At 47.0% G+C, this 284,987-nt stretch overlaps 9 protein-coding genes and 1 pseudogene across 10 annotated transcripts in view; 6 read left to right on the top strand and 4 right to left on the bottom strand.

Moving 5' to 3' along the window:
* The window catches only part of G6PC3 (glucose-6-phosphatase catalytic subunit 3), a 15,056-nt gene extending 7,125 nt beyond the window's left edge, over positions 1-7,931 (bottom strand). Inside the window, exons 1-3 of the mRNA XM_033170693.1 lie at positions 7,828-7,931; positions 4,806-5,036; positions 2,417-2,523 (exon numbers count right to left, since the gene is read on the bottom strand). Of these exons, the coding sequence (XP_033026584.1) occupies positions 2,417-2,523; positions 4,806-5,026 (328 nt within the window). The 5' untranslated portion in view covers positions 5,027-5,036; positions 7,828-7,931. The remainder of the gene's footprint in view (positions 1-2,416; positions 2,524-4,805; positions 5,037-7,827) is intronic.
* A 5,486-nt stretch (positions 7,932-13,417) lies between these two features.
* Positions 13,418-22,746, top strand: LSM12 (LSM12 homolog). The gene is made up of 5 exons (XM_033169483.1): positions 13,418-13,614; positions 16,710-16,843; positions 18,785-18,894; positions 21,566-21,692; positions 22,312-22,746. The coding sequence occupies exons 1-5, from the start codon at positions 13,494-13,496 to the stop codon at positions 22,402-22,404; spliced, it is 585 nt and encodes a 194-aa protein (XP_033025374.1). The 5' UTR covers positions 13,418-13,493; the 3' UTR covers positions 22,405-22,746.
* Positions 22,747-44,549: 21,803 nt separating this feature from the next.
* Positions 44,550-45,983, top strand: LOC117058468 (leucine-rich repeat-containing protein 17-like). The gene is made up of 2 exons (XM_033169648.1): positions 44,550-44,617; positions 44,703-45,983. Exon 2 carries the CDS (start codon positions 44,911-44,913, stop codon positions 45,967-45,969), a length of 1,059 nt encoding a protein of 352 aa, XP_033025539.1. The 5' UTR covers positions 44,550-44,617; positions 44,703-44,910; the 3' UTR covers positions 45,970-45,983.
* Positions 45,984-65,729: 19,746 nt separating this feature from the next.
* On the bottom strand, positions 65,730-94,088 carry LOC117059239 (G protein-activated inward rectifier potassium channel 1-like). Its single transcript, XM_033170843.1, has 3 exons — positions 93,391-94,088; positions 77,878-78,094; positions 65,730-66,469 (listed from the first exon to the last, which is right to left on the bottom strand). Exons 1-3 carry the CDS (start codon positions 94,039-94,041, stop codon positions 65,862-65,864), a joined length of 1,476 nt encoding a protein of 491 aa, XP_033026734.1. The 5' UTR covers positions 94,042-94,088; the 3' UTR covers positions 65,730-65,861.
* Positions 94,089-112,703: 18,615 nt separating this feature from the next.
* Positions 112,704-179,574, top strand: MPP3 (membrane palmitoylated protein 3). 2 transcript variants are annotated; one of them, XM_033170474.1, is made up of 19 exons: positions 112,704-112,831; positions 119,453-119,567; positions 120,930-121,048; positions 122,265-122,342; positions 126,379-126,459; positions 137,266-137,403; positions 138,254-138,335; positions 139,622-139,707; positions 146,274-146,348; positions 147,653-147,849; positions 152,757-152,821; positions 154,836-154,856; positions 157,369-157,410; positions 158,792-158,956; positions 161,449-161,529; positions 172,597-172,690; positions 176,223-176,331; positions 177,621-177,743; positions 178,943-179,574. In XM_033170474.1, exons 2-19 carry the CDS (start codon positions 119,543-119,545, stop codon positions 179,120-179,122), a joined length of 1,761 nt encoding a protein of 586 aa, XP_033026365.1. In that variant the 5' UTR covers positions 112,704-112,831; positions 119,453-119,542; the 3' UTR covers positions 179,123-179,574. The 2 variants fall into 2 exon arrangements, with proteins under 2 accessions (XP_033026365.1, XP_033026364.1); XM_033170473.1 differs by having other exon boundaries at positions 157,366-157,410.
* A 3,568-nt stretch (positions 179,575-183,142) lies between these two features.
* Positions 183,143-201,046, bottom strand: CFAP97D1 (CFAP97 domain containing 1). The gene is made up of 6 exons (XM_033169652.1): positions 200,854-201,046; positions 197,603-197,673; positions 193,030-193,148; positions 188,609-188,732; positions 184,341-184,393; positions 183,143-183,271 (listed from the first exon to the last, which is right to left on the bottom strand). The coding sequence occupies exons 1-6, from the start codon at positions 200,972-200,974 to the stop codon at positions 183,208-183,210; spliced, it is 552 nt and encodes a 183-aa protein (XP_033025543.1). The 5' UTR covers positions 200,975-201,046; the 3' UTR covers positions 183,143-183,207.
* Positions 201,047-205,748: 4,702 nt separating this feature from the next.
* LOC117058471 (ras-related protein Rab-18-B-like) lies at positions 205,749-225,911 on the bottom strand. Its single transcript, XM_033169650.1, has 8 exons — positions 225,661-225,911; positions 222,132-222,290; positions 221,929-221,984; positions 219,131-219,192; positions 217,393-217,465; positions 215,827-215,942; positions 212,270-212,336; positions 205,749-206,377 (listed from the first exon to the last, which is right to left on the bottom strand). Exons 1-8 carry the CDS (start codon positions 225,696-225,698, stop codon positions 206,205-206,207), a joined length of 744 nt encoding a protein of 247 aa, XP_033025541.1. The 5' UTR covers positions 225,699-225,911; the 3' UTR covers positions 205,749-206,204.
* A 193-nt stretch (positions 225,912-226,104) lies between these two features.
* DUSP3 (dual specificity phosphatase 3) lies at positions 226,105-242,366 on the top strand. The gene is made up of 3 exons (XM_033169651.1): positions 226,105-226,357; positions 238,159-238,385; positions 241,761-242,366. Exons 1-3 carry the CDS (start codon positions 226,236-226,238, stop codon positions 241,967-241,969), a joined length of 558 nt encoding a protein of 185 aa, XP_033025542.1. The 5' UTR covers positions 226,105-226,235; the 3' UTR covers positions 241,970-242,366.
* Positions 242,367-255,660: 13,294 nt separating this feature from the next.
* On the top strand, positions 255,661-262,460 carry SOST (sclerostin). The gene is made up of 2 exons (XM_033170930.1): positions 255,661-256,070; positions 261,392-262,460. The coding sequence occupies exons 1-2, from the start codon at positions 255,842-255,844 to the stop codon at positions 261,811-261,813; spliced, it is 651 nt and encodes a 216-aa protein (XP_033026821.1). The 5' UTR covers positions 255,661-255,841; the 3' UTR covers positions 261,814-262,460.
* Positions 262,461-277,277: 14,817 nt separating this feature from the next.
* Positions 277,278-278,391, top strand: LOC117059162 (annotated as a pseudogene).
* Positions 278,392-284,987: the final 6,596 nt, after the last annotated feature.

Below are 284,987 nucleotides of genomic sequence, written 5' to 3'. Positions count from 1 at the left end.
ATAATATTGGGAAGGCCACAGATTCTCCTTGCCCAGGGTAGACAATCCTTACCTAGAAGGACCAATGTCTGTCATGACATAAGGCAGTTTCCTATGTTACCTGTTCCATTCATTATTATATTTTGTTTGTTTATATGCCACCCATCTGACTGGGTTTCCCCAATCACTCTGGGTGACTTCCAACAAATTAAAACATCAAATGATGAAGTTGATGGAACATGCTGAAATGGTTAAAATGACCGCAAGAGTCAGAAATCAGGAAGAGCAAAATTTGAATGAATGGGGGAAATTTATAACTTTATCTTAAAGACCACTGTAGACAATTAAAATCATTAGTAGGATTGGAATATCACTTGTAGTTTAAGGCTGAATTCTGGACATAGTGGAAGAAGTAAAGGGTTTGGATTATCATAAAAGTTGTGGGAGGAAATGATAAATAATAGGACCCACAAAGGGGAGGATGGAAGTCCAGGAGATTCCTTGGAATCTTGTTTTTATGATTTATGTTTGATATATTTCTGTAACAAATTTAATTTGAAAAACCAAATAAATAAATTTTAAAAATAAAACATCAAACACAGTGAAACATCAAACATTAAAAACTTCCCTAAACAGGGCTGCCTTCGGATATCTTCCAAAAGTCAGATAGTTGTTTATTTCCTTGACATCTGGTAGGAAGGTGTTCCACAGAGTGGGCGCCAATACCGAGAAGGCCCTCTGCCTGGTTTCCTGTAACCTCACTCAGTGAGGGAACTGCCAGAAGGCCCTCAGTGTCTGGGCTGAATGACGGGGGTGGAGAAACTCCTTCAGGTATGCAGGACTGAGGCTGTTTAGGACTCTAAAAGTCAGCACCAACACTTTGAATTGTGCTTTGAAACCTACCGGGAGCCAATGTAGAGCTTTTAGCACCGGTCTTACATGGTCCCGGTGGCTGCTCCCAGTTATCAATCTGGCAGCTGCAATCTTGTAGTTTCTGAATCACTACCACATGACTGAGACAAGCAATGTGTGAGGGTCCTCAGCAGCGCTGCTTCAAGGTTTTTTGGGGGTCCTTGGGCAAGTTGTTCTCACTGCCCCATTCTTCCTTGTGTGGCCCTTTCTCCTCTTCTCCACTGATTCTGCTGCCACCTATTTGCTGACCTCTCCTTCTGGCATCCAATCGGTGCCATCGCCCAAAGTGGACCAGGCACAGGGAGGTCGTTTTTGCTCCTCTCATTGCTCACTTGGGAGCGGGTGAGTGAATAGGCAGCAACAGCTAGGAATAACAAGAGCCAGGAAGCTCCAAGGATTAGTAATGAGCCGCAGTTGGACAGTGGGCCTCAACAGGTACACAACAATGCTGAACCATCACCACCGGCCTGGTTACTTATGGACAAAAGTGTGCTGGGCACTTCTTTCCCCATCCCTATTTTATCCTCACAACAGCCTTGTGAGGTGGGCTATGCTGAGAGATAAGTGACTGTCTCCAAAGTCACCCAGTGGGCTTCATGCCTGAGTGGGGAATTGAACCCTGGTCTCCCAGGTCCTAGACTGACACTCTAACCACTACACCACACTGACTTTCCGTGCTTTCTGCATTGCAGGCAGAGGAATTGCAGCATCTCCTTCAGCCTTTCATTCATCCCCTGTGCTGGCCCCAAGGGTTTGTCCATGAAGCGAGGTCCAAATCCAGTCCTGGGTCTAGGGGTCCAAAGGAGGTCAATCCGGCAGGGAGCGAGGCAGGGAGCAGATCAAGGTCCAAGGCAGGTTCAGGCACAAGGTTGCAGGTTGAGCACACGCTTGCAACTAAGTTGCTCACGCAACTTGGGCTGGGTCTGGCTGGCTTTTATCTGGCCCTATGCTTAGGGCCGCCCCGATCCTCTGGAGACTCGCCTCTCCTCCGGGCCTGGAGGCGAGCACTCCTCCTGCAGACACTTAACTCCCTTCGCCTCTCTGCCCTGAGCCTCTGTAGCTCAGGAGAGGCTGGTGGGTTACTGGACCCAGGGGATGCCTCAGCTTCCTCTGAAGAGGCTGGGAGTGGAGCACCTGCAGGCAATGGGTCCTCCCTCCCATCAGGAGCCAGAGCAGACTCTGCTGATGCCTGCACCTGGGGATCCAGCACAGGTGGGGATCCTTCAGGCTCAAGCCCTGGCCCCGGCTCAGCTGGTTCTGGAGGCGGGGAATCCTGTGCAGGCTGGGATCCCTCAGGTTCAGCATCAGAGTCTGACTCCCAGGCCATCACATCCCCCAAGACAGCAGGTGAACAAATCAAAAGATGCTGCCCCAGTATAACGCTTTGAATTAAGTTGGTGGGGCAGACTGCTTGCCTGTCTCTCAAAACCGACCGCCGCACGTAAGGAATTAAGGGCCCCAATCATTTTTCAACCACAAAAGCCCAGACTGACTGACGTTTTGAACCTTCTCCCGAGCAACAGACCTGGCCCTGTTTCACAGCTTAGAGGGAACTGGCGGACGGTGACTTCCTCCTTCCTTGAAAACCCAGACTCATAGATCCACCAGAAAGGCCGTTCACCAAACAAAAACCTGCGGAGAGGGAGAACAAAATATTAAGAGAGAACAAGGGACAAATGGAATCGATGCTTTCCGAGTTCCAGGGGCTTTTAAGTTTTCTTTTCATTTTATTTGCTGTTCTTACTGTCGACAGCTGCTTTTCCAGCCCACAGCAACCTTGTGCCTTCCAGATGTTTCGGACTGCAACTCCCATGAGCCTCAGCATCCTCCAGTCACACTGAGTGGGAATGATGGGTGTTGTTGTCCAAAACATCTGGCGGGAACTTGGTTGCAGAAGGCTGGCTTATGTGGCCATTGTGAGCTTTTAAAACACACACACGTACCGGTATATAACATTTTAGTAATTAGTATGGAAAATCCCTAAGTGGGATGTAGCTTATTTAAACAAATAAATGGAAGGCAGCAACTCCTGCATGTTATCTCCCTTTGCATACATGCACAAGCAGTGCCAACCCTGGTACCATGGTAATATTTATTGAAAGCAGTATTGCTATGGAAGGAGTGGCAGTTGTTAGAAGCTGGCGATGTGTGCCATGCCACCTGGTGGGTGTGGGTGTCTTACCTCACCACCCCCTTCTGGCCAAAGTAGCTGCAAGGCCTAATCAGCGTCCTCAAAACCGAGAGAACCGAACTTTGTTAAGGAATCGAAACTAACAAAAACGCTTGATCACGAACCAAAAGTCCCCAATTAAGGTGAAGTGACTTTAGAGCACTGATTTACAGCTGCCGTTTTGATTTCCCACAATGCCCTGGACATAACATGGCTTCAGGGGATTGTGGGAAATTAAAATGGCAGCTGCCCACTACTACCGGTAATTAAAGCGGTGGTTTTGAAAAGAGGCCCAGGAAGCTACACAATCTCTAGATTCCAAAAGGAGGTTATAGAAGACGACGTGAAGCTATTGAAGAAAGCATATAGTATTCGGCTAGAATGGGAAACGAAAGACGACAAGGTTAAATCAGTTATGATTAAATGGGCACAAGATATAGGACATAATATACAATTTGAGGACTGGGGGAAATTGTGGAAGGTTGATTTGAAATTTACAGACTGTTCTCTTCTGAAGGAAAACTACATGAAAATGATGTGCAGATGGTATATTACCCCAGTAAAAATGGCAAAAATGTACAAAACCAAGTCAAATACATGTTGGAAATGTAAAGAAAAAGAAGGTACTTTGTATCATATGTGGTGGGAATGTAGAGAAGTCAAAAAATATTGGAAGATGATATATAATGAATTGGGGGGAAAATGTTCAAAATGACATTTGTAAAAAAAAAACCCAGAAGCATTTTTGTTAGGGATTTTAGGATGAAACCTGCCAAGGAAAACAAAGAACTTATTCATGTACGCTACAACAGCGGCAAGAGTCTTGTTAGCACAAGGATGGAAGAATGAGGGAACCCCAACGAAAGAACAATGGCAAGAAAGACTGATGAGCTATGCAGAGATGGCAAAGTTAACATATAAACTACTTGAGAAGGACAAGCGTGACTTTAAGGAAGAATGGGAACGTTTTGCAAATTATTTAAAAAGACAACAATAAGATTTGGACTGCTTGGCAGGTTTCGAATAAACACCCACAAACTTAGAAGTAGAAAATACGATAGATAAGGTAATGATATATATACAATTTTACAACATGCAGAGAATAATAATATGTATAAACAAACCAGAGAGGGGAGCTGAGGGAAGTCTTTGGAGGGTGGGAGAGGGAGGGATGGGGGGGAATGTAACTGGATATATTGATTGATAATTTGTTTTGTTAAATTTGTTTAATAAAAATATTAAAAAGAAGAAGAGTTTGGATTTGATATCCCGCTTTATCACTACCCGAAGGAGTCTCAAAGCGGCTAACATTCTCCTTTCCCTTCCTCCCCCACAACACTCTGTGAGGTGAGTGGGGCTGAGAGACTCCAGAGAAGTGTGACTAGCCCAAGGTCACCCAGCAGCTGCATGTGGAGGAGCGGAGACGCGAACCCGGTTCCCCAGATTACGAGTCTACCACTCTTAACCACTACACCACACCAGAAAAGAGGCCCAGGAGACAGTGTCAGAAACAGGCCCTGCTTTTAGGGATGCTTTTAGCCTACTAACAACAGAAGAGGGGGTGGCGGCTATGCAGTTAACTTTTCCTGAGGCCTGGCGCACTTTCAGGAGCAGCTGGGACCTGTGGACAACTGGCCTTGTGTGGTGGCAGCTTCTCCAACCTTTTCCTGAGACCAAGAGCGAGTCCCAATGGTTATTAAAGCCTGGAACGTTTTGTTTTGTGACCTTTGCTTTCTCCTCTCACCATTTAGAGACTAAGTTGAGCCATTCCGAGATCAAGCCCAGCCAAAGGACTTTGACGCCAACCTTCCGGTCGAGCAGGAAATAAGCGAGAGGGAAATAAATGATGATGACGCTCTTTGGGTCACCCATGAAGGTCATCCAAAGCCAGAAATCCTCCAGCCCAGGCAAGCTATTCTGAAGCACCCCTGCAAACCAGACTCCAGAGGTGTAGAATACGTCCATAGTGGAGAAGCTGGAAAAGATGAGGAGAAGGGTTAGGATACAGGATACGCTTACCACAAAATCTTGTCGAGTTGGTGCCTTGATGCTGCAAATGGGTTCCATCCCATTGCCACGAACATGCTTAGTAGTCTGCTATGCCTGACTCAGGGGGAGTGATGAAGTTGGGTGTCATCAGCATATTGATGACTCCTCACTCCAAATACCCAAAGATCTCCCCCAGATCTACATTCCTGTAGATCAGGAATGGACCTGTGGCCTTCCAGCTGTTGTTGAACTCCCAACACCCATCATCCCCAAGCCAGTGTTAGAAACTCGGATATATAAACTAGGCGCCAAATGGCTCCTTAAACCAAGGTTATAGTCACCAAAATAGAATGTCTTATAAAAGAATGTAAGGCTACTGGAAGGATTTTTAAATTTCGTTTTGACTATGGCAGACCAACACGGCTACCTACCTTTAATTATAAAAGAATGGAAACTGTTTATTGAGAATTTACAATTAAACTGTAAACAGATAAGAACATTGGCAGGATTATTGTAATAACCTGCAGTTTTATAAGAATATATATTTAAATAGATGAATAAAAGAGCAAATTAAGTTAATTTCGATATGCATAAAATATTAAAAAAATTAATTTAAGGAACCGCAGAAAGAGGAAGTAAGACGAGTTTTGAAATGTTAAAATGACTGTAAAATTATTGAAATGTATTAAAACTGAAAATCATAAATAAAATAATATTTTTTTTAAAAAAATGGAATGTCTAGTTGCCATTTATTGGGCAAGATGGCTCTGAAATCTTGTTTTTCAAATGATGGACTGACTTCGATTGATTCTCAGTTAAACATATGGCTAGTTCAGAGATCTAACCTGAGCTAGGTTAAGAACGCCGAGAACAGAAAGAAGAAAAGCCACCTGATACAGGAGCAGTCTACATATATATCGGCCTATTCTGACCTCTTTTTCTTAATGGGGACATGGACCATTCATGACATAAGAATATTCTTCACAACTGTGAGCAGGGCAGTGGGGTGGGATAAGTGAAGACAAACTGCAACAATTACGGTAAGTATAACATCATTCACTGCTCCCGCTCAGGCTGCACAGAAAATGCATTTTGGTTCCTGAAATTTATTCTGATTGTGCCGATAAAATATAACGGATAGGATTCTGCAGTGTTAGTGTGCAACAACAGTCAAGATTCAATGATTCTCCAGGCATGCACTTCAGGCACCCTGGAGCTTATAGCCAGCATCAGCCCTGGCTATAAGCTCCACAGGTAAATGGTGCCTTGGGGGCCATCTCTCTTTGGGGTGGAAGGTGGGGGGCGGGCACCTCAGAGACCAGTAATTGCCCAGAGGACTCCCGAGGAGAGGAGGCTGAGGGAACCCTACACAGGGGAGGGTGTTCGAAAAAGGGTGAGAGGCTGTCCGCTCTGCAGGCAAGGGGTGACATAACTGGGCTCCTGATCCCCAAAGGGTGTGACGCAGAAAGAATGTAGTTGGTCAAAGGAGCCGTGGACTCAAGAAGTTTGGAAACTTCTGGCCAGGGCTGGATTTAGGTTTGATGAGGCCCTAAGCTACTGGCACTGTGGGTTAAACCAGAGCCTAGGGCTTGTTGATCAGAAGGTCGGCGGTTCAAATCCCCGTGACAGGGTGAGCTCCCGTTGCTCGGTCCCAGCTCCTGCCCACCTAGCAGTTTGAAAGCACATCACAGTGCAAGTAGATAAATAGGTACCACTCCAGCGGGAAGGTAAACAGCATTTCCGTGCGCTGCTCTGGTTCGCCTGAAGTGGCTTAGTCATGCTGGCCACATGACCCGAAAGCTGTACGCCGGCTCCCTCAGCCAGTAACACAAGACGAGCGCCACAACCCCAGAGTCGGACACAACTGGACCTAATGGTCAGGGGTCCCTTTACCTTTTTAAGCTACTGAAGGTAATGGGGCCCCTTATATGTCAAGCTGTCCTTTGTCAACAACAAATTGTCGCTGTTTTTTGTGTTGCATATATGCTATATGATAATTTATGGACCTAATAGGTCCATACACAACACACAACACTGTTGCTGTTTTATTTTATTTGTTTTTTTATCTTATATTTTGGAAATGTACTTCCAGTTTTCTTTTCCTTTAAATATTTTTTGGGGGGGGCAAGAGAGTGGGGCCCTAAACTATAGCTTGTTTAGCTTATAGGGTAAACCCGGCACTCCCTCTGGCCTGAAACAACAGGGAAAGAGCAGCAGCCAGTAAGGAAACCAGAGACTTCCTGGTCCCTTATGGGCTCTTAGCAGCCACTACACTAGCCCAACCCCGGTGGCTTCCTGCAAGGGACGCTGGAAATAGCAACGTAGCAACGGTGAGGAGTCTGCATAGGCGCCTCCTTAACCTCCTGGCACAACTACAACTCCCAAAATTCGTAGGAAAAAGCGGCGAACCCACGACAAGCCCCCCAAATACTCTTCAATGAGTGCCAGGAGTTACATTTGTTGTAAACTTAACATGGCTGGGGTTTTTCTCTCTCTCCATGTTCCCCCAAAGTCTTGTGCCGGTGATGTTAGGAAATATTCATATAATCGATTGCACTTTTCAAAAAGCTAAGCCTCATTGCTTCCGTTAAATGGATGCGTTTGCAAACCATTTTAGACTGGGAAGGGTAAGTTCCCTGTCCCTTTTTTTGCTCTTTTCCCTTCCTCCCCCAGCAGCCCTTTCCCTTATAAGCTCCCCGCTTCCTCTCCCGACCCTCCTGGCTCTCCCCTTCCCACCACCATCGCACTTCCCATTCGCTCCACGCCCACTCCCATACCTGCAATTGCCGGGATCCGCTTTGCCCGCGACTTTGAATGGAAAAACTACATTTCCCAGAAACCTCAGAGACACGGAGGACCCGGCATCCGGCTTGGTTACCGGGCGGTGTAAGGGACAATCCTCTGAACTCACGCTGGCCTCTGCAGGGTTCGCGGGGCTTTGGCCCGTTTTATCTCACATCATGCATTAATTTCTGGTGTCTTCCTAGACCGCTCTGTGCATGGTTATTATTAGTAGCGTTTTATAGTAGCTTCATAAGGGAGCTGTTCCTGAAGGAAGAACTGTGAGAGGAGAGACTCCATCAGGCAAGGCCTCCTTCCACCTGCCTTGCTCCACCCTCTAGTCTTTGCTTCTCAACTTGCATTGTATTATTTTATGTACTGCGGCTTGCCGTTGTTTTATTCATTAGTTTAGAAATTGTTTATTGTAAATGTTGAGTGGATTTCTGTTTAACTTTTATATGTTGATATTATTTTATATTACTCCAATAACTTGAATGTAACTTTTTGATGTAGGTTATTTTAAAGTTTTGTTTTATTATCACATTTTTGTATTGCATTAGATTGTTATAAGATGTACATTTTTTGTTTCTTCTGCTTGTAAACCGCCTTGAGTATCGTAAGATAGAAAGGCGGTATAAAAATAAAAAAAATATTATTATTATTAAAATGCAATTTGAAATGACTACAGGTGTGTCCTACCCACCAGTCTGCATGAAGGTGGGCGAGGCACATAGAAGATTTAGTTACTGTTATGAGAATTCTAAGGTCTCAAAAATAAATGATCATAAGTGCACAAGGTAAAACACATGGACACAGGGTATATAAACCATATATCTGAAATAGTACAGGAGAGCAATCCTGAAGCCATCTTGATTCTTAATGACCCCAAATATTTCCCCTGCAGAAGGAAATATCTTGGGGGAACCTTTCCCGTATTTCTTTTCACTTACAAATCCTGCCTTAAAGGCATATTTTGTGTCTGACTAGGGTGTGCCTGTGATCTGAATTCAGTAACTTTAGGTATTTAACATCTCAGAAGAATTACCATACTGGCCAGGTGATGCAATCAGTGACCATTATCAGGTATCTTGTCAGGCAGGAGACAAGACACACTCTCAAATTTCTGTTCTCTTTCTGTGACACATGTATGATGCCTCTTGGGTGGTCTTTGGCTAAGGGGCTGGGCATTTTCTAAAGTCGTTAAAAGTTCTTGCACACCTTTGTTCTGGGTCCTCACCCCCTTGCAAGGGGTGGAAATGCTGTTGCAACAGAAAAATAAAGATCTTCCTCGCTTTCCCTGGATCTTGCCTCCACTCAATTTTCAATTGCGGCATTTACTAGTTTGCATTTTTCCTTCTGCCTGTTTTGCTTTAACTGTAACATTTCAGAACTGGTGCACGCAGGCAAAGGAGCAGGATTTAACCTGTGCACCCATCACATTCAGCCCTTCCTTGGATCTACTTCCAAGCAAACATGGTTAGGATTGTACCGTTACTCTCTAACTGTGCATAGTCCTGCCATTTTGCAGCCTGATCCTCAGTTTAGAATCATAGAATTGCAGAGTGGGAAGGATCCCCAAGGACCCAACCCTCCAACCCTCTGCAATGCAGGAATCCTGCCCACCAAACTTATGGTTAACAGCCGGACGCACTGCCCCATTGCACCACCTTTATCGGAAGTAAGCCTCAGTATCATTATAAGAATTCTAAGGTCTCAAAAATAACATATACAGTATGTTCATAAGTGCACAAGGTAAACACACATGCGTAAGTAGATAAACCACATGTCAGAAATAGTACAGAAAAGCAATCCTGAAGCCATCTTGGCTCTCCTAAAAGTTCTAAATGTTTCCTCTGCAAATAAAGTATATTTGGGAAACCTTTCCCAATAGTCCTTTCATTTACTGTAGTTCAAATCCTGTCTTGAGGGTATGTTGAATAGGGTAGGCCTGTGACCTGGATTCAAGAACTGAGGTATTTACCATCTCAAAAGGATGGCCACACTGGCCAGGTAACGCAATCAGTGACCATTATATTGTCAGACAGGAGACAAGACACACCCTCAAATTTCCGTTGCAGGCCACCTCTTTCTGTGTATGATGCCTTTTGAGTGGTCTTTGGTTAAGGGTTTGGGTGATAGCTAAAGTCTTTAAAGGTTCTTGCACACTTTGGTCTTGCTCTTTAACTGTGGGGGGAGGGGACACCTCTGTTGCCACAGAAAAATACAGTGGTACCTCAGGTTAAGAACTTAATTCATTCTGGAGGTCCGTTCTTAACCTGAGGTACCACTTTAGCTAATGCCGCCACCGCCGCGATTTCTCTCCTCATCCTGAAGCAAAGTTCTTAACCCGAGGTACTATTTCTGGGTTAGCAGTCTATAACCTGAAGCATCTGTAACCCGAAGTACCACTGTAATTTCCGCCCTCCCTTCCCAGGTGGGCGGGGTTTGCGGCACTGGGCAGGATCGCCTTTTTCAGGTTCCCCTCCCCCCCCCCAGCTCAGGTGTGCCCTTGGCCTGCCTCCGGTACCACTGTAAAAGTTTTTCCTTGCTTTCACTGCCTCCATCCAATTTTCCCTGACCAATAAAGGACTTAGGAGACACTGAATCCCTTAATGGAGAGTTGAGCTGTAAAAGCCAACCCCATTCCCCCCCCCCCACTATAACAGTCTGAACTTCACTGAAATTTGTTCCCTAGGGAGCAGGGCATTTTGCTACCTGAGGCGAACCACAAAATGGCATCTCCTTCCCCACCAGCAACTAAGGGGTGGTTGAAGATCTACATCAGAAACAAGGGGGGGGGGAAGAGGTGGGAATAAAGATCTACATGTGGATCCGCTGCTCCTACAGACTGCCGACTTGACCTCGCCTCACCTGCTAGTAAGCAGTGCAGAGTGGCTGGGGAAACCCAGCCAGACGGACGGGGTATAAATAAATTATTATTAGGGGTGCAGTCAGAGCGTCACACAACCCACCCACACTTACAGGAGCGCAGAGCCAACAGTCCATATTCACTTGGTTATCAAACACCTACAGCGCCCTGAGGCACAGGTATAGCCAGGATGGGCAGGGCCGGATTTAGGTTTGATGAGGCCCTAGGATACTGAAGGTAATGGGGCCCTTTATATGCCCAGCTGTCCTTTGTCAACACCCAGCCCTACAAAGAGGTTCCTCATGAGGCCGGAGCAACATCATCCGGCTATTGTTTTATTGATTGATGGATTTAATATGCTGTAAAATGCTTTGAGATTTTTTATTAAAAAATATAAAGCGGTATAGAAATTTATAAACAAACAAACAAACCAATTGTCACTGTTTTTTGTGTTGAATATATGCTATATGGTAATTTATGGACCTAATGGGTATCTAAAGCCATTTGCATATAACACAGTATGTATTTTATCAAAGTAATTGTTACAACCAGTCCGTGCAGAATGTAGGCACCATATATATATATATATATATATATATATATATATATATATATATAAATGAACAAACCAGTGATATTTTAGGGAGCAGGCTAGCAGGCAGGGCCGATGAATTAAATGATAGGAGCATACACAACACAAAACACTGTTGCTGTATGTAGGTTTTATTTTATTTGGTTTTTTATGTTATATTTTGGAAATGTACATCCAATTTTTCTCCCCTTTAAATTTTTGGGGGGCCCCCAAGAGGGTATAAGCTATAGCTTGTTTAGCTGCCTCCCCTAAATCAAGTAAATAAATAAAAAAAAATACTTAACTAAAGCTTAAATAAATAAAAATACTTAACTAAAGAAGTGCAAGCTGGATTTCAAAGGGGCAGAGGAACCGGAGACCCAATTGCTAACATGCGCTGGATTATGGAGAAAGCTAGAGAGTTCCAGAAAAACATCTACTTCTGCTTCATTGACTACGCAAAAGCATTTGACTGTGTCGACCACAGCAAACTATGGCAAGTTCTTTAAAAAATGGGAGTGCCGGCTCACCTCATTTGTCTCCTGAGAAATCTCTATGTGGGACAAGAAGCTACAGTTAGAACTAGATATGGAACAACTGATTGGTTCAAAATTGGGAAAGGAGTACGACAAGGCTGTATATTGTCTCCCTGCTTATTTAACTTATATACAGAATTCATCATGCGAAAGGCTGGACTGGATGAATCCCAAGCCGGAATTAAGATTGCCGGAAGAAATATCAACAACCTGAGATATGCTGATAACACAACCTTGATGGCAGAAAGTGGGGAGGAATTAAAGAACCTTTTAATGAGGGTGAAAGAGGAGAGCGCAAAATATGGTCTCAAGCTCAACATAAAAAAAACTTTATATCATGGCCACTGGTCCCATCACCTCCGGGCAACTAGAAGGGGAAGAAATGGAGGCAGTGAGAGATTTTACTTTCTTGGGCTCCATGATCACTGCAGATGGTGACAGCAGTCACGAAATTAAAAGACGCCTGCTTCTTGGGAGGAAAGCAATGACAAACCTAGACAGCATCTTAAAAAGCAAAGACATCACCTTGCCGACAAAGGTCCGTATAGTTAAAGCTATGGTTTTCCCAGTAGTAATGTATGGAAGTGAGAGCTGGACCATAAAGAAGACTGATCACAGAAGAATTGATGCTTTTGAATTATGGTGCTGGAGGACTCTTGAGAGTGCCATGGACTGCAAAAAGGTCAAACTTATCCATTCTCAAGGAAATCAGCCCTGAGTGCTCACTGGAAGGACAGATCCTGAAGTTGAGGCTCCAGTATTTTGGCCACCTCATGAGAAGAGAAGACTCCTTAGAAAAGATGTTGGGAAAGATGGAGGGCACAAGGAGAAGGGGACGACAGAGGACGAGATGGTTGGACAGTGTTCTCGAAGCGACTGTCATGAGTTTGGCCAAACTGCTGGAGGCAGTGGAGGATAGGGGTGCCTGGCGTGCTCTGGTCCATGGGGTCACGAAGAGTCGGACACGACTCCCCACCCCCCAGCATAAATCCTGGCTCTGACCTCAGTGTGGGACACCGCGCTTCTAACCCTCCCTCTGCCCAGCTCCACTGCCTCACGCACCTCCTTGGCAACCCACACGCAACTTCAGGGCCCAAAGCCACGCTACTGCACGGCGGGGTTGGACCAGATGACCCTTGCTCCCCCTCCCCGGATTGTACCATTGACTAGTATTCTCCTCCTCCCCCCGCCCTCCTGACGTCGCCTCGCCCCGCCCCGCCACCCACGCACGCACCGCTCGAGTTCTACTCCCTTGTCTCCCCTCTCTCGAACGTTGGTGGAACCTCCCCTCCCCTCTCCGTTGCCAGCCAATCGCCTTCCCTTTACGCGGTGACGTTGCGTGCGTGCGTGGGCGCGGGAGGGGGGGTCCGAACGACGCACAGGCGGGGCCTCCGTCGCCTTGGCCACTCCTCGTCTTCCCTCCTCCTCCCTCCTCCTTTTTTTTCCGCCTAGGCTGACCCAGCCAGGCGGGCTGAAAGGAGGCGAGCAGGCGCCCTGGGCCCGGCTTGGCGCGCCGGGTTGAGTCTCGGCGCCCCCTTTCCCCCCCGCGCCCGCCTCCTTCCTTCCCTCCTTTCCCTTCGGTTCTTTCCCCCTCGGCAGAGGCTGCTGAGGCGCAGCGGGGGCGCGAAGGGTGCCGCCGCCGCCGCCGCCTCCTCCACCGCCGCCGCAGCCTGGGCCTGAAACAAGATGGCGGCCCCGGGCGAGTACTTCAGTGTGGGCAGCCAGGTGTCGTGCCAGACTTGCCAGGAGCAGCGGCTGCAGGGCGAGGTGGTGGCCTTCGACTACACCAGCAAGATGCTGGCGCTCAGTATCCTGCTGCTTGCGTGGAAGTGGTGGGAAGGGGGGCGGGCGCTGGCGGGGTGGGGTGTGGGCATGGCGAGGGCTGGTTGCCGGGGCCCTGGCCTGGCGCTCAGGGAAATGGGGCTGGTGTATGTTCGGCGGGAGGGAGGAGGCACGCGAGGTTTCCCCGGTCGGCCTGATCTGGGGGAGTCACGGGGGGGGGTTGTGTTTGGGAAGGTTCAGGTTTGCCAGGGGGGTGGGGCGGTGTAGGGAACCAAGAGACGGAGGGAAACCGCCGGCGTGGTTTTTTTGGGGAGGGGAAGGGAAATACAATTATTTTTTGGGGGGTACTTGTTAGCATGAAAGGGAGTGCGCGTGCGTGCGTGTGTATGTATATATATGTATATGTACAGTATATATGTGTGTGTATTATAATAGATAGATCTAGATAAATATGGGTATATTTTGCTGCCTGGAGGGTATATCTTGGCTCTCGTGAGCCACAGGGATCTCAAGACGGGAGGGAGGTGGGGAATAATCCTGTTTTGTTTGTTTTTCCAATGGAGGATTAGGGAAGCTTGCTAAGTGAAATCTAGGAAAGGGAAACTTAAAGGGTACTCCTGGGCAGGAGCGAAAATGAAAGCTGCGTGGCGGCCTTATTGAGAGGAGGAAGGCTGAAGCGGGAATTGGGGCTGGGGTGGGTGGTGGGATGTGTCAGAAAACAGCTTTTTGGTGTGTAGAAAAATAGAGGGCAGGGCAGGATTTTTAGTGACCCAAGTGTTGGAAGATCCCCATATTATGAAAGACGGGGAAAGCCCCTCTGAACTTGACTCAGGGCTGCCGCATGGAGGCATGTGCTTCAGGTGATTTCTCAACACTTGGTGGGTAGTATAGCTTGGATGTGCAGCCTGAATCCGCTGAAAAATATGGTGCTTGAAATGAAACGAATCTTTTCTATGATAGAAAACGACTTGCACATGTTAAGGTTAATCTAAAATGCTTAACATGGCTGTCCTAAAGTGATGAATGTGTATGCTACAAACATGCTTATTAGGCTTGGGATTTGTATTAACTGCCCACAGTGATGCCAGTTGAGATAAGGTTAGTGCTGAAGAAGGGTTGATGTGTTCCTTACAAAGCCCCTGGGGTCTGTGTTGAGTACATTCAGGCAGCAACAATAAATAGGGCCTAAAATGTAGTTGGCCCAAAAAATGTCTCTGGAACCAAGATAAGGATTTGGTGAACCTGATGTGCCTGAGGGCAGGGAGGAAAATTTGATGCTGGATTATGTTGCTGTGCATGTTTATTGGGGAATTTTTAGAGCCTTGGTTTTGGATAGCACCCCTGGGAAATGTTAAGATCCATGTAGCTTCTTTCTCCATGCTGGAAGTGGGGAATGTTTTCCTTGCATATTAAAAGTCCATTGTGACCATTCAGACATGAAAGGGTGACTACATGCTTCCACTTGCTCTCAAGCCCTGCTTTAGCTGTAGTTACATGTCTCATTGTCACCAGTTGACTGTAGTTAATATAAATGCAGATGTACTACTTGACCACATGGTTAAGGCAGGCAGGGGAATTTGAGCTAGAAATGGGGAGAGGCAATATGCAATACAGTGGTGCCCCACTACACGAAAAACTCGCTAGAAGAAAGGCATTCGCTAGCGGAAGGCTGCCCCGCAAGACGAAAATGTCAATGGGGCTGCCTCGCAAGACGGGGGGGAAAAAAATTCATCGCGAAAACCGCTTTCTGCCTTGGTGCTTCGCTAGACGAAAAAATTGCTAGACGAAGACACTCGCAGAACGAATTATTTTCGTCTAGCAAGGCACCACTGTACTCTCAATTTTGTCTGCATGGGCATTGTGCCATTGTACCTAAAGTAGATTCCTAGGCTATAAAGCATATTCGGCTCAGGTACTTAAGCTTTTGTTGGTTCCCAAGTGCAAGAATCCATCGCTTTGCAAATTGATGGGTCCTCCCAGGGATGGCATGTGCCAGGGCAGGGTGCCTCATGTGTTTCTGTTGTTGAGAGCCCAGTTAAGTGTTATGCTTTGAGCTTGGCATATGTCTTCCATTTCTAGAAGTTGGGTTTCTAAAATTCTACGTGGTCTGGGAAAGGCGGGTATGAAAAAAGTTTTCACCTGCTGTCATCCAATGGAACCTGCTGTCATCCAATGGAAAGCTGAGGCTTTGGACAGAGGAAAGAAAGGACTATTTTGCACAGTGTGTAGTTAACTAAGGAAGTCTCTAACACAAAATGTGGTAACCTCCAGCTTAGCTTTAAAACAGGGTTGGACAATTTCATGGTGGTAAGCCCATCGAGGGCTACTAATCTTAATGGCTGTATATTACACCCAGGGTCATCCAGTGAAGCTGAATCGTTCAGAGGCAACATGATTTTCAGTATTGGTTTCCGGGGAATAAGGGTGGGAGAGAACTGTTGCCTTCCTGTCCGGTTTGTGGGCTTTGTGTAGGCATCTGTTTAACCACTGTGGGAAATGGCATGCTGGACTGGAAAGGTCTGTGTCCTGAATCCAGCAGGGGTCTGCCTTATATAACACTGGTGTGTGTGTTCTGGGTTATTTGACCGCAGCCGTGCAAATAAAAACATCCCAAAGCCATTTGCACCAGTATATTTCTAGGCAGTTTGAATGGCAAGACTAGCAAGCTGCAAAAGGAACTAATACCAGCAGCCTTCTGGGTGCCTAAAAACGTGCCCAGTACATTGAACATTGATATTTTACCTGTTCCGATGTTTAGTTTTGTGTTCACATCCCTGGGATGTAAATTTGTCATGAATTTGGAGTGAGCCAGCCCTTCACTGGCGGTTCTGTAGAGAGGATAGTGTTGCTTTCTGGTAACATGTTACAGTAATATGTTACCTATTGTAACATGCTCCCTATATTGTTGCACAGAAAGTTTACAACAACTGCACCTGTAGAGCAGCTAGCCATAAACTTCATGCATGAAACTCATGGAGGGACTACAAACATCCTTGGAAATGGATCTTTGCAATTAGGCATTACATGTGTAAACACTCTTCCTTCAAATGGTATTTGTTCTTTGAGCTGTTGAATTATATATATTTTTGGATTTGTTTCCTTAACGATATTTTCCTCCAGAATGCCCTTCTTCAAGTGGCAAACCTAACCACGCAGATATCTTGCTTATAAACTTACAGTACGTTTCAGATGTGAAAATAATTAATGACCGTACAGAAACCCCCCCACCTTTAGCTTCTCTCAATGTTAGCAAGGTAAGAATCCTTTGTGGAGGTAGGTTTTCCTGCCAATTAAGAGTACTGGAGCACATTTAAAACTATTAACACAGGTGTCGGCAAGGTTATCCAGCTCTGTTGGCGGGCGGTTTGTGGGCCGGTAAAACAGCCTTTGCGGGCCGCATGCGGCATACGGGCCGGAGGCTGCTGACCTCTGCATTAACAGCATGACATTCTCTCTTTCTCTATTTAACCAAGCTGGCTGCTTTGTGAATTTCAGCATGGCATGGTTAGCCATATTGCAGTCCTTTGGTTGGTGCAATGAGCCATCCATATGCCCCTTTTTGTACTACTGGTATTTCGAACATTTTTTTAGAGAGAGTTAAGAATTATCAAGGGAGTGTCTGTTATTGGTTACAGTGAAAAGAAAATTAAATAAAACACCCCTTGATTTAAACAATGATGAACTTAAGTTTGGAAACATTGGAGAGCTGTATCTGATTTAGCTGATGCCTTTTAGTTACGATACAGGTTTCTTATCTACCTGTATCCCCATCATGGGCAGCCTCACATCTACAAGATTCTAGTTACTGTTTGTTTCTTTCTTAGCACCCCTTATCCTCCACCCCTGTAACATTGTCTCCTGCAAGGTGACCCAGTATTGAGCCTCTTCACTCTCCCTTACAAACTCCCAACTCTGGTTACTTTAGTGTGGAAGCAATTGAAAAAGAATTGCAAGAGCCATGAGAAGCGACTCAGGTTTTGTGTAGTGGCTAGAGATTCCCCAAGCCTTGCCCTTCTACACATGGTTTATTTAGGGCTGGAACATGGAAGGTTGAAAGAAGGCTCCCATATATGTGCATCTTGTTCACTCTCGTAGTAAATCTCACCATACACAGTTTAAAAGGCAATGGACTGTGAGTATCATGAGAGTAGAAAAAACACATTTGCTTAAGAACAAAGCCATCTGGCCTTCCAAAAAGAGTGAGTTAGGGCATCACATAAAACCAAGCAAAATGGGTGCTGTATCATGCTGAAATACTTTCTCTCTCTCTCCCTCTCCCTTTCTCCTATAATATCTGCTTACTGCCTTTCAGACCTGTCTGTACAGTGTTACAATTTTGCTAAGTTTATTTGCCCTTCCTGGTTCTCGCATCTGTTGGAGGAAAACCTCTTCCCCCATTAAGGAAGCTTCCTCATCACTGGCATGTGCTGTTCAAAAAACAGAATATGCCAACTTAAAGTATATTCTCTATACTTGGGGATATTAAGTAATTAAGATATTAAGTCCGTTCGACTTCCAAAACATTTGAAAACCAAATCACGGCTTCTGATTGGCTGCAGGAAGCTCCTGCAGCCAATGAGAAGCTGCAGAAGCCTCGTCGGACGTTCGGCTTCCAAAAATAGTTCACAAACCGTAACAGTCACTTCCGGGTTTACGACATTTGGGAGCCAAAACGTTCAGGAACTAAGCTGTTCGAAAACCAAGGCACGACTTTATGTATTTCAGGTTTGTTCATAACCCAAGTTCTACCACAAATTACACTACAGTGTAGTGTAATGGATTGTGTTTACCCAGTTCCTCTTCTTTCATTAATAAAAATCTAATTACTTCCAAAGGTTGTGATTTCCATAGAGCAGGCACCCCCAAACTCGACCCTCCAGATATTTTGGGACTACAATTCCCATTATCCCTGACCACTGGTCCTGTCAGCTAGGGATGATGTGAGTTGTAATCCCAAAACATCTGGAGGGCTGAGTTTGGGGATGCCTTCCATAGAGCTACTGTGTGCTTTGCATCATTGAGGGCAGGGTACTCAAGTAGCTGGGGTGTGTCGGCTCATGAGATGGAATATGTTGCATCCTCTGTCATGCAAAAATTGTTTTCCTTCAAATAGAACTCTATTTAAGCCTTAGATTGTCTGCAGCTATTTGCGACCCAATATTAAGATCTCTGCATTTCTGGTATCTCCTTTCCAGCTTGCGAACAAAGCACGTATGGAGAAGGAAGAAAAGCTGAGCCAGGCATATGCAATTAGTGCTGGGGTCTCGTTGGAAGGACAGCAGCTTTTCCAGACTATACACAAGACGTAAGTATTAGGGATGGGAAGGAAAAATGTGGAGTTAGAAGGCAGCTGGGGAGGGGCAGGGACCTGAATCCTGTTACTAAATGCAGAAATCGCTGTCAAATGCATCCACCCCTTGCTGAGTTATGTGGTTCTACCAGATGGTAATGGAAGTTTCTTTCCATGTTTTCGTTACTTTTTTTTAATTCTTTGAAAACCTGCTTCCCTGTGGCTGGTCAAAGCAGAATGTGCTAGGTAGATAATTTATTCAGAGTGCAGATAACTTTGATTACTGTAGTGTGGATTGTCCTTTTAATGCAACATACACATGGTCCTGGCTCACATGGCTTGCATCAGGGGTCCCAATAAGACGTAATACTCCATAGATTTGGGTCTCCAACTGTTTTTGGACTACAGCTTCCATCATTCCTAGCTAGTAGGGCCAGTGGGCAGGGATGATGGGAATTGTACAAGCACACATGCACAAAGGCACTATCCTCTATCCAGGCAAGCAAGATACATTATCAGAGTTCAAGGTCACATTTGAGCCAGGAAAAAATATTTGGGGTTGCATTCGGTGTAGCGCTCATGTGAATCTTCTCTCAGTGTGAGGCTTTCTCCTTGCACAACAGAACTTTCTCTCCCTCTCCTCCTGCATGCCCCTAAATCTGCTCTGCGGTTTCCCCCAACCCTCCAGAACAGATTTGGGAACAGTGTGGGTCGCACACTAGGGGGAGGAAGGGAGGAAACCCCATTCCTCTTGTGCTAGTCCTCGCACTCATGCAAGGATTTAGTTCAGTGTTTCCCAAACTTGGGTCCCCAGCTGTTTTTGGACTACAACTCCCATCATCCTAGACCACTGGTCCTGTTAGCTAGGGATGGTGGGAGTTGTAGTCCCAAAACATCTGGAGGGCCAAGTTTGGGAAACAGTGCCAATGAGGATACTTTCAACGCTGAAAAAAGTCTTCTAAGGAGGATGATAATATGAAATTTGACCAGCTGTTGCATTTGTCTTTGTACATGGATGATATGAACAGTGCTTCATGAAGCTTATAGTTCTTCGCTAATGAAAAGTGTTGTGTCTAACATCTTGATCTGCATGACATGTGTAAAACCCCCACTACAAAATGTAACCCAGCGAACAGAAATCAATCTTGTATTTTTTTTTGGGGGGGGGGTGTCCTGTATTGCAAAAAGCGTTTAAGAGTGATACAAAGTGTAATAACACACTCATGAAAACTTGAATCACGTGCACTTTTTAATGTGTTTACATATACAGATGCTGTGTTTATAATCTGCTGTGCATGTAAATAATGCAGTTTAATACATGTTAATAAATAAGGCTCGCTAATTCATTGGAATTCAATGAAAGATAGATCACTGAGTACTGTATGGTAAAACAGTTGGTGGATTCAGTAAGAATGCTTTTCCATTAAGCATTCAGTAAACCCTTTTTTAAAAAATCCTTAGTCGTGGAATGATATGTCTGGTGATAATCAGTTTCTTTCTGCTGACAGTCCTTGAAATAAGTTCACATAGATGATTTCAAGTAAACAACTCTCCCCTGCTGGCAGGAGGAAACTGGCAAATTGAGTGCTAATAACTGCTGAACAAAGCTCTGGACTGATCACCAGAGAAGTAATTTCCTAGCACTAGTTATGTGTTACCCGGGTGTAGGACACTTGCATGGTGAAGCAGGTCTGTGTTGGTGTGTTGCCCCTGGCACTTCATCCCTTGGCCAGCCATGCTGCCTGACATCTTTGCATTGAGTGCAGATGTCACAGGAGCTGCTGTGCACAAACAGCTGCTTGTGTATAGGGGCTCCATGTCATGTGCCTGAACTCAGTGTGTGAAAGTCAGGATGGAACCAGCCTAGGGACGTCATGCCAGGGGTGGAGTAATGTTTTGACTAAGCAGGGACAAAAATGGGTTGTTGGGCCTCCCAACAGTCTCCTAAACCTATTGTTTGTATAATGCCAAAAGTTGTATAGTCTTGGACTCTGGGGACTTGTCTGGGAGGCATTTCCACCACTGAACATGGCACTTAGACCTTGGAGCAGCAATGGACTATAGGGGATGAAGTGCTTTTAATTGGACTAGGGCTGGCGGATTAGGGATGTTGTACTCTGCTCTTCAAAATCCACATTTGCAGGACCTACCACAGCCTGATTTCTTTGGTCTTTTGTCCCGGCCCCATTCCCTCTGTTTATAAACATGGTCTCCCACTGCTTTCTCCGGCATTCTTGTACAGTGAACCCTCCGGATACGAACTTAATTCATTCCGGGGGGTCTGTATGCAGCCCCAAAAGTCCACATCTAGAGGTGTTGATTCTGCGCATGCAAGTGGCGCAATAGAGCGCTTTGTGCATGCGCGCGGTGAAACCAGGAAGTACACACTTACGGGTTTGCCGCGTTTGCAACCTGAAAGTTACGTTACCCATAGGTAACGTAAACCGAGGGTCCATTGTATTGTAAACCCTGACCTGTTCAAGCACCCATTTCTGCGCAGTGGTCATCATGGTACTGGAACTATATAATGCTAAAGAGGAAAGCATTGGGGTACCTGCATGGCAGCTTGTTCTCTTAACCACCTCCTGCTTCCCTCTTTGTAGTTTTGCTTTTCAGTAACTTAAGTTATTTTTGTGGTGTTGTTGTTGTTGTTGGTAAAAATTGAACCCTCTGTTGCTTCCTGCAGTATTAAAGATTGTAAATGGCAAGAGAAGAATATAGTCGTGATGGAAGAAGTTGTCATTGCCCCTCCATACCAAGTGGAAAACTGTAAAGGCAAAGAGGGGAGTGCCCTAAGTCATGTACGCAAAATAGTAAGTAGACCAATGCCTGCGGACTGTGGGAGGGCAGGAGGAAAGAGGTATGACTCAAAAGACTGACGCAAGTCATACCAGCATCCATACTCTGCATTGAATTGCCCAGGTCTCCCACCTGCCTTCAGCATTCACTGCTAGGCTTTGTTTGCCTAAAGATATCATTATGTCCCAAGTCCGTTCTGTTTCTTTGGTGAGATGGGAATTGGTTTAAAGCCTGGGCTAGTGATTTTGTCCGTAAAAGAGAATGGAATGTCCACTGTGGTAAAAGATGAATTTCCATTCGTGTTCCATTCGAATTAACTTCAGACAGTGACAACATCATATTGGCCCCCTTATGTCCTTTGTGTGCTTGTGTGTGCGCACATTCCCAGAATGCACTTTTGCCCATGTGGCAGTGGAGTGGGGAGGCTTGTATGCTCTGGCGTGGGTGGAATTAAAAGCCTTGGTCTCTGCTGTTTGTGCAGTCGCGGGAAGAGGAGTTGTCATTGGCCATAGGCTACCTTGTAAAACCCGCTGTAGCCTGCCATTCAGCTAAGCTCATCCACCGCTAGGTTTCTTGATATGGGACCTGCTGCATCTGGCCAGCACTAAATCCCTTGCCTCCTTCTCCATCCAGGTCGAGAAACATTTTAGAGATGTCGAAAGCCAAAAGGTGATGCAGCGTTCACAAGTCCAGCCAACACAGAAGGAAAGCGCCCTCTCGTCCTGAGTCCCACCTGCCCTTCCTGGTTGCTACAGATTGCTCCTGCGGGGGGTGGGGGTGGGGGGAGCCCTTCGAACACGCAGCAGCAGATGACACAGACTTCTTCAAAATGAGGTTGGGGGAGGGCAGGGGGGGTCCACTTCTATTTTGTGGCGGCCCTGTAATGATGGGACCCACAGCTTCTGAACTTTAGACTTCAAAAAACAAGAGAATAATTTAAAAACTCATTCATTACTTGACTAACAGACTCTTTACTTTTTTGCCCACCTGGTTCCCCCCCCCCACAAACCCTAGAACAGTCAGCTGTCTTGTATTTGAGATTTTTCTCCCTCCCAGGTCATTTTTTTTATATAGCTTAACTGAAATCAATTCCATACTGCCCCTCTTCCTCCTGAACCATAGGAGAATTCAGCTCCCCAGTTGTCCTATTAAAAAAAAATAGAGAAAACAGAAAATAACAAGCTGACTGTGGTAATGTAATCGGGACCTTTGTGTGAGTGGCGATCTCTCGTTTGGTTTTTGTTTGCACAGGGCAAGGCTTGAATTAGCCTTATTTTTCTTATCTCGAAGTATATATATAATAAATATATATATATATAAAATGTCCTTTAAATATTTTCTGCTTCTTGCAGTACTCTGAACTGGGATCATGGCAGAAAAAAAACAACCCCACACATATCTCCATGCTGAACAATCAAGCCTTTCGTTGTCAGTGTTCGTATCTGGAAATCAGATGTATGCTGAAGTGAGGGCTTCAGCAGGCTATATACTCTTTGGAGGGCATGCACTTGAGTCGCAGGCTTCCTCCTCGTGGTCTCGTCACAAGCTGAGCTTGTATGTTACCTTTCCATACATGGCCTCTAGCGAAGCCACCGGGTCGGCACTGCCCCTGACCAACAACACCGTACAGTAGAACTGTTGGGGTTGTTTTATTCTTCCCAGGGGGCGTGGCAATTGGGAGATCAGATAACGCCATTTTTGTGGGCAGTTCCAAACCATCCCTGGCGCTCCGTAGGTAAAAATTACTTGGGTAGAGCTTATGAGTGATGGTGTGTGTTTGGCACCCTTGCGGCCCAACCAAGGGCTGGAGAGGCACTTGAGGGGTGTGGGTCGAGTCCACACATGGAAGCGCTCAGCCCCAGTCTTAACTGAACTGGCTCTTTCCTTCCTCTTAAATCCTGGCTGGGGAACTTCTAGTCCTCCAGATGGTATTGGAACTACAGCTCCCATCATCCTTTGCTATTAGCTATGCTGGCTGGGTGTGATGATGGGAATTGGGAGTCCGATAAATCCTGGAGAGCCACAGGTTCCTCGCTCTGGTCTTAAATAACCCATTTAGGAAACGGTGAGCCTCCCTGGGATCTTTTACCATGCTACCATGCAGCATAGTTAAGTGAATCCTTTTGGATTTGAGTGGTGCAGGTTTTGTGCTCCTCCCGAATAAATTTCCCTTGTGCCATTGCCATGTGATATTTGAATCCTTGCAGCGATGTGGAGCTGTAAGTGCCACTGTGAAAATGGCTGCTTGCTGTCGCCCCTCAGTTTTGACTGTAATTGAGATCAGGTGCAGAAGCTGTTTTGTTTGGAGGATTCAAATATACTGGTGTGCTGCTACTTTGTGGGGGCAGGTGGGGTAACGATTCGCCTCACCCCTGTGAGTAGTGCAATAACTATTTGCAGAATACTGCATGCTTTCCAAGAGGTGTTAAATTCTATTGTACGCATTCAAACCATATTGCTATAATGCATTCTGGAGTTTTCCTATCGACCTTAACCTCAAAAATCCCAGTTTTAGATTTGTCTACATTTCATCTGTAAGTCTGGCTACTCTCCTTCATAAACACCTTTGTCTTAGAAATATGTTCCGGGAAGTAAATACCAGTAACTCTTGAACATGGGCATAAAGGTGAACTTACAAATGATTTTTTTTTGCCATGATCTCTTTCCCCCTTTCCCCTTTTTTGTTTTTTTTTAAACAAATGGATCAAAATTTAAATAATTCAAGCCCTGCCTTTCAGAATGGAGGGATTTTTTTTTTAGTATTGTCTAGCAAAACCAATAAAAACCCAGAATTTTTTTAACCATCAAGCAATCATTTGTGTTGGTGGGTTTTTTTGTCTTTAAGGGCAGATGGTGTTTGAGGAAGGAGGGGTTGAATTTGGGGTCAAGAACCAGAACATTATTGAAGTGTCAGCTCGCATGACAGCATGAGCCCTCTTAATCTCCATATGTAGTAACTCAGGTAGCTATGTGCCGGACGCTGCCTTTTTACACACTGGATAAATCAGATCCATTCTTCCATAAACGGGAATGCATTGCTGGGTGCAGTCATACCTTGGTTTTCGAACAGCTTAGTTCTCGAACGTTTTGGCTCCCGAACGCTGCAAACGCAGAAGTGACTGTTCTGGTTTGTGAACTATTTTTGGAAGCCGAATGTCCAACAGGACTTCCACGGCTTCTGATTGGCTGTAGGAGCTTCCTGCAGCCAATCGGAAGCCACGCTTTGATTTTCGAATGTTTAGGAAGTGGAATGGATTTCCAGAACAGATTCCATTCGACTTCCAAGGTGCGACTGTATTTCGCTTAGTATGGGTAGGTTAGTTAACATTTCCATTCTTGATGGCTGCAAATTAAACAGTAAATTCAGCCCTCACCAGTGGAGCGTAAGTGACAAGCAGAAAACCAAGGCTTCAGAATATACACCAGACCTAACTTCATATAAGCTCCTGGGCAATCACTGAAATTGTGCAGTGGGTAAGCTGTAAGTTTTGGTGTCCCCAGGTCTGCTCTGGTTGTGGTCTTGTTTGCGTGCATTATCACTCCCTTTTTAAACAAGTGGAGAAATTGATCTCTTCCCCAGGAGGCCTTCCCTCTGAAACACTTGCATGGCACGGGGAGGCGGGGTGTTGGATCTTTCATCACGTCTCAACCATTTTCAGTGGCAGTTCTGGATCAGGCCCAAGGATAGTCGCCACTATAATATTTACGATGCAGCCCACTAGTAAGCACCAGTTCCCACTCTTTCCTCTATTCCCTGAAGGAGTTAAAACACAAAAACCCCACCCGTTTGCTCTGCTGATAAGTGCTGAATTGATAGGGGGGTTGTGAGTGACTCTGGGGAAGGCAGTGGGATTTATTTGGCTTGTGGGAAAGTTTCATAACCATCTTCATTGAGTTCACACAGACAAGCAACAATCAGTTCGACAGTAAATCTTGTCCACGCAGGAGGGAGCTGGTGTTGACCGTTCACAGCTAAAGGGCACATATTACATATCCATTTTATGCAATCAAAATGAATTACATTTTTACTTGAGAGACCGCAGAGCAAATCCGATAAGGCCAGAATGAGAGCACTTGTTTGATTATAGCAGGTTGCATCAGCTGCAGGAACGTGGATAAGAAATTTGACATCCTGATCGCTTTGGTTTTAAAACTTCGGAGAGGAAAGAAGCCTCAAACCAGCATTTGATTAAGTGATACTGTTAAGGGGGCCACAGCAGAAGCTCATATATTTCAGCCCTGGCAGGTTTGTTTTCTTTTCCAACTGCAAGAATGATAAGTATCAAAAGTGGCACGTTCTTACCATTCAGTTCCTAACATAAAAGTGCTTTGCAGTCTCTGGTTTCGTCCTGAAACGCCATGCATTTTTATATGTATATTTGAAAATGCCAAGTGGTGTAGAAACCAGAGATTTGGGCTTTTGGCAGTGTTAAATCTCTTCCATGCAACCTATCAAAAAAGAAAGAAAAAGCTTCCCCTTTCAGACACAGCTTACCATATTTTGGGTATGTAAGCAGTTTAATTTTAATACACAGTACATGGGGATTTAATAACATTTCGCTTTTTACAAATAGGGAAGTGAGAGGCTGATCCCAGAACCATATAGCTGCAAGAACACAGGTATCCCAAACCTAGCTTTCAAGATTCCACATCTTTTTATTTTGTAGCCATAAGAATATTTGTGGATCTTCTGTTTTAGATGTTCACAGATTAGAAATCAAGCTTCAGTTCCAACTATTGCTGTCAGTGCCAGCAGACTCCTAAAGTAAGAGGATATCGCTAATAAATAAAAATGGGAGGTGGAAACCCAAAGCCTTTGATGTAATGCAAAGATGGGAAATCAACCAGAGAGCCACATTCCATTCTGGGCAACTTTCCAAGGTGTGCATGACCTGTGGTAGGCAGGGCCAGAGGCCAAAACAGGTGGAAAACTAAATGCAAAAATTACCTTTGTATGGAAGGCCGATTGCTGCATACAGACACTTCTTCATTCTCCCGTCAGACAAGCAAGGTAGGTAAAAACATGCAGAGTTTGAAACACGGATGGAGTGGCGCTGGTTTCAGAAAAGTTCTGTGGGACACGTTTAGAGGCCTGAAGGGTCTCATTCAGCACTCCAAGCTGAGGTTCCCCCACCCATGGAAGAACTGGATGCAATTCTCAAAATACAATTTAAAATAGGACTGGTTTTGTGGTTTTTCAAGGGTAAGCCATCTTCCTAGATGGTATCCCTAGGACTGGTGTTGGCCTAGGACATGAACCAAGAGTCCAATCTGCTAACATTTGGTCTGGTTGGTGGCTGGATGGCAGAGCTGCCCAGAAACCCATATAATAAGATGCCTCAAATTCTGTTCAACAGCTCGAGAACTCTATGCACGACAAAGGCTTGTGCGATTCCCCTCTGCCCAAAACTGGGCTGAGAAGGAGCATTAGTACTATCATGGTACATGGTGCTTCTCCAATAATGTGGGAGCAGGTCCCTAACCCCAATGGGCTTGCAATCTGAAGAATGTCACAATGGAAATTATAAAAGGAGGGTAAGGAAGATGGGAGTGACCAGACCAAGATGCTATTGCTGCAGTTCATGTGTGCTGGTTTAATGGCCGTAGTAGGGTGTGTGTGTGTGTGTGTGTGTGTGTGTGTGTGTGTGTGTGTGTATCGGATGTACCCAAGACCTAATGATTGGTTTTGGGGAGGGGTTTGAAGGACATAAGAGAGGCTGCATCACAAAAGCGTCCTGGCAGACAGCTTTGGGCCAAAAGGGAGGAAGGGAACATGAGAGCTGCACAGATGGCAGAGGATGATGGAGCTGGATGAGCCAATGCTGTAGAGAAGTGGAAGGTCAAATCTATATGGAGGGCTATTAAAAAGAAACAAGAAGCTTGTGCAGAATCCAATCTATTGAATGGACTTGTTTTTAATCTCATTGCAAGCCATGGGGCTACACCCGTTTCTAGCTTGGTATCCTTTTTCCCTTTTCATTATTCAAAGACAGGTGAATCTTGCAAGGCAGTTCTCTTCGCCTACTGGTTGCGAACCCTTGCTCTGCGCTGGGATACATCATTAAGACGCTAGACTCCAGCATGAACTACACGACAACAAAGGCGTTCTAAAAATAAAAATGCAAAACTGGCGGCGGCGGCGGCTGCTTCATGCCTTCGTTGGTTCCTTGAAACGGGAATATGAATTATGTATTAGCAGCATTATGAATGCCTGCATCAGGGAATCTCCCACTATGAAAGGGAGCGCGGAAAGATCTCTTGCTACAGGTGCATACTGCTTGATGAAACCACTGCAAGCAAAGTCAGGTGTGTGTGTCAATGTCAGTCTACAACTTCCAGCCAGAGGACCCCTGAGCAGCTGAACAGTGCTGGACATCACAAAAGCAGGCAGAGCAACCATATTTTTTTTAAAATACCTTTGTGCAGTAAGTAGTTTGCACATACTTGTACACCCCTCTTTCCCAGCAAGCAATAGGCACGATCAGAGTCCAAGGGCACATTCCAGCCAGGCAAAAACACTCAAGGACGAGCCAGAGTGGGGCATAGATTGGGTAGAGGTGATTTGGGAAGAGTCCTGAGGGTCAGCTACAGAAGCCCGGAGGGACACATTTGGCCCTTGGATCCCCCTCCCCACATCTACAACATGCTGGGGCAGTGAAACCCCTGGCACAGACTGGCATGGGGCATAGCATAGGGGTCAGCTACCTTTTTCAGCCGTGGGCCGGTCCACCGTCCCTCAGACCATGTGGTGGGCCGGACTATATTTTGGAGGAAAAAGGGGGAAAAAATCCTATGCCCCACAAATAACCCAGAGATGCATTTTAAATGAAAGCACACATTCTACTTATGTAAAAACACACCGATTCCTGCACCGTCCACAGGCTGGATTGAGCTGCAATTGGGCCGCATCTGGCCCACGGGCCTTAGGTTGCCTACCCCTGCTATGATAGCGTGACGAGTTGCTCCTGTAGTTTTCAGTCTAGGTCTGTGAAGGAAGGGGAAACTGTCAGTCCACCTGGAATCAAAAATTATATGCAGGGCTAGGCTGAGGACCAGGAAAAGGTACTGAGAAATGGGGGGGGGGAGGAGTAAGAGGAAGGGAGAATATGGGGTGGGGAGAAACTGAAGAAAGTGTAGGTAGACCACCGTAAAAGGAAGTGGGAGGAAATTGTTAGGGTATAGCAGTAGGCAGCTGTGACAGTCAAACTGAGTATCAGAATAAAGAACACACAGAAACACACCATAAATCCATAAATCTTGTTGCTCTGGCAAGTTCCCAGAACAAACAGGAAGATCCTTATAGCTCTTCCTGTCTAAGGAGAGTCCAATAACCGGGCCACATTGACAGGTCTCTTCCAGAGCCTAAGATTATTTGCAGCCAGGAAAGTGCTCCAAACCGCAATTCTGACAGCTCACCACACAGGAAAACTGCACGCACAACCAAAAGTTTATAGCTCCAGCTCCGACAGATGCTACGGTAGCAAGGTACTGAGGCAAGAAGATCTATGCAATGGTGATGATTGGCTGATCAATCAAGAAAGAGAGGATTTCTAAAATAAGTGGCTGCTGAATTCTTGAGCCTAGTGAGGCACATGCCTTTTGTTGTTTTTAAAAAAGGGGGGGGGGGCTGAATTTCACATGGATTTGAACTAGCCCGCCAATTGTCTGACTACAACTCTGAGTGTAGTTGTTCTGCAATTACTCCTAGCAAAAGTGATGCTGGCGTTGGCTCTCGTACAGTGGCCCTAAGGTGGAAATGGAATGCAGCCAGTGTTTAGTCTAGACGCCAGCCGCCTGGAGCCATGGGTCCTGTCACTTGCTTGGATCCATTTCTATTTCCGCGCAGCCACAAATATATTAAAAGAGTGCCAAGCACTTGAGCACAAGGAAAGGGCTCAGAAGGAAGGACAGAGCCTTTGGGTCCTAGATCAAGACTTCTCGGAAAGCAGCAAAGTGGCAACAAGGGCCTGCGACAGCCCTTAAAAACTAAATAACGCAAGGTACGCAAAAGGTTAATAATTGAGGGGTCAATGCAGACGATTCCCCCCACTTTGGCGGGTTCAGTATACATAATGAGAGTCATCACAGCCCCTGTTTGCTCTCTACCTATAGATTTGTTCTTGGTTGCAATGGAATGTCTTTAAAGCAGCTGTGGGGAAGTAATAATGATGATGATGATGATAATAATAATAATAATAATAATATTTATACCCCGCCCATCTGGCTGGGTTTCCCCAGCCACTTTGGGCAGCTCCCAACAGAATATTAAAAACACAATAAAACATCAAACATTAAAAACTTCCCTAAACAGGGCTGCCTTCAGATGTTTTCCAAAAGTCAGATAGTTCTGAAGGGAGGGCATTCTACAGGGAGGGTGCCACTATCGTAAAAGCTCTCTGTCTGGTTCCCTGTAATCTCACTTCTCGCAGGGAGGGAACCGCCAGAAGGCCCTCGGTGCTGGACCTCAGTGTCCGGGCTGAACGATGGGGGTGGAGACGCCCCTTCAGGTAAACTGGGCCGTTTAGGGCTTTAAAGGTCAGCACCAACACTTTGAATTGTGCTCGGAAACGTACTGGCAGCCAATGTAGGTCTTTCAGGATCTGTGTTATATGGTCTATGGTCTTGAGCTGGTAGACAGCTGCCCTGGAATAATAGAATCACAGAACTGTAGAGTTGGAAGGGACTATGAGGGTCATCTAATCTAATCCACTGCACTGAAGGAATATTTTCAGGGCTACTGTACATTTAATTAAAACTTCCTTTCCCAGGTTCTGCCCCTTTTATTGCTTCCTGTCCAGGGTGGCTGGAGAATCCGTAATAAACTGCTCCTGAATCTTTCATTATTTTATTTTGTAAGAAGCCTCCCTTATTTTGTTTGTTTAGTAAATAAATATATTTATTTAGCCTGACCTTCACTCAAATATCTAGGGGTTATCCTTCTGGGGAGCTAGCTCTTCAATCCCGAGTTTACCATAATTTGCTTCTTTGTGACAGTAAAATTGCCACTCTTCAACTCACCCAGGGTGAAACCTTGTCTGATTACTAATGCAGTTTGTGTTTTTAGCCCAAGACCTTACTGGACCATCTGCTACAAATTTCAATGTAGGTGTTAAAGACAGCATTTCCCATTTACTGCAATGTTAGTTACTGAAGAATTTTATGTATTTTATCTACAACATGGTTTTTTCTTAACTACAGCATGTGCTTTTACATCATTTGCTGATATACAAATGTGTTATAGCATAAAACATGACCAATTGCAAAAATGCTCAGTCAACCAATACTGCAAAACAGATCAAAAACAGCAGGTGCCTTCTTGATCCCCCCCTACACCTTTAAGGTTGCAAGTACAGATTCTGCCCACAGTGATGCTTGTAGCATTTGAGTGGACCAGCCAATCAGGATGGGGGAAGAGTCAAGTCGGAATGCTGAGGAACAAAACCCTTTGAAGTTCTTGTTACTTTTCTCGACTACAGAAGCACCACCAGGCAACTGTAACTATCCGTGACCAAAGGTTGTGTGGGGACGGGACAGACGAGGAAGCGAAAGCAATTTTATTTTTGCTGACTTTTAAAAAATAAAGTAAATATAAATTAATCTCAAAATGTTTTGGGTTTCTTGTTTTTTTTACAATCGGTAACCCAGGTTGACCTTTTTCAGCCTCCACAGATAATTTGTGCCAAGTAGTTTGATTCTGAAAATCTTTACTGAAATTCCAGACACAAAAGTTTTTTTTTTGGGGGGGGGGTGGGGCAAATATGTTGCAAACCCCCCAAAAAAGTTTTAAAGGAGAAAATTCTATTCCTATATAGGGTTGCCATACGTCTGGGTTTTCCCGGACATTATGCCAATTTGCATAAATCCCCCCCCCCCGGGTGCCATTTTTTGACAGCCAAATCCCGGATAGGTCTGGGGAACCCTAGATGAAAGATCTTGCAATGTTCATCATAGCTGTTGTGGTTGCAACAGGCCTGCAGCCTTCCCGAGGATGTTTCTTCTGAAAATGGTTATTTAAAATCTCTTCTGTAGCAACGTTGGCTCAGTTTCCCAGTCGACAGGTTACTTCTTCACAAAACTGGTTTTCTTCCTGAAATAAGTGCAGTGTGATTTGCCCTTGGAATGTATGGGGAGGGGCAGTACCTCTGCTGAGAGACAGGTTGCGCTCCTTCTGAAGTAGTTTGCCCACCTTTGGTCCCCATCTTGCACCCAGCTCTCACTTGTGGTTCCTAGAACCTGGCAGCATGTGACAGCAGCCACACCTTTGAATGGCTTCAACTGGCCGGCTATACCAGGTGAGGGTAGCTGCTGGGTCTTAAACTCTCGGTGAGTTAGGGACTTCCCTGCATGCGAAGACAGGCTCTGACAGATCGAGCGGACGAGACCAAGAGTGGGTCCAGCGGTCAAGAAAGCGGTTTCTGCATGAGCTGTAGAGGGAAGTGAGGGGCAAATGGGGCTCGCCCACCTGGGAAGGTAGCCCGTCTAGGAGAAGGAAAACTCTGGTCCTAAACCTCCGCTGCCCTGCAGAATATCTTCAGGAGAAGAAAAGGTTAAAGGGAAAGGGACCCCTGACCAGTAGGTTGTCATATCCGACTCTGGGGTTGCGGCGCTCATCTCGCGTTAATGGCCGAGGGAGCTGGCGTACAGCTTCCGGGTCATGTGGCCAGCATGACTAAGCCGCTTCTGGCGAACCAGAGCAGCGCATGGGAATGCCGTTTACCTTCCTGCCGGAGCGGTACCTATTTATCTACTTGCACTTTTGCTGTGCTTTCGAACTGCTAGGTGGGCAGGAGCTGGGACCGAGCAAAGGGAGCTCACCCCGTCGCGGGGATTCGAACCGCCAACCTTCTGATCAGCAAGCCCTAGGCTCTGTGGTTTAACCCACAGCGCCACAGTTGGATGGCGCCTTGTATGCCTCCTTCCGGCAATTCTTGCAGCCAAGCTGGTGCCAAACGTATTGCTCTGCTTTCCTTTGGACCACATCAGCGATGCCGAGGGGGGGGGGTCTTGTTGTCTGGGCAGCCCAGGACCTCCATGAACACTGCCCAGGCACTCCAGGGAGGGGTGCCACGGAGCTATTCTTCAGGCTGTGCAAGTAATGGGACCACCTGAGGCATTTTTATTTCTTTAAAAAGCTGCTGTTCTAAAGCAGCTGACTTCTACCTCAGCTGAGGAGGTGTGGAGTCCTACACAGGCCCTTGCCCTGCATGTAAGGTATCTGTCAGTTAAGGATGCCTGCCTTTGTACTTGCTTAATTGAACAAAGGCATGATTAGCTGGGCACAGGAAGGGGCTGTTAATAATAGACGAGGTGCCATGAGGATGGTTTTACCTGGTTGGCATTGCGACTCAGGTGTTGAGTGACTGAAATGCGATGCTGTCTAATGGTGAACGGTGGCGCCATGAATTATAAAGGAGGGGTAGTAGTCTGCTGACTGCGGGGGGGGGGGCGCTTTGTGTGAGGTAAAAGTAGGGTCTCCGTTCTACACAAGGCGATTTATGTCTTTGTTAACCTCTAGTTCTACAGCAGGCTTATAGTTTCTGAATCTCTCTTCTGAAGGGAGCGGAGAGATGTTTGTGCCTGTGGCTTAGGGATTGCCATGGTGGCACCCATTATTCTCTCTTATGGAAACTATGGAGAGACCTGGTATTCGATTCTTGTCTCATTACATATGCTAAAGCTGTTTTTGGTCATCTGCATACTATCCCTTGCTTTTTCCTGCAGGACTAATTGCAGTCGTTAAGAGTCATCAACAGGTTTACCATACCCATTGAGTCAATCACCCATTTCCTACTACCCTCCTGAGAAAAACCCCACCCCACCCTCCCACTATATATAAGGGTCTGGTTGTTTCAGTGTATCTGAAGAAGTGTGCATGCACACAAAAGCTTATACCCAGAACAAATTTAGTTGGTCTCTAAGGTGCTACTGGACAATTTTTTTATTTTGACTATTATCTCCTATGATGCCCATGAAAGTTCTCAGTAAATATGTTTTAATATCCCCCTCACAAATCCACAATGCACGAGAAACTGTTTGCTCTCCTTGCTGAGGCGTCTCCCTACACAAGTATGCTCACATTTCATTGGATTGGGCCCCCTCTCTTCTGTTCTGAGCAGAGGAAGGGTGAAAAGAGCTCCTTTCGGGAAGAAAGTGTGGTGGTGGCAGCTAATGTAGTGTCTGAGGTGAGATGGGGTAGGGGCAATGCCCGTACCCTTTTCTGCTCTTTGGGGGTGTGGAAGACATTTTGTATTATGCCATGTCCCTGTGGCAGCCATTTTGCGACTGGCACTCGCAGCACTTTCTCAAGGTTCCAAATGTGCCCACTTGGCTCAAAAAAAGGTTGGTGGCTCCTGTTGCAGCTGATGACCCTTTAGTCCAGGCACAGTCAAAATTGGCCCTCCAGGTGTTTTGGGACTACAACTCCCATCATCCCTGACCACTGGTCCTGTTAGCTAGGGATGATGGGAGTTGTAGTCCCAAAACACCTGGAAGGGCCAAGTTTGCCTATGCCTGCTTTAGCTCCAGGTTTGAGGGGGCTGGCCATGGGCAAAGTTCCTTCTGTTGGCCCCCTCCTATTTTGGAGAGCTCTGGCGTGCTCACCATGAAAGAGGGCATTGGTGCTCTCTATAGCACCAGGTGGCTAATGAAAATCCACCATCTTTGTTTTTCACAGTGTCTCCAATGTAGTATTGTCTCAGGGCATTGTGGGAAATTAAAATGGCACCCAATGCTACTTGGAGTACCGGGGGGCGGGGACATATTATGATGCGGGTCAGGGCAGTCAAAAGTACAGATCCTCCAAGCTTCCCTGTTTCCCAGGGACAGTCTTGGATTTATCAAAGCCTGATTTGATCCTGGAATATCCCACTTTTCCTTAGGATGCCCCTATTTTCATCGGAAAAAGTGTTGGAGGGTATGGAGTCATGCGACCCCCGAGCCAAAGAGATAAGTAACTATACAACCTTTAGGAGACACCTGAAGGCAGCGCTGCACAGGGAAGTTTCTTAATGTTTCATGTTTTGTTATGTTTTAATATACGTTGGAAGTGGCCCCCAGTGGTTGGGGCGACCCAGTTGCTGGGAATCATGAGGTGGCAGAGTGCTGCTGAGTTCAGTTCTCCTTGCAGGCTTCCCCTAAGCATCTTGTGAGCCACTGTAAGACCTGGGTGCCTTTGGCCTCACCCAACAGGGCTCTGAACTAAACAGCTGCTTGTACAATGGAGCCATCTCTGGTGTGTTGTAGCAACGAACCACCAGCCCTTTCCAGCCTCATGTAAAGCTCATTATGACTTTTAGACAACGTGGGGAACTCCATATCATCACCATTCTTCAACTCTCAGGGAATAGAAAGAATGGCCGCTCTGTTCTTGCATTGGCGAGGTTGTGCCAGGAGTGCCGTGTCCGGTCCTGGGCACCACGTTTTGAGAAGGACAGAGATTGACAAGCCGATTTGTGCTCGGAGGAGGGTGACTAAGATGGCGAGGGGATGGGAAACCAGATTGCATGAGGAATGGTTGATACGTTTAGCTTGGAGAAGAGAAGTTTAAGGGGACATAGCTGCCTTCAGACATCTGAAGCGCTTCTCATACAGGAGATGAAGCAGATTTGTGTTAGCTCTGGATAAGGCAGGGCTAGAACCAAGGGACGGAAATGGCAGGGAAGCAGATTTTTGGCTGAACATCAGGAGAAACGTCCCGCCACCAAGAGCTGTTGGTGGAACAGCTTGTCGAGGGAAGTGATGGGCTCTTCTTCAGTGGAGGTGTTTAAGTAGGGGTTAAGCAGCCATCTGGCAGGGAATTGGGGCTAGACTGGACCTCCATGCCCCTTTCCAACTCTATGGAAACATCCACACATCATACCTTTAAAGCACATTGCTTCCCTGAAAGATTTCTGGGAACTATCGTTTGCCCTTCACAGAGCTGCCATTCCCAAACTACAATTCCCAGAGGTTTTTTGTGTGCGTGTGCAGGGGAGGGATGTGCTTTAAATATATGGTGCTTATGCAGCCTAAACTGAAGGGTGGCTTAATGAAAGGCAGGCTTTCGGTTTTTGGTGGCCACCTGTCTGGGCTCTCTCTCTCTCTCCCAGGTGTGATAACGAAAGATGCTTCTATGAAGCCAGCGCTCACTGGCTCGCTAGGGTGGCAGCAGGCCAGCCAGCAGCTGTAATCCCAAACTGAGATTAGAAACTCGGCTGTGTTTATTCGACACTGGAAAGCAATCCAGTCTGTCTGCTTTGCTTTTCGGCTGGGGAGAGTTGTCTTTGCTGCAGGAATGGTGCAGGAGAAGAAGCCCAAGTGTTCCCATCAGGGCAATGGGTGAAGCAAAGAGAGGCCTTTTTGGTGTTCCAGGTATGTTTGGAAGCTGAAATGGGGATGGGGTAGCCATGAATGTCCTTTGATGCGTACAAACAAGAAGAAGGATTTGGGGTGACTTGCAGAATCTGCTTAGGTCCATTGGAGCGGTAGATGCCCCAAGCAAATAACTGTGCAGTGAGTTTTAACAAATGAGCAGCTGAGAGAGGTTTGTGGCAGAAAACCACCAGTGCAAGGCTCCGATCGGAAGCCTGTGCCACACTGGAACCGCATTGATCCTTTTTCTTCAAAATTAAATTGGTCGATTTAATCAGGCTTTTAAAAAAAAGCGCTTTCTATCACAATATGTTGTTTCGCCCTTTGGAGACTTGTGTCAGACACAGACCCTCCAAGTGTCCCTATTTTACAGGGACAGTCGTGGATTTACAGAAGCCGTCCTGGTTTCTGAATTGATCCCAGAATGTCCCACTTTTCCTAGTTTCATCAGAGAAATGTCGGAGGGTATGGAGTTATGTGACCTCCGAGCCAAGGAGATAGATCTAACTGTACAACCTTTAGAAGACATCTGAAGACAGCCCTGTATAGGCAATTTTTTTTTAATGTTTCATGTTTTATTAGGTTTCAATATATATTAGAAGCCACCCAGAGTGGCTGGGACAATCCATCACGTGGGTGGGATATTATTATTATTATTATTATTATTATTATTATTATTATTATTATTAATTTAGGATGTCCCTATTTTCATTGGAGAAATGTTGGAGAGTATGTAGACATGGCTGCTTGCATTCAGTCTCCTGCTACTCTAAACCAGGTCTACCAAATTTACAGGAGAAGACGTAATAGAGAAATCATGCTCTCTCTGTGTGTGTGTGTCATAAAGAGTGATAAGAACACAGTGAATCACTTGCTCTGCGTAAAATGTTCTTCATCTACGTTCTCACATCCTTTAAATCTGTGGCTTTCTAATTAATATCTGTGCTCTAATTGCAAGGCTCCCTGTATTCTTGGGAGTGGGGGCACAGGCCTAATTGAAGTCATCATCTTTGATCCAAACTCCCTGGTCCCCAAACAGGCGCTGTCTCTTGTTTAATGAACACAACCACCGTCATTTCCTTAATTATTATTGTCAAGAGGGAACTGCAATAAAACGCTGCAGCGTCGAGTTACCCTTTTCATTGTTCCAGCCAGCCAGTTCCCTTTCCAGGACACTCCATCCCATCCTCTTTTACCTCTGTTCTTCTATCTCTCACCCCACTCAGACAGCATTTTGCGGACACTGGAGCATATCTAGTCCACCTTGGGCTGTTTTTGGGTGCCCCCTCCATTACCACAGTTTCTGCATCCCTAATGTATAGATACATTTATTCTGCTTTAGTGAAGCCTCTGGTCAAATAGGTTCTGCAGGTTTTTAAATCCTGTCCCCCCCTCCCCCCGAAAAAACCCTCTGAGATATGATCTCTCTTCCAAACTCTTGTTCTCTCCAGACTTTTGGGGGAATCTTTAGCCTTGAATCAAGCCTGTGAGGTAGGTTTTGCTGAGATGTACATCCGATGTACAGCTGAAAGGTTCTTCCTCAAAAAGGCACACAGGTGGTTTTAGAGTAGTGAAACCGCCAGGAAGAAGGCATTCCTTAACTTTATTTTTTCTCATTCTCTTCCACTTTTCTGTTGCAAATTTCTCCCTTCCCCACGGAGATACAAAACTATGTATATGTGAGCAGTGCTTTTTTTCCTTTTAAAAAAATGTCTCATTTTCCTACACATATTGAAATACTGCCCCTCAAAGAGGCCAAATTTAGATTCACAAAATGTTTAGGGATATCCGTCCCCCTGCGTCCCCCCCTCCCGAAAAAAGCACTGCATGCAAGTAAATGTGCTTGGAGCTGCATAAGAAGAAAAATAAGGGAGAAGGAGAAAAATAAGCAGAGAACTGGGCTGGGCAGGGGAGACTAATAATCCTTTTCACTGCTTCTCTACTCCAAATGGAATCCCCCCACCCCCACCACAAAAACCTGCATTTTCCTAGTAATTCTTTCTTCCTCTTCTTCTTCCTCTTCTTCTTTTTTGTAAAAGGTGCTCATGGTTTGTTCCTTGCAACCAGTGCTATTTTTCTAGAAAACTCACCATGAACAATAATGGCAATGGTGCCCACCTGAGAGGTGCCGGAACTGAGTTCTGGCACGTTCTGGCTGGGGTGGGGGGGGGGAGCCCTGCTTGCAGTGTCTAATCAGGTCCTGAGATGCAGGGAGTTTCATAATTAATCTGAGATAAAAGGGTGGGCATGAACCGGATGCAAAGATGAAGAGGGCTCCTGCACCTTTAATTAATAGCCCAGCAGAATTTCAGCAGATGCAGGGCAAGCAATAAGTGCTGAAATCCTCTCTTCTACCATACTATTAAAGGTGCACGAGCCCCATCAACACAAACCTCGGCTTTCCATGTTCAAGCCAACATGCTTGTCAGCTACATCATATTGACTCTCAATTTAAGATCCGTGGACATGATCCAACCATAGCTGTCAAGTTTCGGATTTGAAAATAAGGGATCAGCACCCTCACCCGTTCTCAGGGACAGTCCACGCCGCGGTAATCCCCCCAGGCCACAAATAAATTTACACCAGGAAAGACCTCCCAGGAAAGAGAAATCAGGACAGAGAAAAGAAAGCACTTATTCATGCAGCACACGGTTAACCTCTGGAACTCCCTGCCACAGGGAGCAGCGATGGCCACCAACTTGGATGGCTTTAGAAAAGGATTAGGCAAATTCATGCAGGAGGAGAGGACCACTGATGGCTTCTGGCCCTGCTCTGCTCTGCCTCCAGTTAGGGGCAGCAATGCTTAATCTGAGCACCTGTTGCCGAGAAACATTCGTCTATTTTATCTTCTTCTTCTTTATATATCTGTCTGTCTTTCTGTTTGTTATTAGGTATTTATATTCCACCTTTTTCTCCAAGGAGCTCCCTGGTCCTAGTCCTCATTTAATCCCCACAACAGTCCTGTGAGGCAGGCAGGCAGGGCTGAGAAATGCAGGGACCCAAGGAGTCCCCGGACTCCAACTCTCCTTCCTGGAAATAAGGGAAATTCAAGGGATATCAACCATAAGGGATAGCAGCGGGAAACGGCTTGGAATAAGGGAGTTTCCCGCCAAAAAAGGGAGACTTGACAGCTATGGATCCAACTGCAGTTAAAACTTTCAAATCCCACGAACTGAAATGAGAGTTAAGTACAAGCCTACATGCATGCCTGCTCAGGAGAAAGTCTCATAGTTTTCAGTGGAGCCTGCTCCCAGGTAATTGCGTCTAGGATCACAGCCTTAAATTCCTGCTTAAGTTTGCAATCCTGTGCCAAGGAAGCAATGCCCATTGAAATCAACTGACTTTGCTTGCTGTGTGCGCCATGCTCCGGTATGTCCTATCCGTGCATTTTATTTTAACCACATGGAGTCACGCTCCCTAAGCCTGTAGGAATGGGTGGGATAGGAACCCAAAGAACTACATAGTTCATCTCCGGCTGCAAAGCTGGAAGACCAATTTTTTAGAATTAAAACTGTTAAATGACCTATATATAGATGAAACGAACAAGTGGCTTTAGCTGCCTCTGTGATTTGGATTTGTTTGTTTGCTTGTTTGTTAGTTTCGAATTAATCCCAAGGACCAGCTGTTGAACTAATATGGTTGCATATGAGTAAAACTGAGTAGCCCTACTTCCGGGCATAAAACGAAGAGAGACAATGTAGTTTGGACCACTTTCTCAACTTTTGATGCAGGGTTTATAGAATAGCTTTGGGGGAAGGTAGAGGTCTAGTTTGTTTTTTGCTGCGTACCTTGTTATCCTATGAACCATGTTTTTTTTCTTTTGGCTAACCCAAAGTTCTTAAGCTATTTTTAATAGAATGGCAATGTATGGCGCTGTCTCTCTCTCTTTTTAAAAAAGGACAGATCTTTACATCTTCATTTCTAGATGAACACTTAAAAGTAAAATAATAAAAAAGAAAATAAAACCGTAATAATTTTTTTTAAATCCTGTAAAGAAATAATAATAAATTGTAAAAAAAATGGGGGGGGGGATCGAAATGAAATGAAACCTACAGTAAGGTGGAAAAATAATATTTATTTTGGTATATTTCCACTTCATTTATATTTGAAAAAAATTCTCCTTCTTTTTCTAATTGCAAAGTCAGATCCTCAAAACCAGGCATAAGCAAACTCTGGCCCTCCAGATGTTTTGGGACTACAACTCCCATCATCCCTGACCACTGGTCCTGTTAGCTAGGGATGATGGGAATTGTTGTCCCAAACACCTGGAGGGCCAGAGTTTGCCTATGCCTGCTCAAAACCAATCTTTTTTTATATAAAGAATTTATTGGCATTTCCACACTAAACAACAAATAAAAACATACAAACTACAAAAATTACAAATACATATATAAAAACACTACAAATACAAATATCAAAAACAAAAAACTTATACATACCTAACACCACACAAACACTGGAACACACCAATTGATTATTATTTAAATCTTGTTTCAAATCTTACTTGGGGACTTCCTCCGTTCTCTCATCTGCGTTCAGTTCGAATTTACTTTAGTAACTTTGTAACTATTTTAACATTCATTCACCATTATCCTTAAACAAATCAAATAACATCTTAACTTATCTATATCAACTTATTGCTAACCATAATATTTTGCAAAAAAAAAAAAATTAAAACACAATCTTAACTTCATCTACACTATTTTAACCTAACATTATATAACTAAAGCCTATTATATTCACTGATTTCACTTCAAATGTCCAATTTTTCACATTGTTTTAAATATTTTTAAAATTTCTTCCACTCTTCTTGCACCTTCTCCTCCCTCTGGTCTCGGAGTTTCGCGGTCAGTTCTGCGAGTTCCATAAAGTCCATTAACTTCATCTGCCAATCTTCTACTGTCGGGAGCTCTTCACCTTTCCAGTTTTTTGCCATCAAAATTCTAGCAGTAATCTTATGTTACACATCTGCGTCTATAGTCAGCATAGCTGTATTGCTGGGATTGTTGCATAGCTGTATTGCTGGGATTTTAAAAATATACTTCAAATGAGAAAATGAATGCTCAGCTGAGCTATTTGTGACCATTAATGTTAAAAATCCGGCAAGGGGAGATTTCTGTGGTGCCCCCCCTTCCTTTGATGCCCTAAGCACATGCTTATTTTGCTTAATGGTCAACCCAGCCTTACATACTGGAGAAAAAGCATACGGGGACCATACTATTATTTGGAACCCACAAACAGCTTTTCTTTCAAAATAAAGGAAGGCTAGCTTAAGTACACTTTTTTTTTTTAAGGGTTTCTGAGTGTGAGTGATTCACAGAGGCTCTGTTCTCCTGGTCTCCTGTCAACACTCACCACCCTCAGCGATGGAGAATGGGCTGCCTGGAAACCACCCACCTGTTCTGTGCATCATCACGGCCCTTTCAGATGTGTGGCCGAATGAGGCACTTTGTGCTTCCCGTGAACAATTAGAACACCTTGTACTCCTCAAAGGGGGGGGGGAGAAGCTGAGTGAGGGTCTGAATCAGCTCAGGGGGAACCTAGCAGTTGCCGTAAAAGGGGGATAAATGCAGTGCAGGAGATACGGTAAGTTTCTGAGATACTTGTCCCAGTGGCCCAGCCAAATGCAAAACCACGAATTTCTCCAAGTGGAACTGTTCAATCGGGTTTGAAACTAAGAAGAGCCCTGTAAGATTAGGTCAAATTAGGAGCCAGTGTGGTGTAGTGGTTAAGAGCGGTAGACTCGTTATCTGGGGAACCGGGTTCGTGTCTCTGCTCCTCCACATGCAGCTGCTGGGTGACCTTGGGCTAGTCACACTTCTCTGAAGTCTCTCAGCCCCACTCACCTCACAGAGTGTTTGTTGTGGGGGAGGAAGGGAAAGGAGAATGTTAGCCGCTTTGAGACTCCTTTGGGTAGTGAAAAGCGGGATATCAAATCCAAACAACTCCTCCTCCTCCTCCTCCTCCTCCTCCTCCTCCTCTTCTTCTTCTTCTTCTTCTTCTTCTTCTTCTTCTTCTTCTGTAAGATTAGGTCAAATTAGACCACCTACTCATAGAATCATAGAATTGTAGAGTTGGAAGCAGACCCTCCAAGTGTCCCCATTTTCCAGGGGCAGTCCTGGGTTTACAGAAGCCGTCCCGGTTTCTGATTTAATCCCGGAATGTCCCGCTTTCCCTTAGGATGCCCCTGTTTTCATCAGAGAAATGTTGGAGGTTGTGGAGTTACGCGACCTCCGAGCCAAGGAGAAACGCAACTATCTTTAGAAGACATATGAAGGCAGCCCTTTACAGCAAAGTTTTAAAATGTTTAAACATTTTATTATGTTTTTATATATGTTGGAAGCTGCCCAGAATGGCTAGGGCAACCCACTCAAATGGGTGGGGTATAAATAATAACATTATTGTTATTGTTATTGTTATTGTTATTGTTATGGAATAGGACGTCCCTATTTTCATTGGAGAAAGGTTGGAGGGTATGTAATTTCAATTGCACAATACTGACCTCATTGGTGTCTTGTATGCTGAAGGCCAAGTGCATCGCTTGGGTCCCTCATTGTCCCTACTCAGCCACTCTCCTCTTGGGGATTAACAACATCCCAGATGTGTGAACAAGCTGGGGCTTGAAGGTTTAAATTTGCAGCTGATCAGCTTTGGCCTCTGCCAGCCTAATCCCTGCATATGTGCACATTCTGGAGCAGCTGGTGAAAAATCTGCACGAAGGTCAGCCTCGTTCTCCTTCTCCAGCCTCCATCTTGATACGCATAGGCTGAATTCAGCCCCTTTCTGTGACAGTCTGTCCTGCTTTCAAGGCTGGCTCTAGGACCGAGGGAGCCATTGGCAACATGTCCTCCGGTGGGTCCATTCCTTTGGAGCTGATGGGATCCAGCGGGCTTTCTGCAGTGGTGCGCAGCAGCAGGAGTACCCTGATCCATATTTGGTAGTGAGCCAGCGCTTAAATTTCCCACAATGCCTTGGTACGATGTTACATGAGGGGAGCATTCTGGTAAACCAAAATGGTGCCTGATTTCCTCCGTGTTGATTGGTGGGCACTGCAGTGGGGCTGGGGCCCTGGCGGTTGCCTCAGCATGCCTTAAGAGGACCTCACAGGCCATAGGGGACATGAGCCCCCCACTAAGGCCCACACACTTCATCAGGGGACCCTCAGCCAAACCTTGACCTGCAGTTCCTCCTCCTCATTGTTACGTTGCTGCTTGCTTTTGTTATAAGAAAAACTGCTCGCTTTCCCTTATGGGGTATTCCGGAGCCCGTATAGTGTCCTTAAGTGGGTTCTCTATCGGCAGGAGAAAACAGAGGCCCACCAGAGTATATTGAGAAGCAAAGTGGCTAGTAAGCCTGATCTTTATTCAAGGAACTCCCCACTCACCAGACGCAGGAGGGAGGAGAACCCTGAACAATGGTGCGCAAGCCCTTATATAGACTTTTGAAATTGCCCACCCTGTAGGCCAAGACCACCACCCCAAAACATCATACATACATCACAGAAGGAGGCTGGTCTACAGCAGAAATCCTGTCTGCAAAGATACCTGATAATGGTCACTGATGGCATTACGTGGGCAGTCTGGCCAATCTTTTGTGATGGTCAATACTTTAGTTCCTGAGTCCAGGTCACAGGCTCACCCTCTTCATACACAAATACGCACTTTATGGCAGGATTTGCAAGCAAAAAGACTGTGGGGAGGCTTTCCCCATTCCTGCAGAGGAATATTTGAGAGTCAAAATGGCTTCAGGATTGCTCTCCCATACTATTTCAGACACATGGTTCATATATTTAGATACGTTTGCATTTATGAATCTTTATTCTATATCTGAGACCTTAAAACCCTTATAACACTTTCTTGCCTTCTCTAAGTGAGTGGCGGAGCTGGGAGGGAGGAGGAGTTTGTTAAGGGTGCTGGCCGTTCTTGATTACATGGGTAAAACAATACAGGCTGGCATTTTGATGCCAATGCCTCAACTGGGTGCTATTGGAGGGTGGGGCACCCCTCCCAGAATAAACAAGCTCCCTCTGCTGCTTCCTTTGGTGCATTAAAGTTCATTTACAACTTTAAAGGGCACGGAAGTACACTGTGAGGGCATCTTAACTGTTAGCAGGTGAAGTAAGTTTGTTCTTGGTATGAGCTTTCGTGTGCATGCACACTTCTTCAGATATCTGAAGAAGTGTGCATGCACACGAAAGCTCATACCAAGAACAAACTTAGTTGGTCTCTAAGGTGCTACTGGAAGGATTTTCCCCCCCCCAACTACGGCAGACCAACACGACCTGTAGCAGGTGAAGCTATTGCTTGGTGTATGGAGTGCTCTGATTTCAAGGTCAGGCAACCAAAGGAGGGTAAAACAGAGAAAACGGGTTAGGGGTCTGTCTACCTAGACCCCTAAAGTGATTACAGGCTAAAGCCTTTCCCCTGTGGATATGCCAGTCATTGCTGCCTTTCCCCTCTCTTTCATTTAGTGCCTCTCTCTGGAAGATCGAGCTGAAAAAGCCCGCTCTGGTCCCCTGCCGACCTGTTAGGCTTTCAAGGATCCAAGCTGCTGAAACTGGAAATAGAGAGAAAGAGACCAACGAGATAAGGTATGATTGACACATCTTGCAGAAAGTGCCGCTGCTCCAGTTACAGGCCTCTCTGATCCGTTTCTTCCTCTCTGGTTTGCTCAAGTTGCCTGTTGTCCTCCAAGGCGAAAGTCCAAGGAAGCTCTTAGCTAATCACTTGACAAAGAGCTCTTTGTTATGGATTCCTCTGAAGAAATATGACTCTCTGGATCGAATGAGGAGTGCTTGGTGCTGTGATCTCCATTCCTTACCAGTTCAGCTGAGGGCTTTGCAAGCGCACAGCAAAAGCCGGACCTCCACCAGGCCTTCTGGAGATGTCTCCCTTCTCCGTAGCCATCCTTTTGTCGTGTGCCCTGGTGGCCCAGGCCTCCAAGGCTTGCCCCCACCCGTGCACCTGCTACGAGTCCTCCAGTTTCGTGGACTGCCACAGCCGCCACTTGGCCAAAGTCCCCCAAGGCGTCCCTCACGACACATGGATGCTGGACCTGAGGCACAACAACTTGAGTGGGCTACAGGGAGGCGGCTTTGATGCCCTGTGGTCCCTGAGGATTCTACTCTTGTCCCACAATCCCATTACGAGGATATGGCCCAACGCTTTCAGGACCCTGGGCTTCCTGGAGAAGATGGACCTCAGCCACAACCTCCTGGTCCACCTGCCGCACTACTTCTCGGACGACTTGACTTCTCTGAAGGAACTCAAGGTGTCCTACAACCACCTGGGAGCCTTGCGTTTCAACAGCTTGCAGTACCTAGAGAACTTGGAGAAGCTAGACCTGAGCCACAACCGGGTGACTTCGATCGAGAGAGGAACTTTCCAGGGCCTCTCTGGGCTCAGGCACCTCTACCTTCAGTCTAACAGACTTACGGTGCTCTACAATGGCTTCTCCTTCATGCTCCAGAACCTTGAGGTCCTCCTGCTGAGCAACAACAACATCAGCGCCATTGAGCTGGAGGCTTTCATCTCCTTGCACAACATGAAGCTTCTGTCCCTGACGGGCAACCAGCTCATTCACCTCAAATTCAAGACGTTCCTGAACATCCAGACCATCAGCACCCATATCCAATTTGCAGGCAACCCGTGGATTTGCGACTGCGACCTCCAGCGTGTTTTTGGCAAGATCATGAGTGTCCGGCACCTTCATGTGGATGACTACGAGAACATCACCTGCGCCAGCCCCTGGCAGCTGGCGGGGTCACCCCTCACGTCTGTGGACAGCCAGCTGTGCGTGGCAGAGACTGCCACTGTCCTGGTTATCACTGTCACCGTCTTGGTGACGGTGATCGCTGCCATTGTCATGGCAGAGAGGAACAGGAAGAAGAACCAGGGCAAGAACTGGAATGAACCCGAAGGTCCCTTTGACTCGGAGAAATGAGATGGGGTCACGGGGGAGGGAGGGAGGGACCACTAAATAATAGAAGTTGGCCTTCTGGTGTTCTTCCAGCTCTGTCTTACTCTCATCCATAACTCTGGGCTCTCCTATTTGCTATGAGGTTGGAGTGCTAGCCTGCTTCTCCCATTCCCACCCACCCCCCTCGTTCCTTGCAGTCGTAGCTCCGCCCTATCTCAAGCCCTGTAAACAAATGTCAGGATGAGGCTGGCCTTGTGTGGAATCACTGCCCTGTGACACTCACTTCTTCTCCTTGAGAAGGTGACTCTAGGAAATGCATACCTCAGATGAACCTTCTCGTCTGGCCTCCCTCTGGAGTTGAGGGCCAACATTTCTGTGTCCAGGGCAGCTGTCTACCAGCTCTATCTGGTACGCAGACTGATACCCTACCTGCCCGCAGACTGTATTTGCCAGAGTGGTGCATGCTCTAGTTATCTCCTGCTTGACTACTGCAATGCGCTCTACGTGGGGCTACCTTTGAAGGTGACCTGGAAACTGCAACTAATCCAGAATGCAGAAGCTAGACTGGTGACTGGGAGTGGCTGTCAAGACCATATAACACCGGTCCTGAAACAAAATAAAATAAAAAATTCCTTCCAGTAGCACCTTAGAGACCAACTAAGTTTGTTCTTGGTATGAGCTTTCGTGTGCATGCACACTTCTTCAGATACCACACTTCTTCAGATACCACTTCTTCAGATGCACATGAAAGCTCATACCAAGAACAAACTTAGTTGGTCTCTAAGGTGCTACTGGAAGGAATTTTTTATTTTATTTTGTTTTGACTATGGCAGACCAACACGGCTACCTATCTGTAACTTGAACCGGTCCTGAAAGACCTACATTGGCTCCCAGTACATTTCCGAGCACAATTCAAAGTGTTGGTGCTGAATAGCCTCAGCCCAGTATACCTGAAGGAGCATCTCCATCCCCATCGTCCAGCCCAGGCACTGAGGTCCAGCTCCGAGGGCCTTCTGGCGGTTCTCTCCCTGCGAGAAGTGAGGTTACAGGGAACCAGGCAGAGGGCCTTCTCAGTGGTGGTGCCCGCCCTGTGTAACACCCTCCCATCAGATGTCAAGGAAATAAACAACTATCTGACTTTTAGAAGACATCTGAAGGCAGCCCTTTTTAGGGAATTTCAATGTTTGATGTTTTATCATGTTTTTAATATTCTGTTGGAAGCCACCCAGAGTGGCTGGGGAAACCCAGCAAGGTGGGCGGGGTATAAATAATAAATTATTATAATATTATCATTCAAGTGCTAGAATCGTGTCCACATGGGTGTGTCTCCATGAAATGTGGATGTGGATTTTGCTTCAGCACCACCTTTGGGGAGGATGCGGCGGTGTGTTCTGGCTCCTGATGGGTTCTACCTGCAGCATCCTTGTGTAGGGGCCATATAGGTGGTGAACTAGGAGACATTTAAAAGGATTAGGTAGGCTGACCAAGCACACCAGATCCTTGAAGGCTACACCAGGCAGAGATGCATAGGGACGCCTCTCTTGCGGAGGTGCGGATCTCCACCTAGGAACTCTGTGTAGCTAATAGGACGTGGCTTTATGAAGTGACCTCTTCTGGGCAATAATCTCTACCTAGGCTGAAGGTATGTAGAAAGCTGACTTAGATCACTGGTCCATTTAGTCCCCTATTGTCTACTCTGACTAGCAGCAGCTGTCTACGGCTTCAGGCAGGGCTCTTCTCCTGACTCTGGTACATATTGCATGCACCCAGTGCCAGATTTACGTATAAGCTAAACAAGCTATAGCTTAGGGCCCCACTCTCTTGGCCCCCCCCCAAATTTAAAGGGAAAAAAACCTGGATGTACATTTCCAAAATATAAGATATAAGATAAAAAATAAAATAAAATAAAACCTACATGCAGCAACAGTGTTTTGTGTTGTGTAGGCTCCTATGATGTAAGTAATGGGGGCCCCAATCATTTTAAGTTAGAGCTTAATAATTATTTCACTGTTAATATACTTCTTCTTAATTGTATCAGTTCAACAATTACTTTGATAAAATACATATTTTGTTATGTGCAAATGGCTTTAGATACCTATTAGGTCCGTAAATTACCATATAGCAGATATTCAATATAAAAAACAATGACAATTTGTTGTTGACAAAGGGCAGCTGGACATATAAAGGGCCCCGTTACCTCCAGTAGCTAAGGGCCTCATCAAACCTAAATCTGGCCCTGCATGCACAACTGCTCTACCGGTGAGCTGTAGGCCCATTCCTAAAGGCAGCTTCAATCATATTTATCAATCATTTTGACACACCCCATAGAATCAAAGACTTGTGGAGTTGAAAGGGACCCTGAGGATCATCTAGTCCAACCCCCCTGCAATGCAGGAATACGCAGCTTTCCCATATGGGGATCGAACCTGCAACCTTGGCGTCGTCAGCACCAGGCTCTAACCAACGGAGCGACCCAGGCCCATGTACGATGTGTCCACATTGGGCAATATTCTTCGCTGTCGTCATAGGTGACGAGAAGAGCCCCAATGAATCAGACAAAAGTCTGTTCTCACAGTAGCCAACCAGCATCCTGTTCTCACAGTAGCCAACCAGAAAAAAGCTCACTCCTGATGGTCCCCAGCAAGTGACATTCAGATGCACACCACCTCTGGACTAGGAGCCCTTGATAGTACTTATTCTCCATTAGTTTGCCCAACCCCCCTTTGGGTTGGCAGACATCACCGTTTGGTAGCAAATTCCAGAGTTTAACTAAGTTCTGTGTGAAGAAGTACTTATTTCATCTTTCCTTGAGCATTTAGCTTCGTTGGATGACTTCTGGTTCTACTATTATGAGAGGGGGGCAGCTGGGTTATCTGTATCCACTTGATCTAATATTCCCTCTAGGATATGGGTAGGCAAACTAAGGCCCGGGGGCCGGATCCAGCCCAATCACCTTCTAAATCCGGTCCGGGAATCAGCGTGTTTTTACATGAGTAGAACATGTGCTTTTATTTAAAATGCATCTCTGGGTTATTTGTGGGGCATAGAAATTACTTCATTATTTTTCTTCAAAATATAGTCCAGCCCCCCACAAGGTCTGAGGGACGGTGGACTGGCCCCCTGCTGAAAAAGTTTGCTGATCCCTGCTCTAGGCAGTCCCCCCCCCCCAAAAAAACGAGCCTTCAATTAATTTATCCCCTCTTGCCCCAATATACACAAATCCACCTTGGGTTCTCTTCCAGTCTCAGTAGGTTGGTGATTTCCATTTAGTTGTATTAATATACAGCCCTAGCGCAGGAATTAAATACAGTGGCACCTCGGGTTAAGAACTTAATTCATTCTTGAGGTCTGTTCTTAACCTGAAGCTGTTCTTAACCTGAGGTACCACTTTAGCTAATGGGGCCTCCCGCTGCCAGTGCGCAATTTCTGTTCTCATCCTGAGGTAAAGTTCTTATCTCGAGGTACTATTTCTGGGTTAGCAGAGTCTGTAACCTGAAGCGTCTGTAACCCGAGGCACCACTGTATTTGAAAACTGATGGTGTTTCTTTCTCATTGCTGGTTTCTTTTCCCTATGATCCATTATTTATGATGTCTTTATTGATCCCTCAGCTTAAACCAGGTGTGAGTAGCCAATGGGTCTCAAACCCTGGGTGGGTTAGGGATTGAACACATGAAGACAGGCTCCGGCGGATTGTGTGGATGAGACCAAGGGTGGGTCCAACGGCCGAGAAGAATAAATAAATAAATAACTGGCATGCAGACCACTGGTAAATAGCGCCCGGGAGGATTATGTCACCATCCTTGCTGTGATATAAGTGGTGGTACAGTGGTACCTTGGTTCTCAAACTTAATCCGTTCCGGAAGTCTGTTCCAAAACCAAAGTGTTCCAAAACCAAGGCATGCTTTCCCATAGAAAGCAGGGCTGTCTTAAGCATATGCGGCACTTGGGTGCAAAGATCTGCCTGGTGCCCCCCCCCCGCCAGGTTGCCCAGTCCCAGGCGCACAGGAGGGTGGAGCCGGCCAGCCGCCTCAGTGTCTCACTGGCTCGGTCGCCTCCGAACTCACGGCGCAGAGCTGACAGCAGCAGAAGAGCCCACCACGGTGCTCCAACCAACCGACGGGCTCTTCCCTGGACTCAACTCTTGGGCCCCGGACTCTCGGCCTGGTGCCCCTGAGAGCCTGGTGCCCGGATGCCCCACACCCCTAGCGCCTATGGGTAAGGCGGCCCTGATAGAAAGTAAGGCAAAACAGATTAATCCGTTCCAGACTTTTAAAAACAACCCCTAAATCAGCAATTTGACGTGAATTTTACTATCTAGCGAGGACATTGATCCATAAAATGAAAGCAATAATCAATGTACTGTACTATAAAACAAATGAGACAGTATTGTAGATGATAAAAATTTAAATTATTATTTTTTATTACCCGTACTGATGATAGTCATTGTTTGGATTGGGGTGTGTGGGCTTTTATCCATTTCCGCAGTCACACAATCAATCAGTCAGTCAGTCACAAAAACAAATTAACCGAAAAAGCCTCAGAAACAAAAATGCAAAATAAACAGCAAAAACAAAAGCGCCAAACTTAATCCGTTCCAGAAATCCGTTTTACTTCTGAAATGTTTGAAACCCAAGGCACAGCTTCTGATTGGCGCAGGTGCCCCAGAAACAATAGCCGACAACCACATCGGACATTTGGCATCTGAAAAACGTTGGAAAACTGGAACACTTCTGGGTTTTTGGCGTTTGGGAACCAAGGTACCGCTGTTCCTTGGGAGCTGCCTTTAGCCTCCTAAAACAGATGCTAAACAGAGGACATCATAAAAGATCATGGGTGGGGACAGCTCCTCCCGTTATTCAAGCACTTGATGCGATCCAGATTGGGGATGGGCAGAACACAGATGGGAATCTGCTGGTAGATCTCTGAGTGATTTGAAATACACGCACAGGGATTTTTGACTCTGAATTGTTAAAACATTGTTCCTAAACCTTGGCTACCTTGCAGGAGGTCATGGAGAGATGGAAAGGCTAAGGAGTAAATCCAGAGTAGGGTCCCTAAGGCAGTTGGATGGCATCTTATGCACCTGCTTCCAGCAACTCCTGCAGCCAAGCTGGAGCTAAACCGTATTGCTCTGCTTTCTTTTGGAACCGTATCACCGAGAAACTTGTGCATCTTTTGGAGGCTCTCTGCATGTTTTAGAATTCTGGTCATGCATAGGGTCTAAAACAGCTAACGTCTTTGGCATCTGATTCTGTCCAGGGTGCCAGTTAAACACAAAGCAGATCTTGCAAACCTGAGGTCTGCTCTTATATAGGTAAAGGTAAAGGGACCCCTGACCATTAGGTCCAGTCGTGTCTGACTCTGGGGTTGCGACACTCATCTCGCTTTACAGGCTGAGGAAGCCGGCGTTTGTGCGCAGACAGTTTTTTTGGGTCATGTGGCCAGCATGACTACGCCGCTTCTGTCGAACCAGAGCAGCACACGGAAACGCCGTTTACCTTCCCCCCTGGAGCGGTACCTATTTATCTACTTGCACTTTGACGTGCTTTCGAACTGCTAGGTGGGCAGGAGCTGGGACCGAACAACGGGAGCTCACCCCATCGCGGGGATTCGAACCGCCGACCTTCTGATCATCGAGCCCTAGGCTCTGTGGTTTAACCCACAGTGCCACCTGCATCCCTCGCTCTTATACAGAGGCACCCACTAAAAAGCAGTCACAATTCCTCATCTTATCCCGTCCATGTTTCCATAAGCCCACATTTTCACACCAGACACTGTTTCTCTGCAGGGACTGCAGCGGGAACACAGCTGCTGCTAAGATTCCCTGGATCTATTTTGCCCATGTTCCTGGTTTGGAAAATGAACATCAAATGTGCTGCTGGAGAACTGATTTTTTAAAAAAGAAAACGAAAATAATGTAAGGACTATTTCATGCCCCAAGCCAATGTCGTTATTCCAGTCAAGTGCTCATTTCCATAGCCCGGAGACTCTGAAGTGCATCTTCAAGTCAGCACAATTCAAAATACATTCTGCGATTAATTCGAGAGACCCAGGCAATTGCCCCTTTTTTGTACATCAGGCGGATTCCTCCAGCCAAGCTGCAATTATCTGTCAAAAGAGCTCAAATGCCCCCATTCAATTTCCTGCCTTCTGATTGGAAATGTGAAGTGAGGTTACGCAAAGGAAACTGCAGTTGCCAGCCGGCCCTGCCACTTTTCTAAAGCTCTGTTCATGCTTGCAAACATACAAAGGAGAAGTGACACCTAAAAGGCTAACAGATCTATTGTGGAATAAGCCAGGGGTAGGGATCTGCAAGTGTTTCCCTCTCCTGCTGCAACAAACTCTTCTCTTCCAGAACCAGAAGAGGAATGAAAAGGGTGGAGGAGAGGTTGGCTGCATGCAGACGTAATCTCAGATTGCTTGGAGAAAGCCCTGGAGAGGAGAGGACTTAGATAGGTGTGGGGAGGCAGGGATTTTTAGTCTTGGCAACTGATTTTCATGGAGTAAGACTTGCCAGAGATGAGTTGCTGTGCTCATTAGATCCGACCCTCCTGTGCAGATTGTGTTTTTGTGGGATGTGATCCATGAGACTCAGTCAAGTGCAACATTCCTTGTAATGCTAGAGAAGACATGCGAGGGAATGTTTGGTCCAGCCAGTGGAAACTTCCTGTTCCTCCTGGTTGGAGCAGCCTTCCTTTTGCATGTGATAGAAGGTGGGCATGACCTTACCTGTCCAGGTAAAAAAAGGATGAGTCACACAGCACCCCTCCCTTCTTTTTTGACTTCCTTCTTTGTTTGAGCAGCTTTTAGCTAGGACTCCTGTGCTAGCTCTCAGCTAGCAGAAGCACTGGGATTATTCCCCCTTATGGGGTAGATCCACATGTACATATTTGTAACTAAGTCTGCCTTCAGGAATCCAACTGTGAACTGATGTGAGTAAACATCTTTTATTGACTTTGAATAAGGTTGTGATGTCTTTTTTCTTTTAAGAGGGATTCAAGGGAACTTACCAGGAACGTTCAATTCAATCTGAGACAGATTGAATTGTATAACAGTGAGAGGCTCACACGAGCCTGCAACCAGCTATCTGCTGTGCATGTAAAAAAGGGGACTGTAACTCTGTTACACAAAGGAAATCTGTCTCCCTTGCTCTCCACATATTTCCTCTCAATTCAGCTCGGCTCTTCCCTTCACAGCAAGCAATGATGGCGCAGTAGGTTGCTGCCCGGGCCTCAAAGATGGCCAGCATCTCTCTCACTTTTTTATCCATTAGTCTTGTCAATAACACCAGTATTTTATTATTTTTAACCTTATCATCCTAGAGGGATCATCCCTGGCCCATCTTTGTTGGGAGGGTGGAGCGGTTCTCTAGCTTCCTCTGCCCTGCTCGTCATTCCAGGGCCCTTTCGCCCAGAGCTCCCTCTCCTTTGCTCCCTAATTCCTCCCTAGATATTTCCATAGCACATTCTGTACTGTACAAAATGTGGCCAGATAACCACCAGACGATATTTGCCGGAGCAACTCCCTAAAGCTCAGCATTGGCACTCCACAGGGATGCGTGCTAAGTCCATTCCTGTATTCATTATATACATATGATTGCATTTCATCTGACCCATCTACTGCAGTTACTAAGTTTGCTGATGACACCACCATAATGGGTTTAATTACAGGCAGTGACGAATCTGCGTACAGGGAGGAGGTTCAAAAGGTATCCAAACAGTGCTCTGAGAACAATCTGCACCTAAACATTGGCATGACAAAGGAGATGGTGTTGGACTTTCGGAGGAAGAGAGGGGAGCTAGCCCCGTTGTACATCGGGGGGGGGGGCTGTGTGGAGAGAGTCTCTTCCTTTAAATACCTGGGAGTCCATCTTAGTGAAGACCTAACTTGGAAGGTCAAAACAGCCCAGGTGGTTAGGAAGGCCCAACAGAGACTTCATTTCCTAAGGATCTTGAGAAAGAACAAAGTTCAACAGCAACTGATGATTTCCTTCTATTGGTCCACGATAGAAAGTGTTCTCTCATACTGCATTACGGTGTGGTATGCTGGCTTGACAGCCATGGACAGAGAGACCCTACAGAGGGTGGTGAAGACAGCGCAGGAAATCGTGGGCTGTCCCCCTGAGTCCGCTAGATGTTATCGTGAGAGACCGTTGCCTCAGAAGAGCGAGAAACATCTTTTTAATCTCCTGCCCTCAGGCAGGAGATATAGAAACATGATAAACTGCGCCAACGGTTTAAAGAACAGTTTCTGCCCATGGGCCGTGAGGCTGCTGAATGAAAGACAGCAACATTGCAGCTGACGTTTGGGGTTGGTGGTATTACGACAGCACACAGAGTGTGACAAGGACTGAGAGATTGGGGGGGGGGGAGTAGTTTAATCTCACTGTAAACATGTGATACAGTGGCAATAAAGTATTTCTATTTCTATATTACATTTTTATAAAAATCCAATTCCAGTTTTGTTTTGTTTTTTTTTTAAAAAAATGCACAGGGAAGCTGTACCTCAAAGGCAAATATTGTGTTAGCGGATGTGTCGGTTCTTCTGACAGCTTTCTCACCTTACATCTTCATCGCCTCAAGTGCAGTACTTATCTTCTGCAGTTGTGGTTCGCTGTCACCAGAGGGCGCACTTTACCAACTATTCCTTCTCCGTCCTTTCTTTTTCTGGTGATGAGGAACGCAGCTAATGGGAGCTTCTATACAATTGCACCTGTGCAGAGCTGGTTTTATGCAAATCTTTCCTTCCGTGGCATTTGCCAGCATGATGTGTTGTAAAGCCAGTCTCCAATGAAAGCCCATGCCTCATCAGCAAAAGCTACTTCGCTGCTAGGCTTCACAGAATGAGAGGTATTATTATTATTATTATTATTATTATTATTTTAGCCTTGTGGTCAGGACCCAGGACCTCATGGAAGGGGAACCTGCGGCCCTCCAGATGTTGTTGAGCTACAACTCCCAGAACTCTTCCCCCTTGGCTATGCTGGAGTCAATGCTTTCGAAAAGAAACTTTTCACTGGTAGGGGAATTAACTCAAAAGGCTACCCATCCGAAAAAGCCCCTTTAAAATTTAGTTAAAGTACAAATTAGAGCAATACTGTACCATGATAAATGTGTGTTGACGTTCAATGAGATTCTCCTGCACTGGAGGGCAGGACTCGAACCCATGGCTTCAAGTTATGAGAAAGGAGATTCCGACGAAACGTCAGGAATAACCTTCTGACAGCAACTGTGAAAAAGGATGCGGACTCTCCTTCCTTGGTGGTTTTAAAGCCAAGGCTGGACGGCCAATCTGTCATGGATGCTTTAGCTGAGATTTGTGCATTGCAGGGGGCGTTGGGCTAGAGGACTCTCGGTGTCCCTCCCGACTCTACAATTCTATGATTCGATGTGATTAAAAGGAATTTTGCAATCACGTTTAACAACGCTCCTCTCCATCAGCTCTGACACTGCCAGCAACTGGAACAGCCCTAGCCTTGGAGCTCCTTTCCCCTCCATTATTCTCCCCACAGTTTACAACCAGGGTAGCCACCTGGAGAAGGAACTGGCAAGCCGCTCCAGTATCCCTGCCAAGAAAACTCCATGGACAAAGACAACAGGCATATAAAAGATATGACGCTGGAAGATGAGCCCCTCAGGTCGGAAGGCGTCCAACTTGCTACTGGGGAAGAGCGGAGGACAAGTACAAGTAGATCCAGAGCTGATGAAGCGGCTGGGCCAAAGCCGAAAGGACGCTCAGTTGCGGATATGCCTGGAAGCGAAAGGAAAGTCCAATGCTGTAAAGAAAAGTATTGCATAGGAACCTGGAATGTAAGAACCATGAACCTTGGTAAGCTGGATGTGGTAAAAAATGAGATGGCAAGAATAAACATTGACATCCTAGGCATCAGTGAACTAAAATGGACAGGAATGGGCGAATTCAGTTCGGATGACTATCATATCTACTACTGTGGGCAGGAATCCCGTAAAAGAAATGGAGTGGCCCTCATAGTCAACAAAAGAGTGGCGAAAGCTGTACTGGGATGCAACTTCAAAAATGATAGAATGATCTCGATACGAATCCAAGGCAGTCCTTTTAACATCACAGTAATCCAAGTTTATGCACCAACTACCAGTGCTGAAGAAACCGAAATTGATCAATTCTATGAAGACTTACAACACCTTATAGAAATGACACCAAAGAAGGATGTTCTTCTCATTATAGGGGATTGGAATGCTAAAGTAGGAAGTCAAGAGATAAAAGGAACAACTGGCAAGTTTGGCCTTGGAGATCAAAATGAAGCAGGGCAAAGGCTAATAGAGTTCTGTCAAGAGAACAAGCTGGTCATCACAAACACTCTTTTCCAACAACACAAGAGACGACTCTACACATGGACATCACCAGATGGGCAACATCGAAATCAGATTGATTATATTCTCTGCAGCCAAAGATGGAGAAGCTCTATACACTCAGCAAAAACAAGACCTGGAGCTGACTGTGGCTCAGATCATCAGCTTCTTATAGCAAAATTCCAGCTTAAACTGAAGAAAGTAGGAAAAACCACTGGGCCAGTAAGATTCAATCTAAATCAAATTCCTTATGAATACACAGTTGAAGTGAAGAACAGGTTCAAGGATTTAGATTTGGTGGATAGAGTACCTGAAGAACTGTGGATGGAGGCTCGTAACATTATACAGGAGACAGCAACGAAAACCATCCCAATGAAAAAGAAATGCAAGAAAGCAAAGTGGCTGACCAATGAGGCCTTACAAATAGCGGGGGAGAGAAGACAAGCAAAATGCGAAGGAGATCGTGAAAGATACAGGAAATTGAATGCAGATTTCCAAAGAATAGCAAGGAGAGACAAGAGGGCCTTTCTAAACGAGCAATGCAAAGAAATAGAGGAAAATAACAGAATGGGAAAAACCAGAGATTTATTCAAGAAAATTGGAGATATGAAAGGAACATTTCGTACAAAGATTACCACAATTAAGGACAAAAGTGGAAAGGACCTAACAGAAACAGAAGACATCAAGAAGAGGTGGCAAGAATACACAGAGGAATTATACCAGAAAGATATGGAGGTCTCATACACCCCAGGAAATGTGGTTGCTGACCTTGAGCCAGACATCCTGGAGAGTGAAGTTAAATGGGCCTTAGAAAGCCTTGCTAACAACAAGGCCAGTGGAAGTGATGATATTCCAGCTGAACTATTTAAAATTTTAAAAGAGGATGCTGTTAAGGTGCTGCACTCAATATGCCAGCAAGTTTGGAAAACTCAGCAGTGGCCAGAGGATTGGAGAAGATCAGTCTACATCCCAATCCCAAAGAAGGGCAGTGCCAAAGAATGCTCCAACTACCGCACAATTGCACTCATTTCACACGCTAGCAAGGTTATGCTTAAAATTCTACAAGGCAGGCTTAAGCAGTATGTGGACCGAGAACTCCCAGAAGTGCAAGCTGGATTTCGAAGGGGCAGAGGAACCAGAGACCAAATTGCAAACATGCGCAGGATTATGGAGAAAGCCAGAGAGTTCCAGAAAAACATCTACTTCTGCTTCATTGATTATGCAAAAGCATTTGACTGTGTCGACCACAGCAAACTATGGCAAGTTCTTAAAGAAATGGGAGTGCCGGATCACCTCATTTGCCTCCTGAGAAATCTCTATGTGGGACAAGAAGCTACAGTTAGAACTGGATATGGAACAACTGATTGGTTCAAAATTGGGAAAGGAGTACGACAAGGCTGTATATTGTCTCCCTGCTTATTTAACTTATATGCAGAATTCATCATGCGAAAGGCTGGACTGGATGAATCCCCAACCGGAATTAAGATTGCCGGAAAAAATATCAACAACCTCAGATATGCTGATGATACTACCTTGATGGCAGAAAGTGAGGAAGAATTGAAGAACCTTTTAATGAGGGTGAAAGAAGAGAGCGCAAAATATGGTCTGAAGCTCAACATCAAAAAAACTAAGATCATGGCCACTGGTCCCATCACCTCCTGGCAAATAGAAGGGGAAGAAATGGAGGCAGTGAGAGATTTCACTTTCTTGGGTTCCATGATCACTGCAGATGGTGACAGCAGTCACGAAATCAGAAGACGCCTGCTTCTTGGGAGAAAAGCAATGACAAACCTAGACAGCATCTTAAAAAGCAAAGACATCACCTTGCCGACAAAAGTCCGTATAGTTAAAGCTATGGTTTTCCCAGTAGTAATGTACGGAAGTGAGAGCTGGACCATAAAGAAGGCTGATCGCCATAGAATTGATGCTTTTGAATTATGGTGCTGGAGGAGACTCTTGAGAGTCCCGTGGACTGCAAGAAGATCAAACCTATCCATTCTCAAAGAAATCAGCCCTGAGTACTCACTAGAAGGACAGATCCTTAAGTTGAGGCTCCAGTACTTTGGCCACCTCATGAGAAGAGAAGAATCCCTAGAAAAGACCCTGATGTTGGGAAAGATGGAGGGCACAAGGAGAAGGGGACGACAGAGGATGAGATGGTTGGACAGTGTTCTTGAAGCTACTAACATGAGTTTGGCCAAACTGCGAGAGGCAGTGAAGGATAGGCGTGCCTGGCGTATTCTGGTCCATGGGGTCACGAAGAGTCGGACACGACTGAACGACTGAACAACAACAACAACAAGCCAATGTGTTGCTCCCACCTCCTGATGTTGTAGGATCACAACACCCATCATCCATGGCCATCGGCCGTGCTGGCTGGGGCTGATGTGGGTTGCATTCCATCGACATCTTCAGACCACCATGTTGCCTCACCCTAGTTAACAGGAACCCTACAGATGTCCTCCCTCCTTTTCGGCCTCAAATATTGTCGAATCTGTATTGTTTCGTGTAAGCAATACATCTCACTACAGGTTTTTGCACCTTGACATTTTCATTGATTGGTTGGTTTTGGTATACTGGTGTTATAGATTTTTTGGGGTGGGGTGGGGGTGGGGAGAAGACTCTCCAAACCCTATAAATTACTTAACGGTATGATTTTTTTTGAATTGGGATACGGATGAAAGTACAAACTGCATAACTGTGCCAGACAAGGAATCCCTGGCCTAGCTTATGCAAACCTGCAGGGCTGGCCCAGCATGGAAAAACCAAATCTGCAACTTGACAAAAAGGGTTGATGGGCCATTTGAGAGGAATCCTTTGGCCTGGAGAGACAAACTTTGCGAAGATGATGGGGTGTGTGGGTTTGGAGAGAGAGGAAAATAGAGTTTTTAGCAAGGTGGGCTGAGAAGGAGAAGGGAGGGGAGAGAGAGCAAGCACTGGGAGCCATCTTGGGCAGGCTGGCTGAAGGCTCGCTGGGAGAGATGCCTTGGATTCCAGGTCTGCTGTGGGGTGTGTGTCAAGCCCCCTTTGACCATGCTATAAGATCCGGACTCCCTCCATGCAGACGGAAGGTGTAAAAAGGTGGATGAACCCTATTTCTTACAGCTATGAGAATCTCCACCGTGTCTTGAATTCTCCAGAGGCACACAGACCCTGGAACCCCCTGGGCTCTTGCCGCCGCTCGGCGAAGAGAGGGGAAGGCACCCAATTTTTGTAACTTTAAAATTTTTTCCTTCTGATTCTGTGATTCTAATTTTTGTGGGGGGGGGGCAGAGTGAGCTGTCCTCATTTTTTTTTTAAAAAAAAATCAGCTATTTTCTGCTTTGAGAAGTGGCATGTCCCCCACCCCTCTTTCAATTCCCAAACAGCTTTTCCTGACCAAACGGTGGTAGTGATGGCAGCAGCCAAGGAGTGCTTTGCAGAAGGAACTTGTCAATCCGAGACGTTTTGCAAAGCTTGGCTGCGGACTTTAACCTCTCAACATCTCACCTTCAAAGCTAGGCTTTCCTGTCTCTTGAGGCCATGGAGGTACTCGGATTGGCTCTTGCGTTTCAGCAAGATCTCCCTGTTGGCTTTTAGGGCTGCCTGTTTATTAAGATGGGGGCAAGACTTTTTGTCTGCGGAAGGGCAGGAGATCACATACTTAGCAGACTGCTCCGTCATCTGTAGCTTTGGGGGCAAAGTGGGGTTGGGAATGGATTCAGGAAAAAATAAATAAATGCAGGCAGTATAGAAGAACCCCCAAAGTACATGAAAGCAATCTCTCTCCTCATCTTCTCCAGGAGTTCAAAGCGTACTCTTATTTATTATGTATTTAGCAAGGCAGGGGCTGTGTGCATGCAATGTCTATCTTAAAACACAGCTTGGTTATTCTTTTTCTCAATCAGATGGAAACTGGTTTCGGGGGGGGGGGGGAGGAACCGTCAAAAGGCCGTGCGTCATATGAAGCAACAGGCTGGATGCAGGATAGATCTGGATTGTGGTGAATATCTTACGTGCACTGCTTATGAAACCAGTTGCAGAAGAGCACTGGATGCAGATTAAATGGGAATGTGTACACAGCCAGCGTGAGATTCCCTTTCTCTTCTTGCCCCCCCCCCCAGCACCAGAACCAGTTCAAAAGGCTGGGCATGATAGTTTTCTGTCCACTTCCTGTTGTATTTATTTTAGTTAATACTGCTAATTCGAGTCCGTCCCTCCCATTGAAGAATGATCATTTAGCTAGCTGGGATCCTGTTATGGAATCAGAGTGCCTACAGCTAATTAAAACATTAAAAAATGGCAAAGCTCCTGGTGAGGACATGATCCCCCCTGAGGTGTTTAAATCAAACGCCCAATGGTGGGCCATCTTTCTGGCCAAATTTTTTACGGCAATAAAAAACACATGTAAAATTCCAGCAAACTGGAAACTAAGTGTGGTAGCCCCTATCTACAAGAAGGGAGATATACAAGATCCAGCAAACTATCGCCCTGTAAGTCTTCTGGACATCACATATAAACTTTATTTATTTTAGTTGATTCATCACACTTTTGTATATCCCATCTTTCCTCCAGGGACCTCAAAGTGGCATATATATTGCAGACCCTCCAAGTGCCCTCATTTTCCAGGGACAGTCCTGGATTTACAGAAGCAATCCCAGTTTCTGATTTGATCCCAGAGTGCCCCGCTTTTCCTTAGGATGTCCCTATTTTCATCGGAGAAATGTTGGTGTGTATGGAGTTATGCAACCCCTCAGCCGAGGAGATAAGTAACTAGACAACCTTTGGAAGATGTCTGAAGGCAGCTCTGCATAGGGAAATTTTTAAAAAATGTTTAATGTTTTATTATGTTTTCATATGTGTTGGAAGCAGCCCAGAATGGCTTGAATACTTTCTGTAAAACAGCCTGGAAGCACCCCTAACTAAACCGAAAGGGCACCTTACTGGTGAGGAAGTTTGAGTTCAGTGTTGGGGGAATTTGTGCGGAATTTTCTCAATCTTTTATAGGGTTTTGAAATATACATACAGTGGTACCCCGGGTTACGTATGCGATCCATCCCGGCCAGGGGCGTACCTGGGGAGGGGGGCAGGGGGGCAGCTGCCCCTCCCAGAAGCAAAAAATAAAATAAAAAATTAAATGGTTATCGGCAGCCTAAAAGGAAAAAAAAGCTGAAGACTGGTCTTTCTCCCCCTCCCAAAATCTCAATAACAATTCAGCTCTTCCGCTCTTGCAGAGGCAGTTGGCCACTCTGTGTGTGTGTGTGTGTTGCGCCGGCTGTTTCCCCCTCCCTCATGCTGACAAAGAGCTGGCGTGTCTATCAGAGACTGGATCATAGCCTGCACCCTGCTTGGTCAAATGGGGATGCAGGCTGAGACTTGGGCAGTGTCAGGGGGCGAATTCATCATTGCCGGGATTCATCGTTGCAAGGGAGCTTGGCAAACTGAGTTCCCTTGCATGGTGAGTAGTTCCTTTGCGAGGACTGAGGATCCTGGGAAACTGAGTTTTTCAGCCATTTGGGGCTTTCTGTTTGGGGGGGAAAGTTTTTCTGTTTTTTGAAGCTGTTTTTGTTTTTTGAAGTTTTCGAACCTGAACGACCATGGCTCCCCCCCCCCCCCAGTTTTGATCCTGGGTACGCCCCTGGTTCCGGGTCACAGTACGTAACGCGGGCGTGCATATCATGAACGCACAAGAAAACCAAAACCCCCCGGAAGAAGCGTGATTTGAGCGCTTCTGTATATCCGTGTGTGTGTGTGTGAATATATATATATATATATATATATATATATATATATATATATATATATGTATGTATATATATATATATATAATGCCCTGGTTGGAGTCCAACACCATATGAAGAGCCACAAGTCTTGAACTTTGGCCGTGCACATGCCAAAACTTTAAATCACATGTCTCCCCCCGCCAAAGAATCCTGTGAGCTGTAGTGTACCCCCACAGAGCTGCAATTCCCAGCATGCTTAACAAACCACAGCTCCCAGGATTTTGGGAGACAACCATGGGCTTTAAATGTATAATGTGGCTGTGACCATTGGCTGCGTACAAGGCATACATTTAAAGCACACTTCTCCACCCACCCCCTCAAGGATTCTGGGAATTGTAGTTTGTTAAGGGTTCTGGGCATTGTCTTACTTAAGGCCTCTGTGATGGGTAAACTAGAGTTCCCAGGCTCCTTGGTGGAAAGGGAACGCACTTTAAACATATGGTGTGTATGCAGTCTTTGTGGTTTGAAAAAACCCTCACCTCTCCCCCTCTCTTTAAAATAAAGAAGTGACGTCTTTAGATGAAGAAAACCTGTTGTGGTACCTTACCAACGAACAGATTTATTATGAGATAATCCTTTATGGCATAAACCACAATAAATCTGTTAGTCTTTATGATGCCGCAAGGCTTGGTTTATAGTATGTGCTTTTTGCTGCAGACTTAACGCAGCTAGCCCTCTGGAAATTGTCACAATGGACGACGGAGAGCAGGTGGGAAATATTGTCCTGGCATCTGGTTGTATGAGCAGCTGCCAAGGTCTGGGTGGAAAAATATCCCGATACTCCTTGCATCAAGTGCAGAGACGCTTCGTTCCGTGTTGTAACACAGGGGTGGGCAGCCTTTCCCCATCAAAGGCTGCAGGGAAGTGTGTGTGTGTGTGTGTGTGTGTGTGTGTGTGTCCCAGAGACAAGACCATCTTGCTTCTGTTTCCAGGATGGCTACCTCAAATTAAAATTCCCACGCCTAAGCAGGTCTAGTTGAGAAACACTGCTAGCCAATGGGTTTGTAGTTATTTATTTTGATTTATAGTGCATTCAAGACCTCAAGGACCGCCTCTTTCCATATGAACCTACCTGGACCCTGAGATCATCTTCTGAGGCCCTCCTTCGTGTGCCTGCTCCTCGAGAGGTCCGTGGGGTTGCAACAGGAGAACAGGGCCTTCTCTACAGTGGCTCCCTGTCTGTGGAATGCTCTCCCCAGGGAAATTCGCCTGGTGCCTTCATTATACACTTTTAGGCGCCATGCAAAAACCTTCCTTTTTAACCAGGCCTTCGGTTGACCTGATCAACACCGTATACCCTTTAAAATGTGGCTTTTTCGGGGTGTGTGTGTGTTATTGGATTATTGTTTTTATTTTGATTTTACATATTGTGATCTTTTCTGTGGACAGCCCTGAGACCTCCGGGTATAGGGCGGTATATAAATTCAATAAATGAAGAACGGGAAACTAAGAAAAAAAGAAAAGGAAAAGGGGGTGTCTTTACCTTTAGAGATTTTACCTAAAGGTAAAGGTAAAAAAGCAAAATCTGGGGTTCATCCACCGGAAATAGTGTCCTGGTAGAATTTCTGAAAAGCAGTAAGGAATTTCCCTGCTGGGAAAGGGCAGGTAATCCATTTAATGATGATGTTGATGATATTGTTATATATATATATATTGGGGGGAACCCCCCTAAACCCTAGGGGGTTTTGATTAAGAAACAACAGAGGGCTACTGGCGCAGGTGGCACTGTGGGTTAAACCACAGAGCCTAGGGCTTGCTGATCAGAAGGTCGGCGGTTCGAATCCCCGCGACGGGGTGAGCTCCCGTTGCTCGGTCCCAGCTCCTGCCAACCTAGCAGTTTGAGTGCAAGTAGATAAATAGGTACCTCTCTGGTGGGAAGGTAAATGGCGTTTCCGTGTGCTGCTCTGGTTCGCCAGAAGCAACTGTCATGCTGGCCACATGACCCGGAAGCTGTACGCCGGCTCCCTCGGCCAGTAACGCGAGATGAGTGCCGCAACCCCAGAGTCATCCGCAACTGGACCTAACGGTCAGGGGTCCCTTTACCTTTACCTTTACTGGCAATACATGAAAACTGTCCTTTCCCCCTGCCCTGGGGTGTGAACAGAGACAGGGGGTTTGGAAGGTTGACAGGGGTACTGTGTCTGGGTGACAGGAATTTTAGCAGGGCATTCTGGGAAGAAGAAAGGCTGGGATCCATCTTCTGCAGGCTGGCTGGGAGAGATACCTGGAACCCCATAGCTGCAGTGCTGTGGGGCACAAGCCCCTCTTGAAACGACCATGTTGTAAGACTTGGACTCCCTCCCCGCAGACTGAAGGTGTAAATAGGTGAATAAATCATATTTCTTAAAGCTACGACAGTCTCTGCTGTGTCTCAATTCTCCAAAGCAACACAGACCCTGGGTGAGGGCCTGGAACCGCCCCAGGGCTCTTGCCACCGCTCGGCAGAGAAAGGAGGAGGCACCCAACGTTTGTAACAATATTTTAGATAACGATGTGCTTTTGCTTTGTAAAGTGCGGAGTCACCTCTCGCCCTCACTTCAACCGCTCGTTTTTTGTTCGCCTCCCCCTTCCTCCCTTTTCAGTTCCACCCCCAAAAAATTCACAGTTGGGCAAGACCTTTATTTAGGAGGGCCAACCACAAAATAGGGAGCGAGCTTTCAAGTCCCCCAGAAACTCTTCGTTGGGAGAGATGCTATGCAAAGCAGTTGAAAGGGCGGGGAGAGAGAAGAAGAGGAGGCATATTATTGGCTTAGCTCCAAGTTTTCTGCACCTAGATTCAGTCTTAAGATGGCAAACCTGGCTGGATTAGCCTTTTCTAGGTGTTGCAAGAGACAAAGAGGCAATGGGGGAACCCCCCCCCCCCGTTTCTGTTCATTCTAAATCCAGCAGTTACCCTGTCTCCAGCCTTAAAAACGAAACACACCGCCTCCGTCTAAGGCAGAGAATTGTGTTGGTGGAGAGGAGCATGGCAGTCTTCCTATTAGCAAAGCCGGAAGCTAAATTTGGCAGCGTTACCTAGTGGCTGGAGGGCACGTGGTCCTTGACAAGTCCCCTTTGAGGTGGTAGAAAAACCATCTTCATTTGACTGTAGCTCTTGTTTCTGAACAGCTAGATTCAATAATCTTCAAGGCACATTAAAAAACAAAGGAAGCCATGTTGGTCTGTAATAACCCTTTAGATTGTTCTGTGCTTTTCGACATACACCTGTGGATCATGTTCATTTAATCCCGGTGTGTATAATGGCTGCACGTATCAGCTAAAGCGAGACTTGTGTCTGTCAGAGGCGGGGCCTTATCGGTGGTGGTGCCTCAAGCAGCACAGCAGCACAAAGTTGTCTGTGGGTTCCTGAGAGGCTCCCGAGGGGTGTGGCTGGTGCGTAGCTTCTTTTAAAAAAGCCCATAAAGTAGGCCCTTTTGTGTAGCTTCATAAGTGTTCAAGGACACCCTGCAGTTGCTTGAGAGAGCAGCCCTCTGTACATACTCAGAGGTACTCTTGCTATAGAATAATTGCTTCTTTAAAGGGGCAAGTCAGAGGAAATAGTGCTAAATAGGCATGCTTTAGAAAGGAAAAGAAAATAGAAGAGTATCTTCAAGATATATTTTTTTCTTACACTGCCACCGACCCCCTGTTACATAACTACAATGGGTTGTGGGTTGAAACTCTCTCTCTGTGTGGTTTTGTTTTTTTTAAATATAAAAATTATCGTTTAAATTTGACTGCCATTGCTAGCGCATGGGCATAGCTCAGGGGGTCTTCACAGTAGTAACCCGAGAAATCCAGGAGTTTAAAATGAAAACTGCGTCTCATTTAGGCTTCTGCTCCCTTTTAGGACAGGTGCCCAGAGTTCATTTTCCGCAGCTTGGCAGGCAAATTCTCATGATCTAACGTCGCTCCCAAGGTGAGCAACGTTTGAGGCCTTTGCTGGAGTTCGAGGTTCCCGGTGGAGCGAGCCAGCAGCTCCGATTTGGTTTTGAAGGCTGCCGACATCAGCTTCTCGCCCCCGTCTTCTGTGCCGCAGACGGAGGTGATCTGCTGGATTTTGAGCAGATCCCCCGTGCTGCATGCTTTCTCCACGTTGCTGGAGCAAAGGCTGAGGACCCCTCTGTGGAGCTCCCGTTTCCCGGAGCAGATTTTCTGGAATTTGCTGGGGAGCCTGCTGCCTTTTTCTTCGAAAAAATCGAGGCAGTCGAGGGAGGAGATCTTTTCCCTCCTGCTTCTGTTGCTCCCTGTAGGGGTGTTCAAAGGCGAAGGGAGAGAGAGGTTTTCTTCCTGCTCTTTCACGCTGTAGGGGGGAGTGGGGACTTCAAACGTTCCGTGGAACTGAGAGTAATCCACGCGGAAGAAACCATCTTCCAAGGACATCACAGGGAGGAACCGGTGGCCCCAGAGAACTTCATCTTCTGTGTAGGAGGTCCTGGCTTGGCAGGTCATCCCTAAGAGACCAAGAGAATGCATGGACAGGATCAGTGTGGCTTGATTTTCAAAGTATGGTGCCATGGGAAAATGCTATTTCCCCAGATCCCCAGCCCACCCATGTGCTGGACAGCTCCTTTAATTCTTCCTACCTGAAGCATCTTGATAGGGAAATGGGGGATAGGGGCGCCGCCTCGCTCCATACTCCTCTCCGTGATCATCCCTGGTACTGATGAAATGGCCTCAGAGTTTCCCCACATCTGTCCCAATTCCACAGGGAATTCCCCCCTTCACACTCTGTCGCACAAGCAGCACACCGACGTTCCCCATTAGACTCATAAAGGCGCCATGAATCTAGAGATGACTTTCTAGACTCCCCCAACCTCCAGTTTTGGCTCTAGGATTTTAGGGGATCTTGGGCATGGATCCTGCCCTCGCAACCAAGAAGAGATGAGGCAAGCAAACTGCAAACTCTCGCATGTTGTCCTTTGTTACCTGGGCTGGTAAGGCCACACCCACCTCTAGTCATATGCAAAGGAAGTATGTCCCAGCCAGGAGGAAACAGGAAGTATTCGACTGGCTGGACCAAACATTCCCCCGCATGTCCACTCTAGGAAAATAAGGAATGTTCTACTTGACTGCTACTTATGTATCGCATCCCACAACCCCTTCCTTCCTAGGGTCAGCTAAACCCGTGTGCGAATGCCACTCTTACAAGGGGCATTTGGGCATCATCATCATCATCATCCTACCTTCCGATTCTCCCCACCCTGCCCCCATGTTGGCTATTTCCTGCCTCTCTGCGACAATGTTAACGCAAATCCATGAGCCACCTGCTCCATCATTCATCTCCCCTGCTATTAGAGAAGACCCGGTTAATATGAGCTACTCGTGGAGACACAGCCCGAAGAAGAAGAGTCTGCTCTAATATCCGATGGCAACAAATGACACTGAGTGATTGATGATGTAAGACTGCAGGAATTCTTGGGGAAGGGAAAAGACATGTCTCTCCTGTCGTTTGAGATTAGCATTGGCAGTAAAAATATGGCTATTAGCGTGTCACATCCTATATTAAACATGCACCATATTATTAAATAATAAATATATACATTAGCGGGACGCGGGTGGCGCTGTGGGTTAAACTACAGAGCCTAGGGCTCGCCAATCAGAAGGTCGGCGGTTCAAATCCCCGCGACGGGGTGAGCTCCCGTTGCTCAGCGCCTGCTCCTGCCAACCTAGCAGTTCGAAAGCATGCCAGTGCAAGTAGATAAATAGGTACCTCTCTGGCGCGAAGGTAAACAGTGTTTCCATGCACTGTTCTCGTTCTCCAGAAGTGGCTTAGTCATGCTGGCCACATGACCCGGAAGCTGTATGCCGGCTCCCTTGGCCAGTAAAGCGAGATGAGCGCCACAACCCCAGAGTCGTCCGCGACTGGACCTAATGGTCAGGGGTCCCTTTACCTTTACCTTATACATATTGGGGACAAATGCCCTGATCCAGAGAATGGAGTTTGCATATGTGGGTCTACCACACTGGGTGTGCATCAGCTTGTTTTGTGTGTGGGCAAAATTGCATCCAGCAACTTTGAAAGAACTGCATCAATCAATGTATGTAGTTCCCCATTCCGATCCCCGCATAGAAAACTATGCACCAGTTTGTGCTGCTGGCATTATCCATTGGTACAACAGTGTGCAAAGCAGCCGTCTGTCTCTCCTGTGATTCTCAGGATTGGCTTTATAAAGGCATGCTTAGCATCGCCTGAGCAATTGCCCAAAGGCACTTTCGGCCTGGAAAAGACAAAGTCCCTTCTGAGCTGCTCGTACGCCGAGATGAAAAATAATTATAACTACAACATTAACAACATTAATAAATTCCGCACCCAGGCAACCCTAATCCCGTGCCGAGAAAAGCTCTGTGGGGTGATCTGTATAAATCATGCAAATCAAACCTATTTTAATATCTCCTCTTACTTTGCTTAATGCCTGCTCTTATACTGTACGCTCATCTGCTTTGTGCATAGGCTGCTTCCTACGAAGCATCTTGAATTCATGATACAATTAAAACAATCGCACTTGTAATAACAATTAAAAACCATTGCATATTTGGGGGGTGGGGGGTGGAACACCACCACACAACCTCAAGTCCAATACAGATTCCGCCTGTTATAAAAATATCTGCTTGGCATACTTGTTGAAAAAGGAAAGCATTTAACAAGATGTCAAAAATACAAAAGAAACAGCATAACATAGCAGTTTTATTTTAGATGGCGTGTTGTTTTATTTTGCACAGTTTCAAAAAAACTATATTGCATAATTTAGACTGCAATCTTATACGCCAGGTGTGGGGAACCTCTAGCCCCCCCCAGATGTTGCTGAACTACAACTCCCATCATCCCTGGCCATTGCCCATGCTTGTGGGGGCTTGATGGGAGTTGTAGTTCAGCAACATTGGGAGGACCAGAGGTTCCCCACACCTGCCTTATTGAACTCCATGGGACTTATTTCTGAGCGCACAGGATTGCACCGTTTTCCTGAATTGTGGATAAGGAAGACAAGGAGCTATGAATCTTGCTTAGCCACCTCCCTGGCTTCTGATTCTAGTAAGGCATTGCCTGCATGCTTTCAAGTGTGCCTTCATACCCTGAGGGCTCTAAATTTGCTTTTTTTTAAAAAAGAAAAGAAAAGAAACTGTGATTCTCAGGCAGCTAAATTCTGGGCCCAAACCATGCTCTGTGCCCCTGCAGAACTGCAGTGTCCACAGGCACCTAAGTCTGTCTTAAGTCCCACTGCAGCGGTACCACAAAAAGCCTCCTTCTAAAAGCTGCCTTAAGCAGCTATGGTTGGAACTGCAGTGGTACCTCTGGTTACGAACGGGATCCGTTCCAGAGCCCTTTTCGTAACCTGAAAGGTCCGCATCCTGAAGCGCCGCATCTGCACGACGCGATTCGGCGCTTCTGTGCATGCGCGTGTTGTCATTTTGCTCGTCTGCGCATGCGCGAACCACTGAACCCGGAAGTAACCCATTCCGGTACTTCCAGGTTTGGCACGTTCGTAACTTGTGACGAATGCAACACGCAGCGTTCGTAACACGAGGTACGACTGTACCAGGCTGGACTCAAAGGTAACCCAGTGCCGGATTTACTTATAAGCTAAACAAACTATAGCTTAGGGCCCCACTCTCTTGGCCCCCCCCCAAAAAAAATGAAAAGAAAAAAATGGATGTACATTTCTAAAATATAAGATAAAAAAACCAAATAAAACAAAACCTACATACAGCAACAGTGTTTGGTGTTGTGTAGGCTCCTATGATGTAAGTAATGGGCCCCGCCCGCTAGCCTGCTCCCTAAAATATCACTGGTTTGCTCATTTCTATATATAGGGTGCCTACATTCTGCATGTGCAAATGGCTTTAGATACCTATTAGGGTCCATAAATTACCATATAGCATATATTCAACACAAAAAACAGTGACAATTTGTTGTTTACAAAGGACAGATGGACATATAAAGAGTCCCATTACCTTCAGTAGCTTAGGGCCTCATCAAACCTAAATCTGGCCCTGCATCCCTCCCCAAAGCGGCTGCAGAGGCTGGTAAAATCTCAGCCCCACTGAAATCCATGGGACAAGTTAGTCATGGCAGCGATTTCAGTGGGTCTAGCTAACATCTCGGCCTTCAAGAGACAGGAAAGGCAGCATATGGGTTTACAAAGGGGGACGAGAGAGAGAGCGAATAAGAGCTAAGTTTGCACAGTTCACCCATCAGTTCTGTTTCCTATGGAGGTAACAAATCACCTGCTGTTCCATCTGGTGACAGTCAGTCTCCGGGCGGCCTTTATTGACTTAGCTAGATTTGCTTATGTGCTTTCCATTAACCCCATTTTAACTGCCCCATTCAGCCGGGCGGTTCTGAAGTTTGCAAGGCGCATAATGGAAAAGGATGCTCTCACGAGCGGACATGGAATGCACATTAAGATAAAACGCCCAGGAAAGCCTTTCTCCATCTTCGTGCATGCTCAGGGGTTTTGTTCAAGCCCAAGAGCTGGTTCTGAATAGTAGAGATTACCCTGTGGACAGGGACGCGGGTGGCGCTGTGGGTTAAACCACAGAGCCTAGGGCTTGCTGATCAGAAGGTTGGCGGTTCGAATCCCCGCGACGGGGTGAGCTCCCGTTGCTCGGCCCCAGCTCCTGCCCACCTAGAAGTTTGAAAGCACGTCAAAGTGCAAATAGATAAATAGGTACCACTCCGGCAGGAAGGTAAATGGCATTTCCGTGCGCTGCTCTGGTTTGCCAGAAGCGGCTTAGTCATGCTGGCCACATGACCCGGAAGCTGTACGCCGACTCCCTCGGCCAGTAAAGTGAGATGAGCGTGACAACTCCAGAGTCATCTGCGACTCAACCTGATGGTCAGGGGTCCATTTACCTTTACCTTTACCCTGTGGACAACACGGGGCAGCTCTGAACCCAGAGGCCCTGGAGAGGAATCACAGCCAGGTCTTCCTCCTGCTGCTCAGCCCCACAATTCTTCTAGGATTGAGGAGGCATACCAATCTCCATGCAGTGAGAAGCTCTTGGGGTTCCTGGGGCTTTCCTAGGGTTTGGTTTCCATGGAACAGAGGTTAGCAGAGATTGTGGTGTCTTTAGGATATATTGACTAGGAGTGGCTGCCGCAACCATATAACACTGGTCCTGAAAGACCTACATTGGTTCCCAGTATGTTTCCAGGCACAATTCAAAGTGTTGGTGCTGACCTAAATGGCCTTGGCTCAGTATACCGGAAGGAGCGTCTCCACCCCGATCATTTAGCCCGAACACTGAAATCCAGCTCCGAGGGCCTTCTGGCAGTTCCCTCCCTGCGAGAAGTGAGGTTACAGGGAACTAGGCAGAGGGCCTTCTCGGTAGTGGCACCCGCCCTGTGGAACGCCCTCCCACCAGATGTCAAGGAAATAAAACAACTATCTGCAGTGTTTTTTTCTGGGGGGACGCAGGGGTACACATACTCCTAAACATTTTGTGAATCTAAGTTTGACCTCATTGGGGGGCAGTATTTTAATATGAGTGGGAAAATGAGAGTACCCCTAAACATTTTTAAAATAGAGAAAAGCACCGACTATCTGACTTTTAGAAGACGCCTGAAGGCAGCCCTGTATAGGGAAGTATTTAATGTTTGATGTTTTCTTGTGCTTTTAATATTCTTTTGGGAGCTGCCCAGAGTGAGTGGGGAAACCCAGCCAGATGGGCGGGGTATAAATAATAAATTATTATTATAAGTATTATAATATTGTCTTATTTACACATATTTGCAACCTGAGCATATGATGGAGGGGCTCTCAGCATTAACATCTCCAAAGATCTTGCTCCTTCATCCACCGCAAGTTCGGATGCAGCACAAATCAAGCATGTCTCTGCCTTCAGCTTCCCGGCCTGCCCGGAAACTGCAATTAATCCAGAACGCGGCAGCTAGACTGGTGCCTGGGAGTAGCCGCCGGGACCACATAACACCCGGTCCTGAGAGATCTACATTGGCTCCCAGTACGTTTCTGAGCACAATTCAAAGTGTTGTTGCTGACCTTTAAAGCCCTAAACGGCCTCGGTCCTGTATACCTGAAGGAGCGTCTCCACCCCCATCATTCAGCCCGGACACTGAGATCCAGCGCCGAGGGCCTTCTGTCGGTTCCCTCACTGCAAGAAGCAAAACTACAGGGAACCAGGCAGAGGGCCTTCTCGGTAGTGGCGCCCGCCCTGTGGAACGCCCTCCCATCAGAGGTCAAGGGAATAAACAACTACCTGACATTCAGAAAATACCTGAAGGCAGCCCTGTTTAGGGAAGTTTTTAAACTGTGCTATTTTAAATGTATTTTAATATTTGATGGAAGCTGCCCAGAGTGGCTGGGGAGACCCAGCCAGATGGGTGGGGGTACAAATAAATTATTATTATTATTATTATTATTATTATTATTATTATTATTATTATTATTATTCTGCCCAGTTCTCTCACTCAATACACTCCTTTTGTTCTATCCACCTGGTAGTTAGGTGATGGAGAGGAAGGCCTAGAAGGTACCATCACTTATTGGTAGCTCTTGCAGCCTAGCCCAAACTTTTGGGATGTTGATAAGGACACTTAAACAGCCTGCTAAGACAATGTCTTACACCACCATCTACGGACCCACAGCTTTTACAACCTCAGAGACCCTAGAGATACTGAAGCAGTTGATTAATTCTTACACAACAAAAAACCCGGCCATCAACATATATAAATCTTTGTTATTAACAAACCAATTTGATATACAGGTATTGCGGGAGGATTGGAATAAAGCATTAGAGATCTCAATTTTGACCACATAGTGGGAAACTGTTTTAATTGCTATAACAAGGGTGCCTCTGGATGTTAAAATTGAGGCTCATACAACAAAAAATAATATTTAGAATATACTGGACCCATTACGTTTGTTTAAAAAAGGGCTGTCTAAGGCCTCTAACTGTTGGAGATGCAATAGGGATAATACTTCTCTAAAATGTGTTTTTTCATTGTCCTATATTGAAAGGTTTTTGGCAGAAGGTAACTGAAACCATCAACAGAACTGTACAGAACAATCTTACACTTACAGAGCAAAATATCCTCTTGAATTATATACCCAGCACATGGAACCTTACAAAAGGACAATATGAGTGGACTCTCTGTGTCCTTACCACAGCAAAAAGACTGATACTGATGTATTGGAAAAATAAAAATGCGGCTCCCTTCTATGATTGGATTGAAGACTTATACAAACTTGCAACATATGAACAATTTGCATATGAACGCAGACTTGCCATGGACAAATTCAATGATATTTGGAATTTATTCTTACAAATACGGTGAAGTACAATAACAACCTTGTAAAATAATACCAATACGAATACGAATAATAAAGACAATGTTTTACAAAGAAACTTGTCTGTCAAGTGCAGCGAGAGAGCCCTCCCTTTGAATTTAACTGGGTACAGGGCCCCAAGAATTGGAAGGGACTCTGGGCATCCTCCAGACTGACCCTCTCCAAACTCACAACAATACATTTAAGGCACCAACCAACATAGCACTTTAAACAGTCGAGGCTTCCCCTGATGAATCCTGGGAGCTGTAATTTGTTAATGTTACTGAGAGTTTGTTAATGTTACTGAGAGTTCCCTGGGAAGAGGGATTGGCTATTATAGCCACCCATAAGAACTGTAGCTCTCTGAAGGGAATCAGCACCATTAGCAAACTACAGCTCCCAGGATTTGTGTGGGGTAAGAGTGCTTCAAACGTAGGGTGTGAATGTGGTCAAGGGCTGTGTAAATATATTTAAACCACCCACAAAGAATATTGGGAACTGTAGTTTACCCCTCACAGTGGTACAATTCCCAGCACCCAAGATTTGTTTTCTTGGGGTTGGGTGATATGCTTTAAATGTATTCCTTCCCAGCAGTGTTAAGCCTTTACACCATCCACCTTTTAGTGTGGAGGTTAGCTATACAGTGGTACCCCGGGTTACATACTTAATCCGTTCCGGGTTACAGTACGTAACCCGAACAGGACGTAAACCGAACAAGTTGTTCCGAAAACCCCTGAAAAAAACCCCGAAAAACGCTCTGCGCATGTGCAAAGTTGCGCTTCCAGGTTAGCGGAGTTCGTAACCCGAAAAGTACGCAACCCGGAGCATACCGGGTATGTAACCTGTGGTTCCCCCAGGTGGGGGAACCTTTCCCCAGCTTTTGGACCACATCATCTCATGAACAATTTTTGAGCAAGTGTCTTCTTCTTCTTTGGAGATCACTTGTAGCCGAGTAAGATTGCCTTCCATAAACACGGTTTGAACAGTGGGTCTGTAAGTGGCTGCGGAGGCCAATTCTAGAGCCACACGTCCTTCCACAGTGGGGACATAGGTTTCTGGGTGGGAGCTGATCACAGTGAGAGTTTGCAAAAGCCTTCCTTCCTCTTAGCATGCGGATAATCAGGCATCCGCACAACATGAGCAGCTGAACCTGCTGTTCCCCCAGGTGGACCTTTGGACCACATCATCTCATGAACAATCTCTGAGCAAGTGTGGAGTGTCACTGGTGGGCGGGGCCAGGGGAAAAGGGGGTGGAGCAACAGACGTGACTCTTACCTCTGTACAGGAAGCTACATTCCAGCCATACGGAAGCCAGATGTTTCTACAGCCCCCACCCTCCTGCCCTGCCAATCTTTTCATCTTCCATCCAGCCAAGGAAGACACATTATCACAGATCAAAAATACAGTCTGGCCAGGGGAAAGTGCTTGAAGGAGGGTGCAGAGCAGACCAGGGAGGGGTCTAGGGAAGAGAGGGATGGCCCTATAGGGCTGCATTCTGCCTGGGGACTGGAGGCTCCCTGCACCTGATTTAAGACGTGTAAATTACACTCGACGTTACATTTGATTAACGTATAATTTCCTATTTAAAATGTCAAATGACATTTACGCAGCAAGGATGGTTGGGCTGGAATGCATCCACAAAATTAATTGTACTTCTCGTGCCTTTGACATTCAGCTACTGAACTGTGTTTTTCAGGACTTGGACGAAAACGGTAGGAGAATCCTTTGCCAAGCAAATCTTCCCTTTGCTTGGATTTTGTGCTGTATCCTTCATACACTCTCGGAGACCCAAAGTGGCATAGCGGCTAATGTGCTGTACTTGGATCAAGGGGCAAATCCCTATTGAGCCGTGGGTGATCTTGGGTTGCGAGCCCTACTTTGCAGGGTTGTTGTTGTTGTGAAGCTAAAATGGGTGGTGAGCGCGGGGAGGAAACAATGTGCCTTACTCTGAGCTTGCTGGAAAAAGAGTGGCACAAAAAATATAATAAATACGTACACCCACTCTTCCCTTTCATCTGCACAGTTAACTCTGTTTAAAGTTGATGGGGCCTAAAAATATTACCCATATTATCAAGGGCTCATTCCCCTGTGTGCTCACTAATATAGGATCATAGATGTCAGAGGATGATGTCTAAGAACTGGAGGAAGGGAGCCTTATCAGCCATCTAGTCTACTGTACTGTATTCCCTTGCTCAATGCAGGAGAACCAAAGAGTTAAAGCACCCCTGGACACAGCCACCAGCTGCTAAGAAAAGCTTTTCAAAGGCCAAATGGGGATAGTCCTTCTGTCTTTCTATATACATAAAAATGTAAGGCCGCTGTCATGTTGTAGTTCACGTGGCCACCAATAGGTGGCCACATCAACTCCAACATGACCACAGGATGTCAGGTGGTCTAGGCTGCAGGTGTATTCATTGGAGGGGGGAGCACCTACCCTCTCATTTAAAAGTGGTCGCGGGGATAGGCAATGGGATGGGTGAGGTGTAAAGGTAAGGAAGGTTTGGCCAACGTGGGGGAAGGGGGCATGGTGGGTAGGCAGGGTTGGCGAGCAGAGTGAGGAGCAATGGCAGTCCCTAGTGAAGCAGTAAATGTGTAATGACTGCGCAAGTCAGCTGACTTACATTAAAGTCAGCGCTGTTTAAATTTCAAAGGCCAAATTTAAAACAACAACAACACGAGAGACATGTCAGCGGAAGAGCCTTTTGTAGATTAGCAGTCAAAATCTAACGATTGGTAAGTCTAGTAGCTAATGACCACAGAGCTGCAAATTGCTAGGTAGGCAGCCTTAGACCATAGAAATGTAACTGGTGGAGAGAGGGCTCTGTGTAATGTCATTTCCCCTGCTTCCAGTGGCGGGAAGAAATGGGAAATATAAAAGCTTATCCTCCTCTGTCTTTCTATCTTTCTCTGTCTCTCTTTCTCGCAATATCTTTGATGCAGACGGATATCTGTCTGTACTCTCCCTGAGTGCAGACTCCATTTCTGTATTTAACTATGGCTGTTGAAACTAAGAAGTCTTTTACCTGCACAATTTTGCTGCCGCCTTTGCTGTGTTCCGGTGCAAGACTGTCAGGTAAGTAAACAATATATTTTAAGCTTACTTTATAAGTTGTTGCCTGATTTTTTTTATTAAGAGGGAAACGAAGGGGAAGCCAACTTATTTTGTTAGCTGTTGTGGGACCGGCTCATAAAATGAAAGGCTCCTCAGCATAGTTTCAGCCTTCTATATTCTGCTGCCAAGCACCAGATTTTAATACTCCACTTAACCCCCATACCCGTGGGAGAATGGAGGGATAACTTGCAACTAATATATCCTCTCCTACCCATTGATAAACCATCCCACACGTTTTGCTTGCCTGTCTGGCTTTAGAGCTGCTGAAACTTCACACAGAACAGTTTTCAAAGTGCAGCAGGGAGGCTGCTGCCGAACTTGAAAGCTAGTCCTGGGGCTGAGCTAGCAGATTCTCCAATTGACACCTGAGGCGGGCTGGCTCAAATTAAGCCCTGGAATAATGTGAGGCCGCTCTTTGCTTCCCTATCCCAATAGAACAGGACCTCTCCTCTTTCAAGAACTGTAAATGAGAGCTCTTTGAGAGAGAGAGAGAGAGAGAGAGAGAGAGAGAGAGAGAAATCCACTTATCTCCAGCGTTGTGCTATACGCTACAGAATCAAGGCTCATTACTATAGCGCCAGAGGGGGACATCATATCATTAATCTCTCTGTAACCGTCACATTTGCTAGACTCTTCCCTCTGAAGCAGATAGGCCTCAAGGCTAAGCACACAGAGGAATGGGGAGCCTCCGACAACTAGGGTGTCCTACTTTTCTAACAGAGGCCAGGGCTCCCTTTCTTCCTTTCTTTCTCTCTTCTTGAGAGTGTCAGGGCAGGAGGAGAGTGGCAGCCAGCCGGCCAGCTTGTGATGATGAAAACACCCGATTCAATGGGCAGAACCAGGAAAGGACTTTTCTTGGAGAGCTGGCAGAAGCTGGCCATGTTTTTTTTGGCGGGTTAAGAAGAAGCGGAGAACGGATGTTTGTTTTCTGGCGAACTTCTAGGGCCACAAACACACCACCCGTTTAAAGCAGTATAATACCACTTTTAACAGCCACACAAAGACAAAACAACCATCATTTCTTAAGGGTGCTGAGAGCTCTTAGGAGACCCCATTCCCCCCACGGAGCTACAATTCCCAGAGTGGTTTAACAGCCAACCCCTCTTCCGAGGGAACAGTGGGATGGCCCTCCAGATGTGGTTGGACTCCAGCTCCCATCAGCCCCAGTCAACATAGCCAGTGGCCTGGGATAGAATCACAGAATTGTGGAGCTGAAAGGGACCATGATGGTCACCTAGCCCCCAGAAAATGCAGAAATCTCTCTGCCCAACATGGGGCTTGAACTCACAACCCTGAGATTTAAGAGTCTCATGCTCTACTGGCTGGGCTAACCATGGGAAATGTATTCTGGAAGCACCTGAAAGCCCGCAGGTGCCCCCATCTTTGCACTATGCAAATTATTATTATTATTATTATTATTATTATTATTATTATTATTATTATTATTTATTCAGCTCTGTACCTGTAGTTTCGACGATGCCTTCCAGGATAACGACAATCTCGAACTGCTCGCTCCGTAGCGATCTCTGCGAGAGGGCAAAAAAGGGGCTCTTTTCGTTGATTTCATGGCAGATAGTGAGAGGAGAAACGAGGAACAGTTGGTCGGCCCCAGTTCCGAATCCAACGTCGAGCTCGCATTGGTCTAGTGGCAGGAATTCACCTTCTGGCGTCTGTCGTGACTAAAGAGAGAGAGAGAGAGAGAGAGAAGTCCCACTGAGTCGAGAGCAAATCTTACAGCAGCAAAATTATAGGAACTTTCTCGGGGTGTCTGTATAGAGTACCTTGCAAGCTGCAGGCACTCCATTGGAATTAAAGCTGAGAGAGAGGGAGAGGATTTTGAGTGGGGTGAGCTGAACCTGGGTCTGGATCAGATCTGGGTGCAAGACTCTCTCAGGCAAATCCGTGGTAATATCTTGGCCCCACCCATTTCACGCATGCACCCACGCCTTCATGGCAGAAGAGCAAACTCCCCCAATCAGCCAGAGGACTGGTCTGGGTTTCTCCCTCCAAAAGGGGTGAGGGGGGGGAATCATACTGAGCTGTGTGCCAGTGGTGGGTGGGAACAGAGGAGCAGGTCAATTTTGTGTCCAGGGCAGCTGTCTACCAGCTGCATCTGGTACACAGACTGAGGCCCTACCTGCCCGCAGACTGTCTCGCCAGAGAGGTGCATGCTCTGGTTATCTCCCGCTTGACTACTGCAATGCACTCTACGTGGGGCTGCCTTTGAAGGTGACCCGGAAACTACAAGTAATACAGAATGTGGCAGCTAGACTGGTGACTGGGAGTGGCCACCGAGATCACAAAACACCGGTCCTGAAAGACCTACATTGGCTCCCAGTATGTTTCCGAGCACAATTCAAAGTGTTGGTGCTGACCTTTAAAGCCCTAAACAGCATCGGCCCTGTATACCTGAAGGAGCGTCTCCACCTCCATCGTTCAGCCCAGACACTGAGGTCCACCCCCAAGGGCCTTCTGGCTGTTCCCTACCTGTGAGAAATGAGGTTACAAGGTACCAGGCAGAGGGCCTTCTCGGTAGTGGCGCCCGCCCTGTGGAACGCCCTCTCATCAGATGTCAAGGAAATGAACAACTATCTGGCTTTTAGAAGACATTTGAAGGCAGCCTTGTATAGGGAAGTTTTTAATGTTTGATGATTTATTGTATTTTAATATTTTGTTGGGAGCCGCCCAGAATGGTAGGTATCCAGCTATATGGTGTCCAGCTCTCATTCCTGGTCACGCAAGGCCATTGCTAAGTTGACCCTCCAGATGTTTTGGGACTACAACTCCCATCATCCCTAGCTAACAGGACCAGTGGTCAGGGATGATGGGAATTGCAGTCTCAAAACATCTGGAGGGCCGAGTTTGCCTATGCCTGTATTAAGTGCTGCAATGTTTGTTTTTCCATCACTAGGAAAAGCTACAGTTCTGGGCACTGTTATTTCTGAATGGGCGATTCTGCTCTTTTGTTTTGGCACGTGATGGACACGTTCATAGAGGAATCGTGGTGGATTTACACTGGCCTGCAGCAGATAGCTCAGTCCGTAGAAGATGAGCCTCGTAAATCTCAGGGTTGTGGGTTCGAGCTCCACGTTGGGCCAAAAGATTCATGCATTCCTGGGGGGTGGACTAGATGTCCCTGGGAGTCCCTTCCTATTCTATAATTCTATGTCCACACACCACTCCACTTCATCAGTTGTCCTGCAACGCTTCTCACGCGATACCACATTATTGCCATGGGAAGGGATCTTCTTGAGCTGTAGGGCAACAAACAAAAGCAGGGCAAAAAAGAAAATATCTAGCCCCTTCCAAAAACAAACAACCCTACAACATTTGCAGCTATAAAACCTTATGGGATATCGGCAGGAATTTTCAGGGCAGTTACGTCTCCTCTGAAACTTTCACAGGCGTAAACAGTATTGAAGGGGGCATCACTTATAACCATCATGATATTTTCATGAACAAGGCTGCCTGGAAGGACCTGATTGGATGCCTGCCCTGCCCCTTCCCCTTCCCCACTCCCAACCACCCCCTCTGGGAAGGAATTACAACACACGTGTGTGCGTGGCTAGAAGCAATTTTCTGGACTGTGGTGGCTACTGGGGGAAAAGGCAGACATTGCGGCTGTCTGGTGCATTTCTGGTAATTAGCGGAGAGATGGGGAATTAGCAAGGTGTTGACAGCAGATACGGGCTGAATCATCTTAAAAGGGGAAGAAGAAAATAAAATGAAAATGTGCAGAACGGCAGCTGTGATACACAAGATCCCTTGCAAGCGGTGCTATTTTTCAGGGTGCTGGAACTTCACCCGTTCAGCCTCCCTTCTTCTCTTATAATGGCAATGGCTCCCACCTGAGAGGTGCCGGAACCGAGTTCTGGTGAGTTTGGGATGGAACCGCCCCCCACCCTGTGATGGCCTGGGAGTCAGACTCTGATGCTGAACCTGAGGGATCCCAGCCTGCACAGGATTCCCCGCCTCCAGAACCAGCTGAGCCGGGGCCAGGGCTTGAGCCTGAAGGATCCCCACCTGTGCTGGATCCCCCAGGTGCAGGCATCAGCAGAGTCTGCTCTGGCTCCTGATGGGAGGGAGGACCCATTGCCTGCAGGTGCTCCACTCCCAGCCTCTTCAGAGGAAGCTGAGGCAGCCCCTGGGTCCAGTAACCCACCAACCTCTCCTGAGCTGCAGAGGCTCAGGACAGAGAGGCGAAGAGAGCTTTCAGGAGGAGTGCTCGCCTCCAGGCCCGGAGGAGAGGCGAGTCTCCGGAGGATCGGGGCCGCCCTAAGCATTGGGCCAGATAAAAGCCAGCCAGACCCAGCCCAAGTTGCGTGAGCAACTTAGTTGCAAGTGTATGCTCAACCTGCAACCTCGTGCCTGCGCCTGCCTTGGACCTTGACCTGCTCCCTGCCTCGCTCCCCGCCGGACTGACCTCCTTTGGACCCCCTAGACCCAGGACTGGACTTGGACCTTGCTTCACGGACAAACCCCTGGGGCCAGCACACACCCCCTCTTGCAAGACATTTGATCAAATAAACAGAAAAGCATCTTGTGGACCTTAAAGCGTCTGTTCTGGACGCACCCAAACACTGCAATCTGCTCCCCAAACGCCTCTCCGTTCTCCTTCCCTTTGCCACAGAGGCACCAGCATGCCTTGCCGACCCGGATTAGCCTGACATGCGTCCCCTGATTTGCTCACTGTCATCTTTATGAACCAACATGTCAATCCTCGCTCCTGCTCAAAATCACGGTGCAGTTCTCCTGCTAACCCAATGTGATGTTCTGTGCCCAAATGGGCAAGGCTCCTTTAATATTATTATTCCTGACCCACATTGCGCATGCACACCCCGCCCCGCCGAGGGAACTGTTTCCCCGGTGGGTGATGAGAGAGCAGGCAAGAACTGCGGTCAAAGGGCATTTCGGAAGGCTCCCAGAAAGCATGGTTCATTTGAGGCTGACAATAAGACAGGAGCGGAGACGTCCGAGCTGCAGAAGGGAGGACAAGCAATACTCTCTGGCAGCAGTGCTTCTGAAACTGCAGGAGGGGGAGAAGGCTCTTGCTTGTCGGTTTCCTACAGCCATCTGGCGGGTCACTGTGAGAACAGGATGCTGGACTAGGTGGGATGTTGGCCTGACCCCCCCGAAATGAGAAGTGGAAATGGAGGAAAGGAAATTATTAAAAGTCGTTTTGTGTGAATGGCTTCATAGGATCGGTTCTAAATAATGCAACGTTGAGAAAAGAAAGAAAGTACGGTAATAAAGAAAATATAAAACCCCTTTCTGAGCAATGTGAATAATCAGAGGATGTTTAAAGCTTTTTTAGTGCAGGAATGAGGAAGCTCAGGGCAGGGCAGAAAGGACAGCCCTCCAGAGCTCAGTCTGGCCCTTGAGACTCTCTCCAGAAAACATCCCTCAAACCAGCCTGGCTAGATCAGGGCGCTTTGAATTTTTCAACTTTCAGATTCCCCAAATGAGGGGTGCTAAGAAGTTGTAAGGGATGCGGGTTTCGCTGTGGGTTAAACCACAGAGCCTAGGGCTTGTCGATCAGAAGGTCGGCGGTTCGGATCCCCGTGACGGGGTGAGCTCCCTTTGCTCAGTCCCTGCTCCTGCCCACCTAGCAGTTCGAAAGCACGTCAAAGTGCAAGTAGATAAATAGGTACCGCTCTGGTGGCAAGGTAAACGGCGTTTCCGTGCGCTGCTCTGATTCGCCAGAAGTGGCTTAGTCATGCTGGCCACATGACCCAGAATCTATACGCCGGCTCCCTCAGCCAGTAAAGCGAGATGAACGCCACAACCCCAGAGTCATCCGTGAGTGGACCTAATGGTCAGGGGTCCCTTTACACTTTAAGAAGTTGTGACACGGCTTGGGAATATTTTGGCAAAACGAGTCCCGTGGAGGAGAAGCAGAGGGCAGCCTAGGCATGGATAAGGCAATGCTAGGATAGTTCAGGAAATGCTTTGAGGCTCACAGTGGGTGAGTAAGCCTTATATTTCCTTCCCCATGTTAACAAAATGCAGCTGCAGAGATAACCTGCATCTGTTCGCCTGTAGGAGGAAAATCAGGTTAGTGGAGGCCTTTTTCAGCATGGTGCAGCAGGGGAACCTGAGGGGGTAAAGGGGCCCAACCTTTCTCTTGAAATCTTCTGTGGGAAACTGCAGGCTCCAAGAAGTGCCTTTTGTAAAAGGGGGGGAAATGGAAACATTGAGGAGGAGAAAAATCTGCGTGACTCAGCATCACGGGCAGTTTGGCCCTGAGGAACAGAGCAATGAGTAAGGTAGGGCAGAAGTGAACGAGGCATGAGGAGAACAAAAGGAGTGAGAATGTGGTATAAAGAAGACTTCAGAAAGCTGGTGCCCTCTTGATGTCTTGGACTACAATGCCCTGTCAGACCCAGCCAGCAGACAAGCAAGTGAGATAAGGCTTTGGCACCTCTAGGAGGAGGTGAAACTCCACGCTGGCTGAGGTGTTGTTGCCACAGCTTCTTGTTATTTCCCGTAATTAAATCCGATTTCAGTGATCTAGGTTTTCAAAAGGGAAGGCTTCTTGGATCTGAGAGAGGGTCACATAACCTCCAACATTCCTCTGATGAAAATTGGGTTGTTGTTGTTGTTATTTGGATTTATATACTGTCCTATACCTAAGGGTCTCAGGGTGGTTCACAGAATAAAATCAAGATATAAAACCACAAAATACCTAATAAAAATAAAAACAGCAACCCAATACCCCTCTCCCTACAAAAAACCACATTTTAAAAGGGCATAGGATATACAGTGGTACCTCTGGTTACGTACTTAATTTGTTCCGGAGGTCCGTTCTTAACCTGAAACTGTTCTTAACCTGAAGCACCACTTTAGCTAATGGGGCCTCCCGCTGCCACTGCGCCGCCAGAGCACAATTTCTGTTCTTATCCTGACGCAAAGTTCTTAACCTGAAGCGTTATTTCTGGGTTAGCGGAGTATGTAACCTGAAGCGTATGTAACCTGAGGTACTACTGTAAATTGGATCAACCAAAGGCCTGGTTAAAAAGGAACGTTTTTGCCTGGCGCCTAAAGGTGCCAGGTGAACTCCCCTGAGGAGAGCATTCCACAGATGGGGAGCCACTGCAGAGAAGGCCCTTTCTCGTGTTGCCACCCTCCGGACCTCTCGAGGAAGGAGGCACACGAAGGAGGGCCTCAGATGATCTCAGAGTTTGGGTAGGTTCATATGGACAGAGGCGGTCCTTGAGGTAAGGTGGTCCTGAGCCTTTTAATAGAGCATAGCTCTGTCAGAACGCCTCACATACCACCGGCGACTAATCAAAGGAATCTCCAAAAAGGATGCCTTTGAAACAATCTGGTCTCCCTTTTTCTCTTTTATTGAAGAACAGCAGAATATTTTAATGCCACCATCATCACAGAGGTGTCTGTGGAGGGGATATATTGATTGAAAATGTATTATAACTTTTGAACAAATGTTTTTTTTAATTAAGAAAAGAAAATAGGGACATGTCCAACTCAATAATAATGATGATGGTGATGATGATGATGATGATGATGATGATAATAATAATAATAATTTTATACACAGCCCATTTGAATGGGTTGCCCAAGCCACTCTGGGTGGCTTTTAACATATATAAAAACACAATAAAACAAATATATATATTTTTTTAAAATGTCCCTATACAGGGCTGCCTTCAGATGTCTTTTAAAGATTGTATAGTTACTTATCTCCTTGGCTCGGGGGTTGCATAATTCCATACCCTCCAGCATTTCTCTGATGAAAACAGGGACATCCTGAGAAAAAGCAGGACATCCCAGGATCAAATCAGAAACTTCTGTAAATCTGGGACCGTCCCTGGAAAATAGAGACACTTGGAGGGTCTGCACAGACAGGGCACACTCTCCAGTGGCACTGATTCAATAATTTCCTACATTAGTGATTTGTGCTTGAGTGCCAATCTTGCTTTTGTCAAGAAACAGTACCATCCATCCTGATATTGTGGGAATGTTTTGGGATGCAGGAGAGGATATATTGTTTAAGATATCCTATTCCAACTTGTGTTTACAAGTCCCAGAAATTAGCAGAGTTCTCACTCCCCTTTTTAAACACACATGCAGCAGAAAGCTTGCTCAGGTTCGTTAAAACCTCTGTAATGTCCTGGTATTTTCCCCATTAATCCCTCTCAAAATAAGACATTACACAGTCTTCTATAAAAGCATAAAGAGTTTACTCATGAGAAATCATCTGTTCACAACTGGATCCCAGACGGCAGACTTAAACTTAGTAAAAGTTACATTTACTCAGGAGACTGTTCCATAAGGGAAAACAGCTCCTTTGTGGTCTCCCTTCTCTGAGAGCGTGGTCCAAAAGGGAAAGATGGAGACTGGTCCCTGTGGTTTTGTGTTAACCTGCCCAGGTGAGACCACACCCATCTCCAGTTACAGAGGAAGTCCATCCCAGCCCAGAATAAACAGGAAGTTCCGGCTGGTGGACTAAGATGCCTTTTGTGTCCACTCTAGCAATGTTGTGTTTGACTGCTCCTGCGTTTTACATCCCACAGATATTAACAGTGGTATCCATTTAGTCATACTCAGAGCAGACCCACTGCGATTAAGAGGCATGACTTGCTTAGGTCCATTGGGTCTACTCAAAGAGTATAATGTAGTTGGCTGCAACCATAGGAGCCAACTCCTAGGGGCCGAAGTCCCTTTGTCCCCCGCCCCAATAAAACAGTTGAGGGCTCCCCCAAAGTTGATGAGCATTGCTATTCAAATAGTGTGTGTCTTGTGATCGATGATGCGGGATGGGGCTTACCCGCCCCCCTCGCAATATTTTATTCAAGTCGGCACCCCTGCATGGGTCTCATTTTAATTTTGAGAAGTGAGTGCGGGTCAAAACCCCCCCCCCCATTGCCCGTCTCCAGCCCAAAAGCTTGCAAAGGACTCAAGCCCCTAGAGCTGCCGTTCTCTAGAAACCCCCCTCCCCCCTATTCTCTGCTCCCGGCGTGGCACGTTGCGCGGAGATCCACGCGGCGCGCGCAACGTCGGCGCGCGTTTTTACGCACCAGACTCCTTTTGCGCGCAGCGGCGTTCTGGCGGGGTTGCTTCCTAACGTGCCAAGGTCTCCGCTTCTCCCCGCTTCGCTCCGGAGGAAGCAGGCGCACGTGGACCAGCAGCCAGCCTTCCTTATCGAAGATGGGGATGGCGAGAAGCCCGAAGGCGGGCGGCGTGATAAGCCTTATCTCCCGGCCGGGCTCGCTCAGTCGGCGGACGGAGCTGCTTCACTAATCAGGTGCGGGAGAAGCGGAGAGGCGCCGCCGCCGCCTGCGCTCAGCCACACGTGGCCCGGGGTGGAGGGAGCCCGATGGCGCGCCGCTCTCGCCCGGGGCTGAGTTGGGCCCTGCGAGGCTAGTAGGACCCGTCGGGGTTGTTGGGAGGCTGGGCAGGAGGTGGAGGGGTGGGGGCTCACAGAATACGCCTGGGCCCCACTGAGAAGTAGGCATGGGCGCAGCTGCCCTCCCCTAAACCAAGTCAATAAATAACAATACTTAAACCAAAAGCAGAAATTGTAGAAAGATAGATTTTCTGAGCACTTGGGGTCAAAAGGAAGATAAAACAACTGTTGAGACATTTCAGTCCAAAACTCCTCATGGCCCAAGGGGGCCCTCCCAAGCACAAAAAATTATTGAAAGTACTCAATTAATTGAGGTTCTGCCCTCCTCCCCCTTATGAAAGCTTGCTTCCCGCAGTGGGGGTATTTTTCACCTGTGATTTCCCAAAAAAGTTCAACAACTACTTTAGGGGGTGATCTAGAAAAAGCTCAACAACTTTGGCTGCCACCCCCCTAACAAAAATCCTGGCTACATCCATGAATCTGCGAGACAAGAGACAGAGGATGGTGACAGGTGACAGGTGAGTGTCCTGTCCCCCCCTAAATCCTGGCCACAGCCATGGAAGTAGGGGTGCCAACTTGAATAAAATAATGGGGGGGGGACAGGTAAGCCCTGCCCCGCATAATCACATGATGCGGCACCCAGACACCGTTTTAATGGCAATGAATGTCCATCACCTTTGGGGGGCCCAGCCCCCTCAAATATTTTATTGAGGGGGGCAGAATAAGGCCTTTGGAAGTTGGCTGCGGTGCTGAGAAGACTTGGAAGGAGAAAGCCCTAAGGAAGAGGGTCTGGCTGGCTTGCAGAAACACTATGCCTGGCACCCCCAAACTTGGCCTTCCAGATGTTTCGGGACTACGGTTCCCTTCATCCCTGATCACTCGTCCTGTTAGCTAGGGATGATGGGAGCTGTAGTCCCAAAACATCTGGAGGGCCGAATTTGGGGAAGCCTGCACTATGCATTACCATCTTAAATAATAATAATAATAATAATAATAATAATAATAATAATAATAATAATAATGAATAGCAATAAATGCTTGGAACAATATTAAAAATCTGGAAAGGACACCAGCACCAGAGTCTGAATCACCTCACTTCAATACCAGCTTGGGGCTTGCAACCCCTTCCTCTCTCAGAGGTCTGTTTAGCACCACCTCCTGTTTCCCACACAAACCTCTCCTGCCTTGCTCTCCATCAGCAGGTAGCTTCAAAGGTAGACAGCTTCTGGAGCTGGAGTTTCCACTGATCCATGGCTAACTCCAACTGTTGACAGCCTTGCAGCCTCCATGAATGTATTGAATCTCCTTTTGAAAGCTATCCAAGCTACTGGCTGTCGTCACCTCTTGCGGCAGCAGATTCCCACCAGTTTTGCAAGCCCTGAAGTGCTTCCTACGGTTATGTCCTGAACTCGACATCCACTTATTTTGTTGGGTGATCGCTAGTTCTTGGATAAGGAACAAGGAAGGGTGCGGGGGGGCGGATGATATCCACTTTCCCCATGCTGCCTCTGAGCATGCGCAAAGTAAAATCCCCCCTCAATGGCAGTATCACATGTTCACAATTGGAGACAGTGGTTTGAAGGCAGAGGTTGTACCCTGAATGGGTCCCAGTATATCTGTTTAATTTTTTTTTAATAGAAATTAAACCCTGCTTGCTTGATCATCCCAGATGTGTGGGGGCCAGCTATGGTAACACAGAGGTGGCAGAATGGCAACATAGACGTGCTCAGAAACACTCTTCACATAACCCACAACTAAACCCTAGCCAACCCTGAGGCTGAGCCCCATTTTGTATTAAGTCTCAGGGTTTCCAGAGTCCTCCTGGAACTGAGACTATGAGAAGGCACAGGTTCTGTTAAACTCTGGGGACTAGAGACTTGACTTTTTGAGATGAAATCAAAGCAGACATTTTCCAGGGGGCTCAAGTGTTGCGACAAGACAGCAGCAGCAGCTCTTTAGAAAGTAATGCACGCTGCCCCTTTTATGACCTTCAGAATCCAAGGCTGGCAGAAGTGCCAAGATGCCAGCTCTTAAGTGCTGGCTGCCAGGATGACCCACACGTTCCCCTTCTGTTGGTATGATCTGTCGAAAGCTTCCCATCGCTCAGCGGTCCAGCAGCGACTGCCTTTGATAGTCAAAAAGTGCCTGGGTTTTGGACTTGGGCCATGTCAGAGAACGGCTTGTTCCGCGGATGCAGGAACTTGCGAAGACAGCAGAGGAATGCGGGGCGACAGCTTGAGGCACTTCCTACTCCTGCGGCTGTGGCTCCAGCAGCAGGCTGAGCTCTTGCCAAGAGGAACAAGGGCTGGCTAGCCGCAGATTTCCCCTAAATGCCAGCCACCGGTGCAAGAACGAACCCCACAGCTAGTTTTGGATTTTGTGCGGCCGGATCAGCATTGTAGCAGAATAGCTAGGTTCTTGCTGGTGACGCCATAAGTGAGGCAGATCTGGGCTTACCTAGTATGTTACAGAGCATGCCAATTGCAGTTGGCATACCCTCCAACGTTTCTCCAATGAAAAAAGGGCTGTCCTATTCCATAATAATAATAATAATAATAATAATAATAATAATAATAAATTTATACTCCCCCCATCTGACTGGGTTGCCCCAGCCATCTTGGACGGCTTCCAACATACATAAAAACTCAATAAAACCTTACACATTTTTTTTAAAAAAACCTTCCTTATAAAGGGTTACCTACAGAGGTTGTATAGTTATTAGTTACTTATCTCCTTGGCTCTGGGGGTCGTATGACTCCATACCAGGCATAGGCAACCTCGGGCCTCCAGATGTTTTGGGACTACAATTCCCACCATCCCTGACCACTGGCCCTGTTAGCTAGGAATCATGGGAGTTGTAGTCCCAATAATCAGCTGAAAGAAGGAGATGGTAGCTCCATCTGTATCACACACACACTATATTCTTAGTGAAACCCTTTGGGAACTTGGGAGTAAATTTTTAATCTTTTCTGCTCCCTTTTCTTTTTCTTTTTGTACTGGTTTTACTATGCTGTGGTGTATACCTCTTTTACTTTACCAAATGAAAAAGAAGAAGAGTGATGCCTATAAAACAGGGGTAGGCAAACTAAGGCCCGGGGGCTGGATCCGGCCCAATCGCCTTCTCAATCCAGCCTGCGGACGGTCCAGGAATCAGCGTGTTTTTACATGAGTAGAATGTGTCCTTTTATTTAAAATGCATCTCTGGGTTGTTTGTGGGGACTGCCAGGTGTTTTTACATGAGTAGAATGTGTCCTTTTATTTAAAATGCATCTCTGGGTTATTTGTGGGACATAGGAATTCGTTCATCCCCCCCCCCCAAAAAATTATAGTCCGGCCCACCACATTGAGGGACAGTGGACCAGCCCACAGCTGAAAAAGGTTGCTGACCCCTGCTATAAAATGAAAGGATTCAATCAGGAATGAGGCTGGACTGCTAATTGTATTGGCTCTTAAAAATGAAGGCAAGGCGTGGGATTCCGACTCAGTGTAATCCTAACTGTATCTACTCAGAAGTAAGTTCTCTTGAATTAAACGAGTGTTACTCCCTGGAAAGTAGGGTTGGGGCTGCAGCCTAAGCCAGTTGCACATGGTTCCCACTGAAATAATAGACATTACCGATCAACATTTTATAGAATCGTAGAAATGTAGAGTTGGAAGGGAACCTGAGGATCATCTAGTCCAGCCCCATTGCAATGCAGGAATATGCAGCTGTCCCATACGGGGATAGAACCTGCAACCTTGGCATTATCAGCACTGTGCTCTAACCAACTGAGCTATTCAAATCAATGGGACTTAAGGGGTGACTAACTTTCCATTGATTTCTGGGGGGACCTAAGTACAGCTAAACTCAAGAGTGCACTCTCTGTGTATGTCTACCCAGCAGCAATCCCCACTTAGTTTGTTGAGATTTACTCCCAGGTAAGCATGCGTAGGATTGCAGCCTCGATCTGGATCATATCCATTATGTTTCCGAGAAAATATGCAACAGTGATTTTAAGGAGATCAAGAACAGCAACAGATTCTTAAGAAACGTGTTGAAAGGAAACATCAGATACTGTAAACCTGTGTGTTTTAATACAAACCCTAAAAAGCTGTATAGCAGGCATAGGCAAACGCGCCCCTCCAGGTGTTTTGGGACTACGACTCCCATCATCCCTAGCTAACAGGGCCAGTGGTCAGGGATGATGGGAGTTGTAGTCCCAAAACATCTGGAGGGCAAGTTAGCCTTTGCCTGCTGTATAGAATGACAAGGAAAGGAACTTGGTTTGTATTAATGAGAATGCCTGGCATTTTATTTGGAATAATAGTCTGGAATTTTTTTTGTCACCGGGCAAATCTTACTACCCAGTGATTTCTAAGTGGCATTATACACCCCCCCCCCGAAATTTAAAGAAGGGTATAGGATTGAGAAAAGAATATTGACAAAAACATTGTGGAAGAAAAGGGAAGATTGTTTTTCATATGTGGTGGAGATGTCCATGCAGAAATCTTATGGATTATTCATTTCGTGATAGGTTATAATCTCCTAGGTACTTTAGAGGCCCTGTTGTTGGGGGAATTTTTCAAGATTATGTAAAGGAGGGACTTTCAGGGCATTATTCAATATTTCCTGGTTGCAGCTAAAATATGATTGACGGGACTGTCTGGAAAGATGTTAAAATCCCCGAGGTGGAAACTAGGTTGTTGAGAATTTGGGATATTAGAGCTGCTAAGAAGGCAGCAAATTATGTTAAATTGAGAGAAGCTGGAGTTTTTGCCGATGCTTTTGTTGAAAACGGCATCTGCTTTATTGTCTTCCGAAAGGAGAACCTATCCCTGACAGGTTTTGGCTTTCAGTGATACAGTGTAGATTTAGTAAGAGTGAACACTTGGATTACAGTAAGAACAAAACAAGGCAATAACAGTAACAGACATGCAGTAGTATGTGGTTTATTTTTGCATGGAAGCATTTGCCTACATTGAAATGATATATTGTACACTGCTGAAAGCGGTCCTCGAAAAGGACCACCCTTTTGTTTTCTAAAAGTTGGAAGAGAGACGGAATGTAAGAACATAGGAATGCTTATTTAGGGTGAGACCTATCTATCATCTATCTATCTATCTTAAGGTTTTTTTCAGTGAATCCGGGGACACTTTTCAACTTCAATGGATTTTGTCAGGGGACGTCTGATAACCTTAATCTATCCAGTGCTTTTTTTCTGGGGGTACACATACTCCTAAACATTTTGTGAATCTGAGTTTGGCCTCATTGAGGGGCAGTATTTCAATATGAGTATGAAAATGAGAGTACCCCTAAACATTTTTTAAAAGAAAAAAAAACCACTCTATCATCTGTCTGTCTGTCTATCTATCTATCTATCTATCTATCTATCTATCTATCTATCTATCTGCAGTTATACCCCGGGTTGCGCACACCCCAGGTTGCGGACATTCGAGTTAAGAACGGCTGCAACCCGGAAGCGTTTATGGAGCGCGCACAACCCCCGGATGCGCAGAATGCTTCTGCGCACTTCACGCATGCGCAGAAGCGCTCAAATCGCGCTACTTCAGGGTTTTTCGGAGGGGCGTTTGTGTTACACATGCCCATGTTACGTAGTGCGATCCGGAACGGATCGCGTGCGTAACACGGGGTACCACTGTATCTATCTATCTATCTATCTATCTAATCTCCATCAAACCCTGCGCACTGTCTCTGATACAGAGGCTAGCCAGATGCCCTCTGGTAGCTTACAACCAGGGCAAAATGGAGACAGTCACCACCTACCATTTCCCTCTGGCTGGTCTCTAGGAGTGAATGCTAAGGCTTCACTTGCTAATTTCCTGCATTTATCTCGATTTCTGCCTGTGCTATTGACTATCTCAGCTTTCCATGAGCGTGAGCTTCTGTGTTTGTTATGCATGGCATGGCGGGGAGGAGCTGTGCTGCTCAGGATCTCACTTCTCAACCTCCTCCCTGTGTTTCTGTCGCTTGCCTTGCCTTATCTTGCACAACACCCCTTTCTACTCTCTCTCTCTCTCTCTCTCTCTCTCTCTCTCTGCTTTCCAAACACTCTGCTATGAGACCTCTTAGCCTCCTCTCCAGCATTCAGCCCTGGTGTTTGCCAGGCTCTCAACCTCACCCATATGAAAGAACCATCCTTCTTCTGAGCCTTCCCTGCAAAGCAACTGTGACCTTTCCCCACTGACTTGTAATCCTGAGAAAGGACTTCACTGGCAATTTCCCTCCCCAAAGCAGTTTCAGCTCAGTTCCCCCCTCCCCCAATGGACCAACACATCAGATTTTCATATGATTCCCTCCACCTCTGGCTTGCTGCTGTCTTGACCATTGCATCATGGTGACTCTGGGTTCAAAGTGGTGATCTTTCCTGCATAAACAGATGGTCCTTGATGGCATCTGGAACCAACCTGTTTTCTCCAACCGTGTGATGGATTGGTGAGGTCAACGGTTGGCCATTTACTAAGCAGTGCGCTAGGCAGGGGCAGGTGCCGGCCAAGGTTGCTTGGTAGAATAATAGAATTGCAGAGTTGGAAGCGACCACGAGGGTCATCTAGTCCAACCCCCTGCAATGCCCAACCTGGGGCTCGAACCCACGACCCTGAGATTCAGAGTCTCATGCTCTACTGACTGAGCTAAACCCAGCTAAGTAGGAAGCTGAGGTCATTTGCATAGGCTTACAATATGCTTTTGCATTTAGCTTGATTTCTCATGTTTCAGGATGGGCGTTGAAAATACGCTCCTGGGTTGAGCTCTCCCTCAGATGGAGCCATGCACAAATCCAATTGCAGCCCGGGGGGGGGGGGGATTCACCAGCAAATCATCCTGGTTTTTCTTTTATTTGTTTGTTTGCTAACAAAATAGATTTGCCCACTCGGGAGCAATGTTGTCTGGGCCTCTAACGCAAACATGCTTCCAAAATTCCAAATTGCTTATCTTCTCGTTTGATTCGCCACCCACACCCACTTCCTTACACAAAATTGATTTTGAGATTATTGTTTTTAAGGGATGTGGGGTGGTGGGGGTGGTGGGGAGAGGAAGATGTGAAGATACTGAATTTAAGAAACTGTTTGCAATCTGACCCTAGGCTTTCCTACCTGGGAGAATACCGGTAATCCCACCGAACGCAAGGAGGGCTTACTCCAAACCTTCAGGTTTAAATGTCTCCTTAATCTGAAAAGAATTGTGCAAAATCTCCAGCACATGACACAGGATAAACCATTTTGGAATCCTCTTTGGTGCCTTTGCCACAAACTCCCAATCCTACCTGCCCACCCTCCTTGGAACCTTGTTTTTCCTCTCTCTCTTCAGTGCCTGCTAGTATGCATCTTTTACAAGGCAACTTTCACCCACAAAGGCCTTTGTATTGTGCTCACAGTAAGCTCATCACACGATTCTTAATGTTCCCATTTCACAGACGAGGCAACTGAGACCGAGGGGCTTCCACGAGCCCAGAAGGCATGGGCCCAGGAGCCCAGAAGCGAGATTTGAATCTAGGCCTCTCCCACATCGAAATCCAGCTCTCTAAGCTTCCCGGGATGTGAGTGCGCAGCAAGGATCCCACCCCACCCTCTTCCCTGTGAAGCTGGAATCCCATCAAGGAAATGACTCACCTTGATAAGTTTGCAGCGGATCTGGGCTGAGACCATGTGGCTGTTGCGCAGGTTCCCCACGCGGAACATGAGGCACAGCTTCCCGTCTCGCTTGGAGATGACCGCGGCGCGGCTAAACATGAGGGTCTCGGCCCTCTTCTTGGGCTGGGACATCTTGATGAACATGCAGCCAATGAGGAAGGCGTCCACCACGGAGCCCAGCAGGGACTGGAAGAGGAAGAGCACGATGCCCTCGGGGCAGCGCTCGGTGATGTAGCGGTGCCCGTAGCCGATGGTCGCCTCCGTCTCGATGAAGAAGAGGAAGGCCGAGGGGAAGTTGTAGACATTGGCCACGCAGGGGTTGTGCCCGGGGCTGTGCCCGTGGTGCATGTCCAGGTCTCCCCGCAAGTAGGCGATCCCCCACCACATGGAGGCCATGACCAGCCAGGCCACCGTGTAGGTCAACAGGAAGATGAGCAGGTTCCAGCGCCACTTGAGGTCCACCAGGGTGGTGAAGAGGTCCGTCAGGTAGCGGCTGTTCTCGCTGCCCAGGTTGCCGTGCTGGACGTTGCAGCGGCCGTTCTTGTCCACAAAGCGCTGGCGCTTCCGCCGCGCAGACGTGCCCACCACGGCCTGGTATTCGTCGCCGAACTTCCTCCGCACCACCGACATTCTGGTGGCGAGGAGGAGAGCTTGCCCTGTTGGCTCGGCACGTCCTCCTCACCTGCACCGGAGAGCAAAAATCGGGCTAGAAGTCTCCGCTGCACACCCGGGACTTCGGCTTGTCTCCTCTTTTCTGGATTATAATCTCGGTTTGCTTGGAAGCCGGCTTGCTCAGTGCATGGTCTGGGCTGAGGTTGGCAGGTCTCTGGGCTGGTGTTGGCGGGGAACCCGCTTTCTGTGAGCTGGTTCTGGACCTGTAAGCCGTGCTGGGTAGCAGAAGCTGGACCCTGATAGCCAGACAAGAGACCCTGAGTTGAGTTGACTGCTTAGGTGGTCACTTGTATGCTGGTCATGACAGATGCCAGGATGCTGGCTGAATTTGGGTGGTCCGTTTGCACGCGGGGGGTGGTGGTTCCTCGCTGGCTGCGGGTGGCAGCACCAAGGTCCAGGTTGGCAGGGTCACCCCGGGGGTTTGGATGGGCACTGATTCTACCAGCAGGAACCGATTTCGACTTCTGCAGACCTTTCTGCCGCTGCTGGCGAGGGTCCTCTCCGGGTCTCTCTTGGGGGACGATGAGAACTGGCCACACGCACACGTGGCTTCACTGCCACTGGGTTGGGATGTGTGGTCAGCACGGGCTGCCCTCGAGGGATCCTCGGCTGGATCCGCAGCTGGACCCTTTTGTTTTAAACGGGAAAAGCAGCCCCGCCCCCCTGGAAGCGGTCCCTGCCCTCCGGGGGCCTGCGCCCCGCTCCGGGAACCTGCCCCGTCGTCCCGCCACCTACCTTGGAGGGAACTCGCCACTCTCTTGGCAAAGGACGGAATCTCCCCGACGCGTTGGGAGCGGCGTCTCCTTTTGCAGGGGCGGGTGGGCGAGCGCAGCAGGCTGCCGCCTTGGATCCCGCGGGCTTTTGCTGCCTGGGCAGCGGCGATCCGGAGGGATGGAGAAAAGGGAAGAAGGAAGGAGAAGAGGATTTGCAGAGTCCTCCCTCCACCCCTCTTTCTGCCACCCCCACCTTTTCCCTTTCTTCTCTCCAAGCTGCTACCCCCAGCGCGCTGGGATCAGGAAACTTAAACCTCTGCGGAGGTCCTTAATTCTCCAGCGTATCCAGAAACTGGGCTGCTGTTGCTGCGGCGGCGAGGGCGAGCAGGCGGGCTAGCAGCTTGGAGGCGGCTGCTCGGGAGAAGTCCCAGGTTTTTTTGCCAAACGTGCAGGAAAGCGGAGCGGGCGGAGAGGGTGTCGCCGCGACGCCGCCTAGCGGCCGCAGGAACAACTGCAACTTTCCTCTCCGCGCGCCTCTCCCGGAGGCTCCTGCGCGCAACGAGCAGAGTCTGCCCGCGTCCCGGTCTTTGCGGGTCCCCCGAGCTGGGGAAAGGCCCCCCCCCCGGGGATGGTGCCGCCGGCAGCTGCCGCTGCAAGAAGCCGCCGGCTGAGCTCGGGAGGCGGGCACTTACAGCGGGGAGTGGCTCAAGTCCCGCGTAAGAAAGGGGTCGAGAGGAGTTGGAAGGAATTAATTCGGATTGAGGTCTCTCTCTCTCTCTCCGCAGACGCAGAGCAGCGGAGACTGACGCCTGGGCTGGTGAGGTGAGAGGGGGTGGGACCCGGGGCTCCTCCCATTTCCTCCAGATTCCCCCCCCCCCAAAGGGGCTTCCCCCAAAAGAAGGAAAGATTGATGGGAGGTGGAGGTCGTGCCGGGGGATAAAGATGTCCAGACTGAATGGGAGACCCAACGGTCTCAGCCTCGCGAGGGAGTGTCTCTGAGCATGAGCAGAGAGAGTGACTTCCCTCATCGCTAAGCGCCTCTCAGGGAGAGCAGCACTTCTGGAAACGAGTGGAAGGGCTCTTGCCCGAGGGGGCATCCGGGATAACCGCTTTGTTGAAGCAAAGAGAGTCGGGGTCTGCTTCGTAACGGGAGCGGGAGCCTCGCGTAGGGGTATGTAGAGCTGGGACGGGACTTTGCAGGTCTCCTCGTCCGCCCCTTTGCTCAATGCAGGGTCTGCATGCAGGATATACGTAGTTGCAACAGGTCCTTGACAGACGCCCGTCTCGCCTCTGCTTAAAACAGCAAAGGAGAACCTCCCACCTCCTGAGGCAGGCTGTTCCGCTGTCAAACTGCTCTTACCATTAGGAATGTGCGTCACCTTGAGTTGGAAGACTCAGGGCTGGATATACAGTACTGTACTCTAGAAAAATAATACACAAGGAAACCTGGCATTCTTTTCCCAAAGGTGTTCTGGAAGCCCACAAACGTGGGAAAACATTGGCAGCTCCCCCCCCCTCTCTCTCGCCATTTGTCCCCCAGCCACTTGTATTTTCCAGCATACTGCTTCTGAACATGCAGGTTCTATTTAGCCAGCATGCCCAGAAGTGGCTGGGGAATAGACTTCTCTTCCGTCAGTTCCTCGAATCCCCTTTGAAACCACTCTTAAGCTGCTGGCTGTCGCGGCAATGGATTCCACTGGCTGTCGCGGCAATGGATTCCACAAGTTAACACTCTGGCAAAGAAGCGCTTTCTTTTGTAAATCAAACACATGAAAGCAGGGTTTTCAAAGAGGCTTTGAACTCTGGCACATCTTTCTATAATTTATCATATTGGCAGCCCACTTCCCTACTTTAAAGCATGCCAACATAGAGCATTAACCAGCTGATCTTTATGAAGTCTTGCTTGGGGCTGCGCTGGGGAAATGGTGCAACTCCATTGTTTATTGCAAGTTTACACCTCCCTTTCCCAGCTCTTAGAGATGGCTCCAGAGTGCTATTTTTATAAGTTAATTGTTAGTATCTTTGCTGCACTTTTCTGTTTTAATAAAAAAATGCGCTGGATTCTGTATCTCTTCCATTTTGGCCCAAAAGAGTGAGCTTAGGCATTGCATGCAGTGCAGGCGTAACCTGGCCTCGTGCCATAGGGCCTATTCCATCTCTGCCAATGCATGTTCCCAAACTCACACAGCTAAAGCTGAACTTGCAAGGGCCATTTGCTGGGGAGAACTCACAGGCCAGCAAGTGTGGTTAGCACCCGGGCTCTCCAGTTCTCTTTTGCAAATGCCCCTCCCAATGTCATTCCCAGTCCCCAGCCACTTTAGGAACCTGTCTCGGAGCAAGAAATTGAAAGGGCATTTGCAGGGCGGAGGATCAGCGTGGGTGGGAGGGGTTAAGCATTTGCTTGGGAGAATCGGCAGGGGCGGGGAGGGGTTAAGCATCTTCTTTCTGTCTGATTCCCACCCACCCATGCAAGTTGGTGACCCCACGTTTTCCTGGTAGCTGGTTGTTGTTGTCCCCCCCCCCTAAACACACGCTAAAGGCCAAAATGGAAAAGTCTGGACTAAATCAATGAGGTAGGAGAGGGAACCGGTAGCACGAATTACTGTGGGAGGGAGACAAATGGTAGGTACCTGGTCTGCTTCCCCTCATTCGCTGTGATTCAGTGGATGTAAATTGCTTTTGAGCGTTGTAAACAGAAGAGTGGCTCATCAATGTTATGGCTACCTGGATAATGTCTGTCTGGGCATACTGTCCCATTTTCATGCCTCCGTGACATAAACGTGCAAGCTTATGCTTTTGGGGTCGAAAGAGAGTTTACAGCCACCAGGCCCATGAAACAAACTTGCTCAGAATCGAGCTATTATTCTGGCACTGTCTTTTGCTGTGACTTTAGTTATTTCTCTTGCCATATGTTGGGAGGGCAGGAAACACAGCCCCTCCTTTTCCCTCAGCCTAAAACTGTAAAATCAGATCTTAATTAATATTCAATACTCCCCCCCCATTAAACCCCACACTCACCTCCCCCAAAATACTGTTCCTGATTGCCAGCCAGAGAGGTCCCTGGAGTGTGGAATCGGCTAGGATTCCCAGCGACGCTTTTCAATCTAATTTCTTTGCAAATCAAGCTGGTTCCTCTCTAGAGGGAACGCTATATAACAGGCAAGGATCAGATGAATTGTAAGGAACCGAACATGCTGAGAACCGGAGGCTTTCTGCTGTCAAGCTCTCCGAAAAGTGCCTTGCCATTTTGGGACTCACGTCCCCTTTTGTGGAGTGCTCAATTCAAACCAGAGCACTTTCTGGAGCCAGAGGTGTGGGGCAGAAGTTAGACAAAGGAGATGCACGTCTCATTAGAGCCGAGTTGCACTGTGGCTTCCACCTACGGTATCCTTTGTGCTCTTCCACACGCTCAATTACTTGGCGCCAACATCTGTCAATTTCCTAATCAGAAGAACAGCTTGGATACAGGTGACAAGGCTGCAAAGCTCGTTCCTGCCTCCGCTCTTCATCTGCCCTCTGCCACCTTTCCATTTTAGCTCCCAGGGAGTGTTTTTTTGCTTCCCGTCAACACCTGTTCTTATCTGCCCCTTTGAGCATCTCCTCCTGATTTGCACCAGAGTTTTCCGGATCAAAATTGAGGAAAGCAAAAGCGAGGGGCCTCAAGCTTGCTTCTGCCCGAAAAGCAATGCCTTCATCCCGTCAGTGTGTGGAGTCCTTTGCATTTGCCCAGGAACAAGTGAAGGCTCTCCCTGCCCCACCCCCCTGCTCCAGAGCACTCTTATTATTTTGCATATTCCAGGCCTGAGACTTAACATTGAGAAGAGGACCCATGGGCTTAGCCAGGATTTATGTTGCTTTGGGCAGCCTTTATGTTAGAAGGGGCAGAACCTCAGTTAAGTACAGTGGTACCTTGGTTCTCAAACGCCTTGGTACTCAAAACACCTTGGTTCCCAAACCCCTTGGTTCTCAAATGCCAAAAACCCAGAAGTGTTCCGGTTTTTGAATGTTTTTTGGAAGCCGAACGTCCGATGCGGCTGTTGGCTATTGTTTCTGGGGCGCCTGCACCAATCAGAAGCCTTGTCTTGGTTTTCAATGTGGTATAGTGGTTAAGAGCGGTAGACTCGTAATCTGGGGAACCGGGTTCGCGTCTCCGCTCCTCCATATGCAGCTGCTGGGTGAACTTGGGCTAGTCACACTTCTTTGAAGTCTCTCAGCCCCACTCACCTCACAGAGTGTTTGTTGTGGGGGAGTAAGGGAAAGGAGAATGTTAGCCGCTTTGAGACTCCTTCGGGTAGTGAAAAGCGGGATATCAAATCCAAACTCTTCTTCTTCTTCTTCTTCTTCTTCTTCTTCTTCTTCTTCTTCTAACATTTCGGAACCCAGTTCAACTACAGATTGATTGATTGATTGATTGTGTGATTGCGGAAATGGATAAAAGCCCCTCATCCAAACAATGACTATCATCAGCGCAGGTAAGGAAAAAAAATAATTTTAATTTTTATCATCTACAATGCTGTCTCATTTATTTTATAGTACAGTACATTGATTATTTTCATTTGATGGATCAATGGTCTCGTTAGATAGTAAAATTCATGTTAAATTGCTGTTTTAGGGGTTGTTTTTAAAAGTCTGGAACGGATTAGTCCGTTTTGCATTACTTTCTATGGGAAAGCATGCTTTGGTTTGGGAACGCTTTGGTTTTGGAACGGATTCCTGGAACAGATTAAGTTTGAGAACCAAGGTACCACTGTATATATTTTTTATAATAATCTTCATTAGTTTTCAATTACAATCCAGTAATAGCCTCTTTATAACAATACCAATTTATAATACAGTTATTAATACTAATCGTTCAAATACCAAATTATATAATTTAGATAAAGTGCCCCCCCCCCGCGTGCTAGAATTGATGGTTTGACAGTTTCCTTTCTTTCCTTTCTTTCTTTCTGTGTTCTGAAATCTTATTAATTTCAATTACATTCTGGTCATAATAACAATCCCTTATACAACAACTGCAATATTAATAACTTCTATTCGTGTTGACACATTAAATAGTTAAGTATTTTTATTAATTTGCTTGATTGGAAGGGTGGACCAATTAAATAAAGAGTTGACTTTCTCTGTGTTGGAAAGGAACATGGTTTAAATTGTGAGTCACTGTTCAATGCAATTCAGCGGGACGCCAGTGTATCTGCTTAAAGAGGAAGGAAGAAGGGAAATTAAGGCTTCCTAACCTAGATCAATTCTCTGTTGATGAGAATTGGAAAGAAATAAACTAAGAGCACATCGTATAGAGCTGAACACCATGTCCTGAAATAATAAACAGCAGAAATCAAATGCTGAACAGCTGCAAATATGTACAGGGCATCATTTTTAGTTTTTTTCATCAGTGGTCACAAGAGAATAGTTCCTCCAAAATGTTGCAAGGTTATGGTTTTCATTTTGGTGGATGTCGTTTTCTTCCTCCAGTTTTAATATTTCATTTTTGCATTTTATTAAAGTGTAAGTCTGTCTGGACATAATAATGAAAACCACTTTGTTTGGGGGCGATTGCAATAATAATAATAATATCTGGTCTGAAACTCAAGCTCTTGTAACTCAACCTCGTGTTTCCTGAATACGCCCAGCAGATTCTTAGAAGGTGATTAACTGCAATTAATCCAGAATGCGGCAGCTAGACTGGTGACTGGGAGTGGCTGCTGGGACCACATAACACTGGTCCTGAGAGATCTACATTGGCTCCCAGTACATTTCTGAGGACAATTCAAAGTGTTGGTGTTGACCTTTAAAGCCCTAAATGGCCTCGGTCCTGTATACCTGAAGGAGCGTCTCCACCCCCATCATTCAGCCCAGACACTGAGGTCCAGCTCTGAGGGCCTTCTGGTGGTTCCCTCACTGCGAGAAGCAAAGCTGCAGGGAACCAGGCCGAGGGCCTTCTCGGTAGTGGCGCCCGCCCTGTGGAACGCCCTCCCATCAGAGGTCAAGGAGATAAACAACTACCTGACATTCAGAAAATACCTGAAGGCAGCCCTGTTTAGGGAAGTTTTTAATCTGTGACATTTTAATGTATTTTAATATTTGTTGGAAGCTGCCCAGAGGGGCTGGGGAGACCCAGCCAGATGGGCGGGGTACAAATTAATAATAATAATAATAATAATAATAATAATTCAAATGCAGCACAATTAATACAAGTCAACCTGATGACACCAAGCGGCCAAATTTCCTTGCACAGAGGTTTCCTGATACCCGCTCACGTGGGCCCCCAAACCAGAAATAAATGGCAAACTGCCCATTTAAAATTCCCACCCAAATTATCACCCAAGCCTTCATGATAACTTTAAACTGCTTAGAGGTTTGACTACGATCAAGCGGCATGTAAATTTTGTTAAATAAAAAGAAAGAACTGTCGGGACACGCTGGGGGGTGTGGGGAACCACAGCCCCAGGACTGAGACAAACGTCTCAAGGCGTCTTCCTTGTGGAGCACAGGACGTTCATAAATCTTCAATCCCGGCACGCAGCAGCAACACATATCCAAAGATATATGCACACTCAAACAGCAGAGTAAAGCAGGAACGCTGTGGCTCTGAGGTGTGGCATTCTAAGTAATTTATTAAGCAATATATACAGGACAAAAAAAAATCATGGCATCCTCTCACATCTTCTCCAAGTACAAAAGTATAATACAGCGTAAACCATAAAATCCCAAGAGAAGATAGAACAGTCTTTATGTATGCCACAACAGCAGCAAGAATCTTATTGGCAAAAAACTGGAAGACCGAAGAAATACCAACGATAGAAGAATGGCAGATGAAAATGATGGACTATATGGAGCTTGCTGAACTGACCGGGAAACTCCGAGACCAGAGGGACGACGCGGTGGAGAAAGATTGGAAGAAATTTAAAGTATATTTAAAGAATCATGTTAAGATTAGTATTTAAAATAAGCAGGAAGAATAGATAGGCAGCAGATACAGAAGTTAGATAAGATGTAGTAATAGATGAAGTAATGTTAAGGTTCTTAAACAAGAGAAGATGATTCGTGTATTAATATGAGAATATAAAAAGGTAAAGAAATTACTAAAGATGATTTATAAGGAAAGCAGACGGAGAGGATGTGAGGAAGTCAACTCACAATGTTACAAAGAAGGATAGATAGGTTTAAATAAGTGTTTTTATTAATTTTTCTTTTGTTTTGTATTTTGATGTGATGTTTTTATGGTTTGTATTGTATTGTTTATGTTTTGTTAAAAATCAATAAATTTTTGAAAGAAAAAAAAAGTACAGCGGAAGAGATAGAACTGGCTTCCGTTCTCATGCTTTCCAAACATGGAATGTAAACACAGACATGTGATGTAACAATCACACATCCAGCGACGGGAGAATGAAATATGCTGACATCAACTGCGAAAACTGATTTCATATATATTGGTAATCTAAAAGCTGGAATACTTTAAATTCCCGCAAATGCCAATGCTTGTTGTTTAAGGACATGATTGGTTAGAACTTGGGCCGCAGTCCTAGCCCTTCTTAAATTCTGTAGGACTTACTTCTGAGTAGGCTAGGTAAGGATGTTGCACTGTTAGTTCTTCATGTTTCCCTGTTCCTGGTGTTGCTGGATTTGCTTGAGATTTTGGACCACCTTCGCACAAGATAATTTGCTATGGGCACCTCCATGCAGGAAAACCCACATCGCACCATGGCAAACATATTATCCCATAGCTGTTGTGCAGGGAACCATGCTGTTCAAAGTGACCCTGGCGCTTGTGGATATTAGGGAGCTCACAGCTCAAAGGAGCAAGAGCACCCCTGAGCACCCCCTTAAAAATACTTGTGTCAGGTAAACCAGTTGTTGTTGTTCAGTCGTTCAGTCGTGTCCGACTCTTCGTGACCCCATGGACCAGAGCACGCCAGGCACGCCTATCCTTCACTGCCTCTCGCAGTTTGGCCAAACTCATGTTAGTAGCTTCGAGAACCTTAAAAATGAGCAAGGAAGCATGAGCTGTACTGTGGTCTTTCTGACTGCTGATTATTCATTCATTTACTCTGCCAGTCACAGGTAAAAGGTAAAGGACCCCTGGGCGGTTAAGTCCAGTCAAAGGCAACTATGGGGTTGTGGCGCTCATCTCGCTTTCAGGCCGGCGTTTGTCCACAGACAGCTTTCCGGCTCATGTGGCCAGCAGAACTAAACCGCTTCTGCCGCAACAGAACACCGTGACGGAAACCAGAGCTCACGGAAATGCCATTTACCTTCCCGCCGCAGTGGTACCTATTTATCTACTTGCACTGGCACACTTTCGAACTGCTCGGTTGCCAGGAGCTGGGACAGAGCAATGGGAGCTCACTTCACCACAGGGAATCGAACTGCCAACCTTCTGATTGGCAAGCCCAAGAGGCTCAGTGGTTTAGACCACATCGCCACCCGTGCCCCATCGCACAATCAAAATTAACCTATTATTCTAGAAGACCCATATGGCAGACAAGCAGGTTTCTTGAAAGATGGCTCTTATTTGCAGTGTTTTGGAATGGTCAGTCTCAAGACAATCTTTGACCATAATCTATTCTTCGTCTCTCTCCCCCCCCCCGGTTTACTTGTTTATTGTGTGTATTGTGTCCCTGTTGTTCATTCTCGAACTTGGTGTAATTTGATTGTAAGGGTAATAAATGTTTTAAAGACATGGATAATAATGAAGAAACCAAAACAGGACATAAACAGAGAGGCAATGTAAGTGGAACAGCACTTAGCCTGTGTGTTGAGATCAGCTTTGAAGTCCCTCTTATTCTCACCCATAAGGTCAATTAGGCTTGTGATCATGAGAGGAGGAGTGGCTTTTCAGCAGTGCCTCCACCTCTATGAAATTAAACTACTGCAGTTTGATTGGCCTCTTTGATCTGTATTTTTTTTTTTTTTAGAAACAGGCTTTTAAAAAAACCATCTATTCCTGCTTCTCTTTCTTGATAGCTTTGCAGCCTGCAAGCCCACATAAGGCTTTGAAGGTTAAAACCAGCGGCAAGGATTGACCGTGGAAATGTGGTGGGAAGCAGAGCACCATAGTTAGCGCATTTTCCCGTGATGCTTTTTTGCTTTAAAAAATTAGGCAAAAATTGGGTGTCATCTTATACACAGATAGTGAATGCAGTGGGGGGGGGGACACGTGCGATTGATGGCAGCAGCAAGCAGGAGATTGGCAGCGGCGATTGGGCGGTTGATTGGTGGCTGCGGCAAGGCCTGCTGGCGATTGGCTGTGGCTGCAGCAATTGGGCAGGCGATTGGCAGCTACGGCAAGTAGGCGGGTGGGCTGTTGGTGGCGGCAAGCAGGCAGACAATTGGTGGCGGCGGCAAGGCGTGCGATCGGCAGTGGCTGTGGCAAGCGATTGGCAGTGGCGGGCAGGCGGGTGAGCAATTGGCAGAAGTGACCTTCCCCCACCCCCCAAAAAAGCTAAACAACTTAATTTCTTAATTTTGGGTAAAAAATAATAATAGGGGCCATCTTATACACAGAAAAATATGGTCTTTATTATGTAGGCAATTTATATACTGATAAATTACAATTTTCTCTAAGCAGTGTACAAGAAACACAGTGCAATGCAAATAATAGTTGCATTAAACTATAAAGGCTGGTTCCTGGCCTTGTTCCACTGAGGCATTGTGGGAAAGTAAAATGGTAGCCCCCAGCAAGGGACCAGAAGCCACCATTGAAAACTCATTTCCCTGCATTGTGTGCCAGAAGAAGAAGAAGCATGAAAAGGGTGGAGGAGAGGTTGACTGCTTGCAGACACAGTCTCCGGTTACTGGGGAAAAGCCCTGGAGAGGAGGGGACTTCGATGGCTGGGAGGAGGTGAGGACTTTCAGTCTTGGCAACTGATGCATGGGGCAAGACCTACTGGAGAGGAGTTGCTGCCCTCATTAGGCCTGACACTCAGTCGATTGTGCTTTTGCTCATAAAGAGTTAACTCCAGCTTTGAGCAGTGTGATTTACTGATGGCTTGCTCTTGGACACAAAGATACTGAGCAATGGACCACCCCATCACCAAAGCACCTGTTGCCGTTTGCTGCCTCTTGTTGCCACCGTCAGAAGGCAGGTCCTCTTTACACTCTGAAGCTGGCTCTGGTGATGTGTCTCATATGCATAGGCTTTGGCACAATTTGGCTACTTTTTCGATCCGTTTTGCATATGGAGGGTGTTTGGAGAGAAGCAAGCCTAAAATGCAAGGCTGCAACAAGCAGACTCCACTGAGCAGGGGCGATTTCCCATCCTTCTGGGATCAGCCTTCCCTCTCTAAGCTGCATCCACATGGCTGTCTTTCCCAGTGGGAGAAATCCAGCTTTTTAATCCTCCGCTTGGCTCCAGAACTGTTCTGCCTCCTTTCCTGCCATCGGTTGCTTGGCTGTTATCTCTGGCATGCAAGTTAAGCATCAGGATGACAACCAAACCAGCATCCTTTTGATTGTGTAAGCGAACCCTGGGCAGAGAAGCGAGGTTTTGGTTTAGGAACAAGCTACTAACATGCGGCAAGGGAATCTCGCGGCCGGGATTCGGCAGGGATCTTCTCCCCTTACCTTCGAATTGTCATTTGTCAAGCACCGACCCGACGAATAAAAAGAAATGTTTCCTCCTCTCTTTCCTGGTGAGCGTGCTGTCCATCTGAATAAGAACCATGACAATGGGGGGGGGGGAGAGAAGCAGGGGTACTGGGAAAAGGAGTGGAAGACAAATGGAGAACAATGGTCACCTCTGATCTCAAGAGGGTTAGCAGAGTTGAGTTGGAGGACCCATCAAGGACCCATCTTAGTCCAGCAATCCCCACCCTCACCCGCACGGGGACCACTTCAAAATTGCCAAAGGTTGTTTTTTTTAGGGGGGGGGGGAGATCCACTTAACCAGTTTAACAGCTCTTCACACAAGGAGGTTTCTCCTGATGCGTTGCCAAAACCTGCTTCCCTAAAGCCACTGGTTTTAGTCCTGCTCACCGGAGCAAGAAAATTCTGCTCCTCCTCCATTTAAACAAAAGCTCCTGGCTTCTTTAGAAAGGCAGCCCCTTCCACCCTTCATTCTGTAGTGGTACTGAACCCAACAAGACTTCTGGTCCAGGAGACACATTGGCTGGGCACGCTGTTTCTGGAGTCCCAATTGGCTGGACACAATCAGGGAAGACATCATCTGTCAGGTTTCAGTGAATTCTGATCCTCCCCCCTCCCACGGCAGACAGCCAAGGAAGTTCTTACCGAGTCTTTATTCAGTATTCACAGCGAGAGGCCTCTGACGCTCCCTCTTACGTTCATGGCGTTGCTCCAACTGAGCTCCTTCCCCCTCTCTTCCTAGCAATAGCACTTCCCCTTACAGTGTCCGCCAGGGGCTAATTGTCTCTGAGTCCTTTGCTCTTCCACTTTCAATGCACGCCAGGTTCTGGGAGAAGGGGGGAGGGTCAGAAATGCTCTCCCCAGTGATAACATGTCAGCTGGCTGCTCGGTCTCTGTCTTCCCCTTCTCTTCACCTAACACCCCCCCAACTCTTCTGTTCACCTGTCTCTGAGCTATGACCTTCCTCAAACCACTGCTGTAATTTAGTACTGCCTTCCTCTTCTCTGGGAAGTTCAGGAGGAGGGGGGGGGGCGTCTCCACCATTCCTCCTCAGTTTCATCCCCCTCAGTCCAGTCCCTGACATCATCTCAAGTAAGAAACAACAACGCACAGTTAGGTTTTGACCACATTTCAGTTTCATATGTTAACGCAAGTTGCTATGCAGCTTATGCAAAACAGAGCAAATAATAATTCGATACGTATAAAAACATTCTACATACATATGAAGCAAAATGCAGACTTCCAATTATATGCCGAATGCCTGGTGAAATAAATAAAAAAAAAGGTTTTCACTTGTCTCGGAATCCAAACCAAGCACAGAGATGCACCTCTCAGGAGAGTGTAATTCTGCAGCTGTGGAGCCACAACCAAGAAGCCCCTACAGTAGATCGGAGATAATTGAAACAGTTCCCAGAACAACAGGGCCTGGAGCAGAGCAGTGTCAGTCAATGCAGGAGGGCTTATCTAGCAGAAGGCATTTCCTGAGATAGGCAGGGCCCAGGACACATTGGGGGCCTTATAGTCCAAAACCAGGACTTTGTAAACCAACTGGTAACTGACGCAGACATTTCAGCACTGGCGCAACGCATCCTTGCCAGCTTAGCCCTGTTCAGCAATGGCATGCTGTGCCTATTTGAAGTTTCTGGGTGGTTTCCAAGGGCGGCCCTATGGAACGCAGTACTGTATTACCATACATGAGAATAGCCAGGGCAGTAGTATTTACAAATGGGGCCTACAAAGAAACTTGTGGCTGGGTGAAGTGTTCCTGTCCATGGTTCTGGCAAATCACTCCTTTTGGGATGCTCTGTTCTCTCCCCACTCTGGGTGCTGCAGCACTGCGGACAGCTCCTTGCAGGATCATCTGTAGCTCTAAAATCAGACTTTTGGTGCTCTTTTGTTTTGCTTTCTAAAAGCTGCTCCAGAGCCAGGCTACCAGTTCCCAGGGTTCTCTCCCTTTCTGAAAACTGGGAAGTCTTAAAGGGGCCAGCCTCTCCTATGAAGCCTAGTATTGCATCTTCTCTCCGTCATCTGCCTGGTAGAAGGAAATGTGAAACACAGTAAGCTGCCTTATACAAAAGTCAGAGCATCGATCCATCTAGCTCAGTATTGTCTACACTGGCTGGAGGGGGCTTCCCAGGATTTTAGGCAGGGTTCTCTGCTAGCCTGACCTCAAGATGCCGGAGATCGAACCTGGGACCTTCTGGATGCAAAGCAGATGCTCCATTGCTGAACTATGGGTCTTCTAAAATGTCCTTGGCCGGATGTCATGCGCTCTGCAGAATCTGGCTTCAAGGGGACTTGCCTCCAGGGATCCCAGTTTGGAGGTCTCAGGGGGTTGAGTGGCTCCAATGTCAGCCTTGTGTCTGGGCTCAGAACCTCTGTGGCTTACACTGCTGGTCTTCCTGACTCAGCTGGCTCCTCTGCCACTGCTCGGGGGGGGGGGGTCATTCATGGCAGGCATCACCATTAATGCTCGCAGTTAAATCACACTGTGAAGAACAGTGGTTCTCAAGGCACAGTGGCACCATACATTTAAAGCAACATTCATTTAACGTGGCTTCCCCCAGTGAATCCTGGGTACTGTAGTTTTGTACGAGGTGTTGGGAATTGTAGTTCTGCGAGGAGGAAAACTATAGTTCCCATGATTCTTGAGTGGCCTTCATGGGCTTTAAATATGATTTAAATGCATGGCTTGCATATGCCCCTAGTTGCAATGAACTTAGAGGTTTGTGTAGTGGCGGTATGGAACATCATGCTACGTCGCAAGTGTGGGTCTAGGACATTGGCTGGGGGGGGGGGGAACACCGCAGGAAGAAAGTGACAAGCAAGGGAAGTGTTGAAGAACCCTCTTCCCATTCTCCTCTGCAAACTGCCCCCTCCCAGTACTCCTCTGTAGTGGAGGAGCTAAGCTCAGGCTTTTGGAAGTGGCTGTAGAACAGTGCTATGTGGGTGGCGGTGTGGTCTAAACTGAGCCTCTTGGGCTTGCCGATCAGAAGGTCGCCGGTTCGAATCCCCACGACGGGGTGAGCTCCTGTTGCTCTGCCCCTGCTCCTGCCAACCTAGCAGTTCGAAAGCACACCAGTGCAAGTAGATAAATAGGTACCGCTGTGGAGGGAAGGTAAACGGCGTTTCCATGCACTCTAGCTTCCATCATGGTGTTCCTTTGTGCCAGAAGCGGTTTAGTCATGCTGGCCACATGAGCTGGAAAGCTGTCTGTGGACAAATGCCGGCCTGAAAGCAAGATGAGTGCCACAACCCCATAGTCGACTTCACCATCCAGGGGTCCTTTACCTTTTAGCTTACTCAAGCTGGTAGCTTGTGGAGCAGTGCTGGACCATGAGCCATCAGTTGCCACTCCTGGGTGACTCCACCATAGCCCAGGTTGTGTGGGATGCTTCAGGGACCAAGTATAATAGTGATCCCTGGCACACTGGAAGGGGTGGGAATCAATGGCCCACAGTATCAGACAGCTTGAGAAGCACTACTGTAAATGATGTGAAATTCTATCAAAAAGACAACAGGGGCATTTGTTTAAAAAGTCTTTTCAAAAGAAAGAGATACAAAAAGCATGTGTGCTGAGGGCAAGGGAAATGAAACTTATGAGCTATGGACTCAACGAGAGCCAGGAAATTCATCTAAGTTTGCTCCTGTGCATGAATAATAAGCCGGATTTTACTACCTGGTAGAGAGAACTAAAAGCTCAGGCTGCATGTTTGTTCCCGAGAGAGCCGCTTACCTGTCGTTTACATGAATAGGGTACTTTGGCATTAACAACTGCAGCAGTTAGAGCAACCTGGCATAGGGTAGGAAGCTGTTGAATGATGAAAGCACAAGGCTATTATTTTCCCTTTCTAGAAATAGGGGGCAGGTAAGTGGCTGGATGCTGCTAGCTTTTGCGGGGAGGACTTTGATTTGATCCTTGCTAGCCCAAACCGTTAGCTGCAGCTCCCTAGAACTGTAAATTATAGCCTGTATAATGCATAGAAAGGAGGCAGGGAATCTCACCCCCCTCTTGCAACAGCAAAGGGTCCCCCACATGGAAAGCATCCCTGAATCACAGGCATGATGCATTCTTTGCAAAAGAGAGAGAGCGAGAGAGAGAGAGAGAGAGAGAGAGAGAGCGCAAAGCATGGTGTTAATTTTGTAATTTAATGTCTCAATTTCTTCATGGGTGCTCTGTGATCTCTGAGAAATTAACCATGCCAGCCACAAACCCAAGATTCTCCAAAGGCAGCAAAACCACACTAAGATGTTATTCACTCACGCAATGTACAGAAAACACTGTACTGGTGTCCATCATACCGGCAAGATGCTCTGGCTAATTCCACGTTTTAAAAATAATATTAAAAAGCAACGACAACACAAAAAGCTGCCAACTTGGAAGCGGAATTAAGTTGCACAGAGGAGACAATGCACGTTATAATTTGGGTTGGTGTGTACCCTGTCGATCTACCCCCTTTGCAAAGAACAAACATCATTACGGCAAAAAAGAGAGAAAGAAACGTTTGTTCTCCCATCTAATCTGAAGGAGGAAGATCACATTGAAAACCCCACTTTCCTTAATGTGACTTCATTAGCATTGAAAGGGAGTGGGGGGGGGGGAGAGAGAGAGAGATGCAAGTACTGGTTATGTAACCAGCAGGGAAAGTTTTATGCATGGAAGAAGAAGAAGCAGCATTGCACAAAGTACACAGGGCATTTGCTGCTGGGCAGGCTCAAGAAGCGGCTGTGGCCATTTTTAGCGCATTGGCCAGCTGATGAAGACCTGCAGGGAGGGAGCAGGAGGACAGTGGTAATATACACAAAGCGTTCTTTATCCTAAAATCACAGTCAGAAATTAGAAAATTATTAACAGCTATTATAGATGACATTTTTTAAAAATGCCCCGGCCTTTCTCCCGAGAGCTCTAATTGGCACATTGGCACACTCTTTCACCATCACAACAACCCAGTGAGGTAGGATGGGCAGCAATGAGTCAGAGTCCTCATAGCTGGCTTGAATGTACCACCTGGTAGAAGTTGACATTTCCAGGATTTTTGCTTACATCGGGGCATTTTGGGAATGTCAAAATGTGGCTTTTAGGGCCTATTTCATACACCTGCCAGGAGTCCTTGTGAGAGCCAGCATGGTGTAGTGGTTAAGAGCAGTAGACTTGTAATCTGGGGAACCGGGTTCGTGTCTCTGCTCCTCCACATGCAGCTGCTGGGTGACCTTGGGCTAGTCACACTTCTTTCAAGTCTCTCAGCCCCACTCACCTCACAGAGTGTTTGTTGTGGGAGAGGAAGGGAAAGGAGAATGTTAGCCGCTTTGAGACTCCTTTGGGTAGTGATAAAGCGGGATATCAAATCCAAACTCTTCTTCTTCTTCTTGTGGGCCGGAATGCAAGATTAAAAACAACAAGCAGAATTCTGCATTCGAAGAACTAACGTACATGGCCAGTGTGTAAAATTTATTGCATGCCTCCCTGCTTCTTCACTAGTGACATTGCCTTCCTTAGACTTTTCCAAGTGACAATGCTGCAGCAAGAACAGAAACTGCACCCGGCAGGACTCCCTCTTTGTGCAACTTTCATTAGGCTTCCACCCGAGCCAAGCGGACGGGCTTCCCTTTCCTCAAAGAATTTGGATTGCAAGCATCCTGACAGCTTGGTTGGGAGCATTGTGTGGAACGGCAACCAGCTCAGCTGATTGGTGCCAGAGGCTTCGCTGCCACAGGTGCAATACAATACAGACAGAACAGAATGCAGAGAGAATGTAGCTCCTCTCCTGCTTCGACTGCATTCAGTTGCTGGTTTGTGTCTCCTTGGGAATTCTGAGATGCATGCAGCCCCTCTCCCAGCAGTTACTCAGAGTGGTGTTTGATGCAGCTTTTTCTGATGTGGAGGTTACCAACACAGCTTTTGAGAGCCTACAGGCTCTCTGTGGACCTCAACTACTAATATTTGTGGAAGAAAGGAGAGGGGGGAAGGGGGGGGGAGGTCATTCCACAGTAAACAGCGGAAGAGAAAAGTGCGGGGGGGGGCAAAAAAACCAAGCAACAGAGACGAAAGGCTGTAGGGAAGCACAACTCCAACCAGAAATCAAAATTAAAATCAACATAATAAAAACAGAAACGATAAAAGGAGAAACTCGGTAATTTAGGAAGCTTGGAGGCTGCTGGGTAGCATATCTGGTTCTTGGTTCATTTAGCTCAGTATTGGTTTCCTCGAGGAGCGGCAAATGCTTTTCAGTCTGAGGGCTGCATTCTGTTGTGGGTAACCATCCGAGGGCCAAAGGCAAGTGGAAGGCGGGGCCAGAAGCAAAAGTGGGCGGAGCCCTGGATGTAAATATTACAGTCTGGCTAGTTTGGCACACGCCATTCTCTAGCCTCCAGAAAAACAAGAGGGATTATTAGATCTCAAGCACATATTCCAGCAAGGCAAAAACACCCAGGGTGTGAAGGAAGGCTGGGGATGGGTGTGGCCTGGGATGAGTCTCAGGTACCAGATGGAAAGGGCTACATTTGATGCACAAAAACCCCAGTCAACACTGTCAGCACCTTTTTAAAGGTTCCAGAGAAGGGACATTTTCAGCCCTACTTAGAGACGGCTGGACCTTGAACCCAAGAATTTGTGTATGCAAAGCCACTGAGCCACGTCCCTATGTATTTCCCTGGGCTTCCAGCCAAGGAGGGTGGAGTGATGGGTGGAACCGGCCCCCCTCCCTGTTCCATCTCCGGCGCTCCAGGAACTGCGGCGAGGGAATCCCTCAACTGAGCACAGGATTCCTCCCGGCCTTGACGTTGGTGAGAGGGCCTCCTCTTCTCGGGCGCACCAGGCACCCCCGATACGCCACGCCACCCCGATTCCCTGTCCCGTGCGAGACAGGGCACGGAGCCAGAGGAAAGGCGCCGCCTTGCAAATGTTATTAATCCGCCACCAAACCGCGACGAGGCCACGTTTACTCGGGGGCAGATCCCGCCGTGTCCAGGGAGACTGACTCCCGAGTAAGCGTGCGCAGGAGAAAGCTGAGCAGTCCCCCTTTCCCCCTCCCCACGGCGGAATCAGGACCCTTGGCAGGCGAGAAGCAGGCGCACCTGCGTCTGGGGGGTGGGGTGGGTCTCCCTCTCCGCCGCTCGGAGGCGCAACTCCCCGGGCGCAAGAGAGAGGAAAGGAGGCCGGAGGAGAGCAGCGCCTGGCGGGCTTTCTATTCCCGGCGCCGAACAAAAGGGGGAGGAGGGCATGTGCAAAGGAGAAAGGAGGGGGGTTGTTGTCCCTCCCTCCCTCCATCCACGAGTCCCATCCTCGCCGCGAAGCGCATGAGCGAGGCGCGCCCTGCCGGGGAGCGGAGGAGAGCGCAGCGCGCGCGCGCAGCCGGTGAACGCCGCCGAAGGAAGGGACCAGCCAGGGCGGCCAGCGAAGCGCGGATCGCCGCTCGTCCTGCGGGTAACGTTGCAGCGGGGATCCGGGCGGGCAGGTAGGTAGGCAGGCGGGCAAGCCAGGCGGCAACGGCGTTGGGAGGAGCGGGGGAGAAAAGGCCGGGCCGAGCCGAGCGAAGGCTGGAGAGCTGCGCGCGCGCACCTGGCCCTCCCTCTGGACCCTCCTCTTCTCTCTCTCTCTTCACCTCTTCACCCCCATGAGTTCCTTTCACCTATCCGGCCTCCTCCCCGTCCCTCCAAAGGATAGTCTGTTTCTGTCTCTTTCCCACCCCCAGGCAATGTTTAATTTGGAAATCATTCGCTGTTGACCAGGGGAGATCCCCTGCCCTGCCTCCTGATCTGGAGGGTTCCTTGTGGCGGGAGAGCCGTGCCCCGCTCAGAGATGCTTTCTCATGATGCCCTGGCATGACGCGATACTGCCGAGGGTGAGCCTCGCTGCCACTTTGACCGCACGTCCGAGGGGCTGGACGTTGGCCAACCTTCGTTCACGGAACGTCTCGTCTGGAGGCCTCACTCCGGCGAGCAGAGGGGCAATGATTCCCTAGAAGCACAGAATTGTAGAGGGTCGTCTAGTCGCACCTTTTCAATGCAAGAATCTTTTGCCCAACGTGGGGCTCGAACCCACAACCTTGAGATTAAGAGGTTCATGCTCTACCACCTGAGCAGGCAGGCAGCTCGCAGGCCTGCCTGTGGAACGTGCTCTCTCTGTGTGAGGGATTGGTTGTGCTTACTCACCCATGAGGGAAAGGCCCTCTGCACGTGCTCAGGTGTTCTTGTGATTTCTCACATGTAGGGGAGAGGTTGGTGAGTCAGAGAGCAAAATGAGATGCTGCTTTCCTTGCTATTCCCTGTCCCTGTGCTCTTTTCACACACATATGGGCTGATGGGCTGGTGCGGGTGTTGGGGACCTGTGGCCCTCCAGATGTTGCTGAACTATTACTCCCATCTTCCCTGGCTGTTGACCTTGCTTGCTGGGACTGTTGGGAGTTGTAGTTCAGCAACATTGGAGATTCCCCATACCATTAATATACTGCTTCAAACAGATGTACCCAAAGCAGTTTAACAATCAGTGCCTCTTTCTAGGGAACTCTGGAAATTGTAGCTCTGTGAGGGGAATAGGAGTCGCCTAACAACTCTTTGCACCTTCAACAAACTACAGCTCCCAGAATTCTTTGTGGGGAGCCAGGGCTGTTTAAAGCGGTATCAAAATGCCTTAAATCTGTGGTATAAATGCAGTCCTAGACTAACATCCTGTTCCTCACTGTGGCCAACCAGTTGCCTCTGGGATGCTGACAGGTGGGACTTGCGCACCACAGCCCTCTTGCCAAGAGAGTGGCTACTGCTGTGGATTGGCCAGGTGACCTGCCATTCTGATGGCCTGACCTATGGGATTCACCCAGGAGGCAGGAGAGGCTTTAGAATCCGTTAAGGGCAGAGACTGGCCCAAAGCAAAACCCACAATTCTGAATCCATCAAAGAGAAGCTGCCTGTGGAAAGCACAGTGTGGGCCGAGGGCCAAGCCTTAAGCCATAGGACAAACGCTTAAGGCCAGCCAAACGCTTGTGATGGCAGAAGCTGGCTGTGCAGACTTCTAAGTAAACCTGGGAGCTGATAATGTTTGTTCAGTTTGATGGCATGTTACCCCTGGAAATGGATTTCTTGCTACACGCAGGAACTCTGGGTTGTCAGCATTGTGGCCATGGAGGCCTGAAAACGGTGGTATACGGTATGTTTTGCTTGTAATTGGATCTTTTTTTTTGTTAAAAAAAGACCGTTTTTTAAAAATTATGTTCCATAATTCTGTGTGGGTTTAGCTGGCCTGTTTTAAATGTTTCGGAACTGCCCTGGGATATCTGTTGATGAAGGGCAATTTTCAAAGTGCAGTACAATAAAATAACTGCATTAGAAACCACTTCTTGCTAGACTGTAACTTAGGCTGCATAACCACTATACCCAGTGGTACCTTGGTTCTTGAACTTAATCGGTTTCGGAAGTCCGTTCGGCTCCCAAACCGTTCGAAAACCAAGGTGCAGCTTCCGATTGGCTGCAGGAGCTTCCTGCACTCAAGCGGAAGCCGTGTCCGATGTTCAGCTTCTGAAAAACATTCGAAAACCAGAACACTTATTTCCAGGTTTTCAGTGTTCGGGAGCCGATTTGTTCCTCAATTTAGCCGTTCGAGTACCAATGTACCACTGTACTTTCAAAGTGTTGGTTCAAGGATGTGTGTGTGTGTGTGTGTGTGTGCAGTGCTTTTTTCCCTAAAAAAAATGTTTGGGGGTACTTTCATTTTGACTCAAGAAAAACACCATTTTGTAGTTCAAATTGGGAAAAATAAATACAGTAAACGGACAAAAGTACAAAGATTCACAAAATGTTTAGGGGTATGTGTACCCTTGTGTACCCCCAGAAAAAAACTCACTGTAAATATGAATGAAAGGAGAATTCCTGGGTGCCAAGATACAGGTTTGGGGCAAGTACTCTTGGGTGAGAGAACCCCAGCAGAGATTTAAAATCACAGAATATGCAGCAACATGTGAAAAATATAAGCTCTTTAGATTATTAATGTATGTCCTTGTGAGTTCCACAATTTCCCTCTTCCCCCAGCTTAGGAAAAGACCACACGTTTGGTAGGCTAAAAATAAATAAAAATACTTTCAACCTCTTCTTCAAAGGTCAGGTTCATGTGCTTTTCCATACATCAGTCAGAAAAGTTGCATAGGCAGTAAAACTTGGCTTAGTTGCAAAGTGGTGAAGTTCCTAAAATGTTGGTAAAGAAACTCAAGAATGGCTTGTGAGAACCATGTGGTCTGAGCTTGGAGCAAACAACTTAGACCTCTTCACACATTGAGCTTCTCTGGTAGAGCGGGGAGGGAGAACAATCGAATTGATTACCTAGTCCCTGCTTAAGTGAGCTAAGCCTGGCAGGACAGCTTTACTGCATGGTCTTAACCCTTTCATGCATGGAATCATAGACTGCAATGCAGTCCCTCGTCCAATTTGAAACCCAGCCTGTGTGCCAGTGGAGGTCGAAAGAAGTGGGGAAGTGTCTGTCTCTTCTCCACCTTTTCAGAAAAGAAAAGGTGCTGGCTTTTGATTGTGTCAAGCCTGGAAGCAAAGGAAGGTCCCCTAGGGTGGAAGGTGCCTGATGCAAGGATGGCCCCACCGTGGAGAATCCAAGCCCCAAATCTCAAAGGGCTGCCCTGTGTATTGTGCTTTGCTTGTCAACAGCCTTGCAAAGTTCAGCTAGAGACGGTCTTGCACAGAGTGCCTGTATGCAGCTGCAGTGTGGATGGCAGAACATTTAGTACTTGTGTGTGGGAAGATATTAGGACCAGAGCAGATGGGCAAAAGGTCTAGGCAGTCTTTCCCAACTTGGTCCTAGAATCATAGAATTGTAGAGTTGGAAGGGAACCCAAGGGGCATCTAGTCCAGCCCCGTTCAATGCAGGAATCTCGGCTAAAGCATCCCTGCTGGTCACCTCTAGCATTTTTGGATTCCAGCTCCCATCAGCCCTAGTCACCATGGCCAATGACAACAGGGGATTATGAGGTTTGCGGTCCAAAACACTTAGCGGGTACCAGGTTAGGGAAGTCTGGGCTAGTGGTTAGTGGGCTTGGGGTATAACCGTACTGGTCTTAATGTGATGGATCACATCACACATCCTATCTTCTGCTGCCTGAAGGTAGGAAGACAAAAAAGTGCTGAACTGCCTCAAAGGTTAACAACAGTTGTTGTTGTTATTATATTATATTATATTATATTATATTATATTATATTATATTATATTAATTTATACTGGGCGGCTCCCAATAGAATATTAAAAACATGATAAAACATCAAACATTAAAAGTTCCCCTAAACAGGGCTGCCTTCAGATGTCTTCTAAAATTCGGATAGTTGTTTATTTCCTTGACATCTGATGGGACGGCGTTCCACAGGGCGGGTGCCACTACCGAGAAGGCCCTCTGCCTGGTTCCCTGTAACTTCACTTCTCGCAGGGAGGGAACCGCCAGAAGGCCCTCGGAGCTGGACCTCAGTGTCCGGGCTGAACGATGGGGGTGGAGATGCTTCTTCAGGTATACTGGGCTGAGGCCGTTTAGGGCTTTAAAGGTCAGCACCAACACTTTGAATTGTGCTCGGAAACGTATATGACGTCTACTCAGAAGGAAGTCCCACTGAGTTCAATGGAGCTCCCTCCCAGGCAAGCAGGTTTAAGACTGAACATGGAAGCTCCATTTGCAAAATCACCTGCTAGATAATATGCCCCGCTGGATCCAGCTGGACTTGGGTAAACAATATTTAGGATTGTGGTTGGGTTGCAGTCATCTACAGTGGGAACCTCTTTCTGAGCAAAGTTGCGTAGGATTGCTCTGATTATGCTTGATCTGCTAAATCAAGGTCGGAAGAGGCCAATATATATATATATGGACTTTCCCTGGATCAAGTGACTTTTCTTCTTTAAGTTCTCAAATCTCTTAACCTAGCTCAAGGTTGTCATCTGAGGTTCAACTGAGAATCAATGAGCCAGACCATAATATGACTTTAGAGCCATTTTGCCCCAAAATGGCAACCAGACATTCCATTTTGGCAACTGCAACCTTGGTTTAAGGAGCCATTTGGCACCTAGCTTACCGGTATATACCTGAGTTTCTAACACTGCTGTCCCCTCCTGTGGTTTTCAGCAACTAGTATTCAGAGACATACTGCTTCCAACCATGGACACAGAGCACAGCTATTACCCCTAGTATCCATTGCTTATTTATCAATCTGTCCCAGTATAGTTGTATCTTGGAAGTCGAACAGCTTAGTTCCCGAATGTTTTGGTTCCTGAACGCCGCAAACCTGGAAGTGACTGTTCTGGTTTGCGAACTATTGTTGGAAGCCGAATGTTGGATGGGACTTCCATAGCTTCCGGTTGGCTTCCTGCAGCCAATCAGAATCCGTGCTTTGGTTTCCGAACGTTTTGGAAGTCGAACGGACTTCCGGAACGGATTCTGTTCGACCTCCAAGGTACAACTGTATTTTTTTTTTTGCCATGACCGGCAGTGGCTCTCAGAGGCTTCAGGAAGAGAAGCCTCTTTTGCTGTCACCCTGCTATCTGTTCTCTTAAGAGGCAAGGCGCCCGCGCTGGAAGTGGGGATTGCTCTGCATGCGCATCACGTGCGCAGCCGTTGAGCCGAGGTCTCTCCCCGGCAGTCCTTGCTGCTTGTGAACATATGTAAGCGTCATCTAACATGGGCCTGATGCCGCGGGGCTGCCTGACATCCGTAACAAAGCGAGGAAATGGAATTGGACAGGATTATGTAACAGCGGCAGGCTCAAGGCCTTTTAAAATTAGGACTTTCCATCATGGCAGGGGAGGATGAGGCGAGGAAATTCCCGGGTGACTGGCTACGTTTGCCACAAGATGCAGAGCTTAGGGAGCTGGCTTATTCTAGCAGGTCCCACTACTTGCTCAGGTAAATGGTAGCGGTTCTCCCAAGGTTTCAGGTAGGGGAGTTTCGCGGTCTTATCTGGAGATGCTGTGGAATGAACCTGGGAGCTTCAGAGTTGCTAAGCAGGTGCTCTCCCTCAAAGCCGTGGTCTGTCATTACCTTGGTGCTTAACAATTTGCTCTTCCTGAGCATGGTGGGTTAGAAATCGTACATATTACGGCAGGCTTTGTTGATCTGCCATCTCTTGAGTTTTCCTTAGCGGTTGGTGAAGCTGCTCATGAGAACTCAGGCTTCTGATGGGGGTTGCGATGCTGTTAGGAAGACATTCCTAGGTGAAGAACCATTTCCAGGTTTGGGTAAAACAAATTTATTAGGTTTTCCCTCCAGTAAAAATGAAAAGACTGCAGAAAAGTTTTTGCTGGTGTGCTGCAGACTAGAGAGCTAAGGCACAAAGTCGACTGGGAAATGACGTTAAAGGGGCAGTCCTATGCATATTTACTTGGCACGCAGTAGGCATGTGCACAGGCTTGCATTGTGAGGCTGCAACCCCAAGTACCAGTTCTTTCACCTTTGTGGCTGTACCCTCCTTGAGTCCACATCTTCAGGCTTCTGGTCTCTCGGAATGTGTTGGTTGCGCTGTGAAGACAGACTGACTGACTGCTCCCTGACTGCTCTCTTTCCAAATACAGTCAGACTTTGGCTCCCGAACACCTCCGTTACCGTATGTTTTGGTTCCCGAATGCCAAAAACCCAGAAGTAAGTGTTCTGGTTTTCGAACGTTTTCTGGAAGCCAAAAATCTGATGTGGCTTCCACTTGAGTGCAGGAAGCTCCTGCGGCCAATCGGAAGCCATGCCTTGGTTGTCAAACATTTCAGAAGCCAAACGGGCTTCTGGAATGGATTAAGTTCGACAACCGAGGTTTGACTGTAGCATGGTAGGAATTCTGGGGAAACAAAGATGGCCAGCGATATCCGAATAAGGCAGGGATGGGGGGGGGAACCTGTGACCCTAGAGGTTGATGGACTACAACTCCCATTGGCCATGCTGGCTGGTGCTGATTGGAGTCTAGCAACACTGGGAGGGTCAAAGTCTCCCCAGTCCTGGAATAAGGCACAATTCCACCTCTACTACTAATAATACGTAATGACCTTTCCAGCCTTTCCTTAATTGCTGCAGGTCAAATATGCAAAAGCAATTCATATCTGTTTGTTTCTGTGACTCTAGACATTCTGGGCCCATAACCCCTGGAGGTGAGTCCGTTGTTCGGGCTGAAAATTCATCATCACCTCTAGGTAGCCGAGAGAGCAATAAGCCATGCCTGTCCTGTCAGAAGATTCAGGTAAGGAATCTTCTGCTGTTTTAGTACATTCTCAAACTGTGTTTTAATAGGGTGCTATATTAGAGCCATGTTTGATTGAAAACCTGACTCAGATCACCATGAAGACTTAACAGATTAACAGTAACATACCATTAATATATTTGAAATTTTTAAAATATTTTTATTGCATTTGTGCCTCTCCATTCCTCAAGGAGCTCAAGGTGGCGTACATAGTTCTTCCCCTGCATTTTATCCTCACAACAACCCTGTGAGGTAGGTTAGGCTGAGAGGCAGGGGCTGGCCCAAGATCACCCAGCTAGCTTTATGGTTGAGTGGGGATTTGAACCCTTAACCTCCCAGGTCCTAACCATCCCACAACACTGGTTCTCTTTTGCTGTGCTCTAGTAGAAATCCCCAGGGTGGTTTACAAGTAGTTAGGCCTATGTGTGAATCTGTCAATTTCTTTTCTTTTTTCGTTTTTGTCATACAATACAGTCTGAAAAGAACATAGCATTGAGTTTATGGCGCCATTTTACATGGTCTTAAAACATTGTTTTGGCATACAGTTTTTCCACAGGCAGGTTTGTGAGGCTGGTGGAAGAGCTGTCCATTTCAATTTAAGTCTGTCAATTTCAATTTCAATCTGTCAATTTCAATCTGTCATTTCAATTTTTCACAGTTTCTCATTCCCGCCCCCCCAATCGGTTTCCCACATTTTTACCTCAGGTTTTACATCAGGAGGGGGGTTCAGGTAATGCCATTATTGCTGTTATTATTATTTTGACAATTCATATGCTGCTTAATTACAGTCTTCTCAGAAACGCACTAACGATGAAAATAAGACTAAAACTATAAAATCAGGATTCAGTTAAAATGGCTGGTGGAATAAAAAACACACACCAAAGTCTTCCATGCTGAGTCTTGTAAGGGCAACACTGAGATTCACATCATAAATTTCTAGCACATCCAGTGCACATTTAAAGCATTTGCCTTTCCGAAAGAATCCTGGGAACTGTAGTAAGTTAAGGGTGCTAGCAGTTGTAGCTCTATGAGGAGGGAACTACAGCTCCCAGAATTCTTTGGGAGTCTTGTGCTTTAGGTGTACGGCATCAATCTGCCCTCAGGAGGATGATAGACAGATCCATCCTCTGGACCTGTTGTAAGGGCTGGCAAGTGAGGGCTGGCTGTGTTTGGTGGGGCAGAGACCCATTTACCCTAATAGACTGGGGTCCCCTGCTCCGCACCCCAGCTCTGGTTTCTCATTTTCTGTTTTACCCGTGGCAGAAGCTGCCACTAGGACTTGACCTACAGCTCTGGCTGTGCTTTTCAAAAGCACCGGATAACCGGTAAACCCAGTGATTTCCTTCCGCATTTCTCTGGCAGGTTTGCACGAGACCCTTGCCCTCCTGACGTCCCAGCTGAGACCGGACTCCAACCACAAGGAGGAAATGGTGTTCCTGAGAGACATCTTCAGTGAGAGGAGTCTCAGCTATTTAATGAAGGTAACCTGCCGGGTTCCCAGTTGGCCTTTCATTCAGCCAAGGGAGCTGCTTTTCAAACCCCTGAACCCCTGAGCTGGACATTGCGATGTAACCAAGAGAGTGTTTGTGGAATGCCCTCCCATCAGATGTCAAGGAAATAAATAGCTATCTGACTTTTAGAAGACATCTGAAGGCAGCCCTGTATAGGGAAGATTTTAATGTTTGATACTGTGTTGTGTTTTCATTTGTTGGATGCCGCTCAGTCTGATGGACAGATTATTATTATTATTATTATTATTATTATTTTCTGAGCATTTCTAAGAGCTTTCCATGCTCAGTCCCAGGCATGGGTGGCCAGGCCTGCTTAGCTGCCGAGGCGAGACTACATCAGTCGCCACCTGGCCATTCTTGTGGCTCCTCTGCCCTGACATAGCTCTGGCTTATACTTTCTCCAGATATATGTCCCCGCATAGGCCTGCCCCACATAGCAGGGAGACATTCCACTGAACATTCAGAGAAAAAAAACTCCCTCAGAACTTCACAGCCAACCAGAGCACATGCTGCCTCACTAGAGATCATGCCGCTCTGCCTGGTTGCTAAGCAACCTCACCAGCTGTCCCCACCCTCTTTGCCAGCCTACCTTAATGCTAACAGAATTAACCCTTAAGTTACAAACCTAATCATCCCTGCTGTTCATCCCTGCTGTTGCTCTTCCTACACTCCTCCAGGTTTTTCCGCCATCTTGAGATGTGGCAGGTGGCTACAGGGAAGAAGGCCTTTTGGCTTTGGATCTCCCAGTTCTCCCAGTTCCACCAGGTTTCTTCTATGGCCACTATACTGTATCTATGTTTTCCCTAAGAGCAAGTGCTTCTGCTTGCCTGTTACGGCTCAGAGGCTTGTGGCTTTAGCATATCAACAGGTATTATTAATATGGTACCTCAGTCGGTAGAGCACGAGACTCAGGGTTATGGGTTCGAGCCCCACGTTGGGCAAAAGATTCCTGCGTTGCAGGGGGTCAGACGAGATGACCCTTGTGGTCCCTTCCACCTCTACGATTCTGTGAGAAAAGTGCCTGTCTCCAAATGTCTTTGGCACTTGTGTTTTAGCCTATGGTGCTTTGCTCTCCTGCAGCTCTGATTGCACACCTCAGCGCCTAGTTCTGCCACTGCCCCATTTAAAGTATCACCGCCTGAACGTTACATATTTTGTATGTGTTTGTGTCTGCCTTCTGTTTCAGATTCATGAAAAGCTGTGCCATTACGAAAGGCAGAGCCCAGTCCCGGTTCTGCACAGCGCCTCGGCTCTAGCTGAAGACGTAAGTGTCTAGCTGAAAATGCAAGCGTTGCCTCCTTCTGAAGCATTGGTGTTCAGGGCTGGCGTCGGAGTTTGGCGCCACTGCGCATCTGCCAAGGCCCCCCCTCCCCACTTACTGAACCCTGAAGACTTTTGTGATAGCCAGAAACTCTGTCAGGGCAGAGGAGCCACAAGGATGGCTGATAGAGTCTCGCTTCAAACCCAGATAGCGTAAGTCCCCCCCCCCTCCACCACCACATGAAAAGTCTCTAAGGGGTTTCCGGTCTTTAGTAAATATCACCAATGCCTTTTTCTCTGATTAAGCATGTCAACTTTGCCATCTCAGCTCAAAACATAAATGTCAACTTTCCCTTTCTTTGCGGGAAATTCCCTTATTCCAGCGCCATTTCCCACTGCAAACAAAGGTTATGGGCCTCAAAACCACTTACTGATCCTAGTGTTCTGCCACAGATTTTAGGCTGAAATCCTGTACACAAGTTAACCTTTGGAGTTCGCTCCATTGAAAACAATGACACTTGCTTCCTTCCAAATCAGTGGGTACAGAATACTAATGAACTATTGGCAGGGTAGTGACTGGGTGTTGGGGGAAGGAGAATCCAATGGAGTATCTTGGAAAGGGGCTTCATGGTTGGCTGGCTGGCTGGCAGCCTGAATAGGCAAAGTGAGGTAACGATGCAACATTTTGTTGCAGGACCTATACTTAGCGTACATATGTGCTTCTAACTGTATACTTGGACCCCCACTCCCATCAACGTCGCAGCATGGGCAGTGATCAGGGCGGGGGGGGCGCGCGAATGGGAGATGTAAATAACTCACCAGCTGAATATTGCGATAACTCACCAGCTAAACATTGCAGTGTTATCCGCAGCTAAACCTCACAATATCAGCAGCTAAACCTCACAATATCACCAGCCAAACACTGCAATGTTATCAGCAGCTAAATTTCACAATATCACCAGCTAAACACTGCAGTGTTATCACCAGCTAAGCATTGCAATCTACCACAATGTCTAAATAAGGATGGAAGTATACAGAGGCGAACAGTACAATGTCCAGGCAACTGTTACTACTTAGGGGTCTAAAACGGATAAACGGCAATATTATCAATCATCACACAGTCAGTTTCATCAGCAGGCAAGCCAAAATGCATCCCAACAGGACTTTTGGTTTGGGGCTTTGCTACCAAATGGTGGTATTCAGGACAATCCAAAATATGGCGATGAGTCACAGTGAATACAAATAAACAGCTTGCCATGACCGCGGTATGTGTTGGTAGTAGCGGGTGACAACCTGCAAGTCCTGGTGGCAGCGCAACAATCAGGCGACCTGCAAGTCCTCTTGGCGGTAGTAGGAGGCAGTGGCAGAAGCTGTGATGAGGCCTTGCAGGCCGTCTCTTGCCGCCAGCGCCACTGCCTCCGACTGCTGTGGTGAGGCTTCACAGGCTGCTGATTATTGTGCCACTGCTGCCAGGCTGCTGCCGCTACTGCCACCTAGCATGTCTGCTGGCAGTCTGGCAGTCCCAGATTATTTGTATTCACTATGACTCATCACTGAATTTTGGATTGTCCTGAATACCACCATTTGGTAGCCAAGCCCCAAACCAAAAGTCCTGTCGGGATGCATTTTGGCTTTCCTGCTGCTGAAAGTAACCACGATGTGATTGATAGTATCATTTATCCATTTTAGACAAGTACAGTGGACGCTTAAGTTACGAACGTAATCCATGACGGAGGCACGTCCGCAACCCGCAGCGTTTGTATCCCGCAGCGCCACGAATTAGCGCTCTTGTGCATGTGCGAGCGCCGAAACCCGGAAGTACCGGAACGGAGCGCAACTCAAAAAACCGTAACCCGCAGCGGTCGTAATATGAGGTATGACTGTAGTAGCAGGTGACAGGACATTGTCCTGTTGGCCTCTGCGTAGTTCCTTCCTTATTTCAAATATTTTTACATATCAATATATCGTGACATTTAGCTGGTGATATATCGCAATATTGAAAACTGGTTATTGCCCGGCCCTATTTGTGATGATAAAACACATCCACCTCCTCCTGACTCGACTGGAACCTGTTGCTACGCACAAGCCGCAACTTTTATTTGGCATTGTGGTGTTAACTGATCCCTGCCACCTTTTTTCCCCTTGTGATTTGATGGTGGTGCAGAGAGTAACTTTGCATTGTTTCCATCTGCGAAGTCTCTCTCTCTGCAGAACGTCGCACAATTTATAATTTATTAGACTCTCTGGTGCCTTTGCCATAACCGAGCAACACCGCCTCCAGACAGGCCTACGCTTTTTTCTTTCTATAGTCTTATATCCAGGAGTAAATGAATCTCATGAATTATAGTTGTTCTACTCAGCTTCTAATATGCCCTCTTATGCTGCATATGTTGGGATGGATTTGGAAGGTAGGATAGGATATATTACTTATTTGTTATCTTTCCTCTTAGCATCTAGTTTAGCAGAGTCAAAAATACAGTCGTACCTTGGTTGACGAACGCCTTGCGATTTGAAAGTTTTTGGCTCCCGAACGCCGCAAAACCGGAAGTGAGTGTTCCGGTTTGCGAATGTTATTTGGAACCCAAATGTCTGATGTGGCTTCCGCAGCTTTCAATTGGCTTTCAGTTGGAGCTTCCTGCAGCCAATCAGAAGCGGCACCTTGGTTTCCAAACGTTTTGGAAGTCGAACGGACTTCCGGAACGGGTTCCGTTCGACTTCCGAGGTACAACTGTACCATGCTTTGCAGCATCAGTATGGAAAACTGGGACAAAGCTGTGTAGCTTTCTGAAATTATCCAGGGTGCCTTTTGGCAGATGGGATCTTCCCCTTTATTTATCCCTCCAAACGAAATAACAACACAGAAGTCTGCAGTGTAAAAATATAAAAATATTGTTTACTTACATAAAGTTGCAGGCAGAAAATAGCAGAAGAAAAAAAGTCAGGTAGAATATCTTTTCGGATTACAAAATAAATGGTTTAGACCAGAGTTTCCCAAACTTGGGTCTCCAACTGTTTTTGGACTACAATTGCCATCACCCCTGACTCATGGTCCTGCTAGCGATGGATTGTGGGAATTGTAGTCCAAAAACATTTGGAGACCCAAGTTTGGGAAACCCTGGTTTAGACCAAAGATGGTGCCTGTGCTTGGGAAGTGCATGTGGAGGAGCGGAGACACGAACCCGGTTCACCAGATTATGAGTCTACCACTTTTAACCACTACACCACACTGGTGTGTGAGTGTGTATGTTTTGAATATATGGTGTGTACACAACCTTAGTCTCTGTTCTCATTCAGTAGCACACATGGGCCAGGTAGGCACATCATGCTAAACCAAGGTTACCAGATTTTTTTTCAATGAATCCAGGGGCACTTTTCAACTTCAATGGATTTTCAATGGGGACTGATTTGTAAATCCGGGGACTGTCCCCGGGAAACGGGGATGTCTGGTAACCTTACGCTAAACCAAACAATTGCTTAGCGGGGCTATGCAAGCGTGCAAATTTCCAAAGGGGCGTTTGCATCCACTTTGCTCTTCTTGGACTTATTCAGCAGGGTGCATATGTTCTTACCTCCAGGCAGGGCTAGGAAAAGATTCCTAAAACTGTGGAAAGCCATGGACAGTCAGGGGAGATGAGGGATGGCTAATCCTTTGCCTTCCAGAAGTTCCTGAACTACACCTCCCATAATCCCTGACCATTGGCAGTGCTGGGTAGGTCTGATGGGAGTTGGAGTCCCACAAAATCTGGAGAACCGCTGGTTCCCCATCCCTGGTGTATATGAGCTATTGAGCTCGATGGAACATCGGAGCTTTCTGTGCTCCTGGATCACTTCCCAGCCCTGCGTAGCTTTGCAGGGAGTTTTATATGTGCTGCAGAGGTGGACGTCGACATGTGCTTGCACTGAGATTAGCAAAGCATTGACCTGAAAATGCAAGGAAAAAATAAGATGCTGCCTTGTGCATGGATGATCTATCTCTCTCTCTCTCTCTCTCTCTCTCTCTCTCTCTCTCTCTCTCTCTCTCTTTCTCCCTCTCTTTTAAGGTTATAGAGGAATTGCAGACTACACCAATGAATAATGACGAAAAAGAGCTCCTGCAGTTGCTGTCCACTCCTCATCTCAGGGTAAAAAAAAGTTCTGTAGCTTGAGAAAGGGGTAGTTTTGCAGGGGGAACAACTGTGCTTTGGGCCATTTCCTCGTCAATTCTGGTCACTCGCCGCTGCTTAATTTACGTGTAGTAGACTAACATTATAAGGAGATCATTTCCTGTTAGGTGTTTGCTGAGATATTGCTGTGGGCGGCTGCTCAGAGGGAATGTGTAAGGTCACATCGGTACCCTACATTGAAAGCATCCTTGTGTGTGTGTGTCCCCGCCCCACCAATATGGGGAACTGTAGTCTGTTAAGGCTGCTGAGAGTCATTAGGACACAGAGCTACAGTTGTAGCCACAATGGTCAAAGAGAGGAGTGTTTTGAACGTAGGGTGTGGATGTAAACTCAGCAGTAGAAAGATGACCAAAGAGATCACTTTCATACCATTTGCAGCTCTATGATACCACTTTAAACAGTCACGGCTTCCCTCAAAGGATTCTGGGAACTGTAGTTCGTTAAGGATACTGAGAGTTGTTAGGGGACTCCTATTCCCCTGAGCCCTGTTTAGGGAAGTATTTAAGGTTTGATATTTTACCGTGTTTTTAATATTCTGTTTGGAGCTGCCCAGAGTGACTGGGGAAACCCAGCCAGATGGGCAGGGTAATAACAACAACAACAACAACAACAACAACAACAAATTAATTTATATTATTATTATTGTTGTTGTTGTTATTATTAATAATAATAATATTAATAATCTCAGAGTCACACTTCCCAGAGCTCCCTGTGAAGGATGACTGTCAAACCATTCTTGAGAATTGTAGCTCTGTGAGACTAGTGGTTTGTTTGTTTGTTTTGCAACATGTCATGGTGCGCGAGTCCGCACATCATTCTGCTTTATCAGTTGTTCTGCAGTGCTTCCCCAATTTTACCACGTGGTTGTTATCCAGGGGAGCGCTCCTGTGCTATAGCACAACGCAAGCTGTGCACTCTCACATACCCTGACTCCCCTGGAGCAGGATGAAATGTTGCAGGATTTTAGCAGGGAAGCTACAGGACAGATTGGAAAGAAAGCTGTCTCCCTGCCCGGAGGCTGTTGCAGGTGCAAACAGTATGGACCCGCACATAACCTCCCCATACCATCATGAGCACAAATCATCACGAATGCATGACAAAAAGGGTATCGGGAGGGAGCCCTCATACTAGTCTCCAAAAGCATTTGGCAAGATGGTCATTTTGCTGCCTGCTTCTTGCTCCCGCTGCTGCATATACAGCCGATTTACTCATAGTTTTAATATCATTTTGCTTGTTCCTGTTCGTTTCTGTTTTCGGTTTGCTTTTAATGCTCGATTGTTTATTGCCAGTGCTACAATGTATGCAACAACACCTTTCTATTGCTGGTTTGGTCTGTTACCTACCTGGGTGTTTTCTATGATAGAAATGCGTTGAAAAATTTATCCTTAATTCTGGATGTGCCTCTGTGTGGCGGGGAGAGAAGAGACAGTGACTGTGGCTGCTCGGAGAATATGGAAGGGTGCTCTGCACATGTTCAGAGGATGTGTGCCCTGTGCATAATAACCACGTGGCGTTTGTGGCGCCGAGAAACTGCCCGGCCTTGGTTTAGTCCCATGCTGCTGAGCCGCACTTTTTCATCCCACCCCGATGTTTAACCAAACCTGCCCCCACCCCCTGGAACCTGCTGCTCCTTGCCCCACAGCACCGAACACATTATATCAACGGCCGCTTCCTGCTCGTGGGCATGAGATCTTTATTCTCCCACTGCAGGAGGAAGTTCTTTTGCTCTCCTTGCCCTTTAGGTATTAAAACCAGCTATATAATGAGCAGGGTTTTTAGAGCAGGGTTTTAATCACGTTCGCCGGGGTGCCGTAAGGTATGAAGAAAAATCGTTTTCAAATGATTTCCAGTTGCAGCAGTCTGTAATGGATGTAGCAATGAGGGAGGAATCCAGGCAGTGCAGAGAAATAAGATTGTTTTTATGCACTGGTTTTCCCCTCCACATCACCTGTAAAAGAAATAGAAATCTGGATAGATTATACCCGATAAAATCAACAAGGTCTTTCCCAGTTGGTGAGGAGTGGGAGGGATGGTGTGTGGGTATGTGTGAAGTGTGGGGCTCCTTTGGCCTTTCTGATGATGTTGGACTACAACTCCCATCAGCCCTAGCACGCAGGCCAGTGGTCAAGGATGATGGGAGTTGTAGCTCTGCCATATCCAGAGGGCCAAAGGATCTCTACATCTGCAATATTCTACTGCATCATTTCTCCTTGTATCTTGCATTTGGATGGTGAGCGCTGGGGCTTATGTCGCTAAAATGGCACCAACACCATACAAGAGGGTTGTCATGTAGCAGGCTTGGTGGTGGTGGTGGTGGGGGGGAACCTTGACTTCTGGGAACTACAGGTTGCTATGGCTGCTAGGATTTATGAGGAGCGGGTGGCGGTTTGAATCCCCGTGACCGAGTGAGCTCCCGTTGCTCTGTCCCAGCTCCTGCCAACCTAGCAGTTCAAAAGCACACCAGTGCAAGTAGATAAATAGGTACTGCTGTGATGGGAAGGAAAACAGCGTTAGGTACCGTTGTGGTGGGAAGGTAAATGGCATTTCTGCGCGCTGTGGTTTCCGTCATGGTGTCCCGTTGTGCCAGAAGCGGTTTAGTCATGCCGGCCACATGACCCGGAAAGCTGTCTGCGGACAAACGCCGGCTCCCTCGGCCTGAAAGCGAGATGAGTGCTGCAACCCCATAGTCGCCTTTGACTGGACTTAACCGTCCAGGGGTCCTTTACCTTTACCTTTTACCTTCATTAGGACACCTCTATTCCCCTCAGAGTTCCCTCAGAAGGGCTGCTGGTTAAACCATCTTGAAAAAATGGTAGCTCCGGGAGAGGAATAGGGGTCTCCTAACAACCCTCAGCACCCGTGACAAGCTATACTTCCCAGAATTCTTTGGGGGAAGCCATGACTGCTTTAAAGTGGTGAGAGACTACTTGAAATTTATAGTGCAGATGGGGTCTGAGATTCAGTTTCTTAGGCCGTGTACGCACTATATATTTAATGAACATTGCTTGCCCTTGCAAAGAAACCTGGGAACTTTAGTTTAAGGGTGCTGGGAACTGTAACTCAATGAGGGGTAAACTCCAGTTCTTTGGGTGTGTGTTTGTGTGCGCTTTAAATATACTTTAAATGTATGGTGTGCATGCAGCCTTATTGACTTTTACCACCACCCTTCAGGGTTCCTAATAACTTTTGTGTGTATTGCTGCTGCCTGGTTGGTTGTCCCCTCCTTCCCCACCATCAGTATGCATTTAGTTGTTCGGAAGCCAACTTATCCCTTGATGTGTGGAAAAATACTTCTTCCATAAGTCTCTGCTGCAGCTTTATGGCTGGCTGCCAATTCAGATCCATTGTATGAAATATTTAATGATACCAGGCAAGCGCAGAAATTATGTTCCTTTTAGATTTATCGTCGATCTAATAAAACATGCAGGAAAAGCTGGGGGAAGATAATTTAAAGGGGAAATGAAGAGAGAAAGCCAAGGAAGCAAGGTGTTCTTTTTCACACTCACTCGCACGCATGGAGATTATCCCTCCAAGGGTGATGTGCAAAAGCAATTGTTCATATACCACCAACAGTATCTGTTGCGGATGCTTATGGGGGTGGCGGTAGTGAGACTGAAGTAAAGATGGCCTGGGGTTCAGCAATCCCAGTGTGGAAACAGGTGTCCATGTGTGGGTGTGCTGCACTAACAGACCCTCCAAGTCTCCCTATTTTCAAGGGACGGTCCCGGATTTACAGAAGCCGTCCCGGTTTCTGAGTTGATCCCGGAATGTCCCGCTTTTCCTTAGGACGTCCCTGTTTTCATTGGAGAAATGTTGGAGGGTATGGAGTTGTGCGACCCCCCCCTGAGCCAAGGAGATAAAATAACTATACTGTGGTACCTTGGAAGCCGAATGGAATCCGTTCTGGAAGTCCATTCGACTTCCAAAACATTTGACTTCCAAGGCGCGGCTTCCGATTGGCTGCAGGAGCTTCCTGCAGCCAATCGGATGCCGCGGAAGCCCCGCTGGACATTCGGCTTCCAAAAGAACGTTTGCAAACAGGAACACTCACTTCCAGGTTTGCGGCATTTGGAAGCTAAAACATTCGACTGCTAAGGCGCTTGTCAACCAAGGTACAACTGTACAGCCTTTAGAAGACATCTGAAGGCAGCACTGTATAGGGAAGTTTTAAATGTTTCATGTTTTATTATGTTTTTATATATGTTGGAAGCCTCCCAGAGTGGCTGGGGCACCCCAGTTTGATGGACAGGGTACACATAATAAAGTTATTATGATTTAATGGGACATTCTCATTTTCATCGGAGAAATGTCGAAGGGTGTGCCATATCTTTGTCAAAAAGGGACATTGGGGGTGGTGCGCAGACATATTTCCTTGGATCGCCTCTGCGGACAACTGTAATGCAGTGAGTCATCGTTTATCGGTAGGCAGAGTCAAGTATTGTAGGTTTCAGACATAATGCGAAGCGATGGCTGCCCTGAGAACACAACACATCTAATCCAGAGTCCCGTTCTCACAGTGGCCAGCGAGATGCCTGTGGGAAAGCAGCGAGCAGGACCTGAGCACGAGAGCCCTCTCCCTGCTTGCAGTTTCCAGAAAATGCTATTCAGAAGCACTACTGCCGCCAACTGAGCATAGCCATTGCGGCTCGTAGCTACTGGCACAGCCCTTATCCTCCATGAATTGGTCAAATCTGGGTTAAACCACAGAGCCTAGGGCTTGCTGATCAGAAGGTCGGTGGTTTGAATTCCTGCAACGGGGTGAGCTCCCATTGCTCAGTCCCAGCTCCTGCCCACCTAGCAGTTCGAAAGCACATCAAAGTGCAAGTAAATAGGTACCGCTCCAGCGGGAAGGTAAACGGCGTTTCTGTGCGCTGCTCTGGTTCACCAGAAGCGGCTTAGTCATGCTGGCCACATGACCCGGAAGCTGTACGCCGGCTCCCTCGGCCAGTAACGCGAGATGAGCGCCGCAACCCCAGACTCGGACACGACTGGACCTAATGGTCAGAAGAAGAAGAGTTTGGATTTGATATCCCGCTTTTCACTACCCGAAGGAGTCTCAAAGCGGCTAACATTCTCCTTTCCCTTCCTCCCCCACAACAAACACTCTGTGAGGTGAGTGGGGCTGAGAGACTTCAAAGAAGTGTGACTAGCCCAAGGTCACCCAGCAGCTGCATGTGGAGGAGCGGAGACACGAACCCGGTTCTCCAGATTACGAGTCTACCGCTCTTAACCACTACACCACACTGGCTCTCTTTACCTTTACCTTTAAATTGGCGGCCTAGCACTGCCTCCTGGAGGAGTCAGTTCTGTAGTTTAACTCTGTGCTGAGTGAGAAGGTCCTTTCAGAGATAGCTCATTTGGTTGGAGCTTGGTGCTGATAATGCCAAGGTTGCGGGTTTGATTCCCGTATGGGATAGCGGAATATTCCTGCATTGCAGGGATCATTGGACTTGATCAGTGTTTCCCAAATTTGGATCTCCAGTTCCCATCATCCCTGACCACTGGCCCTGCTAGCTACAGATGATGGGAGTTGTAGTCCCAAAACAGCTGGAGACCCAAGTTTGGGAAACACTGGACTAGATGATCCTCAAGGTCCCTTCCATCATATGATTCTATGATGATTCTTCTAACCTGAATTTTTCAACATTCAGCTTTTATCGAATGCCCAGTAGTTCTAGTGCAGGGGTCAGCAAACTTTTTCAGCAGGGGGCCAGTCCACTGTCCCTCAGACCTTGTGGGGGGCCGGACTATATTTTGAAAAAAATAAATGAACGAATTCCTATGCCCCACAAATAACCCAGAGATGCATTTTAAATAAAAGCACACATTCTACTCATGTAAAAACACACTGATTCCTGGACCATCTGTGGGCTGGATTTAGAAGGCGTTTGGGCCGGACTTCAAAGGCTGGTGAGAACAAGAAACGGGGACTTTCCAGTTGTGGCTCCCCTTCTATCACCTGCACTACTGAGGATGGCCCACTAGGGCAGTGCTCTTGCTCATAGTTATTAGAAAGGTGGCAACAATATTTGTTTCCCTTTGATTTTATCTGACCTGCAAGGGAGCTTTTTCAAAGTCATGTACAGTACCAATGGTATCAAATTCCACATAGGTATTTTTGTATCTGTTACGAAAAGATGCACAGATTGATGTTTGCAGAAGATGATCTGCTGTAAAAGCCGTTTGTTGACATGTATTCTGAACGTGGACAGTAAAACAAAGGTATTAGATTAACATCTTGAACTTAAATGTGCGAAAACAGAATCGAAAAAGGTGATCGACAGTGTTAGTGATACTCAATAGTAGATCCATTAAAATCAATGGACTTAAGTAACTTATCTATTGATTGCAGTGGGTCTACTCTGAGTAGGACTTCATTTGTTGTCACTCGCTGTTACACTCATTGAATGAATGTGTTGAAGTGTGCATGCACACGAAAGCTCATACCAAGAACAAACTTAGTTGGTCTCTAAGGTGCTACTGGAAGGAATTTTTTATTTTATTTTGTGTTGAAACAGTTTGCTTAGAACTAATTGTTAATATCCTTACAGCAGATTTTTTTCCCCTGCAGCTGCATTTTGGAGGTTATCTTCTGTAGCTCCAATTTCCAATTAGTTTTAAACTTCTGAAGATTTTAAAATAAGAGTTTGTCAAAAATTGGACTCCCTTTCTGGAATGATAAGTTACACAATAAGGCCCGACCTCATGTATTCCCCCCCCCCCCCGCCTTCTATGTCTTTTTAAGATTGCTCTCTTTTTCCCCTTTCTTGCATAGAAACGATTTATCTTTTAGGCTTTGCAAATAAAGAAGATTAAAAAGGAATCCAGGCTGGGATGATTGGCTGACAAGCTCGTTTGAATTGTTTTGACTTTGGTGCTGCTGCTTGGGTGTTTGAGATAGTTTGGGAATGTGCTGCTGGTATTTCTGAGGCTGAGTGATGTGGCTGACCTGTTCGAAATCATGTCACTGGTTTTTTGTTGTTGTTGTTGTTGTGAAAGCAACCGAGAACTCCCAGAAGTGCAAGCTGGATTTCGAAGGGGCAGAGGAACCAGAGACCAAATTGCAAACATGCGCTGGATTATGGAGAAAGCTAGAGAGTTCCAGAAAAACATCTACTTCTGCTTCATTGACTACGCAAAAGCATTTGACTGTGTCGACCACAGCAAACTATGGCAAGTTCTTAAAGAAATGGGAGTGCCTGATCACCTCATTTGCCTCCTGAGAAATCTCTATGTGGGACAAGAAGCTACAGTTAGAACTGGATATGGAACAACTGATTGGTTCAAAATTGGGAAAGGAGTACGACAAGGCTGTATATTGTCTCCCTGCTTATTTAACTTATATGCAGAATTCATCATGCGAAAGGCTGGACTGGATGAATCCCAAGCAGGAATTAAGATTGCCGGAAGAAATATCAACAGCCTGAGATATGCTGATGACACAACCTTGATGGCAGAAAGTGAAGAGGAATTAAAGAACCTTGTAATGAGGGTGAAAGAGGAGAGCGCAAAATATGGTCTGAAGCTCAACATCAAGAAAACTAAGATCATGGCCACTGGTCCCATCACCTCCTGGCAAATAGAAGGGGAAGAAATGGAGGCAGTGAGAGATTTTACTCTCTTGGGCTCCATGATCACTGCAGAAGGTGACAGCAGTCACGAAATTAAAAGATGCCTGCTTCTTGGGAGGAAAGCAATGATAAACCTAGACAGCACCTTAAAAAGCAGAGACATCACCTTGCCAACAAAAGTCCATATAGTTATGGTCCATATAGTTAAAGGTCCATATAGCTATGGTTTTCCCAGTAGTAATGTATGGAAGTGAGAGCTGGACCATAAAGAAGACTGATCGCCGAAGAATTGATGCTTTTGAATTATGGTGCTGGAGGAGACTCTTGAGAGTCCCATGGACTGCAAAAAGATCAAACCTATCCATTCTTAAAGAAATCAGCCCTGAGTGCTCACTGGAAGGACAGATCCTGAAGTTGAGGCTCCAGTACTTTGGCCACCTCATGAGAAGAGAAGACTCCCTGGAAAAGACCCTGATGTTGGGAAAGATGGAGGGCACAAGGAGAACGGGACGACAGAGGATGAGATGGTTGGACAGTGTTCTCGAAGCGACTAGCATGAGTTTGGCCAAACTGTGGGAGGCAGTGGAGGATAGGAGTGCCTGGCGTGCTCTGGTCCATGGGGTCACGAAGAGTCAGACACAACTGGATGACTGAACAACAACATTTCCATCTGCTTACAGTGGTCTCCTAAATAAACAATAATTTTTCCCCATTCTATTTTAAAGTTTGCAAATTTTCTTTAAAATTGCAGATTAAATGTGGAAGTGGGATGGAGAGGACTTGTAAATGAGTATGTGTGAATAATAATAATAATAATAATAATAATAATAATAAGGGAGACAGGCTGGAAATGGAGTGATACAGTGGAGCTTCAACATGGCTTACGGGCCTCAGTTTAGCTACGCCCCTGTGTGTAAACAGAAAGTGCTCTGGTTACTCTTCCTTCTGGTCTCTCACCACATTCAAGTGCTTTTGCGTGTTTAGACCTTTTAACCACCCCCAGAAATAAATTCACACATGACTCAAATATTTGGTTTGGTTTTTGGCAGAATTTAGGCCACAACTTTTATTGATTACTGAAAAGTGAGTGGTTGCATTGGCTCTGGTTCGACTAGCTCCCTGCACCCTTGCAGGCAGCGCTGACCCAGAGCTCTATCGCAGGTCAGCCCAAGGGTGAAGAGCAGGGACAGCGAAAAGCGGGAACCCCGCCAGTCTGCCACCCTGATGTCCCCCAGACTCGGGCATGGGCACAACCCCTCTCAGGGTTGACCAAACCATTGAGTCCCTGGATTCCTTTACCAGAATACCCTTCGCATAGCGATGGTGAGACCCTTCTGCCACCCCATCACTTGAACCAGAGCCTATCCGCAACCTTACAAGTTGTGACGATTTGCTACACGGCAGGAGAATCCCAAGTGGCAACAGCCAATCAGCCAAGTGGGGGAAATCCCTGCCGTGCCCGTGTCCCAATGACAGGCGACACACGACGGCATAGCAAGGTCAAGCGCAAGCCCTAAATATAGGGAGAGGTGGGTGGGTGTTCCGATGCACTAGCCCCAAGAGGAAGCTCAGGATCACGTGAATGGGCTTAAATAGGTCCCTCAATGTAAAAAGTCAGGTCCCCGACTGGCTGCACTATTATCAGGTTTATGAAACATTTAAAATGGACAAAAAAGTTGGTTTTCAAGTAGAAAAATCAAAACTGGAAACAGAACTGATAGAATCGAATTTCAAAAACCTTTCCAAAATGTATAACCTTCTGCTAGAGTGGCATACAAAAGATGAACTGGTTAAATCCTCAATGATAGATTGGGCAAAAGATGTAGGACATAATATTATGATGGATGACTGGGAGAGATTGTGGCAAAAAGGTATCAAATTTACTGCTTGTCATGGTTTAAGAGAAAACATAATGAAAATGGTTTATAGATGGTACTTGACACCAGTTAAGATTGCTAAGATGAATACCAAAATGTCAGATGTATGTTGGAAATGTAAACATGCGAAAGGTACCTTTTTTCATATGTGGTGGTTATGCCCAGCGGTAAGCGCTTTCTGGGATAAGATTTACAATGAGCTTAAGAAGGTAATGAAAGTTACCTTTTGTAAGAAACCAGAGGCATTTCTCCTGAGCATAACCAATGAAGAGATACCCAGTCAGGATAGAGTGTTTTTCATGTATGCCACAACAGCAGCTAGAATTTTATTGGCGAGAACATGGAAAGGTGAAGAGATACCAACGGTGGAGGAATGGCAGATGAAGATGATGGAATACATGGAACTCGCAGAACTGACCGTCAGAGTCCGGGACCAGAGGGAGGGGAAGGCGTCGCAGGAGTGGAAAAAATTTAAAGACTATTTAGTTAAATCAGTTAAATTGAATATTTGAGCAGAATTAGACAGAACATCGGCTTTGGTAGATATGTGTTAGATATGAATGGTAAGAGGAACTGTTGTTATGTGAAAGATGTATGTGTCAAAATATGTTAAGATAGGTTGTTAAGATAAGATACATAGTTATTGAGATATTTGACTAAGTAAAAGCTAAGTATATTAAAACTTGGGTAAAAGTGAATTGAACAATATATAAAGCTACCTTGAAGAAGTATATGTTTTTTGAAGACAGTGGAGGGAACGGGGGAAGTCCCCAAACAGAGAAGTTAGAAACAAGAAATATACAAAGAAAGATATTGGTTAAGGTTTGTATATGTTATTTTTATGTTTTTATTGTTGTTATTGTTTTGAATGTTGATTATGTTTATTGTTGATTATGTTTAATGTTGATTGTGTTTTTATTGATGTTTATGTTATGTGTTGATGTTGTATTTTGTTTTCTTTTTCTTTTATTGGAAAATAATAAAATCTTATAAAAAAAATAAATAAATAAATAGGTCCCTCAATGTCCTTTACTTGCATCCCCATTGGTCGGATTGCTCCAGCATCGAGGGACCTACCAATAGGGTGTTGTGGCTATCCAAACGATCCCACCCACAACATAGGGTCCGGTTGCCAGGTCGCACCGCAGAACATGCCCTCTGTGAGGGAGGACCCGATTTATCCCACCCCATCCCATCCCAGTCTCAAGCTTTAGTTGATTGACGTGTCTTTCTGGGAAATCTGCAAGAATCCATTCCCATCTCCTTACGCCCTTCTGCCTCTTTCCTCTCTCTTCCCAATCCCCCGCAACCCCAAGGCCATGCTTGCTGTCCACGACACGGTTGCCCAGAAGAATTTTGACCCTGTCCTCCCTCCTTTGCCGGACAACATTGATGAAGATTTCGACGAGGAGTCTGTGAAAATAGTTCGCCTGGTGAAGAATAAAGAGCCTTTGGTGCGTATGTATTGTCACAGGCAGCGAAAGGGCTTGCAGGAACAGGAGAAAAACCTTGCTGGATTGAACAGGCCAGCATCTAGTTTCCCACAGTGGCCAATCAGATGTTTCCAGGAAGCCCCGCTAGCAGGGAATGGGGGCATGGATATTTCTTCTGGACAGGGAGGTTCCATTTCACTCTTATGGCTAAGGTGAGCTGAGCCTCTGCACAATCTCTTTTTAAAGCCTTTGCCATTTGCAGCTATTGCCACATTGAGTGCATTTAGCTAGGATAGTTCAATGGAAATTTCAGAGGCCAGTAGTGTAGTGGTCCGAGGTCAAAGGGCCGTTTCGATTTTTGCAGCAGGGTCCCTGCAGGGCTGCCTGCGTCCAGCATCCTAGAGCCTAGGAAGAGGAGTGCGGGGGGAGCGCATCGCTCCTGGGAGCGTGATCCCGGTGGCGTGCCATTGCGGCTGCCCCCCGCCCATGCTGGGCGCCAATCCCCCAGAACACACACCACGCCCCCGGGATGTGCGCTAGCTCCGCCCCCACCTCCTCTCCGCGCCCCCCCCCCCGGTGCCGGAGCATGAAGCTCTGCCACTGCATCTAACCAGCATAAAATGGGGAGCTCTTTTTTTTGCCACTGTATGCCCCAAAGCCAAGCATTAAGGAATACTGTGTATCAGCGGTTGACAGCTGGGATAGCTCAGCTGATCGAGCGTGAGACTCTGAATCTCGGGGTCGTGGGTTCGAGCCCCACATCGGGCAAAATATTCCTGCATTGCAATGGTTTGGACTAGATGACCCTCGTGGTCCCTTCCAGCTCTGCTGATTCTGTGATTTCATTAGTCTGTCTCTCTTTGCATTCTAGGGTGCGACGATCAGGCGGGATGAGCACACCGGTGCTGTGATCGTGGCGCGGATCATGAGGGGCGGGGCGGCTGACCGTAGCGGTAGGTCTCTTTCAGCAGCTAGAGTTCAGTTTGCCTGTGTTGAAGTTAGAGAGTGCAAGCCATGCTCTGATTGGCTCAGTGTTCCACCCCACCCACACCCATTCAGCCAATCTGGAAGCTTCGAACAGCCTTTCTCAACCTTGGGGCGCCAGATGTTCTTGAGCTACAATTCCCATCATCCCTTCACCACTGGCCATGCTAGCTAGGAATGATGAGAGTTGTAGTCCAACAATGTCTAGGGATCCAAGGTTAAGAAAGGCAAGCTTGGAAATTTACCCTCTCCCCACAGCCCCCAAATATGCTCTTCCCTGGAGCTTGCTAACGGTGTGAATTGAATTTGAATGAAACTTAATTTGCGTCAGCCATCGGCCATGGCAAGAAAAGAGCATTGCAATATACACAGAACAAAATAAAAAGTCGATTATATAAAACACAGTTTAGGGTCCTGACTCAGCAGTCAAAGAGTGGACCTTATTCTGATTGCCCCAGCTAAAAACCTTGCAGCCTTTGCTGTCATCTGCACCGTTGGCTAATGGTGTGATGGGTCACAGTGGATTATGGGAGATGTTATTCTCCAAAGGGCATCCCTCATTCCTTTGCACGGTCTTCTCCTTGCCTGGTGGAAATTGCTGGGCTTACATACTTGTTCTGAAAGGTCACAATACGATGCCGTAATGCTAACATCTGCATTTGAGGAGGCTTTCCCCCCGCTTCGTTTCTTTGGGACAGAGGTTTATTTGCATTCCGCCCCCCTGCAATCATCTGGGCTGGAAGACTGTATCAACCCTATACAACAAGCCCTCCAGATCTGTAGCGCCTTCAAAAGGTTGTTGGACTCCATCTCCCATCAGCCCCTGCCAGCATGGCCAATGGGAGCAGTGGGGGCTGTAGCCCAACATCGCGTCACAACGTGAAGGGCCTGGCAGGTATTAAGCCAGAGGTTCTCCATTATGTCTGAGCTGGGGGGGTGGTTAACAAAGCAGAAAAAGAAGCCAGGAGATTGGGCATGGCAGAGAGGAATACTCTGCCCCAGTGCTCATTCTTGGCTTCATAAACCATGGTTTATTATTGTCCACATAAAGTTGTGCTTTTAATTGAATTGGATGGAACATGGAAGGTTTTGTTTCGGTTTTCTGTTCTGCTCATTTGGAAATAGGCAGGCATGTCCAGGGACCACTTTGTCCTCTGTGTGAACTGTTGGATATTTTTGCAAGGAATGAATGGGATTTTTTCCTATCCTAGAAAAAGGAAGCTCCTTTTAATAGTTCTCCCCCTCTGCCTTTTAGGTCTTGTTCATGTTGGAGACGAGCTGCGGGAAGTCAACGGGGTTGCTGTGCTTCACAAACGACCGGAAGAAATTAGTCAGATTTTGGTTTGTTTTCCATGCTTAATTTTCTGTTTTATCAGGGTTCCAGTGTTTACAGCTCAGTCTTATGCATGGAAGTCCCACATACAGTGGTACCTCGGGTTACAGACGCTTCAGGTTACAGACGCTTCAGATAACAGACTCTGCTAACCCAGAATTAGTACCTCGGGTTAAGAACTTTACCTCAGGATGAGAACAGAAATCGCGCAGTGGCAGCAGGAGGCCCCATTAGCTAAAGTGGTACCTCAGGTTAAGAACAGTTTCAGGTTAAGAACGGACCTCCGGAACGAATTAAGTTCTTAACCTGAGGTACCATTGTAGTTCAATGCAACTTATTCCTGGGTGTGCGTACACATACAGGATAGCAGCCTAAGGGTGGAAGGCTGCAATCCTCACCTCACATTTACCTGGGAGTAAGCCTTGTTCAATTCAGTAGGGTGCTCTTCTGTGTAGATACGGTTCGGCCTGTACTGTAGGTCCTCAGTGGGGCATGATTCTGAATAGACACAAATTGGACTGTGCAATTAATCACTGAATTGGTTTAGCTGACTTTGAAAGGTACTGATATTTGGGGCTGTGGAATTTTTACAAAGATAACAATAGTTGCTAATCCAACAGAATGATTTAATTTGAGGGCTATATATTTCATAGCTGTCAACTTTCCCCCCTTTTAAAGGGAAATTCCCTTATTCTGAATAGGATTCCTCGCAAGAAAAGGGAAAAATTGACAGCTATTATATATATATATATGTGTGTGTGTGTGTGTGTGTGTGTGTATTTACATGATGATTCAATTATGATTTAATTATTAAAAATACATGATCATCTAATTATTAGCAATACAAGAACTTGTAAAACCTGCAAGGGGCAAGACCCATATTAAAATAGTTGTTTTCTCCCCCTGCCATCTCTCTCTCTCTCTCTCTCTAATAGACAGGGGTGGGGAACTTCTGGGCCAAATGTGGCTTTTAAGCCTTTTTTGGGGGGAAAGCCACACCCCCTTGTCCTACATCTGACATTGTACCTGGCATTAAGTGTGGGGCAGGTAAGGGCACAGCTTCAAAGTGGTGTTTGTAAACTTAAAGAGTGCTCCCAGTGTTTCATTTGCTGGAGCTCGGCACGCTCCGCTCTGCTCTCCAGAAGAGGAGTCTGTTTGTTGGGAACGTGACTCTCCTGTCATTCTGGCGGTGCACAGAGCCACTTAATTTGCCATCGTTGGCACAGCATTAATTATGCCATCACAAGGCACACTTCTTCTTTGCCAAGGAGGAGATGACGTGCCCGGCTACTCCTACGCAGGGGAACCGAAAAAGCAACCGGCATCCCGAATGCGATCCTTGATGCTGCTGCTGCTGTAATTACCACCGAAATCACAAATGGCTCTTTCCGAAACCAAGCAAGAACTACAAAAGTTGGCCTTGGGAGATGGTGGAGTAGCCAAGGACACCTGAATCATCAGTGTTGTCTTCTTCTCCCTCTTCTTTAAATAAGATAACTAGGGGGGGGGGAGAAGCAGGAAGTACTCTTTACAAAGGGGAGAAAAAGTGAGACGTCCTGGAGAACATCATAAGGGCAATTGATTTCTTCTGTGAGTCCCCCCCTTCAAATTGGGGCCAGGGAAGTATTGTGGTGCAATCTGCAAAAAATAAGGGGGGGCGAATGAGATGGGTCATGATTTGCAGGCAGACGTGTTTGAGGTTCAGCCCTGTAGTATCTCTGGCTAAGAGGACTTGAAACCTCCTATAACAGGGCTGGAAAGAAGTGCTGCTTCTATTCAGAGCAGACCAGAGAAGAGAAACCTCGGGCTCTCCCCATGTCAGACTCTAACTGCTGTCAGACACCACAGTTGACATTCAGGGATGATGGGAGCTGTAGTTCAGCAACATCAGAAGAGGCAAAGTTTCCCCATCCTTGGAAAACAATTGTGGAACTGTATAGAGTTGGAAGGGACCCTGAGGATCATCTAGCCCAGCCCCCCCACAATGCAGGAATATGCAGCTGTCCCATACAGGGATCGAACTTGTAGCCTTGGCGTTATCAGCACCAGGTTCTAACCAGCTGAGCTATCCAGGATGCAATCAAAGTTATTCCACGACAGGCTTGGGAAATCCCACCTCAAAGCTTTTAGAGCAGGCATAGGCAAACTCGGCTTTCCAGATGTTTTGGGACTACAACTCCCATCTTCCCTAGCTAACAGGACCAGTGGTCATGGATGATGGGAATTGTAGTCTCGAAACCTCTGGAGGGCTGAGTTTGCCTATGCCTGTTTTAGAGCCACCCAATTAATTCTTCTCCACCTCAGTTTAGAATTCTTCTCTGTCTCAGACAGGCTTGGGAAATAAGCAGAGTTCTTTCTGCATCCCTCCCTGCCCCTCCAGGAATTATTTGATTCATTTCTAGATCAACTCGAGGTAGATTTTTGGGCGTGGGGTGGGATTGCCCATCTGTAGTTTGGAATGAGAGGCTCCCTGTGAGTTTAGGGAGGGGATCCCACCCATTCGCTGTATCACACAGAGCCGCTGTTCTTCGTTCTTATTAATCGTCCCTTCACCCAGGCGATCACCTCACCAGGAACTTAGCCTGGCTTATATTGTAACACTTGCTGGATCCAGGGATTAGAAGGGTCTTGATATACAACCTACTCTGCTCCCCCAGCAAACTCATAACAGCACTTTTTGTATGGAGCAAAGGACCTAAACCATTTGCTATGGTGCACGTAAAAATCATGTTCTACCTCTGCTTTTATTTCAATCTATTTATGTACCTCTTCTTGGCTCAAAGACACCACCTCAGTGCTGAAGAGCATATTAAAAACAACAAAACTATCCAGTAGAGTATGAGAATATCAGGGAAAAAACTTTCTGGCAGTAAGAGCTGTTTGACAGTGGAACGGTCTCCCTCGGGAGGTTGTGGACTCTCCTTCCGTGGAGGTTTCTAAGCAGAGGTTGGATGGCCGTCTGTCATGGATTCTATAGCTGAGATTCCTGCATTGCAGGGGGTTGGACTAGATGACCCTCGGGGTCCCTTCCAACTCTGCCGTTCTATAATTCTGTGATACCGTAGAACAATCAGCAAGCAAGATATATTTTAAGTCCATCAGCCGTGGTAAAATCACAGCAGGGAGAGCAGAGAAAGCCTTTCTTCCCCCAAGAAAGGGCTTGCCATCTCCAGGGTTTTGTAAAAAATACAGTGCTACCTTGGTCAACCATTTTGGTTTTTGAATGCTGAAAACCCAGAAGTAAATGCTTCCGTTTTCGAACGCGCCCTGGAAGTCGAACAGCTTCCGACGCGCGTTTGTCAATTTTCTCAATTGAATTTGCCAACCGTCTATTGCGCCCCGGTTGTCGAACATTTCGGAAGTCGGAAGATTATGTTTGACAACCGAGGTACCACTGTATTATCATTGTTTTTAAAGAAAACTGTGCTGCCAAATTAATTTTAATCTGTTAACTTTTAACCATTCAATTGATTCCTCCCCGCCCCCCAAAATTGATTAGTCTAAGCGATTAATGGCCAATCAAAGCTGCAATCCTATGCTCAATAGAATTTACTCCTGCATTGACAATGCTGTGGTTAGTTTCCCAGCTCACATTTATTATCATTCTGCGATGTGGCATGGCCTAAAAATGTGTGCTGTTAATAATCTTGGCGATGCTTTGCAGTGTGACATAAAGAGGTTGTCTGAACACTTGAAGGAGCTGGGAAATGAGCTAAGTGCCACAACGGCAAGTGGAACATCCTTTCATCTTTTGCCACCTAGCTTGGAAACAAGACAGCAAAGTGTAATGATACCTTTGAATGGGTCAATTAATGTTCTCAGAGTGTTGCGAGGAAAGGGAGCCAAACTGTTCAGAACTCTCTTTCAGTCCAAGAGGGGAAAGTGCCTTTTCTCTCCCTTCCCTAGGTTCCTCAACAAAGAGAACCTGTAACTTTCAGGAACCTCATTCAAGCACTTAAGAATCGTTTAAACTCTGCTGAAGAGCTTCAGGTTACAAAGAGGCCTCCCTGCGGTTTTCTCTCTTTTCAAGGCCTCGAGGCAGTTTGTCTGCTTTTAGCAGGCTCTGGAAATATGGTGCATGCAAGATGCGATTTTAATACTTCAAGATTAAACAGGCAAAAAACACACACAGACACAAACCCAACCGAAACCCCACACATAAAAAAAAACCTGTCCGTCTCCTCCACTCCAACCCCTGGGACAAAAAGAACCCAAGGAAAATACCTGTTGCCGTTCAGAATGTAACAGCCGAACCTGAAAACGCCAACACCGTTTGACAAGGGGATGTGTTACCTGTTTTGAAAACGCCGCGTTCTCTGTCGAGATGAGCTGGTTTTTGTAACCTGTGGAAATGGTGCAATTGAACATACGTTGGATTGTTCAGCGCAATGGTTTCTGCCGCTGCGTTTGCTAGTTGTGAAGGGTCATAAATACATAAGAAAAGCCCTGCTGGATCAGGCCAGATCCCCATCTAGCCCAGCATCTTATTCCCACAAGATGCCTAAGGGAAGCCTGCAAGCTGGACCTGAGCACATCAACAGACTCCCTCTTGTGATTCCTGGCAACGACCATATGCCTCTGATGGTGGAAAGAGAACATAGTTATTGCGGGTAGTAGATAGGGCTGGCCCACCCATTAGGCAAGGTGAGGCGACTCACCTTGAGGATCCACAGGGGCAGCAAATCCCAATGTCGATCTTCTTCCTTCTTGATGTAGATTTTTCCTTTCAGGGAGATGGGCACCATTTTGAGGTCTGCTTCAGGTTCCAAAACTTCTTGGTCTGACTCTGGTAGTAGCCACTGATAGCTCTATCCTCCATAATGAGCTGGCCACGATCATACAAAAAAATTCGTTTGGTCTCTGTCCCCCTCTTCTCGGTCTTCGTTGCAATTTAGTCATCTTGAAAATAGCTTGAAGTGCAAAACAAAAACCAGAAAGAAAGAAAGAGAATTGAGATTGTCAAGTGCTGTTTCCTGCAGCCAGTACTAAATTCTGAGCTTGTGCAGAATTAAGAAGCTGTTAATATCATCGGTCTATCTAGCTCAGTACTGTCCACACTTAACTGTTACCTCTTTCAAGGTTTCAGGTGGGTGTCTTTTCTAGCCTTACCTAGAAATGTTGAGGACTGAACCATGGAACCTTTTGCAAGCAAAACCCTATCTGTGCGGAGTATCTTCACCACCATCATCCAGCTCCGAGGGCCTTCTGGCGGTTTCCTCCCTGCGAGAAGTGAAGCTACAGGGAACCAGGCAGAGGGCCTTCTCAGTGGTGGCGCCCACCCTGTGGAACGTCCTCCCATCAGATGTCAAGGAAATAAGCAACTATCTGACTTTTAGAAGATATCTGAATGCAGCCCTGTTTCGGGAAGTTTTTAATGTTTGATGTTTTATCGTGTTTTTAATGTTCTGTTGGGAGCCGCCCAGAGTGGCTGGGGAAACCCAGCCAGATGGGCAGGATATGTATGTATGTATAAATAAATAAATTAATAGCTGCAACCTTTTCCCCCAAAGGGAAGAAAGTTGGGATGCTAATTACAGAACCAAACTGCAGGTTACACGCAGGCCAGCATTTGAGTCTCACGGTGGGCAGAGGGTAGCCAAAGTAGCCCCAACCAAATGTAATCATAAGCACCATATTGGCAAAGGTGGATATTTGCTTGGAAAGCAGGCCAGGCAGAGAATCCATTGAAATAAAATCAGATAGTGGTCAAAGACTTGCTGGCGTGGCTTTTAATCCAAAGTATCGTCACTCCAAGCTGTGAAATGATAGGGAAAATGCCATCTAACCTGTCTATCAGATGACTTTTCCTCCAAGGAATTCAGGATGCCACCCAAGGGAACACCCCATTTTGTTCTCCAACCCCTGAGAGGCAGGCTAGCTGGATTAAGAGTCACTAGCACAAGGCTTCCAGAAAAAACGTCATGGCAAAGTTGGGAATTCGAACCCAAAACTCCCTGATAACAGTTCACCACCTTACTCAGTGTGCCACACTAATTTATAATTTCCCTCTTTCTCCCTCCGTTAAAAACGATGGCCATGGGTTTCATCCAGTGGTCGACTTACTCATAGTAGACCCAATGCAGTAAATTGGCCTGGGTGACTTGGATCCAATAATTGCAGTGGGTCTTCTCTGAATTGGACCTGCGCTGGGGACAACACTATACTTTGACACCTCAGCATTCAGCTCTTTCACAAATCTTTTGCCTTTTGCTGATGAGTCATATATGTCCCTGTGACTCATCTACCGAGATCTAGAAATCTCGAAACGCAGGAGTGCGTTGCTTTCGGGGAAGGGCTGTCACGCAACGGCAGAACGCACACTTTGCAGGTTGAAGGTCTCGGGTTCAACCAGAGACGTCTCCGGGAAGAATTGGGAATGGTTCGTGGCTGAAACCCTTGAGATACTATGCTGGTCAGTGTCGATAAGATTTCACAAGGTGGGCCAACAGCCCGCCTCTGTGCATGCCAATTTTCAATGTCCCTGAGTATCGAGCGTCAAAGTGACCCAAGCGGTGTTTGCAGACGTCGCCTGGTTTTCCACAGAAATGACCAACGCAGACTTATTTTCTCTTAGGCGCAGTCCCAGGGGTCGATAACACTGAAAATAATCCCAGCTGTCAAAGAAGAAGATCGCCTGAAGGAAAGCAAGGTAAGGGAGTTTGCCAGGATACGAGGACACTCTGGGCCTGTTCAGACATTCTTCTGAACATAGGTGTTGGGGGACAGCGGTATTGCTGTGCCTTGTGTGAGTCTGCCCCCTGGCAGTAGCAGATTCCTTTTTTTTCCTTTGACTGTTTTAAAAATACTGCTTCAACTTCTTAACAACTCCCTGTCCACCCAATGTCCACCCCCAGAATATTCCTAGAACAGCACTAGCATTACATTATCTGGTTGTTCTAGATTTCAAGGTGGTTTTTTTTGGGGGGGGGAAAGAATGTAAGAAAAACTGCCACCACCATAACAAACACATTTCCCCCCCCCTTAAAAAACGTCACACAGGAATATGGAGCCTTCCTGGTGTTGGTGGACTCCAGGTCCCATCAGCCCCCAGCCAGCATGGCCAAAGGTCAGGGGATGCTGGGAATTGTAGTTCAGCGTGGTGAGGCCTATACACCCACCGTTCTTGATGGGAAAGAGAGGTAGGGAATGAAAGTGAAGGAGCGTCTCCACCTCCGTCGTTCACTGAGGTCCAGATCCGAGGGCTTTCTGGCAGTTCCCTTACTGTGAGAAGTGAGGTTACAGAGAACCAGGCAGAGGGCCTTCTCAGTGATGGCACCCACCCCATGCAACACCCTCCCATCAGATGTCAAGGAAATAAACAACTGTTTGACTTTTAGAAGACATCTGAAGGCAGCCCTGTTTTGAGAAGTTTTTTGTTTGGTGTTTTGCTGTGTTTTTAATATTTTGTTGGGAGCCGCCTAGAGTAGCTGGGGAGGCCCAGCCATAATAATAATAATAATAATAATAATAATAGTTGTTGTTGTTGTTGTTATTATACAGGTCACCATCCCTCCACCATGGTGTTTCCTCTTACCTAAAACCACTTTAACTGCTTTAGGCCCACCCCAAAGGCAACATTATTCATGTAAAATATTTTAAATAACTGAAATGGCCCCACAAATTCGCATGTTGTGAATGGGTGTTGTGAATTGGGGGGGGGCAGCTAATATATGTTCTCTGGGTGTAGTGAATTTTTTTAATTTATTTTTATAGTGCAGGGGAGCAGCTAATATATGGTCTCCCTGTCTGGCGCTGCTCAGCCATTTTGAGAACCAGTGATGTTTATTTCGTTTTGTTTGTTAATAATTGGAGAGCGTTAAATCCTGTGGACGATATAAAAATTTGCATCTTTTCTGTGATTGCGCAGAATTGCAGGAAACTCATGTGACGCTGGACGTAATGTTCCTTCCTTCCTTCCTTCCTTCCTTCCTTCCTTCCTTCCTTCCCTCCCAGGTGTTCATGAGAGCCCTCTTCTCCTACAACCCGAAAGAGGATAAAGCGATCCCATGCCAGGAGGCTGGATTGCCGTTCCAGAAAAGGCACGTCTTGGAGGTGGTGAGCCAGGACGACCCGACGTGGTGGCAGGCTAAACGTGTGGGCGACACGAATCTCCGGGCAGGGCTGATCCCCTCAAAGCAGTTCCAAGAAAGGTTGGTCAGTTGCGTGTGGCTGTGGGCCTGGGTTAGTAACAGAAAGCACACACAAAACGATGGGCTTGGTGCAGGCGTGACGACTAACCATAGTGATCTGTTACGAGAACAAATATGTGATGAACCTCAGGCTCCCATGTTTCTTCCTCCCCTTCCCTTGAGGGAGAGGGGGCAAGGAGCTTCTGCTTCTGGTCTGTGGCAAACTATAATTGGCCATTTCATCAAAATGTGACAAACTATGGTTTGTACAAACCATTGTTTCTCTTCAAGGCAAGATTAAACTGTGGTTGGGGCTTCCTGGTTTGAGGACCAACCATGCTTTGCCACACTGGGGCAAAACCACAAACTGTCTGAAGGGGATCAGGTTAGAGAAGGCTGTTACAAGATCTTTTAACCAGGGGATCTTCTTTAGGCGTCCCCATCAACTGATGGTTCATTCCAGGGGAAAAAATGTTCTTAGTAGTGTCACCCTAGGGAGACTTGCCTTGATGTTGTTTTGGTGCCAAGTAATGAGCTTTTTAATTTCTTCGGCCTTAAAAGTCGTCGTACCCTACTTTGCTTTTGTGCTACTCTGTGCTTGTTTCAGTTCCACTGATCGTTTTATGAATTACTCCTTTAATATTGTGGTGGTTTAGTCTTCTTTTTAAATATTTGTTCATTGTAATCTTAGCTGTTTGTAAGAGAGGTAACACACACAGTGCTATATCCTATGCAACAGCGATCAGGGACCCGTGGCTCTTCGGATCTTGCTGAACTACAACTGATTCCTGACCATTGGCTATGCTGGCTGGGGCTGATGGGAGTTGGAGTCCAACGACATCAGGAGGGCCACAATTCCCCCCGCCCGTTCTGTGCAAGGCAGCAAATTCTGCATCTGAGTCTCAGATGAGCAAATAGGTTTAGGAGCGACGTGTTCAGCCACTTCAGATAAGCTTGATCCTCTCAGCTACCCGTGCAAAACTTAACGCTGTTATCGCCAGCACCAAATTTCTCTTCTCTCTTAAGCCTCTCTGCAGCTGCAGCATCTCCGAGGGGCTTAGAACGAAAACAGGATCCATCTCCTCCGAAAGGCAAGATGCGGCTTGCCACTATGAATTTTTCTCTTCTTAAAAATTGATTTTTAGTGCAAAGGAGGGAACAACAAATCGATGGTAATAGAAACAAACGTTCTGCGTGCGGCCGAGCAGCTGGCTTCTGCCTTAAATCACACCGTTTCCTTTGCGTGCTCAGTCCTTGCACAGCTCTTCCTTCCCTCCGCCTGCAGCAACGTGAACAGTCAGGAGCAAAAGAGAGATGCAGTGGCTGCAGACATCTTTGAAAACCAAGGAAGAGGACCAATGCAGCCCGTTCCCAGAGCTGTCCTGGCTGGGGACGGGGTGGGGTGGAACTGGGGCATGCTAGTCCGGGCCCCCACAAAGCAAGCTCTCCACCCCACCATCACTGCTGTGCATTCTGCAGGTCCTTGACATGGCCCTGCGACATGGCTCGCAGCGTATACTCGCGTGGTTCCTTGCATTGTGGCAGGGCTCCAACCTCACACCTGCCCCGGGCTCCACATACCCTCTGGGAGTCTCTGGACCTTCCCCTCTGCCTTCCGAATCCAAATCAGATGCCAGCTGCTAGTTGGCTTATCTTGGACTCTTGCCCCTTGAACAAACCTGCCGATGGCACAGGCTGTACATGTGACTGGAACCAAGCCAGTCTTGGGTCTGAATTCCTGCGCCTGCCTACAGCTTCAGCATGAAAGCAGGACCACGGAGAGCTCCAAGCTATGCACTGGAAGGACAGACCCTGAAGCTGAGGCTCCAATACTTTGGCCACCTCATGAGAAGAGAAGGCTCCCTGGAAAAGACCCTGATTGAGGGCACAAGGAGAAGGGGACGAGATGGTTGGACAGTGTTCTCGAAGCTACCAACATGAGTGTCACCAAACTGTGGGTGGCAGTGGAAGACAGGAGTGCCTGGTGTGCTCTGGTCCATGGTGTCACGAAGAGTCGGACACGACTAAGCGACTAAACAACAACAACAGCTACATGCAGCTGGCTAGGATGTTGCTCCAGCATGTATCAGGAGAGCCCACAGGGTTCTCTCCCCCCCCCCAAGTTTTTAAAAATTAAGTTTTCCAAAATTTCACACATACATTTTAATACACAAAAAATCTCTTTTTTTCGACTTCCCACCCCCTTTTCCATGGCGTTTCTGTTTCTCTCCCTCTGCTGCACACTGTCTTCTATCTCTTAAACCTTAACCAAACTTCTGTCATCTTTAAACCCTTCCGTTGATCATATTTCAGATTTTGCTTGTGTGTTCATCATGTAATAATCATTCTTTAAATAATCTGAAAAGGGCTTACATTCTTCCACAAAACCTTCGCCATTAAGTTCTTTTATTTTAGCTGTTAACTTTGCCAGTTCTGCATCATAATAACTTACAGATCCAGGGATGGGATCTGCATCCAACTCCAGCTATTGGTAACCCATGTCCCTTTCAAGGAAAGCTCCCCATGCTTGTTCCTGAAGAGAGGCTGTTTTAATGTACTAGGGAGTGGAATCAATGGGTTTGTGTGTGTGTCAAGGAATGAGGGGTTTTGAGAAGCATGAAGGAGATGGTTGGAGGTGGTGCAGGACTGGACTGTGTGCAGTAGTGGGAATAGAGCTGTGTTGTAAGATTGGATAGCAAATGGTGCATGAAACAATGAGTCACGCTTACACCTGGAGCCCAAAAGAGACTCCATCCGTAATCAGCACCCTTCCTTGCTTTGCATCCCTGATGCACACCTCTTTTAGACAGCAAGGACCTTGGGGGGCAGGGACGCGCCTTGTAGAAACCCATGCACACTACCAATGCTGGGGTTTTGGCCTGGTTTTGGCACAGAAACTGCTTTGGTCGCCCTGTATGATGACCTGTGTCGAGAGAGAGACAAGGGAAACATGTCCCTGCTAATTCTTCTCGACCTCTCAGCTTTCGATCCCATCGACCATGGTAGCCTTCTGGAGTGACTGTCCGAACTAGGGGTGGGTGGCAGGATTAAGACACCATCTCATCTTACCAAGGTAATTTTATTGGAACAAGATATAAAGCTATTGATTATGTGGCCAGCGTATTCTCTTTCCTACGTGACCCATCTCTTGCGAAGGCACACCATGGAAAGGAACGACCAGAAGATTCAGGTCAAACTTTCTGTTGTTGTTCTGTTGTTCAGTCGTTCAGTCGTGTCCAACTCTTCATGACCCCATGGACCAGAGCACGCCAGGCACCCCTATCCTCCACTGCCTCCCGCAGTTTGGTCAAACTCATGTTGGTAGCTTCGAGAACACTGTCCAACCATCTCATCCTCTGTCGTCCCCTTCTCCTTGTGCCCTCCATCTTTCCCCACATCAGGATCTTTTCCAGGGAGTCTTCTCTTCTCATGAGGTGGCCAAAGTACTGGAGCTTCAACTTCAGCATCTGTCCTTTCAGTGAGCACTCAGGGCTGATTTCTTTAAGGATGGATGAGTTTGATTTTTTTTGCAGTCCATGGGTACTTTCTATACCTGCTTTTTTAAAGAGGAAAGTGAGAGATGTACATTACAATTGAGAAAGGGGGTATCCCTGGGGGAATGGTTTTGTGAACAGGCAGCAGAATTATTTGTTACAGCACGGTGGGGAACCTTTTTTCAGCTCAAGGGCCACCTGCAAGTGGTGGGCAGAGTGAGAGGCAAAAGCAGGTGGAGCAACAAATGTGTGTGTGTGTGTGTGTGTTTTACTCTTGTACCATAAGCTAGATCTGCCTGCCTACAAGCACACATGCACAAAAACACTATCCTCTATCCAGGCAAGCAAGATACATTATCAGAGTTCAAGGTCACATTTGAGCCTGGAGAAAATACTTTGGATTGCATTCGGTGCAGCGCTCATGTGAATCTTCTCTCAGTGCGAGGCTTTCTCCTTGCACAACAGATCATTCTCCCCCCTCTCCTCCTCCTGCATGCCCCCTAAATCTGCTCTGCAGTTCCCCCCAACCTTCCAGAACAGATCTGGGAACGGTGTGAGCCGCACACTAGGGGGAGGAGGGGAGGAAACCCCTTTCCTCTTGCTCTAATCCTCGCACTCATGCAAGGATTTAGTTTAGTGTTTCCCAAACTTGGCCTCCCAGCTGTTTTTGGACTACAACTCCCATTATCCCTAGCTAGCAGGACCAGTGGCCAGGGATGATGGGAATGGTAGTCCAAAAACAGCCGGAGACCCAAGTTTGGGAAACATGGATTTAGTTGAGTGCTTGGAGTGTTGGAGTAGGGCTAGAGAGGGTTGCAGCCTGGGAAAGGGGGAGCCAGGAGGCAGTTCCAAGGGCCAGACAGAGGTGCTTGGAGAGCTGCATTTGGCCCCCTGAGGATCCAGTACATTGCATTGGAAGAAAAGTGAACAGGGATAACCGAGCCAGTGCAATGCTGAAGTTAGAGAGCCAGACTCTAAAAACTAGGATAGGCTGATGGCCACACTAGCACCCAGATGTAGCTTTGAATCTCTACTTTTCCCCACTGTAGAAGAAGCCGTGAAATAGATGAGGGAGAACCTGGCACTTTCTGGTCACTCAGAAATGCTTCTCCCCTTTTTGGGGAGCAGGGGAAATGCACAACGTGTGTCTTAATTCGGGAAACCAGTATGGATCAGGAACCTGTTCTGGATCAGGACCCCCACAGCTGCTTCCATCTCCTTTGGGAGTTTCGAATGGCGGTGGTGATTATGATTATTAAAGTCTGAACAAAGTAACGTGTGATTTGGCCCTTGATCTCGTTTGATTTCAGCAGGAACTGAGCGCAACGAGCGCATTCCGGCTCTCTGGTATAAGGCTTTCTCCTCGGGTTCTTCTCTGCCCCCTTTCTGAACCGAAACGATAAACTATTGTGTTTTTTTTCCTTTTCCATGTAGGCGTCTGATGTACAGAAGGACCATTGGAGCGCTGCACAACGCCAGGAGCGTCACAAAACCGCTCTGTGAGTCACCGTGAAACCTTCCCCTCGTTTGTTTAGTGTGGCTTGTGTTTCCGCTACATCTAGCTTTTCCTTTCTCTTTCCCAAACCGGGCTTCTTTTGTGAGGCTTTGCAATGAAAGGTGTAGAGCCACCGGGGGCCTGAAGCACGGCTGTGTCTTGCCATTCAGGTACAACAGCCGCAGTGTAGCGCTGTGGGGGAGGTAAGAGGAATATGGGGAAGGTAACTCTTTGCGAAAGAAAGCCTATTGTGCTGCAGCCTCTACACACTTCTGTGAGTTAATGACAATTGTTTATTCTTTGCACACACAGTCGGGGCCCATGCAGGCCTGGTAAGTTTTGCAGGGCAGCCCAAGGCACTATCTGTCTTGTGGAGATCTGGTTGGCTGTGAGGAAAGCCCTGTTGTGCAGTTGATGCCTTGCTCAGTGTCAAGACCAGGGGTCAGCAAACTTTTCAGCAGGGGGCCGGTCCACTGTCCCTCAGAACTTCTGGGGGGCGGGCGGGCAGCGGACTATATTTTTTTGGAGGGGGAATGAATGATTTTCGCCCGCCTGCAAAGAGGCAGGGTAGCAATAGTTTCCCAGTTTTCTGGAAAACGGTGGTTAGTAAAGAGAATTCTTGGCTTGGTTGTAGCTCATAGGGTTGCATGCATGGAGAAAAGACTTAATTCATATCTCACCTTCTTAAGCCATGATACGATCGTCCGAACAAAAACATCTAGAATTTACTTGAATTGCACTTGAGCAGTGCAGTCCTAGTTGTGTCTACTCAGAGGTTATGCAGTCGGAAGTCGAACGGAATCCGTTCCAGAAGTCCGTTCGACTTCTGAAACGTTTGACTTCCAAAGTGCTGCTTCTGATTGGCTGTAGGAGCTTCCTGCAGCCAATCAGAAGCCACGGAAGCCACGTCAGACCTTCGGCTTACAAAAGAACGTTTTAAAACCGGAATACCTGTACTCGCTTCCGGTTTTCGATCTTTTGGGAGCCGAAACATACGAGTTCTGGGGCGTTTGAGAAGCGAGGTACGACTCTATTCATATTTACTAACACTTGTTTTTATAGGATTTGCAGCATTGGAGTTTATTTTATTTATTTATTTTTAATTTCTATACCGCTTTATATTTTTAATAAAAATCTCAAAGCGGTGTACAGCATATTAAAATCAATCAATCAATCAATCAATAAAACATTAGCCGGGCGATGTTCCTCCGGCCTCACAAGGAGCCTCTTCAGAAGTGCTGGTTTGTTGTTGATCCACCCCAATCCATCAGATACTGTAGTTAAAATCATATTAGCTGTTGCAAAAGCCTCAGGGAGATGCATGCAACTTGCAACTTGTAAAAACCATGTGGTTTCATTTCCAGTTTTGCTTCCCAACTTTAAGCCAAATGGGCACGTTAATCTCTGATCTCAGTTGATTGAGGGCAACTGAAAATACTCATTTACAAAACCCGCATTGCTTCGTGCAATTCATCCTGAATTGAAGCATTTGCAGGATGCGGGCGAGAACAGGGAACTCAAGGTGTTCTGGCTATGTGAATAGCATGTCCAAATAATGGTGCGAATTGGCCACAAAGTGTTAACCATCCATGGGCCTCTCAGCTGACTGCATCTGCTGTCCAAGGAAGGGAGGAGGGTTGTTAAGCAGGCCAAAGAACTTGTAATGAATGGAAAGGTTACTCCAGGGTTCTCCAGCACGGGTGGTTCCATGTGGACACACAGCCTCCTCAAGAAGCTGCCTTATATCGAGTCAAATTATTGGTCCACCTAGCGCAGCTTTGTCTACACTGACTGGGTTCCAGGCAGGGCAGGAGTCTCTTCTCGCCCGACCTTGGAGATGCTGGCGATTCATCCTGGGACCTTTTACACGCAGAGCAGTTTCGTCTTACTGCAAAACCATGGCTCTTCCCCACTGAGAGCCAGAATTTGAGCACGTGCCCCTAATGCTTTGGAATAATTCCCCCCCCCTTGGCCTCCTTTTAACTCTGCTGCCTCTTGTCTTTTCACGCTGACCTCAGACGATCAATCTTCTGAGAAAGGTAGGTTCGCTGCCTGTTCCTGGAGCGAGCAAGCTGTGACTTTCCCTGCACATAAAGAGCTTGTAGAATAAAACAGCCTTCTCAACCAAAGCAGATCCAGATTCCAAGAAAGGAAACTCAGAATAGCTTGTGTGCCCTATGTACATTTATTGGCACAGGTTTTTTTATAATGGGTTTTGCTTCCCATTATTTGCCCCCCCCCCCAAAAAAAAAAATCATCTGGACATATTGCAACAAAGGAGGTAATAGCATAGTTTTGAAAGGGTGGGCATGGGGAGGTTTTCAGAATTTCCTGTGCAAGCATAGGGACTAGGAACATGATTTTTTTTAAATGAAAAGAAAACTGGAGGAGGGTGCTTCACACATGACTTTGCTTCCTATGGTGCAGTGATAGGCTCTGCCTTGTCCGCTGGGCTTAGGATTGTACCCTTCCATGTCATAGAAAGAATGTGTGCATGCAAATAACCTTGAGATTCTGCAAAATATTTAAATGCAAGAATGTTAGCCGCCTGCTGGATCTGGCAAGTGGTCCAGCATCCTACTCTCACAGCCGCCAACCAGATGTCTGTAGGAAACTGGCTCTTTTGTAGCCGCAGTCTGAGTCCCATTGCTGAGCTAGCAGGGGCTAGGAGGAACACTTCCCTGAGAGCAGAATCCAGATACAGAGTTAGGCATTCCAGAGGTAAGGGAATCCAGACGATTACAGAGCCAAAGCTCCAGTTCAGAGGTCAGGGAATCCAGATGATCACAGAGCCAAAGGTCCAGTTGGATAGCAGGAAGCAACAAGGAAGTGTTAGGATTGTCCTACTCGCGTGTAGGACCCCGGCATAGACACATGCCCGACTGGCATGTGTCTCTCCCTCCTGGTCGATTGTTCAGGAGCTTCAAAAGCTTTCTCCAGCCCGAACATCACAGCGACTGATACCAAAGGCATTAGCACGCTTAGGGATCCTGCAGAGTATTTGCAGTTTGCATAACAAACTCAGTAGCACAACATTTTGGCTAATCTACGTTTATTTACATATAATACACTCGGAGCATTCTGACTTGGCTCCTTCCTCATTCTCATCAGACAGCAAAGAGAGAAAGAACAAAGGACAACAGTCCTACATGCCAGAACACAGTAGTACAAAACATACACCACCATGTGTTAGACAACAATCCCATGACTGCAAACACGGAGCAAGAATCCTAACAGGAAGGACCCAGAACCACAGGCGTTGTTTCCAGCAACAACTTGCTGCTGCTCAGAGCAGCCGAAGCCCGGAGCCAGCTGGTTATCACCAGTGCCTTCTCTATATCCTGATCAGCTGCAGGTGGAGTCATTCCGCCTTCTCCCCCTTCAGGCTGCTGTTCAGCAGGCGAAGCTGACTCCTGGCCCATGACATGCTTTCGGCCTTTGAACAGGATGCTGGACTAGATGGGCCAATGGCCTGATCCTGCCGGATTCTGCTTACGTTCTTTGGGAGGCTGACAAAGAGGCAATTTCTGCACAAGAGAGCAAACCTGCAAATGCTGGTCTCGCCCACCACCCTGTCTCGGGGGGTGGTGGGCTTGATTCAGAAAGGCTCTGGGGCGTAATGCCATTGCAGTGCCAAAAGGGCCGGTCGATTGGCTCCTGATTCTAATTTCCCCCGCTTCCCATGCCAGCCCTGGTCCAGGTCCATTTGTATCCCCGTCCAGCTTGTTAATTAGTGGATTTGAACAGGGTTTGCTGCACAAATAGACCTTTAGCGTGACAAAGCGGAGAGGGGAAAAGCCTTGTGTTTCCTCTTAATATGCCCCTGGGGACTCTAATGTCAATCTTGTTTAATTTTCCTTAGCTATTATTTGCTGAGCGGTTTTTTTTTTTAAACTGTGTAATTTTTGTGCTAATCACACGGATTAAACCCCTGCCGCTTCTGAAAAGTGATTGTGTTTCTCCACGGTGCTTTTGTTAACGCAGTAGGTAATTTCCTGCTGAACAAGGGAGTGCTGCTTTCTCCCTTTTCCTTTCCCCCTTTCTGACTTTTTTCTTTTTGGACTTGCTCCCTCCAAGAAAAGAGCAACTCCTTAAGGTTTTAAGCCTGCCGGGCAGGGTGTTGGTTCTTTTCTGACTTAATGGCTGCGCAGCATCTAGTGTTCCAGGCGATTTATAAATAAACGTTGTTATTTTTAAAAGGCTCGGGGGCTAGCCGCTCGTTTCAGCTCCTGGTGCCGTTTGCTTTCAGTCTCTCTCTGGACCCTGGCGTGGTTGTTCCTTAAGTGACAAAAGTCAGAAATCCACCTGGGAGAGGAGGAGGAGGAAGAGGAGGAGTAAATAGTTTTGATTGGGGCTGCAAATGATACGATGCTGGATGGCTCGAGCAAAGCATGGGACCCACATGCAATACAGCAGTTCAGTACCCCCTCCCCGCCCCCCGGTTTTCATGCAAAAACTCCAAAGTTGCAGCGTACAAAATGAATTGTCTTTTGGTATATAGCACTGTCATCTTCATTCATCTGCCTCTCTTATCTTTTTCTTTCTAAGCAGAAGACTGTGATTGCGAAGGATACTTCAACGGGCAATATATAGGTGAGGAACTGGTGGTCTGCAACCCACTCTGGCCTTGGTTGTGGGTATCATATGTACATTTGCTGCTTATATAATAAAAACAATTTATTCCTTATACCCCGCCCATCTGACTGACTTGCCCCAGCCACTCTTGGTAGCTTCCAGAATAATATACAAACACAGCAAAACATCAGGCACTAATACAGAGCTGCCTTCAGGTGTCTTCTAAAAGTCAGATAGTTGTTTATTTCCTTGACATCTGATGGGAGGAAAGCTGAATTCTGAATCTTGCTCTGAGCTGTCTGAAGCAAGAAGCGTATCTGACCCTCTTAGCTGTGCATCGTAGAATTCAGTGGGACTCATGGATAACTGACCCAGCCTCTTTTTCTGCAGTCTTGCTCCTAGCTCAGTTTCTTAGCCACGTTTGTGACAGAATATTGGGAAGTAGGTACAGACTTCCTTCTTTAGGAAGGCTTTAGCTAGACTGGTGACTGGGAGTGGCCGCCGAGACCACATAACACCGGTTTTGAAAGACCTACATTGGCTCCCAGTACGTTTCCGAGCACAATTCAAAGTGTTGGTGCTGACCTTTAAAGCCCTAAACGGCCTCGGCCCAGTATACCTGAAGGAGCGTCTCTACCCCCATCATTCAGCACAGACACTGAGGTCCAGCACTGAGGGCCTTCTGGTAGTTTCCTCCCTGCGAGAAGTGAGGTTACAGAGAACCAGGCAGAGGGCCTTCTCGGTAGTGGCACCCGCCCTGTGGAACACCCTCCCATCAGATGTCAAGTAAGTAAACAATTATCTGACTTTTAGAAGACACCTGAAGGGAAGTTTTTAATGTTTGATGTTTTATCATGTTTTTAATATTCTGTTGGGAACTGCCCAGAGTGGCTGGGAAAACCCAGCCAGATGTGTGGGGTGTAAATGAATAATAATAATAATAATAATAATAATAATAATAATAATAATAATAATAATAATAATAATATTCAATTATTGTTGTTGTTGTTGTTGTTGTTATAAGTTGCTTCTGTTTTACAGGCTTGCTTTTGTATTGCAATTTATTGTATTTGTGTTAATGCATTTTACAAATGAGGCAAGCCACAAAATGTTGCAGTGTTGAAGTGCTTCTGGACAGGATTCTGGCTTTTTTAGTCACGCCGTCTTCCAAGTTATGGCATCCTATTTCCCTTTCACCTGCTCTCCCCCCCCCCCCCCCGGATTCTGTGGCCACTGAGAGTAGCTATTTGGGCTGGTTCTGGGGCTTTCCCTTTCCTTAAGAAGTGGTGTTATTGGTTTTTTTTTGGGGGGGGGGTAGTTCAGAACCTTGAGCCTGTTTGGGGGTCCCCAACCCATCGGGCCAAACTTGGTGACAATGATGTTCTTTTTGGCTTTGCAGCTGGCTTGAGACGGAGTTTCCGGCTGAGTCGAAAGGAGAAGCAGAATGGCCAGAGTGAAGCCAAGCAGGTTGAACAGCCTCACCCCTCAGAGCTCCTCACCTACGAGGAAGTGGTCAAATACCAGCAGCAGCCAGGAGAAAGAAAGAGGCTGGTGGTTTTGATTGGTGAGTTGTTCTGTGAGGAAAAGGCTATCGCTGCCTTGCCCAGCGGCTTTATTTCTGAAATAAAGAGATTCTGGAGCCCAAGACCAGCCTTCCCCCAAACCTCTGAGAAGTGCAGGATAAATCCTGGGGGGTTTGTGCCATCTTAGCAAAGCCTGAGGTTGTGTGTGTATATATATATCTGTATCCGTACACAGTAGAACCTCGGTTGTCAAACGTAATCTGTTCCGGAAGACCATTCAGCTTCAAAGATGTTTGACAATGGAGGCACGTTCAAAAATGGAAGCGTTTACTTCCAGGTTTTTGGCGTTCGGCTTCCAAAATGTTTGGCAGCCGAGACGTTCGAAAATTGAGGTTCCACCGTATATAGAGAGATTCACTCAAAATAAGCCTGGTTTCACAATCCAAAGAGGACTGGATTTTGGATCAACCTTTTTTGGAGTCCAGGAAGTCTCAAAGAAGCAGTGCTTTTACATCAGGCTTTGCTAAGTACAATTCCCATCAGCCCCTGAGGCACCCTAGGCATGTTGGGCCTGTTAGCAGGAGCGTCCTACTCTCATGTAGGACCCTGGCAGAGACACATGCCTGACTGGCATGTTCTCTCCCTCCTGGTCGATCGTTCGGGAGCTTCAAAAGCTTTCTTCTGCCCGAACATCACAGCGACTGATACCAAGAAGCATCAGCACACTTAGGGATCCGCAGAATCTTCGCAGCATGCGTAACAGACCTCAGCAACTCAGCGTTTTGGCTAATTTACTTTATTACATATAAACACGCACAGAGCACTGCAACATGGCTCCTACTCTCTCTAGCATCAGACAGCAAAGAGAAAGAACAAAGGACAATAGTACCACTTCACAGAACACAGTAACACAAACATCCTGTCTCCGTCACTTCCCATTCTGTGGAATGAAAACACATACACCGTCATGTGATAGATAACAATCCCATGACTGCAGACATGGGGAATGAATCTCCAACAGGGCCTACAGTTTCCAAGCAGCCTCCAGGGTTGTCAAGGCTGGCAGATTGTTTTTTTTTTTTGTTGTTGTTTTTTGCAGATTTCTTCAGTGATGGGTCTTAAAAATATGGGGTTTTTGGGGGGTGTGAGGAATCCAAATCTGCTAGCATTTTTGTGACTGGACATTTGGCTTGGTAAATCTATGTTTGATTAAAGGGCAACTAAATTGTTATTGGAAAACCATATTTTTTAAATTTCACCTTCTCAAAACAGCAAGTAATGCTAAATAATAGTTAATGATGATGATGATGATGATGATGATGATGATAATATATGACAGTAGGTACTTGGCAATCATTTTTAATGATTTCTATGCAATTTTACACACATTTTACTTACCAAGCAAAACTAAGTTAGATTAATTTAACCAGTGCTATTTTTCTACAAAAGGAGGTGCCAGAACTCACCATGAATGCCTCCCTTGCTCTTTTATAATGGCAATGGCACCCACCTGAGAGGTGCGAGTTCTGGTGAGTTCCTGCTGGAAAAAAGCCCTGAATTTAACCAAAATATTTTTTTTTTTGAATACCCAACGCACATTACAACTTTTTTAGCATCCCTCTTTTTGGGAATAGGAAAGTTGGAAAAATTCAACACACCCCAACACGGCAGGCAGGCTGTGTGTGGTGTGCTCACATGCAGGCCTGTCCACTGAGTTCTTCACTGCCACCCTTCTGCTGCCTGAGGCGGTTATCTCACTTGGCCTAACGGTAGGGCCGGTCCTGCCAGACTTGGAGCTGAATGAGTACAGGGTTTCTGCAGCTTCTAGGACACCCCTCTCTTCAAGCTCAGGAGGAAGGGCTGTTGTGGGTGGCGAGTGAAAATGTGGAAGCCCAACTGTCAGGGAACTGTCCCCGGCTCAGCACAGGGTGGTGGAAGGGCTCTTGGGATGTTACAGAGAGCCCCGGCCCCACCTGACCAGCAGCACCTCCTCCTCCAGCAGAGGAAACAGCGAGGTCTCCAGCGGGGAGGGGCAGGCAGCTCTGGGTCTTGAGAGCAGAGGCTCTGGGGATGTTGGAGAGACCCTGCACTCCCCTTGCTCAGTGGGCGAGGAGGGAGACATGCCATTTCCGGCGCCCCAAGTGCGCAGAGGGGTGAAACGCAAGGAGGGGAGGTGGAGATTTGGGATACCGAAACTCTTATGTTGGGGTCACAGCCGGAAGGGGCCACTCCCGGATTCTGCGAGTGACTGATACAGACATGAACTTGTAGCTCTGCACTGTAAATAGCATGCACAATAAACCTGTTAAAAGACAGTTTGTAGTCTTGCCTGGTTACTCGCGAGCAACCACCCCACGGACCTTACACCGACGATGTCCAGAACATTGTCTCAGCCACTGATGGAGACGTACCTTAGACTAGAATGAGGAGGGTCCTGGGTGCGGACCTGTTTCTTTCGGCTCCATCCTCCCTAAGCTACCCCTGTGCTTTGTGTTCAGTTGCAGTGATACACCTTCTCTCTCTGGCCTCTCAGGTTCTTTGGGGTCCCGTTTGAATGAGCTCAAGCAGAAGGTGGTGGCAGAGAACCCGCAGGAGTACGGCGTTGCCGTGCCACGTGAGTAACCCCCGCTTTTCTTTTCTTTTCCATGGCAAAATGCACCTCCCGCCTCGCCCCAGCACCTCCACCGCCTATGCCAAGCCGTTTATTACAGTCTTGTCAGGTGAAATGCGCATTTGGCAGACCTGAGAGGGGAAGGCTTCCATTGCAATCTATAGCTGTAAAAAGAGCCGGGAACAGTGAGGAGGAAACTGGAACGAGGGTGGCGGGGGGGGGGGGGAGAGAAAGAGGGAGAGAAAAGAGGGATGGAAAAGAAAGAAAGAAAGAAAGAAAGAAAGGGGGGAATGAGAGAAAGAAAGAGGGAGAGAGGGAGAGAGAGAGAGAGAGAGAGAGAAAGAAAGAAAGAAAGAAAGAAAGAAAGAGGGATGAGAGAAAGAGGGAGAGAGAGAGGAAGAAAGAAAGAAAAGAAAGAAAGAAAGAAAGGGATGAGAGAAAGAGGGAGAGGGGGAGAGAGAGAGAGAGAGAGAGAGAGAGAGAGAGAGAGAGAGAAAGAAAGAAAGAAAGAAAGAAAGAAAGAAAGAAAGAAAGAAAGAAAGAAAGAAAGAAAGAAAAAGGGATAGGGAGAGAGAATGAGAAAGAGGGAGAGAGAGAGAAAGTGGGAGGGAAAAGAAAGTATGAGAAAGAGGGAGGGAGGGAGGGAGGGAGGGAGGGAGGGAGGAAGATTGAATGAGAGAGAGAAAGAAAGAGGGAGGGAGAGAGAGAAAGAGAGAGAGAGAGAGAGAGAAAGAAAGAAAGAGGGAAAAGAGAGAGAGAGAGAGAATCAAAGGCAGAGGAAAAGGGGCCAGGAGGGATTCCAGACTGCAGGTATTCCTGATTTATAAATGTGTGTGTGTATATGTGTGAATAAATAAAGAAATTAGAGCCATGGGCCACCACAATTAAAAAAATAATCTATATTTTTCTTCCAGGAATTTCAAAACAATTTACATTTACATTGTGGTGTACTGTTTATTGTCAGGCTAGGACTGAGGAGACTTTGGTTCAGCACACACAAACCTCTCTTTGCCTAGCCTACCTTTCAGGGCTGTTGTGAGGAGAATAGGAGGGCAGGGGAAAAGGGGAAGAACCATGTATGCTTCTTCGGCCTCCTTAGAGGATAGGCAGGATTTAAATTTAATAAATGATAACCCGGTCAGATGGGCAACATTCACATAATACAAAAATTATTATTATATGTTTTTTTAAGTCAGCAATGTAATAGCATCTCAACAAAAAATTTTTGCAGTTCAATGGCTAATTCTTTTCATGTTTTTAATGGATTTTTAAAAATATTGTTGTGCCCTGACCTGATATTTTATGATAGGACAATATAGATATGCTTTTGTAAGTCAATATATAAATAAAGAGTAAACCTTTCCATAGGAGAAGCAATGGGAAATCCTGTTTCAGGCCCCTTCTGAAAAAAAACCCACAACCAAGGTTGTTAGCTTCCACAGAAATAGGGCAGTTGCTGCAAAGGCTTGGCTGACTCCCCCCACCCCGCCCCGCCACCTTTAAAAAATTATTTATTTGGTTTTTCAGATTAAACTTTTACAATCACATATCCAACAAACAACATAAAAACAAGTTGGAACATGCAAGAATACGTTGCAGCATGGGGCGCTCCCTTTCAAGATTCAAACCCGCCAGCTGGCTAGTGGTGCCCTCTTCCAGGACACTCCATTCCAGAAGACACCTCCCACCCACCCACCCAGTCATTAAGGAGAGATAGGGACACGGGTGGCGCTGTGGTCTAAACGACTGAGCCTCTTGGGCTTTCCGATTGGAAGGTCGGTGGTTCGAATCCCCGCAACGGAGTGAGCTCCCGTTGCTCTGTCCCAGCTCCTGCCAACCTAGCAGTTCGAAAGCACACCAATGCAAGTAGATAAATAGGTACCGCTGTGGCGGGAAGGTAAAACGGCATTTCCGTGCGCTCTGGTTTCCACCACAGTGTCCCGTTGTGCCAGAAGCGGTTCATTCATGCTGGCCACATGACCCGGAAAACTGTCAGTGGACAAACGCCAGCTCCCTCGGCCTGAAAGCGAGATGAGCGCCGCAACCCCATGGTCGCCTTTGACTGGACTTAATGGTCCAGGGGTCCTTTACCTTTTAAGGAGAGAGGTATTAAAATTGCTCCATTTAAAGGTCTGAAAAACAAACAAACAAACAAACAAACAAACAAGAGAATGATTCTCAAATGCAGTGGTGGAGGAAAGGGGTGCGGGGGGGGGGTGCGGTTCGCCCCGGGTGCCATCACTGAGGGGTATGTGTGACAAAATGAGTTTAAAAAAGAACATAAAAATTGGGCTCACGAAACTTTCTAGGAGTTACACAATGGCCTAGGCACCTGCAGGTTCCGCGCTGCCTGAAATGGCAGCGTGGGACTTGTGCCTGCCTACTGCCTCTCCCTCAGCCACCCTACAGCTGGGGGGGGGGGCGGCGGAGATGCTCCAAGCGCCAGAGAGGCACGCCCCGCCCCCATGGGCAAATCGCCCCTCCCCCGGCTGCAGGACACGCCCCCGCACCAAGCACCAAAGCAGCTAGCTGTGCCGCTGCTCAAATGCAAACATTAATATTTCGAAGCCTCTGTTTCCCCGTTAATTATGTTCGCACGCAACTTGCCACACTGGGAGCAAGTGGCGTCGAGAGCGTGAAACTGCTCCAAAGGGCCGCTGAGTTGGGATGATGGATGACTTGCTATTAAGCCATCCATCCGTGGCAGATGACAGAAATAATTATCCCAGAATGTCTTAAATAAGTGCTGTGTATGCACGCATGCCTCATAACTCAGCAAACACACACACACACACACACGCACACACCCCGGCCATTGCGGATGATTTGAAGGCTGCACAGATGGGTCCTTCGTCTCTTGGGATCCCAAATGCAGAAACTGCCTTCTACCTTAGAAGGGCTGTAGGCACACCTGAGCGGAGACACCGTTCGCGCCATGCGTGTGTCTGTTTTGTGCGCACGCACATGGGGCACTTCTTGACTCCTGGGATTCTCCTTGGCATGTTTGCTGCGATTTTCGCTGCACTCATCAGAGTGTGCCTGGTCCCGAGAGTTTTTTTAAACAGAGTTGGCATGGAGGTGGCATTTCAGCTGCCAAGCATATATCTCAGTTGGCCTTACTGTTCCCACGGGGATTGTAAGAAGGGAAGGGGAGCAGAGGGTCATCGCGCCTCTCCCCACAAGCACCTCACAGAACCATATCCACGCCAGTGTTCTTCAACCTTGGGTCCCCAGATGTCATTGGACTACTTCTTCTTCGGCGATCACTCGTAGCCGAGTAAGATTGTCTTCCATAAACACTGTTTTAACAGTGGGTCCGTAAGTGACTGTGGAGGCCAATTCTGGATCCACATGTCCTTCCACAGTGGGGACATTGGTTTCCGGGCAGAAGTTGATCACAGTGAGGGTTTGCCAAGCGTACCTTCCTCTTAGGACGTTTCTCCCTTTCGTCCCAATTCAAGCTTCTTCAAAACCCATTACACCTTTGTTAAAGGCTGTTCTCCAGTTGCAGCGCTCGCAGGCCAGTGTTTCCCAATTGTCGGTGTTTATACTACATTTTTTTTAAGATTTGCCTCGAGAGAGTCTTTAAACCTCTTTTGTTAGCCACCAGCATTACGCTTTCCATTTTAAAGTTCGGAATAGAGTAGTTGCTTTGGAAGACGATAATCAGGCATCCGCACAACATGACCAGTCCAACGAAGTTGATGTTGAAGAATCATTGCTTCAACAGTGGTGATCTTTGCTTCTTCCAGTACACTGGCATTAGTTCGCCTGTGTTCCCAAGTTATGTGTAAAAATCTTTGGAGACATCATTGTCAACGGTGCTGTTGCACTGTAGCTCCCATCATCCCTCACCTTTGGCAAAGCTGGTTGGGAATGATAGGGGTTGTAATCCAATTTTGGGCACCTCAATTTAAGAAGGATGAGCTGGAACGTGCGCAGAGGAGGGCGATCAGGATGGTCAAGGGTCTGGTAACAAAGCCTTATGAGGAACGGTTGAAGGAGCTGGGTACGTTTAGTCTGGAAAAGTGGAGACTGAGAGGAGATGCATTAGCCATCTTCAAATATCTCAAAGGCTGTCACATGGAAGAGGAACCAGCTTGTTTCCTCCTGCTCTGGAGGGGAGGACTTGAACCAACGGCTCCCAGTAACAAGAAAGGAGATTCTGACTCAACTTCAGAAAGAACGTTCCACAGTGGAACGGTCTCCCTCGGGAGGTTGTGGGCTCTCCTTCCGTGGAGGTTTCTAAGCAGAGGTTGGGTGGCCATCTGCCATGGATGCTTTAGCTGAGATGCCTGCATTGCAGGGGGTTGGACCAGATGACCCTTGGGGCCCCTTCCAACTCTACAATTCTACGATTCTCTGAATATCTGCCGAGAAAAGGTTGGAGAACTCTGACCTGCAGAGCCCACGTTGCTGTGGGGCAGGCATGATGCAGAGGGCAGGTGCCTACAGGGCAGAATTAAGTCTGAATAGCTTGATCAGGTGGACTCCAACACCATTTGGAAGTTCCACATCGCTGGGTTAAACTATGCAAAGCCACCTCTTGCATTCCACCCAGGGCAAAACTCAACCAGTGGATTTGGTTTTTTTTTGCTGGGACTATAAACAAAACAAAACAAAACCCCATGCCCAACATGCTGCAATTCCCTGATCCTAATTTATGGAGAACCAGTGTGGTGTAGTGGTTAAGAGCAGTAGACTCGTAATCTGGGGAACCAGGTTCGCGTCTCCGCTTCTCCACATGCAGCTGCTGGGTGACCTTGGGCTAGTCGCACTTCTTTGAAGTCTCTCAGCCCCACTCACCTCACAGAGTGTTTGTTGTGGGGGAGGAAGGGAAAGGAGGATGTTAGCCGCTTTGAGACTCCTTCGGGTAGTGATAAAGCAGGATATCAAATCCAAACCCCTCCTCCTCCTCTTCCTCCTCCTCCTCCTCCTCTTCTTCTTCTAATTCCATCACTCCTGCCTATAATTTTAAAAATATGTTGTTTTTTTAAAGAACATTTGTTGTTGTTGTTCAGTCGTTCAGTTGTGTCCGACTCTTCGTGACCCCATGGACCAGAGCACGCCAGGCACGCCTATCCTTCACTGCCTCTCGCAGTTTGGCCAAACTCATGTTAGTAGCTTCGAGAACACTGTCCAACCATCTCATCCTCTGTCATCCCCTTCTCCTTGTGCCCTCCATCTTTCCCAACAGCAGGGTCTTTTCTAGGGAGTCTTCTCTTCTCATGAGGTGGCCAAAGTACTGGAGCCTCAACTTCAGGATCTTTAAAGAACATTAAATGCACCCAATCACTTAACATCACATGCTCAGCCTATAAAATGGCCTGGATATAAATACAGGGGCTCCTCTTTCCAACTTTCCTTTTTTTTGCACCTTAAAATGATCCACTCCCCTTCTTACCACCTGCTTTCAATTTTGAAGCCTTCCTCTGTTTTGTATCGACATTTTGTGCTTTTCAAAACATCAATGGCATAGGGCTGTTGTTGTTGTTTTATTCAACACAAAATTCTATAGTGAGCGGGGAGGGAGATTGCTTGCTTTGGTCCTAAATGCATTAGGATGGGTTGGGGTTTGAGAGCGGTGCAATAATCTGGCTTTCAAGCGCTGCCCAAGAACAAGGTGATGATGGCGGTGGGGGCAGCGGGAACTTGCTGATACGATTCTGAAACTGCTGGAATTAAATCAGAGCAGCAGCGTTGGGAGAAATTTGCCGCCGCTGATGGAGGTGTTGAATAATTGAAACATTTGTAAGGCGCCGAAATCGGCTATAAAATGTGAAAACTGTTTTGGGAGCCAACAAGGAGATTATATAAACGTCCGCGGTGTGAGGCCAGATGCAGAATATGATTTCTGGCATCAGTAAAGTCCATGGGGAAATAGCTCATGGGCGGCGCTGAGTACAAGGCTGGAATATAACCAGGGGGGAGTGGGGAGGTGGTAACCTAAAACCCCCAGCCTGATTTCTTCTTTTGGCCTAATTTCACGGGGGTGTCAAGGAGGAGGAAAGAGGGTGCCAGTCAGCCCCTGACCGATTACTTTTGATACAACATGACCGCCAACTGAAAAAACGCTTCCCGTCCCCGAGGTTCAGTGTGCTCTGTGCTATGAAAAAATAAAATTTATCCACCAAGAGGAGCTAGATCAGTGGTTCCCAAGCTTTTTTGGGCCATGCCCCACCTAAGCATCTCTAAAATCCTGATCTTTCTCCCCCGCTGTGACATATCATTCTTATTATTCAAAAAGTGAACTATTCACGTGGAGGAAGTCTGAAAGGCCATTAACTTGGTCTAAACAAGCTTCCAAATTGCCCCCTTTAAAAATGGCATTGCCTCCCTGTGGGGCGTGTGCCCCACGTTGGGGACCACAGAGCTAGATTCTGCAACATTCCACCCAGGCCAGGGCTTTTTTTCAGCCAGAACTCACTGGAGCTCAGTTCTGGCACCTCTCAGGTGTGCGCCATTGCCATCGTAAGAGAACAAGTGAACAAGTTCATGGTGAGTTCCGGCATCTCTTTTTCTAGAAAAATAGCACTGCATAGAACCATAGAATTGTAAAGGTGGCAGGAACCCTGAGCGTCATCTAATCCAAACCCTTGCGATGTGGGAGACTCAAGTAAGGCATCCATGACAGGTGGCCATCCAACCTCTGCTTGAACATCTCCCAGGAAGGAGAGTCCACCACCTCCCGAGGGAGAGCATTCCACTGTCAAACAGCTCTTTATCGTCAGTAAGTTCTTCCTGGTGTTTAGTCGGAATCTTCTTTCTTGTAACTTGAAGCCGTTGGTTCGAGTCCTACCCTCCAGAGCAGGAGAAAACAAGCTTGCTCCATCTGCTATGTGGCAGCCCTTTGAAGATGGCTATCATCTCTCTTCCCAGTCTCTTCGTTACCAGGCAAGTCAAGGGAAACTGTTGCCAGTTGCTCTTTATTCCAGATCAGATGGCGGCAGTGAGAAGCAGCTAGCAGAACCGACTAGGCTAGGCAATCTTTGGCTTACCTGGTGCCCTCCAGGTGCTTTGAACTACAACTCCCATCAGCCCCAGCCAGCACTGATGGGAGTTGTCATCTAAAACATCTGGAGGGTGACAGGTTGGCAAAGAGTGGGCCAGGATGCTACCTGATCAGGGTAAGCTTCTCACCTGACATGACCCTACAAGGTGGGCCTGATGACGTTAGCTAGAGCAAGCTTGGAGGGCTTGGGGACTTGAAGCCGTCTAATGGCAGCTGAAGTCTTGCACCTTCTCCAGTGGGGGCCTTTATCAGGACAAACCGCTCTGGGTTCTTGCTGGGTCACCCCAACTTCTTGCTGCCACCTGGCAACTAGTCTGCCTAGCAGGGATCTGTGGAAAACGGGCAGCTGCAGGAATCTGTCAATTTTGTTTTCTCTCATTTCCCCCCCAAATCTCAGGTCTCCCATCTTTTTAGAGTCATATGAGCCGCAGGCTTGCTGGCTTCGAACTCAGTGTTGCCAGCACTGACTCGCAGCAGCGGCTCGCCAGGATTTAAGGCAGAGCATTTCTCCCAGTCCTACCTGGAGAGGATTGAACCCAGGAACAAGCGGGGGGAGGGGGGGAGAGAAAGATCAACATTGGGATCTGCTGCCCTAATAATAATAATAATAATAATAATAATATTTATACCCCACCCATCTGGCTGAGTTTCCCCAGCCACTCTGGGCGTCTCCCAACAGAATATTAAAAACACGATAAAAGATCAAACATTAAAAACTTCCCTAAACAGGGCTGCCTTCACATCTCTTCTAAAAGTCAGATAGTTGCTTATTTCCTTGACATCTGATGGGAGGGCGTTCCACAGGGCAGGTGCCACTGCTGAGAAGGCCCTCTGCCTGGTTCCCTATAACCTCACTACTTGCAGGGAGGGAACCGCCAGAAGGCCCTTGGAGCTGGACCTCAGTGTCTGGGCTGAACAATGGGGGTGGAGACGCTCCTTCAGGTATACTGGGCTGAGGCTGTTTAGGGCTTTAAAGGTCAGCACCAACACTTTGAATTGTGCTCGGATTGATGTACTGTGGGTCTTTTAGGACCGGTGTTATAGGGTCTCGGTGGCCACTCCCAGTTACCAGTGTAACTGCCACATTCTGGATTAGTTGTAGTTTCTGGGTCACCTTCAAAGGTAGCCCCACGTAGAACGCATTGCAGTAGTCAAACGGGAGATAACCAGAGCATGCACCACTCTGGCGAGACAGTCCGCGGGCGGGTAGGGTCTCAGCCTGCGTACCAGATGGAGCTGGTAGACAGCTGCCCTCGACACAGAATTGACCTGAGCCTCCATGGACAGCTGTGAGTCCAAAATGCACATGAGGCAGTTGCCTCACCTTGCTTCGTGTTCTTACCTTGCCCATAATAAAAGCAGAAAGAAGACCAAGCAGACATAACGAAACTTTCCCATCACTTCAGAGTACAGTCTTAAATGTATGGGGTGGAGGATGGCATTGCAGGAAGAAAGAAAAAAACGTTTTAAGATACTTCTATTGCCAAGTTCCAAAGCTGCATCGTAAGCTCAAATTTCAGTTAGTGTGGTCTTCATTAACTTGCAAATGAAGAGGGCGGTTGGGGGGGGGGAGAGTTTTGTTGGCTGTCAAGGAGTTTCGCTTCCATCCAGCAAGCTCAACCAAATTTCTGGGGCAGCTCACTTAATTGACAAGAACACGGTTTAGGAAACCGCGACCAAGGTGAAAGCAGCAGAACGCAGGCCAAGTTAGGAAATCAATTTCCGAAGGGGGAGGGAGGGAGGGACATCAGCCTGAAAAAACTGCCTGTCTCCTGCCCACCCATAAGAGAGTTGGCAACTACGTGACTTAGGCTGGAGCCCTGCCCAGAGGACGCAGAGTTAATGAAGGGCATGCCTTTGCTTCCACCTCCCTGAGTGATTGAAACCCCTCAAACGTTGCATCTGGATTGAAACAAGCCTTTTAAAACAACAACCCCAACCCAGTGTACTGTACTTTGCAAACAGAAAACTCTGTCTCAAGTGCCAAACTTTATGTAGCCATAACTAGCCATTCATGCAAAATGAGGTTGTAGAGAGCTTGTGGGGGACAGGACTCGCATGTTTGCAGATATACCACAGAGGGTGGGATAATCTCTTTAGATAAAAGCCTTAGGCCCTAAAGGTTAGGAACTCAAAAACGGACCAAAGATCACAGGACGGTTCACAACACAGCACAAGAACGTAGCTGCACTTGAGGATGGATAATATAACAGTAAAAACAGCAGGAAAATCTAGGTGGATGAAGACCCAAAGACTTCGCTGCAGCAGTAACGGGTTCGGAGATGAACATAACATTTGTTAAAGTATGACATTTACTGGAACTGCCGTTTTATTACCCCAAATTTGTCTTCATTTTGGCATTCCCATGCTGCTTTTCTTTTTAAAAATAAATTTATTTATTTGGTTTTTTCAAATTAAAGTTTTACAATCCCATATCCAACATCATAAAAACAAGATTCCAAAGAATCTCCTGGACTTCCCTCCTTCCCTTTGTGGGTCCTATTGTTAATCATTTCCTCCCGCATCTTTTATAATAATCCAAATCTTTTACATCTCCATTATGTCCACAATTCGCCATTAAACTACAAGTGATATTCCAATCCTACTAACAATGTTAACTGTTTACTACAATTTTTTAAGGTAAATTATAAATTTCCCCCATTCCTTATTAAATTTTGCTCTTCCTGATTTCTGATTCTTCCGGTCGTTTTTGCCATTTCAACACAATCCATCAACTTAATCTGCCATTCTTCTCTGGTCAGGCCTTCATCTTCTTTCCATCTCTGGGCCAATAACATCTGCACAGCCGTGGTCGCATATATAAATAGTTATTTTCTGCTCCCCTTGGGATTTCAGCACCTAGAATTCCTGAAAGAAAGGCTTCAGGTTTTTTTCTTTCTATGCTGCTTTTTGGACCTAAACCCCACTCCCCCCCCCCATTCTGGTCAAAATAATAATCCCTTATACAACAACTGGAATATTCATAACTTCGATTCATGTTGACACATTAAATGATTTATAGAACTACAAGTGTGGCGCTCAGGGTACATCCTTGTTCTTCCTGTGTGTCGGGGCCAAACTTTTAACTTGTCTCTTTCAGCGGCGCTTTAGCAAGCTGAACGTTGCACAGTCCAGGACAGACGAAAGATAAAAAGTACAGCTTCATGCAGCGCCGAGTTAAACTGCGGAACTCGTTCCCTCAGGAGGCAGTGATGGCCGCCAGCTTGGATGGCTTTTAAAGAGGATTGGACAAATTCCTGGAGGAGAAAGCTACTGATGGCTACTAGCCATGAGGGCTCTGCCCTGCCTCCCTAGTCATGCTTCTGAATACCAGTCGCTGGAAACCCACAGAAGGCAACAGAGTTCTTGTGCTTGGGTCCTCCTCGCAGGCTTCCCACAAGCAACTGGTTGGCCACTGCAATAACAGGAAGCTGGACTGGATAGGCCAGGCATAGGCAAACTCGGCCCTCCAGATGTTTTGGGGCTACAACTCCCATCATCCCTGACCACTGGTCCTGTTAGCTAGGGATGATGGGAGTTGTAGTCCCAAAACATCTGGAGGGCCGAGTTTGCCAATGCCTGGGATAGGCCATTGGCTTGACCTAGCAGGCTGTCCTTATGTTCTTAAGCCTTGAGAATTGGTCCTTCCTTTGCCACCCAAAAGCAGCAGCGGAGGAAACCTCTCAGGCACCTGAGGCGGCACACCCAGGTTCAGGGTGAACCACCCATAGGGGCGGGGCGCGCAGCACCCATAGGGACGGGACACGCAGCGGAGCCTCAGCCGGCCTACAGCTGGGGGGGGGGGAGGCAGCGGGTGGACAGCGTGGAGCCTGCGGGAGCCTGAGACACGTGGCTTGGGCACCCTGCAGGTCCCAGCAGTGAGTGCTGCCTGCCATTTTGTCAGTGGGGACACCCGGGGCGGGCCGCACCTACTGCATCCCCCTTGCTATGCCCGTGCCCAGAACAAATTCTTCTTTGCAAATAGAGATACCACATTTGTCATGTTGATATGGTCTGATTCTTGGCTCTCTCTCTCTCTCTCTCTCTCTCTCTTCCAGATACCACAAGGTCGAAGAAGAGCCATGAAAAGGAAGGCGTGGAGTACAATTTTGTTTCCAAGCAGTCGTTTGAGACGGATGTGCAGCATAACAAGTAGGCCTTGATGTCTTGTGCTTTTGTTGAGGGGAAATGAAAGCATGTGTCTTCCGGGGAAGACTCCAGAATCCGATCTATATGCAGAGAGGCTACCATCCTCTTTGCTAACAGAAGCTTCTGCATAGCTGTCAACCTTCCCCTTTTTTGCAGTGGGAAATGGCGCTGGAATAAGGGAATTTCCTGCAAAAAAGGGAAAGTTGACAGCTACGAGCTTCTGGGCTCTTTAAAAAAAACTGGCCAGGGAATTTTTGTTGTTGAGCTGCACACATTTTCTTAATATGGGACTGTGGTGAATGAGAAAACTACAACAGTGGTTTTTTATTTTATTATATGGTCAAAGACTCAGCAAAAACAGAACAAAATCATACAATTTCTAACTTAACACAGAGTTAAAATATATGGTACTTATATAAACTGTAGGCCAGAAGCAAGCCAAAAATACAATTAAATTAAGAAAGCCCCTTCATGGCTCTTTGAAAGCAGAAACCTAGCAACTCTTTCCACTATTATTTTGTTCAAGTCAAGCAGTAAGTAGGCCACATACCAATTCAAAAGTCCTTCCTGACTATTTTAGGATGAGAGTACGTAACCTATTTTGCTCGTCTCCGCAAAAGTTGCATGCAAAAAGTGCAGGTCTTAATGCTTCTGTTGCTACACCCCTAGAGCCATTTATTATATGGAGTAACCCCAAAACAGCCATCTAGTATGGCAGAAGAAAAACAAATCTAGCCCTACAAAAGATAATCAGCTGGTATTTGAGAACAGTCAGGTTATCCATGTAATTTTTCTGTAAAAGTAGAGTATTTACATGCCACCCTCTTGCGGAGCGTGAGGGCAGCATGCAACCACATGAAAAACATTTAAAAGCAATATGAAGCAGTCATTAAAATCACCGGCTGCTCAGGGCACATTTGAAACAACGGCATAGGCCCATCAGCATGAACAAATCTGGGAAATGATATATAATGAAATGAAAAGGGTGTTTGAAATAACCTTTGTAAAAACAAACAAACCCAGAAGCTTTTCTTTTGGGAATTATAGGGACAGAACTACCTAAAACGTATAGAAATTTATTTATGCATGCTACTACAGTGACAAGAATCTTACTCGCCCCAAAATGGAAAGAAGCAGAAGTCCCAGCGAAGGAAGAATGGATATAAAAACTTATGGAATATGCAGAAATAGCAAAACTTACCGGAAGAATAAGAAATCAAGATAACAATATTTATAAAAGAATGGAAATGGTTTTATTGAATATTTACAGATAAATTACAAACAGATTAAAAACATTGGCAGGATTATTGTAATTACCTTCAGTTTGATAAGAGTATATATTTAAAGAAGATGAATAAATGAGCAAATTAAGTTAATTTGGATATGCAGAAGATATTTAAAACAAATTTAAGGAACCGCAGGAAGGGGGGAAGGAAGTCAAGTTTTGAAATGTCAAAATGATTGTAAAATGAGTGAAATGTATAAATTTGAAAAGTATAAATAAATAAACAAAATATTAACACCCCCCCCCAAAAAAAACACCAAATCTGCAAGAGATGCCTGAAAGTAAAAAAGTGAGGGTGCCTGCCCAAAATCTGCTGGAAGAGTGTACAAAAGGATGGGACTGATAACACTTGAATGAGCAACACTTAGTGGGGGACAGTTGAACCTCTTACTTGGGAGGGGGGAATGACAACAAACAGTGCTCCTCTGGATGAGCTCAGTGATACAAGGGCTGGGATATAAGGGCTCAGGCAGCCCCTGACTGGACTCAAGTTGTCCAGGGTTTTGTATATCAACAGAAGAACCTTGGACCAGACCCAGAAAGATATGGGAAACCAGTGCAGATGTTTTAGCCAGTGCTGGATTTACAAATAAGCTGAACAAACTATAGCTTAGGGGCCCACTCTCTTGAGGGCCCCCAAAAAAATTCAAAGGAAAAAAACAACCTGGATGTAAATTTCCAAAATATAAGATAAAAAACAAATAAAATAAAACCTAAATACTCATGTTAGTAGCTTCAAGAACACTGTCCAACCATCTCATCCTCTGTCGTCCCCTTCTCCTTGTGCCCTCCATCTTTCCCAACATCAGGGTCTTTTCCAGGGAGTCTTCTCTTCTCATGAGGTGGCCAAAGTATTGGAGCCTCAGCTTCAGGATCTGTCCTTCCAGTGAGCACTCAGGGCTGATTTCCTTCAGAATGGATAGGTTTGATCTCCTTGCAGTCCATGGGACTCTCAAGAGTCTCCTCCAGCACCATAATTCAAAAGCATCAATTTTTCAGCGATCAGCCTTCTTTATGGTCCAGCTCTCACTTCCATACATCACTACGAGGAAAACCATAGCTTTAACTATACGGACCTTTGTTGGCAAGGTGATGTGTCTGCTTTTTAAGATGCTGTCTAGGTTTGTCATCACTTTTCTCCCAAGAAGCAGGTGTCTATTAATTTTGTGACTGCTGTCACCATCTGCAGTGATCATGCAGCCCAAGAAAGTAAAATCTCTCACTGCCTCCATTTCATCCCCTTCTATTTGCCAGGAGGTGATGGGACTAGTGGCCATGATCTTAGTTTTCTTGATGTTGAGCTTGAGACCATATTTTGCGCTCTCCTCTTTCACCCTCATTAAAAGGTTCTTTAATTCCTCCTCACTTTCTGCCATCAAAGTTGTGTCATCTGCATATCTGAGGTTGTTGATATTTCTTCCGGCAATCTTAATTCCGCCTTGGGATTCATCCAGTCCAGCCTTTCGCATGATGAATTCTGCATATAAGTTAAATAAGCAGGGAGACAATATACAGCCTTGTCGTACAACTTTCCCAATTTTGAACCAATCAGTTGTTCCATATACAGTTCTAACTGTAGCTTCTTATCCCACATAGAGATTCATACACAAACATGGCCTTAAGACAGGATTTGTGAGCAAAGAGACAATGAGAAGACTTTCCCCATTTTCCTTCCTCACTGCAGAGGAATATTTGAGGTCACTGGGAGAGTCAAAATGGCTTTAGGATTGCTCTCCTACTATTTCAGACACGTGGTTTATACAGTATACTTATGTATGTGTTTGCCTTGTACATTTATGAACATTTTATATATTTGAGACCTTAGAATTCCTATAACAAAACAAAAGATTGATGCTTCCTTCCCATGTCAAATAAAATACTAAATATTAAACTTCCCCTCTGACATGGTAGGATTTCTTTTTTCATGCTTTTAGCCACAGCTCTGAGGACTTTCCCGCCCCAGAAATAAGTGTCTAGATAGGATTATCTCTGTTTTGTGAAGCTGGTTGGATGCCTCTCTCTCTGGAAGGGATTCAGATTTCTGGCCTTTTATTCTCCTGGTGGTGACACCAGAATGATCAAAAGCAGTAATCCCTTTTAATCACGTTGTCTGTAGCAAACATTTTTTATTTTTTATTGGAGGAAACAGTGTTGTACTCTAATACGCATATGGCACAGTTCTGCTACTTTGAAATCTGAGGTGAATACTTTGAATTCTGCTCCACAACTTAATTCCCTAAACGTTTTCAGGTTTGTAGAACATGGGGAGTATAAAGAGAATCTCTATGGGACAAGCCTGGAGGCAATTCAGTCGGTCATGTCCAGAAATAAAATTTGCCTTGTGGATGTCGTGCCTGAGGTAAACTGTCACGATTATTGTTATTTTTTTAAAAAGAAAAATCTTATCTTCCAGAATTGTGTTTCAGTTCCTCCTTACCTATAGGAACATGGGTTTTACACCAGCTTGGGTTTCGATGGATCACTTTCGGTTATAGTCACCCCACTATATGAAAAAGATTTTTTGAGACCAAATACCCACTTGGTGGACTGTTTCCTTTATTGGCTAACAAAATATGTTTGGCTAAATCGAAGCCTCTAGCTGTTGCCATAGAAGCTCCTTAATATTGGCTGGGGGTGTGATCCTTTCTCATTTAAGAGAGTTTGTAACCCAGGGTGAGCCATTATGGTGCTGTTCAGATGTTTTGGACTACAGCATCCATCATCCTTGTCCATTGGCCACACTGGCTGGGGCTGATGGGATTTGTAGTCCCTAACATTGGGAGGGTCCCTTGTCAGCTAACCCTGCTGTAAGCCACTGTCCTTGGGATGAGAGCAGACAAATTGGTTTACTGCAGACAAGACAGAGCTGTTGGTGGAGGAGGGAAACAGTGGGTTTGTATGCCCCAGATATGATCATACTGTCTTTCCAGGGGCAGATAGGCAGTCTGATGCTACACCTAAACCCCTAAAACTGCTGACAGAGCCCAGTGGCTTCAAAAGAGTGTTTAACTGCACAGTGAAAAGGATAAGGCTTCCAGGGCCATTGCAAGCCTCCTCCTTAAACATAAGGACACGGGTGGCGCTGTGGTCTAAACCACTGAGCCTCTTGGGCTTGCCGATCGGAAGGTCGGTGGTTCGAATCCCCGTGACGGGGTGAGCTCCCATTGTTGTGTCCCAGCTCCTGCCAACCTAGTAGTTCGAAAGCAGGCCAGTGCAAGTAGATAAATAGGTATTGCTGCGGCGGGAAGGTAAACAGCTCTGGTTTCCATCATGGTGTCCTGTTGCACCAGAAGCGGTTTAGTCCTGCTGGCCACATGACCCGAAAGCTGTCTGTGGACAAACGCTGGCTCCCTCGGCCTGAAAGTGAGATGAGTGCCACAAACCCATAGTCGCCTTTGACTGGACTTAACTGTCCAGGGGTCCTTGACCTTTATACCTCCTTAAGCATACAAAGTGATTCATGCTGCCCCTATTTGGGGGTTAGCTTGAGGTGCCCATCCCAAATTAGGTGAATTGCCAAATGTGTGTGTTTGTTTGTGTGTGTGTGTGTGAAATACCTGCTCTAGTTTTGATTTCTCGCTTTAAGTTACTGTGCAGCATTTACAGATTGGTGAACGGGATTCTCCCTTTGTATTGCTGCCTGCCTAGGCTGTGACGCACTTGAGGACGGCAGAGTTCAAGCCGTATGTGGTGTTTGTGAAGCCTCTCATCTCAGAAAAGAAAAAGAATGCCCCAGCCTCTCTCCTGACGGATGAAATCTTCGTCCCGCTTGTAAGTATTTTGCGTGAAAAGCTAGTTCGCAGAAATGAGCCACATCAACTGCATTGGCTACCAATTTGTTTCTGGACCCAATTCAGAGTGCTGGCTTTCACCTGTAAAGGCAAATACAGCTTTAAGCAGAGAATGGAATGAGGCAGGTGTAAACAGCTATCTGGTGGCAAGCACAAGGCCACAGCCATGGCTTCCCCCAAAGAATCCTGGGAGCTGTGGTCTGTTATTGGTGCTGATAGTTGCTAGGAGACCCTCATTCCCCTCACAGAACTACAGCTCCCAGAGTTCCCTGTGAAGATGGGTAAAGGTATAGGTACCCCTGACCATTAGGTCCAGTTGTGGACAACTCTGGGGTTGCAGCGCTCATCTCGCTCTGTAGGCCGAGGGAGCTGGCCTTTGTCTGCAGACAGCTTCCAGGTCATGTGGCCAGCATGACTAAGCCACTTCTGGCGAACCAGAGCAGTGCACGGAAACGTCGTTTACCTTCCCGCCGGGGCAGTACCTATTTATCTACTTGCACTTGATGTGGTTTTGAACTGCTAGGTGGGCAGGAGCTGGGACCGAACAATGGGCGCGGGGATTCGAACCGCCAACCTTCTGATCGGCAAGCCCTAGGCTCTGTGGGTTAGACCACAGTGCCACCCGCGTCCCGCGTGTGAAGATGGATAGTTGACTGTTAAACCATTCTCAGCATTGTAGTTCTGTGAGGGGAATAGGGAGTCTCCTAACTACTCTCAGCACCCATAACAAACTACAGTTCCCATGATTCTTCGGGGGGGGGGGGAACCATGACTGATTGAGTAATACAATAGTGCTTTGAATTGTTTGGTGCAAAAAGGGCCATAGTCTCTTTCCCCCCTCACAGGCTTATCTGCAAGTAACAAAACCTGCTTTCTGTGGCAACATGCCTCAACCTGAGGGTTTTCTTTCTTGGCTAATGCCCAAATGGTACTGCACCCACAGTAGTGAAGCTAGCCAGGGTGTGGGTGTGGAGAGGGGCGTTTCACATGGGGGGGATAGTGTGCCACAGGGGTCTTTAGGGTTCTACAGGAGTCTGTAGTGCAGCACGGTGGCTGCTTTGAGTTGGGGGTTGGGATTCAGGGTGACAGGGGAGCTTGTGGCTTCTGGTCATTTTGGGGGCGGAGGTGGTGGGGGTTGCCACGTCATCACATCTTGTCCTTTTTGTTTTTTATATGCAGGATGACGAGCAGCAAGAAATGCTCAGCTCGGCTGCCTTCATCGAAGAGCAGTACGGCCACTTGATTGACACTGTCCTGGTGAAGGAAGATCTGCAGAGTGCCTGCAGCCAACTGAAAACCATACTGGAGAAACTGAACACAGACTCTTTTTGGGTGCCAGCCTCTTGGGTCAGGTTGTAGTCTGCTATGCTGTGCCAAAGAAAGAACAAACAAACGAAAGAGAATGAGATATACCTGTTTGATAATGCGCTGTAAATAATGTGGATGATTAAAAGGGGTAGGGGAAAATGAACTCTGCTGGAGCAGCCAGTTTGCTTGGGATACAAGCAAAGAGAAACCTTCCTCTGTGTGGGAGCAGATTCTGATGCAATAGAAAAAAAGTTGCAATGGAATGGAAAAGCGCCGCAGGATACAATCCAGAGATTTTTTTTGTATGCCACTGGACAATAGTCATGTCAGATTCCAGGTGTCTGAATAGAAGCCTTTAGCTTTTGGGAAACTTGCAATTGTGTTTGTTTGTTTGTTTGTTTGTTTGCAGTATTTCTAGGCTGTGCTGTAACGAAGATCTTGGGACTGCTCACGACAAAAATAACGATAACAGGATGAACAAAGAAGTATAAATGCAGTGTAAAGGGAAAAGGGGGAAAGGCTCAGTATGTGGTGGTTCCAGGCAAAGACTGCAAAAAATGTTAGGAAGAACACACAGGCTCATTTTTCTGTTGATCACTACAATCTTGGAAAGATAAATTCAGTGACAGAGTTAAATTCATGTAACAAAATAAGGTACTTTTATTTGTTCATTTATTTACTTCTTAACCAGGCTAGAACTGGGAGAGCTCTTATTCAGATGGTAAAAGTTGGTGCTTTTTTGTGAAAGGCGAAATCTCCCAGGGCAAATCAGCAAGGCTCTTAACTTTCTGCCTGAAAAATGAACCATGTTATGTAACCTAAATATAGCCCCAACTATAGCTAACTATATTCTGAGCAGTCAAAAGACCATCGGGGATTCTTTTTCTCCTTCCTATTGTATTTGCAAGTTGCCCTCATTAATGGACTAAGAAGTGCGTTTGAAGCACTGGAAACTTTCCATCTTTCTAACTGGAAAAGCCAACTATTTAGAAATAAAATCCCAAATAAACAAATGGCTAGGGGGGTATATATGCAGGGGATGTCCCCAGAATATGGGGTTTCTTGGCAGCTTTGTGGATTGTATGAGTTTGCTGGCATTGTTTGTTGGAAGAGGGAGTTGTGGGAGTCGTTTGTAAGTATGTTTCTTGCTTGTTTTAGTTTCTCCCCTGGCCCCTGGCCCCACACTCCTACAAAATCCATGCAGAGTTTATGTTCCAGTGTAATAATATTTCCATGTGTATTTATTTGTAATAATAATTCCCATTGAGGAAGACTTTCCACTAGCTCTTCCTGGGCCTGTTAATGTGTGCCACCCAAAACCTTTATCATGAACATTCCATTTAAAACTCAAGTTCTCAGTATAAGGATTTAGACCAGTGGTCTTCAACGTTTTGGGACCCAAGGCCCACTTTTAACCCCCCCTCCGATGCATTTGGGGGGCCTATTTCTTCATTATTATTTTTAACCAATTTTTAATGGTGGTAGTGCTGCTGTCGCGGCCCACATTAATTCAGTCTGTGACCTAGTACAGTCATACCTTGGATTCCGAACGCCTTGTGAGTCGGAACATTTTGGCTCCCGAAAGCCGGAACCCAGAAGTGAGTGTCCGACAGGTTTCTTTGGAACCCGAATGTCTGACAGGGCTTCCATGGCTTCTGATTGGCTGCAGGAGTTTCCTGCAGCCAATCGGAAGCCGCGCCTCAGTTTCCGAATGTTTTGGAAGTCGAATGGACTCCTGGAACGGATTCCGTTCGACTTCCAAGGTACCACTGCAGTGGCTTCTGACCCACAAGTTGAAGGCCAGTGATTTATGTTAAGGCCAATTGCATTTGGAGTTTTTTTTTAAGGGGGGGAACTTATCAGTGGTTCGTTCCTCAGTGAACCAGTTAATTGTAGCAGACATGCGTCCTTGAAAGAGACTTTATCCACCATTGCCAGTCTTCAGCAGGGGATATCGTGGTGTGCTCTATGGTACCCATCTCAGTTGATGTGAGCAGATGCTTGAAGACACTGAGGTGCATAAACGGAGTGTCGACCTTGGAACATGGCCCAAGGTCATGGGAAGGAAGCATGCGGGGGTTCCATGGCAGATGCTCAGGTGACCCTCAGCGGACAAAACGATGCTGAAAAGGGTTCCTTGAAGGTAGAGAGCTGGAAAAAATCACACCAGTTTGATTCCTCCTGTATAAATAATTCACTTTGTTATGTTAAAAGTGGGACAACCCATCATCTCAGCTTGAGTTGGCACACTCGGTAGATGTGGTTATTTTTCTATGGCTCACTGTCTGGATGAGAGCTGTGGAGTTTTGTTTACATGTGCTGTACTCTCGGATGTACTTCCCCCCCCCAATTGTTTGTTCCGAATTTCAATCCCTGTTTCTAGTTTGAAGAATGTTTGAAGTATATTCTTTTCCCCACCCCACCCCTTCTTCTTCCTTTGATTGGCGTTCGATGTAAATGCTCCTATTCCACCACTAGGTAGACGCTGCTACGTAGCGGATGTTGCCTTATCAACTTCCTCGTGCATCTTGGCTGCATTCCGCGAAAGCAATCATTTATTTCCCCCCCCCCACGGTGGCTCATTCTGTGATACCAGGCTGTGCATGTCTTGCGCAAGGAAGCAACCACCAGAGAACAAAAACTGCATGTGAGGAACCTCTTTAATGAGAAAGGGCTGCTCCTGTGTGTGGCATGAGGCATTTTCAGCCCTGCGTGCTTAAATACATATGATTATTACAGCTACCTGGTGACAGATGATCAAGTAATATCTGCAAATGCTCCGTGCTTTCAGTTCTTATCCATGGAGAAAGTTTTGGTACATTTTCTCTCAGAGCTATCGGTAGAACGGGGAATAACACATTGCCGCAGTTCATTCTCACCTAAGGCAGCCTGTGGACGCCTAGGAACAAACGTTTACTCATCCACTTGCGAACAGCTTTAATAGGTGCCATTCAGCCATATGCATCTTTTCCCCCTATTTGGAAGTAAGTCTGTTAAGTTTGGCTTGCTCCCAGGTAAGTGTGCTTAGGATTGCGGCCGTGGGCAGTTTTGCTGGCTGCCGGCAAGGTTTGGGTGTTTTCTTTTCACGTGTGCTACTTCTCTGAAATAAGCACAATCAGCCATGTTGGCATTGAGCCACCCCTGCTTGCCTCACCTTAATGTCTTCGCCCGCCCCCAATCTGTACAGTGGGACACGATCCCATCTCTACTCTTGTTCCATTATTTCAATAAGTTTTGTGATACTCAGTATTTGAATGAATCTTCGGCAAAGAAATACTTTCAAATGAGCACTGGTGCCCTGATGTTCTTAATTTAATAAATATATTTATCATGGGAGTGCATTATTCTGTATATTACAGGGGCCAGACTTGCCCATCTCCACATGATCGGATGCAGTGAAGAAGAAGTATTGTCAGCTCTGGCTGGTGTGTGTGTGTGTGGGGGGGGGGAAATTCCTAAGGGAAAGCCAAATACACAGTGCTTAAAGGGTAAAGGGACCCCTGACCATTAGGTCCAGTCACGGACGACTCTGGGGTTGTGGCGCTCATCTCGCTTTACAGCTTCTGGTTCATGTGGCTAGCATGACTAAGCTGCTTCTGGCGAACCAGAGCAGCGCACGGAAACGCTGTTTACCTTCCTGCTGGAGCTGTACCTATTTATCTACTTGCACTTTGATGTGGTTTCGAACTGCTAGGTTGGCCGCAGCAGGGACCAAGCAACGGGAGCTCACCCCGTTGCAGGGATTCGAACCGCCAACCTTCTGATTGGCAAGCCCTAGGCTCTCTGGTTTAGACCACAGTGCCACCCGCGTCCCTAATACACAGCGCTTATCTGCTACTAAACTTCAATCCAAAAGCAAGGAAGGAAGTATGGTAGCTCCAAACCACAACATATGGGCAACATTTTCAGCAGCAGGTATTCTGTTGACCGTCTGGCTGCTAGGATTTGCCTTCACAGCAAATACTGACGTGGCTCCAATATTCCTTTTCATGAATTTGAACAGAATCCTGAGAAGGTGTGTGCCCTTGGCGCTGGCAAACTTGCCATAAGGGAAGCAAGGAAGAGACGTTCTTTCCGCGCGTCATGTTTAATTCTGAAACCCTAACAAAGAAATCAGCCAGTTGTTGGCGGTGCCATCAACTAGCTGTTGAACTTCGAACAGGCCCAAATGGTTTGCTATTCCTCACACCGCCTAGCTTCCTGCAACAAATCAGAAGGGGAAATGTTAGACAGGGAAGCGTAGCTGTTTCATCAGAGAAAGGTGGGCCCTTTAATGCTTTAGTTACAGGTGGGTAGCCGTGTTGGTCTGCCATAGTCGAAACAAAATAGAAAATTCTTTCCAGTAGCACCTTAGAGACCAACTGAGTTTGTTCTTGGTATGAGCTTTCGTGTGCATGCACACTTCTTCAGATACACTTAATGCTTTGTTAGGCTAACGCGGGGCCACAAGTCAACCTGCCAGGGCTCAGCTCCAGAGCCTATTTCCCGTGCCAGGATTTAACCCTGGATCCAACAATGAAGGAATTCAGAGAATAGAATCTAATCAAAACTAAGCAAACACAACTCTATACAACAAAAGTATAATATGCACTGAATGCCCCAATGCAATTGGTATTATGACTCAAACTAATATCCACACAAGGTATTTATGTACAATCACAAAGAACTTGTGTGTGTGTGTGTGTGTGTGTGTGTGTATAGTTTTGCAAATTGCTATTCAATATAACTGAGAACAAGAGTTCGATAGTTCAATCTTCCAGATAAGACTGTATACACGAAAGGCTCTGGTTGACGAGACACCCAGGTATGGTCCTCATTTCATATGTCTTCTTCAGGGCAGTTGAGATACATTGCTAAATGGCACATGGCAGGCTGTCATTGCATTGTATGTACAAAAAGGCATGAAAGACAATGCAAAAACATCATAGATATTACAGTGTTAGACTTGCATAAAAGTCAAGTTCATGCTCATTATTGGGCCAGCTTTTGATTTGCATGGGTGCTGAGCTCCTAGTATAATGCTGATTCAGAGGCTACTCCAGTAATACATGAAACAGCCCCCAGAGGGTGGAGATTTAAAGAGACCAGAGCATTCAGTCATACTCCGAGCTGTTGTATAGGGTTTAACCCTGGAGCAAGTTAAGTAAGGTGTCTGGTGCATTCTGCAACATGTTAACACAATAGTAGTGCATTTGTGGTAGATTTATTCTGCTGTAGCTGTGTGAGTGTATATACACACACCATGGTCTGGACTGTGCTTCATACTTACTCGTGGTTTGAGATTAGAAAGCGAGTGCTGGTCCTCAGATATTTCCTTGAATTCTGCAGGGGTGAAGACAACCAAGGTCACAAACTTGTCAGTGATGCTATTTTGCTTGTTTGAAATGGTTTCTATTTGATTTTACAAATATAAATTCATAACAATACCAAATACATATCCGTATAAAGAGATTTCTCTGAATCTTGAGACTCCCCCCCCCCCCGTCCCCTCCATGGGTCCTATTGTCAACATTCTCAACTGTGTATTATTTCATTGTGATGCTATTTAACCAATGCTGTTGGATCTTCCTGACCTTGAGGCTAAATTGCTGTAGCGCATTCTATGCAGGGCTGGGCTAGTGACGATGATCCCAAACCAGCAGCTGGTACAAAATGCAGTTAATTTCCTAGTGTAGGTGCAGAAGAACCAGAACTACATTATATAAACATGCCCCTTTCCTTCTCTGTGACCCACTGCATTTGACTGAGCAAAACTGCCCCCTAAGTTAGACTCAGATTCTTAGTGGCTTACCGGAAGGAAGGAAGGAAGGAAGGAAGGAAGGAAGGAAGGAAGGAAGGAATCTTTCTTTGCATCGGCCACCAGCCATAGCAATAAAACAAACAAAATGCGGTATACAGAAGATAAAGGTAATAAGCCAATTATATAAAATACATTTTGGGGGGTTTGGATCAATAGTCAAATAATGGATCTTCTTCTAATTGCCCCGGCAAAAAACCTTGCAACCTTTGCTGTCACCTGCTCATCTTGATCTGCCAAGGGAAAGGACACTGTAACAGTGGTTGGGCGACCCGGAATGGACAGTAATAGTAATAGAGGGTTTGTGGTCTTAAGAACATAAGAGCCCTGGGGCTGGATCAGGCCAGTGGCACTTCTAATCCAGCATCCTGTTCTCCCAGTGGCCAACCAGATGTTTGTGGGGAAGCCTGCATGAGCACCCTGTCCACCTGCGATTCCCTACAACTGATATTCAGAGCAGAGTATCAGGGACTGGGAAGAGCAGGAATGGTGGAGACCAGCTCCCCAGCCTGAACCTTCCAGAGAAGAAGAAGACAGTTCAGAATTACAATGGGTTTGAGGGAGATCACAGCTCAGAGGCAGATGAGGGGGAAAGCTGGGAAATAATGGGAGAGGAAGAAGAAGCACCGGGGGGGGGGGACGACGACAGCTGATGGACACAGTGTCTTTAGAAAGCATCCCAGACCACCTCTCTCCCAGATCCCGACGAGCAATGAAAGTAGGAGAGCAGAGAGCTCAGAAGTAGAGGGCACATCTCAGCACCTGTAGTGATGACGCATGAGAGAGAGTGGGTGGAGACTCACTCGGGGCAACGACATTATTCCAAGAGGTAGCATTTCCAAGCCTCTCTCTGTGAATATTGAATAAAAAGCAGTTGGTAAGAACTTTTCCTTGTCTTATCCGTTCCTGGTGGCCTGCCCGTGGGGGTTGGATCCACTGCCGCCTGACACCGTGTGGTGTAGTGGTTGAGAGCGGTAGGCTCGTAAACTAGGGGACCGGGTTCGTGTCTCCGTTCCTCCACATGCAGCTGCTGGGTGACCTTGGGCTAGTCACACTTCTTTGAAGTCTCTCAGCCCCACTCACCTCACAGAGTGTTTGTTGTGAGGGAGGAAGGGAAAGGGAAAGGAGAATGTTAGCTGCTTTGAGACTCCTTCGGGTAGTGATAAAGCGGGATATCAAATCCAAACTACTCCTCCTCTTCTTCTTCTGTGACAGTGGAGGTATAAAATCCAACAGGATTTCGTCAGGAAGTTGCGGGACACGCGCTGATTGGAAACGAATCCATATGGCTGCCCTGGAACATTTGCAGGCACAAACAGTATCGAAAACCGTACTGGTCACCTGTAACATGCACACCACATGCCATCATGAGTGCACAATGGGGTGGGGAAGTTGGGGTATGTGCAACGAAGGAAAGTGTTTAGGCCCGGGTACGGGCGATCTGTGATGGTAAAGCATCATCGCCTAGTCCCCAGTTTCAGAAGAGGAACAAAGAGGCAGAAACTTTTGTGCTAAGAGACAAAAGGTTGCAGCTGTGCCATCTGCTTCCTCCTCTGCCTGTGGGAGGCTTGCTGACATCGAGGAGACGCCGCTCGACTTTTTGGGAGAGATTTTAATTCCACCGACAAAAGAAATCGGGGCAGGCGGCTTTGCACAATAATGAGACCAGGGAGGAGGGGGGGGGGGAACGCTGAAACGTGACGGCGAGCGACACAAACCCTGCACCCTCTCCCTTCTTGCTAATAACAAGGTTGGAACCGTCGTTTCCCACGCATGAGCTTCGGGAAATGCGCCTCGCTGCTGCTCCCACCCTGTTCCCACCCCCACCCCCCGCAAGATGATCATAATCGGTTATCATATTGTACAAATGCTGGCGGGGGCAGGGAGAGCCGCAAAATTGATTGAGCTTCTACATTTCAGCAGCCACTGATAAAAGCAGGAAACGAAGTTCTAGGCTCACCCTCTAGGCAGAGGGTTGACGCTTTCTATGCTTCAAAGGAGATCTCTCTCTCTCTCTCTCTCTCTCTCTCTCTCTCACACACACACACACACACACACACACACATACACACAAAATCTAGATATAAGTCACAGTGTTGAGGCAAAGGGGATTAACCCCTTCCGCCTGCACCAATTCTCTGACTTCTAAAGTCTGAAGTCTTTTTCTCCCTCGGCAGCAGTTGCTTTCCGGATAAGAGCACCAAGTTTATGATGTATGGTTCTCTACAAGATTGGCGTGCTTCTTGCAGCCTGATGCTATGTGGGGCATGCTCTCTTGGAATGTGGTGGCGGCCCAAAGGGCCACAATAAATGTGATAATGTGTACCCCTGTAAATCCTTGAGTGTGCTTCTAACAGAGAAGTTATGGTAGCCCGTTACTTTATGAAACCGATGATTTTGCAAGTTGCCGCCCTCCCAAATGGGGCAGAAATACAGCTCACATGTGAATCACAGCTCAAAGCTAGAACCTAAGTTGCTACATGGTGCAAATGGCTACAGGTAACACAGGTTCCCAACCTGCACACTAACACAATGTAACAGAACACGGTGGGAATCAGAAATTAATCGGCAGAAATTGCCAGGGCTTATTGCGAATGTGTAAAACATGAAATGGGGTAATGATGTATATGATTAATGGAAATTGAAATGCTTTGTTTGAAATTTTATAAATACAACTGCCTGGACCAAAGGGTGGGGTTGCAGTTTTGCGGAACCATCCGACTGTAACCTATTGCTTTGCAATAAACAATGTTGGACTCCTAACTCCTCGCATTTCTGCGTTTTATTGGCGTAAACTCAGGAGATATGCTATTTTTGGCTTACAAAAATTTGGGCACAAGCCCAATCCTAGGAAACAGGTCCCCCCCCCTCCGTTTCAAAAAACACTTGTGCACTCAGTGCAATTGGTCATCCACTGTCTGCACCAGTGGGCAGGCCCAAACAGAGGGGGGGGTCATATGGGCTACTTGGCCTGGGCCTCCGATTCTAAAGAGGGCCTCGGTCAGCATGTTCACAATCACTCACCACTATTTAAATGTATTTTTTTAAAGCACTGTTTTGTCTTTATATGAAGATACGGTTCAAGCCTTGAAATAAAATTATTTGTCAGCATAACTTTTGTGAAAATTATTTGTATATTTACTTATTTATAAGACTTCGGAGATCCCCAGGGTTAAAAAAAGGGGGGGCACATTATCTACCTGGCCCAGGCCTCTGCCTGGCTCTGCAAGGGCTTGCCAGTGGGCAGAGAGGGAACGGGGTTGTTTTGATCCAGCTTAACACCTTCAAATTGGATTGAAGTCGGTTTGGGGAGAAAGGCATCAAAACGCAGTATTTCTCAAGAAACTACAGGATAGATGGGGATTTTGGCGAATGCTGAGTGTCCCCAGCTTTGCAAAACAGCTGTGGGAGACAGGAATGTGCACACAGCCTCCTGATTTCAGTAGGACTTATTTTCAAGTCAGTGTGCGTAGGTCGGCTGCCTTAACATGGTATATTTAATTACAATCCACACACATTTTTCTACTCTCAGTGTCCTGGTGCTGGACACAAGCTCACATTTGACTTTTTCACATGTCGCTCCACTTGTTTTGTTCGCAACTATTATACCTCACCCACCTCTTCAAAGTACGGCCAGGTTGGCCTCATATAAGCTGAACCTTGAAGGCTTGAACGTTTTTACAACAAAGGAAATGGAGGTTGTTTGCATTTTTGATAAATATGGGGAAAGGTGCACTTGCCTCCCAGTCAATCTCTGACTGCCTCCGGTCATAGGTTGGCTTTCTCTCTCGGATCCTCCTAAGGATACCCTGATTCTCCACGGTAATCCTCACAGTTTCTATGTTCTGCTTCTGCCGCTGTGAACTGCAAAACCCAAACAGGTTAAGGCTAGGGTGTGGAGAAACACTCCACATTCCCAGGGGATGCCCCGGAAAAGTGAGGAAGGGGGTTGGTTTTGGCACCAAAGTGTTGGTTCTGGCCTTTAAAGCCCTAAATGGCCTCGGCCCAGTATATCTGAAGGAGCATCTCTACCTCCATCGTTCAGCCCAGACACTGAGGTCCAGCTCCGAGGGCCTTCTGGCGGTTCCCTCACTGTGAGAAGTGAGATTACAGGGAACCAGGCAGAGGGCCTTCTTGGTAGTGGTGCCCGCCCTGTGGAACGCCCTCCCATCAGATGTCAAGGAGATAAACAACTATCTGAAGGCAGCCCTGTTTAGGGAAGTTCTTAATGTTTGATGTTTTATTGTGCTTTTAATATTCTGTTGGTACCCACCCAGAGTGGCTGGGGAAGCCCAGCCAGATGTACGGGAATGAATAAATAAATAAATAAATAAATAAATAAATAAATAAATAAATAAATAAATATTATTATTAGAGAGTAGGTGACATACTTTTGGCTGAGGTTCATTATCATTATTGGTGGCATCAGGTGTTCCTATTCTGCTAGCACAAGACTTCTGCACAAAAAATAAAATATTCCCCTCCAGTCCCCTACAGCGTCCTCACACTGCACCCTCAAAATCAGTTCTGAAGGGTTTGGGAGACCTTCCAGAGCAGATCTGGGGGTGAATGGAGAAGTAGAGGAAGGATCTCACAGTGCGAGTAGAGTTCTGCTGGTGGAACATTGGAAAGAGCCCATCATGTTTCCAACTCTACAGTTCTATGATTCTAAGACGAGTAGCTCATGGAGATGCTGGTTTCTGGCTGGAGTGTTGCTGCCTCAAAATCTGCAGCACCTTTGACTCCCTGCAAATACCATTTTATTGGGTAAAGGACCCGTGGACAGTTAAGTCCAGTCAAAGGCGACTATGGGGTTGTGGCACTCATCTCACTTTCAGGCTGAGGGAGCTGGCGTTTGTCCACAGACAGCTTTCCGGGTCTTGTGGGCAGCATGACTAAACTGCTTCTGGCGCAATGGGACACCGTTATGAATACCAGAGTGCACAGAAACGCCATTTACCTTCCCGTCGCAGTGGTACCTATTCATCTACTTGCACTGGTGTGCTTTCAAACTATGTTTGCAGGAGCTGGGACAGAGCAAGGGGAGCTCACTCCATCGCAGGGATTCAAACCGCCGACCTTCCAATCGGCAAACCCAAGAGGTCTAAACCACTGAGCCACCGGCATCCCTTTTATTGGGTACTGCCCCTCCGGCTGGAACCAGAAATGATCTAGGAGATGTATCTCTAGATCCCTTGTGACTACGTGGGGAATCCTGTGACAGCTGTCCCACTAAGGAGAGGCTCTTTCTTCAGCCATCGCATATTAAAATCCACCTCATTAGGATGCAACTGTCCCCACCCAAAAATGTGTGACTTTCATTAAATGGAAAAGACAGCAGGAGGATGGGATGCAGATGAGCATCTGTTGAGAACATCACTCCTCTTGACTGGTCATGAGCCACTCAAATAGCTCTTGTCACGTTATCGCTATAAAAATGCAATAAAAGTAGAAAGTTTATTCTTAGACGTTTTCCTTTGCCCTCCCCACTCTGGGAATAAATTAGGAGGAGGGATCCAAAATCCGTAGCAGGGCAATTAAAATGTCACAGAATTGTGAGCAAGCTTCCGAGGTCTCCAGGACTCGTAAGAAGATTTAAGTTTTAAGCAAAAGGGAAGATGTACCTGACTTAGTGTTAAAGCCCTAAATGTTTGTTCTGTTATTTTTATTGTTATTATCTCCCCCCCCCCTTTTTGCCGATAAAAATTACAATGCAAACTTTATCCCCGTTTTTATTTCATCAGTCTCAAAATGGAGCCAGTCGGGAGAGATAGGCAACTCACTAGAGATTAAGCTTTCCTATTTTATACCGTATGAACGAACAGCTTACTGTCATGAGAAGCGGCTGGTTCCGAGACACCCCTTTTTACGACTCATGTATTAAATAGATAACAATGAGGAGGAAGCCTATGATGCAGGGAGGACTCCAGCCAGGGTCTCCAGCAGGTTGGCCTTTGGTGGTTCACCTCCTATGGAGGGTCCTGGTCCCTGAATACATCAGGTAAGTCCGGCTCTGTGTGCTCTATAGGCCAGAATTCGTGCTGGAATTCAGTCAGCTGACACCCTCTGGGCCAGTATGGCAGACCCTACAACATTTCTCTGGGGAAAATAGGGACACCCTATTCCCAGGGTCGGCAACCTAAGGCCCATGGGCCACAAGCGGCCCATGGGGGGGGGTCGTTTAACCGGCCCACAAGCCGCCCCCGAACTGAGCCGCCCGCTCGACGAGTCCCCGCGCACTGCGCTAAACCGGTGTGGCGTGGCACGGGAACTCGTTTCTGTGGCGCCAGAAATCGCGTCTGCGCAGACGCAGATACCGGAAATTGTGTGCGCGCATGCGACGATCTGGCCTACGGAGGGATCTCCACTGGAGTGAACCGGCCCAGGCGAGGTAAACATTGTTGACCCCTGATTAATAATAATAATAATAATAATAATAATAATAATAATAATATACCCCAGACACTCCCAGACTGGGAGGCTTCCAACACATATAAAAAACATAATAAACATTTAAAAACTTCCCTATAAAGGGTTGCCTTCAGATGTCTCCTAAAGGTTTAATAGTTACTTATCTTCTTGGCTTGTGGGGTGGGTTGAATAACTCCATACCCTCCAACATTTTTCTGATGAAAATAAGGACGTTCTAAGGAAAAGCGGGACGTTCCGGGATCAGATCAGAAACCGGGACGGCTTCTGTAAATCCGCAACTGTCCCTGGAAAATAGGGGCACTTGGAGGTGCTAGGATGGGCACACCAAGCCTTTTAAACCCTCACATTCAAGTCTTGTTTAATTGCCACATCATGTTGTTGTTGTTGTTGTTGTTGTTGTTGTTGTTGTTGTTGTTGTTGTTTATACCTCACCTTTCTACCTGACAGGGATTTGAGGTGGCTTGCAGTTGAAAATAAAAACTGCTAAACACACACACAAACACAATTGTTGTTGTTGTTGTTGTTGTTGTTGTTGTTGTTGTCGTCTATCGATGTTTAATTGTTTAATTTTTAAAATGATTCCCCCCTGTGCTTTTTCTGTATTCTATATATCTATTAAAACCATACAAATAATTACAATAAAAATAGCAAGGCATCAGTCCTTTCTTTAAAAGCAATCAGTTCCCCAAAAGCCTCCTGGAACAAGGAAGTCTTCACTGGAAGGACAACAAGGAGGGAGCCAGTCTAACTTCTCGAGGGAGGGGATTCCAAAGCCTGAGAGCCCTTTCCTGTGTCCTTGCCAAGCGTGGCCTGTGAGGGTGGCGGGATCGAAAGAAGAACCTCCCCGGAAGACCCCACAACCCAGGAAGGTTCGTATGAGGGAATACGGTCTTTCAGATAGCTTGGACCTAAGCTGTCCGTGTGGCGCTTTATAGGTCGTAACCAGCACTTTGAATTGTGCCTGGAAACAGTCAGTGGAGTTGTTGCAGTGAGCGAGTGCCTTGCTTTGGGAATCCAAACACCAGCTTCTATCTCCAAGCACAGCAATTGCCTCTGGTCTTGTGGGTCCTTCTTGGACCAGAACAAAACCATCGCAGCCCCAACTGGAGCCTGCCCCAGTGCTAGGGGGGGGAAGAGGCCTGCCAATCTATTTATTACCTGCTTCAAGGCAGAGCAGAAAAGGAACCATAGGTGCTGGCTCCTTGGACCCCAGGGTGCCTGAGCACCCACAAAATTCCCCATGAAGGGGCCGGGAACCCACAAATTTCAGCCCCAGGGCCATACATGCCGCATGGCACCCACGGCCCCGAACAACCACGGCTGCGGGGCCAAGCTGGCACTCGCGGAAGGATAGTGTAGAGCAGGGGTTGGCCATCTAAGGCCCGTGGGCCACAAGCGGCCCATGGGGGTCATTTAACCGGCCCATGGATCCCCACCGCCCGCTCAGGGAACCCCGCCACCTGCTCGGTTGGCTCCCGTGCGCCACGTTAACATAGCTGTCAACTTTTCCCGTTTTTAAAGGGAAATTCCCTTATTCCGAATAGGATTCCTCACAAGAAAAGGGAAAAGTTGACAGCTATGCACGTTAAACCGGTGCAGAGCAGAGCGGGGATCGCCTTCCACAATGTTGGCCGGCTTCCCATTGGCTGCAGCAAGCTCCTCCTCTGCGCCGGAAATAACGTTTCAGCGACCCCTGGTGTAGAGGCATTAAAGACTCACAACTGCCCACCTCTTTTTTTGGTACGGGTTCCAGCAGTCCACCAAGCCCGTGCCGCGATATATATGAGCTAGGCGTGTCGACAGGGTCTTGTTTTCCCGTTCAATCAGCCCAATTTTCTTTTGGGCGTCCTGTGGAAAGAGAGCGCGAGAGACAGGAACTGTGAGTTTTTTTGGTTTTTTGTTTTTTTTTTCCAATTTTTTGTTTATCATATAATAAGTAGAAGCTCTCAACCCCCTCCCCAATTCCCCCTCCCACAATCTTATTTTTTTAAATAACATTTTTACACATACTCATGTCCCCCGTCCCCAAGGATGTAAATTGTTTTTTTATTTTACATTTGGCAAAAAAAAACCACATCCCACCTCCCCGGCCCCTTTCCACATGCCTATGAGCGTGACAAAAAGTAAAGCAGAATGTGAACGTTTTAATTGAGGAATTTTTGCCAGTTATTTTCTGTCCTGTTGGGACTGTGCTACACACTGCAGGAAGAAAATATATACAGGGTCTTAGGGTGCCTGCATATTCCTACTGCAAGGGAAATGGCAGTTTGATGGAAGGGAAGAAGACTGTTTTAATTGGGGAAAAAGAGAACGATCTGTAGTGTAATGTTGCTGCTGCTGCTGCTGCTGCTGCTGCTGTTGTTGTTGTTGTTTAATATAATTTTCTCTTCTACAAATTTCCACATTTACATTCATCAAAAAGAATAGACAATACATTTATTCATCAACTTCCCTCCCCTCCTTCCATGGTTCATTCTAATTATCTTCTGCTGCTGCATATTCTAATTACTCCATATTAGTTTTTTCCTTCCAGCTTAATTATATAGTGCTGACTTTACTCTAATCCTGCTAGCGTTTTAAATTGCTTGCAATGAATCTTCAGATATTTCGCAAATATTTCCCACTCTTCTTCCTGATCTGTTATTCTACCAGTTAAACTTGACATTTCTGCATATTCCATCGATTTTGTCTGCTGTTCCTCCTTCAGCAGTGTGGTGTAGTGGTTAAGAGTGGTAGGCTCATAATCTGGTGAACCGGGTTCGCATCCCCGCTCCTCCACATGCAGCTGCTGGGTGACCATGGGCTAGTCACACTTCTCTGAAGTCTCTCAGCCCCACTCACCTTACAGAGTGTTTGTTGTGGGGGAGGAAGGGGAAGGAGAATGTTAGCCGCTTTGAGACTCCTTCGGGTAGTGATAAAGTGGAATATCAAATCCAAACGCTTCTTCATGGTGTCATGGTTTTGATTTTAATTTTAAAATATGTATATACCAGACTAAATGTTGATGCTGTGACATTGACATTGCTCCCTTTTCTTAAAAAGAGTATTAGTTGTGCCCATACTTTTTTGTTGCTGTTTAATTTGGTAAATGAAATATTCGGGCGGGTGGTGATGCTGCAATGATAATTTATAAGTGAGAAACATTCCCTTATTTGGGAGATTTGACAACCTTTTATTAAAAGTTATGGGGTTGTATCCAACTAACTAACTAACTAAATAACTAACTCAGAGGGGACCTACTGAAACGAATGGACAAGATGAACTTAGGCCCTCAGGTGATGCGGATGCCTGATTATCGTCTTCCAAAGCAACTACTCTATTCCAAACTTAAAAATGGAAAGCCTAATGCTGGTGGTCAACAAAAGAGGTTCAAAGACTCTCTCAAGGCAAATCTAAAAAAATGTAGTATAAACACCGACAACTGGGAAACACTGGCCTGCGAGTGCTCCAATTGGAGAACAGCCTTTACCAAAGGTGTCATGGGCTTTGAAGATGCTCGAACTCAGGACGAAAGGGAGAAACGCGCTAAGAGGAAGGCACACTTGGCAAACCCTCACCATGATCAACTCCCGCCCAGAAACCTATGTTCCCACTGTGGAAGGACGTGCGGATCTAGAATTGGCCTCCACAGCCACTTACGAAATCCCTGTTAAAACTCCTGCAGCTAACTGGAAGCCGCAGAAGCCTCATCGGACTTTCAGGTTCCAAAAAACAGTTCGCAAACTGGAACACTCACTTTGCAGCATTCGGGAGTCAAAACGTCCGAGAACTAAGCTGTTCAAAAACCAAGGTACAACTGTAGATATATATAAAAATATTTGGGGGTCTACTGACAAATCCAAATCTTACATTGCACAATGACATCTGGCATTTTGGCCAGCACTGCCAGAAATACCTTGTAGTCTCTTGTTCAATGATGAGCAGCTCCGAGGAGCTGAACAACAAATAGTTTTATGCAAGAGCTATGCAAAGCACATGATTTTCTCCCGCAGCTTTTGTTGTTCAATCGTTCAGTCGTGTCCGACTCTTCGTGACCCCATGGACCAGAGCACGCCAGGTACGCCTATCCTTCACTGCCTCCTGCAGTTTGGCCAAACTCATGTTAGTAGCTTCGAGAACACTGTCCAACCATCTCATCCTCTGTCGTCCCCTTCTCCTTGTGCCCTCCATCTTTCCCAACATCAGGGTCTTTTCTAGGGAGTCTTCTCTTCTCATGAGGTGGCCAAAGTACTGGAGTCTCAACTGGAGTCTCCCGCAGCTACTGTCTTGCTTTTAGCCCTACCTCATGCTCGGGCCTGAACTAAGGGGAGTGACCTTCAAAATATGGTGACATTTACCCTCACATCTACTGCCACAGGTGCATTGAGTGTCTCCGTATTATCTTGCTCCACAATCTTGGGGAGTTTTAGCTTCTGAAGAAAAGAGAGTATGGAGACTTGATTAGATTTGCTAGTAGAAGAAAGGTCTAACTAATACGTTCTACAGCTTCTTCGTTAGCGCTTTTGAAGCCACGGTACAATACAGTGGTACCTTGGCTCTCAAACTTAATCCGTTCCAAAACCAAAGCGTTCCAAAACCAAGGTGCGCTTTCCCATAGAAAGTAATTCAAAATGGATTAATCCGTTCCAGACTTTCAAAAACAGCCCCTAAAACAGCAATTTAACATGGATTTTACTATCCAACGAGACCATTGATCCATAACATGAAAGCAATAAACAATGTACTGTGTGTGGTCACACAGTCAATCAATCAGTAGCTGAACCGGGTTCCACACAGTAACACACACAAAAGAGCCGCGAAAACAAAAACGCAAAATAAATACCAAAAACAGACAGAGCTCAGCATAACACTCAAAACGGAATTGTGGCACTCAAAACTGAAGTTTTGGCACTCAAATCGGAAGTGTAACACTCAAAACGGAGCATGTTTGGCTTCCAAAAGCAGTTCGCAAACTGGAACACTTTGCAGTGTTTGGGTTCCAAGTAGTTTGAGTTCCAAGGCGTTTGAGGACCAAGGTACCAAAGTACTTTTAAAAAACAAAAACAAACCATAAAACTATTCAGATGGTATGCTAAAATGCCTCACCTACTTTTCTCCTTTTTTTAAAGGAACTTTGCTTATCAAATTGCCGAATGCAATGCATTTCAGATGTTCCCTTTAGAATTCACATTTTTCCTGATATTGAGGGGAACCAGATCATTTGTGTTTCTATTCCACCCTTTGGATTTCTTGTTTATTACCCTGGTTCTTTTTCTTCTGTGCTTAGTCACACGTATTATGTTATCTGTTATTGATTTATATACTGCTTCCTTGCCCAAATGAGTTTCTAAGCGGTTTACAAATGTAAAACCAATTACCGTATTTTTCCTTGTATAACACCCCCCATGTATAAGAAGGCCCCTATTTTTGGGAACCCAAATTAAGGAAATGGGGGGAGCTTGCCCAGAGTTGTCAACCTTTTTTGGGGGGGAATTGCCCACAGTTGTTGAACTTTTTTTTTGGGGGGGGGATTGCCACCAAACACTCACACACCTGACCGCCGTTGCCAATCGCATGCCTCGCCAAAGCCACTGATCATCACCAGAAGCCGCCAATCACCTGTCCAATCTCCGCAGACAATCTCCTGCTCACGCTGCCACCAATCGCCCATCCCGCCACAGCACTATCCGTGTATAACACAACCACCAATTTTTAACATTTTTGAATAAAAAAAACCCATCGTCTTATATACAGAAAAATACGGTACATATAAAAAAACCAATTACACATGATTTAAATACACAACGAAACAATTCCGCTCATACTTTTAAAAACACCCATAAACTTAGTGTAGTTTTATTACACATGCAACCGCAAAACAGCCTAATTCCATAGATTGTTCCCAGATAAAAGCTGGAGTCTGGAGGGGCCCTGAATATTTTTTTTTTAAAAAAATAAGCACATCCCATTCTCCCTAAATGTTCCCACCTCATTTTTCAGCTAAAAAATGGCTTCAGGAGGAGAAGCATGGAGAACAGAAGTTAACCTTTCCCAACCTGTTGATTCCCCACTCCAAATTGCACCTGTTTTCCTTCCTGCAGGGTTTTAGACATGTGCTTTAGGAGGCCAAAGAGATGTCTGGAACCAGATAGCATGAAAAGCTGCATAGGGTTTGATCAGAAGCAGAAAAGTCATGGGCAAAGTGCAATCTCTGTGCCCTGCCTTTTGAAAGGATCTGGGTTTTTAGTTGCATTTGCTTACACCTAAACAGTCTAACTTTATGCCCAGCACCAGCACCAATTGCAAAAGGAAAGCTCATGTACCTGTATCTTGGAAACCTTGAAGTAGAGGTGAGTCTTGGCTTCCGGAGGTTTACTATCCACGTGACTTCTAGCTGCCAGGAGAAAAGAAAACGATTGTTTTCGAAAGGGTAGAAACAGATCTCTGCCCCTATACATACAGGTGAAACTCGAAAAATTAGAATATCGTGGAAAGGTTCATTTCTTTCAGTAATTCAACTTAAAAGGTGAAACTAATATATGAGTTACAGGTGAGTAGCTGTGTTGGTCTGCCATAGTCGAAACAAAATAGAAAATTCTTTCCAGTAGCACCTTACAGACCAACTGAGTTTGTTCTTGGTATGAGCTTTCGTGTGCATGCACACGTATCTGAAGAAGTGTGCATGCACACGAAAGCTCATACCAAGAACAAACTCAGTTGGTCTCTAAGGTGCTACTGGAAAGAATTTTCTATTTTGTTTCGACTAACATATGAGATAGACTCATGACATGCAAAGCGAGATATGCCAAGCCTTTATTTGTTATAATTGTGATGATTATGGCGTACAGCTGATGAGAACCCCAAATTAACAATTTCAGCTTTGGGGTTCTCATCAGCTGTACGCCATAATCATCACAATTGTAACAAACAAAGGCTTGACATATCTCACTTTGCATGTCATGGGTCTATCTCATATATTAAACTCCAGTAGCTAATGAAAACAATTGCTTACATAAATGGACTTTTCCACGATGTTCTAATTTTTCGAGTTTCACTTGTATTACCTTCAAATATCCCGATCTAGTCTACGCTGCTTTTCCAGGTACTGAGATTCCGAAGGACCAGGAAAAAAAAAACTGTTTATGTACACGGCAATAGCGAGCCTTGAAAGTAGGGGAGCAAAGAGCTTGAAGACAGAGGGCACATAGCCGCACCCGCAGAGGAGACGATGAGAATGAGTGAGAGAGATGGGGGGTGGAGATTCATTCGGGACACGGCCATTATCCAAGAGGCTGGGTTCTATAGCCTCTCTCTGTAAAGACTGAAATAAAAAAAGGACGTCAAGAAACGTTCCCTTGTCTTTATACTTTCCTGGGCAACCACCCTTGTTGCTCCTCAACCTTCACTCCTGCCTTGATGGTGAGAGCCTGATAGGGCTTTCGATAAGGCAGTTCAACAGCCTTTGGGTTTTGCTCTCCTTCCTCGGAACTGCCGCAGCCTGTGCTTCCAGCCTCCCTCTCGTTCAAAAGGAAGCAAACCTAGGCGCCCTTAAAACCCACTTACCTGTAAAGCCCATAAATATGGGGCAAAGCAGACAAAACGACAACCCATTTGCCACCAGTAAGTATAATGAAAAGTACAGAACAGAAAATTGAATTACAGCAGCTGTAAAGCTCCAGCCCCAATATTTTAATTGGGCTTCCTTTTGTTCCAGGGCTAAATAAATATAGAACATTGTTTCTGAAGCTGACAAACTGCATTGAGGTTCTCCTTCCACAGGCTTCCTACGTGTTGTTAATTTGCTCATAAGCATGGCGTGCCAAGCTTTAGGCGACCATTTCTCAAGAATATGGATTTTGTTTCCGGTATTTGGCAATTTAAATCTGTTCAACAGAATTTGCCATTAAGTATATGTTTTTCTTAAGGATGCATCCTTCGGTACAACCCAGGAGTAACAACTGTTAGGGGTGCGAAAGGCATCTTTTGAATCTAACTAATTATTAACTTCTACAATATCCTTCTGAAACATGTGGGCATTCTCATCGCTTGGGGAATCTGGGAGTGTGTAACAATAAATCCAACCATGTAAATAACACATGGTGCTGTTGCAGTAATTCAGTTCGCGTCAGAAAGAATAAAATGTTGCAAGGGGCAATAGGATATTATGGGTGATCTGGGTTTCAATAACTTTTGAGAGGTCAAAAATGAGAACTAAACACCCAGATTGTTGGATAACCAGCCTCATAAAGCCAACATGCTTAATTCTAATTAATGCATGAAGGGGTTAATACCACAGAGTGAGCTGTCTTGCCAGGCTTAGCTATGTCACTTACAGGGGCAGAGGAAGGGGGGGGCGATGGGAGCGTACCGCCCCGGGCAGCGCGATCCTGGTGGGGTTCCATCGCAATTGCACCCCTGCCCACGCTGGGTGTCCCGCCCCCAGAATGCGCACTCCGCCCCTCCGGGCGGCGTGCCCCGCCCCCGGGATGCGTGCCAGCCACACCCCCGGAGCATGAAGCTCTGCTACTGGTCACCTACTGGTGTCATTTGCTTCTATTACACTATCCTGCTTTAAGTGTTTTCGGCTGAGCTTTTTGAGTTTGTGTTTGACGGGGTGTTTACACTTGCTGTGAGCTGCCCTGGAATCTTGAGTAAAGCAAGGGGAAGCATACAAATGGTTTTAAATTAATAAATATATCTACAAGTGGCCTGGCTCGCTTACTCGAGTCATCTGGAGCTCTTTGTTATCAATCGCAGTGTAAGATACAACTCACTCTCTCTTTCTCTCTGGGGCAGCTATTCAATCAGACTGCCTCAGTTGAAGCAGGGTTCATTTCATCAGTTTTGTTGGAGGCCCAGCTCCATCAAGCACCTCCTACCCCTGAACTGTGTTGTCTGGTCATTATAGGAACAACTATTCAGAAAACTGGTGTGCCTTTTTATTTTAATTTTCCTCTGCCCTCCCTTTTCCTTTTACCTTGTGTGTCCTTTTTCTTTGTTTAGATTGTAAGCCTGCAGGGTGCGACTGGATGAAGAGCAGGGTGCAAATTCTCTAGATTATATATAGCATGAGTCACTTAATCTCAGGGTGGTGGATTCGAGCCCAACGCTGGGCAAAAAATTCCTGCCTTGCAGGGGGTTGGACTAGATGACTCTCGTGGTATCTTCCAACTCTACGATTCATATAACACAGAATGAAACAAAGCAATCTGGAAAACCAAACCACCACAATAAATCAAACTTCTATCGCAGCTCTGTGAGATGTAAATATCCAGCAGGCTCCAGCCAGTAGGCTCTTTTCTGGCAAGCACATGCTTGCAACAGTATGGTGTCTGGATAGTGCCCGCTGAGCTGTCAAGGGCTGGCTTTATATTGATGCTCCTGACTTTCAGCAGGTGGGCGGATCGCTTGAATCTTGCATCTCTTCCAGCTTTTAAATCTACATTCCTATGCACGCTGGAGAACCCCCGATTGAACAGAGTGGGGCTTACAACTTTCTAAGCAAGCATTTATAGGATCACCCAGCACAGTTATTGTACTCAGCAGGTTTAGGATTGCAAGAAGTTAAGCCTACCCAGTTCTGTTTTGCCACGAAACACATATTCACCAGTACGGGACTGATTCCTTGCACAGGCGATTCTTTGCCTAGAATTGGCAACCACCACAGGGAATGTCAAGACATCAAAGCCGCTCATCTTGGTACAAGCCCACCACTGCCAGGTCCCAAGTCAAAAAGGCAAAGCTTGGGGGCTTAGCTTCTGAAGACCACCTCCCACTTGTTGTCATAGATGCCACAGCTGTGACATCATTGGCTGTGAAATGCCATAAGCGGGAAGGATGGCAACACAAACTCCCAAGAGCCTTTGGATGCTGCCAGGTGAGAAGGCTGGCTCGTGAGAATTGCAGTGCTGGGTCAAAGAAATACCGGTAGGTTGTCAGGGACCGTGCTGAGGAGGGCTGCACTGAGGAGGAATGGTGGGAGCCTCCCCCTCCCCCTGATCCAGATCCTGAATCTTCCCAGGAGCAAGAGGACAACATAGATTTGGAACAGTGGTTTGCAGAGGGGCATAGTTCAGAAGGCAGAAGCTGGGAAATACTGGATGGGAAACAGCTAGCAGAAGAAACACTGGGAGAGAGGGGGTTAACAGATTCACTGTCTCTGGAAAGCATTCTTCCGCTCTCCCCAAGGTCAAGAAGAGCTCAGAAAGTGTCAGAACAGGAAGCACAGAGGGTACAAGCTCAGATTGCAAGACGTAGGAGTGACGTGGATTAATAGGAATGGAAGAGGGTGGGATCCTTAATTGGGAGCACCGCCATTTCTAGGAGATGGGTTCTTTGTTCTCTCACTGTGATTACTAAAGTTTCCAACTGGTAAGAAGACTCCTTTTCCTTTGTTCTGCTTATCTACTGCCACCGGGGGGGCGGCGGGGCGGCGGGGAGGAATCCGATTTCCTGAAGCCTGACATGGGTCCAGCTTGCTCAGCATTCTGCCCATGGAAGGAAAAGGCTTTAAAGGACAGAGAACAGACACAGGGGGGATAACTTGTCCGTCATGAACGGAATCGGAAGAGAACAATAGCCTGGATTTAAAGCAGTGCTCCAGACACCTGAGGATAAATTTCTAAATAAATAAATAAGCATCCGTTTGCCCCCTTGTGTTGTTTAATATATGGTAACAAATAAAGAGCTTTATTGTTGTGCTAGCCAAAGGCCGCGATAAATCGAAAAGCAGAACACAAAGCAGAGCTATATGCCTAGCATTTATTAGGAAAACTAACAGACTGGCTACATGCAAACAAAATTCTGTGTGGAGAACAAGGGATTCAGCACTATTGACCAATTCTCCACGCTAAATTGAATTAGCAGGAAGTATACCGGCAACAAGAAGAACAAGTTGTTTTTGCTGCATTTATTGATTTATTTGCCGCTTTTGATTCCATAAATCATAGCAGATAGTGGGAGAAACATCTGAACACCAACATTGAACCCAGACTCCTCCTGCTGATTCGAGTTTTATCTGGAGAGCATCTAGCTAGCATCCAGTTGCATTTACTAACTACCATAGACTTGAAGGTCTTTTGCCTACATTTTATGTATATATATATTAGAAATGGATTGTTTTGGCAGAAAAACTAAATAATCAACATACACTGGGGGGAAATGTGTTTAGATTATAAATACAATCATCTCTGGACACATTCTGGAGCTGTTTATAATACTGCCTGTCACAGTATTGTGTGGTCTTGGGTTCCCCACGTTAATTCTGTGCTAAGAAAATAATTTATTTTGCCTTCAGTCAGCTTTAGGGACAACTGAATTATGTTTTTTTTTTCTCCTCGCTTCATTCGTTTGTTTTATTTTTTTCAAGTTATAGCCCATTTTTTTCTGCATATAAACGCTTGAAGTGATTAACATTAAGATGCATTGCCACAAAGTTGGATAAACCAACTTTGGAGGAAGAGAACTTTTGACTGTGCAACGCCCCCACCCTGTTTTTTAAAAAAGTGAAACAAATAAATAACAGCAAGAGAAAAAGAGCGGATAAAAATCAATCAAGTGTCAGGACAGTCAACAGGCAGTGCTGACTAAAAACACAATGAAATGAGCAATAACAAAAGAAAGTCAACTATTTGCTCCAAGCATGATTTTATTCATGATTTTCTGTAGCTGCTTTTCCTATAAAATATGGCACTGGGGCTTAGTTACACATATTTGCATGTAAGGTAAAGGTAAAATGTAAAGGACCCCTGGACGGTTAAGTCCTGTCAAAGGTGACTATGGGGTTGCGGTGCTCATCTCGCTTTCAGGCCGAGGCAGCTGGCGTTTGTCCACAGACAGCTTTCCGGGTCATGTGGCCAGCATGACTAAACCACTTCTGGAGCAATGGAAAACCGTTTATCTTCCCGCCACAGTGGTACCTGTTTATCTACTTGCACTGGTGTGCTTTAGAACTGCTAGGTTGGCAGGAGCTGGGACAGAGAAATGGGAGCTCACCCCGTCATGGGGATTCAAACCGTTGACCTGATCGGCAAGGCTAAGAGGCTCAGTGGTTTAGACCAGTGTTCCCCAACCTTGGGCCTCCAGCTGTTTTTGGACTATAGCTCCCATCATCCCTAGCTAGCAAGGCCAGTGGTCAGGGATGATGGGAGTTGTAGGCCAAAAACAGCTGGAGGCCCAAGGTTGGGGACACTGGTTTAGACCACAGCCTTCCCCTTACCATGTTTCTCCCTTTTGTCCTGAGTTTGAGCATCTTCAAAGCCCATGACACCTTTGGTAAAGGCTGTTCTCCAATTGGAGCACTTGCAGGCCAGTGTTTCCCAGTTGTCAGTGTTTATACTACATATTTTAAGATTTTCCCTGTCTTTAAACCTCTTTTGTTGACCACCCGCATTACACTTTCCATTTTTAAGTCTGGAATAGAGTAGTTGCTTTGGAAGATGATAATCAGGCATCCGCACAACATGACAAGTCCAATGAAGTTGATGTTGAGGAATCATTGCTTCGACACTGGTGGCTGGAGTAGGACCAGCTGGGAGCTGTCCAACAGAGCTACCGGGTGGTGGCAACCAGGGCTTTGCCAGGAGGCCTGGACCAGAGGAGGAACTGTCCAACAAAATCCATAGCAAAATCCATAGCAAAATCCATAGCAAAGCTTGGTGAGGGGCTGACTCAGAGCTCTTGCACCAGCAACTAACAAATAAAAGGTGAATGTGTGTGTTTTTAGCAGAACCAGCTGCCGTGCCTCTTCCTGGAGTTCAGTGGCGTACAAAAGACATGCTTTATCTGAGCTCAGTTCCCATTCAACCATCTGAGGCACAGTGGCTGAGCCCCCTTCCTCCAGCCCTGGAGCAAACTCTGCAGAGGAAATATGTCAAAGACCGTTTCCCCTTTAACCCCCCCCCCCCAGTTTTGAGTCCCAGCAGTTGAAAGGTTCATGCCCCCATGTTATCTTCTGCCAGGGATATGCCCTTTCCTAGTGGAAAACAGGAGTATTGAGATATAACCAGTTATGTGATATTATAAGCTATAATCAGCACACACCCCAAGCCGGAACACAGTTCCAGAACCTTTCAGGTGGGTACCATTGCCATTATATGAGAACAAGGGAGGCATTTGTGGCAAGTTCCAGCACCTCTTATTATAGAAAAATAGCACTGGATATAATAACACCTGGACAGTTCAATCGGTAGAGCATGAGACTCTAAATCTCAGGGTTGTGAGTTCAAGCCCCACATTGGGCAAAAAGATTCTTGCTTTGCAGGGGGCTGGTCTAGATGACTCTTGTGACCCCTTCCAACCCTATGATTCTATGATTCTATTCTTCTCCTTGATTGGAGTTTGATGTTATGCTGCTGCTTTGAGTTTCATTCTTTTGCTAACCAGCCTGGAAATGCCAATCGACTCTGAAGTGTGGCATATGAATCTTAGCAATAAATGATGTTTGTTTGCTTATTTTTTATTAATTAATACCTTATACCCCCATTTCCTGTTCAAAACAGAACATCCAAGGGGGATAACAATGGAAGGGGGGAGAAGAGGGATTAAAAGATACATAAAACAACCAGATACAATAAAATCAACCCACAACAGTGGAAAAACCGGGGAAACCCCAATAATAAACAGAGCAACTAGCCCTCTAACCCACCAACCTTTGGAGCAAAAAGGCTTTTACAGAAGCCCCTGAATGGGTGGTAAACATCCCAGGATTTGAGCCCAGAGTTCTCTATCTGCATGCCTCCATTTTGCAAACCTGGAACAATGATGGAATTGTTACTTCCAAGTGAGCATTCTTTTTCTTAGCAAGATTTCGGCAGGCCATACGTCATCGTTGCAGCACATACATTGCACGCAGAATGTTCCAGGTTCAATCCTTGATATCGGACACCCTGGATAGCCTACAGCCTCTCAATGCGGACGCCACTGAACCAGGTAGACCAAGGATCTCACTCCATGTAATCAAGGGCAGACTCTGGTAATACAGCGCCTTCAGCGAGGACAAAATTGGGCACCCTCCCCCCCTCCCCATTTCTTATTTCCCCAACAATTCCTTTCCTATTTATTATTATTTTGTGTTCCCCCGGCTCGGCGCCCTGTGCTGGGGAACCACCCAATCCAGCGATGGTATAAGGCATCTTCCTTTGTCCCCTGCTAAAAGCCCAGAATTCTGGGCGGCTCCCAACAGAATATTAAAAACTTTTGCAATAAAATATCAAACATTAAAAACTTCCCTAAACAGGGCTGCCTTCAGATGTCTTCTAAAAGTCAGACAGCTGTTTATTTCCTTGACATCTGGTGGGAGGGCGTTCCACAGGGCGGGCGCCACTACCGAGAAGGCCCTCTGCCTGGTTCCCTGCAACCTCACCTCTCGCAAGGAGGGAACCGCCAGAAGGCCCTCAGAGCTGGACCTCAGTGTCCAGGCTGAACGATGGGGGTGGAGACGCTCCTTCAGGTATACTATAATGAGCTAATGAGGTTACAAGATGGTCACTGGGTAGATGGTGGGTTTCTCTGTAGCTTTGAATCTCTCTGTCGTTTCGAATGAGGTTTCCACCACCACTTGGAAAAGGTGGAGCCCATTTTAGTGCTGGCAGGAAGCAGCAGCCGAGGTTTTGCAGTGCTTGCAAGAGACACAAACAGGCGAAAGCGCCTTTGCACGTGGGGGTTCCCTTTGTATTAGCCGCTGCACTGCTTGCTTGAGGTACCTGTTCCCCAAATCCTCTACCTGTATTATTTGTAAATCCCCAGATATTGCATATCCACCGTAAGCCTCCGACACACTCTCGTCAAAAGAAAACCCAACCCGGCGGTGGTGGCCCCAGCATTTCTCCTTATATCCTAACATGGCCCGTTTTCTTGTGATAGCAGGTAGGAGTCCATTTCTTAAGTATGTTTGACCTGAGCTCTTTTATTTGTAGGCGGCTGGTTTTAAGCAACAGAACAATGCCCACTGCAGGCGTCGGCTGTACTAGGGGCTCTGCTCTCGGGCGCCAGCACAATGCCTTCGTTTCTGATGTTCCAAAGTTCTGGTGTTTGCAGGATCTTTATCACGACTTCCTCAAAGGCAGTCTCCACGCCATCCTTCATTTTAGCACTGGTCTCTAGGCAGAAACAAACAGCAAGGCACTGCTTGAAATGTGAAGACCTAGGCTTTCCAGAGTTCCAGTTTGCATTCAGAGTGGCGTTAGCAGGCACCAAAAATACTAAATATGAGCTGCTAAACCGCAGCAGCAGTCCCCAACGCAAGGGGAAGATCCCCTCTCAACTCAATGCTCTCACTTCTGTATTTAAACTTAACTGGGGATGGATGCAGTAGGCAGAAATCAGGCAGCAAATCAGCCTAGTAGTTATGAAGAACAGTGATCTGGGGCTCCTATGACTCCCACCTGGGGCAGCTTCCCAGGAGCTATAGGAATGCAGAGCCCATCTGTCACGGAGACAAGCCTGGATAGGGAGAGGAGCGTGGGAGGAGGATCAGTGAGGGAAAGCAGCAAAACAGACAGGCAGGGGGAGGGGGCGAGGTATCGAGAACCGGGCCCATTAATCTCAACAGATACGTCCGACGATGAGGACAGCAATCTCTTAGAGGTATCGCCAGAAGAAAGGGGGAGTGCTGATGTCAGTAATAAACAGGGGGAGGGGAACAAAAGCGGGAAGAAGAGATTCACGCGTCACTTCCGGAGCACCAAGGGGTTATTGTGTTGGAAAAGGCGCGTAACGGAAGATAGCAGTTAGGATGTTTGTTTTAATGGAGTGTAGACGTGAATTATAGCTCTGTAATTAGTAAGGACAATAAAATGCTTTCAAAAGCGAGAAACGAGCCGGGTGTTATCTCACCGCAACACCAAAGGCAAGGTTGCCGTGACAACACATCCTAACTCTACTGCGTTGCTGTGGGACTGTTGGAAAGGAGACATGGAAGGGGTCGAAGAGAAGCTGAAAGCTGCGAGGGCCAGCTGGGAGATTCAAGCCAAGGAAGCAATTTTGAAAGTTCGGCAGGAAGAAGAAGCCAGAGCTGATGATTTGGAAGAGATAAATAAGCGTTCTGAGCTTCGAGTTGCCAAACTGGAGGAAGATTTACGAGATCTTCAAATTAGGCTTGATGAGGCTCGCAAGACCGGTGGAGGAGGAGCCACAGCAGTGGTGACTCAGAGGCAACAGCTGGCATCAGTGAGTAAGTTTGATGGGGACCCCAGGGGATATTTGGGGTTCAGGACTGAGGTTGATTATGCCCTGAGGGTGAGAGGGAGAGACTTTGAGACTGATGCTGAGAAGGTAGCCTTTATTATTTCACACATGACGGGGTCAGCGAGAGAATGGGTACGCCCACTTTTGGCAAGTAACAACCCAGCGCTTGGGAATCTCCAGGATTTCTTGGATGCCATGGCGGCTCATTACACAAGTGACATTGATCAAGAGATAACAAAGCAGGATCGCCACGGTACGGTTGGAAGACTCCAGGGGAATTCCACCACAGTATGAAGATTTCAAGGAAGTGTTCAGTGAAAAGGAAGCCAACAGACTGCCCCCCCATAGGCCGTATGATTGTCAAATTGAATTGCTGCCGGGGGCAAAGTTGCCTGCAGGAAAGTTGTATTCTATGTCGGAGCAGGAGTTGCAGGAGCTGAAGGAATTCCTCACACTGAACTTGGAAAGGGGATTCATTCGAGAATCCAAAGCGGTGGGAGGAAGTCCGATTTTTTTCGTGGACAAGAAAAATACGGCACAAAAACGCCTTATTTGCGACTACAGGATCTTAAACTCGCGAACGAAACCGACCGCCTTTCCGATGCCCAGGATCGACGACTTGTTGGCGGCAGTGCGTAAGGGGAAGATTTTCACGAAGTTGGACTTACGAGGAGCTTACAACCTCATAAGGATCAGAGAAGGAGATGAGTGGAAAACAGCTATGTTTACCCCGTTTGGCACCTACGAATACACAGTGATGCCTTTTGGCCTCCAGGCGGGCTCACACACCTTTCAAGCCTTTATGCACCATGTGCTAGGTCCCTTGTTGTACCGGAGCTGTGTATGTTTCTTGGACGATATCTTGGTTTATTCGGAAAATGAGAGATTATGTGGCTAAATTTACCCTTCTCTGCCATAGACTGGGATGGGAGATTTTAGCCCCACAAACTGAAGCGTTCTTTCAGCAGGGGCTGAAACCGGAAATTTTGGATGAAATAAGCAGGGGACCGAAACCCAAGGATACGGATGCTTATATCAAACTGGCCCTGCAAGTGGGGGTTCGGCAGGAACTAAGGGAATGGGAAGGGCGAAATGTACCGGGCAGTAAGACATTCCATGCTTACAGGAGGCCTTCCCAGGGTGTTCAGCCGGTTCAGGGAAACAGGCAGCATCTGCCCCCCGAAGAGCCAATGGAAATCGGTCGTTGGGACACAAGAGAAAGCCTCAAAGAGAAACCTCGCAGGGAGCTGCTAAGCAAGGGGGAGAAGGAGACGCGCAAATGCTTTGTGTGTGACAGGACGGGACACCTAGCCCGTAATTGTTCGCAGAAGCGAGTGTGGCAAGGGATGGCAGCGGCTGCGGGGCAGGAGGCGAGTGGGGAAGCACAGGAGCAGGGAGACGCCAAACGCCTGGTTGGAAAAAAGAGAGGAGCAGACCGACCAGGCGGCACGCAAGTAAACCCCCCACAACAGCAGAGTGCAGTGACTCCAAGGGAGCCCAGGCCGGGAATTGTGCTGATGGTACGGCTGGAATTGCCAAACGGGTACCCCCTAGAGGTAGAAGCTCTACTAGATTCGGGCAGCTCAGCCTCTTTCATGTCCGAAAGCTTCGCCAAGGCCCACCAGATCCATTTACTGCCTTTGGATTTTCCCCTGGTGGTGACCACAATTGATGGGAGAGAGCTGCTGGGGGGCCAAGTGAGACATCAGACACCGCCCATGAGGATGAGCGTCTCGAGGCATCAGGAAGTGATTGCTTTCAATGTCACACACCTGTCCGGAGCGCCAATCATATTGGGCATGAGCTGGTTAGATCTTCACGATCCGGTCGTTGCCTGGCACCAGAGGTCGCTCACCTTCGGATCTTCGCATTGCACGGAGAATTGCCTGATGGAGGTGGAAACGTCGGAGACGGAGGGGGAGGCCATCAGGGTGGGGGACAGGGTGTGGTTGTCCTCCAGGGGGCTGCCCACCAGAAGCAGGTGCAGGAAGTTAGAGCACAGACGTTTGGGACCCTTCCAGGTAGTGGGCCAGGTCAATCCCGTAGCCTTCAAGCTGAGGTTGCCTGAGGACATGAGAATTCACCCCGTGTTTCACAGAGCGCTGTTAACACCATACAGGGAAGGGCACCCTTATCAAGGGGAAGGGGGGGTGACAACAGGGCCTTCAGTGGAGGAAGTGGGGGCAGGCAATGAGGCCACTGAGATCCTCGATTCCCGGTGGAGGGAGGGGCAGGTGGAATACTTGGTAGCCTGGGAAGGGGAGGACCCCGAGAACAACACATGGATGCGCCATGATAATATTCAGGAGGAATACCTCAAGGCTGAATTCCATGCGTTATACCCACAAAAGCCAGCCCCACCGGGGTATGAATGTTGGCAGGGACATCAGGAGGAGGGCATGGGGGACCAAGGGTCCAGAGGAGGGGAGGAGGCAGAGGAACCCCATCCAGACTGGTCAGAGGAGGAGGTGGACGAGGTAGTGTCACTCCACCGCGCACGGAACAGTGGCAGCATGGGAACGGGGAAGTGGAGAATGTTAGCACGATCATACACCATCCGCTTGAGTCCAGCGACTCCGGGGAGGAAGGGGGCTTGGAGGAGGGAGTGGATGTCACGGAGACAAGCCTGGATAGGGAGAGGAGCGTGGGAGGAGGATCAGTGAGGGAAAGCAGCAAAACAGACAGGCAGGGGGAGGGGGCGAGGTATCGAGAACCGGGCCCATTAATCTCAACAGATACGTCCGACGATGAGGACAGCAATCTCTTAGAGGTATCGCCAGAAGAAAGGGGGAGTGCTGATGTCAGTAATAAACAGGGGGAGGGGAACAAAAGCGGGAAGAAGAGATTCACGCGTCACTTCCGGAGCACCAAGGGGTTATTGTGTTGGAAAAGGCGCGTAACGGAAGATAGCAGTTAGGATGTTTGTTTTAATGGAGTGTAGACGTGAATTATAGCTCTGTAATTAGTAAGGACAATAAAATGCTTTCAAAAGCGAGAAACGAGCCGGGTGTTATCTCACCGCAACACCAAAGGCAAGGTTGCCGTGACACCATCGATTGCCTTACTGTAAATTAAATCAGGATTTGTATTCATTTGATCTTTTCTGTATGAATTTATTCTGAAACAGCGTATAGAAATAGCAGAGAAGAAGAGTCTGGACAGTTGAAGCAGGGGTAAAGACTTTTTTAACATTCGTTTTCTAAATGGGTTTTCTAAAAAGGTAAAAAATTAAAGGACCCCCGTACGGTTAAGTCCAGTCAAAGGCAACAATGGGGTTGCGGCACTCATTTCACTTTCAGGCCAAGGGAGCCGGGGTTTGTCCACAGACAGCTTTCCAGGTCACGTGGCCAGCATGACTAAACCACTTATGGCGCAATGGGACACCGTTACGGATACCAGAGCACATGGAAACACCATTTACCTTCCCGCCACAGTGGTTCCTATTTATCTACTTGCACTGGTGTGCTTTTGAACTGCTAGGTTGGCAGGAGCTGGGACAGAGCAACGGGAGCTCAACTTGTTGTGGGGATTCGAATCACTGACCTTCTGATTGGCAAGCCCAAGAGACTCAGTGGTTTAGACCATGTCCCTAAAGGGGTTTCTATTACCCTGTTTCTCCTAAAATAAGACATGGCCATAAAATAAGCCATAGCAGGATTTCTATGCATTTGCGAAATATAAGCCGTTCCCCGAAAATAAGCCATACCCCGAAAATAAGCCATAGTGATGCGGCACCTCCCATTAAAACAGCCTGGAGAGGCGTGGCTATGCAGCGTACTGATGCGATGCGGTTAAAATAAGACATCCCCTGAAAATAAGCCATACTGTGTTTTGTTGAGGGGGGAAAAATATAAGACGGTGTCTTATTTTAGGAGAAACACGGTAGTAGCTGTTGTGCAGCCAGTTAGTTAGTTATTCCTAATGCCCTCATGTGGCAAAAGCAAGGAGCAATCATGGATCTTTTAAAAATCTGTAGTGGTTCTTCTTTGTTAAATGCATGCACCCACGTTTGTACAAAGGAATATTAACTACTAAACAGCAGAGAGATTTCCCTTAAAGAGCAGGCCTCTCTCTGTACAAGGTAAATCGATGCTTTGGTTTATTTCTGCACAGTCGAAATATTGTGAAAGGGAATTGTATCCACAAGGGGGTTTATGGGAGGAGCTGATGGAAACTTGCTCGTGGGTTCTGCTAATTTTGAGAAATCTGTTGCCACAGACAATAGGATCGCCTAAACAGACACACAAAGAAGAAGAGCTGAGCAGCTGCTTTGCATCCAGATGTTCCCAACTAGGATACCCTGGGCATCTACAAGAAGAACTGGGAATGTTCGTGGCCTGAATCCCCAGACAGTCAATGCCACTCAGTGTAGACAATACCGAGCTAGATGGAGCAATGGGTCTGAGTCTAAGGCATCTTTCCTTCCTTTTACTGCTGCCATCTCTGTGTCTTGAACAGCAGTCTTGCAAGCAGACACGGAGCAGGTGAACCCTTTCCTTGCTTGGAGAGGAACATGGATTTACCTGCTCATTTTCTGCATGCAAGATTGCTCTTTAAGACACATGGATGGGACCATTAGAAAGGTGACTGCTCCAATATGTGCTGAAGGCAGCCTGTATTGGAAGGTTTTTATGCTTGACATTTTATTATGTTTCTATATTTTGCTGGAAGCTGCCCAGAGTGGCTGGGGTATAAATAAAATTATTATTATTATTATTATTATTATTATTATTATTATTATTATTATTCCCCTGTTTCAACCTTGGTAAACCAGGCATCCCCTTCTGCGGGTTCTCCTCACATACCTACGAAGAGCATGGAGTGTTTCTGAGCAAAGTGCAAGCCTTCCTTTCTGTCTACTTCACGATCCGTCTATAGACAGGGAGAGAATGTTATCAGACACTGGACCCAAGTGTTGGGTTGTATAAACACACAAACACCCCACCCCCCCAAAAAAACCAGGCTATTGCATGCCTATTGAATCAGCAAATGTCCAGCTAGATTATCTTAACAGCTCCGCTGCCAACCCTCAGTTTTGACAGCATTTGAAGGTTTTAGCTGCTAAATTCCACGTTGTCAAATGCTGGAACAAGAGGGGCAGGGCAATGGAATTCACAACAGCAATTAGGTTGCCACTGCCACACACCCCCCCCCCCGGCCCAACCCCAAGGCATTTTTCCTAATTGTTCTCCAAATGATACAAACATTGCATTTAATAAGCTTTATCCTGATTAGGATGAGATGAGATGGTTGGGCAGTGTTCTCGAAGCGACTAGTATGAGTTTGGACAAACTGCGGGAGGCAGTGGAGGATAGGGGTGCCTGGCGTGCTCTGGTCCATGGGGTCACGAAGAGTCAAATGAACAACAACATCCTGATTAGGATAACTGATGCTCATGAATGCATTTCTGCCTCTGTTTTGTTGGCGATTGAAAGGGAGAGGAGAACAAGGGCTCCTGAATTGCCCTTTCCCCATCCCTGGATAAAACAATAGCAGGGCTGTTATTTCTGAGGCTGATGCCGATTTAAAAACACAACGATCTGCGACCGAGCCAAGAGAGTCAACGCCAGCTTGGGATTCCCGTTTTTGCATGCAGAAAGCTACCCAGAGATGGCTCTGGATCTTAATTGCATCAATTAAGGACTCTAGACAGAAGACAGTTTGTACTCCCTTCCCTGCTTACTGCCCTCTGAAGCCAGTTCTGGACATCTCACAAGTACCTCTGGCTTTCTGCACTGATAACCTCTGGAACTGACATGTGTTTAATGAATGTTCGGGGTGAAATTTGTTTTGAACGGAACGTCTAGCCAACTGCAATTGTGCGGGGTCAAGAAGGAATTTTAGGCAGAGTAATTTGTTGAAGGCCCCTCTCCGCCCCCTTTACACTTGTGGAACTGCTCGGGGAATGGCCAGCTGGCTTTGTGATTAACACGAGGGCTAGCCAATCAGCGTTGTCAAACGAGGAGAAGTGCTTCTTGACTGGCTGGTCCTTGTGCCAATCACTGCCGTGTTATTACGAGCTGCTTCCCCTTTGCATTTGATCCTGCTGCAATTACGTATGCTTCCTGCGCAGCTATAGCAAAGATCTGATGGATGTCGAACAACCCCAGGGGCTTCTGCTTGTGTGTTTGTTTGCTTCCCTCTGCCTTTATAACAACTTTGAGAGGCGAGGCGCTGCGCACCACGAATCAATCACGGTTTATTTTTTTTAGCGCCCACATTTTGTTCACGGAACAATTCGCTTCAGAGATGCACAACGAGGCAAGAGGGAAGAAAGAGCCAGAAAAAGACAGCCGGTATCAGCAAGAGCAGTGACGTGGATGTCTCTCTGCTCTGTGAGCTGTTTTTTCTTGTTGTGGGGGTGGGAGCCCCGAAACCACAGAAAAAAATACAGCGATTTTCACACACACACACACACACACACACACACACACGAAAAGCAGCAATGGAACACAAGAGGCTCTCAAAAGACTAAACAGATTGCCCATTAAGGCAGAGCGAGAGACAGAGGTCTCTCCCAGGAAGATGAGATATGGAGTCTGCTTGGTGCCTCTGGCAAAGCGTAGGAGGCCCAGGCAGGCAACAACAACAGGAGCAAAGAGACCGACCCCTGCAGGCTGGGACAAGGCTCTGGAAGGATGCAGAGGCGGGGAAGTGGAAGCCATTGCTGTCAGCCTCATGAATCCTTTTTAACGGGGCCTTGCACTTCAGCTATACCAGGGCCTGCAGGCAGCCCGCATGCATTAACCATCAGCAGACGCGGAATGCGGGTGGCCTCTTTTAAATTAGAGGCACACAATTCGACTATTCAACGGTGCCTGCCAGCTCTCCGTTCGAACCTATCCATTCTCCAACAGCCTCCTCGTGTTCCCTCTGCAGCCCAGAGCAAATGCCCCCCCTCAAAACCCTCCCTGTTTTTTTTCTCTCTCGACGTCATCCTCTCTGCACAACCACAGTCCTCTGTGCACCTCCGACTCAGGCACTTCCTCTGGTTTCTTCCTTCCTGCACCCCCATTTCTCAAATAACCCCATATTTTTTTCCTCCTTGCGCCACCGCAGGTCTCTCTGCACCTGCTTTCCTCCATCTCTCCAATGCACATTTGCATCTCTTTGATATTTTCTCCCCTGCCCCTTTTGTGGACCCGGAAGCGGAAAAGCCCCATCAGGCTGCAGTCCTAGGACAGGCGTTCTTGGTCAGCAATGACAAGGTGAGCAAACGAGAAGCAGCAGGGTGCCAAATGTCCCCAGCGGGTTCTTGCATTCTAGCTTTTCCAGTATTTGTTAGTTGCTGTGCACAGAGCCCTGATTTCATACATTCTGGGCACCACAATTTAAGGAGGATATTGACACGCTGGAACGTGCAGAGAGGAGGGCGACCAAGATGATCAAGGGTCTGGAAACGGAGCCTTATGAGGAACGGTCGAAGGAGCTGGGCATGTTTAGCCTGGGGAAGAGACTCAGAGGAGATATGATAGCCATCTTCAAATATCTCAAGGGCTGCTTCATGGAGGATGCAGCAAGCTTGTTTTCTCCAGCTCCAGAGAGCAGGACCCGAACCAAGGGCTTCAAGTTACAAGAAAGGAGATTCTGACTAAACATCACGAAGAAATTTCTGATGGCAAGAGCTGTTCGACAGTGGACTGGTCTCCCTCGGGAGGTGGTGGACTCTCTTTCCTTGGGAGATTTTAAAGCAGAGGTTGGGTGGCCACCTGTCATGTACAATCTGGTTGAGATTCCTGCATTGCAGGGGGGGTGGACTAGATGGCCCTTGGAGTCCCATCCAACTTGACAATTCAATGATGGGCAATTGTAATCTTAAGCCACAGGAGAAGCAACACTCGCTCTTTATGCCCACCATCTTCTTTAGCATTCACATCACTAATAAAACAGGAGCTCCAAGATCAAGTGTGACTCTCGGGGGCCATTCGTTGGGGAACCTGCAGCCCTGCAGATGTTGGTGGACTCAGTCTCAGTCCACAGAGCAAACAGCCAAGGGGTGATGGATTCTTGCAGTCCAGCAACATCTGCAAGGCTACATGTTCCTCATCCCTGGCTTAGGATGTTGTGGCTGGACCGTTTGGGAATAATAAAAAATAAAGGTGAATGTGATCTTTTTTGCAATGCCTCATCACAGGGGGCCGGCCAGAACATCATCATCAACAACAACAACAACACCATTCTAAGAAAAATGCCATACACAAATTCCCCGTGGCTTTGCACTTAACCCTATGGCGGATAGTTTTAATGTCCTGATGATACCTTGCTTGTTTTTCAGGCTGTACACTGCTTAGGGATTTTAAAAAAAAGAAAGATAAATGCTGTCAACTAAATAAAACAAGCAGGCTCCCAGCTCCCAACTGACCTCGTCGATTTTGTTGCCCACCAGCATCTTCACGACGCTTTTCTTCGTGAAAACATCCAGCTCTTGCAGCCAGCATTCCAGTCCCGCAAAAGTTTCCCTCTTAGTGACATCATAAACTGGTCGGGAGGCACAGAAACAAACAAGTCTTTCCTCACTCAGATGCATTTTGTGTTCACATGAAAAGAGCAAAACGGGAAGGAGAAGCAATTGCTGTTTCCCACAGCCTTGGCCTATCAGGGGGTCCTGTGAGGCTGTCCACCCCCCCCAAATTACGCTCGCCTGTCAGTCAGCTAACGTCATTCCAACAAGCTGGTGACATCAAAGCTGCAATTCTCAAAGTTCCCTGTGAACAGGGATTGGCTGTTAAACCACTCTACTAATAACAGCTCTGTGAGGGGAACAGGGGGCCTTCCTAACACCTCTCGGCGCCCTTATCAAACTACAGCTCCCAGAATTCACTGGGGGAAGCTATGACTGTTCAGAGCGGTACCTTAGTGAATGGTGTGAATGTGGGCTTTCTGAGTACTGGGTCACCAATCTTAATAACCTTTGCCCTCCTGAAAACCTTTGCCTCTCCTGTTTCCATTCATCTCTTTGTGACATCTTTGACTTCTCTGAGTTAGCTTACGATCCTCTTCCTCCCTCCACATCCCTTTTTCCTTTTGTGCCATGCCCTTTAAATTGTAAGCCCTAGGGCAGGGGTCAGCAACCCGCGGCTCCGGAGCCGCATGCGGCTCTCTTACACCTTTGCAGGAATTTCCTGCAAAAAAAGGGAAGGTTGACAGCTATGGTGTGTGTGTGTGTGTGTGTGTGTGTCCGTTTTCTTTGGGAAAAGGCCGGAAAGGGTATTTACTCTATGGCCTAAAACCATCAAGAACCATCAAGAAGGCTGATCGCCGAAGAATTGATGCTTTTGAATTATGGTGCTGGAGGAGACTCTTGAGAGTCCCATGGACTGCAAGAAGATCAAACCTATCCATTCTCAAGGAAATCGGTCCTGAGTGCTCACTAGAAGGACAGATCCTGAAGTTGAGGCTCCAGTACTTTGGCCACCTCGTGAGAAGAGAAGACTCCCTGGAAAAGACCCTGATGTTGGGAAAGATGGAGGGCACAAGGAGAAGGGGACGACAGAGGATGAGATGGTTGGACAGTGTTCTTGAAGCTACTAGCATGAGTTTGGCCAAACTGCGGGAGGCAGTGAAGGATAGGGGTGCCTGGCGTGCTCTGGTCCATGGGGTCACGAAGAATCAGACACGACTGAACGACTGAACAACAACAACAACTAAAACCAATTATCAAATGGAAATGTCTTGGAAGCCAAGCTGAAGTGCCTTCAGCCTTGATGTCTGAAACCTTTTCAAGAAGTAGAGGCTATCTGCCAAGGGAACAACCATTGCCAAGCCTTGGACTTAGTGGCATGGACGCGAAGCAGCATTAATTGCTGTTCTACGTCTGCCATTGCCAGCTCAGCCCATAGAGGAAAGTGTGTACTTCCATCTACCTCTGTCTTAATGTGTTTCACTTCAGAGTTGTGCTAATTACAACCCTGCTGTGCCTGCCACGTACCTAAAATGATACCTTGAGCACCTCGGTAATAGCTTGGAGTCAAAGTCCGGAATCGCTCCTGCCCTGCCGTGTCCTACGGAAAGGGGAACAAAGGCGTTTAGAACAAAGAGACCATTTAAAGCTCTGTAGCACCAGCATAAATATAATAATAAACTAATAGCTCCATACACACACCCGCCACTGCCAGCCCCAGGACCCAATTGCCTTCCATAGGGACACCCCAGGAAAACAGGGCCTGGGGAGATGTCATGAGACTGGTTGGAAGCAGAGGAATGGTGGGAGGAACTATCCTGGGAACCCCCAAGGGAAGAGGGCTCAGAGTCCGGAGAGTGGTGGTGGGGCCACAAGGAGGGAGAAGGCTGGGAAGAGGAGATGTCGGAAGCTGAAGAGGTAACAGGGTTTAGTGAGCGGGAAGAATCTATGGCAGAGAGAAGTCCAGAATCAGAGGCAGAAGCTGAAACAGAACGAGTGGGATGAGGGAGGCCAAGAAGCAGAGGTGAGTCAGGCTAGTGAAGAGTCACAAGTGTCTCCCCCTCTTGCTGTGACAAGTTCACCTCCTCTCTGGTCTCCCAAAACCAGAAGAGGCATGAAAAGGGCAGAGGAGAGTTTGGCTTCACACAGGCATAGTCTCTGATTGCTTGGAAAAAGCTCTGGAGACAGTAGCGGAGGAAGGAAGGGGCAAGGCACACTGGGCATCATGAGGGTCTGCAGGGTGGTACAGGGGTTGCTGGGCAATATGTAATATGTGCGCTGCAAGGTGGAGGAGACACTGCCTGTTCCTCAGAAAGTCAGCTTAAAAAAAGCTCAAGAACTTCGGGGGATCTCTGAAAAAAAGCTCCACTAGTTGCTGTGCCGCTGCTTGGAGAGAAGGGAACTTACTTAGCTGGCTGTGAGAAGGTGAGGACTTTCAGTCCTTCATCACTTTACAAAACATAAAAGGTTTTTTTTTTAATTAAAATGTGGATCTGTTGCCCTGGGGTGACAGAACCCTTTAATCCACTTAAAATGCACAACCCCAAAGTTCTGGTATGCAGCTGAATCCCTCCCACAAAATACAGACCCCCTGTTTTTCCCTTGTCACGAAAGTGCTTCTGCTCAGTGCTTTGAGATGTCACAGCTCTGAAATACAAACACTCTGCTTGAGAGCAGACCCAGCAGTCTTATATTGGGGTATTTGTACAACCACGAATAGTTTTAGCACCCTAGTCAGGATATGGCTGCTGCTCTGCTTTCTTGGAAGCTAGAACTGCACTCACAAAACGACGTCTCACTTTTTCTCAAAGCCATTTTTAAATCAATCAATCAATCAATCAAACAAACAAACAAATAAACAAACAAACCCAAGCCTTTTTTATTTTTCACGAGAGAAAAAAAAATGCCCCATGTGTGCAGAAAATAAAATGGCTGCCATGTCCTGTATTGATAAAGCTTGTCCTATATTTCAAGTCTTCTCTCTCTCTCTCACTCACTCTCTCTCTGCCAAGTTAGGGATCCTCTCCGAAGCACATGTTTGAAAGGGTGTGTGAAAGGCCATGTATTTGAGCTCTGGGTAGCCAAGCACAGACAGATTTACAAATTCATGTGTATGTCTGTGCGTGTGACAAATTCCAGAGGGGCCATCCCGTGAGGCTGCAATAGATTGCAATGGATTGTTTTGAAGTCACTTCAGCACCAGATGATGAAGAAGAAAATAGCACCAGCAGCCTGGTTTGCAATGGAGAGAAAAGGCACTATTTACCCATATTGCGAGTTGCACGGGAAAGTCGCCAAGCACCATCTTCTTCACTTTGAAATCAACACCTGGGGAGAGAAAGAGGAAAGAAAGAGAGGAGTCAGAGCAGACCCACCTGCTTTTGGAGAGGGCTTATTTGATGCTAGGGACACGGGTGGTGCTGTGGTCTAAACCACAGAGCCTAAGGCTTGCCGATCAGAAGGTCGGCGGTTTGAATCCCCGCGACGCCGGGGGTGAGCTCCCGTTGTTCGGTCCCAGCTCCTGCCCACCTAGCAGTTCCAAAGCACGTCAAAGTGAAAGTAGATAAACAGGTACTGCTCCAGAGGGAAGGTAAACAGCGTTTCCATGCGCTGCTCTGGTTTGCCAGAAGCAGCTTTGTCATGCCGGCCACATGACCCGTTAGCTGTACGCCGGCTCCCTCAGCCAATAAAGCGAGATGAGCGCCACAACCCCAGAGTCGTCCGCAACTGGACCTAATGGTCAGGGGTCCCTTTACCTTTACCTCTATTTGATGCTGCATGGCAGGAATAACAATTCCAACAGGAGGAAAGATGGGAGTGAAATAAAATGTTCAAGCAGATAAAGGTGAGGGTGCCTCTTGCTTGTTTGGGTGCAGAAGCGGTGTGTTTCTCTTCACACCCGCTTTTCCAACACCCCGCCCCTGCCCCACTGATATGCGGCCCCTGGAAGATGGGCAATGAGGGAAAGCGGTCCACCGGAGGAGGTTCCCTGTCCTTGCATTATCCATACAGAGAGGCTGGTTAATACTGGTAGGCACAGCTCCATTTGAGTCTCCCTGCCTGGACTTGCAAGGCAGGTGGTGGCCTGGGGCAAGAGAGCATTTGGGGCGCCAGCAAGACAGCATACAATCCCAGAGTGCGCTTTGCCATCGCTGAAGAGCAAAATGAGTAGCAAAATGGATCGAGCTGATCCAGGGACAGGGCTGGTGTAAGCCCTGGAACGAAGTATGCAGCAACAGATCGGAAAAGTGCCTCTGAGCACGCACAAAGTGCCCCCAACGCTGTACGACAGCATTCAAACTCTGTGCATGCCGGGTTAGTAAACCAGGCTTTGCTTTCAGAAAGAGATGCTTTAATGGTATTTATGTAATATGCAGTTCTCTATGTGCAGAAATGGAAGGAGGAGAGAAAACCCTTCCAAGGAAGAACAGTTGGTGAAAGTCTTGGAATATGGTGAATATAGAGATGGCAGAGCAGAACAGACGGCACTGATAAGATACAAATTCAGAGTCTTTTAAAGAAGACTGAAAACCATTTCTAGCCTGTATAAAAAGCTATTTGTTGAGGAGCAAATGTAACTTTCTATTTGGAAAAAATAATAACATATTTTTATAGAAAAATGAAAGAAAGAGGAGCTTCCAATACAGCGGTTGTCCCAATATCTCTGTTTCTAAACAGTTTGCCTTTACGTTTAGTGTTGCAGCGTGCATAGGCTAGAAGCCCACTCTTGATTTTCACCTGGCCTTACTACATTTGCCAAGCATGTTGCAGCAACTGAAGCTGCGGGATGCGATTTGGGGAGCCCAGGGTTCAAATCCCCTGCCAGCCCCTGGAAGCTGTTGCCGGGTGCCTCTGGGCCACTTGCTCCCCACCTCGCAGGGTTGTTGTGAGGATAAAAGGAGGTGTGCTTTGTGCGTGGGGAGCTCAACGTAGGCCGCTTGAACTCCTTGGAGGAAGGGAAGAACAGAAACATAACAAATATACACTTAAACATAGGAAGCTGCCTTATATCGAGTCACAGACTTGGTTCGTCTAGCTCAGTAATGTCTACACTGACTGGCAGCAGCTCTCCAGGATTTCAGACAGGAGTTTCTTCCTGCCCTACCGGGAGGTGCCAATAATTCAACCTGGGGACCTTTCTGCACACAGATGCTCTGGCAACTGAGCCACAACCCTTTGAAAAATTACAAATATTATGAATAAATATTATGAATGAATGAATAACCTGCAACATCTCTGTTAAAGCAGAGCACTATTTTTACATCTACACCCAGGGACAGCTAGGGGCAGGATTCCTGCATTGCGGGGGTTGGACTAAATGACCCTAGGGGTCCCTTCCAACTCTATGATTATATACAGAAGATAGAAGGCTGGAGGTCGCTCATTGAGACTGTCAAGCACAGCTGCACCCTATGTCTGTCTTCCTCTGGGGGGGAAATTCCTGGGGATGCTAGTTTGTTAAGGGTGCTGAGAATTGCAACTCTTGTGTATGTGGGGGGGGGACTACAGTTCCCAGGGTTCTTTAGGGGTAGGGAAGCCAGGAGCTGCGGGCAGTACCTGTGTTAAGAGATGGTGACATTTGAATCCTGGGCTTCCAAGGAGGAATGGTAAAGGTAAAAGTAAAGGGACCCCTGACTGTTAGGTCCAGTTGCAAACAACTCTGGGGTTGCGGCGCTCATCTCGCTTTACTGGCCGAGGGAGCCAGCGTACAGCTTCCGGGTCATGTGGCCAGCATGACTAAGCCGCTTCTGGCGAAACCAGAGCAGTGCACGGAAACGCCATTTACCTTCCCGCTGGAGCGGTACCTATTTATCTACTTGCACTTCGTGCTTTCGAACGGCTAGGTTGGCAGGAGCAGCAGGGAACGAACAACAGGAGCTCACCCCGTCGCGGGGATTTGAACCGCCGACCTTCTGATCGGCAAGCCCTAGGCTCTGTGGTTTAACCCACAGCGCCACCTGCGTCCCAAGAAGGAGGAATGGAGGGGAACCCAAATGCCCACAACATAAAGGGCAAGTTCCCCCCTCTCTTTCCAGAGAACGAGGGCAGCCAGCTGATGCTCACCAATGGTTGGGTTCAAGTAGGGCTCAAACTGATCCTCAGTGAATCTCAGCAGAAGGCTGTAGGAGGAGACAAGGAGAAAGAGGTGAGCTGCAGAGACACCCTGGGACTTCCTTCTCTCTCTCTCTCTCTCCCTCGCTCTCTCCAACTGGAGCAATTTCTCACCAGCCCCTCAGTGAGCCTCCCCTCCCCCACTTCCCATGCACCTGGATTTTCCTACTCCGCTGTCTCCGACCAACAGTAGCTTCAGGATGGGCAGTGACCCAGCGTCTTCTCGCGCCATGGCGAGCTCTGTTGCCAGACGGAGCGTGGAATTTGGCAGAAGCAAAACAAGGGCGGCCCGCCCAACATCTGAGCCAGAAACACTGGAAGGAGAGAGGAGGAGTCAGAATAAATATAGGTCACCACCACCACCACCCCTTCCTTAGGCAAGGTGCACATTATGCACTAGAGAGCTGCATGAGGTTAGTTTGTGGCAGCGACTAGTTTCTAAAAATAGGTGTCTCAAGTCTTGCCTCCAAATCTGAAAACTGGGCTCTGCTTGATCAGTGGTAAGGGAAAGGCACAACACTCAGGCTTTACAGACAGGGGTAGCTCAGTTGGTTAGAGTGTGGTGCTGATAATGCCAAAGTTGCAGGTTCGATCCCCATATGGGACACCTGCATATTCCTGCACTGCAGGAGTAGATGATCCACAGGGTCCTTTCCAACTCTACAATTCTACGAGCCTCAGCAAACCCGCACTTGCAAAACGGTGGGACAACAATTTGGCAATGTTCTTCTTCTTCTGCTTGAAGGCAGATACTAGACTCAGTCCCCAAGCCCACTTTCAGCATCACAGTTTAACCTGCAAATACAGTACTATATACTGTATCTGTGAAGTCTGCCCTGCTACGTATAGCGCAGTGTGGCCAGACCTGTGGACCTCTAGATATTGCTGGACTCCAACTCCCATCATCCTCTGACAACTGGCCACATTGCTGGCGGAGACTGATGGGAGTTGGAGTCCAACAGCAGCGTTCAGGCCACAGGTTCCCCAGGCCTGCTATAGGCATAGCTGTCAAGTCTCCCTTTTTTGTGGGAAACTCCCTTATTCCAAGCCGTTTCCCGCTGCTATCCCTGATTTTTTATATCCCTTAAATTTCCCTTATTTCAAAGGGAATATTCCTCTCCCCAGGCACATCTCTACACTGTGGCACCAGTGGCACGGGGAACCAGGGCCAGGCGGCAAGCTGAGTGTCCGGGAAGGAGAGTTGGAGTCTGGGGAAAGCAGAGCTTCTCCCCCTCTGCAATCCTAGAGCGCCGCTGAGGGAGGAGGAGGAGCCGGAGGAGGAGGAGGAAGAGAGTCCACCACCCACCCATCTCCCCGCCCGCGCAGCTGGAGGACCATGCTAGGGAAAGAGGCCACGCTTCCCAAATTTCCTGCCCCACATTCCTCAACATCCAGCTGCCGAACGCGTGCCAAGTGTGAGGAGCGAGGAGAGAGCCGCGTCAGAGACCCTTAAAAGTTCTCCTGGATCTGAAAGCGAGCTATCGTGCAGTGCAGGAGAAAAACACTGAGAGGTGGGCTCCGTGGGTTGCCCGTGAAGCTGCCTGGACCTTTAACTCCCACCCCACCCGCACCTCTTTCTCGCTCCATCGCCCCCCCCATCATCTTCGCATAGACAGCAAGAGCGGGGGGGGGGGGGGGAAAGCAGGCAAAGACAGGCGGAGACGGCCACGGGGCCCAATTGCTCTAATTGCCTTAAGGTCAGCCCTGATGAGACTGTGTAGGGGTTGGACTGACAAGCCCTGCTCCTTCTAGGTCCCTGATGTCACCATTCAGAGTACAGACTCAAGGACTTGTTATGGAAATAAAGGGGGGGGGGCACTTATTGAAAATCAGTTTTGTCACCTCTTCCCCCCCCCCAACCCTGAGACAATGAGCCCAGCCACCTTTTATTCACAGTCGCATAAGCACTACACTACAGCATGGCCTGCACCCAATGTTGTTTTTGTACAATCTTGTTTGTCCTCAGTAACCAAAATTATATTATCAACGTATACAAGCAGAAAAGTTGTTTTCCTTCATTTGCAAGGAATCATACAAAACAAAGTGGCACTAATAAAGAAACGTTCCAGTGTGGCAACAGAAAGCAAACTAAAAATGCTTTTGCAGTTGATCAAAACTATACAGCAATATCAAGTTATAATAAAACTGGTGCTATTAACAGCAATCCTTCTGGTTGGTTAATTGATTTGGCAACTTCCAGGCACATGATGTGTGATGCTAATTATTTTCCCCAAGAGTTAAATGATAACTGATTTGAGGCAGCTACCAGAGAGCTATGAGATTCAGGTGAGGGTGAGGATCAGATGACTTGTCAATCCCAGCAGGTATATAAGAGGACGCCCAGGCCTGCCCAGGCCAAGCCCATCTCTTTCTATTCCTGTGCGTTGTTGCCCATGGAGTGCAACTATGCTCAAATTGACAAAGAGGCATGTGCCATTCCCTCTGATGCAGATCTGATATATATATATATTGGGGGTGGGGTGGGGGTGGGTTTTGCACATGTGCCCATCAAGCTGTGTGTGGGAATTATCCCTCCGTGTGTGGTGCTGTCAGGAGGGGGTTATGCAAATGCTGCGCGTTGTGCAGAATGGAAATATTTAGGTGCAATGTTCTATCCATGGATGCAGCTTGCAGAGGGAAAATTCAAGAGGGTGAGGGAGCATGGGTCCGCTGTGGGGAGCGGAGCGCATTTGCTGTGCACGGGTGCCTGCCTGCAGAAGGGATTTGTGCCTATGTGGTTGTGTTGACAGGTGTGCAGAAGCTAAAGGTATCTGTCTATATGGCCTTTCCAAAGGCCAGGTTGTGCAGTCAGCTGGGGCCTGTAAAAAGCCAGGCCGGGAGCCACCTTAAGTTGAGGCTGCATAGGCCTTGTGGTGCATGTGATTCAGATTCTATTCAGTTGAACCTCTGGTTACAAACTTGACTTCTTTTTTTTAGCAATGCCCCCCTAGTGAGCCTTCTTTTGTTCTCTTCTTTTTATTTCGAGGCAGTGCACACCTATGTTTGTGGAACTGCAAACCTTTCCAGTCATGTGTTACTCCAGTCAAATCCCACATATGAATGTAGAGTGGGGAAAGATGGTGTGTAGCCTAGTGTAAATTAATTTGTAGCCTGGGGGGATTACCACGGCGTGGACTGTCCCTGAAAACCGTAGACCAGTGTTCCCCAACCTTGGGCCTCCAGCTGTTTTTGGACTACAGCTCCCATCATCCCTAGCTAGCAAGGCCCAGTGGTCAGGGATGATGGGAGTTGTAGGCCAAAAACAGCTGGAGGCCCAAGGTTGGGGAACACTGCTGTAGACTGTCCCCGGGACAGGTGAGGGTGCTGATCCCTTATTTTCAAATCCGAAACTTGACAGCTATGGCTATAGGGGATCTAAGAAGTGTTGGCCTGATTTTTTTATGCACCAGAAGGAGTTTTCGCAGAAATAGCACTGATTCCTACAGGATTTGCACCCATGTATGAATGCACAGGATCCCATCTTTAGGCTGAGATCCTAAACGTATTTTAAACCACCTTTGCCTGGCTTCCAGGGCGGGTAAAAAACCAGACCTAATTTCGTATTGATTGCTCCTGTAGAAATCGAGAAGGCAAGGTCCACTTTGAAAGGGTTCTCCTCTTGGGACTAACAGCCACGCGTTGGCACAGAGAAGGGGCTCAAAAGCGGGATTTCCCCCACCTTACCCGCACAAAAGAGATCCGGAGCAGGTGAAGGTCGTCATATAGCTAAGCTTTGATTCGGAGCCGGGCCAGCAGGAGGCCCAAGTCGCACCCGGAGCATGAGAAACTGTCTCAAGGCGGAACAGTTGGGGTTTTTTCGCTCCCGCCGAGAGAAAGAGAACCCATCCCTTTCCCGCACACCTCGAATTCAGGAGGGCACCTGTAGCTTTAAACCATAAACACCAAGATTTAACGGATCCGTAGTAAAAAAAAAAAAAAAAAACAAAACGGAAGGAAAGCTATTTGGCCCGTGTGTGTGATTGCGGTGCAAATCGGGATGGGTGACTCCCGAATGGAGCAACTGGGTGCGCTATCGATGGCCTAAGGGAGGGAGATAGGTGGCGGGTGGAAACGGGTCCTCGGGGCCGCCGATCTTTCCTGGCGGTGCGCCCAGGGCGCACGAACTCGTCCGCTTCCTCCCGGCCTGGCGCTGGGAGTTGCCCGGCGTGCACCAGCTGATCGCGGCCCCTCCTATTAGGCCGGGCCCGGGGAAAGGAGCGGGGAGGCAGCCCTGCCCATAGCGGCGGGGCGAGCGAGCCATGTCAGAGTTCCAGATTTCGGTGGAAGAGCTCAACGACCTGCTGGCCAACGGCAGCGGCTGCTACAGCCTCCCCAGCGCGCACAGCAACGAGGTGGCGCCCCGGATCCACGTGGGCAACGCGTGAGTTTCTCCCCCAAACCTCAACCCCTCACCCCGTCAGCGCCCTCCCCTCCTCGGTTGGGGTGGGGGAAGCAAGAACACACCACCCCGATCCATGAGGCTTTCTGTAGGCCTGGGAAAGAGCGAAAGATGAAAACGGGGGCGAGGGGGGGGGGTCAGGTTGAGGACGGCGGGGTGGGCTGGAAAACGGGGAGGACGCTGGTGGTGGTGGGTGGGATGCAAGGGGGGGGGCAGAGAATAAGTCCTTCTACCACTGCGGGGAAGGGAAGGTCCCTAATTCCAGTAACAGGGCAAGGGACCTCCACCCCCCCCTCCCCCGCGTGGTATTTATTACAGTTGACAGGTTTTGTTACCGTCATCCTGCGCATAGTTGAACCTCTTTTTAGGGCTGTGGGGCAGCTAAGTATTCATTGCCCTCTGGGTTGGAACTGCTGCTGCTCCCATGTTAAAGTTTGGGGGGCTGAAGGCAAGTGATTGTCGCTTGTCCAAATGGCTGCAGGTGATTGGAACCCAGGCCCTTGCCAAACCGATGGAGGGCAAAGGAAAGGCGAGAGACTCTGGGACGCTAAATTTGCTGCGTACAAATATATGAAGCTGATTTTATATGCTCTTGGTCTTATCTGCACCCATGTTGTCTACTCTGACTGGCAGCAGCTCTCCAGGGTCTCAGGTTCAGCCTTTACCAACTCCCTCAACCCTTCAGATACTCGAAATGCCAGGGATCGAAGATTGGACCTTCTGTTCAACCCAAGGGGGCAGCTCCCCCCTGCCATCAAGTAAATAAATAAAAATACTGTACTGAACTGACCCATCGCATCACAGATTGCTTGGCTATGGCCTGTCCACGTCCCCCCCCCCAACATAGATCCTGAACCCCTGACATAAATCCTGGCTATGCCAGTGTGTTCAACCCTGAGATTTGGTCATGTCATGTTGAGAGAAATGCATTCTGTGGCTGTGTACACACCATACATTTAAAGCACCCCTGCCAAGAATCCTGGGAACTGTAGCTCCTCCCTCACAGAGCCATAATTCCCAGTATCCTTTGTTGTTGTTGTTCAGTCGTTCAGTCATGTCCAACTCTTCGTGACCCCATGGACCAGAGCACGCCAGGCACGCCTATCCTTCACTGCCTCCCACAGTTTGGCCAAACTCATGTTAGTAGCTTCGAGAACACTGTCCAACCATCTCATCCTCTGTCGTCCCCTTCTCCTTGTGCCCTCCATCTTTCCCAACACCAGGGTCTTTTCCTGGGAGTCTTCTTCTCTTCTCATGAGGTGGCCAAAGTACTGGAGCCTCAACTTCAGGATCTGTCCTTCTAGTGAGCACTCAGGGTTGATTTCTTTAAGAATGGATAGGTTTGATCTTCTTGCAGTCCATGGGACTCTTAAGAAACAATAATTCCCAGTTTTCTTTGGGGGAAGCCCTGTACTTTAAGTGGATAAAACCAAGTCCACAATCTGCCAAATAAAAACAGGTATACTTCCGTTTTCGTGCGAGAAGAGGGAGGGAGAGATCTTTGGAACAGGTTGAGTGCAAGTAACCAAACTTCAGTGATAGTTTTGGCGGCTGGTTAACAATTTTGACATCTTGTTCTAGGAAGTTAAACTCTGTCTGTTGCACTAGTGGCTGCCTCCACATCTCCTTAGGACTTGGCACTGGGATGTTTCTACAAGTGATGCTTCAAAAACCCCGACTTTTGCCTTCCTCGTATCTGTAAATTGTATGAGAAAGCTTTGTTGGCTGGCGTGTACGTACCTTGGCTTCCGTCAGGGCTTTGCAAACTGCTCTTTGCTCTTAACTTTTGGAAGATGGTAAAGATTTGCAGGTCCTATTAAACACTTTTAATAGGGTAGGAACTGGCCCCAGTCTTTCTGTGCACATATCTGGAGAGGAAACTTTAGGGCATCTGTTTGTTTTGAGAGACAATGAAATATGCCTTTCCGGGGGGTGAAACCAAACTGCTGGAGAATCTCAGCGCCTGCTGTGGCTGCAGAGACTGGTAAGACATAACTACTGTATTACAGAATCGTAGAGTTGGGAGGGACCCTGAGGATCATCTAGTTCAGCCCCCTGCAATGTAGGAAAATGCAGCAGTCCCATACAGGAATCGAACCTGCAACCTTGGTGTTATCAGCACCATGCTGTAACCAACTGAGCTATACTTACTCCCAACCTTTCAAGTCAATAACTCAGCTGTAATTGGACTTCAATTTACATCATCCCTAACCATTGCCAATGATGACTGGAGCTGATGGGAGTTGGTTTTGTTTGTTTCTGCCCTAAAATAAGCCTCCTTTTTACCTTCTTCCAGCACCGTCTTCCTTCCTTGCGGCCTGGTTTTTCCAGAAAGCAAGTAGGTTTGGGTGCGTCGCCTTTTTACGTATTTGGAAATGCATGAGCTTATATGCAAGGCACAGCCATAAAATTAGGCTGCCGAGCTCAGTATTTTTTCTCTCTCTCACTGACTGGGGCCATTTCCAAATGACCTCTGATTTATTTGTGGGAAGGTTAGCTGGCGTTGCAGCCAGCAAGTACGTTTCCCCTCTCATTATTTGCAAAAGGTCCAATCCTTTGGGAAAGTGGGTTTGTTGTGCAAGGGCCTCCCGATCTGCCATAATTGCACAGCCCAAATTTGCTGGCATCTGATTGAATCCCGCTCAAAAACAGTGATCCTCTGAAAGTGCTCCGGCAGTGGCTACAGGAAGAGAAGCCTCTCGCTGTTCATTTTTCCTTCTTGGGATTTTAAAAATTTGGGATGGTCTTCGGAACCTGCTGCATTTGTGCACTCTAAGTGCTGAGTTTTGGCCTTATCCCATAAAGTCACCTGTAAATACCAAAACAGCATCGTGGCATTTTCTAGGCCAGCTGGCTTACTGTAGCAAGAAGGCAGGTTCTATATATTTGCAATCCGGAGTCTGAAAACTTCTTGTAAGTTTAGCAGACCCTCCAGGTGTCCCTATTTTCCAGGGATAGCCCCAGATTAACAAAAGCCACCCCGGTTTCTGATTTGATCCCATAATGTCCCCATTTTCCTTAGGACATCCCTATTTCCATCGGATAAATGTCAGAAGGTATGGAAGGGTATTGGTATCTGAAGAAGTGTGCATGCACACGAAAGCTCATACCAAGAACAAACTTAGTTGGTCTCTAAGGTGCTACTGGAAAGAATTTTTTATTTTATTTTGTTTTGACTATGGCAGACCAACACGGCTACCCACCTGTAAGAGGGTATGGAGTTATGCCACCCCCCACCAAGAAGGCAGCCTTGTATAAGGAAGGTTTTTTTAATGTTTCATTTTTTAATTTCATTTTTATATAGGTTGGAAGCCGCCCAGAGTGGCTGGGGCAACCCAGTCAGATGGGTGGGCTATAAATCATTATTATTAATACTATTATTATTGAATAGGATGTCCCTATTTCCATTGGAGAAATGTTGGAGGGTATGAGTTAAGGCCTGGATCCATCCATACGGCGGGATGAAAAATCCTGAAGTGACAAGATGGAATGTACTTCTTCAGATCGCAAAATGCTCGCCTACATTTTTATTTTATTTTAAACCAAACAAAAACTTATTACAAGAAGAAAATCAGAGCAGATAAGAGGCTGACTGGAACTTTGCTTTGTTCGTCCATCCTTCTGCTGTCAGGGAACTTTTTACATTGCAGGGGGTTGCATTTCAAAATGGCTGCCCCCCTGCTCATTCCGTCACCTCAGAGCTTTCCCGCCTTGTTCCGCTGCAGGCGTAGGCCTCAGTTTAGCCCTCCATTTTTAGTTCTTGCTGGGGTCCCCTGTGAATGGCGTCTGGATCACCTTTGTGAAAAGGCTATGTGTAGCCCTATTCCAGTTCAACCAAAGGCAAACATTGTAGAATTGTAGATTTGTGGAGTTGAAAGGGACCCTGAGCGTCATCCAACTCTCTGCAATGCAGGAATCTCAACTAAAGAACCGCCAAACATTAAGCGGGCCTTTTGGACTGAGCTGCTGAAGCTTGTAGGCCGCAGGTTTGGCCACAGATCAAATCTAACCTAGCCCTAGATCTGCCATCCAGAAATGTCAGGCAATATTTATATGAAAACAGGATTTGTACGTATGGATTTATACGTTTTGGGCTGGGATATATATCAATATATTGTCCAAAACCAGTTTGAAGTCCATATTGCGATACGGGTTTCATAATTTTTGAACTGGCAGTATGTCGCAAACCATGATATGTGTTTGTGTGTGTGTGTGTGTGTGTGTGTGTGTTGTGCAAAAATCACAATGTGGGAAAAACTATGAAGCCAGGCAATGCCTCTACACAGCTCCATCCTTATTTCAGACATCAGATTCAGCTTACATCATCAAAGAAAAAGCACTTTATATGCATCATATATGCATTATAACACTGTGACACCGGATGGCGCTGTGGAGTTCTGTTTTTGCCAACCCGATTTCTCGTACGTTTGCAAAGTGATTAGCTGAAACGCTTCTTGGATGTGCCTAGATCCAGCCATCGCAATATATAGTGTCCTTGGTCATATAAAGTGGTATAGAAGTGAAATTAATAGTAACAATAAACTCCATTGGGGCAGGAAATGTTGTCTAGACATTCTGTTGCGGTGACCATAACCTAGGTTTAAGGCGTCACTTTGCAGTTAGCTTATATATGAGTTTCTAACACTGCGGCCATTACCATTTATGCCAGCTGTAGAAAGCATAACTGTAATTGACCAGATGAAAGACCTGTCCCTATTGTGAGACAGCATACCTCTCCTTTGCAGAGTTGGCATTTCTAAGCCCATTGATGTCAATGGGCTTTGGGCCACTTAACTCTGTCAGCGCAAGCCCATGCAGTGTCCAAGGGGGAATGATTAACGTCACTAGGTGCCCAATTTGGGAAATTGCCCTTGGCACCAGCTTGCCCCCTTCAGGCTTATACTTGCCAAGCTTATACTTGAATAGGGATTCCCTTAAGATCCTTGAGGCATTGGCGATTGTGGCTGTAAAAGAAGGAACGTCTTCCTCTGCTGGCGCTGTGTAGCCCTTTATGCGAATCGGGATATTAATCCCTGTCTGTGAGCAAATTGGGTGTGAGGCCCTCCAGATTGGGGTTCATGGGAGCTGGAGTCAAACAATATTTTGGGGTCACAGGCTCCCCACCCCTGGCAAAGACCCAGAGGTCATAATGGCTGTGCCGGTTCTTATGTGCGCAGTGTTGGAAGCCGTGGGTAGGCAGATGCTTTTAAGTTCACGTGCTCTTAAATTCTGGTACCCTCAGGACACAATCGCCGCTTATAATTTTACATGGCGCTTTTAATTTCCAAAGCACTTTGAAATGTTTTGTGTCTTTCCAACAACAACCCGACACCATGCCCAACTGCGGTTTGCATACCGCTAGCTGTAGTTAATAACCTAAACCCTAGTTTGAGCATGGAAATGTACAGGCAAACCATTTTTAGACTACTTGCCTGTTTTCCATGATCATCTTGATCAGTATTCTAGTTTCTCGTTGCATCAGCCTCGAGGCAGATCAACAGCCCTTTGGTTTGTTGAGTCTGACAACATGCAAAACACGATTGGCATCTTTGTTCCTCATCTTCCAGGCCTTTGGCTATTTAAGCAATCTATGGCATTTTAAACTGGAGGGAGGTTCATTTTTGTGTTGTTATATTGTAAACTGCTATGTGATCCTTAGATGAAGGGCAGTACAGTCATACCTTGGAACTCATACGCCTTGGTACGTGTACGTTTCGGCTCCCAAACGATCGAAAACCAGAAATGATTGTTTCAGTTTTCAAACGTTCTTTGGAACCTGAACATCCGACATGACTTCCGCGGCTTCCGATTGGCTTCAGCAGCTTCCTGCAGCCAATCGGAAGCCATGCCTTGGTTTCTTAACATTTTGGAAGTTGAAAGGACTTCCAGAATGGATTCTGTTCGACTTCCAAGGTAACCACTGTATAAAAATTTTATTAATAAAAATAATGATGATAACACCAACAACACACATGCTGTGGTTTGCAAACTCACTCCAGACCATGGTTTCTGATTATGGTTTGCTGGTAGGTTGAAAACCATGGTTTGTCAAGACAAACATTGCTCCAAACTATGGTTAACTATTCTTTGGCATGGTGTCTGTGAGTTAGATTTACATTTGAGGTGACTGTGTTGATTTTCCGAAGCTCACACAATGAGTCACACAGTGAGTAATTGGCAGAGGAGGGAACTTGAACCCAGGCCTTTCAGCACAGTGGTGGACCACTGCCTCTCAGTTAAGAAAAGAGAGAATTTGATGAAATACATTGGCAATTCTCAGTAGTGCAGATCCAGTTTCCTCTATCTTTATGTATTTAAAATCAGGAAGAAATGTTTGTTGTTTTTTAAGTCATTGAAGAAGATGTTTGAAGAAATTGATTGGTACAAATGCTGACAAGGTCATTGATACAGGAGTGCTAACTAAGCAGGGCACCAATGAACTCTGTGCATTTTAATACAAGTCGAAGTAAAAGGTCAGACTGCTCTGAACTAGAAATTCAGGATGCAGAATTGCAGCGTCTGCAAAAAGAAAAAAAGGAAAGAAAAAATAGGTAAACGGTCCAGGGAAGACAGGAGCAAGGAGTGTTAATTAAAATCTGAAGGTTAGATGAAGGTGTAATTGAGGATGCCTCAACACTTTTGCTCCTGCGTATGGTCCTAAGGAACAGCCCAAAGGGTCTTCTCAGGCCCTTTTGTTTTTGTGCAATAGATGCACTGCTGCCACGCACTTGTCCGTGCATTATTTTTTTATTATTGACGTAAACCTCCCAAATGTATTTTGTATAGTTAAGTTTCTACCTCTATCTTCAGTACGATTTACTTTCTTTTATTGCTATGGCTAGTGGCTGATGCAAATAAACATTCTCCTGATTCTGATCCTTGTTCCTGCAGTACCCAAGTTTTCTTTTGCAGGGGTACTGCAATTTCCCAGCATGCTTGGAGAATGCAGCGCTGTTTCCCTTCTCCTGCTGCTGGTAGCACGCCCATTGCTTCGTGGGGTGTGGTGAGGATGCCATGGACCTGAGATGTCATTATCCTTGTGCAACACAACCCCTCCTCTTCGTCTCCCCCCTCGCATGCCATGCCGTGAACTGTTGAAAATTATTAACTCATTCACAGGACCATTTGCGAATCCTGTTTGTAAAGAGGACCACCTCCTCCAGCAGTTTCCCCCTGTGTTGATTGGGGCGGGGAGCATTTTCCGAAAACTTCAGGATCCCCACCTCTGTTGTGGAACTCGCCCTTAAAATTGTTGGCATCCATCTGTCTTGAGAGACAATGGAGTGTGCCTCTGGAGCACAAGCCTAGTCAGTGTGTAGGGAGGTCCTGGGCTGCCCAGATGACAAGACACACACCGTGGCCTTGCTGATGTGGTCCAAAGGAAAGCAGAGCAATATGTTTGGCACCAGCTTGGCTGCAGGAGTTGCTGGAATGAGGCGTACAAGGCGCCATCCAACTGTCTTGGAAAAACTACTCCAGATTTGTGTAGGGTTTACACCTTAGCCTTTTCCATTCCCGAAAACATCCCACAAGGCAGCAGAGGTTTAGGATCAGAGTTTCCTCCTCCTAGATGGGCTACCTTCCCAGGTTGATGAGCCCCATCTGTCCCTACATTAAAATAATAATGATGTACAAACTGTGGGCGAATCTACACAAAGGAAACAAAAACGCTATAAATAAGTCAGAAATTATGATTGTTATAACAAAAGGGGGGGGGAAACCCTATGGAAAATCGCGTAGGAATTTTTCTGCTCTCTGGCGCCATCTGGCGTTGCATGTTTATGGTGCATTCAAATCATTGTGGTGTTTTTTTATTTATTAACGTAGCTGAGTCTTGTTTATGCTTTTTTATTTGATTTTATCCATAAGCCCAGCTTTCTTTTGAATTTCTTGCATATTCCCTGAGCTGAGCTAGTATATTCCAAAAAAAAGAAAAAGAAAAAAGGAATGGAACACAACTATGGGGGTAGTGTATCCCTGGTGTGTAGGTGTGGATGAAAGTGGTGTGTGTGTGTGAAAAAGCAAAAGTTAACATCAAAAGCAGGAGTGCCTGTTGCAACCTGGGTATGTCCTCATGTACAATGTGGATTTCTTTAGTTTTTTTATTGTTGAAAAGAGCAAGAACGCTTCCTGAAAGCCAGTGAAGCATGAGCCACGTCTCTGACCTGCAATATTAACAACGGGATGATATTGTGGAGCTGTGGTAAGATGCTCTTTCGTCACAAACCCTCCAAAACTTGCAGCAGTTAACTGCATTGCAGGATTGTTGTAAAGTAGACTCTCAACCCAACCTACTACAGTGTTGAGAGATAAGCTCAAGGGACAGCATTGCAGCGCTAATGCATTCTCTCAGCTTCAGCTGAGCCTGTGGCTGGATTTAGACACATAAAAAACCCAAAAACATTTCAGGGAAACACGTTGTAAAGCTCATAATAGGAATTCATGTTGCCGAAGGATCAAACTCTGCAGCCCCATCTGATGTCACAGTGTTATAATGCATTAAAAAGTACTAATGTAGCTGAGTCCTGCAGTAGAGGTTTAATACCACAGTACATTGCAGGGTTGCTGTAAACCACACAATGGTGTTTTACACTTGGGAGATAGCACAGTCAGTAGAGCATGAGGCTCTTAATCTCAGGGTTGTGGGTTCGAGCCCCACGTTGGCCAAAAGATCCCTGCATTGCAGGGGGGTGGATTACACGACCCTCGTGGTCCCTTCCAACTCTACGAATTCTATGATTCTATGTGAAAGCAAGCTTTTCGGGGGGCGGGGGGTGGGGGGGTTGACCAATGCTGCTTTTTAAAGACTACAAGGTCTACATCATGGGTAGGCAAACTAAGGCCTGGGGCTGGATTCGGCCCAGTCGCCTTCTAAATCCAGCCTGCAGATGGTCCAGGAATCAGTGTCTTTTTACATGAGTAGAATGTGCCCTTTTATTTAAAATACATCTCTGGGTTTTTTGTAGGGCATAGGAATTCGTTCATTCCCCCCCCCCCAAAAAAAATGCCCGGCCCCTCACAAGGTCTGAGGGACAGTGGACTGGCCCCCTACTGAAAAAGTTTGCTGACCCCTGGTCTACATCTTTTGCTTTGGAATTCTGTCGTTGCCATCATGGCCTATCCTAAATATGATTATACCTTCTGGGTTCCTGCCCGTGCTGGTGTTTGGCATTCTTTATCTGCCACTAAAGAAGATGGATGAGTTGAAACTCATCTGGCCGCAGATAATTGGCTTTGGGAAAATATTTGTTTCATGCAACTGCACATGTTATTTTATTTTAATTGATTTTTATATCCAGTTTGTTCAGGGCCTTTGCATATGAAGATGAATCTATTGGCCACTGGGCTCTGATCAATTATTTTTTTAAAAAATCATTTCAAAGTTTTTTTTATGTAATAGATTTCTATAATTCATGGGCTACCTTGGCTTTTCGTGTGTGTTCACAATGTATTGGTTGAGGAACATATTCTCCTCAGCCACATATCTGAATTTTCTACTCTGCGGCAAATCTTCTGTCCCTTAAGCCAGTCTTTTTATACCAGGAGGTTTCTGACATTTCTCTCACTGGTGACAAGCAGTCTCTCTCTTTGCTAGTGTAATATTCTGCAGAGGGTCATGTTGATCCTGCGGCTGGAGTAATGTTACAAGACTTGCTAGGACGAGCTCCAGATTTAGAGCAGGCAGGAGTTTATGGCCCTCTTTGGGGATGGGCTGCAAGAAAGGTCTCCCCCCCCCCCACCCTTCTCCAGAACTGTTGCTTTCAGCACAAAAAGTGTGTGTTGTCCTCTATGGGGTTTGTGGATCAAGACCTTTTAGACAGGCCAATGGCTCAGTTCAAACGGTTGGCCTTCAGGCATTATTAAATGTAAGTTCTGGAGGCTACATCGGGGGGGGGGGGTTGTGCCAACTATCCTCTCCCACCTCCACCCCCCGGCATTGCCATATACAGAGGAAGGGACTGCATGTGGGTACAGGCAACTGTATGATCTGTGATTGTTCTGGGTTCCAGAATACATGCCCGCAAGAGGTTAACCATAGTTTCCCGTTTTCATCTGAACTGAGAAACAATGGTTAGCGGCTTTCGGACAACGGAGAGATTAAATCCTTGTTTGAACTGGGTTTCATAAATCGGGTTGTTCAGAAGCCGGCAACTGTGGTTTACCAGTTTGGAACAAAACTAGGAGTAGTGGCGAATTCCCGCTTCAGGTGCAGTGGCTCTGCGTATGAATAAAATGCTAGTGCGCCTCTCAACTTCTTAACTTGGTCATCTGAACGCATCTCTCTGTGTGGCAGGTCGGGGTAGACTAGCGTGTGCCTTCAAGGTTGTGCTGATCATCACATTCTTCTGTTCCGCCCCCTCCTCCCTCCCCAAAAGACAAGTTGCCCCCCCCCATCTATAACTCTGCCTCATCACTTTTAAAGCAAATTGTTCCCATCAACGCAGCACTTTCAAGAGGAAAGGACACTTGGTGCTGTTTATTTTTATTTTTTGTTGCCGTGTTCCAGATTTTGCTCTCCTGTTGGCACTGGCAGTTTCGTCGCTTGGTGTCGCTGTTCAGAGGTTTTATTTATTTGTGGGGAAGGGATTTGAGGAATAGGGAGCACCCTCCCTGCAGAGAGGTTAAGATGCTGGAGGACCAATGGATTGAAAGACCATCTGGTTCATTCAGCCCTGGGCACAATTTGGGTTCCTCATCCCTGGTGTAGCGAAGCTCACTAAATACTTTGGGGAAGGGACGTAGCTCAGTAGCAGAGCATCTGCTTTGCATTCAGAAGGTCCCAGGTTCAATCCCCGGCATCTCCAGGTAGGGCAGGGAAAGATCCTGGTCCCAAATCCTGGAGAGCCTCTGGACAACACTTGAGCTGGATGGACCAATGTTCTGACTCTGCATAAGGCAGCTTCCTTTGCTTAAATGCCACAACTGGGCATACGGTGCCCTGCTCAAAATGATGGGAGAGGAAAATAAAATTGAACCACACACAGTGTGTGTGAACAAGTACCACTTTATTCTTGCCTGGGGTAAAAGAGTTATTGACACCCTATCCAGCAGTTGGCCAGTCCCTGAAACAACTTCCTTTTTGGGGGGCATATAATTTGTATTAAGTTTTGTGTTTCACAATTTAAGATACTCATTTCACATCCTTAAAATATCAATGACTTGCCTTCTTCTCTTTCCATAGTTCATTTTACATATCATAAATCCCTGCACATTTTACAAAAATACCATTTTTTTAAAAAACAACCCCAAAAAACCCAGAGACCTTTTTGTTGGGGATAACTCAGATGGAAATTCCCAGGTGTCAGAAAAGGTTATTTATGTATGCCACTACTGGGGCTCATGTTTCGTTAGCCCAAAAATGAAAAACGAACGAAGTCCCGACTAAAGAATGTTGGCAACTTAAACTAATGGAACACGTGCAGCTTGCGGACCTAACATATATAGAGAAATGAACAAGAATAGCGTACGTTTAAAGAAGATTTGAAAATGTTTATTTGATTATATGGGGGACAATTGTGTTTGTTTGAAAACGCTGGCAGCATTAAGATAAATTCAACAGTGTAAATAAGTTTTGATGGATGTAATAATGGAATACTGAATGGTATAGTTTGTATAAAATATGCAGGTATTTATGTTGTGTGAAATGAAGCATGGAAAGAGAGGAAGGGAAGTCACTGATATTTTAAAGTTCTTTAAGTGAATATTCTAAAATGTAAAACAGAAAATGTAATAAAAATTACACACACACACATATATGACATGACTCAATCCTCCCGTTACAGGTTCATAGCCAAGAATGTTATGCGCCTGCAACGCCTGGGCATCACCCACATCCTGAATGCGGCAGAAGGCAAGTCTTTTATGCACGTGAACACCAATGCCGAGTTCTACGAAGGCACGGGCATCACTTACCATGGCATCAAGGCCAACGACACCCAGGAGTTCAACCTCAGCCGCTACTTTGAGGAGGCCGCCGATTTCATCGAGAAGGCGTTGGCACAGAAAGATGGTGAGAGGCACCTGCCGCAGCTGCAAGAACCTGTTCCTCCGCTGTGCGAATGGACTGCTTGTCCTGCTGAACTGCATTCTGCTGCGTTCTGCGGGCCAAGCTGCACCGTGGCCCTCCCTTGCTATTTCCCTGTCCTCTGCTTACAAGATGCATTTGCGTTGCATGGTAGCCTTGAGTGCAAAGGAGGGCAGGCTGGAGAGTCTGAACCGGCCTTTCCAATCTGGTGTCCTGCTTGCTGCATCGGGGACTTGTAATTCTAAAAACAGCAGGAGGGACATCAGTTTGGGAATGGCTGGTCTGGATCAGTGGCCTCTTAGTCCCTTGTCATTCGGGATTTTTTTGTGATCCTTCTCATCTCCAGGACGTGTGTGTGTGTGTGTGTGTGTGTGGAATTTAAGGGACATGAATTTAAGGAAATCGGCGGCAGCGTGGGAGGATCAGCAGGAGAAACATGTAAAGTACACCCCATTATTCTCGCTGAGAGTACAGCTTTTGTCTGCTGGCTGAGGATCGCTTTCAGATTGATGGTGGATTCTGTGCTTTTTTATGTTTGAGCTGGGTTGTGCGGGAGGGAGCAGCAATGCTTCTTTTGAATGCCAATTGCTGGAAACCACAGGAGGAGAAACAACTCTTCTGCTCAAATCCTGCTGCAATGCTTCCCATATAAGCATCTGGCTGGCCACTGTAAGAACACAACGCTGGACTCGATGGGCCATTGGCTGCTTCATAATAATAATAATAATAATAATAAATATTTTTTTTTATTTATATCCTGCCCAAATAGATAGAAACAACAGAATATTTAAAACATCAAACATTAAAATCTTCCCTAAACAGGGTTGCCTTCAGATGTCTTCTAAAAGTCAGATAATTGCTTATTTCTTTGACATCTGATGGGAGGGTGTTCAACAGGGCGGGCGCCACTACCGAGAAGGCCCTCTTAGGTTCTTACGAAGTGAAGAGTCGGGCCCTGGCTTTCAACTGCTTGTGGTTTGACAGCCTGTTTAAATTGGCTGTTGCTGATTCATTCATATTTTGAATCCGCGGCGCAGCTGTTTTTCAAGTCCCCGGGCAGCTTAGTGGGTGCCTCCGCTACAAACAGAGTTCATCCAAACTGGCATTGGCATCTGCTAACCTTCGGCATTCCTTTCTCCCAGTTAGGTTTGGGTTAGAAATTTGATTGTGTTCGCATTTTAAAGCGAAACTAACAACCTTTTTGCCTTCTGAAACAATGTGAGAATCTGGAGGGAACCAGGATATTGCGGGGTGGCTGGGGGCTGGTTTGTGGCATAAGCTTTTGTTAGCCAATTTCCACGAAAGATTTATGACATCATAGTCTTCAAGGGGACACAAGACTCACAGAATCTCATAATTGTAGAGTTGGAAGGGACACCAATGGTCATCTAGTTCAACCCCCTTCTTGTGGCTTAAAGAGTTCTTATGCGGCCCACATGTGGCTTTGCTCTTGTTCCCTTGAAGGCAAAGCTTCTCAAGCCCTCATTTTTGGGCAATTTTGTAACTGAATCCCACCCCCAAATAGCGACAGCCTGGACAGTTTGTCTTTTCCCCGCACCTCAAAGGCGATTTTGTTTTCCGAACAAAGAAAGCCAGTTGGACCCTGTGGGCGAGTGAGAATTCCCTGGAGCGTTGGAATTCTTGTCATTTGTTCTTGCTATTTAAGCGTTGCTTTTCCGCTCATCCGCAGCGAGAACTCAGAGCAGCTTGCAAAAAAAAGAAAAGAAAAAGTACAAATAGAAAAGTTAATATGTAAATTCACGAACGTGGCTGAGTGCTGCTGTTTTTCTCTTTCTTTCCCCAAAGCTAAACAGTCCTAACACACATTCTTGTAGTGAGGAAAACCTATCCCAATCTCAGTTCAGTGTGGTGTAGTGGTTAAGAGCAGTGGACTCATAATCTGGTGAACCGGGTTTGCTTCCCCGCTCCTCCACATGCAGCTGCTGGGTGACCTTGGGCTAGTCACACTTCTTTGAAGTCTCTCAGCCTCACTCACCTCACAAAGTGTTTGTTGTGGGGGAGGAAGGGAAAGGAGATTGTTAGCCGCTTTGAGACTCCTTAGGGTAGTGATAAAGTGGGATATCAAATCCAAAATCTTCTTCATCATCAAGTCTTATAGGGACGTATTCCTGTCCTGGAGGTTTCACATCATTTATGAATGTCCCCGTTTAAGACGGCCTAAATCCTGTCTGAATTAATGAAAAGCGAGGGGTTGGGTTGAAGCCTGCTTGGGATCTGATCTGGAAAAGTCCAATGTTTGAACAGATAGGGGTGTAAACTGGGACACCCTTCACCTTATTTCTTTTTTGGCTGTTCTGGTCACCATTGGCCTGCCATCTCTTCTCCCTCTCTTTCCCACACCCCGCTGCAAAGTTCCCAAGGTGCATTTGAGGAAGTGGGTGAAAGGGCCATAGTAGTAGAAGAAGAAGAGAAGAGTTTGGATTTGATATCCCGCTTTTCACTACCTGAAGGAGTCTCAAAGCGGCTAACATTCTCCTTTCCCTTCCTCCCCCACAACAAATACTCTGAGGTGAGTGGGGCTGAGAGCCATCATGCCCTCTTCATGAGACTCCCCTCTGAGACTGCCCTCTTCATGCCTCTTCTGGTTCTGCGAGAGTGAGGGAGCTTGTTGCAGCAGGAAGGGGAGGCGCTCATGACTCCTCACCAGCCTGACTCATCTCTGCCTCTTGGCCTCCCTCATTCCACTCTTCTCCTGCTTCTGGACTTCTCTCTGCCACAGACTCTCCCTTCTCACTAAGCCCTGTTACCTCTCCAGCTTCTGATACCACCTCCTCCCAACCTGCTCCCTCTCACCACTCACGGTCATCCCACCACCACTCCCCGGGCTCTGACCCTTCTTCCCTTGGGGGTTCCTCAGTTGGTTGCGCCCACCTTTCCTCTGTGTCCAACCTGCCCACAACAGCCAATGTAGACAAGACAGCACTGCACTCGATGGACCAATGGTAGAACTCTGTGTAAGATAGCTTCCTCTCAGAATGGTGGGTGGCAGATTGTCACCTTCTCCCTTCAGAATCTCTCTTCTGTCTCTCCTCATCCCATTTTCTTTTGTAGCTTGCTAATCTCAGGGTCTTGGGTTCGAGCCCCACATTGGGCCAAAAGATTCCTGCATTGCAGCAGGTGGGACTAGATGATCCTTGTGGCCCCCTTCCAACTCTACAATTCTGTGATTCTCCCTTGGTGTGTTCTCCCTTGGTATCAGGACTCCATTTTACACTCTCTCTCTCTCTCTCTCTCACTCACTCACTCACTCACTCACACACACACACACACACACACGTATGTAAGCTTCCCCAGTTGTCACATAATACCGGCTTTTCTCTTTTCTTCTTCCCCTCTTAGGCCGGGTGTTTGTCCACTGCCGCGAAGGCTACAGCCGCTCGCCGACGCTGGTCATCGCTTACCTCATGCTGCGGCAGAACATGGATGTCAAGAGCGCCGTCAGCATCGTCCGGCAGAAGCGGGAGATCGGCCCCAACGATGGCTTCCTCAGGCAGCTGTGCCAGCTCAATGACCGATTGGTGAAGGAAGGCAAGCTGAAGAAGCCGTAACGGCCGCTGCTGCTTGCCCTCTCTTGCCGGAACTCCTGTTAGTTGCCAGCTCCAACTGCCAGGCCGCGCGAGGGAGGCAGGGGTCCCCTTCTAGTTTCTCCTGCTGCCCTGGGTGGCGCCAGAGGGCGCTGCTGCAATATTGAAACACCCAGCGCCCAGGCGCTGGCTTGTCTCTTGTGTCTTTTCTTTTTTTCTTTAGTTTGGAATCTGCCTAATATAACGTTTGTGTGATTTTGTTTGGAGTCCCTTTTTGCACCACAGCTGTGAAGGCCTTTGATAAAGTCGAGTGTTCACGTTGCCAGATCACTGCCGGCGCAGATGGTCCTCGCTTGCCGCCCTCTCGTTTGCTGTGCCACCTTGCAGACCGGTGCCCTTCCTCCTCCTCCTCCTCCTCCTCCTCCTCCTCCTCCTCCTCCTCCTCTGGGGGTTAAATCTGGGGGGGGGGGGGGCTTTTTCATTTACATGTTAAGGGGCCAAGGGCTATCCCACCCCCTGGCCCAAACCTACCACTTTCATACCTTGCTAACAGCATGTGCCAAAGGGTGGTAACTTAACAGAGTCAGGTTCCTAGTCCATATGGTCTCTGTGCAGGGTCCACCTGGGCTGTTTTGAGAAGCCCCATTCAAAGCTGCCGACCTTGGTCTGGTTAGGCGTTGGGCTCTTGGCTCAAACGCTTGGACCTTGCGAGGTTTTTCGGAGCCAGGAGTCCCACCCGGTGGAGCCCAGCTTGCCGTTTGACTCCACTCGGCTTCCACCCATGTTCCACTGCTTAGCTGCGATGCTATGCATTCTCACACTTGGGTTGTGTTTCTCTAACCGGAGCAAGCCCGGAGCGGATGGGAAACAGGCAGGAGTGCAGAGGCGGTTGCCTCCACACACACACACACACACACACACACACACACTCACTTTCCCCACCTTTTTCTTTTAGAGAAGCACCGGCTGCCCCCCCCCCCCGCCCCCGCTCACGCTTGGTCTGACCTCTCAGAGCATTACGAGATGGGGAAGTCGTATTACTGTAAATAGATAGAAACACACTCTCTGCTAACCATGTAATCTTTTTGTATATTCGCTATGTTTCATATGAGTATCTGGATATGTAGAATATATATATATAAATATATAAAATACACTAAATATAATATATATAAAATATGCACACAAGCAACGAAGAAAAGCCATTTGAGAACACGCTATCGAGGCAAGTAGCCTTTTGTACATACGTCATTGATAATAGCTGTACTCACGTTTTTTGTGTGTCCAAAGCAGATATACTATGATTATTGTTTAAAGGTCAATGTGGTAGCGGTTTGGGATCCTGTGCCCAGGAATATGTCGGGTGGCGCACCAGCCGCATGTGGCCACTGACGTCTCGGGGAGTTGTAGGACAAAGTCACCAGGTTGTTGCCTCTGCCTAAATGTGTTTGGCGTGAAGGGGGGGGGGGAGTGTCAGTGCTTAGCTGCACTCAAAAGATGGCGTCTGCTGGTCCAATAAGGCAGTGATGGGGAATCACGTGATCCAGCAGGGCCCGTGAGAAGGGAAGATGGGAATTGTAGTCCCGACAACATCTAGAGGGTCACCCCTGCAATCAGGGATATTGGCAATCGGCTTTTATTTTCTTTTTCTTTTTTTGCCTGGCCTCCACCAGTGATGGCAATTTTGAAATCCTCAATTGTGAAAGTGAAATGAATGAGGTCAAATAATCTGATCTGTAAAGATGTGCTCTCTCACACACTCTCTTGGCCTCAAGTACGCACAACCTTGTTTTGAGTGTAGGAATTCTCCTTGTTTCTGTTTGATTTTGGCTACGCACCGTATTTTCTGCAATAGTTTGTGGGCAAAGAGAGAAGTTCACGTTCTCTTTTGAACTCAGGTTTGATTCCATGCAACTTTTATGAGAATGTGTGGCCTCGCTTTATTTATTTATTGGTTTGTTTTCGCTGCAAGTGGGGCAGTCGGACCCATCTATATACAGTGCACTGCCCCCCCCCCCGAAAATCCTGTTGTGATACCCTTGCCTTCAAGATTTCACCCGGAGGCCTGGAATGCGGGAAGACCCTCAGAAGCATGTGCAGAGTGCGTTTCTGAACACCTGACTTTGGGGGTCCATGTGATTTTGTTAAGAGTCGGAGATGCTGGGTTCGAAAGCGCATCTTCCCGGTAGTCTGGAGCCCTGCACACTTAAACAACAACAAAAAACACCCCACTGCCAACCAGTTTGCCCACTCTCACTGCCTTGTTTCTTGCCACCCTTTTTAGCAAGGAGTCAAGTCTTTCCCCTTTCAGCCTGGGAGGAGGAAGAGGAGCCTTGGGTTGGTGACAGAGCACATGCTTTGCATGCCAAAAGTCTCAGGTTCGACACTCCCCCCGCCCCCAGCATCTCCACTTAAAAGTCTCCGTCTGCGGAGAGCTGCTGCCAGTCAGAACAGACAGCACTGGGCAAGGTGGATCTTCAGTTTGGTGTAAGGTAGTTTCAAGCGCTTGTAAGGGTGGAGTGGTGTCTCTGGATCGCTTGTGAACTTGCCTGTGTCAAGTTAGGATGGAGGGCTGCCATTCTACAGTATACATGCTTTTTTAATTCAGGAGTCAGCCTGGTTGCCCGAACCAAGTGAAATCTGTAGCAAACGCAGATCAGGCTGTGCAGCTGAGGCCATTTTATGTACAAGCAAGTCCTGTTCTGAAATCCATGGGACATGCTCTGAGCAAGCCCGGTTCTGTCGGCACACTGCATGTTGGGGCTTGGCGATGGCTTCCCTGCAGACTGTGTTGACTCCTGTCTCCAAATGCCTGGATGTTGGAGGGTATAGCGTTTGCCGGGAATGAGCAGTTCAGAATTAATGTATTTGGGGATGGGGCTACTTCAGTGAGAAAAAGTGGAAGGGGCTGAGTGGCCAGTGCCCACCTCGGGTGATGGAAGGGGGGGGGGATAAGTTACCAGAAGGATGTGTGTTTCCATCTTTTATAAGTTTGATGTGATTGTTGTCTCTTGTGGGAGGAGAGATGACCCACCAGTGTCCAATAAAATTTGTGTGGCATTACACTCCTCTGATGTGTGTCTTTTGTGGGTATGTAGGGAGAATGTGAAGGGACGCGGGTGGCGCTGTGGTCTAAACCACAGAGCCTAGGGCTTGCCGATTGGAAGGTTGGCGGTTCGAATCCCCATGACGGGGTGAGCTCCCGTTGCTTGGTCCCAGCTCCTGCCAACCTAGCAGTTTGAAAGCATGTCAAAGTGCAAGTAGATAAATAGGTACTGCTCTGGCGGGAAGGTAAACGGTGTTTCCGTGCGCTGCTGTGGTTCGCCAGAAGCAGCTTAGTCATGCTGGCCACATGACCCGGAAGCTGTATGCCGGCTCCCTTGGCCAGTAAAGCGAGATGAGCACTGCAACCCAGAGTTGTCCATGACTGAACCTAATGGTCAGGGGGTCCCTTTACCCTTTACCCTTAAGGGGAATGTGGGGTTTGCCCGGGACCCCCTCTCCCCAAAAAGGAGGGGGGGGGGGTGAAAAGAGGGACACCCTATTGCATCCCCTCCAACATTTCTCAGCTATAAATAAGGACATCCTTCAGAAAGGGCAAGCGGGACAGTCTGGGATCAAATCGGAAACCGGGACAGCTTCTGTAATTCTGGGAATGTCCCTGGTAAATCAGGACACTGGGAGGGTTTCTCTTCATCCGCCGACTCCAGGAAGGATGCTGTAATAACTTTAGCCTCTGAGGTCGGTTTAAGCTCTCCTTATTTCTCAAATGTCCAGGGATTTTCGGTCCATGAAGCAACGGCGAATGCTATGGGCAACGTCCAGGCCCGGCAGACGATGATTAGCATTGTCTAGAGAGTGTAGCCCACTCTTCCTCCAGAGATGGAGAGATGAAAATGGCAGGATCGCTCTCTACCTGAATATGCCAGCAAATGCATGGCAAATGTTGGTTGACCCTGCTGCGTGCACACTGCTTCATAGAATCATAAAATTGTAGGGTTGGAAGAAATGCCAAGGGTCTTCTAGTCCGACCCCCGGCAATGCAGGGATCTCGGCTAAAGCATCCATGACAGATGGCCATCCAACCTCTGCTTAAAAACCTCCGAGGGAGGAGTCCGCCACCTCCCGAGGGAGCCCGTTCCACTGCCGAGCAGCTCTTACTGAATGAAATCTAAAGGGATTTTGGGAACGGGTTCCATTTACCCTGTGGAAAAACACGGTAGCACTTCATCAATGCTCGTTGGATGGAATGTGAGCTCTCTTTCGCACTTACCATTTATCTGAAGAAGTGAGCATGCACACGAAAGCTCATACCAAGAGCAAACTTAGCTGGTCTCTAAGGTGCTACTGGAAGGATTTTCTTTTTTTTTAATTTTGTTTCGCACTTACCATTTGTTGACGCCAGGTGGTGCCCTGACGCTGCAACTTCCACCTTCAGCTGTGCCACTCGATGGCATTCCTATGCTCCCTTTCCAGCTTACAGGGATGGAGCATGCTGCTCTCAGCATCAAACCCATAAGGTGTGTCGGGCCCACAAAAAGCCAATCAGGCATAGCAGTTTCATTCCCTGTTGGGTGTGTGTGCGTGGCACATGTGTCCAGCGTCTTTGCTACAACCCTTTGCTTTCTCGGGAGACCTAATTCCCATCCGGCACAGTGCTTGCGTCTCCTAGCTCGAGGGTGACTGGGCTGTAGCTCTGTGGCAGAAAAGCACATGTGCTGCAAGTGGGAAGCTTCAGTCCCTGTCACCTCCAACTACGGCTGGGGAAGAACCCTGCCTGAGAGTCTAGAAGACTGATGCCGGTCAGTATATGTGCCTAGAAAACACAGCTGTGAGCGGTTTCCCGTTTGTCCCATTTTCTAGGCACGGCTACGAGCAATTTCCCATGGGCCTGCTGATTTCCCTGGGGATAATAATAATAATAATAATAATAATAATAATAATAAATAATAACAACAACAATAATAACAATAATAATAATTTTTTATTTATACCCCACCCTTCCCAGCCAAAAACCGAGCTCAGGGCGGCTAACACTAATTAAAATCACAGCAAAAAACAATCCATTTAAAATACAGATTAAAATACAAATTCAAAATTAAAACTGCAGTCTCATTTTCAAATAGCCCACCAATAACAGAATGAAGCATAAGTATCAAACAGAAACCAACGCAAAGGCCAGGTGGAACAGCTCCGTCTTGCAGGCCCTGCGGAAAGATGCCAAATCCCGCAGGGCCCTGGTCTCTTGTGGTAGACTGTTCCACCAAGTCGGGGCCAATACTGAGAAAGCCCTGGCCCTAGTTCAGGCCAACCTAGCATCTTTGTTGCTCGGGACCTCCAAAAGATTACTATTTGAGGACCTTAACGTCCTACACGGGACATACCAGGAGAGGCGGTCTCTTAGGTACGAGGGTCCCAAGCCGCTCTTTACAGTTGCATCAGAGCAAACATCCATTTGCAGGAAACCTGGTTGGTGTTTGCTCCGATTCGGCGGTAAGAAGCGGGTTTTCCCTGGGGGAAGGTGGCAGGACAAGCAGAGGTGTGCAGATCGGTCCCTGGTTGTGCCAATGATCTGCCTCTATAGAAAACTACTGATGTGCTACACTGCCCAACCTACCTCACAGGCTCGTTGTGAGGTTAAAAAAGGGGAGAGGCAGAAAACCACGCATGCTGCCGCCTTGAGCCCCGTGGAGTGAAGCTGGGGTAGAAATTGAATAACTAATATACCCCCCTCCCACTCCTATTCATGAGGCCGTCGTCTACGCATGGGCTGTCCCCTGTGCATGCGCAAGGGCTGCCTCAGACACACAGACCGTAGCCAAACTGCAAAAGTAAATATGGCTCAAATTTTAAAATTGGATGGAAGGCAGGAAAAACACAACCCAACGGGTATTTCTGCAGCGCACTTAAGAGCCGGCGCAGAATCAGTTGTAAAAAGTGTTGCAGAATACAAAAGTTTCTGACGGAAGAAGAGGAGGCAGAGAACATACAGTGCAACAATCCTCTGATTAAAATTGGGACATCCTATTCAACAGCAACGATTTTACTATTTATACCCCACTCTTTTGACTGGCTTTCCCTGGCCACTCTAGGCAGCTTCCAACATATATTAAAACATAACAAAACATTAAACATTTTAAGAACATCCCCCTATACAGGGCTGCCTTCAGATGACTCAGGGGCCGGATAACTCTATACCCTCCCAATGTGTCTCGGATCAAAATAGGGACATTCTAAGGAAAAGCAGGGCATTCTGGGATCAAATCAGAAACCGGGGTGGCTTCTGTAAAATGGGTACACTTTGGAGTGGCTGAGAGAAGCGGCTTGAGAGGCCTACCTGGGATTTCAGGGGGGGGGATTTCAAAACTGCAGAGCTGCTATGAAGAAGGCTGGCGGGTCCCAGGGACATTCTCAAAGGACCAGAGAGCAAGCCCCCTCTCACCCCCGATGCCGATCTAGGGGCACTGCTTCTCATGGGTGCAAACAGGCCTTCAGATTACCTGTCGCTACCTAGGCTTTTGAGCCCCTGCTCACACCTTCACGGGATCAGGTTTCCAGGGGAGATTCTAGGCTGTTGCACAATTATATTTATTATATCATGTTATATTTTTTATGTACTACTGTATTTCATACTGTCGAACATTCCTCCGATGAAAATAGGGATGTCCTGTTTAATAATAATAATAATAATAATAATAATAATACCCCGCCCATCTGACTGGGTTGCTGCAGGAATTCCATTTAAATTGGCATCTATTTAAAATGCTTTTGCACTGCAGTAGAGTTAATTGAACGGCGTTCAAGGGTGCTGCACTGCACTTTCCCGTTTGCTTTTTTTTTTTTTTAATGCTTCACGGGTGGATTTTGGAATGTAGCTAACTTTCCTCTCGCAAATGCCCTGGAGAAAGGAAAACAGACTCCATGCTAAATTACAAGGAAATGCGAAGCTGCTAAGGAATGCCTCAGGGTGAAGGAACAGGTTGTATTTTTAAAGGTGAGGTTCGGCCCTTGCTTTTAATACTCAGCCTTGGAAGATGTGGAATAATATTAAGGAAAGAACCAAGTGCCTCTGATTCTGTCTCAGGGTGGCGGCGGTGGCGTTATAAGTACTCCCCGCTCAGGAGGCACAGTTAATAAAAGACCCATGGGGAACGTTAAACTTCCTTAAGGGTTTGTGTGTTGTGTGTGCGAAATGAGACACCTTCTGCTTGGTGACGCGTGTGGCTCCACTCAGACCCCCACTCTAAAGGTAAAGGTAAAGGGACCCCTGACCTTTAAGCCCAGTTGTGGACGACTCTGAGGTTGTGGCGCTCATCTCGCTTTACTAGCCGAGGGAGTCGGCGTTTGTCCGCAGACAGTTTCCGGGTCATGTGGCCAGCATGACTAAGCCGCTTCTGGCGAAACCAGAGCAGCGCACGGAAATGCCCTTTACCTTCCCGCCAGAGTGGTACCTATTTATCTACTTGCACTTTGACGTGCTTTCGAACTGCTAGGTTGGCAGGAGCAGGGACCGAGCAACAGGAGCTCACCCCGTCGCGGGGATTTGAACCGCCAACCTTCTGATCGGCAAGCCCTGGGCTCTGTGGTTTAGACCACAGTGCCAGCCGCGTCCCTTAAAGGTAATGGTAAAGGGACCCCTGACACTCTAGATTTCTGCAGTTATGTTCTTATAGCCAGAGCTTTGCAGATCAGAGTCCTATAGGGGGAAAGAAACAATGGGGATGGAATGCTTGCTTAAATGTCCAGGCAAAGCTGGCCACCACAATGTGTCCTATCAGGAGACAGTTTCCGGAGAAGTGTTGCACAAACAGGGAGCCCCATTCATGAAGAAAACAGGAAACGGGGGTGTGGGGCGCTCATTGGGAGCGGGGAGGGTAGAGAGAACAATCCCAGATAAATAAACGGCAAGGGAAGCTGTCTGGGGCAAGGTGGACAGAGGAGACAGCAAGGGGGAAACGGAACAAATTAAACATCTGCTTTTAGGATCTCAGCTGGGAATATTGCGCAGCTATAATGCAAAACATCAGGACAGGTTCCAGCAAAAGATGGAGGAGGGAGAGAGAGGCTATATTTTGAAAGGAGGAAGTCCTAAGCAACTGCTACCAAGGGCTAAGCTAGTGCTATATATTGCACGCAAATGTGTTTACTGAAACCGGGTAGGGTGTCTTTCAGATGTCACTGAATAATTATTATTCCTGTTAATCCTGCCCATTGGTCATGCGAGAAGTTGGGAGTCCTACAACCTCTGTAGGGCCACTGGTTCCCCAACGCTGCTTTAGATGGTAAATGCAGGCTGTTTTATTTGCCTCCACAATGTGGTACGCCAGCCTCGTTGCGTTTGAGGACCACCTCGGCCCTTCTGCTGATTGGTGACCTGGACTTCTGCCCTGCAATTCCTGGCTTGAGAGAAGGACAAGAGATGGTAAACAAGACTTTTGAGTTCTCCAGATGTGGTTTTAGGTCTAATGCAGGGGATTCTGTTTCTGAGCACAATTCAAAGTGTTGCTGCTGACCTAAAGCCCTGAACGGCCTCAGCCCAGTATACCTGAAGGAGCATCTCCACCCCCATCGTCCAGCCCGGACACTGAGGTCCAGCTCCGAGGGCCTTCTGGCGGTTCCCTCCCTGCGAGAAGCAAAGTTACAGGGAACCAGGCAGAGGGCCTTCTTGGTAGTGGCTCCCTTCCTGTGGAACACCCTCCTATCAGATGTCAAAGAAACAAACAACTATCTGACTTTTAGAAGACACCTGAAGGCAGCCCTGTTTAGGGAAGTTTTTAAGGTTTGATGTTTTATCTTGTTTTTAATATTCTGTTGGAAGCTGCCCAGAGTGGTTGGGGAAACCCAGCCAGATGGGCGGGGTATAAATTTATTATTATTATTATTATTATTATTATTATTATTATTATTATTATTATTATTATTTTATTAGTAGTATTATTATTAATGCAGGAGTGGACGCGGGTGGCGCTGTGGTCTAAGCCACAGAGTTGCCCTAGGGCTTGCCAATCAGAAGGTCGGCGGTTCGAATCCCCGTGAAGGGGTGAGCTCCTGTTGCTCGGTCCCAGCTCCTGCCAACCTAGCAGTTCGAAAGCACATCAAAGTGCAAGTAGATAAATAGGTACAGCTCCGGCGGGAAGGTGAACAGTGTTTCTGTGTGCTACTCTGGTTCGCCAGAAGCGGCTTAGTCATGTTGGGCACATGACCCGGAAGCTGTATGCCGGCTCCCTCAGCCAATAAAGCGAGATGAGCGCCGCAACCCCAGAGTCGTCCGCGACTCAACATAACGGTCAGGGGTCCCTTTACCTTTACCTTTAAATGCAGGAGCAGTTGAGATGTTTGCAAACATTCCAAGATGTCTCAATTGGCCGCTAAGCCAATGCCTAGGGAGAGCTCTGGTCCACATGCTGAAGCCAGTGCTCTCACAATCTGTAGCTGTGAGGGTTTCGAAGATGACAGTCTGTGCTTACCTGGGTTTTTTTATTTCATTGCATTGCATTTGGAGGGTAAAGCCGCTGTCTCTCTCTCTTTTTTAAAAGTTTTTGTTTATGCTGTTCAAGTTTATACATTTCATTAGTTTTACAAACATTTCAAAGTTTGACTTCCTTTCCCCTCCTTCTGTGGGTCTTTAAATGTATTTTTAAAAATATCTTCTACATATCCTAATTCATTTGATTTGCTCGTTTAATTATCCACTTTAAATATATGCTCGTATGAAACTGCAGGTTATTACAATAACCCTGCCAATGTTTTTATCTGTTTACAATTTGTCTGTAAATATTCAACAAACCATTTCCATTCTTTTATGTAAAAAGTTTGTTATCTTGATTTCTTATTCTTCCGGTAAGTTTCGCCATTTCTGCATGTTCTGTAAGTTTTTGTATCCATTCTTCCTTTGCTGTTTCATTTCACTTTGGGGCAAGTAGCATTCTTGCTGCTGTAGTAGCATACGTAAATAAATATCCATACAATTTAGGTAGGTAGCTCTGTCCCTATAATTCCCAAAAGAAAAGCTTCAGGTTTAAAAAAAATTTAAAAAAAAAATTAACTCTTTCTCTGCACATTTAAGAGTTTTGTGCTGTAACCAGACACATCATGAATCTTTCACAGCAAGTGCACTAGATTATCCAAAGCAGGTTTCAATTTTGCAAATGGACAATGAAATCAAGTTGGTTGTTGAAACTCTAGATGAGCTCCATGGGTGGAGTATGAGCCTCTTAGAAGCATAGAATTATAGAGTGGGAAGGGACCCTGAGGATCATCTAATCCAACCCCCTGCAATGCAGGAATCGAACCCGCAACTTTGGCGTTATCAGCACCACACTCTAACCAACTGAGCTACCCAGGCTCTTAATCTCAGGGTCATGGGTTCAAGCCCCATGTTGGGTTAAATATTCTTGCATTGAAGCGGGTATGACTAGATGACCCTTGTGGTCCCTCCCAACCAGTGCAGGATTTATGTATAAGCTAAACAAGCTATAGCTTAGGGCCCCACTCTCTTGGGGCTCCGAAAAAGATTTAAAGGGGAAAAAACTGGATGTACATTTCCAAAATATAGGATAAAAAACTAATAAAATAAAACCTACATACAGCAACAGTGTTTTGTGTTGGGTAGGCTCCTATTTGTTATGTGCAAATGGCTTTAGATACCTATTAGGTCCATAAAATACCATATAGCATATATTCAACACAAAAAACAGCGACAACTTGTTGTTGACAAAGGACAGCTGGACATATAAAGGGCCCCGTTACCTTCAGTAGCTTAGGGCCTCATCAAACCTAAATCCGGCCCTTATTCTATTATTCTTTGAGGATGAATTTTTTTTGGCTTATGCTCCTTTTCCTCCTGTTAGCAGTAAAAACAATAATTATAAAAATGTAGTACAGTATGTTCTTGAGTGTCGGTAAGCCTTACAACCAACCTATAAGGTAGGCTAATGTTGCCCCCCGTATTACAGATGGGATGGTTATAACTTTAGAGATTAGTGGCTTGCCTGAAGCTACCCAACGGCGGAGGTGAGAACAGGCTGGGTAGGAGGAGGTAGCTGGAACATAACTGCCTGTCCATAGCTGGGATTGTTGTTTCCTTTCACTAACAACATAGCCTTTCTGTGGGGCCTTCCGATGAAGCGTTCAGTGTGTCTGAAAAAGCTTTCACATTCCTTTGCTTGATCCTGATGATTCGCATGCAGCGCAGACGGGAAAAAAAGCTTCACCTAAACTGTGGGGAAAGAGAATATAGATATTCCCGCATGGTCACGGAGAACATCTGACTCTGTCCTGAACTGTCAGTCGTGTAGCTCTCAAAGTATGAAAGAAGCATCAGGACGAAACAGAGCCAATTCACATGTAAAGCATGGATAGTTTAACCCCCCCCCCCGGCCAATTATCTCCCAAAACTTCATTTCAGAAAGTCTCTCTCCCCCTCCTCCTCCTCCCAACCCCATTCCAGAGTCCAGATCTGGATTAGCCTTCCACCCACAGCCTTTGAAAGAAAAAAAGGGCAAGCCACAAAATTAACATAACATTTAGTTTGGCCCATTGTTCACCGCTTGGGGGGTCCTCCTCCCCAAAAAGGCTCGGCATCCCTTAAAGAGGCAGAAGGTTTTACGAGGCTGATCTGAAATTCTGGACTTAGATTCGACCCCCCCCCCCAATTATCCTGATCAAATCCTTCTCCGCTCTCGCATTTGTGGCAGACATTCACCAGTTGTCTAATTTCTTCCGGTGACAATATCATTTAAAGATCTCCCTCATGTATGAATCTACTCACCGGACTGAGCATGGGTGCCATTTTGCAAGCTCCATGCTTACTGAGAAACAGCGGGGGGGGGGGGCGGTGAGGGAAATACATCAAACCCCGCAAAGCTCGTAACCTTTTCTAAGAAACCAGAGGCTTTTCTTTTTTGTGATATTGGGATTAGAGATCTCTAAAAAATATAAAAACATTTACGTGTGCGACCGTAGCAGCTCGCATATTTGCTCTCCAAAATGGGAAGAAAACAACGTCCTGACCAAATAGCAGCAGCAGTAATAATAATAATAATAATAATAATAATAATAATAATAATACCCCGCCCACCTGGCTGGGTTTCCCCAGCCACGCTTTCAACAGAGCATTAAAAACAGAATAAAACTTCAAACATTAAAAACTTCCCTAAACAGGGCTGCCTTCAGGTGTCTTCTAAAAGTCAGATAGTTGTTTATTTCCTTGACATCTGATGGGAGGGCGTTCCACAGGGCGGCTGCCACTACCAATAAGGCCCTCTGCCTGCTTCCCTGCAACCTCACTTCTCGCTGTGAGGGAACTGCCAGAAGGCCCTCGGAGCTGGACCTCGGTGTCTGGGCTGAACGATGGGGGTGGAGACGCTCCTTCAGGTATACAAGACCGAGGCCATTTAGGGCTTTATAGGTCAGCACCAACACTTTGAATTGTGCTCGGAAACGTACTGGGAGCCATTGTAGAGTGGAAAGCAAAAACTATTGGAATATGCAGAAATGGCGAAACTCGCCGGAGGAATAAGAAATCAAGACGATTAAAAATTCTTTTAATTAAGAGTGGATTCCCAGAAGCACGTCCAGTTGGTCATTGTGAGAAATAGGAGGCTGGAAACAGGAGCTGGACCATGGGTCTGGCCCAGCAGAACTCCTCTTTGGAGAACGGGGCCATTGCTCAGCGGTAGAACATCTGCTTCCCTGGTGGCTCTCAGTAGGGTTGGGAAAGAGTCCTTTTCTGAAACCCTGGAGAACTGCTGCCGATCAGTGCAGACAGCACTGAGCCAGATAGATCAAAGCTCTGACTCAATATGGGCAGCACTCGAACCCATCACTTCAAATTACAAGAAAGTCGATTCTGACTAAACACGGGGAAGAACTTTCTGACAGTAATTGCAGAGCAGAACAGAGAAGTGGTGGGCTCTCCTTCCTTGGAGGGTTTTTAAAGCGGAGGTTGGTTGGGTGGCCATCTGTCATGGATGCTTTAGCTGAGATTCTTGCATTGCAGGGGGTTGGACTAGATGACCCTCGGGGCTCCCTTCCAACTCTGCAGTTCTACGATTCTATGAATATAAGGCCGCTTCCAGTATTCTTACTGTTGTTTTATATTCTTAACCCCTTGGGAATTTCTCTCCTCTGACACCAGGTGGAATTTCTGCTAAAAATCATCATCGATCAGGACCCTCGGGTCAGAAGGAGACTTTTGTTAAATAGGAGAATTGCCTGTCAGATTGGGTTGGATTGTCTCTAGAGAGCTATGTCGAGCACATGGTATCGTAGGTGTACCAATTTTCCAGTCTCGGTTTGTGTGCAGTTTTCCTAACACGGTTTCCCCACCCCTTCATACTTCTCAGTTCTAGGATTATGATCGGGACACTCTGAAATCTAAGCTCTGAACCGTTCAGAAAACTCGCTGAAGTCCAGGCAGCCAAAAAATAATTTTATTTTATTTTATTTTATTTCACTTTTTTTTTTTTGTCCAAGTGGCGGGAGAAATGTCTGGCAGATCTATACAGACCACGCCAACCCACTCATGGTCCTTGCCTTGCCAGTTTTTCTTTCCTTGAAAGAAGCAAGCAAGAAAAGCTTGGGTGAGTGAGGATAAATAGAGTTTGTAGATGCTCCAACCGCAGCTCCGCACAAATCCCTCTCTCTCTCTCTCTCTCTCTCTCTCTCTCTCTCTCTCTCTCTCCACAGACAAATTGGCATGAATGAATCTTCAAACACCCCACTCAACACCCCTACACACCCCTGGCCCCTCCCACTCCCCAGCCATTGGTTGGCCGGTTTCTAAGAAGGAATTTAAAAAGGAGGCCTTGGTTTTGCATCGCTTAGGCTCCAAGAGGACAAGAAGACCGAAAGGCATCCCTCCCACAGCCTTCCCCACTGCTGCCTGGTCTGAACATGCAGACGTCTCAGGCTCTGTGCTCTTTCTGCATCTTCTTCCAAGTCTTCCTCCCTTCTGGGCGAGGCTGGCAAGTGCTTAAAAACGATGCCACGGAGATCGTGCCCGACTTCCCGGAGAATACCGAGCCGCCGGCCGAGCAACCGTACATCCAGAGTGACAACGACACCATGAACAACCGGGCGCAACAAGGAGAGAGGCACCTGCAAGTTGCCCTGGGCAGGACAGGTAAGGAAAACAATAAATATATATACAGAGAGAAAGCAACCTCTTCTAGTTCTCAGGTTTGTGGGCATCCCTAGCTGGCTGTTGTAGCAGAGCAAGCAGGTACCGTTTGCTGCAGGTTAGCGCACACGTTTGATGTTGTTCCATGGATAAGGGGAAACCTGTGGTCACACAGATGTGGTTGGACTCCAACTCCCATCAATCCTAGTGGTCCCGGATGATAGCAGTTGGAGTCCATCAAGATCTGGAAGCCGACAGGTGCCATCACCCCTGGTTTTCGTTTTTATAGAATCATCAGTTGGAAGGGACCCCCCCCCAAGGGTTATCTAATTCCACCCCCTTACAATGCAGGAATCTTCTGCCCAATGTGGGGCTCGAACCCACGACCCTGAGATCAAGAGTCTTGTGCTCTTACCAGCTGAGCTATGTGGGAGCTTCGCCTCGCAGGAGCTCTCCAGGGTCTCTAGGTGAAGGCAGAGGTATCTCCCATTAGCTGAAGGAACAGCAGAAGTTGCCCTCTACAGAGTCAGACCGTTGGCTCATTTAGCTAAGCACTGTTCGCATGGACCAGTAGCAGCTGTCCAGGGATGCTCGGAATTGCACTTAGGAGGAAAGCAATTACTCTGCTTCTAAGCAATGGACCTTTCCCCTGCAACCTGAGATCCTTTCCCTGGAGGAAGGAGCTGGGAACCAAACCTGGAGGGCTTGGCATTCAGAGTATGTGCTTTCTCCCCTGAGCTATGGTCCCACCCCACCACAAGTGCTAAAGATTTAGTGACTTGGCTCCTGAAATGACTTTTTAGGAATTACATTAATTTACGCTACAAAAGGCAGCATTGCGCAGTCTTCGCAGGTGGTCTCCCACCCAGGCACTGGTCAGATACAGATCCGTACAGAATCATAGAAGAGTTGGAAGGTATACCATGAGGAACATCTAGTCCAATCCCCTGCAATGCAAGAATCTCTCGCCCAAAGTGGGTCTTGAACCCAGGACCCTGAGATTAAGAGTCTCATGCTCTACCAACTGAGCTATCTGCTTGCCTTCATGAAGGCTGCAGCACAACCTGCCTTCAGACCATTCCTTGGGACTAGGATAGCCCCACGTGGTCTTCCAGGACTATATCCTGACTTGCCTTGTTTCAGGAAGGTCCCTGCAACACAATGTGCCTTCAAGACCACACCTTCTGCCTCTTGTAATCTGCCTTGCTTGTTACATACAGCCAAGAACTGTCCCCTAGCAATGGAGCTCTGTGTAACACGAAAGCTTTCACACTTCACGGGCCAATAATTTTTTTTACAGCCATTTGATCCCCCTGTAGCCATTTTCATCCGTGAGACTTAAAAGTGGCTTTCGTTTTGACCAGATTTTGTTAAAACACAAATCCTATTCGGCCAGAATGTTTGTTGACATTGCAAACATGTCTCCTCTGCTTCCTGTCCTGCACGACCAATGATTAGATCGTAACAGGAACACTTGCCAAAGGACATGTGTGGAAATGCTCTTAAGAAGGTAGCAATTTGTCCTGGAATATGACCCGCGAACACTGAGTATTGAGGGATGATATCTTCAACTAGGGCTCTATTTACAGGTTTTGCAATGAGACAGTATGGTGTTCTGACCTCTAGGAGTGGATGAGAAATTGGATTCAATTTGCATTTAAAGGTGAACCTGCTTAATTCACATCCTCTAAAAAACAAGATGCGAAACATAGGAAGTTTTTAAAATTTGCACCGCTCTGAATTTTGCGGGGTTGCTCTTCAGCTAAGTAATGTGTACAAAGGGCACATACTAGGGTAAATGTCCATTTTTGTAAGTGCAAAAAATGATAATTTTTTAAAAGATAAATGTGCATAGAAAGTCATATGTTGGTGAAAATAAGACACGAAAATGCATTATATTAGGGGAAACTTTTTGCAAAAGAAAAAGAAACACATTTGGGAAATATTTGCACTAAAATGCTGGTGGATTTTCATGAGGAAAAAAAAATGCAAACCGATGTGGAGATCCGGAGATTGGAAAAACCAAAAACAGCCTATTTCCCAATCCTTACGAACTACATTGTGGTGCTCTTTGCAATGTCCCGTGCCAAACTAGAAGGCTGCTCCCCATAAACTTGCTAGAAATGGCAGGCTGGGAGGGAAGGACTGACTGACAGACAGAGCTACTTCACCTGAAAAACAGATCTGTGCATGAGTAACAGATGAGTGCATGAGATCTGTGCTGTGCCACGATAGGGTGAGAGAAGGGGGGTCTTACTCATAAAGTAATTCCGACTCCAACAGTTTGCAGATGGGGAAAACAAATCTACTGTTTGTTTCCCCTTTATTTTGGTCCCATTGTAAAATATGAGAGGGAGAGCTGGTGGAAACGAAGCCTTTGGGGACCCCTAGATGTAACTCATTCCGTTTTGAGGTTGCCAGCGTTTGAAAGTTCCCCTTTTCTCCACGACCTGGACTGAAGCACCCAGAAATGTACCTGGAAATGGAGACTGGATTTGGAATAGCTGAGCCCGTAGAGCGTGAGACTCTTAATCTCAGGGTGGTGGGATCGAGCCCCTTCTAAAAACGCCGGTGTGTGTGTGTGTGTGTGGGAAATCCTTACTTCCATATAATTGCAAAAAATCCTACTGCACAGGGTTGTATCCAAGTAAGAGCAAACCCGTTGCAATTAATGAACCAAAGTGAGCCGTGTCCTTTAATGGGATTACTCTGAGTAGGACCAGTATTGGTGGCAACCCACAGGATCCTGTCCTCACCTCAATCACCAGAGGACAAGGGTTAGAATCATAGAGTTGGAGGATCAAGGTCTGAGCTGTCTTGTACCCTAGAACAGAACCATATACTTGGTTAGGCTTTCCACGACAAGCTTGTAGCTACATGGAGGTCCAGGAGCCTCGTTCTCTTTTTCACTTGTGTGTGCAGAGGAGGGGGGTCCCTGTCAGGACTGCAGCTGGGGAGGGTAGGCTCAAACATCCCCTCCCTACGCCCTGTGGTCCTGATGAAAATCATGCCCCCCTCCCCACAATGCCAAGTTCTAAATTTAAAAAATAAACAAAAGCAGGTGCCGTTGCTATTCTTGCAACGAAAGTGACTTCTCGCTTGGCCCGGAGCATGCGGCTGTATTTCGAGGCCCTCTGACAATGTGTGTCTGTGGGATCTTGTCACCAACAACCGCATGAGAAGTTGGCACCCTCGCGGGCTCCTTCCCATGGTCTGTCTCGGATTATCAGCCCACTTCCTGCTTCTGTCGCAAGGGGGGAAGCTCATACTTTGCTTAGGAAACAGTCACCTTCCTGAAATTAGGCTGAGCAAGCAATTCTAGAATGTCCTTCCTCTGGGTCATAACCATACCTGTTCCTCTCTGTTATCAGAACAGCTCCCCTTTTAGAAACTAATCCTTTGTGTAGCCTATCTGCATGTCACTCCTCCTTGCTGATTTTTGTTGTTGTTAAAGGGGTTGGTGGGGGTTGCTTGGATCTTTCGCAGCCCCAACGGCTTCACATTCTCCCTGAATGATCCCCTTCCCTTTTTTTGTGAGTTACACCGAAGTTTTTGCTGAGTCCAATTTCTGGATAGGCATTGTGCTGTCCTATTACTCAGAGGCCTGCAAAAATGCAAGCCAGAGATTGCGTCCTAAGACCCCACAGTTTCCAAATTAGCTGGGAGCCAGTCTAAGGGAGAAAAATCTATGGGGCCCTCTTGACAAAGAGACTCTAATAATGCAAGAGGAGCCCCACTGGATCTGGCCAAAGATTACTCTAGTCCAGCATCCTGTTCTCACAGGGGCCAGCCAAATGATTATAGGAAGCCGACAAGCAGGTCCTGGGTGTGACAACACTCTCCCCAGTAACTAGTTTTCAGAAACACACCACCTCTGATGCTGGAGAATCATACCTACTAGTAGCCATTTATAGCCTTATCCTCCAGGAATTTGTCTAAACATTTACAGCCATCCAAGTTTCACTCCGCGGGTGGCGCTGTGGGTTAAACCACAGAGCCTAGGGCTTGCCGATCAGAAGGTCGGCGGTTCGAATCCCCATGACAGAGTGAGCTCCCGTTGTTCGGCCCCAGCTCCTGCCAACCTAGCAGTTCAAAAGCACGAACTGCAAGTAGATAAATAGGTACCACTCTGGCGGGAAGGTAAACGGTGTTTCCATGCGCTCTTCCGGTTCGCCAGAAGCGGCTTAGTCATGCTGTTCACATGACCAGAGTCGTCCGCGACTGGACCTAATGATCAGGGATCCCTTTACCTTTAAGTTTCACTACGATGTTTTGTTCTGCCCTGGAGAACAGGGGTTCATATTCTACAAGCAAGGAATAGGAATTCACACCCCCTCACTCACAGTCACCAAGGTCTCTGTGACTCCCCTGTGATCTCCTGATCAAGAAGTGGCCAGCTTCAATTCCTGCCAGCTAAGAAGTGGGAGCAGACAGACACCCAGCAAAACTATTCCGCTACTAAAGTTCCCTGTTGACATCTGGTCATTGTTGGAGCAACACCTGCTCCCCCCAGGAGCTCTCCAAGGTCCTGTAAATCTGCCTAAGGCCTAGTTCTGCCATAGCAGGTGAGGAGGTGGCAAACCTGTTTCTGGGTGGTGCCACTTCAGCATGCAGGTGGGTTTAATAAAATGTATATATTGCTAATTGCAAGAGGGGGGGACTCCAAGTGGTTTACAGTTAGTCTGTAGCGGGTTCCAGGCAATCTCTCACTACTCCTCCCACTCCACATATTTTTAATGTATTAAGGCTTTTTTAATGAAAGAACATTCAGCCGTGTGAGTGCCCTCCATTGGTCTCAAGTGGGACATCCCAGTGGTACAGCTGTTGTTTTTCTGAATTTGGAACAGACAAACTGATGCCCTGTCAGGTGAGCTCAACGATTGGCCAGAACTTTAGTGGTGCGTAGAAAACTCTACTTGACTCCTGCCAAATAGGAATTAGATCCAAAAGTCAATAGAATCCATTGAAGACTTTGACGGCTGGTTTTGTGCTCATTCAGAGCATCTAGTGCCATGTGGGTAGGTGTGGAATATTTTCAAGATCGAAGCCTGCATTTCCTTTCGGGGAAGTGGTGGATGCTGCCTGCATACTGGTGGTATATGGGACAAAATCCAAAAGTGTGCAGGCCCAAAGATCCTAGTAGTTGGTGGGGCTACTAAGGGGAAACAATAGGCTTGATAACCCTCCTCCCAAGGTGAGGGGAAGTGACCTAGCTGAGCCTGACAGGGCAGCTAACTCTATGGTATTAACCCCTTCATGCAGTAACTCGACTTAAGCATGCTGGATATTCCACAAAAAACAACCCATCCTTTTCTCTCTCTTAGAACCACTCGAGTTCAGTTGCCGGGAAACATATTCGACCCGCTACATCACCGACGGTCTGTGCCGCAGCGTCAAGCCGCTCAGGGAGCTGGTCTGTTCCGGCCAGTGCCTGCCCTCCCACCTCCTCCCCAACTCCATTGGCAAGGGGAAATGGTGGCGGCAGAACGCTTTGGATTACCGCTGCATCCCGGCGCACAGTCGCTCCCAGCGCATCCAGCTGGCCTGCCCCGACGAGGAGCTGCGGACTATCAAGATCAGAGCCGTCACCGCTTGCAAATGCAAGCGCTACACCCGCTACCACAACCGCTCCCAGCTCAAGGACTTCAGCAAAGAGGCCGCCCGGCCCCAGAAGAACAAAAAGCCACGTCTCTCCAGGGCCAGGGGCAGTAAGGCCAACCAGCCGGAGCTGGAGAACTCCTACTAAGCGGAGGGGCCGTTGGCGAGGCCCAGCCCAGATTTTTGTTTTCTGCATGGCCCACCCTCCCTTTTCGTTGTTGTTGATGGCGACTGGATAAACATGGAATGGAGCGAGCGGGGGATGGTGTCGAGGGGTCTCCATGGCCGCCGCCCCAGTTGGAGGTTCAGAGCTCATGCAGCCCAAAAGCTATCCGACTCTCCTCTAGGTGGTCGGACGAGAGAGGTGAAGGGTGGGGTGGGGTGGGGAATGGACAGAGCGAAACTGAGCTGGAGGAAGCCTGAGAGATGAGTCGCTCAGAGGGTCTGCAAGGGGTGGTGTGACTCGAAAGGCCAAAGTGGGTGAGCAGGGCCCACTTGCTCCACTGCCTCCCTCAGGATTTCCTTGCCCTGACTCTGTTTGACAAAGGACTGGCGCCTCTCTGCAAAAGCAAACATCGATTTAGAACCAGGTGACATCTCTCCAGGTGCGTGCTCACCTGCACGCCTTCTCTGCTATCCTTGCTTTTTTACATGTCGCACATTTATGCGTCGCTCCTTGTTGTGCCGCAGCATTGCCTGAACTATGTGCTAAGCTCTTTGTCAGCAGGGCATATTTGCTTCCTGTCCTGCGATCTGTTGGGTTGCCCTTCGATTCACCAGGAGAAATCGGGGAGCTTAAAAAAATGAAATCACGCCTTATTGTACAGTGGCAAATGCACACACGTCTTTGCAGACAGCAAACTTTGCAAGGACAAGTTGGACCAGGAAACCCGAAAGAACGGGGGGGGGGGGGATTTTTAAACCATGCCATATTGTACAGAGCCTGACTTGTCTATAAATATAGGGTGCTCAAAGGCTAGATGGGGCTTGCTATTTTAGGGTCAAAAAGTATATACCGTGCAGTAGCCTTTTACTAGTATTCTGGGAGTCCTTTTTTATTTTAAAGGGAAAGGCAAAATAAGTTTCTAGTCCTCAAAGTGGCAGAAAAAAATATTTCTTCTGGGGCTGCGGGCGATTTTTAGGAACACAAGGGCAATTCAGAGGGGATCCAGATTCATGGTTTCTAAATGTGAACCAGATATGCTAGCTGTGCCAGAAGTTAGAAGTCAGCACCATGGAGTTACTCCTTTCATTTGTGATGTTTTCATCAACAGGTGCCTCAACCTCGGCACATATGGACCCACCCTGGTACTCCCTTGTTTGTCATGACAATTCGTTGATTCTTAGGGTGCCGTTGATCTGGTGCAGCTCAGTATAATGTGGCTTGTCAGTTTAGGCATTTGCCACTTCCTCCCACCCCACCCCCTCTAGCCTTCGATCTGGATTAGAACTAGAAAGTTGTTTCTACAATGCTGATGCTTAAAAGCTGTTCTCTGCAACAATGAGGACTAGAAACCTTCTTTTAAAACGCCGAGGAAGACCTTTTCTCTGCTGCTGCTGCAGCAGCAACAATAATAACCAAAGGATAAAGAATTTCCATTGCACTCGTAGTTCATCCCGATAAAAACCTTTTGTGCAGGCAGTCATAGATATTCCCATTTTGCTCCAGCAAGGCTTGCAGTCCGAGCCTATGGGTGCAAGTCTCACTGCAGTCGAAAGGGGCTTCCTCCATATGCGTTAGTTTTGCATCCGTTACAATCCTATCCATGCCTTCTCAGAAGTAAGTCCCACTGATTTCAGCAAAGCTTAGGGATTATCCACACTTAACTTTCCTCTGCTCTTTCCAGGAGCGGTCCATGCTTTAATGCTCTTTGTCTGAACATCTTTTTTCTTCTTCTTCCTCCAGAGGTTTTCCATGAAAACCCGCTCTTTAAAGCTGAATCGGCGCAAATGGCAATCTGCAGAAAACCCAAATCGACATTTGCTCTGACTGAGCGCCAAAAAGCGGGTTTTTGCAAGGAAAGCTCCGGGGCAAACACACACACACACACACACACACACACACATTCAGACCAGAGTTTAAACCACAGACCTGTGCCTGGAAAGAGAAGGGGGAGAAATTGAAAAAATGATCCCTGAGTCCTAAGTAAGTGAGTATATTTACAGACTGTGACTTGCCAGAATAGACTTATGGCCAAGCTAGGATTTGAAGCCCAACAAAGACCAATATTTTATACACTGGAGACAGGGCCGTAGCAAGGTAAATTGGTACCCGGGGGCAAAAAATTTTTTGTCACACACCCCCCGGCAGAGGCGTAGGAAGTTCAGGTGGTACCCGGTGCAGAAAATTTCTTAACCCCCCCATTGATCCTCCCCCTGCAAAAATGGTTTTACGTTATTTCATATTTTCTTACAAAGGAATAAGAACAAGTAATAATAATAATAAAACTTTTATTTATATCCCGCCCTCCCCAGCCGAAGTCGGGCTCAGGGTGGCTAACATCAGATACATAACATTGGTATAAAATCAAACAATAATTAAATTACCTCCTGAAAACATCTCCAAATCAAATTAAAAGTCTAATTAGATGGCTTTCCACAGGGTTAGGGTTGGGAACAGTAAGTGCTCCACTGAACTGAAATTTCAGCCTTCACGACATAGGAAAACAGCCAAGTAAACAGCTATTTTGGTGGAGGAGGGTCAAGATATTAACCGATATGCATGAAATTTCATATATAGCTATATAATCCCTAGTATAGGAAGATAACACCTTCAGAGCAGGTATTTTTTTAAAAAGAGTTTTTTATGAACCGCCCTAGTAGGGCAGTAATTGTTCCTTGATAATTTGTCACCCCCTCCATTCTGGAACCTGGGGCGGACCGCCCCCTATGCCCCCCCCTTGCTACACCCCTGACTGGAGACCTAGTTCTAGATGCCTCGTGGCTGATCCAGAGAACTTTGAACGTGCTGCCAATTCCGCCGTCACTGAAACAGAAATTAAAGTAATTTTCCATTTCTGAAACGAGCAGCACCCAGGCCTCAAGCCTCCTTGGAGTTCATTCCCTCGACTTGGACACCTCCCCCCCCAAATCCAGATGTGCGAGTCTCGGTTATTCGGCAGTGGGAAACATGTGCTGCGCATGAGCTCAGCTGCGCTTGGTTTAGTCCTCCCTTCCCATTCGTTTAACATCCTCCAGGCAGCAACATCTGGACAGCCCATACAGAATCTGCAGCCCTTCCAGATGTTGCTGGACTCCAAACCTGCTTTAAACAAGATAAAATTCAGTACCTGGGCATTGTTCCTGCTTCATCAACTTGTAAGATGTGTGTGTGTGTGTGTGTGTGTGTGTGGCCTTTAGGATTTGTTTCCACTGGTGGACTTGGCAACGGAAAAACTGCATTCCCCAAGATTAAAATGGCATATTTATTATTTCCCTGTAAAAAGTATTTATGCTTTCTTTCTTCTTTGTTCTTCCTCATGTAGCAACCGGGCAATCCTGCTCCTGAGATATTTAGCTTGACGTTTCAGAGTTATACAGATATATTCCTAAAAAGTATTAAATGAATAAAGTCATGTCCATGGAAAATGATGACTGGTGTTTTTTGTTGGTTTTTTTAAATGTGCAATGCAGGGGTTGTTAACCTGGGGGCCATGTGTGCTCCTCTAGACAGCCATCTGGGGGCTACATACCTGTGGTGGGCAGGGGCAGAGGCAAAAGTGGGTGGAGCCACAGACGTGATTTTTACACCCTCTCTATCCTCTGCCCAGACAACGAAGAGGCATTATCAGAGCTCAAGGACTGTGAAAGGGCTGACAGGACGATCAGGTCACTCACAGGCCAAAGAGGAAGATACGATGTTAACATGCAGTTAGCTTCTTTACTAAAGCTCATAAACGAGGCTTTATTAAAGAAAGGAGTCTTATAAAGGCAAAAACCCCTTCACAAAGAAGTTTCTTGAACTGGCGTGCAGCCTCTCCTTCGCTCTCTGAGTCCTCTGAGTCAAGTCTTCATCCCTGTAATCTTCCGCTGTGGCAGAAACCTACTTTCCGTGCCTGTCTGGTCTGTTCCTCAGCAACATGCAACATCCTTCGCATCCCGGGAATCAGTGGGGCTGCAGAGGCTGTGCTGTTGGTGGCGCAGGAGAGCTCTGCGGCAATTATGCTTTACAGAGCGGTGCGCAAGTTGCCCTGGGTCGTTTGACCCTTTTAAAAACAGTTCTCTTCTTCCCCTCCTAGAAAAGGCTGCGCAAAATTCGTGGTTTAAAAGTTTCAGATAACACATTGCTTTACTTGGTATACTGGAGCATATTTACATGAATTTATATACGAGGCTGGCTAATATTTGCAGAACTTATTCTGAGGCACATAGCAGCATAAAACAACACCTGCTGCTCTCACAGTTAAAAACCCCTCTCCTTCTCAAAAGCTGCAAGGTCTGGCTCGCCTCTGTCAGAGTCAGCATCCAAACTGGAAACCTCATCTCTCTGTCCTGTGCTGGGCCCACCTGCCTCTCCGTGATCCCTCGCACTTCCTGCTACTAGTACCTCCCAGCGTGTCCCCTCCTCTGAAGTGTGGCTGGTATTCCATCACCAGGATCCGGGATCTAAATCGTCATCTTCTGTGCCCTCCCTGGGGGGCTCTTGAGCAGGCGGCTCCCACCACCCTCCCTAAGAGAGCCAGTGTGGTGTAGTGGTTAAGAGTGGTAGACTCGTAATCTGGGGAACCGGGTTTGCGTCTCCGCTCCTCCACATGCAGCTGCTGGGTGACTTTGGGCTAGTCACACTTCTTAGAAGTCTCTCAGCCCCACTCACCTTACAGAGTGTTTGTTGTGGGGGAGGAAGGGAAAGGAGAATGTTAGCCGCTTTGAGACTCCTTCGGGTAGTGAAAAGCGGGATATCAAATCCAAACTCTTCTTCTTCTTCTTCCTTCAGGTAGTGATAAAGCGGGATATCAAATCCAAACTCTTCTTCTTCTTCTTCTTCTTCTTCTTCTTCTTCTTCGCCTGCCAGTTCCTAACAAGGACACTGTCCAGAGAGGTAAAACAAAACAAAACAAAAACAAAAACAAACATACAAGGAGCCTATGAAGTAAGACTTTTGTAGGGTGTAGCCTGGGAAGACAGTGTTTGGCTCAGGAGAGTGTGTGGCCTTGGGAGAAGTCTGAGGGCTGAATAAATTGGACTTGTATTTCGCACCTGAGCCTGAGGTCTCCCACCTTGTTGGCGTAATGCAAATATTGCAGGCCATAGTGTAGTGGGGGAAGGGGGCATGGGGACAGTTGTTCTGGGCTCAAAATTGGCACAAAATTCCAACACCCGATGCTGGCTTAATAGAGTTGTGTGCATTGGTTGAAAATGGATTCTGCTGTGCAAACCAGGAAGTGACCTCTCCAGACAATGGAACAACTCTTCTTTTCTTATCTCTGCAGCTGCTGTCTCCTGGGTGATGTAGACATTGTTGGGCAATTGAATGTACATGTGTATTCCATCCATTTCCTTCCCACCCACCCTGGGCACTGGCAATCCATGCTACACCACTGTTTGCAGGATAGGAAAGTTGGAGGAAACCAGATGGTTGCCCCGTCCCGTCAGTACCTCTCCAGTTGCTGCCTAAGCAGGCATATTTTCATTTTGTTTCCCTTTTAATTTGTATGCCACCTTTCTGTATTACTATACCCAAGGTGATTTACAAGCTGAAGAAGCAACAAAATAGATGGGGAAGATCACACAAGTAATAACAATCTGATAAAATACAAAAAGGTCACAATAACTTTAAAACAGTCAACTTATATCAAATAAAGCAGTATTCAATAATCCAGTATTCAACAGAATATAATAGTAAACGGTAAAATTAAATATCAGCAAAATATTAACACCTGCCCTGCACGCAGAAGGCCACAAATTCATTCCCCAATATCTCCAGGTAGGACCACAGTCTGAAACGCTGGAGAGCTGTCAGTACAGACAGTAAGGTAACAGGTAAAAAGGTAAAGGACCCCTGGATGGTTAAGTCCAGTCAAAGGCGACTATGGGGTTGTGGCACTCATCTCGCTTTCAGGCCAAGGGAGCCGGCATTCGTCCACAGACAGCTTTCCGGGTCATGTGGCCAGCAGGACTAAACCGCTTCTGGCACAAAGGAGCACCGTGACAGAAACTAGAGCGCACGGAAACGCCATTTACCTTCCCATCCCAGCACTACCTATTTACTTGCGCTGGTGTGCTTTGAACTGCTAGGTTGGTAGGAGCTGGGACAGAGCTACGGGAGCTCACCCTGTCAAGGGGATTCAAACCGCCGACCTTCTGATCGGCAAGTCCAAGAGGTTCAGTGGTTTAGACCATAGCACCACCCACGTCCTGTAGAGCTGTCAGTACGGAAAGTAATGAACTAGATAAACCAAAGGTCTGACTCAGCATAAGGCAGTATCCTATAGCTGTGATTTTACTTCCAAGGAAGAGAAAACAGAGCAAAACCTCACTTCCTGACTGGAAGTTTGAGAAGGGGCATTTCCTGGGGCTGTAGCCACACCCTAATCATTTTCCTTTTATTTATTAGATTCATATGCCACCCTTTACCATAGGATCTCAGGGCAGTTCATAGAATAAAATACAGGATAAAAGAACAAGTAAATAAGTAAAGCAAAACAATAAAACCCCCCCATTCCCACAGACACATTTAAAAGACTGTAAGATATTAATCTGCCAAAGGCCTGGTTGAAGAGAAACGTTTTCGCCTGGTGCCTACAAATATGTAATGAAGGTGCCAGGCGAGCCTCCCTAGGGAGAGCATTCTATAAATGGGGAGCCACCACAGAAAAGGCCCGTTTCTTGTGTTGCCACCCTCCGGACCTCACGTGGAGGAAGGCACACGAAGAAGGGCCTTAGAGGATGAACACAGAGTCTGGGATGCTTTATATGGGGAGTGGCAGTCCTTGAGGTACCCTGAGCTGTTTAAGGCCTTGTAGGTCAAAACCAGCGCTTTGAAATTGGCAGCCAGTGCAGTCGGGCCAGGATCGGTGTAATATGTTCAAACCGTCTTGTCCCAGTGAGCAACCTGGCCGCTGAATTCAGAGGCAGCCCTACATATATTGCATTGCAGTAATGTAACCTAGAGGTTACCAGAGCATAGACAACAGTAGTTAGGCTATCCCTGTCCAGATAGGGGAGTAGCGGGGCCACCAGCCGAAGCTGATGGAAGGCACTCCGGGCCACTCAGGCCACCTGAGCCTCAATGGACAGCAGCGGATCCAGGAGCACCCCCAAGCTACATATCTGCTCCTCCAGAGGGAGTGTAAAGCACTTCCCTCAAAGGATCCTGGGAAGTGTTGTTTCTAAAGGGTGCTGTGAGTTGCTAGGAGACCTCGATTCCCCCCATAGAGCTACAATTACAGAATGGTTTCATAATCAATCTCACTTCCTAGCAGAATTTTTTTTTGGGAAGCAGTCCTTTATTCTGGGGATGACACAGGGGTACGCATAGGCTACCCCTAAACATTTTGTGAATCTAAGTTTGGCCCCATTGAGGGGCAGTATTTCAATATGAGTAGGAAAATGAGAGTACCCCTAAACTAATTTTTTTTTTTTTTAAGAAAAAAAGCACTGGGGGGGAAGCCATGCTTTAAATGTATGGTGTGAATTTGGCCAGAGAAACATGGGGTTCATGTCACTACGTGACATCCTTGTGCATATGAAGGGAAGACCGAAAAGGCTCCAACTCCCCGCAGTGCAGGGATATGCAGCTTTCCCATACGGGGATCGAACCTGCAACTTTGGCGTTATCAGCACCATGCTCTAACCAACTGAGCTGTGGCGACCTCAGCACATGGCAGGAAGTGATAGACGATTGTCCACAGACTTGTGCTTAGCCCTGCTGACACGCAGTACACTGAGTCAGTTGCTACCTCACTGCAGAGGTGTGCAGGAAACCCTCCCCGACGGTCAAAGGTTTTAACGGATGGGAGAGGGTTTATTAATTGCAATTTATCCCTCCAAGTGCCCATGCGTATGGTTAAAGAGAGTTTCAAAAATACCCGTCCTTGGCAGCAAAATCAAAAGCATAGGAATTAGGTTGCAAAGCCTCCTTTTGAGCAATGGAATAAGCTGGCTTTCCCCCTCATACCCCACTTAACAAAGAATCAGGCGGCAACTCACAAAGTAAGTTTAAAGATAAGATTTACTTACTTTATAACCATGCATTGGTTGTCAGCAACAGTAGCAGTGAAAGCTATGCAGGCAAAATACTCACCACAGACGTGGTGGAGCTCACCACAAACGTCTCCCTTGTTCTCTTAGAATGGCAATGGCACCCACCTGAGAGGTGCCGGAGCTGAGCTCCAGTGAGCTCCAGCTGGGGAAAAAAAACCCTGCTTATATTTACAGTATGACTAGCTTAGCAAGCAGAGGCATGTCTGCAGCCCACGATGGCCAAAGGAAGAGAGAGAGAAACAGGAATTACTCTATGCTCCTTTCTCTCCAGGAAAGGAGGGGAAATGATATAGCACAGAACCCTCTCTACCAGTCACATTTCTATGGTCTGAGTATCTGCCTGTCAGCCGTACAGCGCTGTGGTGTTAGCCCCTTCTCATGCCAACTAGCAAGAATATGCATTTGTTAGGTTTGGCTGCTAATCTCCCATGAAAGCAAGGTCCTCTGCAGACTACAAGGCCATCAGCAGCACCCCCCTTTCTTATTGGCCCTTTTATTGGTTGCATTGCATTGCTTTGATGCCCCAAGGACCTCAGGTGACATACATGATTCCTTTCCTTCCTGAATTAATCCCCACAACAACAGGTGGGTTAGGCTGAAAAGCAGTGACTGGCCTAAGGTTGCCCAGTGAACTTCATGGCCGAGGAGAGATTTGAACCCTGGGCTCCCAGGTCCTAGTCTCATGCTCTAACCACTACTCCACACTGGCGTGGTATTGCTGGGCTAGGCCAAACGAGGCTTGTTGTTTTGTGTTATTGTGGGGAGAAAGCACAGGCAGGGCACCCCTATCCCCTCTGAGCTGTCCTTCACAAGTTTTGGCCTAACTAGCCTTTTCTCTCTCCTTCTCTCGAGGTATTTTTCAGCTAAACCAGTCCTTCTGTCCATCCTCTGTGTCCTTTCCGACCTTCTCCCGACAAGCAGGGGCCGGCCAGTTTTGTTTACATGGCGGGTTATCGGGCCCCCAGGCTAAACAGTGTGCGCCTTTATCGCTTTGCCAATTTCTGTAGTGCTTGTGGCGTGAGGTTATTTCCATGGCTTAAGAAAACAGCTCACGCCTGGCCAGACAAACACACACAATGAGCTCATCCTTCATTCGGATTCTTTCTGTGCAGAACACCCCCTGCGGGAACGGCCTTGGGACAGCCTGGCTCCTGCGAGACTATTTGTATCTGATCTTTTTTTCTTCCTCCTTTCCCTTCCTTCCTTCTCTCTGCTTCCTTCCTCCCCTCTGCTATAAAACACAGCCCGTTTCACGCTCGTGTGTAATAAATCCAGCTTGCAGGGAGGAGGAAGGAAAAAAAAAAAAAAGCTCAGGCTTTCGTGGTTTATTTTCCCCCCCCCTCCACCCTAACCTCCTTAAGCCTGAAATAAGTCTCCAATTTGACATAATTACACCCTCATTTTGAGGGGTGAGAGCTATTTGTAGGGTCTGTTTCCTCTTTACTTCTGCTCTGGCAAGCGGTGGGAGGTGGGGGGGGGTGAACGCGAGGAATTGGGGGCCAGGAAAGTGAGCAGAAGAACGCAAGGAGAGCAGACTTACATTGCAGAAGGAGAGGTAGAGTCCTGCTGGAATAGACCAAGGGCCATCTAGTCTAGCTTATTCTCACGGTGGTCAAATAGATACTTAGAATCATAGAATCATAGAGTTGGAAGAGACCACAAGGGCCATCCAGTCCAACCCACTGCCAAGCAGGAAACACCATCAAAGCATTCCTGACAGGTGGCTTAAAGACCTCCAAAGGGAAGCTAGCCAGCATGACCTGAGAGCACTAGAATTCCCCCCACTAGGGATGGGGGAGGGATGATGATGATGATGATGATGATGATGATGATGAAAACATGAGATGAGTCTGCTGGAACAGGCCAACAGCCCATTTTGTCTAGGACCCTGTTCCAACAGCAATCAACCAGTTTCTTATGGGAAGTCAGCAAGCAGCAATGGGAGGCACCAGCTAGGGACACCCGCCCCCCCCGGGAAGAAGGTTCAGAGCCCGGGGCTAGGTGGTAAGACGACCATGTGTGGTCAGAGGGAGAAGGAGGAGGTGACTGGGAAGAGGAGGTGTTGGAAGCTGAAGAGGTAGCAGGGCTTAGTGAGCAGGGAGAGCCTGTGGCAGACAGAAGTCCAGAACCAGTGGCAGAAGCAGAGGCAACTCTGCAGGATTTCGGGAAGGGGTATTTCCCTATTCTACCTGGAGATGCCAGAGGTTGAACGTGGGGCATTTCTGGTACTCTGTCACTGACCTATGCCCCTTCTGGCAGTTTTTGAGGTGCTGGGTGATAGTTTTTGAGATGCTGGGTGACACTGAGGTCCAGCTCCGAGGGCCTTCTGGCGGTTCCCTCCCTGCGAGAAGTGAAGTTACAGGGAACCAGGCAGAGGGCCTTCTCGGTAGTGGCACCCGCCCTGTGGAACGCCCTCCCACCAGATGTCAAAGAGAAAAACAGCTACCAGACTTTTAGAAGACATCTGAAGGCAGCCCTGTTTAGGGGAGCTTTTAATGTTTAGCAGACTATTGTATTTTAATATTTTGTTGGAAGCCGCCCACAGTGTCTGGGGAAACCTAGCCAGATGGGCGGGGTATAAACAATAAATTATTATTATTATTATTATTATTATTATTATTATTATTATTATTAACAGTTGATAGTAACGATGCTTCTGCATCAGGGATAATGAAACGGACAAGCTTGGATGAGGCCAGACAGTTGCTTAGCAGAGGGTAGCGAGTTTGCTACGGATGCTCACTCACAGGGGAACTCTCAATTTCTCGAGGGCCGTTTGTATATTTCATTCTTTCTCTGGAACAAGATGTGGCCTCCTGGCTCCCTCCTCGATAGAGACCAAATAGAAGTGTGCACTGCTCATTTTGGGGGGGGGGGAGGGTTTCTCCCGTTGCTTAGCTTTTCAGCCATTATCCTCTGCTGTCGAGACACATTTTCTCAATCAAACTTGGCAACTGTGCAGTCTCTGCTCTCCTGTAAACAGCTGTGAAATAAACCAGCCGTATGTCTGTGGGATTGATTGGAGGCAGAAGCACAGGGACCTGCTTTGGGGGGGGGGGGAGGGAGGAGTGAAGTTGGGACACGTGCCTGGAAAAGTGCAGTGCCGGCAGTTCAACTCAGCTCCATTTCGGCCCCTGTGACATCTTTCCGCTCCACCCTGGATTCTATAACGCAGAGCTTCTGGACTGTGTGTCGCGATATGTCAGTGTGTCGGCTGCAGTGTGTAGTTGTGTCGTGCAAACGCTCCCGGTGCTCCTCCCGGGGCCGGAGAGGGATTAGTTTAACCTCCGGTTTTGCTCGTAAAACTGAATGACAGTGTCGCGAAATGATGCATGTCTAAAAAGTGTGTCGCCAACGTGAAAAGCTCTGCTGCAAAGCAACACTACACCTGAGCATGTACAGAAAACCTCCCATCATTGTCGAATGAATGCAAGCAGCTCCCGTGCTTCTGGGACTGGGAGGAGATGGAATGGCAGGTAAGGATGCTTGAGGAATTCAATCTGTTCTAATCCAGATACGAATTGGTCTGACCCACACTTCTCAGACAAATACATGCAGAGGAATAATGTAAATCTCATTTGGCTTTCACAGCTCTCTTAACTTAACAATGCAGTTTTTTGGCTCAAAAAACATTATTTTAAAAATGAAACGTGCACTTTTTCCCCTTTTTGTAATAATATTTTATTCTTTTTTCCCATATAGAAAACCACATTTGTTACTCAACAATTACATTCCAATTCGACAAGTGAATTCCCGCTCACCCATCAGCAAAGTTTATAACTCAAATGCAGTTGCGTTTTAAGGTTCCATCTTATCTGATTTCATCCTCTGTAACGTGTTTCTTAACATATTCTGCTGTTTTCCTAGAAGAAGAAGAAGAAGAAGAAGAGTTTGGATTTGATATCCCGCTTTTCACTACCCGAAGGAGTCTCAAAGCGGCTAACGTTCTCCTTTCCCTTCCTCCCCCACAACAAACACTCTGTGAGGTGAGTGAGGCTGAGAGACTTCAGAGAAGTGTGACTAGCCCAAGGTCACCCAGCAGCTGCATGTGGAGGAGCGGAGACGCGAACCCGGTTCCCCAGATTACGAGTCTACCGCTCTTAACCACTACACCACACTGGCTCTCCTACACTTCAAACCCTGCCGTCGTCTTTGCATATGGATAATATCTTTTTATATAGACTAGAAATGGATTCCAGTCTTCTTTAAAAGATCCTAAATTTGTATCTTCTGTCAGTGCCGTCAGTTTTGCCATCTCTGCATATTCCAGCAGGGCTGTCAAAAGCATATGCGGTGCCGGGGTGCAAAGATCCGCCCAGCCACCCCCTTCGGTTGCCCAGTCCCAGGCGCGCAGGAGGGCAGAACCAGCCGCCTGCCTCAGCGTCTCGCTGGCTCGGTCACCCCTGAACTCGTGGCGCAGAGCAGCCCACAGCAGAAGAGCCCGCCGCAGCACTCCAACCAACGGGCGGGCTCTTCCCTGGACTCAACGCTCGGGCCCCTGACTCTCGGCCTGGTGCCCCTGAGAGCCTGGCACTCGGGTGCCCCACACCCCTAGTGCCTATGGGTAAGACAGCCCTGTCTGCTAGGCTTGCCATATTCCTGACACCTGCAAAGTTGTTGTGCTTTCTCTTTTTTTAGGAAGACCCCTAAATTGTTAAGCTTTTTTGGGGGGAAACCTCCAAATAAAATGGTGATTTTAAGCTTTTCCATCGCATTACCATACGTCCATACCATACCAATTTGGCGAAATTCCGCCCGACACCATTTTTACACCCAAAAACCGGGACATGGCAAGCCTATGATCTGCGCTTGTGAAAAACTGTGCATGGAGCTTCACGAGTTCCGGCAATCAGCTGATGCTCATTGTGATGTCAGGTGACTGACAGGCGGGTGGGGAAGACACCCATAGCCTGGTTCTTTAGCCCAATCCACTTCCCCACTGGAGCTCCTGTCCAATTAAAATGGGAGTCATCTAAAGGTCTGAAAGGAGGCAGGAATTCTGTGAATGGAAATGACACATACTTTCTCTCACCCTCTAAAATTCCTCAAAACTCTCTTCCGCAAATTCCCATGGTGCGTATTTCCTGAAAATCCTCTAGATGGGTGAATATTTTATATTCCCTTCCAGCATTCAAATGCCACTATAACAGTCACGACTTTCCCCCAAAGTATCCTTGTGAAAGGTGCTCAGATTTCCTAGGAGTCCCCCTTCGCTGAGCTGCAATTCCCCGCACCTTTAAGAAACTACCGTTCCCGGGATTCTTCGGGGAAAGCCAGAAGAGAGCTTCAAATGTACGGTGTGGATTAGTGACCTGAGAGCCTGCACTGAGACTTCACAGCCCATCACTAGACGTGGCATGAGAACCCAGGGTGTGCCAAGCTAATTGGTGCCTTTGGATGGTATGGAAACAGCCCTGTGTTTCTAGCCTTCCTGGTTGGCATAAAGTATTTATTCAGGGCTTCTCTAAATGATCTGTTTATTCAGTGCTCATCCTGATTTGCTGGCACACAGCTTATGCTAAGGTTAGACTATGCTCGGGCTTTGTGCCACGTTTATTCTGATATGTTTATAGGGTGGTTATATGATAGTGACAATCCTTTCTGATTTGCTTGCAGGGTGTTCAATACATCTCCCCATTAATCATTTGTTCATTTTTCAATGCAGTTCCTTATGCCTCTCCCAAACACCAAATGCTGCTTTTTAAAAAAGTGTATTTGTTGCACTTAGAGATGTGAAGGTCCAGAAAACCCCCAGAAAAAAATGCCCTACTCCCCCTTGTGGGTTTTTTTTGGGTGGTGTGTGTAGGGAGGGGAGAGGGAAAGGGAGAGGGTAGTTTTTCCCACCATACCCTGCCCCCCCCAAGCCTTCACATCTCTAATTGTCCTATGTCTTCAATCTCTTCTAAACGTGCAAACCTAAATTTCTAGGGTGCACTTGAATCTCTCCTGCAAAATGCTGACAGCACCCTTCTTTTTATCCTTTTTATTTATAATTGATGTTAAATGCATCATAGTATCTCACATGCAGGATTTTTAAAATGCACCTTTTATCAGCTTGTGTGTTGGGAGGACTGATAATTTTTGGGATCAGAGCAAGCATGGAGGAGGAATGCAATCAGTGGTCCTTGGGGCCAACAGGTGAATCCCCCGCGCCAGCAAATAGCATCTTCGGAAGAGGGATTTTCCTCAGGACCACAGTATGTGGGGATAGCCAACATCTGGGACAGCCAGTAATTCCCGGAGTGCCTGCTCCCACTGGCCGTGAATGGGTCCGTTGGCTATGAAACTGAAGGTCGTGAGATTGTTGCTTGGAGTTCCAAAGGTTTCTGAAGGTTTCTTTGGAGTCACGAAGGCTCCTCTGGAGTTATGAAGGCTTGAGGTTCCAAAAGGAAAGAATAAAAGAGCTGGCCAAAACTAAGCGACCAAATAAAACTTAGAAATAAAAGAAATAAGAGACTGCAGTCAATGGTGGAGTTGCGCTCTCCCGACTACCACTCTGTGTGGCTTGGTTTCGCTTTCGCTTTCTTTCTCTCTAGGCTTGTCTCGCACAGTTGTTCTCTCTTGGCTTGTCTCACGCACTCTACACACCGCTACAGAGGGCAGGGGCCATTTATTAGTAAACTGAACAACGTCGTAACATTATCAACAACCAATCACAACACTGTATCTGGGTGAGTTTCCGGGCGGGAAACTTCTTTCTGACCGTTACTAAGGCTGTTTTTGGCGCGCTTTGCTGCTAGCGCGGAGGGATCCAGGCAGCAAACCTCTGCCGGATCTCCTTGCCTTCCGTGCATAGCGCGGAAGGTTACCTGTACTGTGGCAAAATGTCCACAAAACGTATTCCCACAACAGTAGAAGAGGAAAACGTTGCCTTGCAGGATTTCTATGGGAGAAGAAACTGCTAAGGAGTAAACCCTACACAAATCCAGAGTGGAGTCCCTAAGATTGTTTGATGGTGCCTATTATGTCACCTTCCAGCAACTCCTGCAGCCAAGCTGGTGCCAAACATATCTCTGTTTCCCTTTGGAAAGTGAAGCTGAGGGGGGGGGGCGGTCTTATCATCTGGGCAGCCCAGGACCTTCATAAACACTGCCCAGGCTTGCACCTTGGTTGTGGAGGTGATTTCGGTGCTGCTAAAGCAGTGGTTTGACTTCACCCCGGGAAGCACAATCCATTGTCTCTCGAGGCAAACAAATGGCAACAACCATGTGGACATATGTTACAGACAACCGGCTCCTCGCACGGCTGCATCTATCCATGTGGACCACATGAGTGAGGCCGAGAGGGGAGTCTTGTTGTTGTCTAAACACACTGCCCAGGCTTGTGCCCTGGGGCTGTTAATGCAGTGGGTTTGACTTCACCCCTGGAGGCGCACTCCATTTCTCTCAAGACAAACAGTATCCACCATATATTATTTGTAACTATCAAAGATAGTTCCAGTTACAGGTGGGTAGCCATGTTGGTCTGCCATAGTCGAAACAAAATAGAAAATAGAAAATTCTTTCCAGTAGCACCTTAGAGACCAACTGAGTTTGTTCTTGGTATGAGCATAAATCTGATATCAGGAATCACAAGACAGAGAAACCAGTAGGAGAACACTTCAATCTCCCAGGACATTCTATAAAAGATCTCAAAGTAGCTGTCTTAATACAAAGAAATTTCAGAAATAGACTGCAAAGAGAAGTGGCTGAATTGCAACTAATCACCAAACTTAAAACCATGGAGAAACCTGGTCTGAACAAAGACATTGGATTATTATCTCATTATACATAACAAAGCTATCTTTAGCCATCTCACCCCTTGCCTTTCCCTGCAAGACTAATTGCAGCCGTTAAGAGTCGTCAACAGGTTTTCCACACTTATCAGCTGATCACCCATTCCCACCACCCTTCTGAGTAATACCCCTCCCCACTCCCTCACTATATTTAAGGATCTGGTGACTTCTGTTTCAGTGTATCTGAAGAAGTGTGCATGCACACGAAAGCTCATACCAAGGACAAACTCAGTTGGTCTCTAAGGTGCTACTGGAAAGAATTTTCTATTTTGTATCAAAGATAGTTCTTTGCTTCGTTTGCCATGGCTCGTACCAAGCAGACCGCTCGTAAGTCCACTGGTGGGAAGGCGCCTCGGAAGCAGCTGACGACCAAAGCCGCCCGGAAGATTGCCCCGGCCACTGGGGATGTGAAGGAGCCTCACCGCTACCGTTCTGGGACTGTCGCCCTGCGGGAGATCCGCAACTACCAGAAGTCCACCGTTTAGCTGCTGATTCGCAAGCTGCCCTTCCAGCGGGAGATCGCGCAGGATTTCAAGACTGACCTGCACTTCCAGAGCTCGGCAGTGATGGCCCTGCAGGAGGTCAGCGAGGCTTATCTGATCGGCCTTTTTGAAAATACCAACCTGTGCGCCATCCACGCCAAGCGGGTCACCATCATGCCCAAAGACATCCAGCTGGCTTGCCGCATCCACGGAGAAAGGGCTTAAAACCATGTTAAAGTAGGGGCTCCTGTGTGTATGTGTGGCTGAAATTGTGCTTTTTGTTTTGTTTTGTTTTTATGGGGTGGCATCCAATTCCATTGTACTTGTACAATGACAATAAAGAAATCTTATATATCTTATATATTTAATGCACACACACCTTTGCAAGAATTTTGGGAAGTGTAGTTTGTTTCTGGGAATTGTAGGACTGTGAGGGGGCCAACTACAGTTCCCAGGATTCTTTGGTGACAGAGGGGACGAACTTTAATTGTCTGTCATGTATGCAGAATTAATTGTCTGCCCTCTTCATCGGCAGATACAGTTTGCGTTTTTAAAAACCCACACACGCTTGGTGCTGAGACCCACTTGACATCAAGTGTGGTTTGACCCCATGCCCGGATCTCTCGTCCAAGCAAAGTGCCCTCGTGCTTTTCATGCTCTGGTGCTGCTTACGTGCATTGGCTGCAGAAGAGCCTCGTGATCCCGAAAGAAGAACCTTCTCAGGTTCTCCCTGGAAAGCTACAGCGGAATACAGACCGAGACATCTCCAAACCACATGGCCGAAACATTGGAAAATAATTGTGTGTGTGTGTGTGAACCAAGCCAGCGAGTTCAAACAGATTTCTGCAAGAAGACAACAGAACTAGAGCTATTTCCCCGTTGTTGATACACAGCCTAACCTGCCCACATCCTCTGTAATTCCAACCGCAGGCACGAGAAGTCGCTATAAATTCCTTCCTGTGGCTTAACAAGTAGAGAAGATGCCGGGCTGTGGTCGACAAATTGTTTTCTGGTACGCAAATGGGAAGTGTTGCTGAGGACAGGAGATGCTGTCTTGAGTAATAATCTCTAGGCAATAACAATACGCAGCAGCCAGCCAAGTCCGTGGATTTCATGTTGGTGTGCGAGCCAGGCTTAAGAATGATGGGAAATAATGCTTCGGGTTTCGGGTGCAAAACCCAAGGCCTTGGTCTGCAGGCAGAAGATACAGACACCTCATTGAAGCTATGCTAAGCAGGTCTGGTTCGCATCCGGACTTGGATGGGAGACAGCCTGGGAACTGCACAAAAACTGCTTGGACTTCCAAGAGAGAAGAAAACTGGGATAGATAGATAGACAGATAGATAGATAGAGAGAGAGAGAGAGAGAGAGATAGAGATAGATAGATAGATAGAGATAGAGATAGATAGATGGATGATAGATCAGTGTTTTTCAACCTTTTTTGGGCAAAGGCACACTTGTTTCATGAAAAAAATCACGAGGCACACCACCATTAGAAAATGTTAAAAAAATTAACTCTGTGCCTATATTGACTATATATAAAGTAATTCTCTTGAATTTTTCAATTTTTCCCACGGCACACCAGGCAACATCTCGCGGCACACTAGTGTGCCGCGGAACAGTGGTTGAAAAACACTGATAGATAGATAGATAGATAGATAGATAGATAGATAGATAGATAGACAGACAGATAGATGATAGATAGATGATAGACAGACATAGATAGATAGAGAGAGAGAGAGAGAGATAGATAGATAGATAGATAGATAGATATAGATGACAGATAGATAGATAGATAGAGATAGATAGATAGATAGATAGATAGATAGATAGATGATAGATAGATAGATAGATGACAGATAGATGATAGTTGATAGAGTCTTCAACAAGTTCAACAGGGAGAAATGTAAACACCTGGTGCTGCCTCAATACAGCTGCTCACTTCCATCACTGGTCTCCGTTGAAAACAGTTTGTCCATGCAAACCAGGAAGTGACCTCTCCAGAACACAGAACGACTCGTCTTTTGTTATCTCTGCGGTGGAGATCTCCTGGGTGATGCAGACGCCATTAGGCAGTTGAATGCGCATGCCTACTCCGTTTCCCTGCCACCCCACCCCCTAGGTGCTAGCAAACCACGCTATGCCACTGTAGTCCTTTGGAAAGTCCAAGACTCTGGTCGAGCATTGCCATAAAGCAGCCTTCACTAACACGGTATCCTTCAGATGTTATGGCCTGAGACTCCCATCAGCTCCAATCAGCATGATGAGATGCAGGCGTATGTTAATTAAATGTGCCCAGACCTGTTGAGAAGACTTAAGAAGGAAGTAAACAAACAAACAAACCTTGATCTTCCTACTGCCCTTCCATCCTGAAAAAAGTGTCCCCCACTCCACCCTGTTTGGATTAAGTCTACACGCTTGGCTTAAGTACAAGAAGGATGTGGGGACGAATTGGATTTTGTCTGCTGTTTAAGGAGAAGCTACCTCAATTGCACTTCTCAGAAAGATACGCAATCATCAATAGGCACAACTATTCTTTGACATTTGCATTTCTCCAGATTTTGCGGTGTAGTTCTTCAACCTACCCATGGGTACGAGAAAAGTGCATATAACATACAAAATGCATTATATCAGAAGAAAATACTTGCAGAAATGTGGTTATTAGTCAAAACTGCACAACAAAACTTATTTAATGGGATAAATTTGCAGTAGAAATTTCCATGGCAATTTTAAAACAATTCTGGGTTTTGTTTTATTTTTTGCAACTTTCTGCAGAAATGTGGGGAACGCAATTGGAGGCAGGTGAGAAATGGAGAGGAACCAAAATGACAGATAATGTCCATCCTTAAAGGCAAGTATTATCTTTCTACAGCAGGGGTCAGCAAACTTTTTCAGCAGGGGGCCCGTCCACTGTCCATCAGACCTTGTGGGGGGGCGGACTATTTTTTTGGGGGGAGGGATGAACTAATTCCTATGCCCCACAAATAACCCAGAGGTGCATTTTAAATAAAAGCACACATTCTACTCATGTAAAAAACATGTTGATTCCTGGACCGTCCATGGGCCGGATTTAGAAGGCGATTGGGCCAGATCCAGCCCCCGAGCCTTAGTTTGCCTACCCATGTTCTGCAGCCTGGTAACATTTGTCCAAGGAGGTAACCGTGGAATTCAACATCAAAGAGCTTCTTAAGAGAAGTTTTGTTCCTCTTAAGCAAAAACTCCTCCTCACAAATGGTCATATGGTGTGCACCTGTGCACCTGCAGAATTCCTTCTTCACAAGCTGAGGTGTGGGGTAATGGCCTGGTCTTGAAAAGCCACTTTTAAGGGCAATATACTTTGTTCATGCTCAGAGGTTATCATCCCACTTTCTCAGGGCTGAGCCTCAGCACTGAAAATCAGTTTGGGGGTCAAGCCCTTCTCATGCCCCTGAAGTCTGATTGTGACTACCATGTGACGAATTCTCTGCACATATTCAAAGGTCCTGTTCCTTGTTGTGTGTGTGCATTTAAAGAAATAAAAATAAATTATGGTCCGGTCTACAGCTGACACATCGCACATTGAAATCAGGTTTCGTAGCTACTAGGCCCTTGCACAAATTAAGCCCTGCCGACCACACAAGCACACAACCTCAACGCCTGTGGTCCGGCAGGCATCTCTATACCACACAGGAAACACATTCGTTCTAAATTATCGGCTAGCTAACGCGGAGGATTTCTGCAAGCTATACATGGTGCTCCATTTTAGACGAGGGCCAGCTCCTCCTTGCTTTTCAAACTGGAGGCTGGAACGGAAAATTTGCTCAGATCTTTAACGCAGAAAGGGTTTTTTTTCTTTTCTTAGTACCATCTGTAGTCTCAAAGTCAAATCCACCTATGGAGACCTGGATCACATCTGCACAGTATGTTTAAAGTCCTCATATACCATCCATGGCTTCCCCTCCCAAAGAATCATGGGAACTGTAGTTTGTTAAGAGTGCTGGGGACTGTAGTTCTGTGATGGGTCTCCGAACTTCTCCTTAACATGCAGGGACTCGACAGCACCAGCACCACCGCGGAAACCAATCTGGCTGCAACCACAGCTCACGTCTCCAAACGTTACGAGAACAAGGACTGGAATTTCCCGCTTAATGACTGCTGCATGACAGGCATGTCATCTGGGGGGGGGGGGGAGGATGTGATGAAAAGCACTTTTCAAGAAGGGGCCAGGGCGTTGCTTGGTGGTGGCAGTCCTTGCAGAGTGCGTCAGAGACACATGCAACTGTTTTGTGCAGTTTCTAGTGGCTTTTTGTGTTTGGTTCTTTACAAAGAGCAGAATTCAGCATCAAACTAAGGCAGTCGTTCCATCAGCATGAACGTTTCAGCTTGCCAGGTGAGGGAGTCCTGTTGTGATGGAATAATAATAATAATAATAATAATAATAATACCCTACCCATCTGGCTGGGTTGCCCCAGCCACTCTGGGTGGCTTCCAACAAATTATAAAACCACAGCATAACTTCAAACATTAAATCGTCCCTATACAGGGCTGCCTTCAGTTGTCTTCTAAAAGTCAAGATAGTTTTTTTTTTTTTTTATCTCCTTGACATCTGATGGGAGGGTGTTCCACAGGGCAGGTGCCACCACCAAGAAGGCCCTCTGCCTGGTTCCCTGTAACTTCACTTATCGTAGTGAAGGAACTGCCAGAAGGCCCTCGGAGCTGGACCTCAGTGTCCGGGCTGGACAATGGGGGTGGAGACACCAGCGGCGGACCAAGCCGATTGGGCGCCTGGGATGGCACATGTGCCCTGCACCCAGGGGCAGGGCGAGCCGGGGCAGGACACTCCATGGGGCCTCTGAGGAGTCTGCCTGCCTCCTCCCACTCAGCCGCCTTACAGCTGAGGGGGAGGTGGCGGGCGGACCATTTGAGACTCGTGGCTCGGGCACGCTGCAGGCCCTGCGGTGAGTGCTGCCCGGCATTTTGTCAGCCCCCTCAGTGGTGACACCCGGATCAGGCCGCCCCCACCTTCCTCCGCCCCTGGGAGATGCTCCTTCAGTTTCATGAGGGAGCTGTCAGGCAGCACACTGGCGAACAGCCAAGAGAAACCAGGCATGCAGTGCTTTGTTACTTCATTTATTAGTATTACACAGAAATACAAGGGGATCCATAAAGTGTATTTCCTCAAGGCTTGAGCTGCTGCCCAGAGTGCCTGCTCCTTCTCCCAGCAGTTCACTTCCTATGTAGCTCACCCCCTCCTGCTGCCAACAATGGCTGCCAAGGGACCCATTGGTTTTCTGCTCTGTGATGGGGATGAAACTCCTGGTTTTATGAGAAGGAGCGGGGATCTAACAGGCTCTCAAGGAACATAAGGTAGGTATAGGACTCCTGGACAGTTAAGTCCAGTCAAAGGCGACTATGGGGTTGCAGCGCTCATCTCGCTTTTCAGGCCAAGGGAGCCGGGGTTTGTCCACAGACAGCTTTCTGGGTCATGTGGCCAGCATGACTAAACCTCTTCTGGTGCAACGGGACACTGTGTCAGAAAACAGAGCACACGGAAGCTCGGTTTACCTTCCCACCACAGCGGTACCTCTTTATCTACTTGCACTAGTGTGCTTTCGAACTGCTAGGTTGGCAGGAGCTGAGCCAGAGCAATGGGAGCTCACCCTGTTGCGGGGATTCGAACCGCTAACCTTCTGATCGGCAAACCCAAGAGGCTCAGTGGTTTAGACCACAGCGCCACCCGCATCCCTTTCAAGGATCATAGTATCAACTGGCTGCGGTACTGTCTCTATCGCATCTGATTCCTGTCTCTGCTCAGGGCTGGTGCATCTGTTAGCTTGCCCCTGTCCCTCACCCTCCAATATTTCCCAGCTCATTTCTTCTTCTGGGGAGTGTCCTGTTATCCCACCACCACGAACCTGGGTCTCCATACTCTCTTCATCTGCCCCGTCCCTGGAAGCCTCTTGGGGTGGTGGTCTCCACCACTCCTCCTCATCTGCCTAGTCCCTGACATTCATGCCTACAGGGCCAAGGCCGTTTAGGGCTTTAAAGGCCAGCACCAACACTTTGAATTGTGCTCAGAAACGTACTGGGAGCTAATGCAGGTCCTTTGAGGACTGGTGTTATATGGTCCTGGTGGCCGTTCCCAGTCGCCAGTCTTTGTTGAGAATCTCTTAGTAACGGGAGTTTTCCTGTCCAGCGGCCGTGGCCGGTTATATCCTCTGCTCTGGGCTTCGGGGGTTAAACTCTTCTTTGCCTACAGTTCGGGGTCTCTCTTTCATTAGATCCCTCACTGTATCAGTTAGCCAAGCCCTCTTAGCAACTCTGTGGCAATACCAAGGTTTCCGCCCGCTACCCCCTCCAGAGTGAACTCCAAGACACAAACTATCACCCTGCAGGTCAGTTGCGTCTTTTCCCTGAGTTCACCTCCTCATGAGCATACATAACTCGCTGGACCCAATAAACGACGATACTTTCTTAGCTCAACAATAACAAGTCTTTATTTCTTTCAGAACATAACGGTTTCAGTAATGCAATCGTTTATAAGCTTAGTTTCATTACAGTTTAAACTCTTTCTTTCAGCATCATATACACATCTTCAACCTATCCTAACCTACCCACCACTATCCTGGCCCCACGCCCTCCTTCTTCCAGTCACCACTCACTCATTGGAAGACGATAATCAGGCATCCACACAACATGACCAGCCCAACGAAGTTGATGTTGAAGAATCATTGCTTTAACACTGGTGATCTTTGCTCCTTTCAGTACACTGGCATTAGTTCACCTGTCTTCCCAAGTGATGTGTAAAAAATTCCGGAGACACTGTTGATGGAATGTTTCGAGGATTTGGAGATGGTGTTTATAAGTACTGATTACACTCTGGCT

Source organism: Lacerta agilis, chromosome 14 (genome assembly GCF_009819535.1).
Source record: "Lacerta agilis isolate rLacAgi1 chromosome 14, rLacAgi1.pri, whole genome shotgun sequence".
NCBI classification, from domain to species: Eukaryota; Metazoa; Chordata; class Lepidosauria; order Squamata; family Lacertidae; genus Lacerta; species Lacerta agilis.
The sequence above is the reverse complement of the archived record's forward strand: the minus strand, read 5'-3'. Positions and strand labels throughout refer to the sequence as shown.

Excerpts from the sequence above, each read along its gene's own strand:
- LOC117059239 (XM_033170843.1), bottom strand. The coding sequence starts at position 94,041 with ATGTCGGTGGTGCGGAGGAAGTTCGGCGACGAATACCAGGCCGTGGTG. Across the intron at positions 78,095-93,390 it reads TCCGCTGCAAACTTATCAAG|TCACGACAGACGCCAGAAGG; the intron begins GTGAGTCATTTC and ends CTCTCTCTTTAG. Across the intron at positions 66,470-77,877 it reads AGGCATCGTCGAAACTACAG|GGATGACCTGCCAAGCCAGG; the intron begins GTACAGAGCTGA and ends TTGGTCTCTTAG.
- LSM12 (XM_033169483.1), top strand. The coding sequence starts at position 13,494 with ATGGCGGCCCCGGGCGAGTACTTCAGTGTGGGCAGCCAGGTGTCGTGC. Across the intron at positions 16,844-18,784 it reads CTTCTCTCAATGTTAGCAAG|CTTGCGAACAAAGCACGTAT; the intron begins GTAAGAATCCTT and ends TCTCCTTTCCAG. Across the intron at positions 18,895-21,565 it reads TTCCAGACTATACACAAGAC|TATTAAAGATTGTAAATGGC; the intron begins GTAAGTATTAGG and ends TGCTTCCTGCAG.
- LOC117058471 (XM_033169650.1), bottom strand. The coding sequence starts at position 225,698 with ATGACGACCTTCACCTGCTCCGGATCTCTTTTGTGCGG. Across the intron at positions 215,943-217,392 it reads TGCTCAAGGTATCATTTTAG|TTTATGATGTCACTAAGAGG; the intron begins GTACGTGGCAGG and ends CCTCCCGACCAG. Across the intron at positions 212,337-215,826 it reads TGGGCAACAAAATCGACGAG|ACGGATCGTGAAGTAGACAG; the intron begins GTCAGTTGGGAG and ends CCCTGTCTATAG.
- DUSP3 (XM_033169651.1), top strand. The coding sequence starts at position 226,236 with ATGTCAGAGTTCCAGATTTCGGTGGAAGAGCTCAACGACCTGCTGGCC. Across the intron at positions 226,358-238,158 it reads CGGATCCACGTGGGCAACGC|GTTCATAGCCAAGAATGTTA; the intron begins GTGAGTTTCTCC and ends CTCCCGTTACAG. Across the intron at positions 238,386-241,760 it reads GGCGTTGGCACAGAAAGATG|GCCGGGTGTTTGTCCACTGC; the intron begins GTGAGAGGCACC and ends TTCCCCTCTTAG.
- CFAP97D1 (XM_033169652.1), bottom strand. The coding sequence starts at position 200,974 with ATGAGCGGCTTTGATGTCTTGACATTCCCTGTGGTGGTTGCCAATTCT. Across the intron at positions 193,149-197,602 it reads TCAAGGTTTCCAAGATACAG|GACGCCCAAAAGAAAATTGG; the intron begins GTACATGAGCTT and ends CTCTTTCCACAG. Across the intron at positions 183,272-184,340 it reads TTTCTAATCTCAAACCACGA|GAAGCTAGGCGGTGTGAGGA; the intron begins GTAAGTATGAAG and ends GATTTGTTGCAG.
- SOST (XM_033170930.1), top strand. The coding sequence starts at position 255,842 with ATGCAGACGTCTCAGGCTCTGTGCTCTTTCTGCATCTTCTTCCAAGTC. Across the intron at positions 256,071-261,391 it reads AGTTGCCCTGGGCAGGACAG|AACCACTCGAGTTCAGTTGC; the intron begins GTAAGGAAAACA and ends TCTCTCTCTTAG.
- LOC117058468 (XM_033169648.1), top strand. The coding sequence starts at position 44,911 with ATGTCTCCCTTCTCCGTAGCCATCCTTTTGTCGTGTGCCCTGGTGGCC.
- MPP3 (XM_033170473.1), top strand. The coding sequence starts at position 119,543 with ATGCCTGTCCTGTCAGAAGATTCAG. Across the intron at positions 146,349-147,652 it reads ATCGCCTGAAGGAAAGCAAG|GTGTTCATGAGAGCCCTCTT; the intron begins GTAAGGGAGTTT and ends CTTCCCTCCCAG. Across the intron at positions 147,850-152,756 it reads TCAAAGCAGTTCCAAGAAAG|GCGTCTGATGTACAGAAGGA; the intron begins GTTGGTCAGTTG and ends TTTTCCATGTAG.